The sequence below is a fragment of the Copidosoma floridanum genome, unplaced genomic scaffold (genome assembly GCF_036245765.1).
Source record: "Copidosoma floridanum isolate Cflo_tuat_1 unplaced genomic scaffold, Cflo_Japanese_pri ptg000001l, whole genome shotgun sequence".
NCBI classification, from domain to species: domain Eukaryota; kingdom Metazoa; phylum Arthropoda; class Insecta; order Hymenoptera; family Encyrtidae; genus Copidosoma; species Copidosoma floridanum.
Window position 1 is genome coordinate 7,236,568 of NW_028321878.1, and position 281,058 is coordinate 7,517,625.

Consider the following 281,058-nt stretch of genomic DNA (forward strand, 5'->3'; position numbering starts at 1 on the left):
ACACGGAGTGGTAAGTAAATGAGCAAAGAAAAGAAGAAGAAGTATAGTTGGAATAAGCCGCTATATGGATGATGGCAAAAAGTCGGCTGTGAAGAAGTGAAAGTCGAGGATAATACGTGTACACACGGAGGAACGGGAGCGCGAGCGGGACGCACTTACGTTCTGCACACGCCAACAGTAGTAACGGTACGGCTGCGGCCAGACGAGGAGCGTATAATATATACTCTCGTAGCAATATATATATATACATGGCATAGTACATCCATTCCAGCTGCAATGCACTGCACCAAGACGCTAATGTGTGCATATCGCACCTATACATACACATGAGAGTTCGGCGCTCCTCGGCGTGCCGGCAGTGAATGAGTGAAAGTGAGCTGTGTGCATTGAAAATATGTATATGTACGTGTATATTTCTGCATGGGTGTACGTGTGTATAAAACATCGACGAGCGCGCTCGCGTTCTCTTTGAAACTAGAGCACCGGTGGTGGCAGTGTCTATACATATGTATATACACTTACTTGCAAGGCTTGCATAATATCGTGCTCGCCCGAGAGACAGCTGTAACTGCAGTTCCCCTGTACACCCCCCTTATCCGTACACGTACATGTTTGCGTATCACGCGTGCAAGTGAGCCTGTGTTATCTTACCGATGCTGTTCAATCTGAGAGGACAATTTTAATTTCAGTATTAATCTATGGAGCTTCTTTCCTCTATTCTTGGTTGACTAGGTACGACCGGTATAGTGTATCCCGTTACACTTGTACACACCCAGGAACAGCGCGAGTCCTTGGCCCCTGCCCGTTGGAAAACTGAAAAATTTTCCACGGACCGTTGGGATTGACTATTTATCTTTGAAAGCGAAATTTCTCGGAATAGAATGGGAATGTACGTAGCGAGTCGCAGGTTGCGTTACGACAGCGCGCAGACTCGAGATAAAATCTGTTTCACTCGACTTCGAGGTAATTTGCTTTGGATCAGTGCGTTTCAATCATCTCGCGATTACACTATTAATGTATACGCGTGTTATATACGTTTAACGATGCAATTACCAGTGGGGGTGGGGAGAAGATGTATACTTGAAGTATAATTCATGCGAGACTGTGTTTGGTTAGTTTAGTTGAACCAACGGTGTACGCGTCTCGTGATCGCCGGCTGAAGAATTCAAGCAGCTTCATTAGCTAGCCGATCGATCGGCCCCGTCAAACGGAGACCGCGCGATTAAGTAGCGATTCTTGGAGCTGAGTTTCCCGATTTTTCGAAAAAGACCCGCGTAGCAGCGCAGGTTGGTAAGAATATTGTGCTCCTCCACCCTCCCCCGCCTGTTTAACTATGGGCCACACGACGGAGAGCACGGCAAAAACGTCGCTCTGGAATGCAGAGCTCGATGGCGCAACCCATACGTGGGGGAGCTCGTGATTTATGTGCGCATGCCGGGGACTCTGGCGGATCTAATATACACCCGCCTCTCTTCTTGAGCGCAAAAACGCGAATTCGCTCTAGCACCACATGTACCGATGCCAATCGTAGGCACGTACTCTCTGGACACATTTGTATACGCACCGATACGTGCACACACGCGTATACCTATAATATAGTATTCAAAGCCGCTGTTCTCCCGCACGGGCTCATTATTTCACTAAATTGCTCGCGTTTATTTTAAAAGCTCCCACTACACTTAAGTATCATACATACATGTATAATATACTTATCCACCACGTGCACGATACAACGTATACCTGCTCTGTAATGAGGGAGATTTATGGGAATATTTATTCCCATGAAAACTCAATGAGGTGATTATTAAACGGCTGATGGCCGCTCGTACACACGCGTTGCAGGCCCGAGTGCTCGTTGAGCGAGTATAACCGAGCAATTGGTGAGAGTATGGATATTCAATCATATTGGAAATTGGGGAGTCGTCGAGTTTGACTTACGATTTTATGGGTCAATCAGCGCAACGACGCGAAGATAAGATCGGTAACGCGTAACTTCATACGTGCATGCATATTCTCGTTACGGTGTATCGGTTGGTTGCTTGATCGGTATGGAAAAAAAAAAATTACAAACAAACACGAATATCAAGCCTATAGTTTGTCCAAAAGTGTTCGTCAAACCTGTTTGGTATTAAAAACAAAATTTTCAACAATCCAACGAACGAAGGTGTTTGTCTATGATTATTCTATGTAACTATGCACCTACGCACCTGTACTCCTCACACGAGATTTCCCAGGGTGTTGCGTGAGCGATAGTCCACAGTATATAGTTAATCAGACGCGTCTTCCGCGGTATATGCTCGCCCACGTGGATCGGTGTAAGATCTCTGGAGTCCTTGTTTCGCGTTACGTCTATGCTTAAAAAAAGCGACTAATTCGCGGAATCCCGGGATAGTGATGGTTATGAAACGCGAAGCGCGTTTTGTGCGTGTGGCATGGATTGTGTATACGTAGCGCCGGTGAACGCATGGGTTGTGTGGTGTAGGGGGTAAATTCCTTTTGTTATTTCACCGGAACGCATATGTACGCTCGCATAGGTTTGCGGATACTCTACCAACGTACCGTCTATAGGTGGTTTAGTTTTTTTTTTTTTTTTTTTTTTTGCAAAAAATCAAACGAGAGATAAGCAGTAATAGTTTTTTTAAATTAATTAGAGCCGAGAGGCATGGAGTTGTTATAACCCATTAGTCTCTGGTTTTAGATAACAGCCTTGGTTGCGTAAGGTCTGACCAGGTAACAATAACGGCTAAACCGTTCATTTTTTTATTTTTTAACTTTTCAAACCAATACCGGATGTGTATACCTACATGTTGGAGTGAAATGCCAGTGCTTCGAATCATAAACTGTTGTTCGGGAGTATATATACATATATTGTGCAAGAACAACATTGTCTGTGACGTGATATGAATAAATTTTATCAAAACGATATCCTTTTATATGGATATTGTGTGCCTGACAGATATGTTGGTCAGAGCGAGAAAACGATGCAAGAAATATGCACCTAAACGTCAATAAAACGTAATAATAATAAGATACACTATTTTACGGTCAATTACGACTATACCTACTGTGCCAAACGTACCAACGAATTAATGGCACAAAGCATATAGGATAATGATGTGCAATTTGTTACATGTAGATTCACTTGCATGTGTAAGAAATGGAGAATTGTGGGCCCAAAATAATGACAAAAGCTCAAAAAACGATTAGGTATGTCGAGTCTTGATCATACCGTAAAAAGGTGATTAAATTTGATGCACGAAATAAAGATCTCCAATGAGTACGAGTACCCATCACGGAAAAATAATGAAGGTCCCGATGGAAGTTTTTCGATGGTCAAAGAAAAGGGGCGCTCTAGAGGGGCGAAAACAATAAATCTCGATCACGTGAAAATTATGGGCCTGAATTTTCAGAACCGCGCTCGATTGCTCAACCGGAGGCTCGATAAATAACTGTCACGATCAAGCGACAATTACAGCATATTCGAGAGACAACTACTTACCTCCCTCGTGTGGTGAGGAAAAAAAAAAAAATATATAAATATATATATATATATATCCAACGAAATAACGACACCTCCGCTACTGTTCATTGTGCGCATTCAAACCGGAGTAATAAAACAAAAACCAAAAAAAAAAGTCTCGATGGATACCTACAGCTTCCATTACGGAACACTACGAACGCGAGCTCTGACACAAAACAGGACAGGATATACGGAGCAGGTGCAGCGGGTTACATAGATGGATAGGCGTGGTCGCGGTTGGTGTACCTTCGACACATACATACGCATGTATACGCAGAGGGGAGACGAATCCCGTTTTGCCTATAAACGCCGTATAGCTGGGTTCCCCCTTATTCCCCTTCGCCTCTGGCTAAGTAGGCCAGCCACGCCGGGGCCACTTGTCACGAGCAATTATTTTTCACCGACCAGGCCCCGACGATTCCTTAAAGCGCTCTCCTCCTCGCGCGCCACGCGCACTCACGTCCCAAACGGGTTCCTCCTCCCCTCCCTCCGCCTTTTTCCACCTTTTTGCACGATTGATTAGTCTCGCTTTTCGTTTCCACGGATTATCAATTTTAATTTATCAATGGTGTAGCAGAGCGGGTTTTCATTTTCTCCTTAATCATTATTTATCGCTGTGGCGATGCTATTGGAGAACAATTGCACACTCGTTTCTTCTCTATGGAGCTTTTAGATGGGGGTATAACCATGCGAGTTCCGTGGGGCTAGGCCGCGGAACAAGTTTGACGAAATTTCCAAGTAACGCTGATGTAAGGTACTCTCATTACATTGTATACGTATATGCAAGTGAGCTTGCAAATCAATGTGTTTTCCCTCGTATAATATATAATATAAATCACGTAGTAGCATTAGGTAATTGGACGGCTACTGTCATTTCAACCTCTTCATCTCTGTCACTTACTCTGCAATTAATGTATTCATAGCACATGTTATTTTCGATGAATTTGTAGGGACATGTCCAATTATTGTCTCGCATATCTGTCAATAGACAAAAAAAAAAAAACATGCGTAGGAGATCGACTATGGGTATACGCAACGCGTTCCGCAATTAGCTGACCTTCACAAATTTTTGTGTTATCTCATGCACATATCTCATCTAATCTCCTCTTATGTATATATTATGTATCTACACGTGGACAGTCGATGTGACGATAATTTCGAGGTGAGTTGTAGGCCTAGTCCATCTATACCTGCCTGTCTTTCTCATAGCGTTACAGCTAGCCTAAGGCCAAAACCAACGCACCAAAAGCCTCATCGACTTTCATTGAGGGTGTAGATTAATCAATACTGAGTCAACTATGTGTTGGATAAAAACGCACCTCCATGGGTACACTCTAAAAACTATCTGCCCACATCTTCGGGTGTATAGGTTTTGACCCTAAAAAAATCATAGCGACGTCCAGCTCTCGTGAAACCTCAGTTTCGTGCAATGGTGCACTTGACGCCGATACAACACTTTCGCGTGCTTGCTCTGCGCTATCGACATCGAGTATGTAATAAGCGGTACACGCGGCATCGAACCGGGAAACAAAACAATAATCGGCCAGCCGTGAGAAACACATCCGAGTTCTCCTCTCCTTTATGGTATATACGCGCTTGTGCGAAACGAAAGATCTGCCAAAAGAAAAGCTACCTGCGAGTACACGTGCGTGCACGACTACCGTTTTCCTCCGTGGTAGACGTACTCCTCCTCGCACCATGCGAAGATAAATCTGTACTTTCTAAGCCGCATCGATCATTATATGATCTTTTCTCTCGGCTCTTGGGAGCAGCATAGTTGGATCGAGCCAGCCAAGAGATATCCTTTTCCTCCGGCGTGTATACTATTATATACACGCGTACGATGATTCGCGCCACGATAGGGAAGCCGGACTCGCGTATACAATTGTCCGTATCCTCTTCTTCTTTTTCTTTTCTTCGGGGGGGGGGGGGGCGATTTTTTTTTTTTTTTTTTTCCTTTGCGAAACAATCGAAGCGGCCGTCGTTGTTGTCACGCTCGAGGCTCGCTTGCGATACGTTTGTGTGGATGATGGTAGCTGCTGGTATGGTAATGGTATACAGGGGACTGCGAGTGTCGTCACGCATCTTCGACTCGTTCCGAATTCCAGTTCGGCCGCCCGATGACAGCGTATACATGTCCTTGCGGTATTGCAGCGATACGGTCGAGCGAAAGAGAAAACATTTTATCGCGGGTGTGTTGTTTCGGGAGGGTTTTTTGTCTCGATTTTCCATTGAATGATTGCAGGTGATGGGAAAATATTTGACACAAAATAGAGTCAAGTCTTTTGCAATTACAAAAATGTTAAAGATAACAACGAGCTCAATGTATGGAGGGGCTGCTTTAACAGAAATAAAAACTATCTAAATCTCACTTTTGCGCATTTCCTCTGGATCTTTCAATTTTACTTAGCCTCAACATTAAAAGTCTGAAAACTCACATGCGTTTGGTTAAAAAAGCCATGAAAAGCCACACAGACCTAGGAGAAAACAAAAGAAGGACAAGAGAGAGAAAAAAAAACGAAGGAGATGCAGCGAGATGAACATCTAAGTGGGTTCTAGGTCGGCCACCACGTCAGAAACAATGGCCCGTACGTGCACGAGCGTCCAAAGGTCACGCGCGTATACAGCCGCTTATCGGGGTATGCTGTCGGTAAAAGGCACCTTTTTTTCCCGCGCGACCTCTTTGCGTACCTATTATGTTTTTTCTTCTTCCTTTCGTGCGAGCGATTTCTGATACTGCGCGTCTTTCATTTGCGAGATGTTAACAGATGCCGGTATACGCAGACAACTTTTCAACTTGGGTCTGTGTGAGAAAAACTGTGTTAGAATTCACGAGAGACTCGAGTCCAGAAAAAAAATAACGTGGCATATTGTGTTGGAGCAGAACTTTTATCGTGGGGTGTGAAAACGAGCTATCGATGCATACATTAAACGAAAAAGACGACGCGTAGGACTTTCTTTTCTAGTTTTGTTTTCACGTTTTTACTAGCAGTGGAAAATGTTTACGAAACAAAGGTACGCTGTGATGTTGTTAACACAAATCACGCTCAGTTACAGTTCAATCGGACGAGCCACATGAACGTCAGTATCGGATGTAATTGAAGAATCATCTTCTTGTCAGTACTGAATATATTAAAAGCCAACCGGATTATTTCATCATAAATTTCGCAACCCCTACGCAATACTACCGATCTTCAGCTGATGGTGAGATGACAAGGAGAACACGTAGCATGTCGCGATAATCCCCTTCAAACTATCCCCAGAAACACTCTTTGACAACAATCTACGACGACGATGAGAAAGAAAAATGATAATCGGTACCATGATCGGTAGAGATCGGTATACAACCGACACCACACTCGAGTTTGTAAGGTAAACAAGTGAGTGCCAGAGTTATAGCCGACAGATTTGCATTTGCATAATCAACAACGATAGCACTAAATTACCGATCGACCAGCGTGGCGTCTCTTATATGTATATATTCACATCGAGGCGCGCGCGCTTATATAATTATACATGCGGTGTACAACAGCATCATCACCTTCGCGCGCGTATACAGCTGAAACAGCTGAGCCGATCGAGAGGAGGAATTCCAATCGGATAAAAGCAGTGCCGGTGCTTATAATGCTTTAACCACCTGTGGCTGAGGTTACGGGGATCGGGCACGTATATGGAACGACAACCGCGGAATCAAGGCCAAACACATAGGCTCAGAAAAATCTACCAAACGGCGCTATCTTCGATTGGAATTGCGGACGACGTAATAATGGAAAATCCACTATACTGTGTACGTGAGATCGATACTGTGGATTATTGCGACGACGACGACGACCTTAAAAAGTGAAAAGCGTGTCTGTTGGTACGGGTATACATAGTCGCTCTGCGCAACGTGCGTCGTTCGTGTGTGCAGCGTTTGTGTGTGTCTCTCTCCTTGACCTTTGATTGTACTTCAGTGCACGTGTGCATTGGCACTCGTTGAGCCGTGTCTATTTCGTTGCGACGAGTCGAGGAGTCGCGTGTGACGACAACAACGTCGTCTACGACGTTTCAATGTGCGAGTTGTGCAAGGCCTCTTCTCCCGATCCTTGGCGGATCCAACTTTTTCCTCGATTTTCCTCGCAGTGCTCACGTAAGGTAGATACACGATTGATCGACACCTCCAGTGGGGTATTGTATGCAGGTGTATACCTATAGGCTACACGTTGAGCCGAGCGAGAGTTGTGCCTTTTTTTACACGATCGAGAGCTCAAAGGACTCGTTGTCGTTGCTGTACAGATGATGGACGCGTATTGTGCGTATTATCTGTTGGTTTATGCGGTCTTGTTGCGCACCGCTAGATCACATGAAGGTGCTTGTTATTGCATAAGCGTGGGAATGCTGAATTTAGCTCAGGATGATCACTGGATACTACGTGTGACACATCCTGTTGTCGACAGAAAAAAACCTAACAAAAAACTGTATTTTGATACGTAACTTTTCCCGAAAAATTTCCAATGATTAGTTAAGGAGGAATGAGAGCATTAACGATTGTGAATCGACTCAAAGGAGTGATCCTATGGTTCACAGGTTTGTGGATCTTTGAAGAACTAACTTTTCCGATAAAGGATGACAATAAAATTATTTTCAGCCGTATAATGTGTAGTCAACATTGCCGAAAAATGTTCCAATTAATTCGTGCATCCCAAGACTATTGCTCGAGCGAGGAACAATTTCTCCCGAATTAGAACATCTGCAAGTATAAACGAGCCAACCTGTTGAGTAACGCTTTCGCACACTCCAAATTTATCCAACACCTTCGAAACGCAGGTTCAGCACCAAATTATCCAACACACGTTGCAACAGTATATATATAGGGTGAGGTCTTAATCAGCGCTTTCCCAGACGTAAATTAAATCTTTGCGATCTCAGTCGCTGGGAGATAAGCGGATTAGTGAATTTATGGACTCCTCGTTAGAAAGCAGCTGGTAGGGTTAACTTATATGTATGTAAGTACACGCGCCAGCGAGTCATGGAGTTCAGAATTTTACGCGCTAGGGATGAAAAAATCTTTCGCTTTCTATTTTGTAGAGTACAGTGTTTGTTCTGAACTTGGTTCAACCTTTACTAATATCTGCAAAATCGTTTGTTGGTGACATAAAGTTGATGAGCTTTGGCAAAAAAAAGAAACATAACAGTTTTCGTTGGAGTCGTGATATATGTGTACATACACTCGGGTATTATTATTGTAATCTGATGCTAGTAATTAAAAAATGCGCAGCACTATGTACACGTACAACTAAGAGAGATTTTAAGTATACTACAATTTTTTACGATGAAATTACGCCGTAATAAAATTTCTTCCATCCAGGGGTGAGCGAACACTTCTGTATTTTACAATAGTGCAATTATCACTGTACTCGCGACCGTAAATAAAACACACTTATTTTGTGAGTATCGAAGTCCACCGATTTTCGAGTACAGACGAGAACAAAAGCGAGACAAAAAAAAACTGTAATCGTTAAAAGAAAAATACGTCCAAGACCGCATATATGTATACGATTCAATATTCCCCTTTAACGCGCACTCGGGCAAACTTTCGACTCGATAATCAATGAGTATAAATTCCCCCTGCACTTAACAGCCCACTAACTTTTCTCGCCCGTACCACATGATACAACACACGCGCGTAACGACACAATTACTCGCTCGTAACTCTCTCCTCCTTTGGTTCTCTCTTTTCATCTTCCCATTCAAATGTCCCGGTGGCATTGAACGCTCGCCATATCGAGGCGTCACCCATGTCTCCCATACACGGGAGCGATTGTGAGGATCCGCGATGCTCGGCAAAGCCCGTCGCAACAATTAAACTTGGCACTCGTACGATGCACATGTCTCGGTTGGCTTGTTTTATGCTCCAACGCCCTGCCCGTGAATTTTAATTATTTACTTTCCCAACTTCGAGCTCTTGTAACCCGAGACTTTGTTATGCAACGACAATCACGTTTTGTGGTACACTGTACAGTGTATTGGGCTTGTAAATTTTGATAACGAGAAAACCGCGCAATCAATGGGTGATGGATGCTTATGATGGGAAAAGTCAAACGGAGATATACCATATTATTGTAATAGCAATGCAGTGTAAATTACAACCAAAAAAATCGTTTCGCTGCAAAGGTAACGGTGTAAGTACACACATAAATTAAATCTCCGTGAGCAGATACAGAGGAGAGAGACGATTTTGTGTGAGTATATACTACAAGGCCTAGGGGCCCTGAGATTCGTACGGATTTCAGGAGAACGAGACAGACACTCCCAGATACGCCCACGACTGAAATATGGTGGGCAAGGAGCTTTGAGCTTTAAAAAGCCACAGATTCGCAGATACACCCGTACTCCGAAATAACTTGCATGGCAGGATTTATGTGTCTCTATTTTATTCGAGCGCTCGTACGGTGTGTGAATTACGGTAACAGTGGATGCCTGATAAAACGAGTCCACGGAGGGAAATCAGTCAAGGAGTGTGGGAAACCACCGTCGGACTTGTGACATTGTCAAGTAACCACTGCCGGACATCAAAGAATTCACATTGACGGAACAAGTATATATTATATACTTGGAAGAAAAGCTGCGATATTGTCAAAATCCCCGTAACGAGCACCTTCGCTCTCTCAAACTTTCTACGTGCCCACTTTGCAAATAATACAGGTAAGTACGTGTGCTTCTGCGCCTCTCCTCCACTTATGCGTATCACACGTGTGTTGCTATTAAGTTCGCGTGTACAAGCCGTGTGCGCGAGCCATTAGGCGTCTAATTAATCTTACAAAACCCATGAGGTGTGTAACAAGGGTCTCGTAATAACGAGTGCGCGGACAAAGAAATCCTCGGCTTGTTTAATAATGGAGTAATTGAAACTCCCATCGCAAGCTGCTGCGGGAGGCTGTCGAAGAGACGGGTTATCGGTGGGGGGGGGGGATCGGATTGGGTTGTTGGATAGAAAAAGAGGCAAAGTACGACGATATTCGGAAGAATCGTGCGCGCGTGAGTTGGGTATGCAATCAAAGTTACATTAGGGACAAGAAGAAGAAAAAAAGTGTCCGTGCGATGAAACGGGACGTCGAGTCGAGCTATACAGTCAACGATCGACGAGTTATTCACGGATGATTTTTACCTGGGCATATTATCGGGTAAAAGTTATAATTTTCGTGATTGAATGCATGCAGCTGTACGATGTAATGCGAAGAAGCAATCACGTGGCACACGATGCATGTACATGGGGAGGGGACGACGGGTGGGTAATTGTATTTTGATTATATTATATACCTACTACCAGTTGATGCACACGTGTAATATATTATTACTTGCTATTAATATATTATGACGTAAGCTCGAGTGAACGGGGTATCGGAGGGGCTTGGAAATTAGCGGGTGATTGCCTTTTTTTTTTTCGAAACGCAAGGCTTTTCCTCTCCCAGAAATACGTAAGAGCCTCTGTTACAAACGGAGGTTTTGATGAATAGGTACTTAATTGCCACTTGCGACTATGGCTTTCTAAATTTACTGTTTTTCTTCCCCGTTGATCATGAGCGACCCGCACTCGTGCAGAGTCAAGGAAAAAATTACCTCGGGTTGCGCTGATTTTTACGACTAAGTTCACAGTACTGGAGGTGGTCGAGTCCCTGTTACACGTATATGTTTTACCAAGTGTTTATTCAAACGACGACGGACAGGATGTCTTTTAAACACACGTGACACGTAAACTGTTTGCTCACGTGACAACTTCGCGGACAGTGCCCGGGTGTACCGACTCCAAATGCACGTACAGTGCGTAGGGTTTTGCCCGCATTTTCCCACGATCACGGGTGGGTGTAAAAATTGAACTATCCGCAGATCTGTCACCCGATATTCCTGTCGCGAGCAAATATTTTCCACAAAGGAAAAAGGATGTCTATTCGAGGTTCGCCAATTTATTGCCAAATATCTCGAAAGTGCATGATATCATACTACAGCCGTTTTACATCGTAATTACTGAAAAGTGACGCTTGCCCAGAGAAAAAAAGAGATACATCACCCGACGAATTCTCGCGAGACAGAAGGGCGCTCCCAGCCGCGCGGGGCTTTTGAAAAATATATCCCAAGACTGTACTCCCGTACAGCTTATTCACACGGCACGAATTGCGCAACAAAACTCCAGCTGCAGCGAATCGAGGGGGAAAAAATAAAAAAGACCAGCGGCGCACGCGATCCTGCGATGGCGAGTGTGGATTTTGCAAAATTCGAGAATGAGATGCGTATCGGCCGCTCTTTCTCTCACACTCGCGTCCGCACTTTCAAAACCCCCAAAAAAGCTCAAAAGATCATTTTTTGCATGCAACATGTTTCCTCTTCACGCGTACACATGTGCATATATATATACGTCAACGGGGCAGGGAACACCCACTCACGATATTGTTTATCGCCAACTCTTTACCCACACTCGCCAACGGGCATGTTTGGCCCCTGTCTGCGGCACAGTGTACGTAAAACACCCAAAGCTAGGCCCACCGAGTATACACACTCGGGCATACAATATATATATATATAGACAGTCGACCTCTGCGGTGCCGGTCTCACGATCAACGAGGGCGCTCGCGTTTTCTATATGCAGGCAATACCAAGAGCGAGCAAGCTGAACGGACACCTTTCGAAAAATCGACTTTGGCTCTCCGAAGTAGGTATACATACAGGGTACGGGGCACGATCGCGGAGTGTAGGCGTTGGTGCTACAAGGATCCAGGAGCGTCGAGTTTATAATTAAATTCTGCAGCGCGAAGGGAGAGGGATCGGCCGAGGTGTCGGTGTGCAACACCTGCGAGGCTCTCCCTGTGATTCGGAAGGCGTTATTTTTCGCGGACTACGACCTGTAGACCCGTTCGGTGCAATATAAGGCAGAGCAAGAACTACTTGCCTGCTGTAGTTTTTCTTTTTCGAGATGTATGCTGCTGGAGATCGGTGTTTGCGCAGCGCGCGCCGGGAGGGGAGTTTCTTTCACCGCGAGTTTTGCTTGTTGCATTTTTTTCTCTCGTGAGAATACAGGATGGCTAGATTCCTGGAGACAAGTTTTCCTTATTCACGCGATCTACCGTTGCACATATTATATTGGTTTACCAGTAATTTGTGTATAATAATAATGGCCGTGTCGAGCTCTGGATGCAAATCAACCGGTAACCTAACGGAAAGCATACCTACATACGGCTTAATTTCGTACATTATGTTGGTAACGCGGCTTTCTTCCATCTAAAACTACGGGGTTTACGTTTGGTGAGGCCAATTTTCTCGACCAAACGACTATGTAAAACCAAAAGATTATGCGGCAATATAACGGCGTCATTTTCTCTTTATTATCCTGTTTTATGAATAATTTCAGGTATAGGGGCCCAACTGGATTCAAATGACACGTTTTTCTCAAACATAATAATTAAAATCCACTTGTAAGCCAATTGAATATTTAAAGTTTGTACGGATATTGTTGAATGGACCGAGTTACTGTCTCACAAAGTAACAGTTTCAAGTTATAGATCTGCTCTCAAAATGTATGTTGAACAAACGTATATTATCTTTCACGCATTCGATTACATCCTGATTGGAAATTGGCCTAAAGTACGGCCATATGGGAGAAAAAAATCACCAATCCACCCAAACTCATTTTTTTTAAACCGATATCGAAAAACGTGTCTCAATACAATGTACAATCACTAAAAAAATCATCAAACGACCAAATATCATTCAATCCAAGACAAAAAAAAAGCCAACTTCGATAGCTTTACTTTTACCCTCGTACCTTTTAAAGCAGCCATCGGTGGTAATAAAAATAGCACACACCCCCCCCCCCCTTCCTCCAGCATTTGCGATCACAAACCAAACGCGTGTGCCTGAGCGTGTTAATAAAACCACAGCGTGGCGCCGACGCCCAGCCACAAGCGTATGGATTATTTTCCACACAGTCCTTTCCTTTCTCCCCTTCCCACGTTATCATTCCCTGCTGCTCCAAGGCCCGCTTATCTCCGCTCCCGTTTCATATAACACACACACCTGAGCGGCAAAATATCCTTGCGCCTGTCTCCATATAATTGTGAATCGAGATCGAAATCGTATCGAGACTATACGTTTAACACTCCACCCATTCTTATTCCACGTAACTTTTTTTGTTCTCTCTCCCATTTTATACGTACATCGGCGAGTTAATAATAAAAACTCGGGCCTTTCGCTAGTGGGAGGGAGGTCGAAGGGGATCCATTTACGTACAGGTACAGTTGTTCTAAACGCGCTGCACTCGCGGACAGAAGGACGCAAGGATTGGGTTTCCTTCGTGAGCTCCCCGCATGGGTATATGGCCTTTCCTTATTACTTGTACTGTACCTGTATACGAGATGACGCAAAAAAACAGTATAGGCGTGATTTATGATGCATATGTGTGTACGAGCAGCTACAGGTGTCGGGATACCTACATGTAGCTTTAACTATGTGCTCTACACATAATTAGAGTAAAATAACACGTTAGCTTAAGGATTAAAGTATACAGGAGAAGCAAGAAAACGAATACGGCACATGATACATGATAAGCACGCGAGTTGCGACATCTCGTCACTCGCGCATATATGTAATATTGTGTAGGTGCGCTGATGTGTCCCTTAATCCAAAGTTAAATCATCTCGAGGTCCGCGGCCGATTGGACAAACTCGTAGAGATAAATATCTCCATCCCCGTGATAGGACTGCTTATAGTTCATATTCACATCTCTGCTATCTGTTACATTATCTGTGGTTTACATAATATGGTCTGACACGTACTGCGCCGTTTCACATGTTTTATGCTAACATCCTACCATTAACGCAAAACTTATGCCATACACAAGTGTCTCTGCAGTCTTTAAAATTATCTCCAGGCTCATCACCACATCAGACAGCATGAAACGCGATCCTACGAAAAAAACCTACTTTCAGCCCTTTCTCACCCTACAACAACGCGTTTGCAAAACAACAAAATCCAAAGTCCGGTCCGTCCCACTGTATAATCATAACTCCCGACAATGAGAGCCCGACAGGGCAAGCTATCCGCGCGCCTGATATAAATCTCCCGGAATCGAGAAAACTCTCGAGGCGCCCGATCATTTCCCATGCTCCCTCCCCCCCTTATATTGTACTCCGAGTACCTTCACGCGCCAGAAAACAGTGGTGCAGTTGTCTCGTCCCATAAGTATATCCCCTTTGTTCGCACATACACACGTGCGCGCCTGCGGAGCAGAGAGATCAAAGGCTTTTCTAATTGACGCTCATCAGCTTTGATACACCGAGTTTGCTTTTTTTTTCTTCCTCCCCCGATTGATGATTGCGCACGACAGACCGGCTTTTATGAATATCACGTGAAAAATCACAAAGTCTGGTCGCACGATACCCTCGCCATACCTTTACCTCTGACGGATCTGAAATCTCAGCCAAAAGTTGCGCAAAGGATTTACAACCACGGGTTTATGGATACTGGCCTCGCGTGCGTGCGATATCTGCCATGAGAAAAATACTTGTTGACAGTTTCACGGAGAAGCCCGTACAAAGTGTAAGTGCAGTGCAAAGTTTATTGTTCGAATTACTTATGGGTATCAAGGGAAATGTAAAATTTTACGTCCGCGTAAAAGACGTGGTAGGTGTGAATGTACAGTGTTATCTATTGACTCTGCTCGAGATCCCCAACGCACATCCGTGTATACGAGTTGCACTTTATAAAAATTGCAATTGCGATACTCTGATTGGAAACACAAGCTTGCACAGCTGACGTGTAAATTTGCAATAATTCATTCTCGGTTTACCTGCAAACGAAAAAAAAAACAAAAAAAAACAAAAAAAACAACGGTTAACTAATATTGCAACGTCAGCTCGAAGTTTATAACAAGCCGCGTGAAACGTGCAATTAAGAAAGGGTAAAAAGCCGCGATTCGCGTTTTTCTTTTTCAATTTTGACCGATGTAACAACAACGGCGGGTAATAAAATCCTTTTCGTAGCAATAAAGTTTTTCCACAAACCGAGCGTTTCGATCATTTAATTGCTACCCTCCGTTCGCGTGTGCGAGCGAAGGTTGCACGTTTCGAGATCGATCTCGGAAAATTTTCCCATGCACGTGTAGGTACACTTGCGAGCCCTCCACGTCGTGTGATTTTAGACCAAACTCCATTTTTACGCAACGCCTCGTTGGCCAAAATGTAATTAAAACCATGGGAAAAAAAAAATAATTTTCACCGAACGGTTTAAATACGTAGCACAGCCAATAACTCGGAAATTTTGTTTACAAATGATCAAAATTATCGAATAATCTATACTTTGGTAAGAGTCTTTTGTTGTAATAACTTTTTTTTACATTGATTTCCAAAGACTAGTGTTGGTAATTTAAATCGAATTGTCAATAAATTATTAATGTCACGATATCAATTTTGATAACTATATTTAATTTATCGTTCTTCTGCTTCGTTCATTAAAAAATAATCAGCAGTTTCTCCGCAAGCCCGCAAGAGCCAACAAAATATAAAGTTCTTCCCATCGAATTGCTTTATCCCGATAGTTTCGCCCAAAGTGCATTATTTTTCCAACATAGAAGTTGGCGAAAAATTCGTCCCATAATAGAATACGGCCCAAGAGAAAAAAAAAAAATATAACACCACATGTATAGGTATACCCACAAAGTCAACAGGCGCATACACAGTATACACACCAGGTGAAGGCTGCTCTCACAGGCTGTGCGCGCACACACGTCGGGTAGTCATAGACACATCAGCTCGCGTGCGAATGTAGGCCAATGCCCCGTCTATAAGCGCACTGCGCTGCACTTATACCACGTAAGTAAGTAGGTAGGTATACATATACGCGCAGCGTTTAAGGCTCTATTGCCATTATACGAGAGAGGCGACTGGCTGACCGCGCACTTTTCTCTCCGACTTTCAAGGGAGATAGATATCTCTTTTCTCTCTCTCTCTCTCTCTCTCTCTTTCTTTCCTCGCGTTTTCTCCCGATGCTCGCTTTCTTGCGTTGTTTCTCTCCTCCTTTTGTTTCGCGCCAACAAGGTCTTTCAGAATCGCTATCGCGGCCACTCATCGCCTTCTCTCCCTTTCCTCGCGCCTTATCTAACGCGGAGATGGGTAATGAATTATTATTATTATGAAATTTTACCTTTTTTTTCTTCTTTTTTCTTGCGGTTCGAGGATATGGGAAAGAAAATTCATGTCAACGCGAAACAGTGGTTTCTACGGGCTTTTAGTTTGAAATAATTATTTTATGAATAATGGGATTTTAATTTATTATAAAAATAAAAACTTTTAACTTCTATAGGTGATGTAATTTATATTAAATTAATATGCGGATAGCGCCGATTTTTTTACATTTCTTACAAAAGTAAGAATAAAGTTTATTTTCTCATGGACTCGCATTCAGGAGGTATCCACGGCAATCAATTTTTACTAGATAAAACAATACTTAGCGCTGGTGATAAATTTACTGTGCCAGCAATCGACACGGGCACACGTACATAAATCGTCAGACAATCGTGACCCTTTGCTTTTCGACTGCTTCCCAAAGTAAATGTGGATACGACTTACCGCGTACAGTCCTCTCATTAACCGACAGCTCAACCTCTCGGTTTGAGTGCACATCAAGCTGGACCGTACCAACGCACAACAAATCACCCTCTTTTTAAACCAAGGCACACCACTACTTGCGAAATTCCCTTTTTTTTTTGTTACTTCACCGGAGCTACGAAGCGTAGGTACAGGCCATTGTTGCGATCCTCAAGCGCCACAAGTCCTGATTAATCGATCGGCCGATCAAAAGTAGCCTGGGTAATACACTCATAGTGTCGGGAGTATGCGTGCGCAATAGGCGCGAGCCACAGGGAACACAATAGTAGCGTAATTTAGTCGTCAACCAGGACCTTTTTTTTTTCGCTCAAACGTGTCCACTGGCGCGGGCGAGGGGGTAATAAATACGCGTGTGCCGATCCGACAGCTCGACGGCTTTTATGCCGCTTAGGATCGATTGACGTCGCTGAGTAATGCGGTATCACGTGTACCCGGTGAGGCTTGTCATTGTCCCGTTCACGCATAATATCGCGCCTGCGAACGTGGGCGCGAACATCGTTTAGTACCCAAGTATTGGGCGTTTGGGACTCAATAGATCCATCGGGGACTTCTTTGCACAATATGCGTTGTGGTATTCGAGGTATTGCATGAGGTGCGACCGAGAATCCATTTACATCTGTGATTGGAGAGGTGTGGGGATGTCCGAGGACCATTACCCCACCGAGAAATAAAATGTCACTCGTATGGATGTCCACTCAAGTAATATTTAACTCCATCGTGAAAAAAAAAAAAAAAAATACACAACTAAATCGCAATTGATATGCCTGCACCCATGGACAGAATAGATTAAAATGTATATTGATATTCGTTTAGCATAGCATAGTCGATAAATCATTTGTCTTGGTTGCACACAGATGGGATCTCAAGACCCCAACGATGATGAGTTTCCTCTCTCGCAGATCAGCGATAGGCACTTGTATGAATCAAAAACACAAAAGAATAAACAATACTATATCGGTGTTACTACTTTTTTTTATGCTCCTCGATTGTTTTAGGTGCCAAGAGCGATAAATCGTTTTTATTTTTACAGATCCGCAATACAAGAGTGAACGTATGCAACACCCCTCGACCAGCACCCGTGACTGTAGGGCAGAGTTTTCTCGAGAAAAAGTAAACAAAGTCACCGATAAAGCCTGAAAATACTCTCAACCATACAAACCCGGCACTAAAAAACGATCCACATTCCCATCCGACGGTCAAACGATATCAACCTTACGATCTCGTATAAAAGTCCTTCCAGCGGCACATAAAATATAAACGCACGTGTTCAATCAAAAAAAATAAATAAATAAAGCTTCCATTGAAAAAGCCATTCCAGAACGCGCAGCAAACACATACACTATCCGGAGCTGTCGATTACGACCGTTGCGAAAAATACACGCACGTAATAAAATACACCCGCAACGTCGACACAGTATAATGTACATTCATCTTTCGTACTCCAAACTAAAAGCCGCCCACTCGAGAGCGCATTCCGCGACAATCGCTTACCGATCGACTCACCCCTCTCGGAGTCCACGCGCACATACAAGGTCCCGTCTGACGAATGGCTCTCGCAAAACGCGTGAATTTCCCATCGTCGCGAGAGAGAGAGAGAGAGAGAGAGAGATTGAGATACAGAAAAAGGGCCGCGTTAAGTACACCACGAACGATCCCATCCCGCGATACGATTGTCCGCGCTCGCATAACAGCGCACTTACGCGCGCGCAGATACGATCGCGGGAGACATGCACACGCGCGCGCATTTTCTTCCTGCTGTACCTACTTATGCATCAACCCATGGTAATTTCGTTAATTACCCCCGAGCGGAGGCAGATCCGGCTATAATGGGGCGACATTTGGCTCGTTTTCCTTCCCTCCTATACATGTATAGTCGCGTGACTACTGCAGAAGGCTATTGTAGTGCGGTTGCGCAACGAGAAAGCACGCAGGTAAGCGTTTTTTTTTTCGCTCTCGTTTCTACGTCGTGCAAAGGAATTCGATATCGCGGTGCATTGTTCGAGGAGACTTTCATTACGGAGAGAGAGAAAGAGGTAACGAGTGACGAGAAAACAGTGCTGGGTTTATTGCCGATCGGGCAGTAAAAAATATGAAAACTACCGATACCGTTCGCCAAATCGTATCTCAGTAGTCTATAACGGGCGCTTCCGTTTTGGGAGGAAGTCGAGGGTAGCGACCGGAAAATTCGCATGCACTTGCGTCTCGAGTAATCGGAACTATCGTAAAAATTGTTGCAAAACATATATCCTACGCAACAAATTTCGTACCCCTGTTATTATCATACTCGCGGAACGATTTCTTTATTACTCGAAGCCGTCTTTTTAGCGTTCATCCGTATATATACAATTTACGAGCAAAATCGAGATCCTTCTTGTATACCTTCATGGACATCCCACCCCTTTGTCTCTCGAGAAAAGCGATTTTGCGTTGAAAAATTCCAAAACGGCGAACGATTCGATGAATCCCTGCGCGTGAAAATACGAGCACCACGCGTGTAACGAATTCCAAACGGAGATCGGCAGCGCGCCCATGCGCCTTGTGCACGCACGGATAAGCCCAGCCTTTGTTCCAGTTGAAGGAATGCGTGCGATTTGCCGAGACGCAGCAGCTGAGGAAAAGCGTATCGAGTTCCCTCATCTTCTTTGGCTTGGGGGTTCGCGTTGGAAGGCAATTAAAGGGGAAAAATGTCGAGGCCATCGGTGATCTTCTGCAGATCGGCAAAAGGATTCGTTCCACCGTACTTTTTTTGAGATTGACCTCTGAACTTGCTTTGTTTGCAAATAAGCGATGGTTGTGTGGAGGAAAACGTTTGTGCAATTTTTTTTTTTTTTTTTTTTTTTTTTTTTTTTGGACTCGCTTCGATTTAAACTGGCACGTGAAAAAACTTGGTAAAGTAAAAAAATCGTAAAAACAGAGACCATAATATAGACAATTTGTCTATACCGTATCCCAAAGAAATGATTGATAAAAAATGCTGGGCTCATTTGCTTTCCGTCTACGTAAAAATGATATTTCTTTGGTTGTATTAGAGCAAAATAATCATAACCAATGATTTGTTTTTAATATTTTTTCTAATAAAATGTCTATCAACTAACAAAATTATTGATAGACCATACTGTACTTATTTCTTTCATTAAAAAAAAAAAAAAAAAAAAAAAAAAAAAAAAAAAAAAAAACTATCTTATAAATGTTGTTAAAGCAGAAGTTATGAACTACACTTTGTAAGTAACAAAAGGAAAATATCACAGAAATAGAGGTACTTATTAACGATTAAGAGTCTAAAACTTACCCAAAGGAATATTAAAATAAAATTTAAATAAGTAGTAATAAAGAAAAATAATTAATTAACTAATAAAACATACCACCAGTTGTAAAGTGTCTATGAACTCAAAAAAATATTTAGTGACGCCACTATAAGCTCATTCTCTTTTTTTTTTGTTTATTTTCCTTTTTTATTATAAAAATTACTATTTATACAGTACAATAATTCAATCCTCAATGTCTTAAATGACCCACATACGCTTATAACCCAGCCACTATCTCCTCATTCTCGCACATTCTACTTTGCATCGTTTTTAGTTACATTTTTGTCGTACTATTCGACATCACATGTATAAAATGTAAAACCAGTCGTTGTTCAACCTTTGAAAAAAGGGAAATCAGACGCGAACGACAAACGTAGCGACAGTACGATTATATTAGTACAACGTCGTCCACACCACACCGCGCACTCGACAATAGTCGTCACGTTCGCGAAACAACGCGTTTCGCAACCATTAATTGTCAATCTGCTCCACCGCTGTTGTTTTCCAATCCACCGCGAGCCCCTATATAACGTACTCGTACAGACAAAAAGATAACATCGTCCCACCATTATAGACCAGATTTGAAAGTCGAAAAGCACACACACATACACTGCACTCGAAAAAGCAAAAAAAAACTTTGCTATCTCGGAACAGAGCGCCAGCCGGCGTGATATATCCCTTTCCCCGTTCTTTTTCCCGCCCGGCTCATTTTCACTCTCCCGGCACCGCTGTCGCCATGCCATCGAAATTCACACGCTCGGCGCACGGTGCCTGTTTCCACGCAAACCTCCGGCCAAAACGTGCCGGAATCCGCCCGACACGGCCTTTCGAGGGAGAAAAGCCAGCTCGAGTTGCGGCACGGATCGATTGAGACGCCCGCGACACTGGGCCTCTTTCCTTTTTCTCCCCCCCGTCGGGGGTCATTTGTCGCGGGAGGATGGAGCGTGCGTGCCGTTTGACGATCCGCTGCACCGGGCCGAGGAGAGACAGGTATTTTTATCGGCCGCTCGAGCTAACGAGCCTGGATGAAAGGGACCCGCGAGCGTGGCTCTCGAGTAATGCCTTTTCTTCGTACGGTTTGTTGAATTTGTTTACCATCGGCTCCTTGTACATGCAAGTGTGTGCGGTTCGTTCGCGTAACGAGGAAAGTTTCAGGCGACGATTTCTTCCCTCCCCTTTATTCCATCGGCAATAGCCAACAGCTTTCGTACGTTCGTGCACTTCTTTTTTTTCAAATCCACACGCAGCGAGCGTCATTCCACTTTATTGGCCCATTTATTCTGGAATGGAAAGCAATCATCGGCTCAGCCAATCATTCGGTGAGTAGTGACTTGTTAAAAAAAGGCGCTTCTTCCTTGCTAGCAGGCAAAAGTGCAAGTGTTGGAAAAAAAAATACTTTCCTCTTTTACTTTCAGGCCCGTGGGTGCATAACCACAGCCACAACGATAACACACCCACAGAGGTACAACATCGCAGTGGCACTACAGCGAAAAAAAAAAAAAAAAAAAAAAAAAAAACCAGAGGAGAGAAGCAAGACAACGATCTGCCCGGTACAATGGTATATCACACCCATTACTCGTCTCGTCCAGCACTTTCATCACGTGTATACATACGTATATACACATGTATGCACTGCAGCTGACTAAAAACACCACTGCCTCGCATCAAATCTCGACCACACGATCGCCCCGGGCGTTTGTGCTCGCTATCTCTCTGCTTTTCTCATATTTTCCATCTCCGCGAGTGCACTTTTTTTTCAACGTCAACTGCAGTGACTACAGTAGACGCGATTACGCAAGTGAGACACAAGCCATGGGTCCCGTGATAATATTATATGTTGATATTCACGCCCCTGGGCCTCTCTCTCTTTCTCTCTGCTCTGACTTTTATGTAAAAGTTTACGTCACGCGCCGTTAGCTGTACCAAGTGAGAGGGGGGCCGGACATGCAGCTGTATAGAGCCGATCGGTTCGGGGAACGAGAGCCCCGCCTCGCTTGCTCGCCTACTTTTTGACGTGTATATCGAGCGCTTTTCCATACTTCCACACCGTCTGTGTATAACACGCCTTTTTTTTTCTTCACCTCTCTCGCTTTTGATGTCCGCTAGACCAGGTTACGTATGGTCGGCGATCGAACGTAAGAAGCCTGTCTTTGGAGCTATACTCGTGAAAATTTCTAGGGTCTATACAGTGAGAACCGAGTTGTGGGGGTTTTTATTCGAAGAGAAGTAAAATTTTTGGGCGGAAGGAGAGCGAGAGACAGCTGCGAACGGCGTTCAGTAGAACGAGTCGAGTGTGGTAAGACAGGGGCTTGTTTGCAATGGTGGTGCGTGCTGCACGGCTTACGACTCGCAGTCTCATTTTTTTTGGTGATATTTAATCAACATGCGTAGCACACGCATCATTTTACCCGATAAGGTCCATTCAGTTGCAGTATGTAGCTACAAACCCTTACCACCGCAACGGATGACACAAAAGACTCGTGGACCCGTAAAATGTGTATACACATCATGCATACAACGGTGGGAATCAAATTAATTTTCTCAAATCACATGGCAAGATAGCGTGCGTCGGACAACCAGAGTACAATAATGTGATCGATAGTATCCATTCTAGAGACACATAGCTGCTGCGTTGCATAAGTTGACCCGAGGGCATATGTGGAAGGACCCGAAAAATTAGAGCGGGAGTGTAGAACATGTAATATCCTTCACAACTGACAGGACTCGACGGAGTATAAAAAGCACAGAGGGGCACGCCTCGCTCGACAAGTCGTGGGTTACGTGCGGACAACGGAGGTTAGCCCCTCGCGGGCATCGTCGCGTGCTCGGCTTTTCCCGCAAAGAATCTTGAGGGAGCGAAAGATATTCCAGGGATCGTGACGACGAGGAGGAGAGGTGTCCGCACGTGTAAAGGTAGTAGTGGATACGTGATGCACTTCCGAGTTTCCGAGCTCCCATCAGCTGGAGAACAGTGGTTACATTCACGCCCCGTGGCCTTACCATTACCTGGCTGTTACTACTGGACGTTCATAGTCGGTGTGCTTCAGTTGTTTTAGCACAGCTGTTGAAGAGAGAGATAGGCAGCTCACTTTCCGCCTGTACATTAACTGTATGGGCCCGCACTTCCTTGTGCAAGAGAACGAGGAAGTCACGAGCGTTTTGTACAATGGCTGCGTGTCGATGATGGTGAGCCAATTTCGATTTTAGTTTCGAATAATATGCTTCCATCCTCGAGTTCGATGTTGCATGCGTTTCTGTCGGACACGTGTAATGTTATTATTGCACATATGCGACTCATACTGGCAAACGTCGCGTTTATCGTTAAACATTTTACAACGCACGTATTTTCATTAGCTTCTGCGGTTTGTATTCATTTGTAAAATATCGTATGAACTGTAAGAGTTTTATTTTATCAAAAGGATAAGAAAACGATAAGGTACAAGCTACCAACAGCAAATAACGAAAGTTCCTCGAGTTTCACTTTCATAGTGAATCAAACAACACCACGCAGAATGTAATTATATCAGGGAAAGAAGCACGAACGCCTTCGGACATAGGCATCCATTGTAAACCACACTTTAATCGTCTATCCTAAACGTGCGCATTTGTCAACTCGTACGGCCCTTCGTGATCGATAGATCGAAAGTACCTTTACGCAATATGTAATATACATTCACACCTTTGACATGGTATGACAAAACAAAAATACCAAATCGGCAAGGTGCACCAGAAATGATGGAAAAAAAAAATTCCGCTTCCGGCGTCCAAAGTAAAACGAGCTGGATATTAAGGCATCGATACAAATCCCCTTTTCGAATTACATGGCTGAAAAAAGAGAGGGAAGATGGAAAAAAAATCGGCATACCGAATGAAAACGAGAGCGTGCCAAAACTTTCCCATTACGTGATACAAATACGCTTGTAGCGAGACATACATACCACTTGAGGCCCGCGCCATGCACACATAAGTAAATGTGTATGTCAACGCTTCGCACGTTTCCGGCTTACTATCTCACACATGCTCATAGATCTAGATCTCACTGTATACATGTACAGCTACCTCCGATCTACACGCCTGTTGAATTCGTGAGTACGTGCAACACCTATAAGCAATCTCGAACGAACATTTTCGATTTTCGTACGTAAGCACGTTTTTCGTGCACACCCACCAATGGAATGCCTCTGTACAACGCGTTGGTGGGCAATTTGACTGGTATGTCGCTTGATTCAGGTGCCTTTTTTTTTTTTTTTTGTCGCATTTGCTGTTTCATTCGACAGGGGCGCGTAGCTGTACCTGTTACAGGTAATTTCTCGCTTCGATAAGGACGTCGGGATTACTGATCCTTGCGTTTGCTTGAGTTTCTCTGAGATGATTTCGAAACGGAGTGATTAAAATAAATACAATCCAAGCTTGAAACGGCTCGTTGGCAAGACCGTTTTTTTCAAAGGAAATCTCCTTTTTAAAAAAGAAACGGTAAAAAAACCATTGATATTCGTAATGAATATTGATTGTTGGACCGGTGTTAAAAACTATGTCAATGGAGGGATTTGATCACAGCAAACAAAAGTAATTAGTTGGAAGAACGCAAATCACGCCATCAATTCAAATTCACGCAAGTACTCCAGTAATTAAAACCCATTCGTTCGAAATTTAAAGTCCATTTTAATTCACACGCGTGTTTGATGATTTTTTAATAATTGTGACCCAGATAACGTTAACAAGCTTTCGCCAAGACACTTTTTCTCTCACGGCAAGAGCAAACCAACAATTCGGCACTGAAATCCGGCCGCTCGGCGTTCCCTTTCAACATCATTAGTAGGTACCCATCGTAAGTGAACTCGTGTTGAAAAACAAAACAAAGGCTCCCAGCACACCGAGAGATCGCTCGGTAATTCACATCTTCCTCCGGTCAGTTCGACAAAGCAGTATGTTTCGACACCTATACAGCTCGACACCGAAGCCAACGCCCACATGGAAAGACAGTCGCCCGATAACCGAGCGATCGGCACACAGAACTACCAAGGCCAGGGATTTGGACAGTCGAACGTTTAATAAAACTCCTCGCCGCATTCTTTTCCGTATAAGCATGTTATACGTAACCACACACGAGCACCGGCCGGTTCGCCTTGGCGATCTCCCGTGTACCTATAACGCGGAGGGAAAAAGAAAGAGAGGGACGGGCAAGGTCGCGGAAACAGGAAACGAATCGGCAGCGCCTGCTGTGTATAGCTTTTCACCGCGCGTTCGCTCTCGATCTCATTTCTTTTTTTTTTTTTTTTTTTCCTCGCCAGACCGCCTACTCCTCCTCTCACCCCCCGGCTGACTGCTTATGAACGAGATCGTGATTTACAAGGCGGATCCGATCGCGTGCACGACCTTTCACTCTCGATCTCTCGATTGTGGTCATACTTACATCCTCTAATTGTCCGTATTCTTTGGGCTGTTTGTGTGCAGTTGGGATTACGTGTTTTTCACGACAAAAGGAGAAACCGATTTTTTTTCCTTTCGAGCTTACGAGCTACACGAGGTGGGTCACGCAAGGGTATCCGATTTTTTTTTTGATCCACGAAAGATTCGTGATTTCGGCATGCGGCGCTTGGGGACAAGGTTGAAAAATTGGCTTTTGAAGTACAAAGACACACGCACACTCGTGCAGAGAAGGGCTCTCCTTTGGGATGGTATGTGTAGGTGTGTACTTTCACTGTACGGCTCCCTCTCTGCAGGTTTGACGTTTTAAAGAGTTCCGTCGCCGAGCCGGACAACCTTTTTGAGGTATAAATCATCTCCTGTTCGGGTGACTCGTATTAAGAAGATTTATGCACCGACCACGACATTGGTTTTTTTTATTTATCTTTTTTTTATTATTATGCAGGGCACAGTTGATAAGTAATTCTTACGTAAAGTATATCGATGTTTGATAACTTTCGAAAATTTTTTCAGTGCCGTACACGTGCGTGGAAAATCATTTTGTGCAAGTGAGATTACGAAATTCGTTCGAAATGGTATCCCCTCCCCCGATCGGTAGCGATTCATGTTTATTCACGTTGATCTCGTGTTTTTGTTTTAATTTTTACGCTATTCATGGTAATTATTCTACATAAAATTAAGGTACACCTACGAGATTTCACCTACGAGATCAGTGTTATAAATATCACCCATTGAGTATCGCAAAAGGCAAACCTGTTGCAGCGACTACAGTATCCATCGAGATATTTTCAAGACAACACATTGGTGGGCCTTACCTGAAACAAAAACAAAAACACAGTCGATGAATCAAATGGATTTATTTGGCTCGGTAAACAATTAAAAAAGTTGTTTTGAAAAACTTATTACATAAACAGGCGTCTAAATATCTCATTCGCAAGAAACACCAAGTGGCTGTGAAAGGGAGAAAAAAGGAATTTCCCATTCCAAAATAAAAACCCCTCGCTTTACTTAACGCACTCACGCAGTGCGAGAAAAAAAAAAAAAAACCGAGCCGGAGCAACAAATCTAAGCTCGGAACGGAACAATCGCTACGATTTCGGGACAAAAACAGAGCGCTGTCAGCCAAGAACTTTTAACAGACAACGACGACGACAAGCGGCTTGCGACACATGGGAATCTCGACGGCGCTAACCACTAGTACCTATACTATATATAGGATACAGCCATATGCAGGGGAGATTTACGAGGCGCACGCGTAAGCGACGACGAACCGCTAGATCCTATATGTATGCTACCCCGGACACATGTATATACACCAGGAGACACCGCGAGTGCGTGTATTACCCACAACGTAAGATAGTATATACATATGGGGGCCACTTGACCGGTACTCGCATGGCTCTCGATAAATATTCATTAGGGCAACTCGAGCTCGATCTCCTCGCGTATTGTATATTACACGCGTCGCAGATCTTAATACACGTATACACGGTCGTACTGCAACTCCATGCGGTGCACCAGTGATCGTTTTAGGTGTACAATGCACATCGAGCACCGAGGGGGTATATATACATATGTATTCGTGTATGCATGGCCGTATAAACTTGTAAACGATTGTTGTCACGGGACCGCGTACATATTGTAGAGAATGGGCGAACGAGTTCGTTGATTGATTGCGATCGACGGGGGGAATCGAGGGAGAGTGATGTATTATAGGTATAACGCGCATGATACGTGGCTTAACGGAGGAAAGGGAGGGACTTTTTTTCATTCTGGCTACTGTTGGGATGTGACATGTACGAGGGGCATGTCGTTGCCTCCGAGATTATGTAATGGACCCGCGATTGCTCCGAGATGCCTGCGGAACCTGATTGAGATGTATATTTTTTGGACAACGTCACTCGTATCTGTACACGTGATATTATATTGTGCTGTAAGTTTGCGTACATCTGTATTATCTAATAATTTGTGTAGCCGGTATATTATATACATGGTTTCACGAGTCGTGTGGCGTAATCGATTGGATGAATGTTCGTGTGAGCCCGATGAAGCGTAGCAAATTGAATTTTATTACACGATGACGTAGAAATTTTATGTTGTCTGTGGAGCGGTTGCTTTGGAAACGAGCATTTGCAACACCAGAAGAAAGTCTCGAGCTTATCCGGAACACTATATGTATATTGCGCAAGTGCGTTGCCTCTGCGTTAAAAATACGCGAAACATACGTGTTTCATATAGTTACAGGAAAAAAAAAAAAAAAAAAAAATCAACTCTGGTAGTCAATTGTATAAACATCCCAAGGGTAAACAATGCGATTAATGATCATTGTAAATACACGTGGATTGCACTACTTCCTCCGTAACAAGATCCACCAAGAGCCAGTCCCATTTGTCTCTGTTTCTCTTGCAAGTACCTCTCGAAAAAACAAGTATCCGCGAAACCTTTGCGACGATTGCCCGAAAACAAACGACCGAGAAATCACAATGGAAATGCGGTTTCCGCGTACAAAAATCGTTTGCGCGGCAACGAGCGGACAGCGCACTTTTAGCGGAAACCGGGATTTCCATAAATCCATCGAGCGACAGCGGTAAACGAAGGATACATATATATATATATATATATATATATATATATATATATATATATAAGGGCCGAGAAGAGCGCTCGCGCCCGCACGCGCTTTGAATTCGCTAAAGAGAGGCCCGCAACGCGTCACCGCTCGACGAATTTACAACTCCGTGGCGGAGGTAAACGTGCGTTTCGCGAACAAGTGAGAAAACAAAACTCGCTCCGAGGAGGAGAACAAATCGCGAGTAGGGAAGCAGTTATGAGCTGCACCTGCTGCTGTGCCATAGTTATGCCTGTCTGCATACATATATGTGAGATTAGTGGGTACAGCTATACATGTATACCACTCGAGTTTCGCTACTCTCACTTTGGTTTATACGTGTGTAATACGAGCATTAACCCTCTGTGCTTAATATACGTATATACGTACGTATGTGTGTACGCAAGTGTGCACGTAATCGCGAGCGCGTGCGTTTCATTCGGCGCGCCAAAGTGAAACGAATCTTAAATCTTTTGCGCTGGACTTGTGAGCGTATATACGCGAATGAGGGAAAATTTGCACGTCCATTGCTCGCTGCTGCTACCGTTACGGAGAGGGAGAGAGAGACTTTCTTTTTTTTTATAGAGAGAGAGAGGGTGGGCGAGCAAAAGGTCGAAATGTAGATTTTTGGCGAGATTTAAGTACTTGGCTTTTTTTTTGTTTCCCAAACTGTATAAATGGTGAACGTTTGATGGGAGGTTTTCTGAGTTATCTCGATTAAAAAAATAGACTACTACTGACTTTTTGACAAAAAAGAACAAAGCAAATAATATAACGGAGAGATTTATGCGGCCAACTTTTGGGGCCCACTGCAAATCATGAAACAATAAATCTGCTTAAAGTAATGAGTTTTGATGTTAGTAAAAAGTGATCGATTTATCGAGCAACTGCGGTCAATTTAGACATCCTGTCAGGTGAGCTCAAAAATTTACCAAGCGTAACTCTTAGTTTGATCACTAAAAGTGAAACTTAAATTTGTATAAACGTTAATCTACTGCGATAAAAATATTTCGAAAGCAAATTATACAAAAAATAACATTTATATTGGACACAATAATTTAATTTAATATTTTTTGTTATTTTTTTTTCCTAATAATATACATTCTTTTCGCTAATTGAATTTTTTGTCAATTACTATGGGTCACTCACAAAATTAAAAATAAACTTTTCATCATTAGTATAATGCATGACATTTTTAGAAAAAAAAAAAAAAAAAAAAAAAAAACTACAATGAAAAAATGTTGGAAAAATATCCATGCCGAATCCCATTGCCAAAAACATTATTGTACACAATTATTGCCACGATCGAGCCAATGGTAAAACAATTTTTAACTTTTTTAAAGACTATGCATCTAAATTCTTAGCTGGAGCGAAAAGACAACCATGACGATGAGAGAAAATTAAAAGCTACAAAATTATCTCCAACCAGCTTAACAAACCTGCACACCATCTCACCCGAAGATTTTACGAACCAAAAATCATTCAAATGCTTCATACAAACATCCCAAACGACCCAACGATTTCTTTATGAAAAAAAAATCTTGACGCCAATTCCAATAAGTCACCGAGCCAACGATCCCAGCTAAATTTCCGTCTCGATTTGCGCTCACACGACTTCCCGTCAGCTCGAGTAACCTTTTTTTTTTCTCACCAGACTTGTAGGTACAGCAGGCATACATATCCACCGCAGACTTTTCTTTATGATCCATTCATTCGCAGCGTATACATACTTATATTGGAGCACGTATAGGTACATGCGTTTCGTAACCATATAGACTATCCTAACGCGCACGCGCCCGAGCGGTGTAATTATATATAGGGACGAAATTGATTGCACTCGATCCGGAGCTCGATTCCTTTTTTTTTTTTTTTCCTCTCACCGCTGCAGTCGCTGCACAGTCGTGTACGCAAGAACAATCGGGTCTCCTTTGAATTTCGCGGTCTGAACAAATACGCTCGCGTAATGTGAGAAAATAATCCCCGACGCGCTTGCACGGGACGTCGAATTAAAATTCAATATATCGCGCGTATTTCGCCGTTAGATTTTTTTTTTTTCTTCGCTCTGCACAGCATGGGAAAGTCGTCGCGGGAATCGATACACGCCGGACACATTCCAGTAGCGCGGAGGGTCCCCCTCACCCCCGTATAATGTTATAATTTTCAATTAATTGTTACACACGCAACTGCTTACATATTCGACACGGCCTCTTTTGCTCCAGAGATCGAGACAATGCTTCATTAGACTTTCACGCGCGAGGAAACGGCGCGGACCCAGTGCGCGATTTACACACTGTGCATGCCCGCGTGCTCGCCCGAACAGTGTGTACATATATTATATACCTGCGATTGAAAGTTATGTACTTTTACTCTTTGATTTTTCGGTTTGCACGGATACTTTGTAGTGCAGTTTACTTTTTTTGGTTGATTACCTAACAATAGGTCGTGGTTCAATTGGCTGAGGCGTACACACGTGTAGCTGCTATATCAGGGCACGGACTTGAATTCCGGTTGGGCCTCAGAATCAAAGATTTTCTCAGAGGTGGTTACTGCTGGAATTTTATCACAAGTCTCGTGGCTGAGCACTCTGCACTACAGGGACACATGGAGTAAATGAATAAAATTAAAAAAAATTTTTTTTTTACCTTTGGACGCTTACTACTTCAATACTTCAATAACTTACTACTTCAATAAGGGCAAGCAACAAGGGTCCCTTTGTCTATACAATTTATAAAAAAAAGTACAACGACAACACCGGTTTTTTCAGAAGAATGCAAAGTTATAATTATACTTAGTACGGTTCTTTTTTAATAAAATATAATTATGTGATTCGTGATGAAATTCTCTATTAATATCGTAGATGGTAATGTCTTAGGAACTTGTGAATGAAACAAGGATATTGTCAATAATAATAAAAAATACATAACTGTCATACTTTTGTCATAGAAACTCTCAAATTATCTTACTACAGTGACACAAGAAAGTAAGTCATCTTCGAAATCCTTGAAATTATCATTGACTTTGATCCTTTGGAATTTCAGTAAAAAGAAAAATCCGATTTTACCGGAACTGTCACTCTACCGTGGAAAACAGGGCCCAGTGTATATGTAACAGTCGCGAAAGCGCTCTACCGAATTTAAAACCCGTTTGGCGCTTATTTCTCAGTACTTTAAGCCATCCTTATCTGTCACGATTGAAAAGGAAAAAAAATAAAATAAAATAATGTCCTTGCATGCACGTACGATCTTCTTACCCCGACAAAGTTCGAACACTCGGTAGGCAATTCAACCGAAATTAATGGACGCTTACGTTATGAAATTATTTTTATTTTACCGCGTCGTCGGCAAGAGCTTGGAAATATTATTCCGATAAAAGGATATCACGTTGAATTACATACTGTTATTACAAAAATGTTGCACGTTTCGTGCACTTGAAAGTTTTTACACTCGTTGAAAAATTAACCTCCATTCCGTAGATCAAACTAAATGGACTCGTACTCAGGGATGTATGGAAAATTAATGGCTGCACTTGTATCGAACGATTGCATTATTATGATGATGCGCTTGAATAAAACTGCAACACTATATGCATCCTTTAACATAACAGTGGTAAAATCAATAAGAAGAAAAAAAGTTTCCATTATTGTACAGTAAATGTGTAACCATGTGTAGTTGAAGGAATAATTTATAAGTTAATGTATTCCATGGCTTATGAAAGTAGTTTTAGTTTAAAACTACGATGAAAACGTTGAAATTGAAAAAAAAATTAAAAGCTTTTCATGATTACCATTAAAAGAAGAAATTTTCATTTTATCGAGCTCAACGTGATCAGTTAATACTTGTACACACTCTTTGGCAGTATAGTCTATTACTCTATGTAAGTTAAGTAAAACTTTTCATTTACTGTTAGAATAATGAGATTCGTCGAGCTACTCGTTCTCGTAGTCCTTAAATTTTTGATGAAATCAAACAACTCTACGAAAAATAAAAAACCCATGATTACCATCAATTCAACTTTTCCTTACAATAATCTCACTACAGATCTAGAATCCACGGTAAGTACTACCTAATAAGTTGATTTGACATACTTAATAAGTAGCAACAAAATTCATGGTAAGCATTATTTTTAGCTGAGCATATTCAACAAATGTTTCCCGCAGAAAAACGAGCCCATTATCGTCATAGAAAATTCAACCATCAGCATCGCGGGCGCACTACACTCCCAGAGTAATACATTAAGCCTGATTGGCCTGACAAAATTCGACCACGTGAAAAACTACTCCAAGAAGAAACTCAACTACAAACTCGACTCGAGCGACGCCCTCTTTTTAGCCCATCCTGCACGGAAGTTCATAATCAGAGAACTCGACGTCGAGTCGTTTACCCTTGCTCTGTATAAACTAAAAAATTCAATCTGGTGGAACCAACGCGGCCACTTCGTAGTCGAGAACACAATAACCACCAACAGTTGCAAAGACGTTCACTCGTACCTCGAAATAGCATGGAAATTCGAGGTATTGTCCATCATAGTTTTTTGCCGTGACTCGAGCAACGATATCCTCGCTTACACGTACAACCCTTTTACCGATCTCGTACCGGGCGTGTGGCAGATGAGTCAGCGTCAGAGGCAAGCCAATGGACACCCCTTTGCGGTGTTTCGGAAAGCTTACAATGCGTCAGAAGGTACATTTGATTGTTGCCCAAGAGCCTGTTTTCCGCTTGCCAATTTGTAAAACTAGACATTTGTTGTTGGAGAAAAAACAATTTATCGCCACTGTAGTGTTGAAAAATCGGTTCAAGTATACGAACGAAAAAAATGACGATTAAAATTCAACAGACTACTCACACACGTTTCACGTGGATTATACTTCACACAAATTTTGTACACTAATTTTACACGCAACTTTACTAAAATAGCTTCGATTAAACAATACTGTATTTTCTTATTTCAAGTAAATCCTTGTTAAAACAATAAAATATTACACTGTATCAATTCTTTATTCTTGTTTTTTCTTTTCAATGTACAATAACGTTGTGTAAGAAAACTCACTAGCTTTGGGTAATTTTAACCCACATTATTTTTGTACTTTAAAACTAATGTAATCTTAAAAAAAAATGTATCAATCACTGAACCCTCATATTATTTTTGAATGTCACCAAACCAAGTTTTCCTTGCAGATCCATCCTGAATTTGCGACACATTTGCCTTCGACAAAACCTCGACTCTAGGGGGCTATCCAGTAGCCATTGTAGAATTTCCCCTGGAAAACGTAAACCCGTACGACCCAAGCGCCCAAGAATTGAAAATCCGTGGCTTCACCCTCCTCTGGACGAAGCTGAACGCCACGTTAATCCAAACGATCGTGAATCACACGGCTCGCAGAATCATCGACGAGAACGGCGTCCCCAGTGGCATACAACGCGACGTCCTTCACGGAAAGTACGACATGCTCTTGAACTCGGAGTAGGTACCAGAGACACATTTGGCGCAACGAGCTCAACTTTTTCGTGTCGTCGGGCATATGCTACGTCACGAGGAGGCGTCCTACCAATCGGTACTTACGTCCTCGGTGCAGCTGGCGATTGGCCGGCTTGGCGTGTGCGTCGCGCAAAAGTTAGTCCAAGGAATCGTGTTATAATCTTATGTTCTCGCTGAATCGACATTGGATATCAGTTATAAAAGTGTGACGCGACGCTGTATATGCACTACGTACAGAAACGACGTGCTTTGTTATTAAAATCATCAACATACAATTGTATTGGCGGAGGAGCGGAAAATTAATAATACTTTTTACAAAAAGTACAAAAAGTTCGTCGCTTCCATCACTAAACGCGCACCTGAACTAATTTGCGCTCCAAAAAAAAAAAGGAAAGAAGGACAATACCGGCAAGTAAAACAGAGAGTCCCAAGCAACAGTAGCTCCCGATCAAGCTGACCCGCAAGCTTAATTCGTAGGGGGAGGGGCGAATCGGGGCGATGATCGATCTCAGGCGTTTCAAAACGCCGACCGGTTGCAACACCCGCGGTATATGCAAGAAAAAGGGCGAACCTTTAAAAAGAGACACGAGCAAGGATTTCGGCCCACTGCTGTCACGTATATAGGTATATATACATGAATGTCTGCCCACGAGTCTGTATGATATACAAAAGGTATCCTATGTGCACGTGCACCCAACGGAGCAGGGGAGAAAGGCGATCATGCACACATCGGTAACGTGTAAGTAGGTATAACATGTACAATGTTTATAGGTAACATGTATATACTTATATATATATACGTACAGGGCGGGCGGGCGGTCTACCACTGGAGTCAAGGCTGACGCGCGGGCGCGGTGCCTATGTAGCGGCAGGCGCGCATAACACAGCCGAGTCCCCTTCCCCCGGCCACTATATACCCACTTTCCCGTTCACTCTCGCGAACTGCACACTTAATAAAGCTCTCCACGGTGGCGCTCTAATGCAATAACTGGGGAGAAAGGGAAGGTGGATATATCTCGCGCACGGGGTCTTTTACTGCGGCTGCAAAAAAAAAAAAAAAAAAAAAAAAAAGGAGCGGGCCCGGGGAACGCTCTGATATAAGAGCACGCACGTGAGTTCTGTAATCGCGCGGCTATCTGCCCGGGCTTTACGCGTTGCATTAGTTTTATTTGGCTTATTGCATCGGCTATATAATTATTATCTAGGACCGATGCGCAAGGCTCTGTGATTGTATTTTTTCCCAATGAAGGAAAAAAGAAAAAATGCATAAAAAAGCACAATAGAAGGTATTGTCAATCAAGCTCCGGACAACAGCTTTATATCACGTCTCCGAAACAATACCTATACTAACTGCACGGAAAGAAAATGATTTTCAATTCATATTGGGGTGGGAAAAAAGGAGCAAAAGCTGACCCCAGAAGTGAATGTCACCGAGAGAGGGAGAGAGAGCTCTTTGGGTAATTAAACGCATTTATCATTTAATATCGCGGGCTGCTACGCATATATATACACGCGCGAGCACCTTCGCGCGATGGAAAATTTTTCCCTCAAGGACTCGCCGTTCACTATCCTATGTTCACTCGCACCCACACCCTTGCGTACGTACATTACGTGTGTGCATGAATACGTATAAAAATATTATCTTGCCCCGATCGCCACACTTATACTAGAAGGGAAAACGTATTATATTCCCGTTCGCCCGACTGGGGCGGTACCTTTTCAACATGGCCCGATACACATAGGCGCCATACTGTGCACACACATCAGTTTAGTTAGGTGTATGAATATGTGCAAAATGGCCATATAATTGGTCGTTCGCCAAACATTAAATTACGCGTGATGGGGCACAGACGACTTATTGCGTTTGACTTAGCACTAACGCCTACGTTATGCAGAGATATGTATGCGAGTATCCTGTTGACATATATTATGAAATTAATGCTGAGATGTGGGGTGCAAAGGAGAATCGGATTTGAGGAGAAAAATTACTTGCGTGGATTGTGCAGGAATATTTGTCAGTTGTGTGTTTTTTAGGGAATCTTGATTGAATCGACGGAATAATTCATCTCAACAGGTATCAGCTACTGGTCTCCGCTTGGGGCACCGTAGAGAATTTGAAAATCGCGTTAGTAAAAATTTCAATCTAAATATATACAAGTAACTGTTTTCAGTTAAACGAACCACCGACAAAGCACGTAAATATTTATCATAAAATTATGGTAATTAATTTGTTCCAAAAACAGCAGGCTGTTTATCATTTCAACTATTTTCACATAAGATTTCCCCATGATCTGCCTGACTTTCAATGCGAAATAGAATAACGAAAACTTTTTTTCTTATCAAAACCAGAAATGATAGAAAAAAATCAACTACAGTCAAAAAATACATTCTAAATACATTGTACTGGCCAACTTTGATAAAACAGTTTCTCAGCCATGCATGAGAAACTAGAAAATCAAAAGCCCAATACGTGCCATGAAACGGATGTCTTATCAAAATATCTTGAAAAGTGCGAAAGTTGAGCAACTGACGGTGTGGACATATAATTTTCCTCCCACTCTTGTTTCTAAAGCCAACTACTAGTACAGAAGGGAAAATTTCGCGGTAATTATCAACTTCTACTCCAACGGGTAATTATCGCTTTTAATAATTTTGGTAAATTTAATTAATCAGCCATCGAGCGATCACGGTAATTGTCTACGTATCTTATTTCCATTGTTGCAATCAGGAAGACAATATTCTTCCTAAATATAAGGCAAACAGATGCAATTAAGTATAGATAAAATTCTCGCATATTAAGAAATAACCTAGCGAGGGGCTACCCTGCCATTCTATCGTAAATAAAAGAAGAAAAAAAATGCTCCCCTTTATCTTTTAGAGTAACCCACTTAGTTTTTTTCCCCTCGTATCCTTTGTTCTCAAAACGGTTATCCAAGCCCATGGAATTACACACACGAGCCTTGCAAAAATGACGTGCATAATTCCGTGCCAACTCGCTTTATTTGTATTAATAAAATAACCAAAGGCAAAAGTTGTTTTTTTCCTTGATTTTTCGGCGATTTTTCCATTCCCAAGCTCGCGCACGCGAATGATTGGATAATTCGATAATTGTCCATCAGATAGTGGGTATAATTCAATACCCACGCGCGCATATATATTATTACACACACGACGAGCACTGGTGCACGATTTTGAAATTAAATACCAAACCGATATCGATGAAAGAGCAAAAAGCAGTACACTGGCCGAGGTACATGCAAATATGAAAAAGAGCGGAAATCGCGACGAATTTATCGCGTGAGGTGAATTTTGTTATAAGTGCGTAGTACTTATATTACAGAAAACTTTTCGCTCTCAATCTAATCCCTTCTAGCACTTTGCTAATATCGAAAGTTTGTTCTGTGTGTGTGTGAGCACGTTATTTGCGCGTGAAAATATTAATCGATCCCTCCAGGTATGTATTAGTTACAGGAGAAAGAGATAAAGAGTCACGCAGCCAAAGCCATGTTACGCTGTGCAATGGGCAGCTTGAGCATGGAATACATACATATGGTATGTCATTGTAGTCTACATATGTGCGTCGGTGAAAAATGTCATTGACTTAGAAAGTCTCAGCACTTCCTTTTTCTCGGGATTTATTGGTACTGTATACCGATAAGGTGAATATTATATGTACAATACCGCGTGCTTGGTCTCGATTATACGTATAAAATTATATGCACACGCGTGATAAAATTTAAGATTATTTATCGAATTTCACTATTGCGGTTCTTTTCGATTATCAATTTACTTTCGATGGTAATTGCGTATCCGTGTAATATTGGAGAGGAAAACGGGAATTTACTAAACACACCAATAGAGCAAGATCATTGAACTCGACTCTTGTACATTTGCAGCTCGACAGTGCTGTTAAACGAATAACAGTATCTTTTGTTGGAAATAACGAATAATCAGAGTAAAAATTTTGTCTTTGAAACTACAAAAATAACTAATCTAGCGCACATAGCAACAAACGTCCAACCCCAGTATCAACGAGACAAATGTTCCTCCGCTAAAAGCACACTAGTCCACAGACGCATCCGCGTCCAATTGTCGTCGAGATTTTTACCCTCCCACGAGAGACAACGTATCCCACGCGCATAGTCCTCCAACGCGTCGTAGCGATAAACCCAACTTCCCGCGAAATAAATAAACCCGCGTATATCTGGAAGACAAGCAACTCTCGCATCCCCTTCGAGCAGGAAAAAAAAAAAAAAAAACTTTTCCGCGGACAATGCAGTCGAGCGCGTACCCACGTGCATTATAATATACGAGCGTCGAGTGCATCGGGCGCAGGATAGATGTTTCCTACTCCCAGGTACCCTCGGGAAGCAGGAGTGAGGGAAGAAGAAAGAGAGATAGCTCCCAAGGGGCTGGGTGGCACGACCTCGCGGATTCGCCTCTTACGCGGTGCATTACGCGCTGCGGTCTTTTTTCCGCGTGGGTTTTATGTACACGCTCGGCGTGGGCGAGAGTGACAGATTAGAGCGCCGAGATCGTGAAACGTGCGGTGCGCGCTCGTTGTTATTATTTATCGCGGAGATGCTGACGGCTCCCTTCGCCGGGGATATACATACGCAACAAGCGGAAGGCCGACTCCGAGGGAGGATTGTCATTATCTCGGGATCGTGCGAGTCGCTCGCGAGGTGGTCTGGCCTGCGTTTTTGTACAATTACGATTTCTGGGGGGGTTTTTTTTTCTCTCCAAGTGCGTAGATGGTTTTTTTTTTTTTTTTTTTTTGTCACTTGTATAAAAAATAGTATATTTGCACGCGCGCGAGAGCAGGTCGAAAGATAAATTTGTCCCCGTGCGTGCGCGTTAATTTGCCACCGGGTGTACTTGCGTGAAAACCCAACAGGTGTGACTGGTTCTTGCAGTCCTTTTTTTTTTTTTTTTTTTTTTTTCATTAAAAATACTTGTATTCGCTTGGACACAAGTTCTTTAATTTTCAAACCCACGTCCTCGGTATCCCCCCATTACTTATTACCATTTATTCTGAAAAATCATGCATGTGGTTCACGAATAAATCTCGGGACAAAGAAAAGGCACCTTTTATTCCCAGAGATAAGACAAGGGCGTTTTTCACATCGATCTATCCTTCTGTTCTGTAGACGAGGACTCGGGGCCTCCGGTTGGCGAAGTAAAAATTTGATTTTGCAACATAATAAAGCAACGCGAGCGATACGCGTACATATGCTAGCAAAACACAAAGTCCGCGAGGCCGATACACTCGTAGGCGCGCGCGCGCCCCTCGTTCGACTCGTGAAGGATTTATGGCACATAGACAATTTTCGCATCCATTCGCAAAACGTGTGCAGTATATGTGCATATACGTGTTACTTTTACACACACATATATATATACACTAGCACGCAGTGGCGTTGAAACAGATTAACGTCGGTAGTTAGACACCGTGTAGCAATCGAAATTAATCAGCTGCACCGCGTGTTATGTGTATACATACACTTTCTTATCACAGAGCGAATGCACGTACACGTTTCGTTCAATTAAACGCGAGCAGTGTACCCATGTGTGAGAATCAGCGCAAAAAACAACATGTATACACGCAGTAGCTAATAATCGAATCCAGGAATTGAAAAGTCTCGCTCATTATCAGCATAGCTGCAACGATCGGTATCACAAGGACGGGAGTGTGCCCGTATAAAATTGATATTTTCATTTTGTCGAATGTATACGGTTACAAGAACACGTAAGTCGTAAGGATCGCTGGAGTTGTGAAATCGCGCGGACGAAACAATAAAGAATACGAAATTAATGATAATAAATGAAAAAAAAAAAAAAAAAGGGAAGAAAAGGAAAAATACGGCACTTATGTATACGACTAGATTCCCAGGCCAAGATACGGAGCGGCGTTTTTCTGCCCGTCGAGACTCATTTATCCGCGAAGCGGAGGTCGAATATCGCGGCCCTCGGCGTGGGAGCCTGTACCATGTGCCGGGTGCTCGAAAATAATCTATATATACATCCACGCTAGGCGTAGCCCCCTCATCCCCCGATCTCTTTGTCTCTTTCGCGGCTTCTCTTTTGCAAATGGAGCAATTTCGCTTTTGTCGGCATTGACGCTGGTAATACACGCGTCGCAACGGACAATGACGGATCGCCGTGCCTTGCGCAATCGCCCGTTTTAGAGTTATTATGCGGCTGCGTCGTTGTTATTACAATAATATCGGTATGATTGCGGGTGAAATGATTTCAGGATTGCGAAGCCCATTTTCCCTCCCCTGCACCCTTTTCTCCTTTCACTGGACAACTTATCGACACCGTCTACTTTTCATTTTTTAAATATTATGCACCCATTTTTTTTTTTTTTTTTTTAAAGCTTGCTTGTGTCTGTACTTACTTTCTAGATGTGCGTTAAAATTTCAACCGTGTGGATTATTGGTCTCTTTGACTTACCTGAAACAAAAGAAGAGAAAAAAGATATTTTATTAAAACTGTTGAACTTGCGTGATTTTTATTTCATTATTTTTCTAATTGATTCCATGAGGGTTATTTCAGTGCTTTCGTTGATTTTTTTTGACTAAGTCGAACAATATTTCGAGAAAGCCCTTCTCGCACTATGAACCATCTAAAAAAAGTTCATTTGTAATGCAAACGACTAATTTCCCATTTTTCGATTTCTCCATGAAAATTTCCATCCTACGTGTATCCCACACGACACCCATGAACACAAAGTGTTTTACTAATCCATTATGTAGAACAACGATAAATTATCACGATAAGGAAATGCTTTAATTAGAAACTTCATAACAAGACGCTAAAAAGTAATGTATGTGTATGTATATATACATACGTGAGTGTAAAAAATAAATTGAACAGTTTGCGCAATATTTAACATGATTATGCGCATACATATGAAAACGTTACATACGCGTCTGTATTTATAGGGAGAGAGAGAAAGAAAAGGTCTCCATAATTGGACAAATAACCAGAAGAACAACAGCAGTGACCTTATTCCCAACAACCAGTTGATACGCATATACATATCAAACGCAAATTGCGAAATAACAATGCGCTTATGCATGAAAATAACAAGAGCCAATCGCAAATTTGATTTGAAAAAGCAAACCGTAGTTGAAAAAAAAATGTCAGAACGCAACTAACGTAGAAACTCTACGCCCACCGAGACCTTCCGTGCTGCGTGTACGTATCGTATGTATATGTATACAATACACCCGAGATCGAACAAAATACAGAGATCGGAGCAGCAGTCACTCCACTTACTCATTCTTGGTTCGCGCAACACATCGATTTATCCGTAGAAAATATAGAGCCACCGACGCACGTGACGCTCGGGAAATTAGTATATAATCCGTCTTTCTTACAAATGAGCGCTGACGCGCGGGGACGCCGCGTTCCGTGGGAGTCTAGCCGATCCGATCCCACGGATGAATTTGCCGATCAAGGCTCTCGTTCCTTCTTTCTTTCTTTCTCTCTCCTCGTGTATCATTGTGGGCATACGTGTGAAAGAGCAGTGCAAGAAAATTGTGCGAAGTCGAGTGGGATACTCTCTTTGTGCGCATTACTCCACACACAAGTTCCAACGAACAACGCGTCACGATTCGGGTAACTCTTCTGAAGTACTGTTTGTATGTATGAGCAAACGAGTTTTTATATATATATATATGCTAGATTTAAGATTTTTTTGCGGCAGATGGGGCTGGGAGATCATTTCGAGAGAGGCGTGTGTTACGCGATTGGGAAATAACCGTACGCCTTTTGGTCTCTAATTGAGATAACGTTGAAGTCGATTTATTTGCCCTGGGGGTATGAAGGATGGGATCGATGTGTAGATGTGCTGTGTGTTATTTGCGATTGCATTTTTGGCAACAGCTGGGATATGGAAGACGAAAATCCGAGTTCGGCATCGAAGTTGGGAAATTGCTGGTGAGAATAGAAGAGAGAGAGAGAAATATATATATATGCGGGAGGATTGCATGGGAGAGGGAATTTTGTTGCGATTGAAAGAAGATGTTTTTACGGGTTCATACCTACAGTTTTCGGTAAGATGATTCATTTCAGGGTTGGTTTTTACGATTGTTTCGATCGAGCTCATGAAAGCACATGAAATGAAAAAGAGAATGTAATAAATTCAAAGGTATCAATATGTAATGACAACCAATAAAACCACATTGTATATTTATACTTATCAACAATGCACGTTAGATTACATTGTTCGTCCGTATGGGTTGAATGGTGCATTGAGGTGGGCTCGTAATCCAATAACGGTGTATAGATTCGAGTCTCAATCTCTACCTTACTTTACCCTCAGTGCATATAGTTACTGTTAAAATATTGTAAGGGTGTTTGCAGTCTACATCAAAATAACTCCAAACGTAATAATTTTGTGGAAGTAATAGTATACAAGTTGAATATCAATTCGGTTTCTTGGTGTTCTGTTGCGGCTCATTTTATTTTTCTATATACTTTTATGTATTGTATGCAACAACTACGCAACATAACATTGACAAACTCTTATTTGAAATCCAAATTTGTTGAAAAAAAAAAAAAAAAAAAAAAAAAAAAAAAAAAAAAAAAAAGAAACATGCTTTAATCACGTGTACTTGAAATCACAATTTTCAATGAAATGTATTGATGTTTTTGACAAGTAATCAAATCATACCATTGTCAACTATTGTACTAGCTCTGAAAAAACTGTATGATGTTATGGTTAAATTTTGTACTACGAATCTTATGAGCTAAAGAACCAACTGAAAATATCGGAGAAGTATCGTACGGAGGAATATATTTTGCGAGCTAATATGACAGGCATAAATCGTCCTTGTACCAACAACAACAGCGCAACTACCGTAACAACCTCTCGCACACACAGATAGACAAAGGAATAAAAGCGCACCCGAAGATCTCAGTGCACACTCGTGCGAGAAGCGAGAGAAAGAACATTAGAGCAGAGCGCAAATTTCTGCCCATCGGCGAGCGTCATCCTTTCGCTCGGCTCGTCCACGCACGCGGACCACGTTTATAACAGTGTGTGTAGGCTCATAGGAAAAGAATTTTCCTCTCTCGCGTCGTCGCCACCGCATTTTACAAGGCATCGTGTATACAGCTTATGGTTGCTGCGCACTACGCGCGCTCCATCGCAAGATCATCGTGTCAAGGATGCTGCGCGAGTAGTCGTAATAAAATCACACCGTATAGTCAGCACGGTATATATATATAGGCGCGGAAAAGCAGCTTCACCTCTCCGTTGGTGTATTTTCTTTTCTTTTCTTTTTGTTTTATCTTCCACACGAACGCTGAATGATTTTACAGCGTAGGTATATATATATATGGGTGTATAAACCTGTATACACAAAGAGGGAAAGGTCGCAATCGCCATCCCAATCAACGGCACACGTGTACACCGAGTGGGCGTGAGCTTCTAAAGAAATAGAGGCGCGGAAAAAAGAAGGACGTTTTATTTATAACGCACCGCGGCTCGGCCACGTTGTCTACAATGTATGCATGTATGTATACACTCTTGTGCAAGCCGCGACAGATACACCGGGAAAGGGAAGATTCACGAGGACGACCATTTTCCTTCGTGGGTAGGCGCTAGTACTCACGACAACAACTACGAGACTCTCTCGGGCTCGTAATAATATCTTATAAAAGCTCGGAAAGCATGAGTGTACTTTATGCGACGTCGTTCCAGGGGTCCACTGTAACAGCTGGGCTCTCTGTTCGTTTGATCTTGGGACTCCCTCGCCGCGTGTATCTTACGTATCTACATGTGCATATATGTATTTGAAATATGCACTAAAAGGCAAAGACACACGGCACAAGGAGGAAGAATGATCATACAGACGCACATAAGTGCCCCTTACTGTACACGTGTAACGCGAATATGATCGAGGGCTGAGCGTACTCGACTGTTTCTACTGGGTAATAAGAGATATACAGGGTTACGAGAGGACGACGATGCTGATGCTATGACGTGATGAAACGTTCGGGAAGGATGAATTTGATGCGCAACTCCGGGGAGTTGGTATACGTGCTCGTAATGTTACGAAGATCACGTAGTGCAAGGAGTACGACGGATCGCCTGATTTTTGATTGCCAAATCGAGGAGGTGCGTGCCTTGCTTCGTGGGCACGTTTTCTGTTTTCTGTTTTTTTTTCCCCTTTTTCCTTTAGATCTCACCAATTTCAATCGCGTTTCAATCGTAATGGCGTACATACGTGTAATGGGGAAATTTGGAAATTAAAACCATCGCGGGTGTTTTTGGATTTTGACAAATAACAATATATACTCTGGTTCGTTCATCCATGTACTTATAGTACTTCACGTGAGAAATGCATGCAGATATACCTCGAAAGCCAGACATATTGAGATTTATCGTGTGTACGTGGTTGTAACGTATATACATGTGCTGCTGCGAGGAGAACGTTATCTGCGAGTATTGTCTGTCGGGGAGCCATAAATTTACGCAATCTAAGCTACACAGAAAGCACGTACACGTACCCTCTTGTTGTTATATTATTGCATTTTTCGCGAGTTAAACGCTGCTGATACATATATAGGTACTGTTTCAACTTGAGTGCAATATGTCTAACATATAAACACGTCCCGTGTAAAAAAAATCAAGTTTAAAAAACTTAAAAAAAAGTTTTTTTTAAATTCTTTCTTAAGACAGAGCGAAACTTGATCAGAACTTTAAACGCAAGTTTTAGAAAAGTTTCTCCAAACTTGGTAAAAAGTTTTTTTCTAAATTTAATAAATTGAATTTAAAAAAAAAAATAATAATAATTAAAATAAAATAAATTTAATTAATTTAATTAAAATAATCTAAAAAGAAAAAATGCAGATGATGTTGGAAGGAGTTAAAAAAAAAAATAATAATTTCAAGCAACACGATAGGAAGAATTTAATAATTTGAGATGATTATCGCTTACGTTTTTGTTCTTTTTATGAGCTGCTTGTACGTAACGAATGCTTGTTGCTATTATTAGCATTAGGCACATAAGAATACGCGCAGTTAAATTCGTTGAATATATGTAATTTATAATTCTTAAAGTTAAAATTCACATTTTGCACAATAATTATTGTATACTGTATTAATGAAATATATCACATGCAATAAATATATTGTTTATTTCATAAGTTTGAGTATAAACTTTGAATAAACTTATAAATAAATTTTTTTAAACTTTTTTTTAAGTAACGTTATAGTATGAGCTTTAATATGTTCCATTTGAACTTTATAAAAAATTTGTTTAACTTTTTTTTAGATACATTTACTTATAATTTAGACAAAGTTAATTGACGAAAAGCCTTTTACTTTTTATAATTATAAATATAAAAAACTTTTTACAAAGTACAGAGAAACTTTTTTTAAACTTGCGTTTAAAGTTCTGACCAAGTTTCGCTCTGTCTCAAGAAAAAACTTTTAAAAAACTTCATCTGAACAAGAACAAAAAACTTTTTTTTAAGTTTTTTAAACTTGATTTTTTTTACACGGGGACTGCAACGCGTGATGGCTTTCCATTATATATCCAGAGATCGAGTTACCGCGAGGCACATACAAACACAGAGCTATACGTACAGCAGAGCGTCACAATCGACATCGGTTGTGGCAGGTGGTGGGGCGTACCTTTGTGTCCTTTTATTTTCGAGACGCGACATTGTCGAGCCGATTGGGACTCCCCGCGATCGAATGAGATCTCTATTGTATACCGCGCACTCCAAATCTAAAACCAAAGGTGTATCGGAGGGGGGAGCGCACCCTCCCTGCTGAATCGCACTTTCCTCGGAGATGTATAATACATGGGCTCCGTGAAAGTATAGCGAGTTTGCGCAAGCGGTGCACTCGTGAATGGGACTCCCCGATCCGTATATGCTATGCAGCTACGGGGTATACGAGGATGACGACACCCGCGCGACTCTTGAAGTTAATGGGATTCGCCGGGCTGAAAAAAAAAAAAAAAAAAAAAAAAAAGCAAGGAGGGGAGATTAAGTGGTGGTTTTGGCACACGAAGAAAAGCAGGAAGAGAATAACAGTCTGTTTTGTGCTGCTTCTTCGCGTCGCGGGAAAGGAGAACGGGACTGTAAGTGTATCCATACATACTCTCCTTTTATACTTCAACTTTACTGTTGCACTGTGCCGCACCTGAGCCGGAGAGGAGGACGAGACCGCGCTCGGGATGCTAATTAATCGCGATTAATTACAGCGTTTACTTTGTTGCCACTGTTTCGGGAGAAGGTTGAGGTAACTTTATTCCACGGTGCAATTCAAGGATTTCGTAATCCTTTGCCAGCTAGGGTACTTTTGTCGTGCTGTTACATGCACTGGGCGTGCGTGTGTGTATTTATGACGTTGCCGGCTCTTTGTTCTTTGACACCACTTTTCTTTTTCTATCTTGCAAAGGTTTTTGGGGATTCGATATTTTCTTCTAAAATGTAGCTCGTATGTATGATCGCAAGAAATTTTGAATTTTTGCATTTCCAGATAAATTTATGGGGGCTATTAGCTCGGCGTTGCGCAACCAAACGTTGCAATTTGGAGGATGCCCATTATCGTACCGCCATCGCTGCCATCATCATTACGGGGTTGTAATTAATATTTCCAAGTTTATACCGGTAGGACGCGATTTGATTTTCACACGGGGATCCCTTGCGCGGGCACGATGAAAATATTCAGTATGGGTGATTGAGTGTACGATTCCGAGCTGCGCCTCGACACAGCTGTATAGGTGTTCGCGGGTATTTCCAATACTTTCCAAATAAAAAAAGGCCCAATGCTGAGTGCCAATGAGTAGCAGCGAAAACAAGAGCAATTAAAACGAAAGGTCAACTTTATAGAGACCAAGGGTACTTGACAGGGTATGATGGACCACTCGTGTGTACATGTAGTTATAGAGATGCGCTCCGGGAAATCAAAGAGCCGAAAGGTGAAAGGTAAGTACACAGCGCGCGCCGCACACGTGCGCATAGGTTATCACAGATTATTGAGCGTGTGTATACTTATACTTACGTCACGTGTGTACTTTGCGTGGATGAAATGATCGTTGTATCAGCCGGAGCAGATAGTTAATAAGCCGTCATAGAAACGAAAATTTCTAAGCGCAGGTGAGCGAGCTGTGATTACGAAGCGAAGTTGTACGGCGTTCCTTCGCGGAGTACCTGCGATCGCGAAACTTCGCACGTGCCGAGAGATAAATTATTGTTCTCGTTGCTCGATCGTTCCCGATTACAGAGGAAAACGACGCTTCGAGTGTCAGTGAGAGAGCACGATTTTGGGGCTTCAACGCGTTTGTTTTATTGCGATTATCGCAGCTACAGCTCGATTGTTAATGAGGAAACTTCTAATCCCTCGGGCGGTATACTCTCCGCAGGTGGGGGTACACGGTCTTTTTCAAAAATTGCGAAAATTGAGCCAAGACGATGCGTTGCCGTAATATCGCACAAACTCGTTATCTAATTTAAGCTCCTGTACAATTTATGGGTAATATATTAATCAGCCGTGTGCTTCTCGGGCGTTGTGTAATTTGAGAGTCGTAAAGTGGGAGGGAAAAAAAAAAATATCGTTACCACGTTACGTGAGAAAAGATTTTATTTTATTTGAGGTTTATACTGTGGCATATTTACGGCTTTACTAGGAGTTTTGCGTGACATTGAAGTTGTTGTTGTTTTTTTTTGTTTTTTTAGCAAAAACCTTAGTTCCGATACCTATTTGGGCACGTAAGAAGCTGGTACTACAGTTCACGAATTTTCGCGAGGAGGAGCAAAAGCCTCATTGTATCCCGGCGACAAAAAAGGAAATCCCGTTCCAAAGGCGGACCCGCTCGAATTACACGCGCAGCTTCTCACATCTCGGTGAGAAAAAAAAAGGAGTCACCGCTGTGGAGTCAACAGCCTGCGACCTTCGGACTGGCCTCGCAAGGCCGTCAAACCCTCCCGGGGTTTCACGATTTTTCGAGCACGCATACCTCGCCGGAGAAACCGGCAAGACGCGGAAGAAAAAACGTACCGAAGAAAGAGCTATGAAAACATTTGGCGCCGATATCCCTTTCGGTTTCACCGGTGTGTATACATATCTCTGATTCGAGCTCGCTATCTTTTTTTTCTCACACGTGCGTGAAGGCGTGGAAAAGCGCCCAAATTTAACGAATGCGGGCTCGTACGGTACTCACGGCTTTTCAACGAGAAATTCTCGACACGAGGGTTCGCGATGGAATTTTCCCACGCGCCGCGGCGCATCTTCGTTTTTCATTGTACCTCCACTGTCTCTGCAGTCTACTCCGTGCTCCCCGGGTTTTAATTAATACGCGTGTAGGAGTATGTGCCGGTGGTGATGCGGGGTCGAGCTTGATTGTTTGCGATGTGTCAAAGCGATAGGGAGTCGTGGGGGGAGGACTACTTTATCGGAGCAGAGGGACGAGAAAGTTGCTCGTTTCGGTGAAAATGAAATCGCAAGCGCAATTTCCCAGTTTTCTGTTCCACGTGTCTCTGGAAAACTAAATCGAGAAGCAAAACGTTCCCAAGGACGTATAGTATCGATGGGAATTCGTGTGTTCAAATATTACGTCCTCTCGGATCCTCGTGAGTGAATGTTAAAAAAAAAGATACGATAAAGACTCGAGGATTCCGTGGTCATCAAACAGTCAAAATTTTTCCGACTAGTATCCAAAACTACTTTCTCTCGTATTGATGTATATGTACATGGAAATGATACATTAATCACTTACGACTCCTTTTCCCCAAGACCTTCCAGACATTCGCGGGCAATACATAGTCAATCGAGATAATGAATTGTAGGAGCCCTAAGTATTCTACGCTCAAAGCTAAAAAAAAAAAAAGTGAGAAGAAACAATAGAAGCGAGAATCATCAAAACAAGTTGTTTGGGACTATCTGGTGGAAGAAGTCGTTCGGCCTTTGAATGGCTTAAAACCTCCGACTCAATTTTTTTTGTTCTGTACCCTAACAATCGAGAGAGATCCTTTAATTAGCAAGAAGAGACACAGTGAAATTATCGCACGAGTTAACAATCAAAGAGAACGTCCTTTCCATGTGATTAACATCCTAGCTACACTGTACAATTATTATTTTTTCATGATTCATCATTGATAATTACCATCACCCCTAGCAGACCCGTAAAAAAAAAAAAAAAACTACAATCACACCTGAAAATCGGCTATATTTATACTCGCCAGTGGTAGTACAGAATAATAGCTCAATCAGTAAATAACACGTTCGTAATAGCGCGATTACTCCTCGCGGCGATAGAGGCACTATAGCGTCGGTTTACATAAATTTAAATGACGTACGCGCGAAAAATCCGATGGCCACCTCAATGGACACACCGCTAAAATATATATATATATATACATCGACTCAAGAGAACGAGGCCTGCATGTAATATACGCGTTCAATCATTTGAGCTGCACGCCCATGCATGCGTAATGAAAGCCATCTATCGCTGGACCGCGCCACGGTATTGCACTAGCACTTATACATATATATGTACAATGTGTCGGGCATGTGTACGCGCACCAACATCAGCTCGACCAATATCAATTTTAGCCGCCTCGTACCCGTGTATATAATATAATTTACGATTGGAAATAGCATTAGAGCCCTCCCCCCTCGTCTCCTGTGCCGCTCATTCGTGACTTGAGCAATGCGTATATATACAAGGCTCGTAGGTGTTGATTAGCTACCTGTTAAATGCGTGTGCAGCCCGTGAAATCGGCCTCTAATTTGACGAGTATCGAGTTACAGTCTGACGGGAGCGTGGCAGATATATTAATGCCATTTAACCCTATACAAATACACGTCTGCTAAATCAATCCTGACTTTCGACCAGTTTGGCGTTACGATAACAGATTTTTAATTATTAGTATCGATGGTTATTTAAATGGCTATTGTTTGCTCTTGAATAGATTTTTACCGTAACCCAATAATAAAACTCGATTGAGAAGCCCGACTACTGTCCGAGTTGATCGGATTCATCGCGATCTCGAGTCTCGCGACAGCCGCTACAAATACTCGATAGGTACCAGCGCTCACGCACACGTGGAGGTATAAATTGACCAATGGATGTAGTAGCCATTCCAACGATTGGTGCTCGTTAACGCTTTTCTCCCGGTACGCAATTGCTTTTAGCTTTAATTGCACTTTTGCATGGTCAAAACAGTATGGATACGTTTGCCTACACCCTAAGCCTCTTCGTGTCTCGGATCCACTGCCACTCTCCCTGGAAAATCGGTATATCGTGCAGGGCCAGGACGTACTTGTACGTTTCATCGAAATCGGCAATCGTTGGAGGATCGTCCGCGTGCAATTGGCTGTTTTGGCATTGGTGTAATTAGGGGCGGCCAAAAAATGCCGATCTATAATTTTCCCTCGCTGCGGTCGCATGTTTATGAGCGCTTGGAGTATTTGCATGCCAACGTTTGCCGGAGAAATCGCTAGATTTTGCGCTTTTTGTCTTCCGCGATCGGTAAATCGGTTGGATAACGCGGGATTCATGTTTTTTAGCTCTTCGACGTAACTTCTTATGATTTCTCCGTGACGCTGTTTTATGCCAACCAATGAGTTTTCTTTTTACTTCAATGGCTTATTTTGTGCAAGCTCGTAGATCGGTATTAGATTGGTAGAAAATGCCGATTTTCTGAAATGTACGAAATCGAAGCCAAAATTAGTGACTGATAACCAATGACTACGAAAACCTTGCAAAGGTATCTGTTCTGTATGAAATTGGCGGCGTACGTAGAAGAAACCCATAAAATTGACCATAAAAAAATCGGCTTTCTTGAAACTAAAATTCTCATTTGCAAAGCAAATCGACACCCACCACGTGTGCCCATAATAAGCAACGCGAGAGCACGATAACATCGCGCTCACAACAAATGAAGTCTTCAATCGTAGAAACAAACACGTACACGTATAAACGCGAAATTAAATATCACCGCGAAAAATATCCAAAAGAACTACTTTGCTCGCATTTTATGTACTACATGCCCACCCAAAAGAATAGCCGTTACGCGTAGGTAGGTACCTACCAACCTGTGTGAAAAATAATTGCGGCAAAGCCATGGCTATAGTACACACGTGTGTATGTACGCACTAGTGCACAACTCTACACCATTGCTAGCAAAAGTACGCACGTATACGTATATACACAGTGAAAGTCGTGGCTCCGAATTATGTAAGCCCGAGTCGGGTGTACTTGCGCTTACATGTGGCTCTACGCGTGTACATCTAGAGTACGCGAGCGTATAAATTTTCGATTAAAAATGAACGGAACTCGTTTGAAAGTTCCTACTCTCCGCTGGTAGACGTATGTATATATTTTACCTCTACACGCACGTTACACGCGTGCACTGTACAAGTGGAGTGCTTTTACACGTGGAAGCTTTCAGCTGGAATGTTTGCCCTGCTTGTATACGTGCTTTTACTATGTACTGTAAAGCGATTTATTCCCTCCCTACCTCCATCGTTCACTTAAACTGCACTGATATCCCGTTGGTCCGACTTTGGAGAAAAACGTTGACTATAAGCGGCTTAATAAGTAAGAAACGCTCTAAAAAAAAAAGCTCGAACAATCAGTCGAAGCCCAAAGCCGGGTATGGGCGATAATTTGTTAAGCGCGCGATAAGCGCCGTGAAAATGAAAACCAGTCCAACTGGTTCCGCGAGCCCGTACCACCTGTGCCCTCCTTCGCAAGATAAATAACCCCGATGGTAATCGATAACCCGAATTGCCTCCGCGTGTGTCCATTAATCGCACAATGGACTAATCACACTGCACGTACACACGGTATACACGAGGCAAATCGCACTTTTTTTTCAATAAACAACCACACCGATCTCATTTCCCTATGATCGATCGCCCAAAGTCGCCAACGCCACTCGGCAGTGCGAAACGAAATGCGCAGCGAAAAAAACAAAAAAAAAAAAAAAAAAAAACTGACCTGCCGATAGATCCATAATTACGATCGGTACGCGTACGCAGACGCGTGTCGAAAATTTTTACCCTCCCTGCGTAGCCTATAACTTTCGACTTGCGTTTACATAACGCCAATTTCCAGCCGAGTCGTCACTCTCGTCTCGCTGCAAGCACGCGCGCGTACAATATGCAAAGTTCCGGGACTCCGGAGCGTAAAATGCGACCGATGCACGCTCGTAAAATCATTCCCTAATTAATCCTACAGCCGCGCACATGGTACAGCGAAATGGTAGGGAAAAAAAGGAGCTCCCCCTCTCCCTTCCTTGGTACGGCTGCGAGTAACTCGTTAAGCTCCCTAAAGAGGCAATCAAGCACCAGTTCCCCGAGGACTATTTGCATCTCCGGCTTATGGCTCAGGGACACGTACGTCCCCACCCCCTGTCGCCTTTTTGTGTATGTCCATACATATATATCAGTACATGCGTAAAGTTACGTGTGTTTAAAAAGCAACCGAGACTATGTATACATGCAAACCTGCGTCGAGTGCGTGCGTATACTATGGGTCTGTAAATACTGTTGGGATAATAGTCGCGTGTGTTTTTGTAGATGCAGATCGGTAAGAGAAGTAGAGTATTATATGTATACGTGAGAATGTATCAGAATGTGCATCGTTGTCGCCAGGGGATGCAGGGAGGGTTTTATGGTCGTGACACTTGCCAGTTGAATTATTTTGTTATTTTACGCTTCTATGCGACAAAAATGAGATTTCGTTTAAAGGTAACGATTATAAAATTTCGTGTGATTGCGTATAACAAACGGGTGTGTTGCATCAACGAGAGCCCAGAAGCTGTGATAGTCCAGTGAAAAAAAAAGTACACTAGAAACAAACTAAATGAATATTGTTTCTTTTGATTAAAAACAATTTTAAGGTGAGGCTTGTACTTTCTGTAACGAGCGAAAAAAGAAAAAGTAGTGAGGAATATTATGGCACGGTATACGGGTATACTTGTCGCGGCATCAATCGAGCAAAATCCAATGCTTCGGCCGAGGCCTCGCGCAACATCATATTCGTATACCCCATAGGCATTAACGCGAGCAAAACTTTCTCCTCTCGCACCTACACCTCGCTCACGAAAAAATGGCACAACGACACTAGGCGAGCGGAGCCACCTTACTGAATGTCTGGGCCATTGTAGGTATACATGTATATATAGGACCCGATTCAACTGTGTGTGTGTGGGTACACGCATTTGCCACGCAGCGCGTTACGTCGTCTCCGCGCGTAACAATTCAATCCCGAGCGCGCCTAATTATACCGTCATTAACCACGATAATTGCCTCTTGCGTCTAATGTACCTATACTCTCTCGGTATAGGTGTATACCCTTTCTTCGTGCACGGAAAGGCAGAGCGGGACCAAGTCAGCGAAAGATCGACGACGGTAGCTTGTGACGATTAGTTACTTTTCAACGCGTACGCGTGGCTGTGGCGATGAAATTTTGGGTTATTCTCAAGGTTGGGACATCGCGGGAATACAGTTATTAAAAACGAATTTATTTGAAAATGTAGAAAAAAATTAAAATAATAAACTTATTTACGTACAGAATTAACTGCCCCCCCCCTTTTTTTCCTCCTCTATAGTATTAACTTATCCAGTTAATTGCTCCGTTAAGTATGTGAATATTAAGTAATGTTTTTATTTTTGTCTCGCTTTCAACGCATGCAACATTATATCCTCGTTTACCGATCAGATGCAAATAGGCGCGGTACAACGAACTCCAAATGTAATTACTATACGCATAAATTGCTTCTTTTTTTTCTTTCGATTTTTGTAATTATTAAAAAGGTGAAACTCACGGACGAAAATTTACCACGAGTCCCTGCCGTATCGTATCTTCTCCATGAGAGACTCGGGCATCCGATCGCTGGGCCCAATGATACAACGATCATACACCCGTCCCTCGACTCCACGCCTCGCCTAACTGTACCCAGCTAATGAGCATCAGGCCCGCGATCGATCATCCGTTCGTGGATCAAAAAAAAAAAGGCTTCGCCACACGCGTGCATACCACCGTGTGTCTACAGGCCGTTGTAGAATCACGCGTGGCGCAATAGTGAGCGCACAACGCGTCATTACGATCGAAGATGTGTGCGAGCCTGAGTTGCACATCGGGTGTACGCGCACACCCACGATGGGAAAACATCCAGGTAGCTGCGTAAAGAGGGAAAAAAAAAAAGAAAAACACAACCAGCCGACCTACCTTGAAACACTTTGATCCACGCGTGCGTCTTTTCTGTCGACGGTGCATCCATACGTGCTAGATCATCGGTGTTGGAAGGTTTGTCTCTCTGGGTTTCGAGTCGAGGAGGCAAGCTTTTCTTGTTTTATACTATATGGGTATCGTGCCATGCAAATGCGAATCACGAATTATTGATTACGTGGGTGCATTGTTACGGCCGTTAGACGAGAACGGGAAAGGGTACAGAGCTACTTATTTTACTTTGGCATCGCACGACCGGCTAATTTTTCTTTCTTTCTTTTCTTTTTTTTTTTTTTTTTTTTTTGTTCGCATTCGCCTTAGGCGACGTCTTTTTGGCGCATTATTCCCGTATTGAAGTCGCGATCTCTTCGTTTCACACACCAAAACACGTTTCTTGGAAGCCGGCTTCGTGTGTGGATTGTGCATATACCACCACTGCGTGGCGTTACGTGTTGGTTATTATGTATATAGTATAGGTATACACCTTTTTGATGGATTTCGCAATGCCATTTCTGATATGTTTTATCGATTAATTAACGTGTTTGCGTTGGCGCGTATTTATTTTTGAAGAAACTTTTATATCGGTGAGGTGCGTTTACACGCGTAGTAATTTACGTCGATTTGGCATAGGCGTGGGTTGAAAAAGAAATTTCGAAAAATTGCGAGGGCAAAATACAATGTGATTGCAAAACGATCGTACTCGAGTCTTTCGCTTATCGGTCGGAGAGAAAAGGGTGAAACTTTTGTTTGTTTTTAGCTACCTCCAAATATCCTCGTCGTCTAAATTTTTCCCTTGGCTGATTGCGTACCTTTCAATTTTCAAGAAAAAAAAAAGAAGAAACCAATGCACGGCATTCCACAAGCATCACGACGGAAAATAAAACTGGGGAAAAAACTACCTCGGCGGAGCACGTTATACTTTCTAAAGCGCAGTTTTACATCGTGCGGCAGCAGTTCACTTTGCGAGCGAAAATGTTTTTGATACGTGCCGCGCGCTCGCGATCAACAAACTAATCACCATGAATTTTAAAGGAACCCAAAAAAAAAAAAAAAAAAAAAGAAAAAAATATCATACACTCGAGACACAAATAATGGTAATGAAAGAAAAAAATTAGACCGACCAAGCCGTGAATTTCGCAAGCCAAGAGGAGGGAGGGGGCTTGGAAAGAAACAAGAGGAGGGGGCGCATATATAAGAAAACTACATTATATAAATGAGAGGCGGCAAAATTACATACATCGCAGCCTCGGAGTGCTAAGCACAACGCAACGCAGCCACCGAGCTCATAGGCACACACACACACACACAGTTACTCTTCGCTTGCTCAAGTTGCAGCAGTTCACCTCCTCTCATTTCTATTTTGCAGAGCGCATCTTCTTTCTCTCTCTCTCTCGGCGTGTCGCAATCGGCTGCAGACACGCGAAAAAGAGCGAGTGAGAAAATTTCTTACGAGCCCGTGGTACCCACTGCATAGAAGTGAGGGGCAGACTGGAAAATTAGACCCTCCCTTCTTCCTCCAGGCACTGCTCGTGGATTCTTATTGCACGTAACCTTTTATTTTGCATGGATCATTCGGATGATGGAGCCTGTACCTAGAGGCGCTTTTGAACGCTGCACGTCAAAGAAGCGAATGTTTGTATCGCTGCAGAGACCAATGTTTATTCATCTCTTTCTCTTTTTCTCCAAAATTTACGGGGTTTTTATGGCTCATATTTGGGAGAAGTTTTATCTATTGGTAAACGCTACGACACCCCGCAAAAACAACACAGTCGTCAAGTTACAAAAGTCGCGTGTCTCTTTACCGGCACGCAACACTCGTCCGTTCCCATTTTCCGCGTTTGCTCGCTTATTACACTCTGCCGAGCTGAAAATACGCAAATACTTTCCAGTGGAGCTAATTATCATTTTTTTTTTTTTTCCACTTCAAACAGGCCCAGAGTCGCAAAAACACGGGTGCTCTCCTTTCGCTCGTAAAATGAGAAACAATGAACGCGCGAATTATCATCCGACTAATGGCGCTCGTTTCAGTTACACACATGCCCTTTTGCTCGTGTAATTAAGTTTTTTTTTTTTTTGCTCCTGGACCACGTATATACATCACGCAATTGCGATTTCGCATACGCGCGGTCGAGCACTCTCGATCGGTGTAATCGATTATGAAACAAAGCCGTGGTATACTTACTTGGTATTAGAAGGACGAGCTTCCTTTTGGTTTTTTGCTCAACCCATTTGGAGCCGATGTATATCTATTGGGTCATAATTGTGAGTTTTTTCTATATAGTGTATACCTACACGAATCGATTAAACATTTTAAATCTGTATCGTTGGAGAAAACGTTACGTGCCAGGTGTAGGCTTTATAGTATGCTTTTTGCACATTTGCTTGATACATTTAGTCAATTAGAGTTTTTATTTCTAGATTGACGTCTCCATTTCATGTGCTTGTTATTGCGTACCAAAAGATCGAAACAAAAGTCAGTGAGTTAAATAAAAGTCCCCGTTCCCAGCCCATGGCAAACCGTATTACGTAGCTAACGATGTTCGAGTAGAAGGAGTAAATCAAAGTGTAATTTTTAAAGAGGACGAGACACCCGAGAGATGCGAATCCACCTCGCACCTGTATCGCCCAAAAGTCGCAGCTGCTCGGCAAAAAAAGTAGTAAAATAATAAACCGTATCTAAAAAAGAGAGAACTAACGTCAAATTGAACGCTTAAACACCTTTCTCCCCTGCGTAAGTCGCTGGGCCGGATTTGACCGGAGGGTGGGGACAATAGCGACGAAAAAAAAAAGTAACGTGCCGAAAAAAAACTCGGTATCCGGGCCGGCGTGTGCTTAATCGATTTAAACTTTCTCCCAGAGCGCGTTTACAAAACCAGGTTGGCGTACAGTGAGTGAGAACGTATTTTGAGGGAAAGAGGAAGCGACGCTCTAGGACTGAGCAATCAGCTCCTGTGCTCGTACACGGGCAAACTTTTTTCTTTTACCTTTTTTTTTGGAAAAAAATAAAAATTGTTACCACACGTGGATGTATTTTCATAATTTCCATAAAAGTGTTCCTACTTATGCACTTGTGTTGCTTTACTTCAGCTGTACTTGTGTGCACTAGTCGTGGACACGGGCTCGCCGTACCGCGACGAAAGCTCTGAGAGCTCTTCATTTGTACCTACAGGTATATATATTGGGCTCTACCACCATCAGACAAAACGCACTGAGTTAGGTACGTATGTGTATACGTGTAAGCAAGTGCTTTACACGAGGGTTACGAAGATGGTATTGTTACGTCAGAGCGTGTAAGTAGTGTTATGTTATGGGAGAGGCGTTGCGATGCGAAAGAAAACCAAGTTCTCGTATCTTTGTTACATGAAATTGAGGGAGAGGGGAGATTTAGAGTAGTTGGTTTTTTTGTTTTCAATGATTTTGTAGCTAAATCTATAGGACTAATACTCCATAGTTATCCCTAAAGAAGGGAGAAATGAGGAAAGTTTTTCGGATGCCGGTATTATAAAATTTATCTTGTCCTTTTTTTTCCAAGTCCTCAGAGAAATAGTAATAGAGGGACGTTAATTGATGATCTCTACGCGCATTTTACATAGTGAAACTGTGTTTATTTCAGATGAACAAAACAAAACAAGTGGACAAATTTTTTTCCCCAAGATACACCTCGAAATGCTCTTAGAGAATCTTAGGTAAAAAATTAATAGGTTTTTTATTACGAACTCATTAGTTAATAAAATTGAACAGGATCGTGCAAAAAAACGTGTTTTTTTTTTTTTCTTCTATCTGAGTGTACACAGCATCTCGATGTTACAAGATAATGAGTCGGTTTCGGTCGCTCAAAATAGCCTGTTCAGCTACAGCCTACGCTCACCTAAGTATCTTCTAAACGATACGTAGATTGACGATGCCGCACCATCTCCGACTCGGAGATCGCTATCAACGAGGCGTCCAGAGCAAAAAATTTACGAAACCTGAGTATACTTGGGAGAAGCCAAGCATTTTTTTTTCATGTATAGTTTTTTATGTCTCTTAATGGGATGTAGAAATTTTTTCGGAAACATCCATCCTGTCGATAAAATATTGTTTAATAATGGGCTAAAAGTAAAATACAGAGGACCTAACTCGATCTAACATTTGATGAAGACAACTCCTTTGGATTGCCTTAAAAGTATTTGCTCAAAACCATAGCAGATGGGACCCAACACTCAACTCAACCTTTTCCAACGCCAACTCGACGAAACGAAACTCAAATTTTGCACCCGTGCGTACGAGCCACACAGTACCAGCACTAGTGATTACGCAACACGGGAGCCGCAAAAAAACAGCCCATTTTTCCCATCTACACGCAGGATACGGAGATAATCCGCTTGTACGCTTGAGAGAAAAAAAAAAGAAATTGCAGCCCATAGCGCGCAAATTGCCCGATTGGCCGTCGATATACGCGTGCGCGCATACACGCGTTGCAAAACCAGAAATTTAAACCTCACAGCCAGCCGGCAGCGACAGCTTGTTACAATCGCAATTACAAATTGTAATGCGAACAACGGCAATTAGACGTAGCAAAAAAAAAAAAAAAAAAAAAAAAAATCAATTAGTCCTGTGTAAGGAGATAAAAACCGTTGCAGCCACGGCGATAACAGACAGAGAGTGAACTCGCGATAGCAACATCGATAAGTAATCACCGAGTCGTTCTGGTTACGTAAAAGCTTGACTCGTTCGATCGATCGAGAAGGAGAAGAAGAAAAAAAGTTTGCAAAAAGTTTCGAAAATCTACACGCCCACGTTTCACAGTACTGGGTGGACCAAACAGATGACGCCCGCACGACTGTATCCTTCGAATGAAATCAGCAGAATGAAGTGATTGCCGTGCAAAAACCGCGCGCCTAATCCGGAAGTAGCTGCGCGTCAACGACACCAACTCGAAGGTATTGGAGATGGATTCAAGATTTTTTTTTTTTTTGCGTACCGAACGATCGCTTTCTTTTTTTCTTTCTTTCGTTCTTGCAGAGCACACCGGCTATTTGTATACAATAGCCCGGACCCGCTGCACACAGAGACACTATCGGGGTCCGAGCATCGGCCATGTAAGCGGCGCCGCTGCACTTTCTCGTATTTTGAATATTGAAATACGTACATCGCCCAGCCCGGCGCATGCCGATGTTGCGAATTACAGCGATGAAAAAAGGTAGCGCTCTACGGTATAGGCATGCATGCATGTACAAATGTATTTCGAAACACGCAAATTCACCGGAAGATCCAAGCGTTGCCGTATAAAGGCGGTGTATCATAGTACGCGATGGGAGGCCGTGTGTGCGTCAGATGCAATGCAGATTGTGAGAAACTGCTCCGAAGGATGCAGATTTGGGCAAAAGTAAGTTTAGAAACTTTGGATTGAGCGTTGACCAAAATGGGAAAACGATCCGTCTTTAGGTTTTTTCTTGTTTTTTTTTTTTCGACAGAAATATTTATGAGTGACTATGGGAGGTAACGTTAAAAATTTTCACTAAATTTTTTAGTATTTTCTAATTAAAAACCACAGAATCCAAATATGCTTCCATCCCGTAACCTGTCGATACCCCGTCTTACCTCACTTGTCTGTATCTACTTAATTTTCAAGAAGACAGACTCTTCTAAGGTTTAAAAAATAATGCTATGTTAATTTTTTGTTAAATTGTAGATTTTAATTATAAATAACAGATAGTAAGCAATTATTTTAAAAAATTATAATTATAAGGCTTTTATTAATTAATTAAGGAATAGCAAATAATTGTCTTACCGTACTTGTAACTCACAGAATTGAAAGTCTATACAGGTATATTCTAAAGTTCCGTGACTTTAGCTTTTATCGATCGTGCGTACAAGAATCTTTTTTTTACTCTTTAAGTGAATAATAAAAGCTTTTTTAGTGGCAAAATCTTATAATTTGTCACTTACTAGTAGGTACCGCTATGATAAAAGTCAAAATCAACGACGCTTTTACATGTTCTGAACCAATAGAACAGGTTTTTCAAAGGATCAAAGAATTATCTAACTGTAATTTATACGAAAAATCACCCCAAAATCGATTAATCAGCAACATGTAATCCTTTCCAAAACCCAGTAATTAAAAACAAACATCAACACTGAGAGGGAAAAAATATATTGCATATTTAACGAAGAGCCGATCCGACCGTAAACTCAGAGCGTATCCCAGACAGTTTTCCCTCCTCGTCTTTCCATGACACGACATAACATAACGACGACGACGACGATCTCACGCGCGCGACCTCTCGAGACTCCCCGGAGGCCATCCGCGTCTCTCTAAGCCTCCTCACACAGACACGTGAGCACACCCTCGCGTTTGCAGTTCATCATCGTTTAACTGTATAATCCTGAAATCGCCCGAGGGAAGTTTTGCGAAAATGAGAGACTCGGGCATTATGTCATTACTCTGTCGTCATCCGCGCGTCGTTGTATATACACATATTACACACGTGTTGCTGCAGCTGATGAGATTGAAAAAAAAGCAGCCCATCCATCTTGCGCGTGACCCGATCGTCCATAGCTATACGGCACTCGTCTAGAGCCGAGTAGTTATCAGTTTTAACTTAGGAATCGCAAAGTGGATTTGCAAGATTTAATTTGATTTTTTTTTGCGCAGTAGCTCCAATCGACTTTTATTTCAAGTTGGAACGAAAAAGTTTTCTGCGCTTCAAGCACAGGCTTATACAAATTCGAGGTAAATTAATTGTTTACAATGAGGTCCCCCATATAACGCTGCATCCAAGAGAGATAAGAAAAAAAAAAGGTCGAGTTTGCCAATCGTTGATCGAAGGCGGTGATTCATGAACATTGACTCGGAACCCCTTGGATTTTTCGACGATGATTTCCAGAAATAAAAGAAAATTCGCGGGCAACGCGGCGTGAATTGAAACGTTGGTGAACAACTTTCCAACGCATTAACATATCGAAAGTATCAAATTGAGCGGGGCGCTCTCGGTTTACCCGGAGAGAGAGAGAGAGAGAGAGAGAGACAGTCGAGAAAAACCAGAAACGTATTATACACGCAGGTGGGTATATGACGTTGCGCAATAATTTTTCATTGCAAAACTACGAGTGACGGTAATTCGATATATTACAGCTGGGAGTGTACCTTGAGAAGGTAAAGAAAAGTAACGCAGAAAATAAAAATACCCTGACATTCGACTGAGAATTGCACCTGCTGATTTGCGAATTTACATCCACACCGTGTTATATCTACTTTGATTGTATAAAAACTTTTCGTGAAAAATCGTGATGGTATCATGTACATGTTTTAGATTGTCTTACATGTCAAGATGAAAGAGTTGGCGAAAAAACGCTATGCTTTGGGTACCTGTCCTGCAAATGTCAAAATACACCATTTCCTAAATAATCACATGTAATAATCTTTTTCACTACCAATTTAAAATATTAAAAATCTTCCCAATGATCCCAATATTTAAAAAAAAGTTCTTGCATCTACAAACTAACAAACAAATACGTTTGAACAAGTGACGACAATTCAATACATAAGAATCCTAGTGAGATACGTGTGACACTCGACCGAAGCATATAATTCTTTCAAAAGCCCATTCTGGGCACGAAGCTCAACCGCAAGGTACAGTTTATGCAAAAATTGCTCTCTTACAACAACTTATGATCGCAGATAAACTTGTTATCAATCAACCTGCTCTGTTTTACTAAAATCATAGAAAATCAAAACCTGTTTGAAACATTCCGGTGTAACGACGACGATCGATAACCATTACAAAATTTAAAACTAACCTGTTTTTAAAAAGGAGCGACAGTAGACTAGGAAAAAACCAAAGAAAATGCAATATCTTCCCGCAACTTTTTTTTGTCAGTAAAAAAAAAAAAAAAAAAAAAAAAAAAAAACACAATCAATCATGGGATTTCCGACCCTGTTAACTCGTACAAACAGCCCAGCACTCGGCTAACCCTCAACATTGGCGATCCTCTGGGAGCACGGACAGCTCACAGAACTCGAGTACAATACGAGTACGAGAAAAATAAAAAAAAACGTGCTCGCCATAAACCGAGTCAAAGGCGCCCTAGAGCTCAACAACGTATGCTCGTAGCCAAATATTTATCCCTCCACTCGCGAAAACCAAAAGCCGTAAACGCTCGAAACGTCGTTTCTCAGCTGGTGCACGCCCGTAAATCTCTCGCTCGCTCGCCGATTTTTCCGAAAACAAAGAGCTGACATGAGAAGGACTGGCACGCGGCAAGTGATATTTGCAAAAAATCGGTCCTACGAGAACCAGGGAGAGGTAATGGAATATACATACCCCTTCAAACGGAGATCGCGTGTCCGTATATGTATCGCACACGCGAGAACAAGCTGGTCCTGACCGTAATGTGGCGCGGTCGTGAGGTACAGCGAGAGAACACGAGTGTGTCTTTGGCGTAATTGCGCGCGAGCGACCGGCCGGTCGTTTCTTTTTATTTTCCTCGTCATTTTCGCCGCTGCTGTTAGATCTTAAAACTCGCGCGAACGGATATGGCGCACCTCACTGCTGATGGTGTATGTGTGTATACAGAAGCGCGAGCGCGGAGGCGTGAACCTGCAACTGTACACGATACGTGTGCGCTCTCGCGTTCTCTGCTCTCGAGATAAATCGCGCTTTCTCGAGCGAGCCCGTGTGGCTGTATACACTGGCGTATTGGATTACCAAAGTTTGTCGGTTTTGTTCTGCGAATGGACAAATAATATGTCATTACATTACAAGCGATTTTGGCTATTTTGACTGGCCTATGATGATGGTTGGAGAGGGTAGTACCCTTTGTCACTTTGAATAAATGTGAAACTCAATAACGTCGATTGTCGTAATACGCACACGTAAGTAATATAGGGATTTTACCTTAAAACAAAAAACTAAAAAAAACTCTCCACAGAAGAAAATAGAACTATGTGAGCAATGTCAATTTTTGTGTCCGAACGATTCTTGTAGCGTTCATTACTGTTCTTTCAAACGTGCGAAACAATATGTCTAGAATCTACAAGGTCTTGTGGAAATTCGTCTCGAGACTGATACTCTGCCACCTAGTCGATTCACTAGGACAATGGCACAAGGAGCAGTACCACTCAGTACGTCATTTTTATTTACCGTACCATTTAATCGTCCTTATTTCTCAAAGCGAACCAGTGATTTTACTCCAATTCGCCATAAATATTTTACTGACTCGTGAATCGGTAAAAGCCGAGGTAAAAGTTTACCGAAAATGTCAGTAAGTACTTTGTTGATAACAAAACGCCAACGCTTCAACAAAAACACCAAAAAATGTGAAGTGGAATGGTGTGCCTCGCTCCTGGAATTTTTCTCGATACCTAATTACCCCCCGAAGTGATGCGAACTATGCCACGCGTCGCTCGGTTTTGTATTGTAATGCCAAGGCAACGAAAGATCATCTCCTCGCACAGTATGTGCAAACGCATTGACAATAAAAGTTCTCTCTGCGTACACACGAGATGCATCCATACAAATACCCCGAGGGAGAGGCGAGCCGTGCGAGAGTTAAGAGGTGTCGGTATGTATGCATGAAAAAAAGTCGACGATGTCATTCGGCTTATTTAATGAGTGTATAATACCCACACCCAGGGAGAATCTAATTATCCTCGCGCCATTTGCATTGTATGGATCGTACAGAAGAGCTGGAAAATGTATATAGCAGCTGATGTATTTGTTTTTTCATCGGGAAAACGTTCCGTGAAAATCGCTTTATGTGTTCGAGAAACGAAACTGCGGGGTAATTAGCAGCTTAATTACAACGCTCGCATGCGGTATCGCCGTTTCTTTATTTCGTTTGGACACTGTTCGCAACGAGACGGTCACGGCGTTTTCATGCTTTCGACGCTGCAGCTGACGACTGTGGTAATTGACGTATTGTGCGCGACGGGTACTCAATTAACAGAGAATTCAATCGAGGATTTTTCACCTGTACGGGTATATGTTAATACAGAGCTGGAAAAGAAGTACGTGCATTTAGATGAAGAACAATCAACCGTCACGAAAATCTGAGCAAAGTTTTTTCAGGCAACGAAAAATTCCACCTGCAAAGTCAACGAACGAGCGACGAATGGCTGAAAAGAGATCCTCGAAAAAGATTTGGCGCACCAAAACGCCGTTACGAATCCAAGTTGCGCGCGTGCCCTCATGTAAAATGCATCGGGCCGAAAAATTCCAGCTCTGCTCTCCCAGTAGATGCAGACCTGCACTTGCAACTCGAGTCCCAGCGGACCAATTTTCCGTACTCACACTCGTACCCGCGCGCACAACAACCAAACAACAAATGATCGCCCGCGGGTGTACATATAATAAGTTACAGCGGCGACGAAAATGGGACGTCGGAGAGTCCCTCTGTATTTGGAAATGGGAGGCCACCTGTGATACTTGACGCGAGCAAAACTCGATTCCGGCCTCGCTCGAGGAGATTACAGATACTTATATACTTGCTTGCGTTCGCCTACGCCTGGAGGCATGTGTATGGATCTCAACGAAGCTTGGACGAGGGAAATGAGAAAAAGTATAGGTTTTTGTACAAGTGTACACGTCGAGGGGCAATTACAATCGATGAATAAGTGATTTTAGCAGCCGGAAGGGACTCTACTCGCGGGTGGCGATTCTGCTGATTCAAAGATGGTTCGGGTGAGTGTACACGTGATGTTATTGTAAGGCGTATCGGGGCGTATTCGATGGTCCGAGAATAGTGAAGTGTCACTGTTGTATCATTTGTGATTGCCGTTACGTGAACACACAACAGACTGCTGTTTTCCTATGGAGATTTCGCGGAAGTGGTATTTTTTTACCAATACAATTTATCTACAGTTTTTTGCAGTTTCAATTAAAATGTTAATGTGGTTTTTTTTATTAAATACAGATTAGTTTTTTACCATGGTTTTTCTCTTGTCTAGTTTTTACCTTTAATCAATGCAATTATGCGTTATTCCAATGGGATAATTTATGTATTCACAAGAGTGATAATTAATCAGTGATTAAATTTATAAAATATATGAAGAAAAATTTATTTATCCATACCATACACGAGTAAAGTTGATGAAACTGTATTTAACTTTATAAAAATTAGGTAAACGTGAAGTGGAATAAATAGTCCACGAAAAGTAGATACAGACGCGTGTGTCTGTCCAAACACGGAACTCATCTACTGAAAAAATATCGGTGCAGGAAAAGGTAGAATGCGCCTCGGGTTGAAATTTTTACAACGTCACGATGAGTTTGTCTGAAAAGATTCATTGAGTTTTAAGTACCTCCGAACGAATAACTGCGCACAATTAAGCCTCTTAAAAATGCTTTATACATCTATTTCACAGAGTTCAAATTGAGAAAAAAAAGGAAAATACACAAATCTCAAACCTTTCATCGACCGATAATCAAACAAGAAAATCCAAACAATGAACCCACTGCTGTGAGTATATTTGCTGCGTATTGTCCCAAACGCATCGATTTTTCCCCTAAAAATCAAAGCAACTAATCACGATTTGTCGAGATCGTCAATATCCCAACGAATCTAAAACGCACCTTATCCACGCGGTCTGCCGATTTCTCATCGTTAAGCCTCTACAGATTACCCACAGCGGAAGGGAAAAACCGATCGGCCGATCGCGAATTTCGAGTCGAGAGAGAACCGCACAAGGGGTATCAGGTTCCAACACGAGGATCGGTTGTAAAAACCGGCGGCTGTAAGTGTCGATTTCATGATCTTTGGTACGTAAGGACGAGAGTTCGTCGAACGGTACCTACGCTGTTAACCGAGAGGGGGAGTAAAGGCGAGCTAATATACCAACGATAGCCACCCTACGAGGATGTATACGCGTATATGTGTACGGAGAGCGTTAGAGGGAGGGTTTACAGTTAACGCGCGTCCACTATTCGTGGAGTTCCCTGTGTGGGCTAAGACTCGTGTTCTGCGGGAGCAAAAGTCACTCGTACATGTACGTACATACGGACGAGCCGTATGGCGTCGTAAATTAAGTATACGGGCTCTTGGAAGTACATCGGGAGGAATGGCTTTTGAAACGATCGGCACTGATTTACGATTCGTGAGTTATTAATTAGCCTGAATTATAATTCCAAGTGTAAATTACCACCCACGCCGTATCGATATACTTAATATTTATAGCTCGATGGCGGTTAATATGACTCGAAAGTGTTGACAAGTGGTAGAAGCTGACGAAAGTAGTCGTTTTAAAGTAAAAAAAAACCCTTTGAAAAGTAAATGATGCGCAATCGTTTACATAGTGTACAAATACGCGAGACGAGTCGTAAAAATAGAGATCACCGGAGAGCATCATTCTGTTACTCAACAAAAAAAGGAGAAGAAGAAAAAAACCCCTCAGCCCCCGCGAGCGTAAGAAAAGAATCGGCAAAACAAACCGGCGTCGATTGCTCGCGAAGTTCAATAACTCCTCGACGGATGCACACGTCAGCTTACACCACCGCTAAATCATCCGGTGTGAGTGAAATAGGTACCCGCGGATAAATAAGACCGGAGCTCGAAGCGACAGTACCGTCGATGACGCGATTGGCGATTCCCCCCCCCCTTCCCCGCCACCCTCGCTTGAATTAGCATATTAAGAAACCCCCCGACAGCTACTCTTCACTCGAGCCAGAGTCTCGCTCTCCTGAAATCAATGTAATCTGAGCGACTAATCGGCGCCCGTTCGCCCGACGGATCATACGGATGGCACAGGTATAACATCCCACCTACAACTCGTGTGTAATAAACGTATAACAGCTATGATTCGCGCACGTGTATGTAAATAAACTTTCGAGACGAGTATTGGTGTGGTGAAAATAAAAAAAAAATACGAGCGTCACGTTTTTCGGGAAAACCATGTGTCACGCTGTGTTTTTCAGTCTCTTTTTGGGCGAAAATATTTTTGGGAATTTTTAGGGGGGGGGGTGGAAGAGTCACGCAACAGCTGCTTCGAGTCCTTTTCGAGGATATTCTGTATACGCGAGATGATGTTTTACACGTGTATGAATCACTCGAGGATCAAATTTATTCATCTTGGCCAATAAAGTCTCTACCCGCTAGGACAAACGATGAATTATCGCGGTTGGATAATCGGCTCGGCTATTTTTACTTTGTTGGAAAAATTTTCATCCCTGCCGTACACCCGTGAGTACAGCGTAGTGCGGTACATTAATTTTTCCACACGCGTCTCGAAAGAACAACGATTGCATTTTTCCGTGATTCAGGTCAGACAATGGCACCTCTCGATCCACCAGACTCATCGGTGTACGAACAAGAATACACGTGCATTGCGAAAACTCGCGATTCCCCGTACTCTGGCGTCTCTCCGCGGCGTGATTCATGAAACCAGATAAGGGCGAGCGCAATATTCGGATTCTCGATTGCAAGTATACATCAACTAAACGATCTTTTTGTTTTTTCCGACTTGGTTTCCACTTCCAAAATTCCAAAAGTTAATGGACTCTACAAATATGCATTTTAGCAAACTGCGCCCCATTACGAAACCTGAATAGAAATCGTTACGCACCGTGCACACGTGCGGTAGTTTTATAACGAAAGAGCCACGGCATTAATAACAAAAAATAATAACAACGACGACGAGCATCGGCATGCAGTGGCCCCCGCGGGCTTGCAAGGGGGGAGGCGCCCTCGGGGGCCCTTTATCCCGATACGCATCGCGCAAAACTGGATTTTTCCCCATACGGCGCAGATAACTCGCATCGCCCCAAGTGCCCGGGACGTGTTGCGCAAAAATCGACTTTGGCCTGCGCGACTTTTCGTCCCCCCCGGGCAAACCATGCCGAGTTTTTCCTCATTTTCCGAGGGAGAGACCGATAAAAACGAGGCTGCGCGCGTGCCCGTCTAATAAGCGCGCCCGAACGATTACAGCCGGAGCACCCGGTTTCCAAACGAACTCTCGACGCGCCCGATTTCTACGTTTACCTATATAACAGCGATTGTCGTCGCTTACTACGTTATCCGGGCCACTGGGTGTGTTTCATCTCTCCTCGATCCCGACCATTTGGGGGTAACTAAACGAGGCATGAAAGATCATTGTGACACACACACACACTCGTGGACAGACTGTCGTGGGAAGCGCATTATGCTGCGCAACGAGGGTAATTGAATTTTGCGATGTCGCGCTGGGAAAATGTAATCGGGAGCGATAGGTTGGGTTTTGAAATTCGATGGCGAGCCCGAGATACGATTCGGGTGTCAGCGTCGCGCCGGTGCTCGCCCCAGATATACTCGATTGTCTTGAATCGTTTTTTTTTCTTTTCCCCTCTGGATGTTGATTTTGCGACAGATTTCGTAACGGAGTGGGATAACTGTTGTAACGTAACGCGTCCTTACGACTACTGCCTTGTGCGATAACTCGGGGGATACGTGATTACGGCATCGATCGGCCGAGAGATTGAAAACCGAAACCCACGTGCGTAACTTGCGCGCCGTTTGCTCGGTCGTTTTATCGAATGGCTGTTGGAGACAGTGACAAAAATATACGTGCATCAACGATAAAAAAAAAAAAAAACGTAGGGCCTACAAACTTGCGTACTTGGTAGCTTATTGGTAAAAAAAAAAAAAAAAATTAATTAAAAAAATATATATATATATATATAATCGGATCCCGAGTGTTTTTACTCGCTAAATGAAAAAAATTGGGAAAAAAAGAGCGTCAGCCCTTCTTACCTGTCCTCGAAACGATGGCCAGGACGAGCACAAAAGCGCTCAGCAGTAGCATCTTGAGCGTGTGTGTTTTCCGTTGTTGGTGCAGCCACTGCCGAGATTCACCCCTCTCCACCACCTTCTTTACCTCTTAATTTCGCAACTCGGCGCTGCAGTGCCTCTGAATGAACTAATCGAAGATGTTACTAAACGCCTCCGTAATACTGCTCGGCTCACTCGTTAGACACGATTTTTCAAAGCCGCATGCGCCTCTTTCTCTCCTCTCCCGCACTTTTTTTTTCTTCCTTATTATCCTTCTCTGTGTTTTTCATGCATCACCCGACTGCGATGACAATATAAATCACTTGCAAAGTATAGACGACGTCACTCGTGCCTCTCTATACCGAGCAAAACTGTTCTACTTTTCCCAAGTCGGGTCGCAGTGAACCAAGTGAGAAAAAAAAAAAAAAATAAAATAAATAAAATCAAAAAATAATGTAAAAAAACAAAATTTTTCTTTTACAAAAACACCAAAGGCTTCGTTAACCAGGGGGGTACGGGGTAGAGACGCGTTGTTCAAATATCAACGCAACACTCGACGGAACAGTGAGTTTGGAGAAAAGAGTTTGCGGTGCGTGCGATGCTCTGACTCGCGCGCAGCTCACGGCGCGAGGAGAGAAAGGTGACTGTGGTTCGAAGCGCGAGGCGTGCTCCTCTGGTGTGTGGATATACCTATCCGCGCACTGCACCATCGAAATTAGCCGCCGCCGTCGCCGCAACTTACTTTCTGTATACCTTTCTACTATCTGTGTGTGTATACAGTAATGGGGGAGGGGAGTAGCAACTATACTCCGTTTTGTTATTGTCGTCAATGCTGCAGGTAAGTATACGTAGAGGCATTTCTCTCCCCCTACACGCTCGCCTGTCTGCACTGTCTTGTCTGATTCTACTGATGATGGCCCACCCGCGAGAGAGACACAAAGAAGGGAGTGTTTGGCTACCGGTGCTTGATGTTATACCACTCGCGCGTGGTTAGCCATTACGTGAAGAAGTATATAGGTGTGGGTAATGTTTTTTTTTTGCTTTTTCGCAAGTTCTACCGCTGACCGTCACCTTTAGCCGCGAAAAAAGGTGGGCGGGTACTCACACGGGAGGAAGGACTTTTTTTGGGGAAAGGCGGAGGGAGAGAGCGTTTGCCTCGATTACTTTTTGCTTTAGAAAGTCGATGTGATTCAATGGTTACGTCGGCCGGTCTGTTTATGCACCTCGGATTTTCGTCTCTTTTTTTCTCTCTCTCTCTCTCTCTTTTGATAATTGACTGCTCCAGTGGGTGGGGGATGCACGTACGCGGGTACGTATCCTTTTTGAAAGCCTTTTGGCGTCGAGGTTGCGCTAGAAGGTGGGCTTATCTAATCTTACGGGGAAATCATTTCGAAATTTCACTTGGATGCTTGAGAATTGGGATGGAGAATAAAATCGTTCGATTCGTTGGACGATGCAAATTTGCCTGCTATATCGTTCTCCAAGACTAGTGAATTCACATTATGCAGCTAAGGTCCTTTTTGTACGTTCCCAGACCCTGTGCGCCATGAACCATTTCCAAACACTTTCCAAAGCTCAAAATACAGGTGTTTGAATAAAAAAAGATTAATTTCAAGTTCATGCGTTGGAAATAAATTCTCAAGAATATTATGTTTTAGACTCTAGCTCATGATTGCTCCGAGCGGTCAATTTGCTCAAAGAAAACCTTTCAACTCGGTCATTTTAATACACGAGTCATATTCGTGTCAGCTGAACCAACCCTGTAATAGTACACAGAAGCGAGATGCAGGTACACACATTAAGTAGAGGTAAACCACAAAACTTTTCTATTTTCCTTCACATGTATGTATGTATGTATGTATACACCTTCTTTGCGGCAGAAGACAGAAACAGATGTGTCTATTGTGGCGCGCAATCAGCCTATGATTTCTGTATTTATAATAAACCTACGTCTCTCTTTATTCGTTAAAAAACCTTTTGAAGCTAATTGGATCGATTTAATGAAATTCATCGGAGAAATCTGCACACCCGCCATAATACCACTAGAACAATAGATTGATTTGTTTATTGATATCGCTCACAAATAATAATCAACTTTTACGAGAGTCAAAAAAATAGCTGAGCCAACAACATTAATAACTTAGTTTTCATCGAAGCCCACAATGCAACAGTAATAACATCAACGCTGGAGGAGGGTAAACGAGCAAAAAACACAATTAAACGTTTCGATAGCCGAGCCGTTTCGCAACCAACGGAACCCCATAATCCTATGCATCACACGCAGGTCTCGGTGTACACACCGACGAAGGAAGACGCTCCGAAATCCAGCCGCGTTATCGCCGGTCTAGCTGTGCTGTGCGCGCGATATATGCATGTCGCAACAGCACGCGGACCGCCACCACCTCCCCATTATGTACTGTGTGTGTATGTATATGCGTGGCGAAATTGACCTACTTTTGTTTTCCTTCGTTTTTTCAGCTAACGGCCGCCGATTCGCGCCTCATCATCGCAGGAATCGCGAAAAATCGTGCGCATGCAGTTGTGTTATACATACGCCGCGTCCTTCCGATGTGTATAGAGGTACCATAGTGCACGCTCGTATGTAAATTTTTTCGCGATCCGAATTGCAATGCGAGACGGGTGTCTTGGTAAGGAAATCGAAAGTTGACCGAGAACCGTGTCTTGGGTGCTGAGTGCGTAGTGGAGCCTTTTTTTTTTTTTTTCTTTTCTTCTCGATAGAGGTGTCGGAGGGGTGGGGATGAGTACAAAGTGTTTAATGCCCGTGCGTTTTCCAAGCCGATTATTCCCATCCGTTCGATGATGGCTGGATCGATGGGGTGCTCTGTATGATTGTTGCCTTTAAGTGGATCGTTGGGTAACGCGTGTTTTTCCGATGCGTGTGTTTCGTATTGTCGTAAAAAGTTGGGAAACAGCTAGAGCTTTCGCGGTTAACGTACGTGCCTTCTATGTTCTGGTCAATCAAACTCGAAAACGATTTATTTTTCGTATATATGCTGTGCTCATTGCTCGCACTTCTTTCCGATCAATGTGTAATTATTGACGATTGTCGAGAGATGGGGCCCATCGCGGAGAATTGAAAATGATGTTTTCGTGGCGAAAAAAAAAAAAAAAAAAAGAAGCGCCCGTTTTCTACCGCACCGCAAACGTGATGATGATTTATCGCGCAAACATTACGATTATCTCGTTTCACGGCCTAGTTCCGATTTCGTAACACTCTCACTCCTACTGTCAAAACCATTATGCTGCGGATCGACTGTAGTGAAAAGAGGACCTTTTTTTATAAATCCTTACGTACGAAACTTTCTCAAAAATTAAAATAAACCAACGCACTCTTTGATTTTGCAACTGGACGTTTTTATTTAATTTTTTTTTTTTTTCTTTTTAAACCAGTTTTACCCGTCAATCAAAATAAATAAAGTATCTTTCGGGTTTCCCAAGAGTTACTGCTTGCTCGGAACAATTGTTGAAAAATCTGTAAAAAAATTACCTCTAAAGTTTTTCACAGTCAACGAAAATCATCGAACAGCCATTGAAATTACTTCGAGTCATCTTGAATAAGCATGAGCCAGAAGAAATAAAAAAATCTCTTGGAATTTTACGTCTTGCTCCAAGGATTAAACAAAATTTCGTCATGACCCAATTTTTCAATCGGGATGATCCTGTCTCCTCTCGACAACGTTTCCCGTACACGAATAACTGTACAATCCAAAGACTCAAGCCGTCATTTATAGAGAGGTTTTCCCGAGATTTCAGAGCTAAGTACAAGCCTCTCGCATTGTTTGAACAACCTAATAACTCAAAGTGGTCAGAACAAAGCTTTCTAAAAAAAAAGCACGCAATTCCGGACGCTCCGACATTTTCCGTTGCTCAACAGCGGAGCGTTCCACTGGTCAAGCTCTCCTTTTTTTTTGCGTATCGACGGAAAACTACGTAAGTAAGTGGATACGTATAAATAGTCCAGAATAAATCGCGTGCGCGTCTATGAGTTTCGCGTAGCACGTGGCCACGAGACCGCGACGCTGGTAGACCTCGTTTATGGTTGGCGGTGTTGTTGGCGAACGCAACCGAACGACCACTGTTGCAATGCGCTCCGGAGCTGGGTGAGAGGCAGGTGGGGCAATTTTTTTGTCCCATCAGGTGTTTGAAGGCCGTAGGACTGTTTCTTCCCCGAATCTCGGAGAAGGTCGTTATTGTGATCCCAAATGGTATCGGCAACTTCAAGCCAATGCGTCAAAATATGTGATTGATGCTTTTGTCTCGCACCATTGGTAAAACAGAGATTTTTCATTGTCTCACTCCTGCAATTAAAGTGGTATCAATAACAGCTTCGTAACCACTTACGAAAGTCCATCGATTGAGCACTGAAGGGATCTTCGATACATTCGATGGAAATCGGTAACATCCACGGAGCTTTGAAGTTATTTGCTTTCAGCGGCTTGCCTCGTTAGACCAGCGATTTATAAATCATTTCCCAAGCCAAAGTACACAAGGTAAAAACGGAACGTGGCAAAATTCTCAAGTTACGTCTAATTAAATAGAAATACGTGTAGCCGGTAAGTGTGTAATTACTCAATTATCGACAAAAGAATTTCATGTGATTTCATCCAACGGCAAGGAGAAAAAAAAATCTACACAGTTGTTACACCGATTCATTCGACACGTGGACCTTTCACTAAATTAGCTCATTATTTTGATCGACGGTGTATTTTTTTTTTGTTCGGCCTAATGGCAATCCGATAGTTCCCGTATTGAGTTGTTGCTCGATAAAAATAGGATATTTTTCTCATCGAACCAACGAGCGATACGATACGGTATGTTTGGACATAAATAACGCTGGCGCGTGAATAAATTTTGTATCGTAAAACTTGAAAACCCGCTGGGCGTGAGTCGCGGACACGCATTGGCAAGTGAAACAAAAACGATATGTTGTTAGCATTGAAATTCTATTGGGCAATCTACGGTCGATAAGCTTCGTTTAAAACCATATACATTTCCCCTTGAGAGAAGCGGATCTAAGAATATCATTTATCACTCCAGTTTCTCGCTGGACTGATTAGAAAGTCTACAAAAGTGGGGACTGTTTTGAAAAAAAAAAAAAAAAAAATTGTCAACCAATAAATGAAAAACTTACTTTATACTTAAATGAGTACTGTATTATTTGGAAAATTTTACAAACAACCTGATCTCATGCGTTACGTGCTGAATAAAACACCTTCAATGGAGTTACTTCAACGGGTATTTAAGTTTTTTGATGCAAAGTTACGAAAAGAGCTTAAAATTGAACTAAATTTTTGTGGGTTGTGAGACTTCCCGTGAAATATTGATAAGCAGACTTTGGCATGCGTCATTTTTCAAATACTGTAAGTAAAAAATATTTTCTACAAATAAAATGCATTATTCATCCAAAAAAACATGTTTTTCAATCCTACTTGTAACACACAGCCATATTTTTTCATCAAAAAGGATGCGTTACGTCCTGAAGAGAAAAAAGTTTAGAAACAAACAAAGTCGAAATGTTTAACTATTTCTTTAAATTTTTGATAACAGTTGCACTCTCTAAAAATACACATGTGCAATTTTTTTTTCTTAGAAAATTTATCATCAAGCATTGTATTAAAAATAATAGTAAACAAAAATATGTATACATATTTTGCAGTAAAAATAATCCATTGCATTGAGGAAAAAAATTTTGTATGGCTTTCAAAATTCATAAAGTATAGTTGCGATCACGCCTGTTCATAACATTATACCAATCTCTTTCTTTCGGTATGGCTAGCGCAATGATAAATTCTTTTTTCTCAATTTCGCAACGACGCGTAAAATATTTGCGCCAACTAAAACAAATGAATTCATGCAAAAATTAACACTCGCTCGGGACTCTGATGGAAAGTATGTTTTAAGCGTCCGCGTGATTTATCCACCGTTGCAATTTTCATTTACATGATAAAAAAAAAAAAAAAGTATAAAAACGCTTTTTGCATTGCGCTAGCGCTCGCGGGTGCACGCTCTCGCGCGGGATAATTAAAACGACAACGCAACCCGACCGCTTAAGAAAACTGAAACAGTCGCGTTTCGCGTTAAATTGAGTGATTATTACGAGACGACTTCTCAGACGCCTGTCTCTCCGCGACGTCCACTTCCCCGTTCTCATTCCTCAAAAAACAAAAGCGACGACATCTCTGCGCCATGGGTTAATCGAGCCTAAGCAAGCGAAGAAAGACTGTCAAAGTCTCATAGAAAATGCACGAGAAATTACGTGCAAATGAAAACGTGCACTCGATAGATCTCCGGCGGCTAAAAGATCGCCAAAGATACGCTCGATCCAGCGATACGCGTAGCCACTCATTAGAAATTCGGCCGACCTTGTCGCGTCAAAGTGATCGCCATTGTACCACGATTCGCTTCCAATGCCAGGAATGCCGATTTCACGCGTCGTCCAGCCTCGCGGCGGCCTCGTTTGGATCCCACCTTTGCCCAAAAATAATAACACGCATTGTGTAATACGCGCTCGCTCTCGGACCGGGCTTGCGTGCGTTATGAAAGTAAAAGTCGCGTGTCACGCCGCTGCTGCTGGTAACGCACCAACACTTTGAGCTAGTCCTCTCTCTTTCTCTCCTTTTGTTTGTGCACCGTAAGGAAATGTTTTGTGTCTCGACAAGGGGTTTTTTCGCTTTGATGGAAAAAAAGTTAATCTCCGAGGGACATAAAAATACCTTGTTTTTCACGGTGTTTGATTAAGTTGTAAATTCCCGACAAACCAGATGCTTATTTATGGTTCGTAAATAAAGCTTCGGCGTAACGGAGGTACTTTTTTTTTTTTTTTTTTTGTTGCAAACAACTTTTGACAAATAGTGCACTGTATAAACGTCGAACTCGTCGTAGAGTGTCGATAAGTCTCGAGTGTGCTTTTAGTTTATGGATATTGTTTGTTTTTTTCACTTTTAACGATTTTCGTGACTAAACATTCGGCTTTTTATTCAATCGTTTGACTACATGCTGTACATAAAAAAAAAAAAATAATAATATGGGATTTCGTTTTCACGCGAATCTTCGTCATGTTATAAAACTGTTGTATAAAGTGTGTTTTTATGGTCTAAATTCACTCAGACATCCGAAAAAATGCAAATTGGCATTAAACGCTCATGAAAAAATAAAATCTTCATTTAATTTTACGACAGTCAATTGAATCCCCGGTAGCCCCGCGACGTCGAACGTTCCAGTGACAAGTGACAAGTCCACAAAAGAAAAACGAAAGTATGGTCCTTGCGAAAAAATCCACAGCTCAACTTTCTTTGAAAATAATTTTCTATCAAAAACGGGCACTACCAATAAAATATATATACTCAAATCGACGATCACCTGATTACCTTCGCGACTCTAAATACGTCGCTCAAAAAAAAACGATTTCTGCTTCCGATTTTTTTTTTTTTCTGGCAACACAATCGTTGTAGCTGGGGGTTTAAAACTTTTTCTGCCTAGTATACCGTTGGCTGTTGAAATCTGCTAAGATTTACTATTCCGCTAAGATAAAGTATGACGTAAGCAGGATAATTAAAACTCGGTGAACGAGCTAAAGAATGGAAAAAATCACTGCGTCCTCTCGCACGCGGGAGCAAAGTGAAAATCCAAGTCTCTGCTCGTGGATTAAGTTTTCACCGCTGATATCCTCGAAAAACACCTGCCCGCGCCGCAAAACGCAATAAAAGCCAAAAAAGCCCATCCTGCGCGTGACTTTCACGGCATCCTGGGCACTAAAAATTTTCTTTAAGAGCGACAAATAATAACTTGTTCTTTCCATTTCGGTGGTCGTAATGGTTGTTCGCGGTCGTAAAAAGGGGGAAAAAACGGAAAATCATCGCCCGTACAACAGTGTCAAAACACCGACGACGCACAGGTGCGCGATCCACTTTCGCTCGGCGCCCGCGGTAGAGAGACAGTCGCTCTGTACAATGGTAATAAGCCTCGATCGAGGAAAGTGATTGTTCACGCGCTTTTTCTCCTGTTGTAGCTGAGTTGTTTCAGCTATTGACGCGCAACGCGTCATCAGTACTCTATATTTATCGGCGCCTCTTGTTATTTCAGGACACAAGTACGAGCGAAATAATTGCGAGAGCGACCCATACCGCTCGGAGCTTCCGCGTCGCGTTGTTTTCTTCCATGCGTGTGCGTTTCGACGCGAAATATAATTTACACTTCGCCGGGGCGTCCCGATGATTTAAGCTCACGTGCACAACGAGTTGCGCCCTCGGCGTGTAAACCCATTGTAATATATACTATAACACATAAACCCGACGGTATTTATGTCTTCTCGGTACGCGTGGGTGTCTTAAACTCGACGGCTGTTTCTCCAAGTTGAACATTAAAATTTTTTGGCTCCCACATTATACGAGTATATGAGATCGCGTACAGGGATCGTATACTTGTAGAGTAATTTTTGAGGATACACCAAGTTACGCGTGATCGATGGATCGATGTAATATTTTTAATTTTCCAAGCCTCAACCCTCGATGTATATAAGCGTGTATTGAGGTATTAATGAATACGCGCTGGGCAAAAGAGAGTACACGAGGAGAGAAGCGCCCGCGGGGGTTGGGGTGCAGAGCGGCCTTGAACGTATGGGTAGGGCGACCTTTGTTATTGGCTCGGACAGCAAATCAAAGAGCTGTCAGCGAGTTATTGTTAGCAAAAAACTCGAGAGGAGAGGACGGAAAAAATGGTTTAGTGGATGTGCGGGGGAGGACGTGCGTCTGGTAAACGTAATGCAATATTGGATCGGTCAAAAGTACTAGACTGGTATGGTATATGTATATTCAAACGAGATTGAAAAATTTTTCTCACTACTTAAACTGTGCACGGATGCGTTACATCAGGTTATTTTATTTACAGTTTGTCGAAAAGTGCGTTAGTATAAATTGTATCACATAAATACTTTACTATGAAATGATGTTGAGGGAGTAGTGGTTACATTTTTGTCGGAGATCACGATGTGAATTTGCAAATATAATTTTGTCACGCGTCAACGAATTTCGCAACGAAATCACTTATGCGATACGGGATTTATGAAAATTCAGAGTAAGCATCTGGAGCCCAAATCGTGTCGTAATACCAATAAATAAAAAAAAAAAAAAAAAACCTATTTAGCTGAACAAAACTGTCACTTCAAAATTCACATTATTACAAAAAGAGCTGTTAAGGCTTTAACACGCGAAAAAACTTTTTTAACTCATTAATTTTGTCTTTCGAATTGTCTTTTTATTGACAACTTTTTTAACAGCTAAAGCGTGTGATATAAAAAATTTTTTTAATAATCGTTAAACATCAAAACAACCACTATTCTTGCAGTCCTGCAGTTTATAAATTAGTTTTTTCGTCTATAATCGGTTGTGTCTCTAATGGTTAGACATAATCAACAACAACAGAAAATAGATATTTTTCTAAACTTGTATTTCTAATATTGTAAAGAAATTAGGATGGAATACCACGGAATAAAAAATTTTTGGTCCGACAGCTTAGACTTCAGTGAGTTTTCTTATATTGTGTTGCATTTATATACGTCTTCGTTATACGTAAATTCATTGTATTGTATTTACACATTACATTACATTCCAAAACTATATGAAGTTAGTAAAAAAAAAAAAAAAAGCCTTAGTCTAATCATAGACTTTATAAAATACGCGTGTAAGGAACGCGACCACACCGTACATTATAAGCTCTCGAATAAAACGAAAAAAATCCTCGGAAAATCACCGCCACGGACAAGCGCGCGATAAAAAAATTGCCCAACAACAAGTCCAACCCCATTTTCGGCCGAAACAATAATTCAATGCAATAGCCCCTTTCCCAAACATATCCTCGGCTATATCTCGGAGGTGAGCCGACAACAAAGAGCCGGTGTTTTTATCTCGTCGAGAGATGAAGCCCGGGGGCGAGCCATCAGCGGCACAACGAAATCCCGCCACCTGCACTTATATCCGTACAGTCAACCACCCACCGAAAACAAAAGCCTCCGAAAAAAAAAAAAAAAAAAAACACTTTACGCGCCTAAATGTGCGTCTCCGTAACACGTAACCTATGTATATGTGTGCAGGGTATGTGCAAGCGCCTGCGAAACCATCGAGCGGCACGTTTTGACGCCCGCAAAGTTGTTTCGAGAGCCGAGCGTGTGATATATACCTACGCGGACTTGATAAAATCAAGACTATTACATGCGTATCGTTAATAGCCCGCCTTCCCCCCTCTCGACAACGCGGATGTTAAGTCATACGTAAAATCGCTATCGCACGCGGTGGTATATACACACATCCTTTCCACGATTAATACGGCGCATAGTGGCACGAGGACGTGTGTCAGGGGAGCCAGAATCCGGGAAAAGAGTCCTATAACAGTAATCACTGGATACCGAAGCGCGCCCAAGGTGCAGCTCACGCAGTGAGTGCAACGCGCAACGAAGGTCGCTACGGGAAGGCTGAATTTCATTGCACGCCCCGCGATAATGAACAGCTTCACCTATGCACCCAGCAATAATGTAGACTGCCATTGGGCACGGTATAAATGGGTAATGAAACGTTATTGCCGAGAAATTTGCAATTGAACGCGAGGGCGTTGCTGCACGCGATCTATATCGCCCTCCCATCCGATTGCCGAGGCAGCTGTTACCGATGGAGATCGGGCCTCGGGTTGTCAATCAAATGCTTCAAGAATGGTTTCGTCGGTTATACTGACAATGATTTGAAAAAAATTGGTGTTATTTTTTCTTTTCATCGTTTTATTTTACGTAACTGTCAAAAACATGTTGATTTGGAAAAAAAATAAAAATAAAATAAAAAACAAACTCGAGCTGATACAACTGATTCAATGACGTGGAGCAGATCGACTCTGGTATATGGTTACACTTGAAAAAAAAATTCAATGCCAAATTCGTGACGAATAACTCCACCCTACCTTTGAAGCGAACGAAATAGCGTGTAAAATGGATAAGCAGTATTGTATTTCGTCCCCTCCCTTTTCCTCCTCTACAAAAAGACAAAACAAAGATTGTTAAAAATCTAAAACGAATACGGAAAGGTGTAATAATAATTTGAACGTGAAAGATGCAAACGATGCTTGAGGTGTAAATTTGACATTTACTGCCGAGCGAGGCGGAATCGCGTTAATTGCCTCTGGCTTTATGCGGTTGACCTTGCAAAGAGTATTGAATGGAAGACGAAGGTTTTACTGTACCCCATCCTGTTAAAGGAGGGCTGGTGTACTTTGTATTATTACCTCCGTTGTACGGACTTTCGTTTCAGGATGTTCCATGTTTGAAGTTCAATAAACGAAGATGATTTAAATTTCAAAAATCAGCATAAATGAAATTTACCTCTGGAATATTTAGTGCAATGCAAAACAGCATTTCGAAGAGTTTTAATGATTCGAGGGATTGAGCGACGTTTTGACGAATTATATCGCACAAAGAGATAAATATCTACGTACGAATTCGTGGTATTTCGAAAGATTTGAAGGATATTTTATCTCGACTAAATTAATTTTCATCTTCATAATTGTTTTCCACTTGTTGTCCTGTAGAAAATTTTCGAAGTATTTTTTGCGCTTACGTAATTGATAAAGCCTTGTAATATTATGCATAAAACAGCCCAATCAAGTCAAGGATTACGCCTATGGGCCAGTTTTATGGGCAGGCAAACCCATAATAATAAATCTCGATTAGAAAATGGTCGTCGTATCGAAATTTTAGAATATTTTAACGATCGTGTTACATCAGCTCAAATACCAAAATCACTAGATCCGATGCCTGATTCCGATTGTGCTGCAAAAGTAGTTAATGTATGTACTGCTTGAACTTGAAAATTCTGCCTACAGGACTCGTTTTCGTCACCCAATAATATTCATTTGGTCCAATTTTATTGAATTTCTCTTTGTTACAAGATTAATGACCGAAAAAGACGTATGAGACGGACTTGTGTCCCCCACTTGATTATGTCAGAAAGAGACGCGATAAAAAAAAATAAAATAAAAAAAAATACCACGACCAGGAAGTAAGTAGCACATATTTTCCGTGAAACGGGACACGACGGTGACGCAAGAGGTATTTTTATTAATCGGTTTGGACAGATGTCGTTCAGTCTTAGCTGACCGTTACCTCATCCCGATTTCTACAAATATGTTGTTCAGCAGCTAATTTAAATGAGATCAGCAGATACATTGTACGATTTTTGGCAATAACCAAAGTACGAATCACTGACGGAGGGGGCCGATTTTTTAAAAGAATTTCAACGTTAAGTCACGACTGTATTTTTAAAAATTTTCAAGGATTATGTCGCAGTTGAATACCTATGTGTCGAAAGACCAATACCTGTTCTAGCCAAGAACTGTTTTGAAATAAATGAAACACTCAAAATTCGGCTTAACAAATTGAGATTGTTATAAATAAACAGAGCCTTCATGAAAATTTATTTTTCTCTAAAGTTGGATAGTTTTGCATGATAAAAAAAAAAATGATAATAATAAGATTGGCTATGGAAAAATTTTTTTTAGTATTCTTATGAAGATACCATTTTCAAATTATTTTAAACTTTAATGGTATCTCATAACTTTACTGTGAAAGTATATTTTTGTTACAATATTTAAAATAATCATTAAAATGCCTGTTTAAGCTGGTCGATCATTTTCATCGCCTAGTCAAAAAAATAATGTTATCAGTCACAACAAAATCTCAAGTATACCAGCAATTTAACTAACTAAACTAATAAAACAAATAAACAAAAAATTTTTTTAAATGTTTATCCTTGTATTATTTTCATGTTTTAATAAAGCCTCATGAGAGCAACGCACCAGCTGCCAAAATATCACAAAAATTTTTGTTGTTGTACATGTTTTTTTCAATTAATGGTCCAAAAGATAAAAACCATTTAAGAATTAAAACTATTTCATTTAAAAAGAAAAAAAATGTGATACGTGACAAATACGAATATTTCAGTCCAGCAAGTAGTGCCAGAAAGTATCACTCAACACAAATAACAAAGAACTAGATAATTATGAGCTATTAGTATATCATTAAATATATCACTATTTTTTATCGTAAACTAAAATTACAAAAACTATCACCATGTTATGTGCATTTGTTTTTTGAACGTTTCACGGCGCAGATCGTAGTTTTTACTCACCGGTATAATATTAATTCAAGATACTCCTCGAAATACACATAGTCATTAAACCCAAGTGATACGTAAAAAGTAATAGGATGAGTTTTTAAACTGTTGAAGATACAAGTTACCATTGGTTATTCAGCAAAAAAACGTTCAACAAGTGTTTAGGACAATTGATTTCGCAATTGGAGATCTTGAAACGGTATGGTCAGTTTTTACATTATAGTAAAATACTTGATATATTATGTAACTTGTGGACTACGATGGTGACTCTCAATCCAATCGATAATCACATAAAAAATAGAATCACATGTCACTAAATTTAAGTGCTACTTGTAAGCAATGTTATTTTTATACTATGTGCGAAGATTTTATAATTGACAGCTCCATAGTTCACTAGTGTGCAAATACTCATATTCGAAGTAATTACTTCGAATGCACGTGTAAATAGGATCAAAGTAAAACTTCGCACACTGAATTCAAAGAATTCAACTTTCCTGCCGTACATTTTTGCTTTAGCGTTAAATATAACCACTCGCCCCATTCCCATCAAAATACTAAATCGTAGAGTAAATCGATAAATCTGGGTTTCGTACTTATTTTTTGCTATTTATTTGGCTTTCGGGTACCTGATGGACCGATACGCCACATTTAGATATTTGTTTTTGAGGATTTAATTTGGAACCGTTTTTCATTACTGGTTAACATCGGCACGGCCTTACACCGATGAACCAGGAGCTCACAGCGAAAAAGTTTTGTACTCAAGTTACGTATTGTCATTTGAATGAGAATCACGTGTCTGTCGTCGTTCTATCGTATGCTCTAATAAGTGTAACACATAAGTTCAAAATTCAAAATATTCTTCACTTAATCAATACTTGTTATGAATTACTTGTTATTAATGACGCAATGAAAGAACGAATTAACTATTCATGACAACTTTTGGAGTACGTATAGATGGATAACATAACTGTAGCAATATGTTGACTGTGAAACTACAGAAAAAATTACCTTGATAAAGGAATTTAATAAATTACGGTGAAAATTCTAGTAGTTTTTTTTTTCTTTACATATCCTAGTATATCTATCACTGAATGCGTAGGCTATGCTAGTAAAGTAAAATTATAATCACACTTTAATTGTTTTTTCAGACTGAAAGCAGCTCATCGAAAAAACACGCCTCATTGTTTGATAACGCAGTCATTAGAAACAACAGTCTCATCAACGATAAAGAAGCCACACTACTGCGCAGTTAAGGTGCTTTGGAATCTCCACGTCGAATTGCAATTTCTACAAATGACAGATAAGTTTTGCGTGAAAGTTTACCCGTGTGGCGAATGCGACGAAGCATTTCCTATTCCATCGAAGCTGAAAAGACACCAACTTATTCACTTGGCCGAGAAGCCCTACTGCTGCAACATGTGTCCGAAATCGTATAACGACCACAGCAATTTGAAGAGGCACAAATTGGTTCACTTTCCGAAAAAGGTATATCGCTATACCAAATGCTCACAGAGTTTCATTCAAAATGAGAGCCTTAAAATGCACATCAAAACCGAGCATTATTTTTGCTGTCCCTTTTCCATGTGCTCGAAGGTTTACGAAGATCAAAGCAGTTTAAGGAATCACGTCGTCACGGAGCATACGTACCATTGCTATCTGTGCCCACAATGTTTCATAGCAAACGAAACTCTTAAAAAACACATGCATTTTCAGCACAATTTTATTTTGAATCGGTTTATATGAGTGCTTTCATGTGTATGAATCGTGTGAGACAACTTGGGCATTTTCAAACCAAATTAAATTGCAGAAAATTGTATAACGTTTTGGAAAAATTCCAAACTCACCAGAACCTGAAATGCCAATACCTAATGGTTATGACTTAATTCCAAAGGTGTTTAGTTCCACATGTTTGACTTGGTGTTACAACATTGCACGGCGACATCATTTCCTAAATAGTTTTGTAGATATCCATCAAGAATGTAAAAGCTGTTGATTCTTACAAAATGTTCATATCTTCGTAATAAAAAAGTTTTCATTAAATAAGCCACTGTTGCAATTATTATATTTTATGGATAAAAAACACCCCGTACTTATTCAAGAGAGAAAGTAATAAAAACGATACAATGAATGTATCTCATAAGTTTGAGGTATATCCTTGACCAAAAAGCTCATTTATTAGCAAGTTTTGTAATTGATGCGATAACATTTTTTTCATCACAATGATTTGTAAGTTTTAATGATAAATAAAATTACTTATGTAAATTTATTTCCGATGATCTCACAATTCTTTTAGTTATACCATCATAAAGGTGCGATTGGTTCTGTACAGTTACCAAGAAGTTACCTTAAAGCTAGCTTTCAATATCAAGTTACCAACTGCACTCATAAAAGTTTGAACTTCAAAAAGCCTTTTTGTGGAAAAAAAAATATATTTTAGGATTTCATTGGTGAATTCGTGGAGGTATAACCAAATTCAGAAAATAAGGGGCAGGTAAGGGGGTGAAAAATAAGGGAAATAGTAAACTTCTTTTTAATTTATAAGAAAAACTCCTTAGTACCTTTTTAAATATCATTTTATGATTATAGATGAAGCTAGATAAAGACGAAAAACTAAAAACATGCGTTATCATGGTGCAAGTTTCATTCACATTTACAGTAGCGTTTAGACGAGCACATCTATACATTTTGCACAAATCCTTTGTACAAATGTGAATTTTCACGTATACATCAGGTACACGCACGTAATACATCAGGGGAGACTGTAACAATCATCAATCCTTCCTGCAATCGATTCCACCGTTTCGTCACTTTGAGACAATCTCACGAGCGTTTGACTCTCAGAACCGTAATAATTGCCGCTAACAGCGGCCAATGTTGCGTGCGAAGACTAATAATGTTCTCTTGGATTTTTTTTCTTTGTTTCACTATTGCTCCGTGTTCCGAGTCTGAAAAGTTTTTTCTTTGATTCTTTTTAATTTCTTCGTCGCACTTAGATTTGAAGAAAAGAAAAGAAAAGAAAAGAAAAAAAAAAAACAGTTCAATTTGCCGAAGTTTTAATCACAGAAAAAGTATTTCGTCACGATGACAAGCCGTGGCGTGAGAGAGTTGCCCAATGGTCCCACACGAGCGAAAAGAAACTCTAACGAAAGAAAGTATTAATGATTAAAAGTCAATATCTTCAATGATACCAATCAGTTGATCAACCAATTGCAAATGCCACAGCGTCAAAACCTCGACGGGAATCGAGAATGGGTTCGTACACAAAATTAATCCCTCGAACTACATTATCTCCTTGCCTTGCCGTATCCAATATCATTTTACGGAACATTAGAAGAAAAAAAAAAAATGGGCACCTCTCCCCGAGATCGACAGTCATTATACCGATCTCTCAACACACGCGGGCGAAAGAAAGCAACGTAATGTGCTTGCCGTAACATTAAATGTCTCGTTGGAGCTTTCGCAAGAATGCCGGGCGCGCGTGTCTCGCGTCCATGGAACCATACGTATACGCTTACTTACAAAAGCCACCGGCAAGTAATACCTATCCGGTGCACATACGATATACACCCAGCACAAGCTATATATACATACGTGCATTTGTACAGCGTGGGACGAGGCAGACCTCGCGCGTTTCGACGGGGCGTTGTTGTCTAGGTTTGTATGATTTTTCTCCCTCTCTCTTTTCGCTACTCGACACGTGTGTGCATGTGTACCAAGTACACCCATTGAATAATATATACATATACCTATGCTCGCCCTACGTTATAATATGTACAAATGTGTGTATATATTTATATTTATAGTGCTTTGCGAGCGAATCGAATCTCTTGCAACTATTGTAACAAAAACACACCGCGGGCCTCTTTGTTTCGCGAGTGTGATATTACACGTGTAAGTATATATAGGTATAGGTACGTCTGTGCGCCCGCGAGAGACGGGGAGGGCGATTAAAAAAGTAGATAATAGGTACATTACAGCCGGTTGAGCGCTCGGGAGGCGTGAAAACGTGACACGCGTTTCGAGAGCTTCCGGAATTCTGGACCGTCGTGTCTTTTCGTACCTTACCTCATGATATATAAATATACCTACTTGTTACTTTTTACATTTTGTATAGTTGCCGACCTACATGATCCAACATCGTTATTGTTAAGTACACGTGTGATCAGAGAAGTTTTTTGACGCTCGATCATAGAAAAAAAAAAAAAGAGGCTGCTCGAACGTGAGAACATTCTCTTGGATGCGTGTGAGTAGGTACATAAGTGGTATGTCCATAACAATATAGTGAGCGGATTCTTGGGGACCCGTTTTATTGTTAAGTTAGTTGATTACTTCATCGGCACTCGACGCGTATAAGATGGAGACGAGCTTCGATCGTTTTTATCATTCAGGAATTGATAATCGACTGTGCAATTAACAACAAACTATCGAGCACGAAAAAAAATGGTGGTATGTATCTTAACAAGCGTGAGTGCGTTATTTTCTCGTCGGAAACAATTGCTGGGATTATTATTTCATTATAGAAAAGTAAGAGTTGCGCACATTTGACGAATTTTCTGCAGTACGACTGAGTGAGACTATGAAACGTAAGCGTGTTTAAGTTACTTCTTACATTGCCATCGGTGACAAATTATTTCTGAGTGTAACATATAGTTGTATAATAAGCACAAAAGTAGAAGAGTGCAACAGCAAAAGCCCCGTGTAAATTATCTCATGTAAAATGTTTATTCATCATAAACGAGTGTCACTATATAATTTGAACTGATATTTCATTGAAACGTCCGCGCAACGCAAGACGCGAGCGTACTTTTTTTTACTCTCACTCGCGTACGCACACTTCCTCAAAATACACGTACACGTATCCCCCCGTGAATAATAATAAACCGATCTCTATATCCGTCTCACCTAATAAGCACACTCTCGCTCTCGTTTTCGCACAAAGCGATTTCTTTCGCTCCCCTGCGCACGTATGAACTTACGCTGCATACTTTTTTTTTTTTTTTTTTTTCTCTTGCTCCACCGATCGATCGATCATATTAAATCGGCTGATGTCCATTGCCACACACGTTACAAGTACGTGCGTACTATTTTTGTTTCTATTTGTAATTATTTTTTATTATTTTTTTACCACCTTTTGTAGATTAGACGGAGCCGATTGTTCGCTTGCAGATCGCTAATGTTGATTTTGCGATCGATTTGGAAGCTATATGCACGCACGTCCACGTGACCTTGCGAGCATATGATGAATCAGCAAATCACTTAGTTATACATAGTATGATTGATTTCCGATATGATCTTTACATGCTAACGCTTAGGATACTGCTTCGTTTTGTTTTATCAAGAGAAAAACCATCACGAAGTACATAACTATAGGGTAAGGGTGATTAATTGGTTTTTGAACGTTCGTGATGCAAACGAGATTATTGTATTTTAGGTGTACGAGGTGTATGTGTGTACTGTCACGAGAAAAAAATTTAGATTTACAGGAGAATGTTCGTGGAGAAAAAATTAAATCTTATAAGAGGTATTGATGCATTCCTTTTTCACTTACCTTGCAAAATGTATGATATACCACCGCTACCCGAAACTGAGTTGATTCCGTGGACGTGACTAATGACCGGATTTTTATTTCTTATCGTTGACGCAAATCACTTCATTGTTGCACATATTTATTTCTGTAAATTATAATTGGTTAGATTTTTTTTTTTTTTTTTTTTTTTTTTTTTATCAATAAAGTTGATGATAAAAATTTTTAGGCCCAGAGCGCGCACATAAGTATATACGAAAGTAACGCATCACTCACGCACTTGCTTTGTAGCCAAACACGGAAATCGTAAAAAAATGCTTTTATGATGAAATGATGTTTTTGAAAAACCATTCAGTAGAAAAATAATCGCAACCGTAATGAATATCGATTGGGCTTTGAATATTTAAAATCAAGGAAAAAACAAAACCAGCTTTCATAGATTATATTCGTAATTTTACATCCGTAACGTTATATGCAGCGAAAAATAAAATTTCGTCAAATTCTTGTTTTAATTAATGATTTCAAATTGTCGGGGGATAAAATGTATCATTATACGCACAAACTAGGTGTCTGCTTGATGAAATGACCTTAGGCGTCAAAGTAATAAGGAAAAAAAAAATCATAGCGAATAAAAGTAAAAGTAATAGGTAACGTATAAAGAGCGGACTTTTTAATCAATTATATAAAAGCCATGTGCCTTACCTTGACAAGTGCGAGGAGTGAAATGAAAACAACAAAAGCACAAAAATGCGTGAAGGTAAATGATTTCGCTTGTAGAGAAAAAAAGAAAAGGGTGGCGGTAGAGACAAGGCAAGGACATCCGGGTTCTCTTGGACTTGAATGCAGATGGAAATAATGGAGGGACGACCAACAACATGACCGAAGCAGTAACATACTTTATCTGTCAAATAATATCTTGTATTAATAACTTATAATAGGTATTAATCATAATAATAATAATAATAATAATAATAATAATAATAATAATAATAAACGAATTTTTTCTTTTTCACTTTATGTACATCATTATTCGGCATAGCAGCGTAACTCGCAATTATGTTTTGGTAGAGAATCACCCCGAGAGCGACAACGGATCTCTCTTTTCGATACCTCTGTTCATTGTAATCGTTCGAGTAATTTTGTTAAAATTTTTTAGCCTTTTTCAATCTCGTTCTCTCGCTTTTGTACTGAAGTCGCTCAATAGCAGACATTTAAAGGACGTCTTGGAGTTAGCGCGGGCGGACCGAAAAATTTTTCAAGATAATGTTTATTCTTATAGATATACCGCCGTTTAAAAAAGATGATGCATCGTTCGCGTCAAAGTATAAAAATGTTTGTGTGCGATCGGTTACTAACGACTTTAATCCACGAATGCAAAATCGACCTTTTCACGCGGGACGAGGGCTGAGAGGGATTAAAAAATTATTTGCGGCGCGTCAAGATACAAAAAAACGTTTCGTCGTGGGCGCGAGAGATCCGAAGCGCACGTGATATATTTTTATATATACATATATAATTTGATAATTTAACTTATCGTGACTTTCGTGCACGTACTTATTGTTTCCTTATAGGTACACGTACGCATTATTTTTCCCTATACACAATTTGTTCGTCTTTTGTTCCTTCGTTATTGTTCATAGCCTTACCAAGCTACAATTTAGATCGGCATGACCATAAATATACATCGCACAATCTTACAAAAATTCACACTTCAACTACAGTCGCGAACTTTTAGCAGTCCATTTTGACTAACCGCATATATAATATATGTATATATTTAATAGTAAAATGTATACAATCCTAGTTATTAACTAGTTCGATTTGCCTATACTTTTTGCGCATGTTGCTTACAGGGTCCTTAAAAAGTACAGGGTCCAGTCTCATGTTTGATCGCAGCAATGGCATGTAACCGAAAACGGCAACGAATGTGTTCATACAGGTCTGACGCTGAATGAAATGGTCTGGATCGTTCCATGGAGATCTGTAAACAATAAACGTACAAGTAATAAACAATGTACAAAAGTATGTCTTGTGCAAATGTCGAAATTTTTTTTTCATTGTACACTTGCCTGTTCTCAGCGGCCGTAGTATCTTTATACATCTTACGTTGAGTCACTTTAATCGGAGGTCGACGGGTGACGTGACTTACTAAAAAATTCATCAAAATATCTTCACAATTCTGAGATTGCTCGACAGTTTTGTGAAGCGTCGAGCTCAGAGTTTCAGTATAAAGAGTATTATAGTAACGATGATAAACGGCAGCTCCCGTTAACACCATACTGTAATCATTTGTCCATTTGCTCGTGTAACCCCACGACCGCTGAAAATAAATCGTTGACATTTGAAATATATGTTAATTTTGAAAAATGGTTTGTCTTCAAAAATTAAGTACGTGGTCTTTTTTTAAACAAAAAGTATCCTAATAACAATTACCTTGGAATCGTCCCAGTAATGAGATCTGGCAGGATAGCCCACGATTCGATCTGGAAAGCTCTTCCATACAACAAAAGCAAAGTCAATCTCATCAGTGTTGAGGGTAACATCTTCATCTAACGATAATATGGCACTAGTTTTTATGAGGGGATGGGGATGAAATCTGTACGATATTCCACTGGCGGGGACTATGTGAATCGGCGATTTAATACCTTGCCATCGCGGCTTTTTTGGTAGCGGAATGTCAGAGTTCCACATTAATATAATCTGTAATAAAGAGACGGTTAAGGCATTCTAAATGAAACCTTCAATCCATCCAAAGCTCTTTAACTTTAATTTTTTTTAATGTAATAAAAGCAGCTTACTCTATCTAGATATTTGCTCTTTGTGAGGCTCTTCAACAACCTATAAAGAACCGCAGTGGACCCAAGCTGAGAGTAGATTATGGCAGTAAACGTATTTCCGGGATCGCACTCTTGAAACGGAAGTTCACGCTGGGTATCGGCAAATTTCGGTAAAATAGCCAGCGCCCCCGGATCTCGATTCCAGACACGCAACTCTCTACGACCTTCCCAAGAGATGCGTTCGCGTATGACCTGTGAATTTCGCGTTAACATTTATACTGTAATATCAAAACCAACCGGAGTAAAGAAACAACTCAAGTGGTAAGAAAATAATACCTCGAAAGTCGTGAATATAATTTTCTCCATCGATGAAAAGTAGCGCTCCCAGAGAAACTGCGTTTGCTGCCGCAAGGCCATTATCTTAGTTTGCTCTACTGATCTAAGAATATCCGGAACCTACGAGGCAATCGTCATAAATATAGATTCATTTATAAACAAACGGGCATGTGTTTTGTAAAAAAAGCGTGCGTGTTCTATTCATGAATGATATCAATTGATGAACGCCCACTCACTTGAAAAAGAAGTCTTTCATCCGCGTAAATTACTGCCTGTACCCAATCAATGCGATCGTGAAACGGAAGTGCCCATCCGTTGCTTAAAATAACAGGAATACATCCAGCTCGCAAAGCTTCTAAGAATCGAAAACTACCGAGTCTACGTCCTCGAGGCACAAGGCAGAACGTGGAATTCACTAGAAGAACATCGTAATCGTACCTAAAAGACAAACAAATAAACAAACGAATGACGTACGAGTATACGCAACGAAGAACGAGTATACAAACTTACATATCGTATTCTTTGATGTCCTGCTGGCAGTGTTCGTCCTGCAACTCTCTCCAGGACTTGCCGTGCCTACAGGTAGTGACGAATATGAGATCCTTGCCGTTGTGCAGGTGGTGCAGGGCGTTCCTGGTCTCAGAGCCGATCCCGTGAACGTACCTCTTGCCCTTGAACGCCGCCAAGTACGATCTTCTGCTGGGAAAGTGATTGTGAATCGCCTGGCCAGGCTCGCCGCCTCGCTCGGGATGCTGTTTCGCAAACAACGGAATCGACACGTCAAAGTCGTCCCGAAACTTCATTACAGACATGCTCGCCTTGGCAAGGATCGCGTAGCCGTAGTCGAAGGCCATCGCGTCCTCGAGGTAGTCGGGCCAGGTGCCCGAGTACAGATTGAAGATGACGTGATTACGTCCGTTGTTCCAGTGGGCAAGCCGAGCTAGCTTGGATGGCATGTTGTGCACAAACTCGGCGGACAGGGGATCCCTGTCGAGGGTATCGAGTGCCAGGACGAATAGGCAGGCTCGTGCGGGATCCGAGGTATAATAGCGCGACTCTGTGATGACGTTTAGGATCTTTTGGTACAGCGGGCTGATGGCCTCCTCGACAGGGTAAACGTAAACGGTGAAGCCGTCCTTGCAGCGCGTGCTATCGAAGCACGCCTGCATATCGCAGTCTCGTGGATTTCGTGAATGCTGGTGATGCGGTCTTTCCTCTTGGGTGCCGTAAGTGTCGATCATCTGCTGGCTAATGAGGTAGTACGAGGTCAGATCGTCGACGTTGATGTCGCCGATGCCTGTAGCGTCGCTCGCCTTTTTTAAACGGTAGCCGCCAAAGTAGCAGAAACCGAGGAAAGCGCATGTGACGAATACGAGCAGGTACCGCTTTTTAGCCTGCATCGTTAGGGCAGCGTCTCTCCTCCTGATGTGTGACTATGAATTGTTAGGTTTTTCCAGCTTTGGCTGATGATGATGATGACTACGATGAGCAGTTTTCTCCCAGCACGTCCAACGACACAGCTCGCCAAGGATGTGCATTGCCGCGGTATATCGTTGCTCTATAGTGATTGGCTTTGACACCGTTTTCTTATGACTTAATATTTTATTATTGACTCCATGGCTATTTATTATGGCTGAAAAAAAAAAAATTATTTTATTTATCAAACAATGTGTGATGTCGGAGGTGTTTTAAATTTTTCAGAGTACAAGCGAGTACGTTAAAAAAATCAAATTGCCGTCATTTCGCAACTTAAACTCTTAACATCAATTGAACACATTTCCCAGCATTCGATTCATTTGATTGACAAGGTCTCAAATGCGTATCTACTGAGAACTTGTGAAATTATTAAGAGCCTCTTTGACATGCATACAGGAATAACTAATGAGAGTATAAGAGTTGTTAGATTATTTGCACGCGTTTCAAGTATCATTTATTCAGTGCATACTCAAGAAACAAAAAAATGTAATTAATACTAAAAATAATAGTGAACTATAAACTAATTTTATTTCTAAGTTTGTATTGCATATTTTTCAGAGTTGGTATTTAATAATTAAATTGATCCATTAAATATAAAAAAATCTGTTTCATGTCAAATTAGTTATTCAATAGATATGAAAAATGCAAGCTGAATTTGAAAGATAAAGCATTGCAGTCAGCTAATGTATGATAAAAGATTGCCACAGCATCTGTGTGGTAAAGCAATTACTTGCCAGTTGACGTACCAAGTGGTGACCTTCTTATGGATAATTCTATTTCTACAATTATTGGTCACATTAAGCTTATTACTATGTATGACAGCAATTGGTTTACGTCAGCTGCAAACGTATTTTCCTTGTTGGATCATTATTACAGGAAGATCATTATTTTCAACGATGATAAAGTGTGTGATTTAACATTTATCAAATCAAACATTATAGTAAAATTATTATCTGAAACTATATTTTTTATTTTTTCTCACCAACTATTTTTCTAATTTAATTCAAAGTAGTACAATCATTCAAGTCAATGAGCTTTCAATATTAAATAATAAAATCCATATGTTTCCAGTTATAGCATGTAATTCTCAGAACTTTATCAGAAACTCCAAAGTACAGATACAATTTTTGATGAATTAAATTTGAACATTATTGAATTGATAATTTAAAGGCTGTAGCTTAAAAGTTTTTAAACCACATAGTGTAGCAATTTTCAACAATAACAAGAAAGCCGCAAGCTGCATTGCTTTAAATTCCGAATAGTATTATATCCACCTTACCCACATGTAATTAGAGGAGAGAAAATAAAGTTTAATAATAGAAAACTGTAGTGAAAGCAAAAAGATCACTGCAGAGGCTAACAAGTGTTCCGAAAATAGCAATCGCCCACGTTACACATGCACAGTGTCATAAAGTTCAAGGTCAGTATCAAAGCACACACCAACAGAGAGTAAAACATATAATACTCGAAGCACATCCAAAACTCAAGCGAAACTGCATAACTAAAGGAATTTTGTGTGCACATAAGTACACGTACAACATTACAACATACCTATACACCTCTTCCTAAAGCACGACTATAAATCTGGAAGATGATGATATATCCTCAGTCTTGCGTTGAGAGCCGGAAAAAAGATCCTCTCCTTCCTCTCTTTTTCTTGTTCTCGGCTCTTGTATAAATTATGCAAATGGCCAGGTAGGTAGTAGATAGAACGGGTAATAAAGATATGAAAAACAACACGCGGAGACACGGGGAGATAGATGTATCAGATGGACACTCGCGAGCGCACTTGGACACACTGCAGGTAATCCTCGTCGCTAACCTCACACGACCAGGGCGGCGCGCGAGGACTCGTCCTTTTGAACCTCAACTCGTCCTCTTCCTCGTCTTCGTAATTTTCAGATAGACATGCGACGACGATGATAACGTTGTGCCACTCGGCTACCATAATTCCGTCGTGGAGGCGACGACAACAACAACGTGGAGGACGGCAATGACAACGTGTTCTAGGTTAGCTCCGGATGACATTGTAAACTCGTCGAGGAGTTGCAAAAAAGGAGTGCCGAAGATAACGAGGGTTGAAGAGCGGCTATTGGTCGTAGTGTTGACATGCTACGCGCCACTACCGAGGGTGATGGTGCAGGTGGTGATGATGACGATTCTCGTTTATTATACCGCTGCTTACGACGACGACGACGACGACGACGACGACGACGACGAAGGTTCGACAACGTATCCTCCTTCACCCGCAACAACAGCATAATCACGGCACCGCCTGCTTTTTTTAGGAATCACCATCTCATCAATATTGGCTACCTTCCTTTACTACAACTTTTGATCGATCGAATAAAATTTCATATCTTTCTGCTCTCCTCGATTATAGTACGATAAGACGAGTAGCCGGTTAATAATCCCTACGTTTGTTGAGACATTTTACTTGTACCAATACTGTAGCCTATACTTTATCGAATATATCCCTCGATTGGATTCCACCACACTTTTTTCCACATTTACATAAATGGCACTGTTGTACTTTCACGACGCGCACAACGGCTCCGGTTATACTTATATTACTATACACTTTTTTTTTATTTTTCGGTAAGCTAGTAAGCTTCTTCCTCCTACTACTACTTATACTCCTCCCTCACACCCTTTTACGACTCTTTTCTTTTGACTTTCTTCTGACTCTTTGGTCTCTCTCTCCCCATTCTCTGTACCATTCCCATAAGAGTACATATATAGATATACCGTATACCTCTACAACACCGTGGTATGTACTTTTCAATGCAACGAACGTCCCAGTCTCTTCAAACTTCAACTCCCCAACTAGTGTGCACTCCACGTCCACGGTCCACGCGCCTATACGAATAGAGAGGTCTCAAAAGCTGCATCACGACGTGTGAGGGAGGAAGAATAAGACGACAACGACACGAGAGCTCTGAGAGCGGCTCTGGCCGTTTCGCCCCACCCCCCCTCCATCTCAAACTCCTCCTCTGCCAGCCCCGGCGCAGATGATGTGTCTACATACCTATACCTGTACAGTACATACATGCATTTACAGCTCTTTTAAAAAAGCCAGCATCCGCTTTTTTTCTCCCGTATATACACAAACTCTTGTTATGAATAAGCGTGATATATATACCTAACTTACATGCATCGTCCCACGCAAATAATATATATAATCATCATAACGTATACGATTTTGAGTTTGATTGTGACCATCAGATGCATATAGAGGTATACCAGTGTAACCACCAGTCGCTCACATAGGGAATGCTTTGTTTTACTTTTAAAAAATGTCATTTGTACTGGAAAAACAATTAATAATTTACAATTAGTAAATTTATTGTTTACAATTAACTTTTAAAGATAAATCTTTTAATAATTTTGTATGTGAGAGTTGTATAGTTATCATCTTAAAGAAATAATGGTGATTCAAAACTTACATGCAACGTTGTTTTTTGCATACATTCAATATTTTTAAATGATTCCTATCACGATTATTCATGACAATTTCTAAAAAATAAACAAAAATTTCAAAAACATTTATTTGTACGAAATATAACTGGATAAAATATCTCTCTTTTTACTATTAATGAAAAAAATCACGTCAGTTAACATAAAACATTAAGTTGTTGGCTGCCAAAACTATAAATCGCGTCCCAAGCTGCAATATGATCATACGTCTTCAAAATAAATAAGTTTTTTGTATGTAAGTTCTATAAATTTACTCATCCCAGCTACGGATAAAAACAACCCTTGCTCCACTTGCAGGTTCGATAAAAATGTAAATTTTTTATTTTAAGACAATTCATACCATTACGATAATTATATGTGTCACCACATCGCGTGAACCAATCGATAACGCGAAATTGTACGTGTTAATTTATTATACAAATGCACTTTGCAAGGACCCAATTTGCACCTGCGATTAATTATTAATTTACTTCCAGTGTCCCGTACCCACCAACGCACACTCACACAATATATTTACACTTGAACATTCACTGAAGTAAAATTACATGTTGGAACTTGCGTCGATTGAAGTCAATTCATCATTAATATCGAAAAAGTGCCAACACTCTAGACAAGGTGTTTAATTTACCACGTGAATCCCACAAAAGTGTCCCGATTGTGTATACGTATTACATACACAAGTAAAAAAGGGAAAATCGCCCCCAAAGAGTGGCACGATCGATCCACAACACCCTTCTCGCTTCGGCACAGTCATCGTCGTGTATTGTATCCGCGCTTCATTCATAATGCACAAATCGCGATCGTGCGCTCAATCTTATGAAAAAAAAAAAAAAAAAAAAAAGCTCACCACCCTACAGTTTGTACCCACGTAAACGGTAGTAGCACGTCGACTTTCGCTGCTGCAAGACCTGTGATCTTTGGAAATTTTTTCATTTTCGGGTATCCTCGATGCCGGTTCCCGCGGTGCGTCTGAAAATTATTTCTGGAATGAGGAACACGGGCAAAACGACTGTCGAGCTGAATCTCGTGGACATTTGAAGTGCCCAAATTTGTTGTTTTTTTTTTGGGAGGAATGAAGTCAAAGAATAAATTTGTCGAGAAGAGGGATAGGCTGCAGCCGGAGGGGAAGCCAAGCGTTTGGGAGATCCTCAAGCAGATTTACACGGAGTTTGCGAGCGAGTCGACGATGCACGGGATCAAGTACACGACGCAGGCCAGAACGACGTTCGAAAAGTGCGGTGGAGTATATAATTATTACATTGTTTGTAGGGAGGGACGATTTTTTTCTCCTTATAATGGTAATTTCAGTTTCGTTTGTTATGGCCCATGTGACGTGCCAAACACAATAGAGACTTTTTTTTTCAATTAATAATGATTTATGCAAATTGAGTTGCCGATAGAAAAATGGTTTTTTTGTCGCCCCTAGTAGTAGTTCAAAGATTTATATATAGTATTTATTACGATCCCATACATTTTTAGAGTTTGTAGAGCACATTATTTACAAATTCTTTTAACACATTTTTATTCTTGGCCAATATTGGCAGAGTATACTTCAAAAACAATAAATTTGCTCTGTTTGCAGTGTGATTTATATTTTAAAAGAAACAACACCAATGATACTACGTCGTGTCCTACTTGTTTGGACTAATTATTTTTTTTTTTTATTTCTCTTTAATTGAAAAATGTACGACCTAATTTACCGGTCGTTTATTTGTGTACCTTTGTTATATTCACGGCGCAAGTGTATACATCTGACTCGTGTGTCATTAGGTAATTACAAACTATCGAGCTGTGACGCGCACACATCACGTAAACTCATCACTTATCGAACGGTCGCGTTCGTGTACATCTCAATAATAACTGCATTAGGGAGAAACATAAATCAAGCCGTGAAATTGTTACGTAAATAATTTAACATTTTAATTCGCTGAGGCGATCGATTTTTTTTCCATTTACTTGTTCGTGCATTTTTACGCGAGCCCACTTTTTTACACTATTAAGTGCACTCCTTTTGTTTACCATCGGGTCCAAATTTTCGTTGTTCTCTAGTAGAAATTGAAATTGAATTCATCACTTGTTAAAGTAAAAAAATATGAAAAATATTTGATGGAATAAATTTTAACGCACATAGTGTGGATGGCAATGAATAAAAACGTGACGAGTAACCGAGAAAAATTCATTGCGTTTTTGTTTGATGTAAAATTAACAAGAGTGACGAAATCTAGAGTAAGTAATTACACTACATAAAAAATATAATGATGATTGAAAGTATAAATAACGAAAACAATAATTTCCAAGGTTTTCAATTGAAGTCGATTTTATTTACCTTTTAGATTTTAAGATAAAAAAACGCGAAACATATATTTTCAAAAACCACACAGTAGTAAGTAAAGTTGATCCTGTACACTTTCACGTGAATCGATAAAAGAAAAAAAACTTTCTTATGAACGTAAAAACCAATCACTGAAAAAAAAAATCACTCAGAGACACGAGGGTCAAATATGTACACTATAGAAAAAGAGAAAAAAAATTATTATTATTATTATTAAAAAAAACAACGTCCTACCGCAGAGTGTTCTGGCTGATCGTCGTTTTAATCTCGTTCGCCCTCGCCGTCGGACTCTCGGGCAAATTCTACGACAGACACGAGTCGGCCAACATGCGCACGACCGTCGTCACCAGCCAGTACCCGTCGCTGAAGCTGCCCGTGCCCTCGATCACTATATGCCAGGGCAACTTGGTCGACAACAGACGGCTAGAGCCCTTCATCAACAGGGAGAAACGCCTGTGACTATACATTTATTACACCTGTACCCATTTGTTTGTTCAATAATATTTTATGAAAAAAAAAAAAAAAAAAACGCCAACCCCCAGACTAATGCCGAAGGGCCTGACGATCGGCGACTTTGTCGAGGGTCTGCGCTACCTGCGCGAAATCATCTACCCGACGAACGCGTACCAGGAGCCCCTCGACAAGCTGCAGCGCATCCTGGACCTGAACGGCTTGGGCATCCCGCAGTTGCTCGAGCTCGTCTCCCCGACCTGCGCCGACGTCCTGCTTTTTTGCGTTTACGAGAACCGAAACGAGTTGTGCGGCAAACTCTTCGAGCCCACCCTCACGGCCTACGGGATCTGTTGTTCCTTCAATGACGCGTCGCGGCGCAAGTGAGTCGTGCGTTTACTTACCAAGTTTTTTTTTTTTTTTTTTTTTTCACTACGATTCACAACACAATATAATGTGAACAAAATACTTTGCCTTTTTTGCTTTTTGTTTTCTAATTCAAACTGTAGGGCATTGTTTTTTTTCTGGAACGGGGGTTTGCAAAAGAATGGAGAAAGTACCCATGCTCGAGTCTGTGTGAATGTGATATTTTTTTCATTTTCACGTGATCCATCCGTTTTGTCGATCGATTAAAAAAATAAATCAAAACTATACAACCGTATGGAAAGGTATTTGTAAAATCTCTGGAAATGTTTATAGAGGCTAAGGTGTTGAGTTTCAAGATCCTTGAATTTAATAGCAGTAGGAATAACTAGCACGAGCATTGGTCATTTCAGAAAAGGCTCGCCGATCGGCCGTGACCTGTTCAGCACGAACTTCGGCACGCGCTACATAATATCGGTCCTGCTGAGGTCGTACCCCGACAACGAGACCACCGCCTCGATAACTTACGGCGACGGCTACAAGATCCTCATACACGAGCGCCACACCCTGCCTGGACCGAACGCCCTGGAGTTTATGGCTGGTTTGGCGCTCGAGACCATCGTCGGCTTACGAGGCACTTATCTCACGAGCAGCCCCGAGGTTCTCAATCTGCCGCCTCACAAACGGAACTGCAGGTCGGACATTAAAATGTAGATACAGATTTTTCGGGAACAATTTCAATTTCTTTGGTTGACTTGAGATTTTTTATCTACCTCACTGGGAAAATGAAGAAATTTTCATTTAGCGAAACTTAAGATCGAAGGTTCTTTGTTAGGACCCTGTAAATCGCTATTGAAAATTAGTAATGAAAATGATCACAATAGCCCTATTCAATGGAAATCAACAAGAATCACAGAAAATTATGGACAAATCGATAGGAATTAAAAAACAAAGTTCACACAGGATATCTCTTGCACTAAAAAAAAACGTTTCCGATGGTTTTTAAAGATTTCGTACAAAGCAATCATTTGAAATTACGTATTATCTCAAATACATGCTCAATGAGGATTTATTAAATAATAAAATGCCATCTAAACCACAACTCACATAAATTCAATATTCCTGATGGCTCGTTACGAGCCAGAAACGGAGTAAACAAATGATTAATAAACGGCTGTCTGACCCAGGGTATCGACGCCGGAGAATATCTACAGGGCCGAGAACTGTTTCATAGAGTACCAGAACCAGGCGGTGTTCGAGCGCTGCAATTGCCTGCCTTTTTTCGCGAACGACGTGGCGAGTGGCGAGCGGCTCTGCAACTTGACGGCCATACCGTGCCTTGCCCGCGCGAGCTCCGAGATCTACTCGCAGCTGTTGCACGGCGCCCAGAGCAACTGTCTGTCCGACTGCGAGTCCATCAAGCACTCGATGACCATTACGGGAGAGCCTCTAAACGCTATTGAATTCAAGCCTGGCAGTTTTTAGTACGTTTTTTCGTAATTATTTTTTTCTTTTTAAAAAGAGTATTCAAACTTTGGACTGATTAAATGATTTTTTTTTTTTTTTTCAACAGTAGGAAGGCACTGGAATATCCTAATTCGACGGCACTACACGTTACCTTCGCGGGACAAGCGGCTGTGCTCGAGCGCAAGGAATTGATGCTATCTTGGATAAACTTAGTGTGTATGTATAACAGTGAGATTTTGCCTGTGTACGAATTTTTGTTGCAAGCAGCTCCAGCCATAAATATTTGCGTGTGAACGAGCTGAAATTTTTTTTTAAAACATGCTTTAAACGGCTTAGATATTGGCATAAAAGAATTGGTTGTTCAAGTCAGTTTATGACTTTCAGCTTCGCTTGGAGGAGTATTCTGCTTGTTTCTGGGATGCAGCTTTATCTCGATCATCGAAATTGCCTACTTCACCTATCAACTGTTTAAAAGAATAATGACGAGATATGAAAGTAACTCTTCTGTGATAAACTTCAGATAAACAAAATAGCTACAACAATATTTTCTTAATAAGTATATGTATATTCAAGTATTTCAATTACTTTTTAAAATAACTTACAAAATAAATCACATGTGAAAACACTCAACTAATGATCAGTGCATCATGTGTCTTTTTTACTTCTAATCACTCGACTCCTCCTCTTCCTCTTCCGACTCCTCGTCCCCTTGTTCTTGGTTCTCATCATCGTCCTCACTTACTTCATTGTCTTCTTCACTTTCATCTGCACTATCGATTTCTTCATCGTTACTCGACTGTTCTTCGTCACAATTGTCCGATTTTCCATTTTCTTTATTTTTAAGCTTTTTATCATCTTTATTGACAGATTTTTTATCATCCTTTTTTTCACTCTCTCCGTTGTATATTTTTAAAGATTTTGAAGCTCTTCTCGATCTACGTTTGGGCTCATCATATGATACTTTGACCTTTTTTCCTTTAAAGACAGGCCACTCTGACTTACGTTTAACATAGTACGTGCACAAATCGGAAGAAGACATTTTCACTTTAGCTTGCCTACAAGTTATTAATGTAAAAAAATTTAATTATTAATAAACCTTGAGATGTTCAAGTAATAGTGTAGGAGGAGTATACCTTGTGTTACCAACTAATCCTTTTAACAAAACAACAGTTACAGAACCAGAAAATGCAGCTTTAATCTCGGAAGCTTTAGTGCCTGGAGGTATCTTTGATATGAGTAAGCTATAACAACAAAATGTAAATCAATAAATATCCGTCACTCTGTTACTTTTTTTTCCAAAAGTAAATTTTTTACTCACTATAGTGGAACCCTGGGTTTCTCTTTTGGTTCAGGGATCTTAATTTTTTTTGGTTTCTTCGGCTTCTCTAAATTTATTGGCCTGGGCGTGGAAGCATGAACCGGCTTTCCATTTACAACCTTCTCTTTTACCAATTTTAAATTTTTCAACTTTTCTTCAACACTTGGAAAAATTACATGACAATACCTGGTTGACTGTCTGGGGAGCTTAACTGTGAAATCACCTACAAACAGTTCATTGATTTCGTCGACACTTTTTATTGTCTTGGCCAGACGAACGTACAGCGTTCGGGATTGCTCCTCTTTTAATTCTGAAATCGTTCGATGACGGCCTCTTGTCGACTTGTGCTTCCTTTTCTTAGCCATGATCTAAAAGAATAAAACATTGATGTAAATAGGTAGTTATTAAAAGTGCAATAAACGAGGACAAATAAAATATGAACCTGAATAATAAATTAAAATTCTTAACCTAGAAGTATTCACTTTACAATTCAGCCAATCAACATCAAAATGTTAAACTTAAAGCTGAATATGTTAAAATGATAATTTTATACAGGCACGTACTTCGTTCTTCAACAATTACAATCAAATAATTACCGTTTCTTTTTTGCCTTGAACAAATAAACAAATTAAAAAGTTTAGCTGTCTTTTGGGGCTTTCTTTGGAGACATGTGTCTACTATGTAGCATGAAAGTTTATAAAAGTAAATAACAAATACTTTTATGCACACAAACGAAGTACTTATTTATATATTGTAAGTGCTACTTAATTGTGACTCCAATTTGCATGAACTGAAAACAGCACGTGGATTACGGTCGGACAGTGTCGGACTCTCGGGTTCCGTCAGTGCCGGTCTTGTCGTCTCCGATTACGGAATATAGCGGGTGTTTTCCGCAATAGTCAATCGTCACCAGCAAGTAATAGTGGGTTGCGCTCTACGTTACCATCAGGTCGGTAAGTCAACTACCTTGAATTAACTATAGCGCTCTGTTCCGTAATCTGGATAGTTAAAACAGCAGACGACGTGAAAGTCGAGAAAAAAAAAAGTGAAGATTTCATCGCTGTTGACTGTCGTCTGCTATTTTAACTGCGGCCAAGGAGTTAATGGTAAAAGGTCTAGAGTATTAGAAATTTCGTACATATTTTCGATTTTATGAGCCATATAAGATAAGTAGAATATTGATGGTTTTGGAGGTCGATTTTAAGGTAAAAGAAGAATTGTAAACTTGCCGCAAGCAGCACTGAAAATGTTAACTTTTTATTATCTATTTGTAAAATTTGTTGCGGCTGGTTTATAACTAATAAAGTGACTTTACTGTAAGTAGCAATGATTATTTTGGATCAGCGCCATCTAGCGGTCTTAATTTTTTGGCCAAAAGTGGCTCCTAAAATTCTCAATCAGAGCATTCAGGATGAGAGCCATTTATTCAATTATAAACCAGCCGCAACTCCTGACCAAGCTATAAAATAAAAAAATAACGATACTTGTGTTTTTGGCGGCAAGTTAACAATCTATTTTATGCTTGAAAATTTATCTTCAAAAGTACAAACACATAGGAGATCGATTTTTGGTAGAAAATAAATTGTTAACTTGCCGCCTAAAACACATGTATTGTTATTTTTTCATTTTATAGCTTCGTCATGAGTTGCGGCTGGTTTATAACTGACTAAATGGCTCTACGCGCTAAAGCTCTGGTTTAAAAGTTTAGGGCCACTTTTTAGTTCAGAAATCCGAAACGCTAGATGGCGCTGATCCAAATAATTACTATACTTACAGTAGAACCATTTAGTTAGTTATAGGGTGTATTCCGCAAATGCTGCCAGCAGTTAAGTTACGTAGGTCGTGGTAACGCCGCATGGTCGGGCAGCGCTAGCGTCAACCTGTACTAACTGTCGGTGGGTTCCGCATGTCAACAAAGTTTGTACAAACTTTGAACAAACTTTGATATTTTTTACTGTTTTCGCTCCCATGCCATCTGATATTTCGGAGTTTGTTGACATGCGGAACCCACCGACAGTTAGTACAGGTTGACGCTAGCGCTACCCGACCATGCGGCGTTACCACGACCTACGTAACTTAACTGCTGGCAGCATTTGCGGAATACACCCATAGTCCGCAGGCTAAGTATACGTCCTTAACCGCCTTTTTCTCACTAACGTTTAGAATAATGATTGAGACAATCAATGATTGTATCATGAGTTTTTGTATAAAGTTCAATTTATACAAATAAGTTGGTAAATATAGGCACACATGATTAATATTTAAACATTTTAAGCTGTATAAATATATAACATAGATTCCAAATATGCATTATTACCGCTGGAATATGCTAACAAAACCAAATATCCGTCTTTCTCACCCAGCAAAATAATAGGTATCTGTATAATCCTGTATCAATTTATTGCACACATGCGAAATGTTCAATGACAGTAAACAATGACATAATTTCAAACTTTACTTTTGACTCTTCATTTCACACGTAATTTTACAATGCAATTGATAAATTATTATTCATACAAAAGTATTAATATTCTTATAGGAGGTCGATTTTCAGGCAAAAGATTATTTGTAAACTTGCCGTAAACAGCACAGCCAATGTCAACTTTTTATTTTCTATCTACACAACTAGTTGCGGCTGGTTTTAGCGTTTCAGATTTCTAAACTAAAAAGTGGCCCTAAAATTCTGAAGGAAAGCTTTAGATATTTTAGGCCCTAGAGCCATGTTGTCAATTATAAACCAGCCGCAACTTAATTGACAGATACAAAATGAAAATTCAACATTTTCTGTGCTGTTTGCGGCAAGTTTACAATTTATCTATTACTCGAAAGTATAAATATGTAGGAGGTCAATATTCGTATGAAACATACACTGCAAACTTGCCGCAAGTAGCACAAACATCGTTAATTATTTATTTTGTATCTATTTCAAGAGTTGCGGCTGGTTTATAAGTGACTAAATGGCTCTAGGGCTAAGCTGCCTTAAGCTCTCCTTCAGAATTTCAGAAGCAATTTTTGGCCAAAAAAATCACGACCGCTAGATGGCGCTGATCCTAATGTTATAACTACTTATAGTAGAGCCATTTAATCAATTATAAACCAGCCGCAACTAATTTCGTAGATACAAAATAAATAGTTAAAGATAATTGTGATACTTGCGGCAAGTTTGCAGTGTATGTTTTATACGAATATCAACCTCATATATATTTATACTTTTGGGTAATAGATAAATTGTAAACTTGCCGCCAATAGTGCTAACAATGTTCACTTTTTATTTTGTATTTATCGAATTAGTTGCGGCTGGTTTATAAATGATTAAATGGCTCTAGTATGAGCATAGTTATAATCATTTGGAACAGCGCCATCTAGCGGTAGTGATTTTTTTGGCCAAAAATTGCTTCTGAAATTCTGATGGAGAGCTTTAGGCAGCTTAGCCCTAGAGCCATTTAATCACTTATAAACCAGCCGCAACTATTGAAATAGATACAAAATAAATAATTAACGATGTTTGTGCTACTTGCGGCAAGTTTGCAGTGTATGTTTAACACCAATATCGACCTCCCTTATATTTACACTTTCGGGTAATAGATAAATTGTAAACTTGCCGCAAGTAGCACAAACATCGTTAATTATTCATTTTGTATCTATTTCAATAGTTGCGGCTGGTTTATAAGTGATTAAACGGCTCTAGGGCTAAGCTGCCTAAAGCTCTCCATCAGAATTTCAGAAGCAATTTTTGGCCAAAAAAATCACTACCGCTAGATGGCGCTGATCCAAATGATTATTGCTATGCTTTTACTAGAGCCATTTAATCATTTATAAACCAGCCGCAACTAATTTGATAAATACAAAATAAAAAGTGAACATTGTTCGCACTGTTGGCGGCAAGTTTACAATTCATCTATTACCCAAAAGTATAAATATGTAGGAGGTCAATATTCGTATGAAACATACACTGCAAACTTGCCGCAAGTAGCACAAACATCGTTGATTATTTATTTTGTATCTATTTCAAGAGTTGCGGCTGGTTTATAAGTGACTAAATGGCTCTAGGGCTGAGCTGCCTAAAGCTCTCCTTCAGAATTTCAGAAGCAATTTTTGGCCAAAAAAATCACGACCGCTAGATGGCGCTGATCCTAATGTTATAACTACTTATAGTAGAGCCATTTGATCAATTATAAACCAGCCGCAACTAATTTCGTAAATACAAAATAAATAGTTAAAGATAATTGTGCTACTTGCGGCACGTTTGCAGTGTATGTTTTATACGAATATCAACCTCATATATATTTATACTTTTGGGTAATAGATGAATTGTAAACTTGACGCAAACAGTGCAAACAACGTTAATTATTTATTTTGTATCTATTTCAATAGTTGCGGCTGGTTTATAAGTAATTAAATGGCTCTAGGGCTAAGCTGCCTAAAGCTCTCTTTTAGAATTTCAGAAGCAATTTTTGGCCAAAAAAATCACTACCGCTAGATGGCGCTGTTCCAAATGATTATAACTATGCTTATACTAGAGCCATTTAATTATTTATAAACCAGCCGCAACTAATTCGATAAATACAAAATAAAAAGTGAACATTGTTAGCACTATTGGCGGCAAGTTTACAATTTATCTATTACCCAAAAGTATAAATATATATGAGGTTGATATTCGTATAAAACATACACTGCAAACTTGCCGCAAGTATCATAATTATCTTTAACTATTTATTTTGTATCTACGAAATTAGTTGCGGCTGGTTTATAATTGATTAAATGGCTCTACTATAAGTAGTTATAACTATGGCTATCAAGTTATGCCATGAGAGGAGAAAATATTATTTGATGTTTCGTCCCGGGAGCACGCCAGGACTCATCAGTAAGGCTGATGACGTGCTCCCTGCCTTAGACACCTGTGAGAGGGTCCCCACATACTCCCCCTCCAGTTACAACGCCGGATGAAGGAGTGTAGACGATATGTAAGAAGTGCGCAGTGACGCATATGACGTGCATGACGTGGTGTATTAGCAGAAGGCAAGATAGGGGAGAAAGAAGTCGATAGTTGATAAAGTAGATCTCCGAATCCTCCACGCTCTTGTAGAGTCCTAGAGAGAGGCGAACAGAAGCTCTAGCCGCGACCGAGACAGAGGTCAAGTCGGAGAAAGAGAGGGAAGCTAGTTGCTGTCCCGAGGCGTAGAGATTACGGAGATGCTATTAGAATAATTAGAAGAAGGTTGCGCATGTTCAAGTTTACGGGGTCACCAATATGGCTATCAAGTTATGCCATGAGAGGAGAAAATATTATTTGATGTTTCGTCCCGGGAGCACGCCAGGACTCATCAGTAAGGCTGATGACGTGCTCCCTGCCTTAGACACCTGTGAGAGGGTCCCCACAATAACATTAGGATCAGCGCCATCTAGCGGTCGTGATTTTTTTGGCCAAAAATTGCTTCTGAAATTCTGAAGGAGAGCTTTAGGCAGCTTAGCCCTAGAGCCATTTAGTCACTTATAAACCAGCCGCAACTCTTGAAATAGATACAAAATAAATAATTAACGATGTTTGTGCTACTTGCGGCAAGTTTGCAGTATATGTTTCATACGAATATTGACCTCCTACATATTTATACTTTCGAGTAATAGATAAATTGTAAACTTGCCGCAAACAGCACAGAAAATGTTGAATTTTCATTTTGTATTTGTCAATCAAGTTGCGGCTGGTTTATAATTGACAACATGGCTCTAGGGCCTAAAATATCTAAAGCTTTCCTTCAGAATTTTAGGGCCACTTTTTAGTTTAGAAATCTGAAACGCTAAAACCAGCCGCAACTAGTTGTGTAGATAGAAAATAAAAAGTTGACATTCTTCGTATTGTTTGCGGCACGAATACAATCTATCTTTTACCCGAAAATCGACCTCTTAAAGTGTAAACAAATCGACCTACGTACTGGCAGCATTTGCGGAATACAGCCCATACATGTATCGATCGCTTTCATAACAAAACGACAAACCTTACAAAACCAAAACCAAACGCAACCGGCGTTTTTGCTCATTCCCACACGTGCTTTCCCCTGTAGTGAAGCCGACATAACCTTGATATTTGTTGTGTACATTGATTATACTAAAAAAGTATCTAGTGATTATTGAAAGTACAACGAGTATTGTCAATTGAAACTATTAAGGCGGATCCGGCCGCGGTCGCAATTTCCGGCACTAGTGCAAAATGATTCTCCAAGGTCTGGAGAAATTTTGCGATCGTCGTGATGTCTTTAAAAAGAGGTTCGCGTCCTTTCGTGGACTCGAGGTATGATGTTGATTAACGTCTTTCAAGGACTTACAATTTTTTATTGTAATTATTTATGTATTGTTTATCTCCCAGGAGTTGTCAGAGGAAAACAAGACAGAATTTTTGCAGCTGCTCTGCAGTACGTTAATGAATCCAGTGAATGCCAAAGATGTAGCCGAGTGTTTTCCTCAGCTTTTGCTTATTTTATTGACAATGTCGATTAACAAGGACAAAAAAACCACTTTCAGTGCATCCGATGACAAAGTGCACAAAATCAATTGCTGTGTCATTGGCCAATTGATATTAATACATCCTGACGTACTTGGGTAGGTGCTCCAACTTCTACGTTGTGTTACGAAAAATCATGCAATTGTCCAGATTTTTGGATTGAAAATTATGAAAATGTGTAACTTGGTTTTTTCAGTTTTGCACTACAATATTTCGAAAGGAATCCTTCTCCATTTGAAAATCCAGAGAGTGATACTTTTGAGCCACCCAAGCTTAAAAGGCCAAAACTCGATGGGGTCTATAACCGTGTGTCTGATTATGAAATTGTTATGGCAACTTTCAATATTTTGCAAGCTTCCACCAATCATTTTAAATACAAGTGGAAGTGGTCAAAGTTTTACAAATATTTGTCACATAAAGAAGATGATGTGAAATGGTAATACATGTAAAATACTATTTGGGCAATTTTTTCAATGATTCTTGTGAAATGATTATTTTAAAATTGTGTAATTTGTTTATAGGCTTGCTTTAAAGTGCATTGGCTTGGTGCTAGAAATGTCAGAAATTTTGCAGTTAAAGTGTGCAAAAACTTTGCTGAGCAATACAGATAAATTTGAATTAGACACAAGAAAAAATGACACAAACGTCTGCTTACAAAAAACATCGTGTACAAAAGAGTTAAATGACATGGCTGAAAATATTTCATCTGTCGTTTCTGTTGCTGGAGTCTTATTACCAGTTTTAAACAAAGAAACCCGATATACAAATAGTGATTTAATTCCTGTGCCATCAATGGAAGAAAACTTGCGCAGTTTGGCTCTTGGAGTAGCTTCAAGAAAATGCATTTGCCTACAAGGTGCAGTTGGCTGCGGTAAAACAGCCATCGTTGAATACCTGGCCAAAATAACTGATCACTGGCCATCCAACTTCATTAAAGTACAGCTTGGAGATCAAACTGACTCAAAAATGTTGCTGGGAACTTACAGATGCACCGATATCCCTGGAGAATTTGTGTGGCAGGCTGGTGTGCTCACACAGGCAGTAGCAAGTGGAAAGTGGCTCCTTTTGGAGGATATAGACAGTGCTGCACTAGACGTTGCTAGCATTTTGAGTAATCTCATGGAAACTGGAACTCTGTCTGTTCCTGGATACAAAGACACTGTCCACGTTAACAGTGGATTTCAGCTGTTTGTCACGCAGAGATTGATCCCCACGATGTCCGGCTTCCAACGTCAGTCATCCGGAGCCAGTAGTCTGTTGGAAAAACACTGGCTGTGCATTAACATGGAGTCGCTGTCGAAAAAAGAATTGATTACAATTGTCCAAACTCTATTCCCAGTATTGAATACTGTTGCTTCTAAGATCGTGGACGTTTTCTTGTTGTTTTCTGTAGGCAATCATAATACCGAAAATGATGAAGACGACGAACTTGCTGTTTTAAAAACAGGAAGATTAATTTCCACCAGAGATCTAATAAAATGGTGTCACAGAGCTGTTAACGGCTTCAACGTTTCCTCCAAAGATTCTGCTCTCAAATTACTTCAAGACGCCATCGACATATTCTGTTGCTCTGTGCCATTTCAAGGTAAAAATATATTCGTCAACAAAATGCAATTGAATTAATTTTTCACATCTTCACGCAAACAATTCAAGTTTTCATACTCTTTCAGATCACAGATTAGTCTTAGCAACGGAGATCTGTAACAAACTCGGCATCGTTAAAATGCAAGCCGATTATTTTTGCCGAACGTACAAGCCCTCGATCAGCCTCTCGGCAAAATATTTCACTAGCAGTCGTTGTCAACTGGAACGCAAGCTAGCCAAGCAATTATCTCTCGAGCGATGCACCGTCAAATTCTCGTTCACTCGACCATCTGCCTGCCTGCTCGAGCGCATCAGCTGCTGTGTAGCTCAAAACGAGCCAGTACTGCTCGTCGGCGAGACCGGCACTGGTAAAACCAGCTGCGTTCAGTACCTGGCCCGCAGCACAGGTCACAAGCTGATCGTCATCAACATGAACCAGCAAAGCGAGAGCGCTGACCTGCTCGGTGGCTACAAGCCTGTCGACTTGAAGATCCTCATTTCTCCCATTCGCGAGGAATTCGAGATCCTGTTTCGCTCATTCTTCGCGGTCGAGCCCAACAAAAAATTCCTGGAACACATTGGCACTTGCTTCGCCAAAAGCAAATGGAAGACCCTCGTCGCGCTGATGAATACCAGTACGGGTGCTGCTTTGAAGCGACTCAGGTCAAAGGTTTCAAGCATCAGCGAGCCGGAAGACAAGAGCCGCGAGACTCTAAGAAAGTGGGACCAGCTGGCTGCCAAGCTGAGAAAACTGGCGGCTCAAGTGAAGAGCCAGCTCTCGTTGGCCTTCGCCTTTATCGAAGGGAGCTTGATTAAGGCTTTGAAAGAAGGTCACTGGGTCCTGCTCGACGAGATCAATCTCGCCAACGCCGAGACTCTGGAGTGTCTCTCCGGTCTACTCGAGGGCTCGTCGGGCTCCCTGTCTCTGCTGGAACGCGGCGATCAAGAAGCCATAGCACGTCATCCCGATTTCACCATATTCGCCTGCATGAACCCGGCGACCGACGTTGGCAAGAAAGACCTGCCCGTCGGCTTGCGAAACCGATTCACCGAGTTCTACGTGGACGAGCTGACCGAGCACGTGGACTTGCAACTCCTCGTCGGATCGTACCTCGAAGAGTTGAACCTACCTGCCGCCAAACAGGAGGCCATCGTCAAGTTCTACCTGAACGTGCGCCAAGAAGCCACGTGGACTCTGTTCGACGGTACCGCGCACAAGCCGCACTACAGTTTGAGAACGCTGTGTCGAGCCTTGAGTGTCGCCGCTGCCAATCCTTGCGGTAACGTGCTTCGGTCGTTGTACGAGGCATTCTGTTTGAGTTTCCTGACACAGCTGGACCACAAATCGTACCCCATCGTCGAGAGAATGATCGTCGAAGCCATATTGGAAAAGAAAAATGCTCAAGCTCTGTTAAAGGCGCCGATCATGAAACCAAAGTAAGATGCGTCCAATTCTTTTTATTTACGTAATAAGTTTATTGTTCTCTTAAAAACTGTATTAATTTTATCGCAGATGTGGACCAAACGATGACTACATTGCCTTTGAGGGCTACTGGGTGATCCAAGGTAGCCTAGAACCCGAAATTCCCAAGAACTACATACTAACCGAGTCTGTGAGACGCAACCTCAGAGACGTAGCGCGCGTCGTGTCGATCGGTAAAATGCCGATCCTCCTGCAGGGCGACACGTCAGTCGGCAAAACGAGCCTCATAACGTACCTAGCCCGAGCCTCGGGCCACGTTTGCGTGCGCATCAATAACCACGAGCATACCGATCTGCAGGAGTACGTCGGTAGCTACGTCGCCGATGACTCCGGCAAGCTTGTCTTCCGTGAGGGCATCCTGGTCGAGGCGATGCGAAAAGGCTACTGGATCATCCTCGACGAGCTAAATCTCGCACCCAGTGACGTCCTCGAAGCGCTCAACCGGGTGCTCGACGACAACAGGGAGCTCTTCATCCCGGAAACTCAAGAGACCGTCAGAGCTCACGAGAACTTTATGCTCTTCGCGACGCAGAACCCTCCGGGCTCGTACGGCGGCCGCAAGGTGCTGTCGCGCGCGTTCCGCAATCGGTTCGTCGAGCTGCACTTTGACGAGATCCCATCCTCGGAGCTCGAGGTCATCCTCCACGAGCGCTGCAGCCTGTCACCCTCGTACTGCAAACTCATCATCGCCGTCATGCAGGACCTGCAGGTACGGAGAAAGAACACGGCCGCGTTTGCCGGTAAGCAGGGTTTCATCACGCTGCGCGATCTGTTTCGATGGGGCGAGAGGTACCGGCTTGCGCCGGATCCGAGAAACAGGCTGTACGACTGGCAACAGCACTTGGCGGACGAGGGCTACCTCGTCTTGGCTGCCAAAGTGCGGAGGCCCGAGGAGGCTGAGGAAATTAGGTGGGTAGATTTATCATTTTACACTTTGTCATGTCATGTTTACGTGATTATCGAGCATTTTTTTCTCTTTCAGACAAGTAATAAAGACACACTTGAAGCGTGACGTGAATCCGGACAACTTGTTCACGCTCAACGACAACACCTCGCCAGTGACCAAACCAATCCTGGAAGCGATATCTCGTCAAGATTCTTCGGCCTTTGGCCACGTTGTTTGGACCTATCACATGCGCCGAATGGCCGTGCTCGTCAGAAAGTCTTACCAGTTCAAGGAGCCAGTTCTGCTAGTCGGCGAGACTGGTGGTGGGAAAACGACCATCTGCCAGTTGATCTCGCACATGAACAACAAGAAACTCTTTGCTGTCAATTGCCACATGCACACCGAATCGTCCGACTTTTTGGGCAACTTGCGACCGGTGAGAAGTCGCGATAGCAACGACAATGAGACTCAAAAGCTGTTCGAGTGGGTGGACGGTCCCTTGATCAAGGCCATGATGGAGGGCGATTTTTTCTTGGCCGACGAAATTTCGTTAGCCGATGACAGTGTACTCGAGAGACTAAACTCCTTGCTGGAACCTGAGCGTAGCCTCCTGCTTGCGGAAAAGGGAATCGACGACGTGGATGATTTCAAGGGCACCGGCAACACGATCATCGCCCACGACGACTTTTTTTTCATCGGTACGATGAATCCAGGCGGTGACTACGGCAAGAAAGAACTGTCACCCGCTCTGAGAAATCGTTTTACCGAGATCTGGTGCGATGGGTGTACCGAACGAGCCGATCTACGGGCCATCATCGAGCACAATCTCGCCAAGCAGGTAAAAAACAAAAAGACCGATTTGGCCGAGTGCATTTTAAATTTCGTCGAGTGGCTCGCGCAGTCGGACGTTGGCAAGAGATTCACTGTCAGCATTCGGGACATACTCAGCTGGGTGAACTTCATCAACGTGTGCACCGATAGAAAAAAGGTATTTAACCTGAATCTTTGCGACGCCTACTACCACGGGGCTTCTCTTACGTACATCGACAGCTTAGGATCTGGCCTGACTAGCATGGAAAGTGCCGAAAAACTGAAACTCTTTAAGGAGAACGCCTTTGAGTTTCTGCAAACCCAAGTGCAAATCCTCAATCCTACTTCTACCGAGGATACCATGGATTTAGATCTAGAATTGCCCCAGTCTTTGGACGCGATGTACGGCATAGCGCCGTTTTACATCGACAGAGGCTCGGTAGCCGTCGACGACAGTGTACCCTTTACGTTCCACGCTCCCACAACCAAAGAAAACAGTTTGAAACTGTTGCGGGCTTTGCAACTGCGCAAACCCATCTTGCTGGAGGGTAGTCCAGGTGTGGGAAAAACGAGTCTCGTCTCGGCCTTGGCTAGAGCAGCTGGCTACACTTGCTTGAGAATAAATCTTAGCGACCAAACTGACATTTCGGATTTGTTTGGAGCCGATCTGCCGGTCGAAGGTGGCAAAGGTGGCGAGTTCGCCTGGAGGGACGGTCCTTTCTTGCGAGCTCTGAAAGCCGGACACTGGATACTTCTCGACGAATTGAATTTAGCCTCGCAGTCCGTGCTGGAGGGTCTTAACGCGTGCTTTGACCATCGAGGCGAGGTCTATATTCCAGAGTTGGGTGAGATGCTGTCATTTATTTATTTATCCATTTTTTTTTCATCATTACTGATTTGCTAAAACAATTTGCTTATATGTCACAGGGAAAACCTTCACTGTAAAGTCGGAAACTAAGCTTTTCGCCTGTCAAAATCCACTAAGACAAGGCGGGGCTCGACGAGGATTGCCGAAATCATTTCTCAACAGATTCACCCAAGTTTACGTAGACGCGCTAACGGACGCCGATTTGGAATTCATAGCCGCCTCTCAGTACCCCGACATAGATAAAGAACTTATCAACATTATGATAAAATTCAACTCGAAGCTGGCCAAAGAGGCTGGAGTTTCTTGGGGCTTCTCGGGGGCTCCGTGGGAGATGAATCTCCGTGACGTGAGCCGATGGTGCGAGGCTATGATTGCGATTGCCGAAACTGATCAGACTGGCAAAAAAGTTTACAACCCCGGAAATGCGGTCGAACTGATTTACGTTGACAGAATGAGATCCAAGGATGATAAGGATAAGGTATGAATTATTGCCTTTTACCAGTTTGTACTGTAGTGGATTAGATTTTAGTGACAATTTTCATCTGGTTCTCTCAGGTAAAAGAAATGTACAAAGAAGTATTCTCTGAAGAGAAGTATCCACTGTTGCCCTCAGCCACGGTAAACGTCACTGATACAAACGTTTACTTTGGCGATGTGGCTTTGGAAAGGACCGTCACTTTGACATACAGTGATCCGAATCTGCTACTATTACGCGACCAAATGCCAGCTCTTCGAAGTGTCGCTCAGTGCGTCAAGATGAATTGGATGTCGATTCTGGTAAGATGATTGTTCATTTATTTAAACTCGTTTGTATTTCAATAATTAAGTATTGAAAAATTGACATGGGTTTTCAGGTGGGTGGATCTGGAAGCGGAAAGAGTAGTGTAGTGCGCGTTCTCTCTCAAATCACGGGCCAGAAATTAAAATCGATTGCTGTGCATTCGGCGATGGACACCACAGAAATCTTGGGCGGCTTTGAACAGGTAGGCGCTTGTACTTTGTTTTGTTGTTTCGTCACTTTTATTTACACAATTTGGCACTTTGCAATTTTGCGTACAGAATTTTCGAGATTTCTGCACTCATACCTTGATAATAATTTAGTCAGAGGTACTTGACTGCCTCGAAAACGGGAAAGCAGTTTGCGCATAAATTGCAGCCAAATTCTGTTAGTGCTGGCAATGTCTATCCGTCGTGGTGTCCCTCTAGTTTCTTTTAAATTTTAATACAAATAATGTAGAAGAGCGAGAAAAAAATGCTACGTGCTAATTAATATTTTATGTACACTTTATTTTTATACACGTATATAATCGTTTAAGTTATTTCGCTTTATCATACACATCATTTCGCTCGCACTACCTTTTATTTTCTGTGATAATCAACATTATTTTAGCTTATGCTTGTACACTAATCTCTACAGAAACATAATACCAAGTCGTACAAGTTATTTTTTGCTTTCTTAAGTTTTAAACGTTTTTTTCTTTTTTTTTTTTTTTTTTTTTTTTTGTTTAGATCTCGATATTTTTAGGCACAATTCGTTTACATCATTATCATTATTAGTACTAGTTTATAGCCATGCTTCGTCGAGATGGAAAAAAAAAATATTTTAGCGAGTTAAAAAATGTTGTTATTTTTTTATCCAACCAAATAACATGAATACACTAAAATCCTTAGTTTTTGAATTCTTACGAAAACAATGTCGTGATTGAATCAATTAGCAACCTTAAAAAATGTAACGTTGCAAAGTTTTTAGACAGTTAAAATTCCCATGTATACGTTCATGGCAGTTACACTATTAAATTAATTTTAAAAAATGGTTAATCGTAACAAATAAATGGACATTATCAATTCTTGAAACTTATAAAGTGTCCTTCTTGTGGTAAAAGAAAAAAATTATTAAGCTTAACTCCAAAGCGTTTTTACTACTATTCGTTACAAGTTAGACACTTTCCCCATCATTACCAATTGTTAATTTTTAGTAAAATGGCACACGTATACGACAATTCGCTGATTGGTAATTGACAATAATTATCTTGACATGCAATGAGACTCCGATGGGCGGACTGTTTTACAATTATTCCTGTGGCAATCATCTCTTTCTCTCTTTTTAGCACTTAGCAGCTGCGTTAGCTCTAATTCGCTTGTTTTTCGTATAATGTAAAAAATGAAGCGCACAAAAACAAACGATTTCACCAGCATGTATTGTTACACCTACACACTATATAATACAACGCACATACACAAGTAGGTAAATATATGAATGTCGCACGGCACGGCCTGATTTATTTATTAATGCACTATTTCTCAATTGCCTACGTTTAATTTACAATTGATTCTTCTTTTTTAAGCGTTTTTTTGGTTTAGATTTTCACGACTTTTATTAAGTTTGACACTTTAGTTAAATTGGCCACGGCGAGATTGCTTTCTTTGGCTTTTATATAAATATTTTACTAAATACATTTTTCAAGACACGATAAACTTTATTTATTTATACATAAATGTTTCAATATAAAAAAAATAGGTAAGTAATACTATTTTAACATAAAATTTTAATCACGTAACAAATTTTCCAACAAAATTATATAATCGTACACAGTTTAACGACTCTTGTGCTGTAAAATGATAAAAAATCTCGAAACTTTAAAAATTATTTACAATTCAGTGCATTAATTTTTATTTATTTATTATTTTTTTTTTTTCAAGTGTAACACTATCCTTTTTTAATTGAAGGAACTATTGATGCTTTATCGAGTTGGATCGTAATACTTTTTTTATTTATGAGACCTGAACATTTTTTATATAAATACATGTAAACGTCGATTGGTATACATAAGTTGTCTCCGCACGTTTATTCCTTATATTATAAATTAAAAATTTTTAATTCGATGATACTTTTCTAAAAATAAATTTACAATCTGAAATTTATTTCCTACATATAAATAATTTATTCTAGTCGTAAACAGCAATAAACAATTTATAACTCAATAACAAAGTGCTCTATATCTCTTTACATCTATAAAAGTATTCACACCTTATTCTACAAAAATTTTAATACGTTTATATTTACTTACTTGATCGTGTACAAGTATTTACTCGATGATTGCGATCTACGTTTCTGACTCCGCTATTAACTTTTTTTTTATAACCTTACATCATTTGTATTTAAAATTATAAATTTTGTTGACATGGTAATTACACTTTTATCTTTCTAATAGTTTATACGTTTCAACGTTCCTATTAAAATTACATTGTCCTGAGCGAAAAAAGAAATAGAAAGGATTTCTTTGGATTGAAGTGATTTTTCGCATCATAAACATTCAATTTTTTAACAAAATTTCCTTCTCAATTGTAAGCTCGATAATATTTACAAAGAGCTACTTTATTCGTATCCTTTATCAATAATCCACATAATATTTATACTTGACTATTTTTTAATACGAGTACCATTGATTCCACTGTAAAATATCTACTTCGTTTTTACAATACAAACATTCAGGAAAAATCTATTCAGTACACGAAACTAACGTTGGATTGATCCAACTGCAGAATAAATTTTTCTACATCTTTTTTGCTCTCATAATACTGATGTGTACACTTTTGTCACACTCAAGTATTGAAAAAAAAAAATATAATTTGAAACGATTAATTTAATTTTACTCAACACTTTTTTACTTTGTTTCGCGTGTCTGTATGAAAAAATAAAAAAGCTAAATTGCATTTATTGAAACAGTTTTTTGTTTAAACAATGTAAATATTAATTTTGGGTTTAACGTAAGAGTAAACATATCAAAAGTTTCATTGAAAGAAAAAAAATTCTTTGTGTTCGTTGAGATGAAGACCCTGATTAATAAGCGAATAAACGTCATACGTAACGAATTATTCAATCACAGATACAATTAGAACGTGGTCTTTGAGTATTCCCAGACAAAGTTACATTTGTTTGTTTATTTAAATTTTATTTACGTGTTTATTTTTATTTTATAATAGATAAAACTGCTTAGTATATTTTTTAATGGTTTGTTGATAATCGTAGGTCTGAAGTTGATAATATTTTATAGTAGGTATAATATTATAATCGTATTACAAAGTTTGGATGAGTTTTTCTCAAATTTTTTTTATAATTAAATTTTTTTTCTTCACAAATTTATAATTAATTATAATGCTCTTAATGTAGAAAAATCATACTACAAATAATGATAAACAAAATGATGGATGTATCGAGGATAAAAGTAACACAAATTTACTCTGCGATCAATAACATCGTCAGTTAAAACGCACGAAAAATTTCAGTCGGCAAATAAGTATTTGCTTAAATCGTACTGTATTGGAAAATTGTGTTTTTCATTCACACAGAAAAGGCGATGGGTCTTGCTAGTGATTTTTAATTTAGTATCGTACGTCCTTCAATTTACTACTTGATATGTGATTTACATTCGCTATAGTTTCAATCGAAGCGATGAGGAAAAAAAAAGAAATTTCGATAGACTACCACCAATTAATCCTAACGTTCCAAGAAAATAGTAAAACTCTGGCAACCACATCGCAAGACCTCGACCGCAATAGTCCCTTGTTGACACTTGAGCACGTCCCTACAAACAAAAATCTCCCTCTTAAAGCTTTGTAGCAGTAAAAAAAAAAAAAAAAAAAAAAAAAAAAAAGACCAGATCACTCTCATGTAAAAGCGAAATCCTTCGCTTCAAGGAGCAGCCATCCCAGCAGCCTTGCCGCCAGCTTGGACCAAATCGAGTAATCCCTCGCGCACGAGGGCCGGCCTGAGGCGTCGATTGTCATCGCGGGCGGCTGACTCGCTGCTGGCCCTCTGACGTCACTCGCTCTGCGGGTCACTGCTCGTCGGGCTGATCGCCGCCTGTAGGTGCTGGTCGCTCAGTTCAGGCGGAGGCGGAAGTAGCAAGCTCGGCCTGCTCAGTGATAACTCGGCGTGTAGGCTCAGTGTGCTCTTTGGTCGGGACGAGGGTAGACTCCAGGGGTCCGGCACCTCGCTCTGGTTAAAAGAAAACTGTTAGAGCGACTCTTTTTTTTTCGGATAGAAATTCGACTGCCTTTCTGTAGCTATTCGAAGTTGAGGGGGATTTTACAGATTCTGCAAACTTGAACTTAATCATCATATGGAAGTTTACGTACTTGAAAACAAAACAAAAAAATTTTAAAAAACAGTGTCCGGATGCTCAACAATGAATAGTTTTGGTAATCTACATTTTTAGAGAATCAATTTAATTACAAAGTATTTCAACAAATATTCAGGTATTTTGTTGTACATCGTTTTTTTTTCTTTTTCAAATTATATTTTTGTTGGAAAAATTACACTGTTAACAGTGATAAAAAAAAAAAAAAAAAAAAAAAAAACACTAAACTGGTTTTTTAAACGAAAAATTGTTTGAAAAAAAATTCAAATGTAAAAAAATTGCACAAAGTAACCGTACCCAAATCTGGTTTCCGGGATATTCCCATCATACTCGGAAAGCTGTTTTCACAGTATATCGGGTTTGTGCAAAAATGAAAGAAAAAGAGGCCACTCAGTACTCGTTTGTTCGTATAATCGGCCTTGATGAAAAATTCCCGATTGGCCAGTCTATTTTCTCCTCGGCCTAATTATTTGCATTTTAAAAGCTCGAGACAATTAATTATCCGTGCTCTCTTGTTTCTCATGCATTTTCCTCGTTATTTTTCCATTCACTCGACTCGCAATGTATTCCACATTTGAGACACCAAAATCATCGATAATTATACACAAAAATAGCTTCGTCAAAGCTTACACCTCCGTGAATTTATCTCTCATTTATTCCATATCCCCAATCACGGCGAATCAATCCAACAATTTTGTTGCTTTCGTCGAAAAAAAATTCAATTGGCCATCGATGAAAAGAAACGTGTTCTGATTATAATAAAATTAAAATAATAAATAAATGGCAATACCTATGTACATTTGCAGTGGGAGGAGAAGGAGGCATTTTAATGACGCTGGCTTTCGTCAAGTGCGAACTGCCTCAGGTTAAAGAAGCTAGAAAGTAATAAAATTCCAAAAATAGTCATTTTCATGAAAAAAAAAAAAAAAAAAAAAAAACATCCCAACGAACGAAACCAAAAATAAACAATTTCTCTCTCATGTCTCTCTCACTAACCAATGCGATCAGATGCGGCCTTTTTTCACTAATCAACTATGTATCGTAGCAAGAGTGCAAAGCCAACTGCGATCTACAGCTAATGGGATTTGTTTTGCTTTCTATCATCCGCACGGTGTTGGGGGATGAAAAAAAAAGGGGGAAAAAAAAAAAACACTTTCGCGTATCCGAGTCTGATGAAAACAACCTTGGTCTTCGGCTAAACAGCTCAATACCTACGCGCAGCCAGAGACTATACATAAAATAAGCCAAAAAAAAAAAGACAAAACGTGGGTTGCACCGTGGTGCCAGTCCCCAGCGTCCTTACCATGTGATGGTGCTTCGGCTGTGGGGGTAAGGGCGCCTTGAGCATGGCCACGTCGCTGAGGTCGCAGGCACTGCCTGCGTGAGCCGTCTGGTGGATCCTGCTCGGGGTCATCGGAGTCCAGCCCGAGCCTATGTGGGGAAGGAGTTCTGGGGTCGAGGCGGCCCTGAGCGCCGATTCGTAGTGTGGGGGTGGGTGCCGGTGCAGCATCGGACTGGCCGGGGGTGCCGTCGCGCCCAGGATCCAGCGAGCGAAGCTCTCGCAGCAGCCGCAACAGACGTCTGTCATCCCTTGGCGCAGGCCTCGGTGGAGGGTCAGGAAGAGCGTTGGGTTCACGAATGCGTGCACGTAGGCGATGTGCAGCGTCACCTGGGGAAGACGGATTTTTAAGGGGGAAAAAAAAAAATAATAATAAAACTCTTGTGGTCGACTTTGTCCACCGATCTCTGAATGGTGCTAATAGTTTGTGGAAGCCCAGCACTCCGAGAGTAGCTAGTATACATATATATATATATTTTACAGTTGGTATCGGTAAAGCGTTCCGTCTGCGGCTGCGTCTGACCTAACCGCGTGCGAAACTACTTAATTGCCCGGCTTGAGTGCGCGGTTTACTACCGAGGTATCGTTTGTGGAATACACTCGCGTAGGTGTTGATACCCATTTTCGTTTTAATTCATTTGATGGAGCTATCGGAGTTATCAAGGGACAAATTTTTTCCTGCACAATCGATGGATTTTAAAAGGGTAATACGTTGTATTTCTCGAAAGTAAATTGTTTATCATTTTTTTATAAATTTATTTTTATTCTCTAACCAAACGTGGTACACACGATTCCTAGATAATCAAATAACGCATCGTGATAACTACGTGGTAATTAATTGGGTTTGGACGAGTAATTAACCCAAATACGAACGGTCTGCACAACTTCTAATCCGTTTGCTGGCGGTAAGCTGTACATACTTGTACAAACTCTTATTTAAACAAACAACATTTCATCGTACCTGTACACAAGCATTCACGTATTGTATTTTCTCGGATTTTTCTCAATCGAATAACTTCACTAAGATACGCGAACCAATCGCATTTGTATGCATTAGCTCCTTCATCTAATACCCATCGACCCGTGACACTCCGTAAATGCTTCAGCGCCCAAGTACCTCCACCGTCGCACCTGTATGACCGAGTCATGCCTCCAGGTAATCTCGCTTACAAGTACCCATTAATGGTCAATTTAACACACGTTTACCAGAACCAACTCCCCGTGTCGTGGCCGCGCCTCGAAGGAGCGTCACTTTGAGGAAAACACCGTGCGCGCCCGGATAACCAGGTTATTTGTCATTCGCGTCGTGCGCCGCACTCCCCCCCCCCCCATCGCCATTAATTATTCATCGGCCGGATTTTCTATCGGTCGTGCAGCCGCTTGCCCAGAAATTTGCTCCCCTGGACATGATATATCGCTCATTTCGACGCGCTAATAAACTTACGGACTGTGTAAAATCGTGTACCTCATAAAAACTCGTGTGATTTAATGGGCTTCTTAATGAGTTTCCGACCGTACCGGTGATTACTATTTTTTTCCCTCTGTCTCCCGGGACGGTTAGAATTTTAATTAGCCCGGCAAAACGACAGCAGCCAACTTTCTTGTGTACGAATTTCGTTGAACTCCAATTATAAAGTTTCGGTTACAGCGACGCTGTATAGGTGCACAAGGTAAGTTTCAGCGATGCGAAAACAAATCCATTTGGCTGTGCTCACGGTTTACACGACTACACGGTATGATCTCTCTCTCTTTCTCCGCGGCTGTGGTCGTAAAAGTTTTTTTCTTTTTTTTTTCACCCTTCGCTCTTTTCGTACGAGCGTTTGTGTCGCGAGGCTGAGTGAAAAATCGGTAAGTAAACGGCTAATCCGAATCAAGGGAAGCTGCGTAGATTTTACAAATTCGATCGAAAACTCTCCTTTCCACGCTTTGCACGGGCGAGCGCAAAAACACACGTATATGCACTATAGTGTATGGTAAATGGGCTCCGCCGGGCCGAGGCGTAAATTTACACGGCGGGGCGCACGCGGTGGAATTTATTGCGGTCGATCGCTGCGGGAGGCTCGCGTGCAAATCTGCACGTGTGGTGGACGACGGTGTGTTTTCGACGCCCAACTTTTTCCGTGTATTACCTATGTGTCCCGGAAAACTGGGATAGACGCGTGTTCGATCATATGATATCTGCGTGGGTCCTAGATCTCTTATTTGCTGCCGGTGTTGTTGTTTATCTGCTGTTTCTAAGGGATTCAAAGTGGGATGAGGGATAGATTCCGACGTGCAGCGGTGATTTAGGTGTTTACGCTTCTAGTTTGAGGATCCGACCACGGGGTTTGTTGAACGCGAAGGGATGAATATGATTGGAGGGAGACTCCGTTTGGCGATTGCGTTGATTGGGTTTGAGGTATTTGACTTTGGTGAAGGGTTTTCATCAGCTTTAAGCGATGGAGTTTTTTCTGCGCTTTGTGCAAGACGTGTTTCCTTTTTTTTTTGTTTTAGAGGGGAGTTGCAACCTTTGTCTCTATGACCCGGTCAACTTGACATACTTTAGTGATTGAAGGATCAAAATCTGATTCCGTGAGGTGTTATTTGAGTGTTGAGTGAGCCATCGAGATTCGATTGTCTTTGCTACGGTACTGGATTGGACGATCGGAGTTGGTCATAAAATTTCTGATCATTTTTTCGCTTTTCAAAACTTTTCGCCCCTCGGTTTAAACTTATACGTCTATGGGTAAAAGTTGACGATAGGTTTTTTTTCTCCTAAAAATGTTATCGACGATTACGAGATGTTGAATAATGAAACTTTTAATGGGTTTCAAGTTTGCATAGTGTCATGATTCGTAACTAAATAAATAATATATAATGAGATTTCGGTGTAGCCAATTTTAAATCAAACAATGTCAAAACTTAACTTTCCCCAATGAAGTAACAGTAATACCAAATATATAAAAAATAAATTCTAACAACGTGAGTTGACACGAAGTTCTGCCTAAAAAACATTAATCTCGACCACCACTACCCCTACCAACAGCAACAGGAACGCACACACGATACACACAAATCCACGTCAAGCTCACGACGAGCGTCAATAATTTAATATCCCGAGATCGTGAGCTGAAAATGAAGAAAAACCACTCAACGGCACAGGTTTTCATCGTACGTACCTCGTATCCTGTAGGATTACCGATGGCCGGGTGCTGCACGAGCGTCACGAAGAACAGAGGACCCCAGAATATGACGTAAGCCGCGGTGATGACGAGAAACATCTTCACTCGCTGGACACCGTCGCGCTCTATTCGCCGCAGGTAGTTCCTCATCTTGCGGTGCTCCTCCAGCGCGCCTATCCTCTGTAATTGCGAGTATTTTTTTGTTATTCTCAAGGTGGAGGGGAACTTTTCTTGCGTGGATACAACGAACGTTCCCCTTGTTTATTGCTTTATTTTATCCTTAACTATAAAAGATCGAATTTTGATGCTTCAAAATTTTATACAACAAATGATTTGCAGCAATTTTCTTGTGTCTACGATATGTATTCAACTTCCAGTGCTTTTTTGGAAGTCACAACTCTATATACTGAGGGTAAAAAAATCATTATAAAAATACGCACTCGAAAAATGTCATAAATTACTGTTTCGTTTCACAACTTCAGCAAAAAAATTACTCCAATAATTTTTCGAGCCACAAACGCACTTTCAGCTCGTGCATAAAATAAAACACGGATAAATTCAATCGCTTTTTCACGGTATTGATCAAAAGACCAGATGGCGTCAGCACATTTTATTACCTAAATTAAACTCTGCTCGCGCTTGGATATCAGCAGCGCAAATGAAACAAACCGATTGATTATTTTCAAAAACTCTGCGCATTCCCCCTCCTCCTCCCCCCCTGTTACGTTACCGCACAAAAATTACCATTTTACCGCTCGGAGTTCACTGTACTATTTCACTCGTGGGAACTGGGCCACTGTTAATTATCGTTCGCCCCCTCTTTACACTAAAACACGCACTCTGTACTCTCGAAATCTCTGACTCTTGCATTTTGGCCCTTTTTTAATCCCCCCTTGCTCTCCGAAAAAAAAAAAAAAAATCGATCTAGTTAAGGGTACTGATGTACAATCGACACAAAAAAAAGTCACTCACCTTGGGTGTACCGCTGCTCCTTCTTAGATCGACCGCCGAGCCGTGCTCGCTGTGAGGGTTAGTGCCTCCAGGATGACTGCCTACACCACCCCCGTGGCCACCCGTCACGTTGACCAGTGTAGTCACGAGGCCAGTCACTCGCACCTAAGTTACCCCAAAGTTTTACATTTAACTGTCTTGCTGCGGATCACACGCTTTTTTAACGTGTCTTGCTTGTGCCGCGTCGCAGATTTTGTTCGGTGGTAATTTGCCCGTCGTCATTCACTGATTATTTTCCCTCCCATCGCGCAAGAGCGAACGATTTGTTTACCCGGCCCTTAAAGTTTGCCGTACTAGTCGCGCTTGCGAGTTAAACAAACGCTCAGCAACTGACGGCTGATCATGAATACTCATCGAACCAAAACCGCGGACAGTACTTGAATTAGTTTTCGTGCGGTTTGACAATGGTATAAGTTAGATTTTCCAAGGATAACAACACAACTACGGGGACTTTGGAAGTTCGTTTAAACTCTCGCGGAAGATATTTACGCGAGCGAGGTTGAAATCGTCAAGGAGCGGTGCTCGGGTTTTAATTGAATTTCTCGAAAGTTTGACGAAGCCTTTCTCGTTCGAAACTCGGGAAAGTGTGAGGGAGAGAGAAAAAAAATGGTATACGTACCGCCTCGACGTTTGGCTTGGTCAGGTCCCTGTGTAGCTTCCTGAGGTGAAAGAGCGTGAGCGCGACGCAGATGATGTTGATGAAGATCCAGAGAAGATTGAGTATGTAGTGGCGGAAGGGCCCATGGACGAGGGGACAGCTCGGCGCGTTGTAGCCGGACTCGGTGTTGGCTGCCAGCGCACCGCTCAGGAAGGTCGGGCCCAGGTTTATCGTGATGCTCGCGAACCAGATCATGAACGTGCCAAAAATCACGCACTGCGGATTAATTTTTTTTTTTTTCTTTCATTTAAATTTTCAGGGCTATTAGTGTAGCAAATTGTAATTTTGGACTTGGAGAAGTTTACGATAATGGGACATGCAAAAGCGTTCGATGTGCGTACATTGGGGTACTTTTTACCCCTTTTTTGATAATTCCGGGAAGTAAGCTTGAAACGGAAGTTTTTGGCTCGAGCTCAAATTGCTTGGCGAGTTTGCATTGTAATGATAAAAATGGATTTAAACATACGGGACACTTGGAATTACTAATTTGAAAGGAAATATTTGTAAATTATGTCTCTTTTCCTTCATTTGAAACGGAAATCAGGCTATACCATCCCGAAATAAGGATATTGAATAATATACTTGAGAGTTTTTACGTCACAAAGTCGAGAAAAATTTTCGATGCGTCGCTTACTTGAATACAATCCAAGAGACTTTATCGCGACACACTAAAAATTCAACGTAATGTATCCTCACTTTAACCATTTACTTCAACGCAAGTCTTCGTTGTACGTCGCAGCGTATTATTGTATCGTGATGAAATCCCGGTTGGGGTCAAACACTAATATAGATACGTAGGTATGTATTTCTTTTTCAAAAATTTTCGATTAAACAAAGAAAAAAAATTTTTTTTTGTATTTATTGGATTTCGGAATCCACCTGTGGCGAGTCCATAAGAATAGGCGCAGCAATATCGCTGTCCTCGTCATTGTCCTCGACAAACACGGGGCTGTCGTTCAATACAGTGGTCAGCATATTGACGGTCGAAACAGTGACGAGTAGGAGGAAGGCCGTCTCGACAAGCGAGCACTTATTGACCGGCTGACAGTTGAGTATGCTTGAGCCCAAAGGCAAGAGTATAGCCGCTCTCGCGCAATCCACCAGCGCTTGGTGAAACAGCAAGCCTTGCGACCACCTTGAGTTTAAAATTAATTTTATTTTTTTTCACGAAAAACGGTGATGGTTAACATGTGCACGCATACGAACCTGCGCAGAGATTTTTTGCCGAGTATAAGAGCCATGAGCATGATGTTGGCGCCCATTCCCATGGTGCCGAGGCTAAAAATCACCGTTGCCTCCGCGACGCCGCCTGGATGGCACTGGAATACCTTGGTCGTGTTTGACGTGACATTGCCCGATGCCCCGATGCCGAAGCGCAAGTTGGCCCCTATCATCGCTACGGCTCGACCTTAAGTTAGGAAAAAACTTTTTGTGAAATCTCGCAGGGGCTTTTACTTGAAATTTTATATAAAAGAGAAGATTGGCAAATATTTTTTTATCTTGTGTCCTGGTTGCTTTTGTTATTTATTCATGAACTTGATCGAGAAATGTTTAAGGGGTATCATTAACAAAAAAAGTAACTATAAAGTTCTGGTCAGAATAATATTTTAATTAATTGGGATGCCTGACAAAATATTGACATGTACTACTGTCATGCTGATTTTGGGCTATAATTATATGGTACATGTATTAAAAGTTTTTGTGGTACGGTTATAACGTGTAATAGTTGACCAAGAGTTGTGGCTGACCAGCCGCTGACAAGTACTACTGATTAGTGGATGCCGTAAAGTGACGTTTTTCTAATGTATTGTAAAATCGTTATTCATACCAAGGAATTACGTAATATTTTTAATACTACTGCACGTCTGATCAGATATCGATATGTACTACTGACTTGCTGGTATAGTAAAATGGTGCAATAGTTGTGTGTTAACTTTTTTTTTTCTCGGTGAAACGTAAAATTTTATCATTAATTCAACGAATGGCTGATTTGATGTTGATATGTACTACTGATTTTTGAGATACGTTATAACGGAACATATGTCAGTTTTAATTTTTTTCAAGTCGTACAATGCATGTCTGACATTATTAATATTCTTCATTGGTTTTTCTACATAGAAATATAATACGTAAATTAAAAAGTTTCGTATCTTTTTTTTTTTTTTTTTTTTTTTCAGGTTATGCCGTGATATATTGGGTAATATTCATATCTGACCAAATATTGATACCAACTATCAATTTTTTAGCATTGTCTACCGTACTGCGCAATATTTGAGCAATTAACGCAAGTCTGACTAAATATTGATACGTACTACTGACAGTAAACCCATACGCTTATTGAACCTGTGGATAAGAGAAAAAAAATTCGTTCCCAATATCCCTCATTACTTTTTATTAACATCAATCGTTGTTTTAGAAAAAATTCAAATTAACGTTTTCAATATTGCTAAAAAGTCTAAAAACGTCTCGAATGTATTAATTAAATGCAACCAAAAAAAAGTTTTTTTTTTTATCACAAAAGACTTGTATCATCCAGTCATCTATTCACTAATGGATGTATGAAGTATACGATTTTCATTAAAGTTTCTTTCGAATGAAAAGAAATCCATCTCGTGTTTTTTCAGAGAAAAGCTTTCAGCAGCCCTGGTATATTCACTTTCGCCTCACACGCGTTAGGTAGGAAATTATTTCTTCCAAAGAAGTAATTACTGCTTTTTCTAGATTTCGTACATTGAGTTAATCTCTCGATTTATGTCAATGTTAATTATGACGACTTACAATACCAAATGCTGATTAAAACTGTAGTTTTTAGACTCATCAGTAGTTCAATCATTTGTATTTAGGTTCATCGGTAACAGTTTATTTCTAATAACATTCTGACTTCTTTTGAGTGTAAAAACCGAACAGATTCTGCTGTAATAATACTAAAAATAATAATAATGATGCTAGAAACGTTTGATGATGATGCAAAGAACAGCAATACCGAAAAAAGAGCGTTTGCCCCTAAAATGGTATGTATATCTGCACAGTCAGTATTTTCTATTTACACAAACTTGCCATTGGTCAGTGTACGCGATCGAACACGTGCAGAGATAAAGGGAAGCTACGCTGGCACAGTTGGTGCAAAAATAATGCAACGTGTTTACCCAGGGCGCGCAGTTGCGTGGAGTTAGCTCGGTAAACAAAGAGTTTTAGGTTCACTGTTGTTTTTTTTTCTTTTTTTTTTTTCCACAGCTGTTGTCTATCGACGAGAATGATGGGGAAAGGGAAACTGACCGCTCAAACTGCGTACGCTTGAATTTGTAGCTCTGTTTGCTTCGACTTATTTTGCCCTGAAAGTATTACTAGGAACAAAGGAAAAAACATGTAACTTTTTTCTTTTTTTTTTTTTAAATCATTATTAGTGTGCTTTTATTTGAAGAAAATTAAAATTAAAATACATATGCTAATAAATCTCAATTGAATCATTTTAAAGTTACGATTTACCCCGAAAGATCGCACACATTTAGTGTGCATTAAAAATATATTTGAAAAATGTCATTGAGATGTTGAAAAATATGTCTCATCCTCTCATATCGTACGAGCAATCAATGGTAATAGCCTTTTACGCGATTTCAATGAAAAACGAGTTTTGCTTCTTCCTCATCCACACCTTTTTTTTCTCAGTCCGATAAGACGTTTTCGCGAGCAGCAGCCAAGTAATTGCTCTCGTTACCGATGTACTGTTGCGAAAATTAAATTATTCCCGCTTTGCGCATGAATATGCATGCTACTGCTTCGCCCCGTCCTTTCGCTCCAACCTAATACAAGCACACATTTCAGCAGCCGCGGCATCCCTTCCGTACTGAATTTTCGCGCTCCGGCACTCGCGTTTCGAGTCCTCTATATAGGTGTGCTTGTGAAAATAGGAAGTGTTATCTCTCCGGTGAAAAAAAAAAATCTAATTTAAACTCTGGGTGAGTGGAACTAAGTGATATTTAATTTACCGCTGGTTCGTGAATTTATGGGATAGGTATATGGTGGTTGTTATTATTTCATCTCTCCCCCAAGTACTGTAAATTTCGTGTCTGAAACTTTTTTTTATTCTTTGGTATAGAATTTTGCGATAATTCAGGATTTTTTTCTTCTTCTGTGTACAGCATAAAAAAAAAAAAACTTGTTTATTTCAACGTAAATCACGCGTATAATTTCATACAAAATAAAGGTGACACATGCTAAATCGAAGTTAATGATTGTATACCCAATAAAATTTTACTGAAACTTTTAATGAATAATTCATTCCGAGACAGAGTAAGGATGAGGCATTGAAAGAGGAATCGATGAAAATTGGAATTTCGTTGGAATTTTCTCCGACATTACTTTTGTCTCCGATAGTCGGAAGTGATGCTTTGGTCGCTCGCTAATTTAACCAGACAGCCAAGTGATCGCGATATAAAAATTAGAGTCTCAGTTGGAGTTTCCGATAAACCCCTCGATTAAGAGATAATTGTCCCCGCCCCTCCCTTGCCCCTCCGACTCGATTAACGTGAAAGCGCCAAATCAACTTATCTCCTAAACTTTAAAAGCAAGTTTCTCGTTTCCCCCTCACTTTCTTCCGGTGATCAATATCCGGATAGTCCACTGAAATATAGAGCACTGTTCTCCCGGTTTTATTCAAATTAGGCGATTGATTTTATTCCTTAGGTACACTAAATTTACATTTATCAGGGTTATTTGAGTGAAAAATTTTTACCATCAACGTGGCACTTAAGTATTCAAGCTCAGTGATAATAAAAAAGTTGTATAGAATATTATTTTAATGTTGCAACCAAATCTCAGAATGCAGTAAACGGTACATGTAGTTTAAACAATGTATCTGAAAATTGTGATCGCATCCAACAGGTAAATAATCAGATGAGGCTAAAGGAATTATTGTGTTCTTGTATGTGTATTCAACTTTTTTTCACAACTTAACATCTGTTATATTATTTTATACCTCAGTCGAGGTATAAAGAAAAAATATCTCATGGCAAAAAGTAATAATCTCTACCTCTACGTTAAACACCTTGCGGCGTAATTAATCTCGTCAAATTATAGTCCATGAAAATCCGTCCGTTAGACTGAGCTGGCCAGCGTAACCGCGTCTAAGATATCCTTATTAAAAAAAAGGCCCTGAGAAATAATGGAAAATTTCACAATCTCCTTTTACTTCCTGGTGTTGATTTAATAACCGCGAACAGGCAGTGCACTGCGAGTAATATCATTAACGTTTTAGTATCATAAACATCACCTGAGCGCAATCAAAGTCGTTAACCGCTTAAATATCCTAGGAAGTAAGACTTTCAGTAGTGTGTTGTTGAAATTCTTTATGATAGCCTTCATAAATCCAAATACCACAAATTTTCTTCTCGAAACCGTTTCATATACGTACGAGTAACTTGGCGTCTAAACTTATTAACTCGAATTTTCAAGTTATAAAAGATAGAATTCATTTTATAATTTGTATAAATAAGTTTTTACTTCTATCTCGTTTTGTTTTGCTTATTGTTTTGTTTTAGCCCATGGTATCGCGCAAACCGAACTCACTCTAGCATTTAAAATTATTTTACAACATTTATGTATGCCTGTGTATTTTTACTCTATGTAGTTGTACACTGTATACTTAAACCTGGTGCTTCATTGTGTTGATGTGTTAACCACAGCTGCTTGAATGCTTGTTAATTTTACACGTGAAGCAAACACTCATTAGTATATCATTTACACTATCTCACTTTTCGTAGCTCATCGATATGAAAATAGTCTTTACACATGCATTCGCTTTCTAGCCGTTCAACTATACGAATACGTTACGGTTGTTTTTCTTACTTCACATACCTGAGCAATAGTCGACATTCCGTGTTGGCTCGAGGTTTTTGTGGTGGTATGTGTATCTGTTCTTTCAAATCCAGTGGCACGTGGAAAAATAATAACTGTTGTACTTTGCTGTTCAATTTATACATTAACCAAATAATCAAAGGCACAATTGGTATAACAAAAAAATCAGATACTCAAAGTGTTGGCATACAATAACGAGTACCTATAGTTGAAGACCTAGAGACGGAACGGTAAGTTTTATTCTTCTCTGTACTCATACAATTGTGACGGATCAATTTTAGTTGTAATTCTTTATTGGCTTCACGATAATATGCCTTACTTGCGATGGTCAATGGAAATATTTAAACATAGTTTCCTCAATAAAATGCTAGTGCCTACAATTTTCGAAGAAAGCTATGACGTACCTCCGAAACAAAATAGCTAAAATCGTCTAATGTTTTTGTCAACAGCAAAAGGGCTATCCAAAAAAGACATCCTCGCACCTAAATCCCAGAGAAACGATTGTCACCACCTCAAGAAACCAACGTCGGTAACATGAACGGCAACGATAGCGGTGAATCCACCGCCATGGAGCTAGATGACATATCATCGACGGACTCGAGCGAAAATGACAGTTTAGGCTCGTGCCACGAGGTTTTCGGCGATCCCAGCCTCTACAAGGTCCACGTACGCACCCACACAGACGACGAGTGTTTCCGCTGCACCGCGTGTTCCCGGACCTTCGTCCACAGCGCCGATCTCGCGAGGCACAAACGCGTCGTGCACGCCTTCTACTGTTCCATCTGTTCGACGACCTTCAGCCGCCAGGGTATCCTCGTGGAGCACATAATCACCGATCACTGCCACCGCTGCCTCAAGTGCTCACTGCCGCATTTTCGGGTTAGCGATCTTATCGCGCACGAGCGTTACCAGCACTCGTTTTCCTGTGATTTGTGCCAAGAAGCTTTCAACGATACTCGCGCTCTCTTGAGCCACGAAAACAGGGTACACAATATTGATTGATCACCGTTCCAGTGCTGTAGCGTTATCAAAGTGGTCCTACGGATTCATGTGGCCTTCTTTTAGAACCGCGTGAATGCGGTGATTGAGTAAATAACGTCCATGCAGTGATATGAAAGAAAAGTAGTTTTTTTTTTTTTTTTTTTTTTTGTAACTTGAACGGTTACGTCACCCAGAAAATGTAGTTCCCCCTTTTTTAAGCAATAAACACTTTTCTTTCTCAGAACATGGTTATCAAACATGAACAATTCGTTGTCTTATCGATCCTTCCAAAATAAAGCAGCATGAATTCAAAGAATCACCTCAAGTGTTTTCTTTACTGAAGATTTCATAATCATTTTAATAAATGTGTTTCAAGTTTTAACTAAAAATTGGTCATTTATACATCATATCTCGACTAATCGCGTACACTTTGACGCCTCGTACAGATAAAATGAACTTTCCCTCGCACCGAACAAAGCCGATGATAATTACGTGACGCTCCTATTGTTCTCGAATGCTCGTACCTCGACTCCTCGTTATATCAACATGTAGAAAAAACACAGTGTCACTAGAGTATCGCTTATCTCCCATTTTTGTTCCGCAGGAAGTTCAGATGAGTTAGGACGAGCAAAGTTTTTGACTCCTTCTTTCGAGGTGTTTCTCCAAGGTGTGACGAGATTGTTAATGAGCCCGAGCTTTAACTTTTCACTGCGTACAGTTTTCGAGTCAAGAGCTGTTTGTACGCGCCACGGCGATGTTATCTCTCAATTTTCAAGCTCAAAGTTTTTAATCGAAAGACGCGAGCGCGAAGAGGAAAAGTTTCTCGATACCCTCGCTCCTTCTTGACCTCTTATGCTGATGGTTTCGTCATTTAGTTAACGCCGTTTGAGCTTACATCACTGGATACAAACTCCTTTGGAGTGTTGTTTTTTTCAAAGTTTTCGCTCCTGCGAGACTTTTTCTATTTTTCCTTTGAGATGCTTTTTGTCCCTTGAGATGATTAAGAGTAGTAAAAATTAATGAACAGCTTTTTTGCGTATTCGTTTCTCTAAGCGTTGCTTGAATTTACATCTGATCAAGCTGGGAGCATCTCATGTTTTGCTGGGGTTTTATACAAGAAAAAGTTTTAATGAGATACGAAGTATGAAAATTTACATCCAATATATAGTCGATTTCGATTTGTAATAGAAAATCAACACTCACAATTATTTACATGCGATTTTTTACTATTAAATGATTTAAAATTTGACGCTTTTATGACAATCTGTATTAACTTCGTTTTATCTCTCTTCATTAAAAAATAATCAAGTCAATTTCGTACGACTTGAAAATATTTTGGTTTTCATCGCGTGCTAAAGTGCTCGGATATTTATTTAAAATCTTGCTTGCCCAAATAAATCCAAGAATCATTAAATGGTTCAAAATTATTTTTTTAAAAGCTCCAATCAATTAATTAACCATCCAGGTTTTTTGCATTTCCCAAGATTCGCAAGATCTCTGTACTCTACTTTACAAACTGCTCTTCACCTAACGTTAATTGCTACCTTCTAGGGCAAATTAATGCCTCGCGTCTTTTCAAATAAGTTTTTCTTTGCAAAAGCGCTTCTCTTTGGAATAGGAATAAAAAGAGGATATGAAAGAAGTTCCGAAGCATAACGAGGATAAAATATAGCGAAGCAAAAGGCTTGTGCGCGAGTCACGAGTAAGAGGTGCATTTCTGAAGAAGTGCGCGTTTACTCCAAGCCACTCGTGTTTCTTGTGTTGACTTTTTTTTTCTTTCATCATATCCTCCCTTTCTCTTGGTTTTAGCTCAAGAGTCAATCGATTTTTCTAGAAAATTCACAATCTAACTTCGATTCTAATTTTGGCCCCATCCTGCCGGCAAAAAATCATCGAGTGCATTTATGCATAGGATTTTTTTCGTTGAAAAAAATGAAACGTCGTTGGCAAGTGAACAAACCTCGGCTGTTTACGCTTCAAGAGGCTGACGAGTGCAGATTAGCGATTCCGAAAGATTGGCGCAATTAAGGTGTCCCGAGGGAAATTCTCAACTCTCCGTACCACTGGGGACCACGAGCTGTGCCCTTCCCTTCGTTTTAAAAAATTTTTCTATTTTTCAAAATGCTCTTTTTTCATTGCTCTCTTGAGTTTGCTTCAAAAGATTTTTTTTTGAAAACTAACGTGCGTACATAAGTTGGTTGAAAATAAAAACGCTAATAAGTCTGTTGGGAGGCTTGTTTTTAGCTACATCTCTAATTAGAATTTTTGCTACAACTTTCTTGATTACAAAAATATAATGCCTTATACAGTATCCTGGAAAAAAATCCACTAGAATATAGAATTATTTTTCTTCATTGCACCTTGTAAAAACGAAAAAAAGGTAACAAGTACTTTAAAAAATCGAGAGATATAAGTTTCAATTTTTTATAAGAACCTTACAGTGATCATTACCATATGACCTTTGCGAGTCTTGCCACACCCTATTCCTTTTCCTAAAAAAATGAGATTTTCAGGAAAAAAAAATTACAAATTCGACGAGCTTTACCTTGTCGTACATCCTGTATATTCTCCTTTCGACAAATCGTCAAATGGTTTTCCGATATTCGGCGCTGTGGGACTAGAAAGTCACTGCAGTACTACGCTATATGTACATGTGCTTGTTAAATCTGTATATGTACCCACTCACTGCATAGTAATGTACTTTAGTAAGGGTAACCTTTTACAGACTTTAAAAACCAATACGAAATTTTAAAAACATATTGTATACAACTTTAAGTTATTATTAAGATGATGGTATCGTACGATCGAGTCGCTTTTAACTCGCTATCAGAACCATGCATCTTGGTGCTATTTTGAAGTATAGTAAACGAGAAGTGTACTGTTTGTTTTTTAGCCTGATTTTTTTTTTTTTTTTTGTACAGCGAAATAATTTTATTAATATCAACTTGTAAGTTTCATTGAGGCATAATCCTTTGTTGGATAAAATTTTTGTACGAAGCATTACATGTTTGTACTAAAATAATAAACCTTTTTCAATATCTAATAAAAGAAAATATTTACCTAAAGTGTTGCAATTTATTTTTGCTAGTTTCGTTTTTCAAGTAAAAAGATGAACTAGTGCTCCTTTAAAAGAGCTCCTTGAGATGTTCTTTGACAGGATAAAGGAGAAAAGTAAAAGGAAAGGATATTAAAGAGAGAGAAAAAAAAAGTAAAATTACACTTGAGACGAGCATGGAGATCCTCTTTCTACTGCAATTTCGCTCCATTTAGCTTTGATATTGCCTGTTCACACGTAGATTATAATAAAAGAGAAAAAAAGATGGATATAGCTGATTACCAGAATATTCTTTTTCTTCTTGTTTTCTTACATACTTTTTTTTTTTTTTTTTTTTTATACAAAAATTTCTATGCGGTACATCAACAATAAAAATCGTGTTAACTCTTTATTTATATCAATGAATTAAATATTTTTATTACTCGTAAATTTTCAAACCTTAAAAAAAAGGAAACGTCACAAAATCTTTGTTTAATAAAAGTGAACAAGACCTTTATCGTCGACCAGACGCAAATTAAATAACAAGGTAACAGAAAATTTTATGGACTGCAAAAGCTTTTTAATCGTCGATGCCACGAGCGCTCGGCAATCGATTTTCAAGCCGAACGACCATAAAAATGAAAAGTCGCCAGTACGGAAAACAGTAAAATAGTGAGTGGTTCAAGCGAGCGATCGGTACAACGTTTCAACAACTTTAAAAATCAACGAAACATTAAAAGCTTTTTATTTTGTAAAATTGTGGCATTCGTATAGCCTTTTACAGCTGATTTCTCCCGCGTATCCATCGATCATTGTTGATCCACACTTTCCTAGCTCGGTTTTACCGACGTACACACCCCAAAAAAAAAAAAAAAAAAAAAAAAAGTAACCGCGCTATCAGCGGAACCGAATTCATCTCAATTTACTCGGCGATGCGAAATCCATCGGAATTCACTCTTTGGGGCCAAGTGCTTTTTTTTCACCCAGAGTCCAACACTTTCGAGCGAGCCAAGAAGCTCTTCCGCATACACTGGAAAAAGGATGCAATAAGAGTCAAGAGTAGAGCAGAACAAACACATTTGCGGTCTAGCGTGCGTGCGTCTCGCTGTAAAGGTGCATGGAATATTTTCCCCGACCACTATGTACGGGTGCCATCATCCCGAAAGCCTTTTTTCCACTTGAGGAGTACAGGGAAAAAAAGAGAGCATTCGACGCGTGTGCAGGCCGTATTTTGTATTCCCGATGTCATTGCGAGTCCACGAGCGCTCGGCTGTGTACGCTCTTCTTCGAGGAAAAAAGCCCAAAGCTCTTCTTCTCTCCTTTGGCGAGATTCTTTCTTTTTTTTTCGTTGGCCCTTTTTACCACTCCAACACCTCGTTCCGCCTTTTTTCTTTACCCCACTTTTCGCTAACTACGGCACAGAGACGTATCGTCTCTGATTTTCTTATTTCACAGCCTTTAGGATTGATTGTATTTTGCTTCAATTTTATTTCACGAGTAAATAGTAAGTTAAATAGTACGATTCAAGTGAGTACCGCAGGGGTGTTTGAATTTTTCGTCCATACTATGTTGGATAGATTAGGGATGAAATTAAAAAAAAATACATATATTTAAGAACAGTGAAATGGTCTATCCAATAAATTCGAAGAAGTTCTGTTTAACCTTATGACGATTTTAACGGAGGTATCAAAAAATTGCACTTCTATCATGTCATACAGAAATGTAAAAACAAAAGGGTTTTATCTGTGTTTCGGTAAGTTATTTTTTTTTTTTTAGGCAATGGTGAAGTGTACCCATACAATCAGTTAAATAAACTTTTCAAAACTCTTTCAGACTACTAAAACCATGTATTTATTGCTAAGCATTACAGAATGATAATTGTTGTGATGCAACTTTTGAATTACAATCATAAACTTTTATCTATTTATAACAACATCACATTAAAATATTTTAAATTTGTTACACTGTATGGAACGTTATAGCCTGCACGTAAAACACTTTTTATATTAAGTTTATTGTCAAATTAGTAGTTGATAAATGTTATCAGCTCTACAATGTTTCGTGTGGATAACGACAAAGTGACTATCAAAAATAGAATCCTCGGAATTTCTTCACAAGGTGATAACTAAATACTTGTGAATATCGTCTTGATGCCTCGTTAGATCGGAGGGTAAAATTTCATGGTACGTTCAATCGGAATGAGTAGTGGTAGGCGGTTTGTTTAGAACAAAATTGTTGTTCTGAATCAAAGGTCTCGAGGACCTTGACAAATGGTCATTGTCCATGTGCACGGAAAAATCTTTCATGGAGTAAAATGATTCTTCACAGGCGACGCACTCGAAGGTATGCCGGGCATGAACATGCGAATTCAGATCGTTTATACGGAGATAAGCTTCCGAGCAAAAATTGCAGCGGAAAGGCTTCTTGTTGCCAGTGCTGTGAGTACGTTTGTGCTTCGTGAGATCACGAAAAGTCTCGAAATGTTTTTCGCACCTATCGCAAGTGTGACTGTACAACTCGTTGTGTATCACTTTTTTGTTCATTGTGTTGTAGAAGCTTTGGGTTTGGTAGTGGCTTCGTTGTTATGCTTGACCTTGTGGTTTGACGAATTTTCGCTTAAAAAAAAAAAAAAAAACATGAGTTAAGTGAATTATTTTTTGGATGCTTTTTAAACGTCTTTAGGTATTTTATTTTTGAACTGTACATGAGAACATGAAAGGAAACTTACCCTCTCGTTCTCAAATTTAAGATGGTTGGATTATACGATCATTCAGTCGTCTGATTTTCTCGACGTTGATTGCGTTTATTGAAAAATCCAAAAGATACCAAAAATCATCTAAGACATTCACGTGTTTCGAATCACTTGAAGTAAAAAAAAAACAAAATTATATACTGTTTACAAAAACGTTTATGAACAAGAAAACAAAACTACAGTATACAAGTTATACGTTCCAAACGGATGGACTCTTGCACTACAAGTCCACGTATGCTATTTCAATCCAATGTGTGGATAGAATTTACGTGTCCGTAGCTTTTACTAAGGAGATAACGATAATCGTCAAATAATGAACACGCGCGTTAACGCTGGTTGCCGAAGACTTCTTTTTGAAAATAACCTCCTAACAAAACAACATATTTGTATAAAACAACTTATAAATATTATAACGAGTAATAGCTATTGTTGAAGAAACAGAACGACAAATAAACATCGTGTATTTGGACATCGCGTGGACGCAAGAAAAATTAACCATCACATGGTATATTATCTACAATTTTTCTAGAAATGAATTTTGCTTGGAAAATTTTACAATATAAAAATACTTAAAACTGGGACCCTTTTTTAGAATCCATTTGATTAACAAACTAGTTAAACTTGCGAAATGTTGGTAATAATGAGATGTAATACCATTCTTGTTTTTTTTTAACTTTTCAATAGTTATAAGAAACTGATGTTCAAATTTCTCCATCGTGTCAAATTTTATTACGTTTATTTGTAGAGAAACTCACTATGTAGTAATTGACCACTAGAGTAAAAGCATTTCTGCTGATAGACATATTTTTCTCGTTAAAAAAAAAAGAAAGAAAATGTAACGTGATGTAGCAGTTTTGGTTTCAGATCAAGTTTCAACTACTCAAAATACACGGGAAACGTGTGTTTACTTCAGAGTAGGCTCCTCGGCTTATTTTATTTTTTTTCCCCTGTATTATTCAACTTGGGATTTTTGTAAGCTGACCTCTGCCATTCGTGCAATACACATAGACACAAAGAAAAATACCCTCTTTTCCATTAACGTGTCCCACAGGTCTTGGGCAGCTCATTTCGCCCCGTCTCATTTAAATTTCGAGCGAAGCGGCCAACGCTCAGCAACGCTCAAGGAGACATCCTCCCTCAAAAAGCCGACGATCCTTTTCCTCGCCCGTATTTGCATGTTTTCAGACCACGGCCACGCGTTTAATTTATCACCGACCATTAGAGCCCAAAACGTTATGTTTGCCTTTGTTCTCCCGGGATTATCACGCCCGAGATGATGGCCCTCTCTCTGTATTAGAGGGGCTAGCCTTTTTACCGCGGCTGTAAAACGACTTATCAGCGGCTATTATGCATACGACCACGCCGACGAGTTTTCGAGTGAACGAGAATTTCGTGTGATTTTTTTTCTCTGGCCGCTGTCATTTGAAACGTGCGTGCAATTTACTTGGGAAAGCATCGGGCTTTCTTTTTCTTTTCACCTTTTCCAGATAACTACAAATAATCCTAAGAAAATAAGAAAAGGCTGTTTCGATTTGTTTTTTTTTTTTTTTTTTTTTCTTTTACCAGCATGTAAAGATATTCCCAATAGATTTTGTCCCCTATTCCCAAGAGTAAAAGTCAAGATTCGGTTGAAAATCTCATTTTGAATCCCATAGAGCACCTATTGTTTTGTCGACACATCCCCAAAAGAAATATCAATTCGATTCGCAGTTAAATTAAACAACGTATCCACTCTGTGTATCCACAATACATATACACAGTATCTGTGTATGGAGACGAGCACCTGCACGTTATCTCCTGCGCGTAAACACTCGTGCTCTTTCTTCCGACTCTCTGTGCCCGTGCATGTACGTCATCTCCAATTGTTCTCAAAGGTCTCGTCCACTGCAGCTATTGGGAGCCGAGGGAAGCTACCCTGCACTTGTAATTCCGAGTACGACTCCCCTCTCGAGCTTCAAAAACAAAGAGGCGAACCTTCTCCCCCTCCGCTCTTTCTGAGCAGTGTAAAAAAGGTAAACGTACCGTGAAAGAGCTCCACAGCTCGTGGGTCGTGCATAAATATGTTTTTTCCCCAGTTGAAGTATCCAGCAGGAAGTGATCAGTTGGTCAGCACGTATGTGCGGCGATTTAATTCTCGTCGGGTGCAATAAACTTTGAAATGGCTTTCGAGGAGTTTTTATCGGGTGGCTGGTTCGCGCCAAGTCCAAAGGGTGGAAATTTTCTGGTTTTGTCGGTGAAAAAAGTTTTCGTCGCTCGATTCTGCCTCTACTTTTTCCTTTCTTTTCCGATGTATCGATTGGCTTTTTTTTTTTTTTTTTTTTTTTTTTTGTTATCCAGGCCAAGCGAGGGCTTCTCTTTGGTTAGCCGAGGAGAACTTGTTTTCGGAGAAAGTCGCGAGTTGCTCGCTGGTTGAGTAAGAAAATTAACAGGATTTCGAAAAAAAGGCTGTACAGTTTACTTCTTGTCACCATTATTGTGTATACTTTAACGAGGTCTCACTCTGCAAAGTGTGGCTCTTTTGCTGAGGAAAATTCACACCTAAACATGGTATATTTTTGTACAAAAAAAAAATACACTTGCTGTCACCCAGTCGATGCGAAAGTGAACCTCGTAATAAGTATTGAAAGGACCACCGTTCCAACCTACATCACATTGAACAAACCTCGTTCCAAAAACACTATCGTAGCTGCTCCGCCGCGGGAATCGCAACCAACCATAAAAGGAAAGCCACGCTTGACTGCTTAGCATAAACAACGCAACAACACATAGAAGAGTCGTAACGAGTCGGCGGGCTTTTTATCCCCTTGCTAATTACCAGGACGTCGTTTCGGCCGCGCGAAAAAAGTGCCTGCAATTAAGCACCCCGGCCCCGTTAAAACCCCCAGGCCAACAATGCCCAGCCCTTTTCCCGAGATATATATACATCACTTGTTATGTTTTATCAGACGGCGGACGAAAAGAGACAAAGGAAGAAAATAATAATAATAATAGGCCCAGACGTGGTATACACGCTGGACTTGGCCCGGTTTCTTCCTCGCCGCTGCTTCTTACTCGCCGAGGCCTCTCTTGGGCTCTAACGATTCCTTGACTCTCGTTTCTCGGTGGGATCGGGTCCGCGAGCTTGCAATTAAGGAAGGGATATAAAAAGCCACAGTTAAAGGTTGCTACGAGAAGAGCCCTGCTGGTCAAGTAGGAACGGAGATAAGGGTTTGTGCCTTTTTTTTGGTATATACTTTTCTCCTCTGAGCTTTTATCGCCTGGTATCTTTGGCTTGTCCTAAAGTGCGCCTTTCTGTGTTTGTAAGCTTTTTTTTGAGCCTTACAAAAATTTTCGCTGTCTGACATTTTAAGTATATCCTCGCTTTAGAGGGGAACTCGATATCTTTTCCATTTGTTCGTAAATGACATTCAGATGATATTTTTCTGTGAAGATGTGACAAAAAATAAAATGAATCGAATCGATGAAAAAGTTTTTTTTTTTTTTTTTTTTTAATTTACAGAGGCATTGTAATTTTGTTTACTTGAAACATTTTGTAACGAGTAAATCAATGGTGATGTTGGATGACATCAAGCATATCAATTTTTTTTAAATAAAAAAGTGTAAAAACTCAAAATACCTATCGGTCAAAAATTGTTTTTATCCTTCCTCGACAATTGCATCAATGCCCGCTATAAGTAACAGTTTACCAATAGATAGCACACGTATATATACTAACGACCAACATCGCGCGCTAACAACGCAGGCGTAACCCAATATCAGTGCAATCGCACCGTAAGGTCGAAAGTATCTCAATGTACCCTCCAATAAATCTATTTGCCGGCCCTGCCCTCGTAAAACATGACACCTGTGCTTTGTCTCTACCAAATTACAGTGTACTTTGTTTTATTTATTTATTTTTGTTTTTATTTTTTTTCTTTCAATTCTAATTTATCGATGAAAATAAATCTCTCGATTGATCCTATTTTCCAACTATACATATAAGCTCAAATGAACTTTTAAATTTCGTACAAAGCACCAACAGATTTTATGCTCCCAAAGCTCCTGTTACGTAGTAATATAGAAAGTAATCGATTCTTTATACGTGTGCTACAATCTCTCATATAGATTGTTTCGATTGATTGATCCTTGCATGGCATTCACGAAGTTTATTGATACACAGTTCAGGGAACTCCCCTTCCGTTTGCCCCACTCAAATTATCATTTGCAACATTGGAGGCATTTCATGTTGTTTATCGAATCATTTGCCCTTCGATTCTCCATAATTGCATTACTGCAGCTTTACATTTTGCGTTCATATACCGTAGGAGTGCGATCGATTCGTGACGATTTGTTGATTGTGTGCAGCGTTAACAAACACCGCAATTGATTTGTTTGGCGCGTTTTGTCCGGAATTTGTGTATTTATGTTTCTATTGCCAAAAAACATGACAATTATCATTTGAGTATTTTATTTTTAATATTAAAAGCGTACCATTGTTACTAGAGTGTCGACAGTGGTTACATAAATTAGATGGCTAAATAATTACAAAGACGATGAAAAGATAGCGTTTTTCATAAATTAGTCTCATCGTGGGCTGTAAAGTCTTTAAATCAGTTTTAATGTCATTACTTGGCTCTTATATTTGTAAATTTGTAGGTCATGATATCTAAAATAGAGACGTATTGTTCTTTTTTATTACACATTATAAACATTTCAGCTAGTTATGCAAAGTTAAAAAAAAAAAATACAGGAAAAAGCGCTTGCTGCAATTTTATTATTCGACCAGATGGAAAAAAAAAATTTATTTTAGCACAACTCCGAAGCTTTTTCACTTTATAGATACTCGGAGGATTTACGAGGATGAAGGGAAAAAGCAATTGTATAAATTTCAAGCTTCAAATAACTGAAAATAAGTACTTTATTGCTTGGAGCTTGGATGTTCTGTAAATACATGAAGAATATTGCTTAAACTAAAAATATTTTTCTAGTATTGTGAAATACCGTACAATAATTGTTAAGCTCATGTCGTGGAAGTCATGAAATTAAATTAACACCGTACAAGTTAGCTCACCAAATTTTATAGCATTACTAGCATGGCAGTAATAGACGAAACAATCGTGAAAATTTGATTACAATCGTCTTTAAAGTGTCCAAAACATTTTTTTGCCTCAACAATGTTCAAAAGGGGCATCATTTTGTAACCTCCCAATAAATCTTGTTCCAACATCCTGTCCAGGGACGTAACGAAAATTAAATAAGACTTTGGACCCTCGACTGGTACCTTGTCTTCCAACGATTTTATCGCAGCATTGAACCACAAATCGTGCAGAATACAAATCTTTAAATTCCCAACGGACCATTTCCACCTCATCAATCTCACGTGTCACCAAACATTATTTGATAAAATCGATTTTCCGTGTAAACTTTGACAAAGACTATTAAATTTGTCAAATCTCCCCCTCGTACTTGCTCAAATCAAATCATCGCTCCCACACTCATGAGGTAAAGCTCGGCCGCAAACTCGCACCAATCTCCCGTCGAGCACGCAACCCGAGGACTCAAAAACATCGGCGAAAGCCACGAGACGAGCATTCCATGCTTACCCCACTCATCCCTCGAATTTTGCGAGCTTACGAGCCAAACACGCAGGAACGAAAAATCTCTCTCTCTCTCTCTCGAATCGTCGCCTTACGTAGGATCGATTTTTCCCGCGCAGTGTGTAACCCCGAGCTTTGGGGCTCCAAGAGCACTTTTGTCACCTCTGCTTATATACCTCCTTCATTCGTCGTCGCCAGTCGATTTCACACCTACACGGCCGAGGAAAAGAGAGCACTCTTTCTTGCTGTTCGAGCTTTCATCGATATTACCCGAGAGCCCGCTCTCGAGAACAGGAAGGAGACGCTCGTCTGCGCTTTCTGGCCCAGCCAAAGTAGGCGTATACGTCCCCTCCTCTCTCTCTCTCTCTTTATTCAACGGCAGCCTTTTTCCCTTCGCGGGATATTTCGCTGAGTCCTTAGGATGACTCCCCCTTTCCTTCCCAAGAAGATGCTACATGCGGTTTCTTAGTGTTGGAGTGCCTTTTGATTTAGTGACTGTGACTTTGATTCGTATTTTAAAAACTTCGAAGTGTAATTGAAGGCTAAATAACAGACAAGGTATTTGAGAAACAACAGGATTACATGGAAAATTAGGAAAAGCAGCTGGAATGATCTCGTATGATACAACAAGAACATTATTGTTACTGCGCTTAATTCTTTTAAATTAATACTTTTAATTAATCAACATAACATGATAATTATTTTTACATCAAATACATTATAACAATTGTACGATATGAAAATTTTTCAACTAATTAGTCCTTTGTTTTCTGTTTCAGGTGAGTCTTTTTTAAACATTTGGTTGTTATTCTTCGACTTTACCACGTAAGTTTTGGAATCATTAGTTATTTTTGATGAATTTATTGTCTAAGAATATAAGGAACTTCGATGCCGAGGAATCGGTAAAATCGAAACAATGACCATTCGTGTGCTAACAAAACAAACCAACTCTCGCAAATTTATATGATTTCATTAAAAATCTCTCCTTCATCCGCATATAATTTCCAAATGCAATCTTTGAACCTTGAATATGGCATATAAATCCAAAGAGGTCGTATATGCACTCGCAAAAGAGTCGAGCGAAGCGTTGACGTCAAGCACCGGTAAAAAACAGCTTTTCCTTTGATCCCAGCAACTTGCATTCAATACTTTCGGTGAGTTTCCACGGACGCGCATAATATATTATGTGATCCAAGACAGCCGTCGCAGCAGTCACAAACTCCCTCGAGACGCATGGTACATCTTATTGAATCCCGAGCTGGTTGACTTCCGGTTTCGCGCGATTGAGCCTTTCTTCGCTCTGTGTATTATATTACACACGCATTGACTCCTTTCGGGAGGAAGAAGCTCATATTTCTCGCCTCGTGTCGTCCCGCGCAGCTGCACTGCACGTTGACGATGATGAAATTTGTCGTTCTCGAGCGAGAAATTGGCTAGCTGGTTTTTTTTTTTTTTTTTTTGTCCTGTGGTGCCTGCAGAGGATTTCTTTCGTGCATTGGGTTTTTTTTTTCTCGTACGTCTGTGGCTGACAGTTCTCGGCAAATGTCGAGCGGCGACGCGTGACGTAATTGATGCCTACGTGTCGCGGTGCTCGTCCCGGCTACTCGATCGTCGGCTTTAATCTTTTTTTTTTTTTTTTTCCTTTATTTTTTTTTTGTCCAAACTACGATTCCCCCTGCGATTGATCGATCTTCGGTCGCTTGCGATAATCATTTTTCGCTACATTCAAAAGCGCTTGAGCTCCGCGTTGGAAGGCCTATTTAAGAGAGTGGCTTTCGTCGCTTCGCGGATATTGCTCGAGAAACTTTTTCCTATCGCGCCATTTTTCCTTTTTTTTTTCCACTCAACTTTTCATTATGATTCATCGACTCTGCGTGGAAGCTGCTTTTTAACGCCCCTGGAAAATTAATAAAGCCTGTTTTTTTTTTTTTTTTTTTTTAATCACCAAAGTGTTGCTCCAATTTTGGAGTAGCTCTCGAAAATAAAAATGTTTGTTTTCCCAGCCAAAGCAGCTCAGCCTCTCCTCTACTATAAGCTCTTCAACTCCGCCAACGCGATAATTTTCGCGGATTATCGTTACGCCTGCAAACTATCAAATCACACGCTAGCAGGATAATAATCGATAGTACAAACAGCGTGTCGCAGTGACTGAAGTGTTGCGGGTGTTTTTTGGGTGTTCGCGAAATAAAAGGACTCAAAAAGGAGTAAGGATAAATGTTATTTTCTAAGATATATTTTTTTAGACTTTCTCCATGACTTTCTTTTGGATGCCTGAAAACGAGAAATATTAACTTCTCTATATGTTTAAAGTAATTTATATAAGTATTATATGCTTTCGGACATTAAAGTCTTTTTTATAGGATTAGGATAAACTTAGGTACAATTATTTAAGGATTTTTATAAAAAATCTTTTTTCCTGCTTAAAGTGCATTCTTTTTGCTAAAACGTATTTGTACGTTTTAATACAATAGTAAGAAAAATTTTTTCATGGCAGATGAGAAAATGCATTTCATTTATTAAATTTCAATTGAAAGTATTTTAAATTAAATACTTGAACGCTTTTAAAAATACTTAGACTTTTTTTCTTTAAAAATTGCTTGGTTTTTCTTTTCCAAGTATAATAACATATATCGTTCATTTTGGAGAAAAAAAAAATTTTTAAGCACTGCGCTATAAGTAAAAAGTAAAAGAAAATATGTGAAATGAAGAATTACACTTTCAGCAGAAAATTATGTTTTCAAAACATTTCTAAAGTATTTGTACCCAAGCCTGGGTTTGCTCATGTGGTTGAGAAAAATAGTAGTATTCAACGACACTGCGTGACCAACTTTTATAAGAAAAATAGTTTCCAAAAGTAAACTACGTACCATTAGATGGATACAGATACAGACACTTCCATGTATATATATATTTTTTTCCTATCTCATCCTTCTTCCACTTCCACGCCTGTTCAATGCCCCAAAGGCACGTTTTACATTCATCATCCCCATTGTGCTCCGAGTAACATTATTATTATTATTATTATTCATGCAACATAATCACGGTCCATTAATAGGCTGTGCAAACATAATTAACATACCCGACACTCATCGATACAGGAGCGCACACAAACCCGTGACTTTACGAATCACAGCGGTCGTTTAACCGCAAAACCAATTTAAAACTCGCAACGAAAAAAAAAAAGTCCACTCCCACTCCCTCCCTACCAATCCACCCCTCCTTCACGCCAACGTATCGTTGCTAATCAGAAGTGGGAGCTCGTCTCTTTATTTAATGCGTAATTTATTGCTCCGAATCGATCGAAAGCGTACCCGAGCTGCTGAATTTCAGCGCGAGCAGGTTCGTGCGTATCATATCCAGGCAGGGAATAAAGTATAGTACCCCCAATGCGCGCTCCATATGGGAGGAAAAAGAACGCGAGTCTGCGATATAGCGGGGGGAAGGACGACCTGGTTTTTCTTGCTTGCTACGTGTGTTGGCTTTGTGCTTTTGCGGGGATGAGTGGAGGTCGGGAGGAGAAACAGAAGGTGGAAATGGAGAAAGTTGCTAGATGGAATTAATAGCGAGCGAGTCTTGAGAAAACAGTTTCTTGCTGGTCGAATGAAAGTCTCGTTCAAGGGGAGGGGATGAAGAAATATTCAGGTCGATCGTGTCGGCGATGATTGTGTGATTATAGCTAGGGTGTATACGTTCTCGCTGCTTTGAATTGATTGGGGAGATTTGTTCGTTTATTATGGGTGAATGTCTCGTACTTGTATTTGGAGACGGGAAACTGGAGTAGTGGCAAGTCGTCTTTGTTTTAAGTTACGCGTATTTTATTATGAGTTTTTACAAAAGATTATGAATGATTCAACAAACCTTTTTTGCTACTTTATTTTTTCGGAATCTTAAATTTTTTTTACAACGAATTATTTATTAATGCTTTTTAGAAATAACTACAAATACTTGCTTAGTAATAAATACGAGCTTCCCATTATGAGATTTAGTTACAAGGATTTTTATAAAATAAATTAAAAAAATTTATAATTAAAATTAATACAATTAAATAAATTTAAAAGTGCATCATGAATTTATTGCCTTGATTTTAAAAACTATAGCGTCCTTTATTTAAGAGTAACGTTAAGCTTAAAACTCTGTCACATTCAACAAAATTTTAATAAAATAATAAGTTAGTATGAATGTGTTTTTATTTATACATACTTTTTTAAATAAATTTTTTTTTTTTTTCATGTAAGGGTATGAGTGAACATATTTCAATTTTACATCTTTATTTTTAACACTTTTTTTTAGCATATTTAAATAAAAAATTTTTATGAAAACAATTATTGTACAAACGCTTTAATTTTCCGCCCTGTTTTTCTCAAAACTCGAAAGTTCTCCCCTCTGCGACAAAAAAAAGCAAACAATATTTCGCTCGCACTAATTGCAATAATTTGGTACAACGTTAATTTGTCAAATGCCATTATTTTTTCTGGTTGCCAAACGTATTCACTCCACCGTATGTTTCTTTGACGCTGCGCCAAATTAAATTTCCATAAAACCACATTTAAAAAAAAAAAATCGCAGATTTTTCATGTCGTATTTCGTAGCGCACAAAAGACACGGTACAAACACAAGATTAGCAGCAACGGCCAGTTTGGCTTTGTTTTTAGTTAATTTTGGAACAACATCCTATGCAAATCAGATCATATTTTATGCATGAGATTCGAAATTACAATGATTCGACGCACAAAGCGACGGGGGGGCGCATGAAATCACGTTAAACCACGACAATGTATCTGCAGCGATGCGCGGGCCACTAAATCCGAATGTATGCACACGTGTATCCGTAAACGCTCCAAGCAGATGAGGTATGGGTTGTCATTTCGATGACACAAACTTGAAGCAAATATTAATCTGTACCACCTGCAATGAAGCGAAAAAACATCAACACCTAATGAGTATCACTTCGAGTGGATGAAAAAATGTTTCCATTACTGTTCTCGATCTACGCTTGGTAAAATGTTTCTCCTCAACTCGGGTACTCCCACACCAGAGTATGAAAGAAAAATCGCTAAGATAAATGTGGCAAGCATACTCGTAAAAAACTGGTGAGAAAAGCTCGTGCCGGCCAACCTGATGAAAGACGAATCCCCGATGTCTACGCTCCAGCTGCCAGTTCACTCACTATATACCGCCATTTATAACCCTGGACAATAGAACGGACCTCTTTCTTTCAGTCCCGCCGGCCCATTAGTCGCGAAGAAAAGCAACGCCACATTGTTCGCGCTGTTGTTGTCACTCGCGCCTCTCCTCCTCCCCTTTATCTCTACTTTCGTTCTATGTATTTTAATTGAGTACACAAGTGCGCTCGTTGAGCGAGAAAATAAAAATGGAGGAGATACGTGGTGCACCGAGTGCTGAATTAATGCTCGGCTTCTTCGTTAATTTTATGTTGTCGTCCCCGATTTTCTTCTTTTTCCCTTCTTATTTGGTTGCGAGGCGGGGTGCAAACATAAACATCGATACCAGGGGTAAAAGTTCGAGCACAGTGACGCATCGCTCGTCCGACCTCGATTTAATGTTGTTTTTTTGTTTTTGTTTGGATGCGTGGCGTGTCTGTCGAGGTCGCGGAAAAAACTCGAGCAGAACGATCCAACATTATCATGATAATAGCAGTGAAAAAAAAAAAAAAAGATATCCACGCGTCGCGATGTTGACTGAACTAATGAACGTTTTCCTCTGCAACGAGAACAACACACAGCTCTGATCGACGCGAGTCCATCTCGAATGTAATCAGAGCCGCGTGCGTTTGAGCTGGAATGTATCGTAAATTTGGTACTTGTTTGAATTAAAAATACCTGCTATTGCTTTGCCAAATTCATCGTTTGTCCGATTTAACGTGCTTTGATTATCATGGATTTTCTGGCAAAATACTTTTGTACCCCTCAAATTTATGTGTGCGTATGTCATACACTATGTCGCAATTGAAAATTTTCAGGTCCCAATAATGTAATTTCCACTTTATTTTTCACGACTCCTAAATTGACGTCAACTTGTTCGTCAGAGAAGTATTTTTTTTTTTTTTCAACTCAGTCTTGTGAAAATAGCCTCGGGACTCGTACAACTCCATGAAAACTCACCGTATTGTTTTATTCCCTCAGCACAGAGGAGAACGGAAGCAACAGATCGCGGCTCGTTTCGTTGTAGTTTGGCGTTATTTTTCTTTTGATAAATTGCAGCAGTTCTTCAAAAAACATTTGCAAAACCCGCGCAGCAGACACGTTGGAATGTCCAATTAGTTTCGTAATGTGTTTAACATGTTTTATCAAAGTTAATGATGTATTTAAAAAAAACGGTGTCCCTCCAAGTTGTGAACCCATCTACTGATTACTGATGGAGCACAGATACTTTAAACGTATACGTTAAAACATAAGACAATCGATTTTTCGTGCTGGGAAAATTTGTAAAAAAAAATACTACTTATGGTACTGAATACGAAAATCGTTGAATGAACGTGACCTCCCCCCCTTTTTTTTCATGATGTAATAGTAATTTGTGATACGAATCACTGAATACCTACCATTTCATGTCAAAAACCGAGCTTTACAATTTTCGTTATTAATACATTTACCGAAAGACCAATGGAGTTGAGTAATCAGTGAAATTTTCCCCTACCGACCAAATGGAGCTTACATCAACCTATTAAAATCATGGGAGTATGTAGGTACAGTCGTTGCAGAACATCAATGCAAGACACCTAATTAAATTCCTCGACAAAATATGCTAAACAAAAAAAAAAAAACCTCAAACACCAATTGAAGTGAAAAAACGTCGACTTCTCAATCGAGGAAAACGAACCGAGGAACAAGCCGATCCCGTTAAAAACCATTCTTCGGAAAATCGATCGTAAGCCATCCTTCCACGGGGTACCGTGTACGTACACCACATCGAAAAGCTGGGAAACAAAAGGCCAAACTCCCTCGTTCTTCGCGTGTACCGCCGCGAGCGCTCAGCACAGGGCAAATAGTTATGCAAGCCGGCAGCTCCTCACGAAAATACTTTGACCTCCGGTGTGTCTGTAAATACCTTTGAACGACGCTCGACTGGTCCTTGACTACAGATGAGTTCGTTGGACAAAAAAACAAGACGAGGAACGAAGATCAACGTCTTTTTGACGTACTTCACATTACGAAAATTCCAATACCTCCCAGAGTATTCGTTGACCACGTTGCACACTGTACTCGCAGTGCCTCGTCATGCGTCGAGATTTTTTCACAGTAAAACCAAAAGACCCCGGGGTTGTTTCCTTTAACCACTGCCACGCTACCGTGCATTAACCACTATGTGTGCTGAGTGTTTACATGCCCACGACATTGCGAAAACAAAACTGAAGTGCTTGTAGCTGTAGGGGATGCACGCGCGTATTTACCTAATGCAGGGTTGGGTGTGTTCCACGTGTACGTACAGCTGTTGTCTACATATACTCGTACGACCAGTGGTAAGTGCAACTTATGTGGCGAAACGAGCGTCCACGTGCTTATGAGCTTCCTGTGTGTGCTCTCTGCTCGTATAAGACATAATATGTGCACGCAGGGTCGTCTTTGTTCCCTGTATCCCTTGTGTATACGTCTCTCTCGGAGTCTGGCGTTGGCGAGTGATGATGCTGTGTTCAATTAACGGTATAATGTTTCAGGTCTACACTTATAGTTCAAAAGTAATGGAAAAAAAAAAAAAAAATTAATAATAGTACGAAATTCCATGGTTGCGTAAGAGCTATTGACACGAGAAGGGTAGGACCGGGGAGAGCTTTGTGGTGACTGTAAGCCGGCAAGTTATTATTATTCCGGTAAAGTCTTTGCGGTGACGTTTCAATTCCGCTTCGAGTCATCCCTCGTGATTGAACAAAGGCTTTGGCTCCCGAAGCCTGCGGTATTATTCAGTCCTGCGGAAAATTTACCTCCCGACCTTACGGTAATGCTTTTAATTTTGCCTGCAGCGAAACGATACTCGATCTAAGAACGTTTCATTCAATCGTTTACAGTGGTACAACCTTATTTGATCCTTCGTTTGAAGTGAAAAAAAAAAAAATAAAAAAAATAAAAATAAAGCTCACGCGTACTTTTTACCTTTGATTAAAACCCTTCGTTCGCAGGGATATTCGTTTTCGTCTGCAAATGCAAATGTACCTACCTGTGTATATATACCCACAATCGTCGATATTCATCGGAATGTATGGATTTTTTTTCAACTTGCAAACATTTTTCGTTTTCTGGAAATATTTGCTTTGTTTTTTTAACAACGCGCTTTATATTTGAAATTTGAAAGCTGCACTACTATGGTATCGATAAAAGTGTATCTAAAAAATGGGTTCATTAAAATCACTGTTAAAATCTTTTATAAATCCATGAGTTTTTAAATTGGGTACCTACTTAGGATTTTAGTGAGAGGCATAGATTTCAAATTTTAATTTCAAACGCTTCAGAGTATTTTGCTCGAAAACTTTGACAGTATTAAAAATAACTTTCCTACGCATAATATAAAAGTAATAAGTTGTCAGTGTTGGACGGAAACGAAACTCTAAAGTTTTCAAACTTGCAACACGCTTTCATTGTACAACGTGGGGATTCTTACCCGTAGTTATTAAAACGAAAAATTACAATTGGTACACCTTTCGACATTTTCGAGAGAAAAAGGCCACCCAGAAAACTGACAAAGATAGAAAATCCATATACCAAAACGCGGGAGTCGATGATATTCACGAAAAAAAGGGTGCACTTATTTCCACTCGAAATCGCATCGTTCCGTCCTTTCTGTACAATTGTACCCTCGAGTAGATCTGCATAGCTCGTCCTCTGTCATCCGCACACGCTCGCCGAATCGCTTGTTATTTCGCGCAACAGCGAGGTAACACGCTCCCCTCCGTTCCCGGCACTTTCCCTCGTCCCGCAGCATCTAGTTACCGCGAGAGGTGCATTGTCACTTGCAGTAAGATTAGAGCTGTGGGGTTAATTTTCTTCTCGCCGACACGAGTGCCTATCTGCATTTTGTTTCGCGTGTAAGCGAGGAAAAACTGCTGGACGCTTCGTTTTTACTTGCTAATGCGGGAAGCCCTTCTCATTGTCTCTTTATCCTTTTTCGCACGCCTTTCCTCGACTCGCGATGGTTTTTTGTGGACTAATTATTTCGGTTTTCGTTTTGTCATGGAGCGGGTGCACTTCAAAGTCCCGATGAAAATTCCCAAGTCTCTAGAACTTGAAAAGTGTTGAAAGGACTTGAAAAACTTAGAAGTCGTCGAAAGTCTTGAAAATTTCGCGATGACTGCCAAGATTTTCAAAGGCTCGTGATGATTTTTGCTAACTTTTAGAGAGCCAAGCCTCTCGTTTGATCCAAATTACAATTTTTCCTCCTTCTTAATTTTAGGATAAATGACGGAATATTTATAAAAACTATGTTTACACTGCTCGAGTTTAGTAAAAACATCACATCTTCCCCCTGTTTTTCGACAAAAGAAAATTTCCAGCAGTACAACATGCACCGTGTTCCAAAAAGATGAAAAAAAAAAAAAAATCTCTCATTTCCTGTGCCCGACACAAGACCCACTTTGTCCACTTAACGACCCTCCCGAGCTGAATCTTTGATTTCCCGCCCCACGGGCATCCGCATAATAGAAACTGCCCATACTCGTGCTCACACAAAGCCCTGCACCCCGTTGTTGTATTGTACACTTTTGGGATCCAAAAGCCGAGTTTTCGCGGGGGAACACCACGTATACCGCTCTAATGCAGTGCGCGCGCTGGAATCGCCTTCTCCTTTTCACGCAGGCCGGGCGGTATAATATGCTGTTGCGTGCACTGCGTGCTTCGGTTAGTTACGGTACGCGAGCTAATGGCCGGCATACGGGAACGACGTTCGGGCGGTTTATGTGCACTTATTGCCGGCATGCGAGCGTAAACTAGTTTGCCATACCTGAAGCGAAGTCGCGATGCCTGGGATTATGGATTTTTACTTCTTTTTTTTTTTTTTTTTTTTTTTTTTCTTCAACATGTTTGATCCTAGGGGGGCTGCACACGTTTCAGGCCATTTGAATTCACATAATTTCAGACTTTTTATCAAAACTTTTAAATACACAGGCCACTCTGTTAACTCAATTGTATACTCGAGTATGTATGGACGTAACCTACTCGTACTGTCTCACCGAATCGTAGGTATATATGCGTGATTGAAATTTTTCAAACACACGTACACGTGTTCCTCGTAGGCTCGCCCAATCAAGGATATATTGGGTCGGGGATTATGTTTACCTGAGGACTCCGAGCGTCCAGTCTCGTGGACGCGTGATGAATTTTATTACGCGCCGAGAATTCTTTCTCTGGAATTCAATCGTACTCGGTCTTTGTGGTTTTTTTTTCGCAAAGGGGAAAGGATATCGATGCTCTTCCTTTGAAATATTTATTGGAGACTGAGTAACCGACGATGGCTCCGTTGTAGGGGATTCAAAAGAGACATTTTAAGAAACTCCCTTCCGATTATTTACAGAATCGCGAGGTATTCTATCGTCATTATTCTTACACCGCGTCCATCTGAAATACATTTTACGCGTGTTAACATAAAAATCCTTTTCCCTGCCCCCCACTAAAACAGTAATATCTTTCATTACTCAAAGCAAAATATACGATCCGCGATTTTTCACCCCCAAAGATTTTTCCTAGGTATAGGTACCCTCTGCTGGTTCCAGCTTGCGTTTTTCATCCACCCACGTACATACGCCGCGTTAGACCCATCGCTTATCTCTAATTGCTCTGGCGACGACGCACTTTGGCGAATAAATGCTCCTTCTCCCCGTGTCCTTTGATAGACACCCCCCGGCAGCATTTGATACATTATTGGCCTTTTAACCACAGACAGCCGTGACAGGAGCATAGAGCCGTATCCATTTTGTTGGTAGAGAGGGATGGTGATAGCGTATGGAGGGTACTTTTTCTTCCTAAAAGTCGTGTGGATCTAATCAAAGAACGATTTGAAAATAAAAATATTGATGAAAAATTGCATCCTTTTATTCCGTATACTTTTGTACAAAGCAAATCTCGTTAGGTCGAATCGATGATTTCTCAAAACAACCAGAGTAAGAGCCGTTAACGAGACAGCTCGGGGAGGATCGACGGCGGCACTTGGAACAACAGCGGCGCCACCCAGCATAAATAACGAGGCCGATTTGGGGCCCCAGCTTCTCCAGATCCCATCCCCGCGAACATCAATCCGCAACTCGGGGCAAAGCACGTCGTTCATATCCTCCCGGTGGCTTTTTAAAAATGAGCTTTGAACTTTTCGCGCTTCGCGAGGCTCGTCACGAGCCCCAGAGGTATTAGAGCACTGCCACCTCCGCGATCGCCTCCTCGATCTTTTCCCCCTTCCGCCCCTCGTTTTCACAGAGCCTGTCTTTTTTTTTTTCCTTCGCTACCAACTGTCTTTTCTCTTCTTTTCACTGTGGACTCCGCTCTCCGAGCCTTATTGTTAGCTCCTTGAAAAGCTCGGGTCGCGCGCGTGACGCAACCTGGATTTTAAACTCCTCCCCCGGATACTTAGGCACTGTGTGTTGGTCTTGGGAGCTTTGTTTTTTTTATTTTTTTTTGTGCCGCAAGGAGTCCCCCATGGAATTTTTCAAGAGATATTTGAAGCTCCTCGGTTTTCGAATTCTCTGGGCGACTCGACAATTTCACAAATTTTTAAAAGGTGCTTACTTGTCCCTTTTTTTGAGAGAAACAATGAAAAGACAATCTGTAAAAAAGTGTTTGGAGATGCTTACCCTCCGTACTAGAAATAGGGATGTAAATTTTGCTCGGAACAAAGTTTAGGGCCATCGTTTTACTATTTTACGCGTTCCGTTCGAGTTGGCTGTAACGAAGTAATCTTAATTCTTCTGCATTCGTAACACGTATAAAATATGGCTGACCAAACTTTGATACTTCTTCGTGTAACATGTGTATTAGTGCCGTTGTTGCAGTACGAACATTTACCAACTGCATATCCGTGTATTGTTTGTACTACACATTATCAATTGAAAAGTTTGCCTCTGCAAGTTTCGGAGGCTAAAGCCCGAACAAAGCAAATGATGATACTTTTCTTGTAAACGAGTTAAGTCTCTCGACACTTACAGGAAGCTTTACTTTTTTAATGAACATAGAAATTTTATATTTGATTATTTCATGAAATCGAACAGCATTTGCCATCTCAATAGAAATATAATCAACCCGATTATTAAAAATCTAAATTTCTGCGTCTTTTGCTCGCTGCTACCTTTGATCATTTTTTACATTAGTTACGACCAATGGACACGAAAACTTACGCGCATGATCATTTACAACGAGAAATACGAACAAGGTACTAATTATTCACGATGAAACGACCAACATCAGTTGATGTTTTTACCAACAAAAGCCAACTAATTAACTAAACCAACTTCGCCGTTAAATCACAGCAGTAAATTCACCAGCAACAACAGCCACAAAGTTTACTATCAAAGCCGTGGACTCTCGGTTGGTCCGCTACTGTTACAACACATCGTTCATGAATATAACCATAGCCAAAGGTGGAAGTTCCTCGGAGAGTTTCTGTCATTACAAAATGTGCCAAAATAGTTTTGGCTCGCTCTCCTATCTCACGATACACAAATTCGCTTGCGCTCTAGCTTAAAGCTTTTTTGTCGTCCCGAGCGATCGAAAACTTTTGGTAGATCCCAAGAATTTAGAAGACACGTCTACCACGAGTTTTTGGCTAAAACAAAATTCCGAGAAATTCCGGGCATTCCCAGCACATATGCTACTTTGGTACTTGCCAATGAGCTTTTTTGCTCTCAAACTTCGATCACGCGAGCCCCTATAACATATTTGTCCACTGATTGCGAGAAAAGTGTAGCAAAGCATACACGAGTCATGAACTGCTAATGTGTTGGGAGTAAGGAGATGCATTTATTGTTCATCTAGTCTTTACTGGCACAAAACAGAAACTGATGCACAAATTGAGAACTTTGGTCCTTTCACTACACCGATATTGAATCCGTTGTGACTTAAGGATTAAACTTTGGTCACGAGGGAGCTTCTGTAAGCAAAACTTTACAACTTTGCGTCCCTCAAGGCTTCCTTGACGTAGAACTTTTTTTTTTTTATTGTTTCTTACTCTTATTCAAGGAGATACTGTGACCTGGTCAAATCTTGATTTTGAATCGCTAATATAAAGAGCTTTTTAGAAACAAGTATTCTCAAGATTACGTAGCATCAAGGGCAGTCGGTATACCAGTGGAAGGTTGTGCCTCATCGTTTAGGTTTTTTTTTTTAATTGTTTGTCAAACTTGCGGATATTTATTCTTACAAGACTATGTAACTAGTATAGTAAAAAATTTTTTTTTTTAATAAGAAAATCATTGCTTTCTGTAGAGTGTAATTCTTAGAAGTAATAAATTTTACTTAATTTTTTAGAACTGATTTCATTAATGCTTCTCAAGGTACACATAGCCTCTTTAAAAATATTAAAGTTACAACTATTATTTAAAATAAGCTTCCAGTATCAACCTTATTCAATAAAAATAAGACTCCGATAGTTAAAAAAAATATTTAAAAGAAAAGGAAGCCATATTTAATTGCATGTTTTTTTTATTTTCTCATCAAGCTTGTAAATCCCAACATCCCTGAGTTCACGTGTCCGAGATTTTAACTTATGTCATGATCCAACTTGACTGCATTTACACAAACACGCGTACGCCCCCACAGGGGATAGAGAGGAAAAATAATTTTCTGGATATTAAACCACGCTTTAAAAAATCATCCAGAATTTTTTTTCACCCACACCATGACTTTATTCCGAGCGTTGGCAAAGTACCGGCCAAGTAGCCGTTTCCTTTTTTTCTCTTTGCCTTAATTGCACGTGTACGTACTGTGTTTAATTATTTTCATTAAATGCGTGTTGCGTGTGCGAGTTTATTAAAGTCCGTACTCTTGGCTTTAAATTTACATGTTTCGCGTCGTATCTCATTAATTTGTTATAATTAAATTACGAATTAGGTATTATTAATTTAAAATTTGCAAACTAATGTTTCGATCGAGCATTTGCTAATTAATGTAAAATTCTTGTTTTCTTTGTCATTAACTTCGGTTTAGCTGTACACATTTGTTCCTTTTCCGTCAACCCGTAACTCTAAGCTGTTGTTGAAACTAATAAAAAAGAAAAAAAAGGTAGGGGGTCAACAAAGAAGCCCCCAGTCATCAGATTGCAATTGGCACAGTAGTTTTATTAAAGCACCGTATTGTCCGGATTGCTAGTGTACTTTTCCAATAAACGTCAGCGAAGTTATCAGCGGGGCTGCAGCAGCCTTACAAGCTTTGGGCCGGTGGAAAATGAATTTGGGATTTAGAGAGAGATGCAGAGGTAGAACTGGAAGGGGGGGGGTCTCAAAAAGCCTGTCTGGCGTTTATCGTCCTTTATGCAGACATTGCCAATTGTTTTTCACCCAGGCACAAAAATCCTACCTTTTTTTGATAGAAATTTGAGGAAAATTTTTTTTTTTTTTTTTTCGTATATTACTTCTGTCAGAAACAACTATTCGCTCGTAGCCACTTGTGGTGCTAGTTTAAGCTGTTTTATGGTTTATTCGGTTGATACGAGGTTAGAGAAACAGTTAGCCAATGTAAGTACACCGAAAGGATCAAATTTTCTTTCCAATATCATTTCATGAGGTGTGAAAAAGAAAACTTTCCATCCGAATTCTTTTCATAACTTAATGTTTAATTAATTATTACGAATAAAATAGTTCACCCAATAAAATTAAAGTTCTTGCCGATTAAATTACAGCGGGCGATAAACTGATAATGGAAACAAACTTAGATTACATAAGCTTTATTTTACTGCTATTTAATCGCATAATAATCCGTCGAGTAATAATCTGATTAGTGTTAACTAGTTATTAGTTCCAATCAATTCATCGAATCTAACATAAGCCGATTTTGGTTTGCCCCTCGTTAAGGAAAATATTTACATGAAATTAAGGTAGTTTTTTATCAACTGTAGTACAATAAAGTGAGCACCGAACTCAGAAATATATAAAAAAAAAAAAAAAAAAAACGTGTCTTGATATGTTAAAAATTTCTATAAAAAAGTAAATTTATTACAATGTACTTATTAGTTTCAATATTGCTGAAACGATTTCATCAGATTAGTTCTTACACTCCAGATTTGTGCATAATTTTGCAATAATATGTTACTTTTTTATTATTACCTGACCCGTTTGATCAAAGCTGAAAAACGTTTGCTTGTCTTTGTTTTCACTCATCAGTTTTGGATAACCATTACTCAATCACTAGATGGTGAAAAAAGAGTGATGATTTAATTTGCCAATAAAATTTTATTGATTTAGTTACATTAGTTTCACAAGCTTGTCACTACTTACAGCACAAAATTTACAACCTTCATAAATTTTATGACGCAAGATCGAACTCTTCGGTACATCGGATACTTTAAGTGGTATATATTGCAAGTGCGTGCGGGAGGGCAAAGAGATTGGTATGGGCGAGAACGGCTCCCTCCCTCCTTGACACATTGACTCTACTCCTTTATCAACCGTATGGACCGCCCACCAATTATCGTTCTACCGGACTCTCTATCTAGCCTTTCCTCCCTCCTCGACTTTGATGCCAATTGACATGTGGGTCGAGCTTCCTATAGGTACTATACTGTCACGTCTGTTCGCAAGGTCTCTTCATTTTTTGCCAATGCTTACTTACATTCGTTTGTTAGTCATTTTTAACTTATTCTGATTATCAATTTGCTTGAAAAACTTTGTTTTTTGTTATCTATTTTGTTCATCAGTTAGTTCATCACACCAACGTTTTAACGTTGATTTTACAGAAGATTTTTCTATTTTATACAGTAAGCAATGTTTTTAAATTTACTGATTGAATCAGTAGAGCAGTAGCTTCGAAAAAACTTTAGTCCAGGACTCGCTCTTTCTTCAATTGAAGTATCGTGATTTTTATACGAAGTATAGTGGTAACATTAAAGACGATAAAAATAGACGCAGAAGAGAAGTAGATAGTATAAGCAACATTTCTCTATAAAAAGAGCTGGACGTCGAGCTCTTGAAATTTGGCAAACTTTCTCGTCCTCTTTGTGCACTCGCGTGAGTATTTCTAGTAAAAAGTGCTAACATGACAAACTCTTTTGACTCGTTGTTTTTTATTTTTTTCGTGGGTGATGATTTTTCAAACGATGTATAAGGTTTTTGGTATATTTTTGTCATTAAATGGTTTTGTTGATTGTTAAGCTACTTTAAAATAGCAAAACATTTTAATCAACTTAATGCACTGCTAGCGATTGTTTTCTTTGTTCGAAGCTTTAATTTTTCAACATTAGTTGTCATGACAAAGAACAAGGCAGCAAGGGTAGAGGGAAACTTGGATCCCCAGCATTAAGAATTCAAATGGCAAAAACAGAGCGATGGCGGAGCTAGCATTATTTTTCAAGTAGAAAAGAAAAGAAAAGAAAGTAGGGTTTGGGGGGTGGAAGGGTATGACAGTTGCGGAGAAAAAACACGGAATGATCTGTAGACGTGACCTGGTTAGCCAGCTTCCTCGATCTCTACTCTCAACTGATTCATTAAAGATGGCCCGCGCTCGTCAACTACGTACGACATGCGTACGTGGGGGTGTGGGTACAACATACGGGATCAGTCTGGCACATGAGAGAAGTACATAAATCTTCCTTTAAAGAGGCCTTGAGGCTGAGAGTAAGCGTACGACGCGCGGAATCTCATCGATCTCGCGAGTAAAACTAGCTTCATCCCATTGTTGCTGATGCACCGAAGATTTTGGCATGAGCTCGAGATAGACGGGTGAAGGAAGATGGAAGACGGAACAATGCTCCCAAAATATCGCTGAATTGTCTTTCGCATCTCGCCGAACAAAGCGACGTTTTCCACTTGTACATCTGACAATTCTTTTCATTGATTATTAGTTCGTTGTATCTGGAAATGTTAAGATGGCTGGGTCAAGAGATTGACTGTATTTCCCTTCTTAAAATATTATTCATCAGGTAACCCAAGCTTTTTTATTAGTTCAACAATTGGTTGAAGCTGATTACGTGGTCAATAAATGAAGAGTTTCAAGTTTTACGTAGATAATTTCAAGACCTGCGATGTCTCTTAGTACAAGTACAATATTCCAAGCACGTGATTCTACAAAAGAAATTTTGGAATCACTCTCAGTTCAGATACTACCGTGCCCAGTGTTCAATGTAGTGAAATTTCCATAACGCTCGTAGATAAACAATATTTTTAAAGTAAATATATTTATGTATCAAATCAGAAAGTTACTTTCTTTTTATTGTGTGTACGAAACGATGTAGTAAATTTATGGTGGCATAATTTAACGCAACGAGGTTCTTTAACCAAATAATACAACATTTACGAGGCTGGAAATTATATTTATTTATCAAGACCATATAACATTTCTTGTTACAACAGGATTATGTTAAACGAACTGTAAATGAATTAACTTGACACATCACCTTTACTCTAATAATCCACGTGATCATGTTGAAATAAACTGTAACTACTTCTTGCTATGAATGTAAGTATTGTGCATCTTGAAGTCAGAGAACGTAGGGAAACTCTTTTGGCACTTATCACACCAATTAGTATGGTTATGAATCATATGCGTTTCGAGATCGTCTTCAGAGGCGAAAGTTCTAGGGCACCTGATGCAGCGGTAGGAATGTTTAGAGAATACATGCCTCGTAAGTGCCCAGTGTTCGGTAAAAGTTGCGGGACACACGACGCATCGATGAGGTCTGTCGTACGATCTGTTGGGGTAGGAGGGATTCGCCTGGGTGAGAGTCGGCCTTTGGAGAATATCAGATCGGTTGGATGTATCTGCATGTGCGAGATTGCGCTGAAATCTCTCTATTGCGTGAATGAATGCGTGGTTCGTCAGACACTTTTCATACTTGAATATTTTCCCGCATTCGGAGCAAGAATAACGATTATCCGAAGAACCGTTACATCCGTGGCTGGAACCCTGACGAAATCCTCCAAACATTTTTTCAATACACGTCGTAGAAGTCGCAGACCAACTCTGACTCTGAAGTCTCCTCTTTTTTGTTCTTCAAATGGTGAAATATCAGGGTATGATATTTTTTCTACGTTGTTGCTGTAAATAAAGAACGTGTGTTATTTGTTTTAAACGTTCATTTTTTTCGAGTGAAAAGGAGACGGTATTAATTATTGGAGGACGAAATCATACGATAAAACATCAATTTTTTAAAATGGCTTAAAAAGGTAATTTGTCAAAAGAAAAGCCTTTTCAGCTATGATTAGACGTATAAAAAGATTGAGACCGAGACTCTAGTCCAGTGCCACTAGATGGAGAATTTATTTCTCTAATTGACTAAACATACTGTCCCATAGTTGGTCGTAGAAACTTTTAAATTAAAGGCAAACGCTTGGATTTTTTTATTATAGATATTTTTTTTAGGCGATGGTAGTTTAAATCACAAGAAGCAGAGTTTTTCTAATGTAAAATAGTCTTCTGATTTCGAAAGCAAGACTTACCTTCTAGTTTTTCGATTTTCAATGGTGAAGTCTGATTTAAAAATGTTGTAATTCTGGAGAACTCACAGTATTGATGTTAGTACAAGATGCTTTTAATTTTTATCTAAAGAACAAGCGTTTTATCGTACAACTGTTCAGTAATATGTCTTAACGTCCACTTCTTTCGTGTCACTCCACTCGAATGAATACGTGTCGAAAAATATAATCCGTTTAATTGCAAGGAGAAAATTTTCACCTCTAAGTATGTCATATTTTTTGTGTGTAAGTAAAAATATTACTCACACTCTACTTGTGTGTGAGTGGTGATAACTTGTAAGCATTGCCTTTTGACAACAATTATCTGACGAAGAAAACGAGACATAGTGGGAATTTCAAAAAGTTTCCTAAGACATGTGACCGTTAATTGGTTTTGTGTCATTAGCATGAAAAAGTAAAGTCAGCTGCTACGATATTCACAAGTTTCTAAAATCATTGAGGCTTGGGATACACTTTTGGTAATAAAATCAAAAGGGAGAAAAACTGATGCTAACGAATGATACTTTTATTCCATAAAATTTGTGAAGAGTAGCGTGTCGTATTAGTTTTTCAATTTATTTTTGTTATCAAATTTGTTATTTTTATATGGAAGTTTTTAAATTTACTAATGAAGCAACACGTGTTTTTACATTTAGAAACACGTGTAATTTTTTTTGTTTTAAATTGTACTCCTGATCTGTTAAAGATAATGTTTGATCTATTTTATAATTCATTCGAAAAATGTACGAATGTATCGTGACATATAAGCTTTTATGATTTAACAACATTTAAGTTTAAAATATTTATTAATAGAAGTGATCCTTTTCTGATTCCTTAACTTATTCTGAAAAAATAAAGCTACAATTAATTTTTTAATATCTAATTGTAACTTGAACTAAACTGAAAGTTTTCCGAGACTGGGAAAAAATACAATAAAAACTAGAAAAGTTTGAAAAAAAGTATTACACAGGACACAATTTGTATCTATTTATTTTTCTATGTTCTTCGAAATAAGTAAAAACAAAAAATCGAGATTACCTATTTGCTTTCTTAAAGTCATTAAATATTCCAACAACGAAATCTTTTTGTTCGATGCTTTACTAGTTAATATTAATTGAGTAGCCCAAATGTGAAGAGTCCAAAGTTTTACTTCTGTTGAAATATCTCTTGGTTAACATTTTAAATTAAAACGTTGATGGTCATTAGGTAGCTTTTAACAACTACAACATCTATTTACTAATAATAATAAAAAGCCATCATCGATTGAAAACATCGACGTACAAGCTGGACCAGCAGTCTTTTCCTTGCATATTTACATATATTGAGTACAGTCTAAAAGCATAAGTAGATACGTTTTTTGCTCCAGTTAGTATCTTTTAATCATGCGTATTGTGTTTTTCAAAAAACTAATTAGTTCTGCGTGAATTAAGTTTTTGTTTTGCATCCTCTGTGTTGACGTATGAGTTTTTTTTCAAAAAACAAAGCCTTACCCACCAACGCGTGGTCAAAGAATGAGCTGACTCTAAATTGCTTTCAAGTAACGACTAACTCAGATTTAGATTGGACGTGATACAGTGCTTTTTTTTAAATAAAAAAGAAAAAATACTACTCAGTAATTTAGTAGAATGTATAAAGAGTACCGTGCTTTATCATAAATGTTAATAATATTTTCTATAACGTCAAAATTCTTCAAAATCATCATCAAGACGATCGAGAATGCCGAATGTGTCTTTAAGAAATCGAGTCAAAACTAAGACTGCTCACCACAATCTCCCTTGATCACTAAATAACCCACATTTGGTGTGTACCTAGAATACGATCTGGTATTTTGAAGCAACTGGAGCTTGAAAAACACTTGAGGTGATAATTATTTTCATTATTTCCACACTATCAAGCGAGTTATCCTAAATTTTAGTTATTTTTCTCAACTTATTGTACTGAAATAAATAATTATCACCTACAGAATTTTCGAAATCATGAGAAACAAAAGAGTCTTGTTAACGATTACTGCAGGAGTATAATTAAAATATTCTTAATAATTATTGTTATCTACAGTCAGTGTAGTAAAATTATGAAGGTGCTCACAAATAAAGATTTTTTTACGATCTTTAAAGTACACATTTTTACTAATCAAATAGGAAAATAACAAATAATTTCTCGACAGTTGGTATAAATCAGTGCAGTGTTGTCATAACAAGATAATTAGATGCAGATTAAAGGGTTATCATTAAAATTGTACAAAAACATTTAACAAATTTTTAAGCTTAAGAACATTTTTTATTTAATAAGATTGTGTTGTTCCAATAAGACTGTATGGTTATACAAACTGTAAAATTCGTTGACTTGACATCTAACCAATGATCCCGAGTAATCCACGTTATCATCTCAGAAGTAAGCTGTGTCTATAAACTATTGCTTGCTATATGAACGTTAAGATTGTGTATCTTGAGAGGACACGTCGAATATCTTTTCGCACTTACTACATCGACAAGTATGGCTGTAGATCATATGCATTTCAAGATCGTCGTTGGAACTGAAAAACCTAGGGCACCTGATGCAGCGATAGGTATGGTCAAAGTACTTGTGTCTCGAGAGTGCCCAGTGTTGGGCAAAAGTTGCGGAACAAACGTCGCATTGGTAAGGTTTATTCGATAAACTGTTGGGGCAGGAGGAGACAAGCAAACGTTCATCAGACTCTCCATCTGCCTGGGTGAGAGTCCGCCTTTGGAGAATATCAGATCGGTTAGATATATCTGCGTACGCGAGATATCGGTGAGATCTTTCGACTGCGTGGCTAAGGGTGTGGTTCATTAGACACTTCTTATGTCTGAAAATTTTACCACATTCGGAGCAAGAATAACGATTATCCGAGAAACTTTCATATCCATGACTGGGACCTTGACGAAATCCTCCAAACATATTTTCCAAACACACGTCTTAGAAATCGCAGACCAACTCTGACTCTAAAGTCTCTTCTTGTATCAGGGTACGATATTTTTTGTACGTTGTTGCTATAAATTATGATAGTTTAAATGACAGGAAACTAAGCTTTTCTAATGTAAAATAGTCTTCTGATCTCGAAAGCAACGCTTACCTTCTAATTAATCGATTTTCAATGGTGAAGTCCGATTCAAAAAGGTTGTAATTCTTAAGAACTCACAGTATTTGATGTTTTTGTTTAATGTTTGTAACTTTTAGCTGAAGAACAAGCGTTGTTTTGTACTAAAAGTACATAGTAATATGTCTTAACGTTCACTTCCTTTGTGTCACTCCACTCGAATGAATACGTGTTTAAAACTATTATCTTCATAGCTAAACGATAAAAGACTCAAAGTATTTATTGTACAGGTGATTTCCATCACTACGTTCCATTTCTAATCTATAAGTATGAAGATAACACTAATAGTATGATAATTAACCGTATGTGTGATGACAATTCGCACTGTAGGAGTGTGTTTTTCCACAAAAATCAGTGAACGTATTGACACACCAAAAGGAAGTGACATGTACTATTTTCTATTTGTACCTGATGGTGCATGTCACCAAGGTTAACAGTGAGCCCGAGGGACTCCTTGTGCTTGCTCTGGTTGGATGCCCATTCGGTATGTGATTTTCGCCTGTGTGTAAATAATATAATCGTTCGGGCAAACTGAGGTTGAAAATCACACGAGTGAGATAGTGTATGTGAGTTACGTAAGCTATTTTTTTTACACTCTTGAGAGCTGTTATTTGGACGATTGTGATCTCGTGCGTTAAGTAAACACTCCGAACACTATACAAACAGATTAACTTCAGTGTGTCAACACAGTTTTTTTATTTTTATTTTGTGAGCTTTGATCTCCATAATTTTGAGGCTCAAAAAAAAATATCTCAAAACATGTTCTTTCTCTTTTTCCATTCATAACATATGTTTCAAAGTCAAGAAATTTTTTTTTAAATCTATTTTCTTGCTTAATTAATTTTTAATGAACTTTCTTACATTACTCGAGGCACATTTTTATATCTTAACTCCAAAAGTGTATGCTAGAAAACATTTTTTTTCATTTTTATTTTTGTTTATTTTTAGTTAAAGTTTGAACTGTAAGTGTAAACTACGGTTTAAACTATATTAAAATATATTTAAAAAAATAATTATTAACAGATTAATAATGTCGAAGTCATTGAAGAACAAAAATGTAACGAATTTTTAAAAATCTTTAAAAAAATTTTATCAACAAATAAAAATAATTCACCACAGGTAGCTCATCTAATATTTAAAGCAATATTTGTCTACATAGTAAAAAACGTTCATAAAATGTTAGACATGGCAACCCAAAACTAGACTACTCATTTGTAGTACTAAAGCGTCAAAACTTAATAATACCTTTAAAAAAAAAAAAAAAAAAAAAAAACATTTTTTTTTTTACTTTTTCAACTTTTCATTGATAAAAATACTCCCTTACAGCTCCGCGTGGCGATTTTAATGCCCTAGTAACGCCAAATCAGAACAGCAAAAAGCAATTACCTCGCCCATCGGCGATGAAATGTAGTGGCTCCTTGTTGAGAGGTAATAACGTACACTTTTCCCCACCCCAAACCTAAAGTTGGAAGGGAAAACTAAACTCAGCATCCCCCCGACAAAGTCAAGTGGCTGTCCAAGCGATGTAAAGCAGTGTCGGCCCTCGAGGAGAGGAAGGGACGGAAAAGCTGTCTCGAGTATAATTTTCGCAGTCAAAGTAAAAAAAAAAGCCTACTGCACGACAATGGTGGAAAGCCTATAGGTAAACGGTTTATCTCCTCGAGGGACTCGCTCGCACATAGTCTCTTTGCAGCGCACTGCGGGCTCCTTTTTTCCTTTTTCCTTGGGAAGGAGGGGTAGGATCGGATTTTCATGAATTTTTGCGCATTCGTACACGAGCCGTGCATATACACGACAGTATGTCGTCTTAGGTGGGGATTACGCGTGGCTGCGTGGTGCGCATAGTGCAGCAGCTTGGGATTTCGTAGACTTATCCGAGTCGCGGTGGGCTGATGCATCTCTACGGCTAAATTATGGATGCTTTATTGAGGATGAACTCTTTGACGGATTTCGTTTTTGGTGGCTGGAAACACCTACCCCTAGGGAAATGGATCCTCCGTGAATTTGAAACAAAGTCTGGGAGCACTTTTTCGAGGGCTTTCTATTTCGGTGCGACGCATCTCAGAGCTTCTTGGATCATTGAATTATTCCATCAACAAACTATATTTGTATGAACTACAATGTTGTTTATTAGCAAATTCCATCATCATCTAAAATATATGATTAATCATTTGTTTTTTATACTCAAATTTCAACAATTGTTTACTAATAGATCAAACGATTTTATTTTTGTTGCAGGTAAGTCCAATCAATCGAGCGAATGCAACGATTATTCGTGAGTATACCATTGGCAATCTCATAAATCTGTAAATATTCCCAAATCAATAAAAACCAACAGATTATGTTCTCTCGAAAAAGTGAAAAATGATGAGCGGTGATCGAGTGATAATCGATCCAACTCGGGAAAACTATCGAAAGTTCGAGCAGAGTGAGGGGGGCGGTGCTCACGGGGATTACTATTGACAACTACTTGGCGTACTTTGTCATAGAACGGCGCCAATCGGCTTACGCGGGGGGGGGGGCGTTTACCGCGAGCGCAGCTTGATAAATATATTACGGGCTGCATACACAAGCGTGCTCGTTTGAAATATTCACGCGATATGCGTGTACTTGTCGAAAATTGAAAAGATTAAAGATTACGGCCCCGAAAGATGCTTACGACATTTAATTCGGCCACTCACCGGAGCTCTAATGAAACTCCCGAGGGATGTACGCTTAGTACCAACACTAGATTAAACGCAATAACTTTGGCCGCGTAACTTTGTTGTTGATTATGCACGTAGACGTAAGGGCGAACTTCCAACCACAGTCTATTATAACAACGGCTTTGCGCACCTAATAAAGTCACGATTACAGATACAACGCGGAATCAACTTTCACGCATTTGTTTTCTCATTCGAATAATTAACTAGTAAATTACCTTTGGTACAGTAGAGCACACGTGCAAGCTGATATTAAACGGCGAAACTTACCGCCCGGCACTCGAGCTCTCGCAGCTCAAAGCCACTTGTATCGAGTACAACAGGCCCTTTGTGAGTCACGCGTTATTGAGATGACTCTCGAGTATGCGGGGATAAACGTGCCCGATAAGGGCGCAGTGTGAACAGGACCATCACGAGCTTCTCTATGAGTACACACGTCATGTGTTTATAACCACTGAGACACGCGTTGGTAATCGAAGCATTTTTCGCATACTACACGCTAGGGCTTTTTCATGCATCTCAAACAACAACTTTGGTCGTGGTGGACGTGTATCAATAAAAGATAGCAGCTCAACATGATATAAAAGTCGTGGAGCAAAGTGTAAGCAATTACCATCGATCATGAAGCTTCGAAGCACTTGAAGTAAGTCAGAAAACTCTTTCCCATTCGTTGGAAAGTTTAAAGCTGGAAAAAAAGCTATCCCGAGAAAATTACCTGCGTTTACGAGGTACTTGAAATAGCCAACCCGAGATACCCATTAAAATTTCCGAGATTCCATGCGGGTGGTCGCCTCCTCTCCCCGAGTCATCTGTTCCATAGCCCGTCCTTTGTGTTCAGCCGTGGTACTTTACACCTCCGATAACGCGTTGTTCCCCACTATTGCGTTAAAAGGCCAAATCCCCCTGATGGGTCGACCGAACCCCAATATTCGTTTCCTTCGTAACGAACGCACCAAGTCGTGCCTCCGAGCCACCAGCCCCAAGGTGATCATTTACCATTACTTTCGCCGCCACCCACAAGATCCAGGATGCGCTGGAAGGGAACTATTAAAGGGCGTAATTAGAGCAATTCGAGATTGCCCACTCGGCTATACACCTACCCCTCTTTTCGAGCCCTCCCCTCGGGGCTGAGCTACCGCTTGATCCGCGGCTCGCTCTTCCTGGATTTAATATTAATTGACAACTCCTGGGCGTGCACGCTCGACTTGTCCCTACTACACCGCTAATTAAATTCGGGACCTTTTTTTCCCCCCTCATCGTACTCCAAAAGGGAAATCTTCATCGGCAGAAATCAATCGATTCGCTTGACCGAACATGAGCAAGGCTTATCCATTGGGTGGATGATGAATTGCGTGTACAGATGAAATCAGGAGGAAAGGAAGCATGGAGCAACAAAGTTAAACAAGAAAAGGAAGCTAAAGGGCGTTGGAGTGGTATAGTATGAGTTTAACGCTCTGGATTCCGATGGTCGGAGCAAAGCTGGTAAACCTCTTAAACGTGACACGATTAATCAAAATGAAGCACGTCGAGTTTTCTTGCGCTGTTTCATTGAGTGCAATGCAACATTTACGTGTACAGACACGTGTTTGTGGAGCAATTTTAATGACTCCTACATTCACGCTGCGTTTTCATGTTTATGTTCGTCCTCGTTACGTAAAGTCCGACGAGTTCATATTTCGAAATTTGCACCGACGTAAATAATTATTTTTTCGTATTTTTCGTGCATACTTTGTGCGCTCGCGTACATGAAATCCGCAGTAGTGTCAGTAGCAGAAATAGCGAGCAAAAACGTGTACAGCTCTCAGCGGGTGGCCCCGAGATTTACGGGTGGAAATCGACAAAAGGTAGGGGGTTTTTTTTTTGTCGACGTGGAAAACCTTTTGCCCAAGCCGTCCACTTGTCTTCTTTTTCTTCTCCTTTTTTTTTTTTTTTTTTTTTTTTTTATCAGAGACCAAATTAATCAAGGAAAAATCCATATGAACTCTGTGGGGAGGAAAAAGAAGGCACTCTGATTTATTTGCGGACATTGCGGTCGAGCCAGTTGATAGGCTACTCAATCTAGTCTTGGATTTACGGAATCTCAGAATTTTCACAATTGTGTCTCTGAAAAAGTTAAGGCTATTTCAAATATGGATGTTCAATCGTAAGTGGAATCATGACGAAATCATGCTCTGTTTGTGTCGATGGTACAATTTTTAACCAGTTTAACAGTGTCAGATCATTCGCTTGTACGAATTTTATACACGTTCTTTAAATATTTAATGTCAGATTTTAAGATGAAAATCTTCACCCTTTATCTTCCAAATACAACCACCAATTGTTTTTTGTTGCGAAATTTTTACCTCTGTAAGTGCATGTAGGTATTGACTTCTCATAAACAACAAAAGAAATTTCTTTCTTGTAATGAAGTACTGTTTCACCATCCTATTGGAAACTCAGTTAGATACGAAAATTGAAAAGTTATTAATTTATGAATATATTTATGAATAAAAAAAATAGTTATGTGGAAATGGAAATCTTACCTCGAAGTAAGTTGTGAAATTTCCTAATATTCTTGTGCTTAAATTATTCCCAATCCAGCTTGAATTGAATCATCCATCAAAGATCAAACTCAAAATACTGGACCCTAGACAATTCTCTATTGAGTAGTCGTTATACTTGAAATTGCATCTTCTTTTTATATTTGCCACTCAAGGAATCTAAATCAAGATGCACGTAGTTCCGTTCAAAAATCAGCAAACATCGTGAAAAATTTCAAAAGTAATCAAGCGAGAAAAAATAAATGGCACTCAATTTCGTCAAGATCATCACGTACGTGCCAGTATTTTTTCCCCGTCGATGCAGATTTAATCCCCCACCAGCGCTGAAAAAGTTTTGCATGTGGCAAAAATACCAACAGCAGCAGCAGCAGCAGCAGCAGAGGCGGCGAATCGCCGACCTGATTGATGGAATTGAATTCCCGAGGCGTCGTGCCGACGTCTGTCGGACTTTTGTCTGCCGGCGGACAAAAGTTGCCTCCTGCACCCTCAACCCTGGAAACACATACTGCCCGGGTGTGCGAGAGGGAGCAGCGACTTCCCGCGCGTGTGCCAGAAAGCTCGGGCAATTTGAATTCTTCCCGATGCGCCTCCCCAGTTGTATAGCTTTATCGCGCGCGTCCGGCATTTTTATTCGTCATACGTGTGCATTGTTACGTGTGAAAGGAGTCGTTCTTATGCCGCACCAGATCTTCGTTGTGCGTGACACTGTTTAGGAACGAGAATAGGATAGGTAGTACGATCGGATGGGTTTTTTTTCTTACCTTTTTTTTTTTAACTGAAATGTAGAGTTTACTATTTTTCTAGACTTGTCTGTATTAGTTATAATAATAGCTCACAAATAGGATTTACGAGGAAAATAATTTTTACTGTGTTGGGATGATTCATTGTATTCGTGAAACTTTTTTCAAAAAGGTCTTAGTTTTCGTAATTAAAAATAGGCAATGACCGACAGTACGACTACGTTTATCTACCATAACGAATATATGGGTATTAATTTAATTGTAAATTTAAAAATATCCATGCCAATTGATACAGGCACTATTTCCACGATCAACCAATATTTTACTAAAGCTTATTTCAAGTGCACTTCACTAGTGCTTTGGTTTACTACTTGGGTATCTTACGCTTGATGTTAATAAAAAATTCCTCTTGAAAATTGCTAAAGATCAGTTTTTATTACCTTTAGAAGTCTCGTTAAAAGTTAAAAAAAAAATATTTTCTCAGATAGCTGGGTTTTAAATTTCTATCATAAATCAGTCAGAATTCGTATCTGCGAGACGATTACCAATCAAATTTCGGTATAGGTTGTCTCTTGAGTGTTATCTAAAATCGATCTGCCGCATCACTGAGCCAAAAAAATCTCCAGCAAACAAAGTTACTTATCCTGCGCCGCTTCTAATGATGAAATTTCAATAAATTTTAGCAAGTCAATCTTGATGAAGTCAGGCTTCGATCATCATTAAAGTCTTGAGGGCAAATTACTCACTCTAGGGCGTGAAGGGGAAAAAAGGCTCGAGATCGGTATTCGTTGTAAGAGATAGTAAAATCTACATCCACTCGAGGGAGAGTGCCATGATACCCGTAACTTAGGCTCTTTCTTTTTTATTTTTTTATTCCCGTAACGTGAGAAGTTGAGAGGAAGATAGAACTGATCCCTCGGGAATCTGGCTCTGTTAATCTTTTTTTTTTATTTTATGTGAAAAATAACTAGGAGCTTTTTTCTTTAAACAAATCGAACGAATATGCTTACTGAAAATTTAGAAGGTAATTAAAAATTTTTACACGTTTTTTCTGATACATATACTTGACTGATAAGTTCACGGCTTTTTGGGCTTTATTTCTTTTGTTCACAGTATATATTATTTTTATTACGTCTTGTTTTTCAAATTTTTTTTCTACTGATATTCTATGGATGACCTATGAATACGAAGGACTTTCTCTATCTTAATTAAGCTCTTGAAGGAAAAAACGATTAATTATAGAATAAATATGAAATTTATAATTTAATCACACATACCACATGTTATTGCATTATTTAATTTAAAAAAAAAACAGAATTTTCAATACCTGTGATGTTTGCAATTGAAAAAAATATTTTTGTAACCACCCATTCCAATAATAATAAAAATTTCATTAATTACAAGTTACATTTGCCATAGATGCTTAACAAAAATTTTTTTTTTTTATAATATTAATGTGTATTTTAATTTTTGTCCGTTTATTTTTATTAGTTATATCTTAAACATATAATAAGTAACTTGAAAAAAATTAATTTAAAAATCACCACGAAAATTTAATAATTTGATTTTAACCATATATATACAAATTATAATTGAAAATTTTAATGTAATACTTAATTTGATTTGTTTAGGTTCATAAAAATCACACTTTAGATTTATCAATAATAATTTTTAATTAAAGATTTTAATTAAAAAAAAAAAAAATTTCTGTTACAAATCGGGGTTTTAAAAAGAAACAAAAATTTTGTTAAAATAAAACAAATAATATTCTTGCACAACAGTAATGTATTAATTACAGTGTTTGCACCCCGAATGTATAGCACTTATTGTTCCTTTATTCGCGTATTATTTACCCACAGGGTTCGGCAATCATCCTCCCAAAGCTCTGCGGACCAATTCGAAGTCAACGACCCGCGCATTGCGAATAAAGGCCCAAACGATCACAGACACATAATGCACCCTCCCGTGGGTCACGTACAACCACAAACACGCCCTGAGAACAATGACTGGAGGAAAAAAAGCAACGTGACAAAAAACCACTGAAAAAAAAAAATTTGTGACGATTCGTGACCGCGTAATAAGACAATAACACCAACCTTCATCTCTTTCACTTTTTTTTTTTTTTTTTTCCTCGGCCCATCGATCCCTACACACACAACTCCCGTCCAGCGCGTGGAAGCAATTTCGCGCTTTTTTTTTTGTACACGGGCCGGAATGTGGCCGAGCCCCGGAAACACTTTATTTCCTAGTGTCCCAAGCACTGCGAGCAAGTTCGACGAAGTTGTCGTGGTGGTTTTTTCGTTGTTTCCCGCCTAGTTGTTTGGGGTACGTGCACATGACTGTTGGTTCGCACGTATACTCCCGTGAATATATGTGTGTACGTGCGCTAGACTAGAGTGGCCAATCACTTGTTGTACATCGTAATTGATGCAATGCAGAGAGAAAGAGGGAGACATGAAGGTGCCCGGCTCCACACTGGCTGCATGTACATGTATATCCTAGCTGTGTATCGCACATAGCTCCTATCGCAATCAGGGGCTGTGAAATTAATTTATGGTGGGTCCTAATTGGGGAAAAAGAATCGTCATTGGCAATATCGGTATTGTAATGAACTTTGCTCCCGTGTAATTACACGTATAGATCAATCTCCCTTTGTGAGACATTAGTAATGTGAAAGTTTAGGTTTATAAGGAGTTTTTTCGATCAAGATACCATGTATAAATTTAACACGTCCAATGTTTGTGGGGCTAAAGCGTGGCAAAGATGAATATTAAATCTCGCGGGGGTACGTAAATATTTTCAATTTTCCAGAGAGCTGTTTCAGCAGTCGGAAAGCATTTAAGGTTCGGGCACTGCGAAGCAAAGTTTTTTTGGAAGATTATGCAAATCGTACGTATATTTAAAGAAGTTGCTCAGTCGCGATGAAAAGTCGACTCCAAGTCCTATTTTCTCAATTATGCGGAGAAATCTCGTTTCGTGACGTAAAGTGGTTACCGATTTTTATAAAATCTCAAACAGTCCTGTAATATCACTCGAGTGAAAGTTTCATAACTCCCTCGAATGAAATAACAAAGAAATTACTCGGGATCGAAAAATTAAAATAAATTCCCGAAGCATCCTAGGTTTGAATAATTTAAACACGAAAAAAGGAGGGTAGATTAAAGTGCTCGGGGATACGAAGACTTTTCTCGAATAGTTCAAATTCATCCTCGGAAGTCGAGCTTAAATTACGGGAAGTGATGCTGCTCGTCGAGAAGAACAGCAGGTAAAGAGCGTACCTACATTTTTCATGCTGGCGTCAAAGTCGTGAAAAAGCAGCGCGTGTGTGACAAAGCAAGTGTACGAGTCGCTCGATTTTCAAGCGTAGCAACGATTATGCGGAGTTTGACTGCAAACACGAAATTGAGATAGTGGGGGAGCCTGTACTCTCTCCTGTGAACTTTTTTGCTACAAAAATACGTAAAAAGGCTCTTGAAGAAGCTTAGCAAAGTTTTAATTAGTGAAAGTGTCGGAGAGCTCGACAGAGAGATAAAGAAAGTGGCTCCGGTCGGCGAATGGGTGCGCGTCTTTCATACGCGCCAAAGGGCCACGGAACACAAAAGATCAGAGCTCGCGGAAAATATCAAGGAGCATCCTTTCCCCGCATATTTTTGTGCTCCGAGCGATGGAGTGCAGAGAATTTTCTTTCATTCGAACTGAAGCGTTTGCGATGGGAACTGGTTGGGTCTATTGTCGTGTAGTAGTTGCGGTGCTCGAGGTATCTCGAATATTTAGGTGACAGCCTTCTCTTCGTGAAAATAATGCTATTCTTTGCAAAATGAGACGGTAAGAGATCTCAACGTTTATTCAAGTGGAACATTTGTCACACTCTAAGTAACTCGCACGTGCGTATAAAAATAATTTACTTTCCGACCACATTTTTTATCAACGGTTTAGCACTACAATTTTTATTTCTGTATGGAAAATTAAGGTGATTGACATGATTTATTTTAGAAATCAGTACAATTTCCAATAATGATAATTTACTAACGAGCTTTAACGGCATCCCTCTCTGACAAAAATGTAACTGTAGCCATAATTTTAAAACGTGCCTTATTATGTGAAAACGTTTAAACTCCCATGAGCAGTTGTAGTGAAATATACTACAAGTAAAATGCGTCCACATTTTATGTATATATGTATAGGTACTCGAGCGGAGTGTCCTCACGCACCCGACCCTCAAGAATGCGCGGCCATTCCCGGCACCTCCGGAAAGAAATAATAAAAAGTTATGTCCTTCTTAAACATTTTATAAGCTCTCGGCGCCAGTGCGTATATGATACCCACTCCGCGCTTTTAACGAGATACAGAGCAGCAGGGCCCTGCATTCTTCTACGACTCTTTCTCTCTAACGCGATTCTTGAAACGGGGGGCGAGCTCATCTTCGTTGCGTGCGCAAGCTTCACTTTTTTCTCTCCTCGTTACCTCTCCCAATCGGCTTCGTTTCGTTAATTTGCCCCCGCCCTCGTAATCACGATTGTTTTTAATTTGGTCAAACTCGCAGGATCATTCGAAACAATACCATTGTTCCCTGAGAATTTTGTTTTTTCAACTGCTACTGTAGTTGAAGAAAAGCAAGAGCTTTTGTTCGAGCTTCGGTGGAAAACAAAAACTCGAGGCAAATGTCAATGTTGAGGGTTGACATTAAAGACACAATGGAACAACTCGTCAATGTATATTCTCATGGGATTAAGAGGCTGTGGGTGTCGAGCTTCTTGATGCTCCCTCTTCGCTTCTAATTTTTCTCCTCCCGATTGGTTGTTCGCGTCACTTCGCTTGACGCCCGCTTCAAGCATGAGAACGTACCGTTGTAAAGGTTACATAACTGGAAGCACTGAGCACCTACTTTCCTTTCGCTCGTAACAAAAACTGCTTTTCGCATTATTCTTCCCAACAGCTGCGCATTCGCGCCTCTTGAAAAGTTTAAAAGAGCCTTGAGGTGATGATTCCGTCCATCGGAGGTCATCAACACTGTTAGCGGCACAAACGTTCTTTTTTCACGGCTTAAATTGAAAATCTTTTTTTTTTTCCCCAAAAGTGATGCTTCGCAAAGTAATATTGTCGAAGCTTATACGGTTCACTAATTATTTACTTGGCTTTTTTGTTGTGCGCATCACTAGTACCAAAATAAAACCACGTATACAAGGCATCCTAATTCTCCCGAAATTCCACCACCAGCTGTGAGCATTTGATAAGTTTCACAAATTTCACCAGATCTCGAGCGCTGTCGAGAAAAAAAAAACCGCAATCCAGATTACACGGCACCATGGCAAAAAGTAGCCACTCTTTGTGACAAATAAAGCAAAAAAATGGGGTATTTCCATTGGTTACGTCATGCGGTGCTTGCGCGATGACGACAATCGTAAAAAGTGCCGCGCGCCAGAGATAACCACCTGTAAAACGAGCCCCTGTTGGCTACTCGCCAGTCGCGGAACTCTGGGTAATTCGACGGCTGCGAGGGAAGGGGGAAGGCGTAGGTATACGTGCCGCGAAACAGATCTCATATCTCGCAGCTGCAGCCTAAAGTATAATGTGCGTATACGTATGGAGTGCATTTCTCGCGAGAGGCACTTCTTATTTCTCGAGCAACGCGTGCGAAAGTGTGGGTTTTGATGAATGGAGCTATTCAAATTTCGTGCGAACTTTGACCCTTTGGGTGTAATTTATCTTCTTCCTTCTCTTTCTTTCTTTTCTTTCTTTCTTTTTTTTTTTTTTTTTTTTTTTGTTTAGTGAAAAGTTTTGTGCTAAATAACTTTTCTCGTTAGTTGAGTGTCCCGATTTTTATGAAACTCTGATAAAATGATAGATAAGTTGTTGCCTTCAACAATTAAGCAAAAGATAGTAATTAAATAAAAAAGTACATCAAATATCAAGGCATAAAATAAAAAATATGGTTAACTTGTTATATAACTTTAAAGTACACTTAGAGACAAGGATCCAAATGCATAATACGTATTTTTTATTTATATCATCACCATTACACTGTTTACATCTAATTTTTTAGCAAAACATTATACATACATCGCCCGTATGTTGAGTAGGTTTGAAATTCATGTATTGCTCAGCCAGCAGATTTACGAACAGCTAGTTTGGGGAATAGCAGCAGGTGAAACTAATGTACTCCAAAGTTTTCAAGCCCAGATACTTTGTCATTCATATTTTTGCAAAAGTTAGTTACATGACTGATTATACTAAAAACTTTCATTCTTTTGTTTTGTGCTCATTATCGAGTAACTGCACAATCAAAAGAAAAAATTTCTCAAAGCAAGAGTTATTTTAAATTATTCTAGCCATTAGCTTGACTACGTTATTTGTCCAGCAGTACGAAGACGAACGATCGCGTTTAAACATTTGAAAATGTTTCCAAGGATGCCTCTGTAACGAATGAATTTCACCAATTTTCCTTGGAAAACGTTAACAGTCGAAGCTTATTTATGTTAAATTTTATTTTTCGTCGTAGATACTTTGGATAAATTTAACCATGATGTAAAAGATTTTAATAATGATTGTACATTTACTTGTCGAGATTTGTTTTTCTTTTTTTTTTTTGTAAGCAAACAATGAAACCACTCGATGTAATCGATCAGAGCGGAGTACACAGAAAATACAGTGGTATACTATTGTCTGTCGAGTCCGAGCTCTTGAAATAGAAAGCCAATCATTTCTTGACCTAAGTGCAATACCCCAAGACTCCTATGACCTCATTTTTCCAAAGTTTTGATCGCTGAAGGATAAATCTCTGCTTCGTTTAATTTCTTCATATTTCTCGATAAAAAGAAGCGCCTCGCGATACATTGGTCGGAAATTTGCATCGCGCACGAGCCGAACCTCGTAAAAATTGTCAGTTAATATCCGAAAAGCAACCAAACATAAAAGAGATCGACTTTCAGCCGTACAGTACACATCAAGCAAAAAGAATTGCGTTGTATCTTTCGATACATCTCTTCAAATATCTCATCAAAGACAATAGCCCAGAATCGTATTTCCGGGCGTCAAAGATGCGATCCATCCGTAAAACTCGGAAAAACATCGATCCCTCGGAAGTAAGAACCCCCTCCGCGAACCAATCACAACTCGGAGTATCAACAAAACCCTATACGTTGTTTGCCCTCCCTTCCGAGCCGAGTGACCCGAAAAAGCTTTTCCTCGCGCGGCGACGTCTCCGAAAAATCGAAGGAAAACGCGCCCTTCCTTTTTCCCTGCCAAAACTTCTGGCAGCGCGACAAGCCTCACCATCCCCTGGCGCGGTGGGTGCACACGCTACACGCGTACCAAAAAAGTTGCGGGTCGAGTTAAAACCTGCTGTAAAATTCAAGCCCTCCCCCGAAGAGCACAGCCTCCGTTGGACTGCAACTTCTCGCACGTTTTGTCTCGGCAACCAGGCCCTCGGATGCTTTTTTGTTTCTCTCTCTCTTCTCATTTCCACCACGTGTCCGTGTGTCAGGGCGCACGTATAACCCCGAGTATACCGAGTGGCTTGTCGACGGCTCCTCTTTCTCTCGCTCTCTTTTCTCCTTACTCCATATCTGGCTCCCCAATTCCGCGTGACAAATGCCCGCGCCTGCACGTACACGTCGAGGTGCGCGCGTGTGGGCTCAAACATCTCTCTTTTTTTTTTTTTTCTCCACTGGGTCATACACGTACAGAGGGGGAATTCCGGAAGCGTCATAATTTTTTCCTCCATTACGAGCTGCGGACAAATATTCCCGGCTCTGCGGCGTTCGGGGCATAAATTCGCGGGTTCCTGCTGCTGGTGCGCCACTTCGACGGCGGGACGAATGTATTATATGCGTACGTGCCATTGTACTGCTAACAAGATCGGGGATAGGATAAGAGGGTTAAAGTGACGCTTTTTTTTCGCCCCAGTTCTTTACTCTCGCAGAAGGAGGGTTTTTTTTTTTTTGTTTTCCAAAGAATTGGGTTTTTTCGCGATCAAAATGACTAATCTTCAGAGATTTTGTTTGCACGTTTAGAAGTTCTGTTATAATCTTGAGTTGATTCATAAAAACTTTTCGTTGCACGATCAGAGAAGAGTGTTTTGGATTGCTACCATTTGTGTTTACACGTATACTCATGTCTACCTATATTTTATACAGATTTATGTAAGGCTTTACATATATCTCCCCTAGTACATTCACCTTGATTTTTACACAACTTCCACAAAACAAAAGAAATCATCTGGATTACATCCTTATTGGTATATCGTGGTCCCTTCACTCCATCCACCGATTCAATATTTCTTTAATTTCTTCAATATTAATTAAATTAGAAACCCACAGAAACTTGGGTGTACAAAAAAAAAAAAAAAAAAAAATTATAGGCAATAAATGACATTGAGCGAAAATAAACGAATAATTGGCACACAGATTGAGATAAAGAGATCATAGTATAGTATAAAAGCATAGATGCTTAGAGACAAAAACAGTCCAGGGTTAAAGTTGTTTTAGACTTTGACGAGTAAAACGATGTATTTTCGAGTTATTTTGCTAGTCTCGAAGTGTTAGGTACTTGATTTGATGAGAAACAGCCCTATGAGATCTTTCGTTAAATTGAAATGAAACGATAGCTCAAGGAAATTTTACATTACGAGTAGGCTCTCGATTGAAACTAAAATAACATTTTTCTCCTTCACATCATATAACTTTGAACAATTTAAAAACAATTGCAACAAAAATGATAAAGTTTTTAGGATGCACTTGATCACGTAATTTCCTCAAGTCCGTATACTCGAATATTTGAAAAAACGAGATTCCGAGCTTCGCTGTGTTTCACAAAATTTCACGAGCAGTGAAACAACCTATACTTTGTCCCAGTAGTACAACAGCTCATAAACTGTTACTGCTGTACGGATTTAAAATTACACCATCAAGGTGGCGAGGGCAAAGTACCACCACATCACGCGTGCATTTTTCATCTCTTCCGCGTAACTCGGAGAAGTAAGAAAAAGCTACACCCCGTTCACGGTGCCATAAACTTTACAATCAGAGCGGCAATTCAAACGGACGCTCGTCAATTTTACCACTTGGCGACGAAGCATCAAATCGCTCGTCCAACCCTTACACCTGCGAACCAAAGAAAAAAACAAAAACACGATTTCACACGCGCCTCGCTTGCACTTCCTTCCCCTTTCGGTTCAAGATAAATCTCATCCTTCTCACCGACGGCGCGTCACAAAAATAATCCCCCCGCCACGGTCTCCTTCCAGTCTACGCCTCCCGTCACTGCTGCGGCAGTTTGAATCTTTACTCGCGAGCAATAACGAGCTGCCATTCGCAGTGGAGCCTCGTCGGCTGTTGCTGTGGCTACCACTCCGTAATCCCGCTCTCCCTCGATTCCGAGATACCCGAGAAGAGCTGTGGTAACCGGAGATGAAGCTCCCGCCAACTCTGTCCGACGGGCCGTCCACGCTGTCCTTTCCGATATGATTTAGCGCGGCCTCCGAAAATGTCTTGTTTACTGGCGCGGATCGACCCGACGCCTGGCTGCAAGGGAAAAAGTATCGATGCGCGCTGTACCGCCTGGTTTGATGCGTGAGCTTTTTTTTTCTCGTCCACGTGTTTAGAAATCATGGTGTGTGCGTTATTTTAATCTTATCCCATTGACGAGCTTATCACCGATGCACATTTTATAAGCTCTTGCCATTGGTGTTAAATTAAAAAGAGTCGATATTATTAGTGTCTGATTAATGGACGATTTTAATATGGTTATCCTGATAATCCGCTCGAAAATGAACTTATACTTGTTCAAGGATTTCGGGTTATTGACAGCAGAAATAATATACTTCAATCGCGATACTGAAATGTGTTTCTCCTTCTGATGTATAGAGTTTCCTTGTTTTGTTTTTGGGAAAAGTTCAATATCATGGCTGTGAGTAGGTGCGTTTTGGAAGTTTGATAAAAACTTTGCGAAAAAGCTCATTTAAAGTAAAAAAAAAGTACCTTCCCCACAAAAGGTGTAGAAAGTTTGTAAAGTTTTTTTAAATAACTTTTTCTCTTTGGAACTTTTCATGCAATCTTTCTTTTAGAATTGAAGAATATTAAATTTTACCCAATTACAACCAAGGATTCTTTTGATCAACCCGAATTAGTTGACCAAAGGCGCATTAATTATCGCAGTATCTGCTTTTAATTGAATGAAAAAATTTTATCACTTTTATCAATGACGAGTTTTTTACCTCATCGGTTAAAAAAATGAAAATGACTAGATTAATACTTTTTTACATGATATTTTTCTTCGCTCAAGTTTCATAGGTGTCCTTTGACGTAAAATCTCAACACTATAGTTATAACCTACGCAAATTAATCTTTTACTCGTCAACGGAACAAATAAACGATATATTTTCCAGGAAAAGTTCGATAAAAGATCCTTTGCACAACTGAATGCAAATTCGAAAAAATTGTTGTCATTCCACCACCCTATTCTGATTTTGTAAAGTAGTGAAAAATTTCAAAAACTTTTAATAAACATTTTCAAAAAATTTCTTTCAATCACGATCGTATCCACCAAAATTACCCTGCTGATCATATCAATCGTGAGTAAATAACTCCCATCCCAAAAAAAAGGGAAAAAATGAAGCGCCATCCACGCGAATCGCCGTAGGGTCGAAAAAAAAGTGCTCCGCCGCACGAGAAGAGTCGCGCGCGCCCACGCCAAGTAGGCCCGCTTGCTCGCTTGTTTACCGCGCTGTGCAGCTCTACGCTCTCGAGGGCTTTCTTTACCACAGCCCAAGATATATTCTTTGACCCCTTTAATTATGCTCGGGCATATTTTCTTGGTTTTTTTTTTGTTTTTTGTGCACCAACTCTTATATATATACATACACTACAGAGGGTGTGCATGCCCGCACCGTGCCCATTATACCTTTAGATGTCCCGTTGCTGATGCAGGGACCAAGTAATTATTCCCGAGCTCTTGTTGTTTTTTCTGCCATTCCAATTCACTCGTTAAAAAGTGCATTGGCCACAATATCCACTCCCTGCAATTCTACGACTTTGGGCAACGGGTAATGGCGATGAGCACTTCTATCGTTCAAAGCTTCATGCAACGTAAACTTTCCACTTACGTCCCGCGTACCTCAATTTCAGCAGGAAATTGCTCGGATGTACATTCACAGAACTTTTTGTCTCAGCGGACGGACTCTGCGCCTCACTGTACCCCAAGTGGGAGGGATAACGCATTAAATGGACAGCATCTCGAAGTTCACCAGCAGAGATCCATTGTTGTCGTCGTCGCTCGCTATTGTTTCGTATTTACGCTCCCCATAAATCACGAAATGCCTTATTCTCGTATAGAAATCGAAGTATCGATATACCGAGGAAAATCTAAACTAAAGTGATGATTACCTTAAAACAGGAAATATTAGCTAATCACGGGAACCGCAATCTAAAACACAATTTTTTCGTTATTTCGCGGTATTGGCGACAAAAATGTTTTTCCATCGGCCGAGGGGAAAAAAAGCTCACCCGCAGGCTTGAAATTAATGCCAGTGCACTAGAGGAGGAAGGAACTGTCACATTGGTATACAAGACCAGAGCGACTCTGGGGAAAATCCTCGATCGATATTTACCGAGCACCCGTCGAACGCGCAAACCGAGATTCGGCTAGGCTTCATTACTCGTAGCCAAGATATTTTCCGCTCGATTTATTGGGCGCTGGTTCCATGCAGATGCAACGCATCGCGGAAGGGGACAAATGCACGGGGTAATTAATATCCATGGTTCTCGCGAATGCAAACACGAGCCGAAGGGGGGCACGTTACGTTATATATTTTGTTGAATTGGTGCAGAGCTGATGTCGGCTCATGTAGGCATAAGCGAGTCTTGCTTGCGAATTGACAGGGATGGTAATTGAGTGGACGCATACGCTTGGGTGAATATACGCGCTGGGTATGATTGATCGGTGTGGATGGCAATGGGCAGGATATACTCGGCTGATGCGTTGTGTTTGGGATTGTCATTGACGGGATGCTTTGTTTCGTTGTGAGTTATTGCAACAGTTTTTAAATCGAGCCTACCTTACTTCTGATGGCACGTTAAATATGTATTCACACGGATGTCGATCAAAATAAAAAAGCATTCACACTTTTATTTATTTATTTATTTATTTTTTGATTTTAAACAAAGAGTATAAAATAAATTTAAATCTATTGATGAATCTTTTTTATTATTTTTTTAACGACAAATATGACCCATGACGAGAACTTTTTATCCGCAGGTTCCGTAACTCACAAAGATTTATTGTCGATACTTTTATTTTGCGTAACGAGGGATTAATCAATATTGAAAAACGAATGGCTTTTAATAATAACTCTCGTAGCTTTTTACGTAATGAAAGATGAAAATGTTGCTTCGATGAAAAATATTGCCTTTGATATTACGTCCTGGGGATCATTTTCCTTTTTTAATACGACTACATAAATTGTGTAATCAGTAGTTGAATTATCAAGTTAGCAGCGTACACGTATAGAAAGGAAAAATCTATGTGGATTAATTATCCCATAACTTACAACACCCGAACGAAAGGACGAAAAAAAAATCGATCTCTAATTTTTTCCCCCAAAAAACAAGCTGTATTAATCGAGGTACTTTCCCCCCTCGGAGCTGATGGTCGAGCTTTGACTTAATAACCGTAAATTAACCGAGATCTTGCGAAATATTTCTCCGGATCCGTAAGCCCAAGAAAGAGCACGCGGTTAATGAACCACGGGAGGCAGAGCTCGAGCCCCGGGGACAATTAAGTGCCCGGATTATGTACGCCCAAAAGCACAATCGTCCTTCGGTAGGCTGTCAGTCGCCCGTAACTCTGTTTCTAAGGGTGTGGGACACGAGTTAATTTGGCTGGCGCTTGTAGGGAGGCGATTTTTCAGCGAATCTCTACTTGCTTGCCGACCAATGAAAAAAGGAAAAATAAACAACGAAAGAGAAGAAAATAAAATAGAAGCCGGGACGACGAGAAGTAATGGTACGGAGGGAGTTGTGCTCCCGCGAGAGGCTGGAGGTAAAAAACAGGAAAGAGGAAACGAAACTAGGCTGGCGCGATCGCCAAAATGCTATATGTATGCACGTTCGAGTGCTCGGTTTTGGGGAAGCCTGAAGGACTGCGATGTAGAGCGAAGAACTACAAGAGAATGTATGTGTGTCACATGTACCTCGCTGTAACCATATACGATCCAAAAAGTCCCGGAAGGACGGACCCTCGTTACGGCGATAAGTCTCGTGTGAACTGCTTGGCTCTTCTGGCTCGCCTCGCGAACTTTCCTTGATTCATCCCGATGATCAATTATCGCACGACGAGGAGAATCGGCTCTTTTATTTCCTCATCGGAATGTATTTTGTACGCGTGAGGGAGGTTGTACCAGTTTTTTTTTTTCCCTCCCAACTGTCCTTTAACAAGGAGTCCGATCTTTATTGCGCGACACTGTTCCTGTTGGCAATACTATTTCGTTCCACTTTGTTGCGATGATAAAAAAAAATGTTTGCTAAAACAGGTTTTGAAATTGTTCGCATCGCGTAACTCACAGATCTTTAAAAACTCTCAGCCCCGCTACTCTAGCCAGCGTTAAAAAAGCCGAAAACAGAGTTTTCCATACGTCCGTTCACTTTTTCCGCACCGTTCTCCTTTCCCACATGGCTTACCCCTCCGACTTGAACATCACTCTCACAACAACCACGCTGCTTTTGTTGCTTTTGATGAAACGTGCGATCTCACCAACTGAAGGCGTCAGCCTAGGATGCAGCATCGCACGCAAGAAAAATAAAATGAAACAACAATCGGGTGGTGCAAAAAAAGGGTAACTTGGAAGATACGCGCACGCGGTACCCGCACCATGGAAGTCCGACAGTGGCGCAACTAGATCCTCTCGCGCGTAACGTGGCACGGACTCGAGCACACTGGAGAGAAATTCCGGCTCCCGATTTTCTCGCTGGTCCACACCCCCGCCCGGCAGATACCTACACCGAAGCCTGCGTCGGGCTCTCTCGGCTCCTCTCGCAGCTTCCCTCAGCCATCCGCGCCTATTACGGATCTCTTCCTCCCCCTGCCTCTTTGTGTGTATATGCCTCGCGTGCCGCGCCTATCTATCCTTGGTACACGTGTGGTAGGTGACACGCGTCTTTCCTCTCGGGTTGTCTTGTTGTGGAAACTTTTTCTTTTTTTTTTTCAACGCTCGGAGAACATGCGGTTAGTTCCCCGATTGGGCTGATTTTTCGTGAAGTAGTAAATTTTGTTAGTCTATTTTTCGAAATATTTTCTGATATCAGTTGCACGTTTTACTGTTTTGTACTAATTATTTATCAGAACTGTAATCAACCATTTTTTATTTTTTTATTTTCGCATTTTCTCTCAGTGATTTAAATTTATGACTGATTCACGCTTATTCGCCACAATTTTTACTCGTGTCTACCTCTTAGTTAACAATCAAATACCCCCAGGTCACAAGAAAAATGAATAAATTAATGAATGGTTCGCACAACTTGATAAAATGAAATTTAATTTTGACAATAAAAGTAACAAATTCACTAGCTCAACTATTAGATCCTATATATGTATATATTTATAGAACTATGTTTTTATGCCTAAAATTATAAGTCTAATAATATACACTCTGTGACTCTTCTGTAAATATATATTTTTGTATTTTTACCTGGAAAATATTGTAACGTATAATTTTATGCAAGAATATTCATGAATAAACAATATTAACCACGTCGAAAGGGCATAAATCTCACGCAACACATTTCATTCATACCACTACCCACGCTCATTACCATTATACTTCATTTGCGATACGCTGAGATCTAGAGAAGAAAGAAAAGAAGAAAGAAAAAAACATGATTCCGTGGAAAAGCTAAAATTTTACTTCATAAGAAATTCAAATCCTAGGCTTCTCCACGGCGGAGTCAATTTTCATGAATTTTCCTCGGCCTGCGGCACATGAATATTCAAAACACCTCCGCACGAAAATAACTTTGCGTTAAAAAGTTGAGGAAAAAAACCTATCGCGAATTTTTCAAACCACACTTTGATGCCCTTCATCGCGTCAGTGTACGACTTTCGCATTACCCCGTCTGCACGTATACCCTTTGTAATACAGTTAGTACCTCCACCGATATTCCGTCGAAAGGCGTGTCAAAACTCCCTCCCCCGGTACACACCTGCTGACTATGTGACGCGCGAGGAGAGGTCTCCTTCGTCACGTAGCGGCGCGCGCCGCGTTCAAGCTCCTCGCAATCGCGCGGGTCAGTCACTGCTCGCACGAGACATGCGTGCAGAACTGCTGCTGAGCGCGAGTGGTACAGGCACTCCTGAGAGTTACCCGAGAGATAGAGATGCTGCTGCAAATTCGGTTATAGGATGCGTCTCTGCGTGACGCACGCGGATGTGAAGCTCTGCACGTTGGACCACGAGTTTCATTTTCGAGAATAAACTGATGCCCCCCGTGCATGGTGTCTTACTTACGATACAATAAAATTAACAAACGTCAATTTTTATTTTACGAGTGTACGCTTAATAAATCTTGAAATGAACTTCCAATGATACATCACCAGTCCAATCATATCGTTTCGCGCTTCATTTTATAGTACATCGTCCGATCGTTCCTTGCGCCCCCTTTTTATTGGATTTCGCGAGAAAATTTAGTAAGTTCATCCCTCGGTAAATCGATCGATTACATTTTTTTCTCACATTGTCGAGAAAGTGAGCTGAAAAATCTTTGGTGAGCACAAAATTGTGTTTAAGATGAAAGAAAAAAAATCCAACGATACCTCACCATGCGATAAAAACCTTACCAGTGAAAGTGGACACATGGGAAATCTCTTAGCGAAGCTTGTATTGACGGTGCTTAATCTGGCTTGATATTGCTAGGCGCGAGGTACATCAAATCTGTTTTGCAGTGCTTTTATACAGAGCATGTTCTTATACTTGCTTGGCACGCTCTTCTTTTATTTACTCTTTTTTTCACACTGACCCCTTTCTTTGACCATTTTCCAATCTACTAGAACTAACGATTTTTTCGCTTTCTGTTACTCTATTTCGTTGAATTTTCAGGATACACGAGCATCTCTAAAAATCACAGTTCAACAGCCATTAGCTATTCGCTTTTGCGTGCTTTAACAAAATGGTATTGATCAAGTTATTGATAAATATGATTAGATACCAAAAATCCTCTAGTTCAATAAATAATTGATTTAATCGATCGACTCTGAGTTAAACACAGTAAAAAGTCAATGTTAATGAGACACAGTCAAATATACAAACTTTGAGATTTAAAGATAGAGGCTTAGAAGCAAAAATACTTGTAGTGACTCTATAGTGTTTAGAGACAAAGAGGAACAAACACAGGGACAAAAGTCCGAGGTAGTAATTAATGGAAAAGAAAAGTATTGATAGAGACAAAAAAACTGCAACATGAGTATAAGAACAATGGAAAACGGGTATTTATAGAAAATAAAAGGTATAGAGGATGTACAGGTAAACTTACAAAGATAGTGAAGAATAAATAACGGTTACGACACGAATGAACAAATGCAACGGTATACCTAGAAGAGATAATTGCAGACATGGAAACGAAAAGTAAGAAACACTATGAATTAATAGAGGAAAAAATATAGAGTTAGGAGGTTAAAGTAGAAACAATTTTATTTTTCACAAACGAAAGCATTCTAAAGCACATTCTTTTACAATGTGCCGTCACGTAGGAGTATTGCATTATACGTCTCTAATCCAACGGTTGCGTGTAGATGCCCATCAATCTATCAAAACTTGATTTTTAACGAACCCTTGATTCCTTTGGACTCCCACGCGATGTACCAACAAGATACTTGCGCCTTTCCACAAAAGTATCCATTACACGCTTGCTATTCATCTTTTTTTCTTTTTTTTGTTTGTTTTACTTTCTTCTCCAATCCATTTTCTTTTCTCTTCCCCACCATCGTATATCTTCTGTCCGTCACCCAGCTTTTTTTCCTACTTTTCCAATACACGAGTTATCCTCTTCTTCCACCCCCCTCTCAGTTGTAAAACTACGATTCAAGAAGCGAAGAAGCAACGTGTAATGGATTTGGAAAACGAACGTGCATCCCCCACACCTGTTATTTTTTTCAACAGCGAAACTTGGGTCGTATACTTACGTGTGTACGGCTCCCGGAACCGAACGCTTACCTCTCACGCAAGGATCGGCCACGGGGAGGAAATTTATCATCCCTGTTTTGTGCTCGCGTGACCTGAATCCGACCTTTTTTCCCACCTCACTCACCTATTTTGGGATACTACTGTTGCTGCAGGTGAGCCGAGTTAATCGGACGGTCGTTAACGTTAAGAGAGAGAGAGGGACAACAAAAAAAAGAGAGCAGCGAAACTCTCGTCAGACTTGTTTGCGAGGGTTAATGGTACCTATTGCTGAAAAAGTGCCCCATGACCCGTTAATGCTTGTTACATTTTTGTTTTGTTTCAAACGATAAAGGGCTTTCTTTTAATCTCCATTTTCTATTCGTGCAATCTTTTTTTTTTTTTTTTTAGCATACACGCATTACATCGCGAGACGCGTAATACGTACAAACAAAGAGACAACGAAATCGCGAGATCCAGGAATTCATTCTGGACAGGGTAAGCCGATTACATTTCCTAAAACTAAGCTTCTTTGGGTGGGAAACGTCACGTGGAAATGCAATATCAACGGTTGACTCTCGTATACATACTAACGTGTCAAATTAAAGTTTCAAGTCTTGCACTACATTCCCCCTTCAAACGTTTGCCATCGAATTTTTAATGTTGCAGTACGTTTGGTGCTGTGGCTCAATAATTCATCCAGACACATGTACACCCTGAAATACCGTAAAGCTCCCGAGCTCGTATAACAATGTAAACCGAGTGTCGCGTCGTACACCACTACACAGGCAGTGCGAGCTTGTCACTGTATATACACGCAGAGTGGGGAGCGAGGCGAAAAGCGAGCGAGAAACAATCACGAGTAATGGTCGTATGTGTATAATTAAAGCGATGCGCGGGAGTGTTTGTGCGTGTAACATTGTTGTTGGCATGCGTGCAATTGTGTATGTATGTTCGCAGGACAACTGCTGTTGTTTCGGGATTCGGACCCGTTGGCGCTTTGGAGAAATGCGTGCTGGATGAACTTAATCCCTGCGCCACGCCCAGCATTGAAATTCAAACCTCGTCGTCAATATTATTTTTTTACCGATGAATAAAGATTCATTTTCATTTCGTTATGCTGCGGTAGTGGATATACCGTGCGTGCGTAGGTGGTGGAGGCACGTATCGAGGAGATAATTTCATTACAGGGCAACAATTTTGCGGGCGAAGCGTTATTTGAAGCACGTGTGGGTGGTGACAATGGAGGTGCTTCGATGCTCAATCAAAAAAATGGTTGGCTTTGTTCAATTTGTGTGGCGAAATTTTTTATAGAATATATCCAAGTTTCATTAACCTTTTGAAATTGATGTTTACCAAAAGTGTTTAGTGGGTAATCGTGTACAATCAATCTTGGATTTCTGAAAAATATAGACAAAAGTGAAACTTCAAATTATGTTTTGCCGAATGATTTTACGTTAATTGGTTCTGTTGAATGGTTACAACATGAATGAGTTTGACGCAAAACTGGTAATGCTTTGTGGTGAGCTATTTCGAGTTATGAACATTTTAGTTCAAACAGAATACAACTTCAAATGTAAGCAATATACACAAAGTCTATTGATAAAATAAAGTTAAATTTAACTCTAACATGAATGCCTATTCCGTTTTGCTTTGCTCAATGATTAGTGTTGTGAAAGAGGCTTGAGATTTCTTAGAGCCAAGCTTGTTCATATACTTGAAAATTTTTTCTTATCATACCTTGTGAAACAGGCGCATCATACAATCGTTAACAGTGTATATATTATTAAATGAATGTACGTGCTTTTTGAGCGTGAAACGTTGTATGTCGTCAGCGTTTTTTGGTTGGCGAAAACTGATAAGTTTTGATAGACTTCAGCCGAAGCGGCCCCTTACGTTGAAACTCGCAAGGTAGTAAATATACAAATATATTTATCATATACAATGCATACATATATATGTACGTAGTAATTTTACCGGGTGGTGGGATAATTGCTAGCCCCAATATCCATACAGTTGTTCAGCCGTATAGATGGTGCTGCGGCTGTATACCGCTGTGAAACTCACATAAACCGATTCGGTATATACCCGTTGTGGGGCTAGCGAGTTGACAAGCTCAGCTCAGAGGGCGCTAGGTGGACGAGCCTCCAGCCAATGGGATTAGAGCATTGCATTCAGAATAGAAAGTACGCATGTATATATTCGAGCTCTATGTTTAAAAGAGATATATACACATATACTTTCTACCCATACCGAATAGAGAGAAGATATCAGTGATTCGGCGTAGTGTGTATGAGGACGGGGACACCGGCAGTACCGAATTCTTTTCAGTCTAAAATCGTGTTCGTTAAGATTACATCAATACCTGTATAATTGAAAGTTTATCCAACTTGCGGTACGTAGGAACAATTACATTTCCATTTTAATATCTGAATGATCTAGGACTGCAACAAGTGCTTTTTATAGAAGATAACTATCATTGATTGTGGAAGATAGAAGTCTAGAAACAAGGTTATTTACTTTTTTTTTTTCAATAAAAAAACATTGATTGTTAACAAAAAATACTTCAAAATAAGTAACAACAATTATTCTTTATAAGGCGCAGTATGTACAACGGGGAGTACAACCGTTATCATTGCTGCAATTGTTCGGCAACTTTCAATAGCTATGCCGGATTACTATACCACGTGTCTCTATGTCATCCCAAGTACCGTTGCACCGTATGTGGTAAAATAATTCCGGAATCTCAACTTGACAGGCACAGACGCATCATGCATGACCATCGCTGCCCCGTGTGTCAAACGTCTTTTATCTTCAGCAAAGAACTCACCGAACACATGGATCAGCACAATATCAACCGCTGTTCTATTTGTTCTAGAACTTTCAGTGATATTGACGAACTTGGACCACACATGTTTACGTGCGAGAGAAAATAAGAAAATTGATTTTAAGGATATTATCGATACCATTACTATAAATAAATAATTCCTTGGTTATAATGATGTGTGTGTGTGTTTTTTGAATTTTTTAACATACATATTTTCCTATACATAATGAAAAAGTAACCGATGTGTCTATCAGTCGGTACGATTAACAGCTGATACACTATCTTTCTCTCTCCACGAATATTTAACTGATACACGTCTTCAACGACGCTCTACTATTGCTTATTGAACTTTTCTTTTCATGGATTAATATTTTTACTTTCGTATTTCAGTTGTTCATGTAAAATACTATTCAGCGGTTAATATTAGTTAATATTACCTAGAAAATTTAACAATCTTGATGCTTCGTTGAACTACTTTCACTAATGATCGCAGCCATTTACGGTAACAAAATTGTTTATTCATTAGCAATATATATATATGTATTGGACAAGTAGTCACGAGATAACACCCAAAAAAATTCTATAAATTCTGTGCGTTGAAAAAAAAACTTAGTACACAGTAAATCTGGCATTTTTTATTCTCAAGACTTCGTATTTAGTGAAAATAAATTTATGTTGGACCGGATTTTCCGCTGTATAAACTTCGAGTGTCAACTATCTTATTAATTGTATATGAAATTCATTAGAAAAAAGAAATTGCGGAATAAAGATTTTTGTAGACCAAAAAAAGTATGAAAGTGTCATGGCTGCTCGCTAGTATAGCTACGGATTTCCCCAAATCTGCACAATGATATCTATCACGAAACTAGATAGAATTCTGGAGCTGGAACTCGTAAACAACGGTGAAAATTTTGGTGCCGAGTCACGCGTTTCAAAAGTTGTACGTGCTTGCAAACTTTCTTTTGTTTTTTCCGCAGTAAATTCAACTTTTTCGGTCTTGGGCTCTTCTTTTTCGTGTTTCAATCAATAGTTCTTTTCATCATTCTCAATGATTTTACTCCGACAGGTTTGTTTCCTGTTTTGATATTTTTCTCACTGTTCGGAGTTTAGAAATCTTCGGTTAACGACTTAGTTTCAACAGAAGCGTCCTACTCGGCTTACGAAATGTCGTGTATAGATATGCCGAAACTATTATCGATGCACGACTTTTTGGAATTATCCCTTATCGTAAATTAGTCACTGGTAACGAATGGTACCTGGAAAAAAAATGATTCTAGTTTTATAAAGTCGTTAATCGATAACTATTTAAGTGTGCTCGATTCGGAATTCACACACTTCTTTTTTAGGGACCCTTAAAAACACTCAATCGTTTACTAAACGTTACAAGTTTATGATGTTCTGCAAACACGTAAAATAAATGTAAAAAAAAAAAAAAACAATTATTATTCATGAATAAACGGAATTAAAGTGGGGTGTATTTACCAGCTTGCAAATAACGAGGATTTTCTTACCAAACAACCAATGTAACGAGTCCCTCGGTAGTGGTACCGTGACAATAGTCAAACCATCCCTGCATTCAGCACACAAAGCCCGTATGAGCTTTAGTCTCTTGATCTCCACCCTCTAAGCCGTTAGCACAAATAAAAGACATATTAGCCCGCAAATCGCGTCATGGCCTTCCAGCACGAGCGCACAGCACCCATTGATCCTCTGTTGGCTTATTCCTCTTCTGGAAACTTGAAATCGAACTACTGGAGCTTACCAGCCAGCTGTTTTGTGTTTTTACTCTGGAAGTGTCCGTTGGATTTGCCAATCCGCGGCTTCCCGGGAGTCCCCTTTTTTCGAACCCATCCCCATCTTCCTTTCACAATCCCCGTTTAGTCTCGTTACCTTCTTTTTTTTTTCTTCATTTCTACTAATTTTTCTTTCAAATTTGTTGTCGGACGGACTCAGTTGTCCTTTCTCGTTCTCAGTCTCGTTTTATGTAATGCAAGCTTCACTTGTTTTCCACCAGTTTTGTTTTCTCCGACTTTATCTCGCAGGCTGAGTATTGCTCTATAGCTTTCATTTGCAAGGCTATTTCTCGGATTGAAGCTTCAGTGCTTATCCACTGAACGAGGTTTCTTCGAATGGTTTTGAATCTCGTCTTTTTAAGCTTGCTAAAGCTGCCTGAAGTTTTTTTCCGATTCGGGCATTACTGCTCCACAGGAAATGAGGTTGGTAGTCGGAAACGCACCTCTTTACCCGTTCAAGTTGATCAGTTGTTTGACTGTAACTTAAAAAAAAAAATAGTCCTTATCTGTAACTGGGTTCAAAAGAAAAGTTTGTTCATATTGTAAATATTTAATTTTTACTGTATTACTAATTTTTTTTAAAAAAACAGAATGTTCGTCAAAACAATTTCCAAAAATTAATAAAAGTATAAAAATACACCAAAAACTTTATAAATAAATAAAAAAACTGATTATTCCCCAGGACCAAACCTTTGACACAAGGTCGCTTAAAAATTGTTGTTAAAGTCCCTAATGTAGTAAATAACATCGTAAAAGTCCCAACCATCCATGGTAACAAAGCTCGCTTCACCGGTAAAACTATCGGGCAGAGCCATATTTTGAAATCCAGTGACAAACGGGACACATTTTGTACAGAGACACTTTTCACAAAGTGCCGCAAAAAACCAGGTGGCTCGTGGGAAGGACTTTCATACATCAAGGCGACGCGACGCGCTATGGGTACACTTTCGCCTCCCTCGAAACTATTTATTTTTTTCCTTGTATACAAACACGTACGGGTGAGTGCACGCGTGGTGGGTAAGGAAATTGAGAAGGGCGCGCCCGAGGGACCGATGTATGCATATACTATACACACGCACATTCATGCACGCAGCATCGTCTCTCATGCATTTTCCTTTCCTGTGTGAATACCGTCCGCTCTTTACCCTTACATAGGTAGTCGCATGCACGGGTGAAACGAGAATCGCTCCTTTTCCTTGGAAACTTTTGCATGCACATGCACACATTGCCGCGTGCTCTCTTTCGCGTGTCCGCTGATTTTGCAGCTGGTAATGCCAAAAGCGAATATGCCGTGGCAGTCGCTGATGCGAAGAGTCGCCTAAAGTTTTCGGGACGCCGATGATGCCTGCAATTTCCTTCGGGAGATGATGGTCTCTTTTCACGTTCTACACGTCGCTGTGTGCACGTTTGCGTGCATATCCACACCCGCGTTTCGATTTATTTTATTTTCACGGTGTTCTCTGCTTATGAAATCGTGTTCGGCGAACGACCATTTTTTCCAGTATCTTAGACAATATTTGGCTTTATAACCGATCCACGCAAAAATCTTTGCATTTTTATCTCAGTTTACTCTGTTTTCTCAATTCACCGCTTCGGCAAAACACGTATTTAACTTTCCTACGATGCCAATTCCATAACAGATTTTCTACCATTTCGATCTCATTTGTATCTACGACTATATCCTCAAGATTTAATTTACAAGTGGTAATAATCTCGTTACTGCGTTTGCTCCCATGATTACATCGTTTCAAAAATCGTATTTTGAGGTACAACAACGAAACACAAAATTGGACTACCACATTGTTTTTTTTATTCGTACTGGAACAAATTTTTCAATTTTTTTTTTCTAGTCTTTTTTCTACAAATTTGCACCACGTACTGAAATTGCAATTATAGTAAAGCTGATTTGCGAATTAAAGAGCTTTATATCTGAACAATGGAGAATCGTGACACGGGTAAACACGCGTATACAAATTTTAAAAAACGAATAGTTGTACAATTCTTTATGTATAATGTCACCCTGAAGGTAAAACCAGTTTTTTGTTTCTTATTTTCACACTCCAAATTATTTTATCAAATACCAAATTTTATTGAAACATCATTCAACCCCATCGTCCATCGGATGTAATTTAGCCATCAGCCAAATAGCAAAGTACCTTCGAAAATAACTTTACTCAACTTGAGTCAACCAGCAGCAGAAGGTACCTCTGTAATCTTCATCTAATCGAAAGACCCGGAGGTGTGTAATTACGAGCTTCGGCCGACGTGTAATTTGGCCTGGCCTCGCATTTCCCCTCAACACTAATCCATACAGGATAAAGCGCACAACTCTTGATTGGTCAAGTCTTGAGGGTGCATTTACGAGAGGACACGTGTACGCTCGCAATTTCAATTAAAACTCCTCTGATATTTCAAAGAGATTGCACACATTGGAATTGAGCGGTGCCGCCGATGCGTCGTTGCTTAATTATCTTGCGATTGCGATTTCTAGATATTAGGATTGGTGATGTGATAGCGTGGACGCGAATGGAAGGTGCATGGCTGGAAACACAGGAAAATCGCTTAATTAGAATGCTCGATGGGTTGGACTGTGGATCAGGCAGGAATTAGTATTGCAAAGGTTAGAGGCCACATAATTATATGTAATTTTCATTCAATGAGCACAAATTTAGTTTCCAAGCAAAAAAGTATTTGTACAAAACTACGAGGCTGACAAAAGCAAGAGAAATGGAGAAGTTTTCTCATTTGATTAGTAGTTTGTAATATGCTGATAAATCCAACGCGTTGGTAGCCGTAAATGTGCTCCAAACTTCGTCCTCGCAACTTTTGTGTACATACTTACTTACCTACGTAGGCACTTCTGTGGGAAACTTTGAGGGAAGATTCCGACTGTGAAGTATTAGTCGAGCTTTTCAAGAAGATGATGATGCCACACTTTTGCTCAGATTTTCATATTACCAGTCGTACTTTTGTTGGGGTTGGTGCTGTTGTTGTTTTCAGGGTAACTTTGAAATTAGCGATTTTCCCAAAATCTGGGTGCACACGGTATGGCTATGTTGTCGAATCATAAAATATTTTAAAATATTTGTAGACAATATTAAATATTGTACAATAATTTAAATTTTTTCTCATGATTTTAGATATCCTGAAATTGTTGATAAGAATTGTCACAAAATTGCCAAACTGTGTAGCTATTTTTGGTGTTGTAGTAACAACACATGAATTCCAAATACATTTTGTTGCCTTAATATTGAAACATTTTTACTTTGTGAATTCTATCTTTAAATAATTTTTTTTTTTTTTTTATGTTTTCAGGTAAGATATGTAAAGCACATCATTTTTGGGCTCAATCCATTACGTATAAGTTTAAAATATTCCATTCATCATTAGCTTATCACATCTATGTCTTGTATTTATAACATGCTTAATTTGTGTGTCAAATCACTTTAATTAGAAAAAGTAATCTTGTATAATTTCATTCACAAGTTTAGTACAATTATATTTCAATTCAAAAGATTACATCATATTTATATAGTTCAAATAATGTTTTGGTTTTCGATGATCAGAAAATTCCAAATTGGTACTTATTGTTGCTACCATAAAATTAAAATTCGAATAAAAGTGAAATATTAATAATCAACGGTAAAATATTAATTAGGCTTCAAAAATCACATTAAATATGAAAAGAAAGAATAAAACAATATTAGTGTCAAGCAATGATATCCTTTACTAACGAGTGCTCATTAAGCTCATGCCAAAACATTAGCTTAGGTAACGCGTCCCACATATCTAACAGCAGCTCAATCACCCACCCTCGCTAGATAATCAGCTTCCTCACCCTCGTCAGACACTTAGCCTCTTGTCTGCTTACAAAGCAAACAGATCGTATATTTCACATTCCGTGGGGCACACAGAAACCAACGAAGGGCTACCTCTCACCACATGGAACGTCTCTTTGGTGTATTTGTACCTATATTAAGATATTACACTAAAAGCAGAAGCGCAGCTTAGATTTGTACCCCTACACCTTCTGATGTCAGTCTTAATTAGTCATCGTTTGAGTAAATACCTACGCAGAGATATTGCATAATGTCGGAAATATGCACACTCTTGGCGATTATAAGCAAAAAGGTTTACTCGTTCTTGTCTGGTTTTTCTAGGATATTTGTTGCTGTATTTGAAATTTTTTATCGTGATCAAGAATTTTTTTAAACCTTGTTTCTTTATTTGCCACATAGTTTATTAAATACACATATTAGTATAGTAATTGATTAAAAATCGAAATACTGTTATTAAAATTGGTAACCATCTCTTGAATATATCCATTGTCATTTCTTGGATCAATAATTTTTTACGATGGAAATTCAGGGGGACAAAAATAATGTCACATTAGTTCTCGATACATTTAAAGCTTTCAATCCCGAGCCACAAGATCTCCTTTAAAATATATACTTTATCATACTCCACTCCTGACCAAAGCTTTCAAAATCCCATCTTTCACTACTTTCATCTACTGCTGCTACATCAAATTCCTGCTGAGTGCAAGGCAATTGCATTAGCCGAGTTCGTCGCATTTACGTATGCAAATCCAACGCTATGCGAACAAGTTGTCGCATCTACCTCTCTCCCTCCACTCCCACGATCTATGCTTGACAACTAAATACTAACTTGTTGGATGTAAAAGGGTTGAAAATTCAATCTGGGTGTTTTTTTGACGTAAGAATCATGACACTATAAAAATTATTGTCTAGAATTGCAATTTTATTATCAGTACATACTTTTTTTTTCAATCATAACAATACAAACAGATGAATGAGAATAAGACAATTGTTTAGTGTAATATTGTACCTATTGATGATTTATCTTTTGAATCAAAGTACTTTTATTTTTGTTGTAAACTAATTTCCATCGATACGCCAATGAAAGAGATTTTATAATATTTTTAAGCATGCGTAATTAAAATCAAAGCACTGTGTACTTTACTAACGAAATCTCTCCTTTGACTGCGCGTGAGACATTAATGGGACGTTGGCGTTAGAAAAAAATACTACACGAGGTTCCATATTAAAAGGAAAATAAAACCGTTCAATCAGAAAGTGCAGCTACAAGTGAAATATCTTTTTGTTGCATTATTTAGGAAAGCTCGTGGTTTTCGTGTTGATTATTTCCACACCAGCAAGTCCTTCACGAAGAGGGCGCTCTTTGAAGTTGTCGAGCTCTTTTTTCTACACACCACATTCTCGATTGAGATGTACGTGGACATAAGCAAGTATGCAAAGGCTTTGCTCTCTATGCACCCTTTACTTGTATAACTTTGCCACAACGGGCGGACAAAGTACTTGGAAGGGGCAAATTAAATATCATTAAAAATTAATATTAATTGTATAACGAATCGAGCTACGAAATTTAGAATTTAGTGTTTAAATGTATTAGGTACTGTACTTGTTCTCTCAACAATTTTTTTATTCTCAAAGTTCTATGACTTTACTTTGATAATGTTCGAATAATTATATAAGGTCCCATCAAAGTATTAACAACGATAATACTTTTATTTAAAGTAGTTTTCATGAAAAAATGTATTTATAATAAGTAAAGTTTCTTCTACAGACACTTTATTTTTGTATTAATCGTGTGGTTGATTAATTCGTTTTGGACTTGCAATGGGATTACCGAAGTTCATGTTATTTTCTTGGCATGTATCATAACAGCTGTGGAATAATTTCTAAAATTTGTTAATTCATCTACTCTTTACATTAAAAAAAAATTTTCACACAAGATGACATTAAGTACGAAATTAAAAAAAAATCATCAAACAATTATTTCGCCATCGTAAACTTCATCCTATCGTATTACTAATTACATGCGATGGCGTTAGTAGACAATATACGCTATTGATTACGTTATTCGTTATTGGTATGACTGACAAACCGCATACCATTACAGGAGCGACGGCTTAACGTATTCAAGTATCAAAGCAACCCCCAAACTCGATGCCATTAAATTCCCAACGAGCGTATATATGTGTAAACCGCCCTTGCTCCCCAAAACCGCTTACACTTGACGACTCGATACCGCGACAGAACAAACTTCGATAGGTACTCACTCTCGCATCGATCCTCGTACGCAAAAGCACACGGGCCATATAACATTCCAACGGAATCTCAACAAGCGTAATGGAATCAAATCCGCGAATTATTAAATGACAATGCGCACACGTGCACGCACGCCTGTACGAGTTGCAGCTCGCTTACCCCATCCGTCTCTCTCTTCCTGGTGCAGTTAGAAGAACCGCAACCGCATTAATTAAACAGAACTCGTGAGCTCGTGCCACTCGTCAAATTGCAATTTCAGCGGCGTTGACCTTATTTTGACCATTTTGATAATGCTACACCATTGCGCAATTTTGACTCTCTCCCTCAGTTTCTCTCGGTACGCGCTGCTTTTCTCGTTCTCTGTGTTTACGTTGGTGTGAGAGCTTCTCTTGAGCTTTAGTGACTTGCCTACAGTCGACGACTTCAGCTATTACTGTCGCTGCTTGCTGATACATTAGCTTTGGTTCGTGGGAAGCTTGCGCACGTGATGCAACCCTAGGGTTCATTTTGACATTTTTTAAGTTTTGGATTCTTTAAGTCATTTTTTTTTTCTGTTTTGGTTTGCGTGAGATGATTTAACTTACCAAAAAGTATTTACATGTTGAATCAAGTCGTTTTATTACGGTGCCATCAATTTCGTAGTTGGTTCATTGGATTCTGGTTGTTTACCGTGAAAAACATGGTTAACCCATACTCACTCTCTAAATCTGTATCAGTGAATATCAAGTGGGTTTTCAACTGGAATTAAATATTGGTTCTTTATTGAAACTTTACGTTTACTGGATCACTCGCCTGATTTTCACTGATTCAGCTTTAGAGAGATTCTACAGTTAGAAGTGCGTGTCGCATATTTGATCACCATTTACACCGTATGTCACCGTATGCCCAAAATCATTTGGCAAAATAAATAATCGCACAAGTTGTGTGGACTTTAAGTACAAACTTAATTTCAATTAATTCTAATTATAAATATAACGTATAATTAAGTGTGCGTTATCCTACACCCTTACAAAAACCAATAAAAATCTTGAGGACTTTCTATGATGTATGCTTATTACATGTATGCTTATTACAGTCTAGTGGAACGATCAAAATCTAAAAAAATGTAGATAAATCAGCAAGTAAATTTAAATTTTATCAGTATAATCAACAAATTTAACAGGATTATTTCATTGAAAAAACATGTTTTTTAGTCAATGAGTTTTTAGAACTTTCTTACTACAATTAATCTACTTGTTAGTTATCGTACATAATGACTTTGACCGGAAACACCAAGTCAAAGTCTTTGGCCTTGTAGGTCGCTCGTCTTTGCCTCAAAAAAAAAAAAAACTGTAAAGGATTCTAGTTTCATTGAGCGCTTAACGGTGCACTTTCTTGAGCCATGCGATACGGAAAAGAAAGATGAAGAGCAGAGGCGGGGGGGTCCTTCGAAAGACCGCGACTTCCTTGATGGCTTGACAAATTTGCTCTTTCTCGCGAGGAATTCTTGTTCAATATTTGCCGTACGTGCGTGAAGAAGTTTCTCACGGTGAGTGCAAGCTTCGTTCCTAGGTGAAAAAAAATTCAAGCGTCCCTGGATTGCACCCTTGGATAACTTTCACGAGTTTTCGCCGTTAAGGAGAAAACCGCGTCACTTTAGATTTTTGGTTAATTTTTTTCTGTACATTTTTTAATCATTAAATAATAACTACCACTTTTTTTAAAGATGATTTCATGTTCCGAACTGCTGATGAACAAAATAGTACAAGTGCAGTTTTCAAAATTATTACATTGTTTCAAACTAAAAACAACAAATCACAACAACTGACAAAAGAGAAATCATGATGAAAAAAAGGTACTAGTTGCAGCGTAAAATCTTACGGAAAGTAAAATCAAGCCCTTTTCCTTCACTCGATATTCTAAAATATTTATTACCGAAGTAAATCGTAACCAAGTCCACCGTGTGCCGAGTCGAATCCCTCGGTGGAACTCGCTACATCCGTGCGAAAACCTTTTTGCGCCCGACTTGGCTCGCTCGTCTTCGAGGCAACGATACCTTTTTTTTACCTCGCGAGTTGTTTGTCAGACCCCCCCAGCCCGTTTCGTGAATTTCTTACCTCGTCGGTTGCTTTGTTTCTTTCTCGTGCTTACGCTTATTATTTTTCTCTGGAAAATTTCGTTGTTGGATTTGCCGAGGTATCTCGTTGTTCTCTGCATGCGTTTTTCAGGCGGTGCTTGTTAAAGTTTTCTGCTTACCTCCTTCCTACCATGTACGTTCATACTCTTCTTTTTATCCTGACCCAGCGCTACTGCGTGTTATTTTTTTCTTGTTTTCATCATGTGAGCCAATGGTAATTATTCTTTTGTACTTTTTTTCTCACTGTGAATTCAAGAGAAGGATAATTCATCCCAACCGTGATCGATGTGTGTTACATTTATACTTTTGTAATGCTATTTTGTTGTGGGAGTATATATTTGCAAGGAAGGTATTTTCTTTGTGTTGTTAAGAATTTATTTCCCTTGCATTTTGCTTCATTCATTCAAGTAAATATATAATATTATTTTTACTCTGAAGAAACGTAGAATTCCAAAACTTATTGAGTTATGTACAGTTTTTCATCGCAAATACACATTTCTTAATTTATTTTCACTGCTTCTGAAAATTAATTTAAAAAAAAAACCAAATATAATTGTAGTATAATGAAAACTTTGAGTTAAAATTATACGCACTTGGATATTCTGGTAGACATGATCTTTTTCTTGTTAAAAAAAAAAAAAAATTTTTTTACTTCCAATCATCTAAAAATAAATGAGAATAACAGTCAAAAAATGTCATTGCATAAAAATTTCTACGAATTTTGTGCACTCTACAAACTATATGGTTTTTTTTACGAAGTAAAAAAAACTTCCACCCACAATATCTTCCTAAAAAGGTTTCTTACGTGTATGGACCTCACCTTCAATTTTATACTCACTATCGCTTTCCGCTGTAAGCTCCTTCCTCCACGTGCCTCTCACGCGCAATACACTTTCCGGAACACCTGTGAGTCGAATTTTCCATTCGTAAACGTATATATAACACGTACAGTCACTTTGATCTCGAGAGCACACGCCTGCGTCATCGATTTCGGCATCCAGCGAACTTTACTTTTTTATATTGTAGCCCATACCATTCTGCGGTTTCCTTGGATCATACCCTTTTTTCATCCTAATAAAATGTTGTGTTTTTTTCCCTTTCGATTTTTTCCTTTATCGCAACTTGTTGTTATGATACTATACCTACTGCAGCTATAGGGCATTGAGTGTTTTTAGATTTTTTACTTTCAAATAAATTAAATTATTTTTTCAAACTGCAGAGCGGAAAATTCTTTGGAGTGGAAAGTTTTTTATATAAATAATGTGGACCTGAATTTATAAATTTTTTTTTCATCAGATTTCTTAGTCATGTTTTGTCTCAACCTTATTTTTCTTTTCATTTGAAAAGTACCGTTTATTCTTGACACGTAAAACTGTAAAAATGATTAAAAGACATGATTTTTTTTCAAAATACCTTAGATTAGTTCTAAAGATACGTCTGTGGGTTTTGTATTTTATCTTGATCTCTTAAATCTACTTCTTGAGATACGTGACTTGAAGTCGGAGCGAAGGGTTCCAAATAAAACCTCGATTTTTCGGAAATCATACTTTTACGTCATATAAAATGCCTTACCTTCCTTGACATTTTACGGTGGACAAGATATTACAGATATTTTTGAAAATGTACAATGCCTATGATAATACTCATAATAAAAAACAACTACTAAAGAAAAACGTTACTTGTGAAAACATTTTTAAATTATTTTTTTACTTTTATTATAAATTCGATATTTACTTTATATCACAAATTTTTTTAAAGACAATTTCAAGAGAGCACATTTGGACACTGGTTAGGTGCTTCGTTAGAACTGGAACCGGAAGACCGGAATCCGAAGATGCTGGTGAGCTCGTTCTCAATAGTCCAGGAAATATAAAAGTTGATCCAATTTATAGAGGACATACTTACGTCAAGGGCCAAAGATGAGATGGTCTATAACCGTTTAAAGAGAAACACTCGTTTCAGCGAGCTCTTCTCAATTTTTTTATGTTTTCTTTTTGATTACAAATATTGTGCGAATAAATTTATTATTCTACAAACTCTTTAGTTTGCGGATAACTACTTAAGAAAGTTTACCATTTCTCGATATCGGAGGTTTCAAATTAATGTTAAAATTATCAGCCAATCGAAGCCTGAGAAACTTATTATTAAAAAAATAATTGTTTGATAAAATGAGCAAAAAATTGCACGTTTAATAAGCTGCGATAAACAAATTACTACTTAAAAAATTTCACATTAAAACAAAGTTAGAATTGTCTTAAAATATCTCATTTTTTGCGTAGATTAATTTTTTCGCCACATCACCCGCTACTCCATTGGCACTTGATGTACAAAATGAAAAATTTATCCAGTCACACTCCGACCGTGGTTAATTGTACGTAGCGCGCTATCGTATAAGTTACAAATGAAAAAAAAAGTCACGCTCTACGCTTCGAAAAAAAAGCAGTACCGAAAATAAATAAAAGGACGTAAAAACTGCCACGTCAGCACTACTTATCGAAGCAAACGCGTGGCGACAATCGATTTTACGCTCTCGGAATTCCTGGGGCAATTGAATCGGTGCGCAGAACCAACTCACTCCCCCGGTCATGTATCCCTTTGGGTATCTGTTTTTTTTTTTTTACTTTCAACAATATCACACAGTTCTCGATCTTCGTCCACCTTACCCCTACTTTTACCAAATCATACAAGATACCCTTCGATTCATTTAGATACGTACACAAATGACGCTGATGGAGTTTAAAAAGATGCCGTGCTTCGACAGATACCAGCCAGCGGCCACACCCCGGGCTCCCGGATTTATTTGCCGTGCCGTCGTATCTTGTTCCTCCTCTCTCGGACGTGTTCGGAATATAGCTACTGCTATTGCTGTTAACCAGACTTTGGGGAAGGGGCCGTAGGTAAAAAGAGTTTGACCTAAAAGCTCCTGGCCAGGGCTCGCTCTCTTTTTCTTTCTTGCGAACCCTGTGCCCACGTGTGAAAGTTAACCGACTCTCTCTCTCTCTCTCTCTGTCTGTGGGTTCTGGTGTAGGTGGTGTGTGAAAGCGCATTACGCTGCTGTTCTATTTTTTTCAATTCATTTTTTTCCTCGATTTTTTGCTTACCTAGCCCTTGGTTAATGGTTGCGATCGGATAGTAGGTTACTGTAAATTTCAAGGGGACCGTATAATCTTGGCTCCACCTTTTCCAAACGAGGAATTTGGTTCGAAATCCAGTTTGTGCGTCTTTGAGTGTAATAAGTATAGATCTAGTGAGTAAAATAATGTATACATCTTTTGTTCGCTTTGATGATTCAGGACTTAAAATTCGTAATTTTTTTTTTCTTTCATCTTTTTTTTTTTTTTTTTTTTTTTTTTTTTTAATGATTGTGTGCGCTACAAAAAATCTTGAGTATCTAATAATTGTATGCGGGTGAGCCCGTGTCTCATTATATTCTTCGGAAGCGTTCTCGTCGGATGCTTACCCTGAATAAAGTTATTTAGATTGCACCATTTTCTTTTCAAACGCAGCAGTGCGTTTCGTCGCGCTCTCCAGATTTCGCTACAGTTCTTTTATCTTAAATTATAATATGTCTTGAAGCAGTAAAAAATATAACATAAATATAAGTACCCATCCACATTATATCATTGATTTGTTGTGCACCTGATTTTAAACAGCTCAGTGTCTGTCTCTGTTTATTTACTGACGCTTGTTTTGTTTGAAGTTTACTTATTTATTTCTAATTTAGCTCCACGTATTATTATTATTATTATTATTATTATTATTATTATTATTAATGTTATAATTATAATTTATTATTATTATTTTGACCATCCATCACCCTATAAATATTAAAAATGAATGTTGAATGCAAAAATTCAGCCTGGAACTTTTAAGTAGTAATATCAGGATTTGGTCAGACAACGTGTAAGCGAAGAAAAGTCGTTTTTTCTCCCATAATTTTTCAATCCCTTTACCTGGAGACATTATTATTTTGAAGAAGAAAAAAGTGATGTTCTAAAACGCTAAAAAATTAATCGTCATCCTGCGATAATCAAACTGACCGTCACTCTACGATATTTTTTTGTTATCGAAGCCTCGCAAACACCGAAACGAGCGTATTTATCAATTCTACTTGACGTAAACGTATCGTTGAATCGCCGTGAGTACGCAGTGGCGTTTAAAGCTGCGATCAATCAATGACCACAAGAAAGGGGAGACTGACTCGTGCCTATACGTATACACGTGGAGGTAGGCAAAAGAAGTTCAGTCGGTCAATGTTGCTCCTCGCGTTTCAGGGTAAACAGATCTGTTAGTGATTTTTAATGTATTTGCAGAATCACGCTCTCATACGCATGACGTGAAAAAACTCACAAAGTACGCAATCCTGTAAATAAATTTTTTGATGATTTGTATCTTTCGGTATAGTGCTGCTCGCAAAAGAAAAAAAAAAAAAAAAAAAAAACGAGGGAAAACGAGGTCGCCAAAAGTTACATCTCACAATGATGAATTGTACGATTTCCATTTATCGGAAACGATGAAGATGTAGAGTTAGAGGCTGAAAATAAATGAGAGAGAAATTCATCCGCTAATCAGTTTGATGAAACAGATCGAGCTGCAAAATGAAGATAAAATTCACGGCTTTTCTGACGCAGGGAGCGGAAAATCTCTTCCTTGCGATAAAAAGACGATGGAGATTTTCTCGCTTCCCGCCCCGACGTGAGCAAATCAATCACTGGCAAAGTGAACTGCGCACGTATTCTCGCCCGCTTTCACGAGAGACGAACGGACTCGTGGATCGCCAGGACGTAATTCTGCGTCGCTATGGAGAGTGCGTGGTCCTCCGGTACACAGAGAAAGCTGCGGGAACTTGGCGACAGGAGCTGCTTTGGCCTCAAAGCTTTTATACGCTGAATTAAAATTTCAGCGCTCTGGTCTTCCGGGAAAGAGCTTTTGACGAGAATATGACAGAATGAGGGTGAGCTAGGGAAGCGCGCTGATTTTTCCTGCTTTGTGCGCTGCGAGTAGGGTGGATAGGGGTGTGTTGGAAAACGTTGTGATTAATGAGATGGATGGCTGGTGAGTTTCTTTTTTTTTGAATTTTTCATATTTCTATGCGTGAATACGTATTCTGTTTTTCTCTAGTGTTTATGTCGCGTTTGAATTTTAACTCGCGTATTTAACATTTCTGGTGTTTTTCGTTTGCTTTTAGGAAATGGAGATGAAGACGCTCTCGTTGTTGAGTTAAAATACTTGTGTGAAATTCAAATGATTTCACCTATTTTGTTGGAGTACAATTTTTTTCGGAAATAGTAAAAATTTACTTTTATCCATGTATAAATATCCATGGTAATCTGGTGCTGTAATTTTGATTTCTATTTTGACTGTAATTAAACGTGTGGACATCTGTTAATAACAAAAAACTAAGCTTTTGCATATTTATCACCTGAGAAAAATTGTTTTTTAACGACCAAGCGGTTGTTTCACAACTGAAAACAATGTGACCTTGCACGACGGGTAAGATGTTGAATGTTACCTATGGATAAGTTGGATCATGGAATTCAGATAGAAACAATTACATTGAAAGTATTGTTAAAAAACTGTCGAGTGATCATGCGGGCTATATTTTCATATTGTAACACCTGTCCATCTTTTCACGCTGAATATCATTTCACGATACTAGGATTTGGTTTAAAAATTTACATTCCAGTTGTAAGCTGGTAGTTTTAATGATAATATAAACTGTAAAAAGGTAGTCTTTTTTTCGTGTGCATTAGAAAGAATAGTAAGAAAAAGCAGCTTTTTTAACACCTTGACGCTTACTAAAACTGATACTCAGAGTTAATGTTTTAAAAATTAAGTAAACACATCCATTATCAAATCATTTTGATACATATTTTTTACTAACAATCAGTGTGAATTTTTAACTGCTGCCGAAAATACTTCTACGAATGACAACAATACTTGAAAATAACTTTTTTTTCCCTCTTATCTAGAATATTTCAAGTATCAAAAAACGGTGATACGACTTTTTTACAGTAATCATCATCGCCGTGAATAAGTGGTAAAAAAAGTTAATTATAAGTTTCCCAATAATATCATTGAGATACATAATTAAACGCAATAAGATGCAGTGAAATTCAACCCACACTATTGTTTTCTTTAGCTATTCGTATTTTACAACCCTATTTCGTTAATACGTGACCAAACATACATTTTATCAATTTATTGTCATAAGAATAAATTGTGTTCATTTGAAACCTACAAGATTTGAATTCCACCGTTTATCTTTCAAATGTGAGCTAAAAATGTAAGCTGCCACCCACATCTCTCCGAAAATTATTTTACACAAAAAAATAATCACTTTATGTACAGTTTCGCTTCATTTATCTCTTGAAAAAATTCCCAATGATTGCAATACCCGCACACGTGCTGTTTGTCCAAGATTATCATTTACGAGAAACTTGAAGGCAAACGGACAAGCAGCTCGGCAGTGCTCCACGATGATCTTCACATATGACCCAAGTTCAGCTGCCTATTACCAAAGGAAGAGAACTCGGTGCAAGGAATGCCCACGGGGTACAAGAGTTTCGATCTCGGGGGAAATACGGCATGACTCGCTTGGCTCTTGAAAAATCAATAAATCCAATATTCCCATAGTAAACGCTAAAACTGCATAAAAAAAAAAAAAAAAAAAAAAAACCTATCTCGTTTTTAATTTACGATGGCTATACACTAAAAGAAAACACCTTTCAAAAGTCAGATAGTAGGTCATTGGATCTGAAGAAAAGGAAGAAAAAAAAATTATATTCCAATCAAATAACTTCTGATGAATGAATCCATCGAAATCTCGTCCCAGGCATGAAGCATCACACGAGCGACTGTGCAGGCATTCCAATCCAAAGCATTCCCGCGCAGAGAACAAGCAAAGCAGAGAGTATAGAGAGATACGGCAAGAGATGACGTTGCTCGACTGTTTTGCCAGCTCGCGTACACGTATACACACACACACACACACACACTCGCCCAACGGACAGTGACGTATTGTATTGTCGCACGAGTCTCCCTATGCATATCCTATGCTTGAAAGCTCAATGCAACCTCCTTCCTCCCTCCTCGTCTCTTTGAGATGCGCACACGCGCACTTAAAATATTTCAGTACGACTGCGTAGCGAGAGAATGGGAGTCGAGACGTGTGCGTCGTTGTTTGTGGAGGGGTGATAACGATAGCCCGCCAAGCACCGTAATTTACGTCCGCGTTAGGGTCGAGTTCGCGGCTTCGATGCGCGCTTGAAAGACGAGGGTGCGGCTGAGCTTGTCAGGAGTAGGAGGAGGAGTAGGGTCGACGGGGTTAGCGATTTTGATTGCACGTGCTGAGCTCAGGTCTTGGTTAGGGTGGGATGGTTGGCAGGGGGATGACGAGGACTTGATTGATTCCGATTGACGGGTTCCCGTTACGTGGAGGGATAGAGAGAGATAGGGATGGGTCGCGAAATCTTATTCTCATTTATGTCGATCGTTTGCGGTGACTCGGGAAATTTTCGGGATTGATTGCACACTCGTTACATACAGACGTTGATGGAGAGAAGTAGGTTTTTAATTGGTTGTACCGGCGATGATTTCGTGCCGGGGTGATGGACGTTTTTTGACAACACGCAATTTGATTGTGTTGTCGTCACACTTTGTAAACTATACCAAATACGAGGTAGGAAAAACAATTAAAGAATATTGCATGTGGTTTGAAACAACTTACACGCATTGGCCAAACATCTTAAGATATTACACAACTGGTATTTAGGTACTCTTGTAAGGACTTGTTTCTCATATATATATAGAGTCAATGAACCATTCATATTTTGTGAGGATCGATTAAATCATGGTAACATATATACTAAGAAATCGTTGACGAGACTGCAGTACATTTTACATAAACTTTAATTTTAACGATACGCTTGAAACTTTTTATCAATGACGATAAAAAAAAGTCCAATCATCCGTTTGCAAGAGACGTGGAAAGGTAACATTGAAATATTAAAGGTAAACCGTCTGACTCTAAAAATAAGCGGCTGAACGATAAAATTTTTACCAATGGCGATCGTTCGTAATATCGATTACACTGACACGATTTTTTCGCAGTTCATTGAAATGATAATGAAAATTCTCGGCAATACCTAATTAGCCCTGCTATTGAAAACGACGCCGTGAATGTGTATTAATAATGTCGATGCTTCTCGATAACGGGTCAATCAAGCTAAATTCTCTCCCAATTTACAATCAGATGTACAGCATGAGCTCCTTCGCTATTACGAAAGCCAAGAATATACACGTATAGTTATATCAATTCAGCAGCGTCCCTTTTTCTTCAATAAGTCGTCTCCTCCGCTGCAGCTGACGCCTTTATAAATCTAATTCTCTGCTGCTGCAGTGCGCGCTCAAAGGTCGTACAATCTCTAGTTTCCTCCTCCTCTTTTTCATCCTCATTTTCTTCTTATTCCCAACTAAACGGCAAAGTTCGTCTTTGTCGCCAAATATAAATGTGCACTCGGTCCAATGGGTGCTCTCACCTCTGCCAGCATCAGCTTTTAACAAATTCTCCTGATAAAACGAGAGGGAAAGAGCCAAGCTCTAATTAAATATGAACCGCTTTTGGCTTGTCAAACTCAAGGGATGCTTGTCCGACTGGAAAAAAGTGTACACTGTTACGAGCACTGTTAACTGTTGAACGATTTGTGTAACTAAAGAAATTTTTTTCTTTTTTTTTATGAGATTCTTCGTCTGTCTATTTTTTTTCATCATGAAAAAGTAAATGTTGGGTTTATACCATAGGGGAAATAGTAATTGTCACACAAAATCGTACATACGTTATTAAAAAAAAATCTCGTTTGATAAGTTAAAAGACAAAGGTTAAAAGATGAAAAATTGTTTGAGTTCTTTGCAATGACTGAATCCTTGTTTAGTCGAGGGAATCACCTTGTGATGGTGAGGCCAGCAAAAATACTGCCATCAAAAAATTAAAACCAAATAATCTGAATGAATATTTTTACGTAATACTCATTAACTGATAATCTCATATAAATGTATGCGTCATATAATCCATTTATTTCAATACTAAATAAAAATAATTAGACAATTCAAAAGATTTCTAATATAAAAGAAAAACTTGTAATTTTTATGGTTTCAGACGGACTACAACCGACACCTCGAACAGCTGATCGATAAAACGGAAGGCCTACTAACTAGCTGCATAAGGACGAGAGTGAGCAAAAAAAACATTGGCCAAATAGCCAAGTACGAGGTCCTAGTCGAGCAAGTGCGCGAACTTTCACATGGTAAAACTCATCATTCCTCCCGTTTCTGTTTTCTCGTATTGGAAGTAGGTGACCAAAAATCCTTCTTTTTTTTTTTTTTTTTTTTTTTTTCTCGACAGATGAATACGAATCGGTCACAATGGCCGCGGCCACCGAATTGTTTCTCGAAAAGATCGAGCGATTGGCGAGATTGCTGGGTGAAATGAAAAATTTCAAAAGTTCAATTATTACCGAGCTCGAGAAACTTGAAGATGACTTGGGCAAACTAAAAGAGTCCGTCGAGCAAGAGAAGTGTCTGAACGCGGGCGGTAAATTTGAATGGGTCGACAGCGTCCTCGTCAAGGTGAAAAAGTTTCTCTATCTCTCTTTCTCTTCTCACGATTCACCCAGACCTTCCTCCTGGAGAGTTTTAATAAGCTTTGGCCAATGCCTTCTGTCCTTGTATTTTAATCATTTTGGTAAAAATTTTGTGAATGATAAGTTTTGGATTTGATCAATGACTCCGTTTTTGTCATTTTATTTTTTTTTCTTTCATTGCTGATAACGTTAAGAGAAAAAAAATGTATTGCTCTTTCGATAAGTCAAAACGGCCTATTTTCAGTGTTTGCAAGAGGGGACGTGGCTGGTTATAGATCAAGTGAACTTATGTAGCCCTGCAGTATTGGACAGATTAAATGGACTGTTGGAGCCCAACGGTGTGCTAAGTATCGGCGAACGGGGTGTCGATCCTGAGGGCAATGTCGTCACTGTCAAGCCACACAAAAACTTCCGGCTCTTTTTGACGATGGATCCCAAGTACGGGGAAATTTCAAGGTAAATCGGATTTTACGAATATTATCACTGAAATTCTACCTATACTTTTATTCGAGTTTAATCGAATCCGGCTGACTACATACTACTTGAATTTCTAACAGTATCAGTTGTCTGACGGTGGGTACTTTTTACCAATTTGAATAGAGTCGGTCTGATTAAGCTCGGCTATTACTACTAAAATTATTGAGTATGACCTGTTTTTAGATTTTTTGTACGGCTTTGTTCAGACAAATGAAATCTGCTTGACGCTAACTCGCCCTGTTGCAAAACCATGCGTCTGTAAATTATAAAACCCATCAAATTACGTACTGGTAATTTTGTATAGATAGTCTGGCTACATGTGGCTTTTACTACTACAATTGATACTTTATGTATATTTTATTAATTTGAATCGAAGTAGTTTGACTATACCTAACCATTACTACTTAAGTCACGAATTTCGTTTTTTATTTATATCATCGTATAACTATTTTATTGGCTTAAATTAAGTACTTTTACCAGCGAAATGGCTCATGCGAAATAAAAGTAGTCTGACCATGTCCGGTTGTTACTACTGAAACTCGATCTATTAAATGCTCATACGTAGTTACGTACTTTTTATTAATTTTAACCTAACCTGGCTGACTATTTATAGATCGTACTACTGAAATCGCGAATCCAATCTGTTATATGGTAATATTCGAAATTTTCATGAATTTAAATCTCATCGGTCTGACTATGCATGGCTTATACTACTGAAACCGCTCATTTCAAATTAGTCCAATTGTTTCTTGCCATTACCATTGAAGTAGTTGCGTTGCATTATGGGTCAGTTTTTTTTGTTATTACTGTTCAGGCTTCTTTTCAGTTTTTTAACAATAAATATATCGTATACTGAAAAGTAAAACTCAAGTCTGACCATACGTGGTTCATACTACTTAAATATTTATGTAGCTTTGATTATTCACAAAAATGAATTACAAAACTGCGTATTGCAATCGCCCAATATTCTGAACCGTCGATTTGAATGCTCGTGAAAAAAAGTAGTAAGGAGTATAAAGTATTACGCATACAAACTCTATTTATCCATCGCTAAGCTTACGTCGCGCGACTGTCAATAATATCAACTCGACTTGCAGAGCAATGCGCAACCGAGGCGTGGAGATCTACATGCTCGGTCAGAGCGAGAGCCCGGAGACCGGCAAACTGGACTACCGATCGCTCCTGCACAACACCGGCCTCACCAAGCGCAAACACCAAGAGGCCCTGATGACGGTGCACCATCGCATGTGCGAGGACGCCTCGAACTTTGACAACCTCAGCTCCGTCCACCTCCTCCGTGGCGCCTTCCTCGTTGCCCAACAACTGTCCCGTGGTTTCCCAGCCGTGCGCTCCTTCGAGACGGCCTGCACCGACGTCTACCTGAAATCCCGTTCGCTCAGCCATCGGGAGACCAAACACCGGCTCGCTGGCGTGATCGAGGAGACGATACGCGAATACGAGGTCGATGAAGACGGCAGCGACGATTACGTCCTTGACTTGGATGCCGTGACCTGCGGGCTCAGGAACCTCACGGACAACGCGAGACTGGCCCAGCTCAGGCAGCAGGGCACGCTCCTCGACTGGTGCGTCCGAGGCTTCTACGCCAGCAACGGGATCTCGTTCGGCATGGACTTTGTCAACGAGTTCTTTTCCGCGAGCAGCGATGGATCGTTCCCCAGCGTCGAGGTGCTCGAGCTCCTGCCTCACGTTCTGCTGGGTCTCTACGAGCACTCGACTCTTCGGGACGCGGGGATGCGAGAGCGCTGGGTGGCGGGTGTCCTCGGGGCCGACTCGAGGCTCGGGTCCCTGCTCAAGAAGAACGGGACGCTGGCTCGGGCGGTGATGTCGTTCGACCTCGTCGACTGCGACGCCGAGCTGCCCTGGGACAGGAGGGCCTTTGAGAATGCCAACACCTTGGCTCTGCTGCTGTACTACGAGACCCTCGTCGTGGACAGGGAGGAGCCCGACTGGAGGATCAGTAACGATGACAAGGCTATCAGTGTGGCCAAGTTCTCGGAGGCTTGTCGCCAAGGTAAGGCTAACGTATCAACTAGAAAAAATATATATATATATTTTTTTATGTTACCGTGGTAAATGATACATATGTTTTTTGAGGTGTAAATGTTCTTTTGAATAACGTTTCTTTATACTGAAAGAAAGTGTACGGCAATCGGTAGGCCAAGCTTTATTCCAACAAACCTATAAAGTGTTTTCCGTTCAAATTCCAGGAAAGATGGCGATAAACTTGAAAGACCAGCCTTTGGTAACGGAGTACGTTACGATACTACGGCAAACGAAAAAGTACTTGGACAACATGTTGAGAAAGAACGTGATAATAATCCACAATCCAAGGTACGTCCAGCTGAGACACAGTCTTAAATGGTTCGGCAGATTCTGCGAGGTTGGCAAGATGATTTTGCTGAACAAGTCGGACAGCTCCAAGAACGCGCTCGGCAACCTGGACGAGGTCGCACTGGTACTGAGGGTGCACTACAAGTGGCTCAAAAAGTTTATAAAACTCTTCGATGAGAGCTGCGACGTCTTCGAAATGGACGACGGCCTCGAGAGAGACTGCAGCGCTCTGAAGAGCATCATGAACCAGATCGACAGCAGTTTGACCTCGACGTACGACCCGTTCGCGAAAATCGGCAAAGTTTACAAGAAGCACATCGACTCGGCCCTCCCCTGCTCGTCGGACTTAGTTCTGAGGGTCAGCTCGCAGCTTCGGAGTCTCACCGATTCGTTCTCGCCCACGACAAACAGATACATCACCGCTGATCTGATCAACGAGCCGAAATTCGTGACCTTCCAAGCAGAGGAGGTCCTGAGTAGCCGTGCTCGGCTGATTTCCCTGTGGCACAGCGTGTACGCCAACGAGCTGCTCGACGAGGACATTTTCGATACTTTAGAAAGTATAGGCAAGCTCTGCCAGAACCAGCTGAACGTCACCGAAGACTCGAGCTTGGAAACGAAAATGCCTTCGTCCAAGGAGCTTGCTAAGATGACGGGAAAAGTGCAGCTTTGGCCGCTTCACGAGCACATGTTCACCGTATTTGTCGAGATGCTTCGAAGAAGTCTCTGCGAGAGTGTCATCGCCGAGACCGAGCCGGATTCTTTGCCGTCGATCCACCTGTCCACCCGACACTGGAGCATTCCGAACATCCCTGTTGAGCTGCTCGCTGTGCTGAGTGCCATCTCCGCGAAGCAGACCAGCCCGGCGGAGAGGAACCGCCTGATACTCTTGCTCTTCGTCTGGTCCACCAAGTTTGCCGAGGACTCCTACGCGCTCAAAAACTTCAAGCAGGTGTCACGTTGGAGCCTCGTTGGCCCGGAAAATAAGGATAGCAAGGCCCTCCAGGTTTCCGAGCCATCCGACCGAGCAAACGTCGCTAGCGGGCCAGTCCTCGTCAGCCTCGTCTCCGAGCTGCTGCTCAACACCGGCCGGTCGAGCACCGAAAGATCCGGCGTGACGCTCGGTAGCTACTCTGCCCGTCTGGACCAGCTCAGGACGCTCAACGACATCCTCTGGAAGAACAGTGTGGCTCTGAGCTCCCCGGACTTCGACCGATCGTCAAACGACCTGCGAGCCCTGACTTCGCTGCTGAAGAGCTTCCTGTGCGCCTGCGAGAAGGTCGAGGCCGACGAGTGCGTGAAGAACGCCCTGGGCAGCGACCGACTGACCGCCAGTGTCCGTGCGACTGTCGCGAGTGAGTACTTGAACCCGCTGCGCGAGCTACGCGGCGTTTCAGAGCTCCTCGAGTCGGACCCGAGTCTCGCGAACCGAGGCAGGGCTTGGGTACTTCTGGGCTACCTCCAAGCCTTCGTGTTCGGCAACGTCAGCTACATCGACCCCGTGTACAAGGTCGCGGTTAAGCTGCGCTACCTCGAGCAGGACATACTCGACTCCGAGCGGACAATTTACGTCGCCAGACTATACTCGAGGATGCTCGGCGTAATGGATGAGGGTGTGCTGCATCCGAGGCACACCGCTATCGAGGCCGGCTTGAAAGAGCTGCTCGAGCGGAAGAGCGAGTTACTGAAATTAAAGGCCGTGAGGCCGGCTAACGCCGAATTTATCACTCTGTCCAAGGAGCTCTCGAACTTCAGGGCGGCCCTCGGTTCATACGCGATCGTCGGCAAGCATCTGCGACAGCTAATCGACGCGATCTCGGGTTCCAGCTGCGAGGATCTCGAGAGCGCGAAACTGGCTGGGCGTGAAGCTGAAATCTGGCTCGAGTCGCTGCGCAGCTTCATGAACCAGCTCGAGAATAGGTTCCTGCACGGCTACCCGGACATCGTCCTTCCGATCCTCACCGGGCTGGCCCAAATGCGTCATGGCGTTCGTGCGCTCGTCGACGAGAACAGCCGACTCGTAGCTATCGCCGAAACTGGCAACGCTGAACGACTGGGCCACCTCGTGCGCGACCTCGTTCGTTTCCCCAGTCTTGGACCCGGACAGGACAGCCTCCTGCGTTTAGCGAGCTTGTGCTGTTCGCGCACCAGCCGTGAGCTCTTAAGTGCCTGCGTCAAAATCAACGGCGCGTTTGTCGTCCTGCAAGAGCAGTTCCGCCTGACCATAGCTGGTCTCTACGAGTTCTACAACTACGTTGCCCTCAGAGGTAGCCTGACCAAGGATCTGTGGTCCGAGTTGAACGCCCTCTTGCAGCAGGTGCTCCTCATCTGGAGGCAGCAGCAGAAAGAGCTGGAGAAGCGTGAGTTGGAGAAGGATAGCTTGTACAAGAGCAGAGTCAAGGTGCACGAGGACCTCACCGAGGAGGAAGAAATCGCGAGGGAGCTGAAGAGCTTGTTCCCCACGCAGCGCGAACAAGATTTCGCGGACATCGACACCGCCGTGATGCCGAGTTTGGAAAAGAAGTTGGTGGACGAAGGCGCGACCGAGGACTACGTCTCGCTGATCACCGAGCACGACGTCCAAGAGGTAACGTGTGCTCGAAATTCTTTGCATGGCATTTGAAAAACTCCAATAACCGTGTACCTTTCCTCCTTTAGGTTCAGACGATCCACTCAAGCATCGTAAAGTCCTTCACGTCATCCGAATGGCTCAGCAAAGCAGCCAGCGCGACGCGACCGGATTTCATCGAGCCGCTGCTTCAGCGTTACAACGCGTTTGGCCTTCTGTTGGACAATTTCGCGCCAGTCCTCGGCAGCGAGTTGGCTGTTCAACTCCATCCTAGTCTCAACGTCTTCACCCAACTGGTCCTCTGTCTTGGCAAGGGTGAGGCCCTAAACCCAGAAAGCTGGCTAAGCACCAATAAAAAAACCAGCAAGCCCTACGACTACTACCGCGACAGCAACGTCGAGCAGGTGCGCCAGTGTGCCCCACTTCTCGATCAAATCTCAAACCGCGTCAGCGAACTGCTGAACGAGTGGCCCGAGCACCCAGCTCTCACTTCCATATCCATCATATTGCACAGGATCAACTCTTTCCCCGTGACCTCGGCTCTTTCGAGATTCCTCACCGGTCTCGAGCTTCTGCTCGTTAAAATGCGCGAATGGGAGGAGACGGCGCACAGCGGGGTATCATTGCAGGAGCTCAGTCTCAGTTTGACCCACCAGATCATCGCCTGGCGGCAATTGGAGCTCGCGTGTTGGAAGGATTGCTTGACCACGGCCAAGATACGGCTTGCCGCCCAGGCGTCCAAGTGGTGGTTCTTCTTGTACGATCTCTTTGAGAGCTTCGTCGTGAAACAAGACTCGACTGGTAAATCTACTCGCTATTGTTAGATTGAATTTTTTTTTTTTCAATTTTCTGAAAAACTAATTCTTATTTTGCAATTACAGACAAGGTTGGCTCCGAAGAGATTCTAACAGCAAAGAAGCTAATTGAGTCACTGGAAAAGTTCATGAGCGAATCGTCCCTTGTCGAGTTCGAGCCTCGGGTGCAGTTGCTGCTGACATTCCACTGTCACACGTACTATTTGGAACCAAGCGTATCAAGGGACGAGCTGCTCGCCATCTCTTGGAACATCTTCAAGTACTACAGTCAATTCCTACCCCTCGTCAGCAATCAAATGAGCTCGATAAAAACACCCATTGAAAAGAAATTGAAAGATTTCGTGAAAATCGCTCGCTGGAACGACATCAACTACTGGGCTGTGAAAGAGACGGTAGAAAAAACTCATCGCACGCTTCACAAGTTCATCAAAGAATACGAAAATGGTCTAAAGGAACCGGTCACGCCTTTCTTGGTCGTCAAACCAAACTACAAAACCACCCAGGTTAGTTATACGATCAAGCAACGCTACTTGAATACCTCGACAGCAGTTATCATTTTTTCATGCGACTTTTCAGGGCATCTGGGATCGTCCGAGCACCGAGCACAGCACAACCGTCAATCTCAATGATTTTATAAGCCTTTTACCCACAACCGAGCCCGACAGCAGTGCTCCCTCCTCGTACAAGAGCGACGTGATATCACGAGTAGACAGCCATTACTTCACGCGTGCCAAGAAACTCTGTAGAGACGTCATCTCGTGCTCAAAGTACCCAGACCTCCGTGTCAGCCTCGAGGAGTTTATCGAAGAGTACGTCGACTACAGCGAGCGGTTGCGCACCCAGGAGATCAATCGCACGTTACCAAAGCCCAAGCAAAAGTCTCAGGCAAAGGCTATCCTCACGCGCAAACGTACCGCACTGGCCGATTACTTTAAAACCTTGACAAACTACGGTGTGTCCCAACGCGTGGGTAGTCTCGCGTGGAAGAACAAGGTCGAGGACGTGCTGGACTTTACGATCGCACCCATCGAAGTTACAGCTGCTTTGAGTTCAGCGAGCTTTGGCGCTGTCGATAAGAAAGTGCTCGAGCAGTGGGAAGGCTGTGAAAGGTACTTGGCATTTAATATTTTTTAAATACATTATGCATTTACGATTGAGCTAATGTTATTAATCATTAATTTACAGATACTACTACAATGCACTGATTAAATTGAATGCCCTGAATCGTACACTCCTCTCGTCAAAGACCGATCTTGGTATACAAAACATCGAGTCATGCCGAGGCTTCTCCACCCATCTCATGCTGATGGCCAACAGCCAGAAGAAAACTCTTGCCTCTGTCCTTAAGTACTTTGCGGGATTGCGATCTCACATTTTTAACTTATCAAACGTTGAGGTTGAAGACCTTGTTATTACGAAACAAAACGATCTCTCGGTCAGCGTCAACAGCTTGAAAGAACTACTGGTCACCGTTCAAACTTGTCTCGAGCAGTTTTTGATCTACTTGCAAGCTTGTCCGACGGAAATACAGTTGGAGGGCGAAGACGACAGCTACAGCCTGGCTAGTAATAATCTGCCGATCGTCAACTGTAAGAAAGGCGATGCAGACTGGACTAAGGCGAACGAACAGATCAAGCGTTGTTTAGCTGCTGTAGTGGATGTTTCGAAAAAGTTTGTTGATACATTCCCCGATTCGTATGCTATTCACAGTGAGCATTACGAAAACGAATCTCAAATTTCGATTATTACGTCGAAGCACTTTAGCTTTATGAAGTCGAGCTTCAATTCGTTGAAGACCGTCAAAGATACGATCAATGACTTTGCAGCTAGTTTCAAAGTATCGTACCAAGAGAAACACCCGTTACTGGATAATATTGTATTCCTTGAATCAAGTATCAGCAGAAAATTGAAGGAGTTTGATGAAATAACTGCTTCTCTTGAACAGCAGTCGATGACTGATGTTCCTAGTCATGAGGATGATTCGATGGAGGAGTATGAAAAAGAAATAGAAAAGTTAGTGAACAACGTCTTGATTGTCATTCAAAATAAGTACAAAAAGAAACCAGTTAAAAAACAAGTAAAAGCAAATCAGAATGAAAATGAAGAAGAGGACGAAGAGGAAGATGTGCCAAACAAATTGCGGGAACGACTAGTCGAATCCATCGAGGTGGACGTGAAATCACTCCAAGTGAAAGAAGTTTATCTGAACCTGAACAACTTGTTAAAAGCCATTCGTAATGCTGACCCAGCAATTGCTGTAAATTACAGCAGACTTTTAAAAAAATGTTTGCCACTCCTACAGCAGTACCTTTTGCTTGCCCAGTACTTCCTAAGTGAACAAGTCGCCTCCTTGCGAATAACGTGCAAGATCCTGCACAAACAACTAAACGTATTCCTTGATCTGGCAGCCAATGGTTTCTGTATGCCGAAAGATCTTGACCTCGAGGAAGGCGACGATGGAGAACAAAGTGAGCAAAAGGGTGGTATGGGTCTGGGAGACGGTGAAGGCGAGAAAGACGTATCGGAGACTATTGAGACAGAGGATCAACTGGAAGATGCCAAGCCGGCTGGCCAGGAGAAAGAGAAGCCGGACGATAAGGAGATGCCCGAGGAAGAGAAGGGAATCGAGATGTCCGAAGACTTTGAAGGACAGCTGCAGGATGTCGAGAAGAAGGAGGACGACGAGGAGGATAATAAGGAAGAGGAAGACGAGGACATCGACAAGCAAATGGGTGAGACGGAAGACGGGGCCGATAAACTCGACGAGCAGATCTGGGGCGATGACGAAGAAGAGCCGCAAAGCGAGGAGACCAACAAGAACGAGGATGAAGTTGGAGACGGTGAAAAGACGGGTGAGAAAGAATTTGGGGCTAAGGATGAGCGTGGGCAGAACGAGGATTCTAATAAAGACAAGGGCGACAACGACCAAGATGAGACCGAAAGAGAACAGCAGAAGGAGATCAACGAGATGGAGGAGCCGCAGTACGACGATGACCAGGTGAATCCCTATCACGGCAAGCACCAACCGGAACCCGAGCCGGAGCCTCTCGACCTTCCAGATAACGCGGATATGAACGACGAGGACGAGGATATGAAAGACGAGGAGCAGCAAAACGAGGAGAACCCGTTCGACATTGATAAAATGAAGGAGGCCATGCCGCCACCCGAAGAGGAGGTGAAAGAACCCGAAAATCTCGACGAAGAGATGAAAGACGAGACTGAGAACAAGAATGCTGACTCGAGCGACGACGAGGGAGATTCTGAGAAGCCTGGCGAGCGCACAGACAAGGAGGATGTTGCAAATGAAGAAGAAGAAGCTGACAAGGAGACAGACAAGCAAGGACCAGAGGCAGCCAAAGAAAATCAAGGCGAAGACGAGGAAGGAAAGAAAGAAGAAGAGCCAGAAAGCCAAGCCGTGCCTAGTATGGACGAGTCGGCCATGGAGACAGATGCTGCGGACCAAGTCGACCAGAGAGAAGGTGGCTCTCGCGATCAGGTCGCCAATCAAGCTGAGACAAAACTGGACGAGCCCGATGACGAGTCAAAAGCCGAGAATTGGCAGGAGGAGAAAAAGGACAAGGGCACGGGTCAATCGCACGCTGAACAACACGATGCTGGACACTCTGGTGCTTCAGAGGAAAAGAGCGATCCGACAGCCAATCGGGACGTGGAAATGGAACGGGTAAAATAATTTGTTTACGTTTGTTGGTGATCATTGATCGGCAGTTCTGTTAATTTGTAACTTGGTGTATCTTACTTTTGCAGGACAAGAAGCGCCAGCATCCAGGCAAGAGCGACGAGGATCACAAGCTCGCTGAAAAGATAGAGCCCGATAAAAAGAAGGTCAAGACGATGATATACTCGCAGGACGAGACGGGGGGCAATGAGGATGACAAAGAAGAAGGTGCAGAGCCAGAGGACAAGGGCGATCCGGATCTTTGCCAGCACGTGAAGGAAAAGGAAAAGTTCGATCATTATGCAGTGGATGCCGCCACCGAGGAGCAGTCCAAGGAGCAAGCCTCGAACATGGAGAAAGAGGAGACTCCGAAGGATGAAGAGCAACCGGGTGACATAGATATGCACGAAGACGAGGAGATCGCAATCGACGAGACTGTCGTTAAACCGCAAAAGCCGGAAAGCTTGGACGAGGATACGTCTAAGGACAAAAAGGATTCGAAGGAGAGAGGTGAGTGAGGCATCGAACGAGTGAGATTTTTTTGCTGTACCATAGTGAGCCGATGATATTTATTGAAAATGTTGCACAGGTCGCGCAGAAAATGATCAGCTCGAAAACGCTACTACGGTCGAGGGCGAGGACGTGAAGACCGCAAACGTCCCTCGCGGGGGTGACTCCGTTTTCGTTACTAATTTAACCGAGCTCGAGGTCGAGGTTCTGTCGAGCAAGCAGATCGAGCAGCGTCGCCTGGAGGTCGAGATGATGCTTAGCCAGTGGCAGCAAGTGCCCACGACCGAAGAGGCAGTCGAAGCCTGGAACACCCTGAGCTCAGTGACGGACGCAGCGGCACGCGACCTGTCGGAAAAATTACGTCTGGTCCTCGAGCCGACCCAAGCCTCCAGACTGAAGGGCGACTATCGCACAGGACGCAGGATCAACATGCGCAAGATCATTCCGTACATAGCCAGCCAGTTCAGAAAGGACAAGATCTGGCTGCGAAGAACCAAGCCCTCCAAGAGAGACTATCAGATTGTCTTGGCAATCGATGACTCGAGCAGTATGGCTGATAATCATTCCAAAGAATTGGCCTTTGAATCGTTGTCTCTGATAAGTAAGGCCATGACTTACTTGGAGGCTGGGCAGTTAGGTGTTGTTAGCTTTGGAGAGAAGACCAGCATATTGCACCCTCTGGGAGAAACTTTCAGCGAGCGCAGTGGCTCACGGTAAGTGATTAGCAAATTTGTTATTTACGTCGTTTTAACAATGGTTTAATGTTTATTTATTTTTTTAAAGGTTGATGCAAGAAATGAGATTTGAACAGAAACGAACGATGGTTCACCAGTTGGTGGACTTTACTGTGGACATGTTCCAGAGTCTCAATAGCTCATCCGACAATGCTAAACTACTTATTATTCTGTCAGACGGTAGGGGCGTTGATTCTGAAGGCATGCAGAAAGTCAATCGTGCCGTCCGTAGAGCTCGTTTAGCTGATATTTTCTTAGTTTTCATAATAGTAGACAATCCACTGAGCAAAGTAAGCTTTTTATTCCGCCATAACGTTGAGATAAGAAATTTTTTAATGTTCTGCGTAATAATCTTTGTGTTTTTTTCAGAGTTCCATACTAGACATCAAGAGACCGATCTTTCAAGATGGCAAAGTAGCTGGTATGAGTTTGTATATGGACGATTTTCCATTTCCATTTTACATGATTCTTCGAGACATCAATACACTTCCTGGTGTTTTGAGTGACGCTCTCAGACAATGGTTTGAAGTAGTAGGAAAAATTGATTCCTAAGTAGAACGTGTGTGTTTCATTCTAAATTCAATCATGTGTGTTTGTGATGTAAATATTGCATACTACTTTGTAAATAAATATTTTTTTACAGTTGGATGTGTTCAGATTTTTTATTTCACAACCATCTCATTTTCCGTAAATCCAATTAACCACGTATTCATTTCCGTTGTGTATTTTTCGTATACCACGTCCGATTGTTGTCAAAAATAGCGCCGATTGAGCCGATTCGTACGAATAACCTCTGTACATTGACTACCTACCCCCGGAGAAGTTCTTCGACCTCCTAGAATGTATGTCACCCGTCATACAAACATATATTTTTTTTATCTAAAGTCATACATATTTATAATATAATTAAGTAATTTGTTATTACACTCACACATAGTGAGTTAGTGACATTGTGAGTTGTGAGTATTGTAACTTGTGACATTAGACTAATTAGACATAGCTGTCAGTGCGCCAGAGATAGCCGCTACGGTGTAATGGTGTATACGCACACGCACTCACACTCATATATCATTTCATTTTTACAATCAGCGCCATCTAGCGTTTTGGATTTCGCGGACTGACGCAAACTATTTTCTAGGGGAACCGTCTTGAAAAAAACCCTAGATTCTAGTGATTTCGGGAAGAAGTAAATCACTAGATATATATAGATATATTATAGTAGGTCAAAAATCGCAGCGTGAAGGGTCGCTATTTGCGTGCTTTGAAATACGCAATACGGCTCGAGATTGATGGTCACATGCATACTAAAAATACTCAAATTTGTCAAAAATGTGTAACAATTAATTGTCACCCATGCACGCATGGCTCGCGTTGGTTGTATTGCGAAGCACGCAAACAGACCCCATCCGTTGCATCAGTTTATAGATAACCTCGTCGTCGGTAGCGTCGGTCAACTGTCGATACAGCAGGGCCGATATTATCCTTGCTGTACCGACTGTTGGCTGACTTGGTCGAACTGAAGGTCTTCCTCTTATCACATGTCGACTGTCGGTACAGCATGCAGCAGGGTTTGCAACACTAGATGGCGCTAGATTCAAGTGCAATTTCGACCGACAAGCTTTGGGGGTCTATGCATTTGCGTGCTTCAATATACGCAATACAACCAACGCGAGGCATGTGTAGGGGATATTTGTTACATTTCTGGCAAATTTGAGTATTTTTAGTATACATGTGGACCATCATAATCTCGAGCCGTATTGCGTATTTCAAAGCACGCAAATATAGAACGTTCACGTCTGCGATTTTTGACCTACTATAGTATATCTATATATATCTAGTGATTTACTTCTTCCATAAATCCCTATAATCTAGGGTTTTTTTCAAGACGGTTCCCCTAGAAAATAGTTTGCGTCAGTCCGCGAAATCCCAAACGCTAGATGGCGCTGATTCACTGTACATGAAATACACTAAATACACGATGACAATTGCGTGTTTAACAGAATCTCTGTCGTTTAGCAGGTTGTATAGTTTTTCCTGCAAACGATAGCAACAATCTGACCTGTGTCGGCGCATACTTATTTGCTACTCTTTCTGTAAATCCATGGTGCATCTAGTAGGATATTACGTGGGCCTTATCCGCATCTCCTTATATCGTACTACACGATCTGTTACATTAGAGTTCCAACATTAAAAAAAATTTTTTTTTTTTATCAAACAGTGTATTATTCATGTCATGATCTAACCAATTAAAAAAAAATATACGTTTTTGATAACAATCAATGATAAAAAAGTTTTACAACTAGTACTTGGAATTCCATAGAATTAAATGATGCAAAATGATGTTAAGAACAAGACTTGTTCAAAGCAATTATTTATAGGCAATTAAGCCAGAAAACGTTAATTAACTATTTCTTAAGGCAAGAAAATTAATTATAAATGATGAACAACTGTCTATGTTAAGTAAAAACTATATTTTCTAGGATAAGAAATAAGAATAATATAAACTATACATAGTTGGAGATCGATTCCATAATAATTTCTAATCAACTTTTTTTTTTTAATTTACTTTTTTCGTAAATTTTGTTTTATAAAATGCATCACAAATATTGATCATAGGTATATACAAATATTTGAAAAACACGTAAAATACCCAAATGTAGAGCAATGCTCAATTATTTTGCGTTTCGTTAGTTTTATCTCTCCACTCACTTGCATACATAAGATGCAGATAAAGCCTTTGCTCATTAAACGCTCTCATACATACACATTTACTTATTAACTTAAAGGTTAAATGTTAAGCACTGTGTAGCTACTTATAAAAGCTGGGTGTTTGAGATTGAACTTAATCATTATTAGCTCTCCATTCCACCATCCAGTTACATAAGTAAAACATCCCATCTACAAACTCGACAATGAAGTTGTTACTGCTCATTTGTTTCTTCTTTTTATTCACGGGTAAATATTCAAGTTGTTATTATCATTTTTTTAAATGCAAAATTAAAATATAGTGGTATTTATTTTTTGTTTCGATGTTTATAGTTGCGCTCGCAGACCTGGGCAGTGATAAACCTTTACTCGGTGGCAAGTGCGCGGTGCATATTAAACATAAATGCAAATCGCCTGAGTAAGTGATGATAAATTTTAATATTTATACGTGTATGAATCGGTACAGTTACGATTTATTTCATGCAATATTTTTGCATGCATCTCTAAGAAAACGTTTCTGAAAATTACGAAACACACGCGTCTCGAACAAATTCCTCAAAATCTAGTTTTAATTTTGTGCTTCGAATAATTAACTTTGTTATAACTTTTAGTTTATTCTTTCAACTTAGAATTAATGTATTTATAGCTTTACCAATTTTTAACTTTATTTTTAAATATTTTTAAATAGTTACGTATTATTTTCTCTGCACGTAAACGTATATAACATTTACATGACTCAGGGAAAATTAACAGTTTTTTAAATTCATTTTAGAATTCAAAAAGAGTGCAATGTATCTGATGAAGCGTGTGAAAAATGGAGAAAATATGCTGCAGACAGAAATTTATCAGTGGATTAAAATAACAAGAATACTCTATTATCTTTCATGATTACTGAAGCATATATTATTGTTTGAAACATTAATTGACGTTCAATGAAATAAAGTACAGAAAAAATGTAATTCAATGAAACGTTGATAAGTTTTGTTATAACCCTTCGCTTACGTAAAATAATATTTTTATACATACACTATCTGTGTGATTGTCTCTTCCAATGATTTTTAAGAAAATTTCAACTTTTATGTTTATGAAATTTTTCTTATTTACGATTATTAGAAATTTTTAATAAAAATCTACTAGCTTCACAATTTTTTTTTTTATTCTTTGTACAAAATTTACCGACCAACAAAATATCTTCGATGTAATATTTTCATTTTTTTTTTTTTTTTTAATTAGAATTCCATTTTTAATTAGTTTATCACAAAAGTGTTATACTCTGTCGCATAGCTGCATCAACAACGTTAATTTTTTCATTCCCCATTCTCTTTCTGTCTTCGTGAATAGTCGTAACGCAGATAACGATTGCAATGAAGCATAAATCTCATCCTAGCCCACATCGGTAGCAACTTTACGAGTGACGTCAATACATCATGAATCCAATATCCAGACGTCGAGTTTAACAATCCTAAAGTTCTTATGGCACTTTTCACGTATTTTTCGGCGTTGGGGAAGATAACAAAATGATTCTAAAAATTTTACGAGATGGGTAAAAATATACAAAAAAAAAAAAAAAAAAAAATTAACTAAAAGCACAAAAATAATTACCTGAAATGTTGGCGCGAACCCAAGCATCTTGGTGTTGATGTAAAACGGCGAGAGGCATTGCACGGTTATCCCATACTTGGCGTACTCGAGCCTAATGGCGTCCGAGAAATACGTGACGAATATTTTACTGGCCGCGTAAACGGCTTGCAACGGAATGGGCGTCAAATCCGTGGCCGACGACACGTTGATTATGGCACCTTTGCGGCGCTTCTTCATCTGGTCGATAACCATGTGGGTCATTTTCGCCGTCGCACAATCGTTTATGTTAATCATGTCCCACACGTCGTCCTCGGGAATTTTATCGTGGTACTCCAGGCTGTCTGTCATTTTTCCGACATTGTTCACTGTTTTGAGGTTTCGTCCATCGATTAAACACAAGCTTTTACTGCATAACATTATAAATATTAAATGTGACTATGACTATGCGCGTACCCAATATCCCAACGGGTATATTTTTAAGCTCTGCTTCAACTCGCGCCAACTCATTTTTTCCCTTGCTAAAGTCCGCTTGGATCACTCGGACCTCCACCGCGGGGTTTATCCCTTCTATTTCGTTTTTCACCAGTTTCAGTTTTTCCAAAGTCCTACTCACAAGCACAACATTCAAATCTCTTTTTGCCAATTCTTTGGCATATTCCTTTCCAATGCCATCGGTGGATCCAGTAATAACTGTAAGTAATAAATAATAAGGAATCCACGATTACAGTGCTGATGAAAATTTCGGCAAAGGAGATTAGTTGAAGATATTAGTTAAGTCCATTAAACGTACATTTTTTTTTTTTTTTATTATCGTCACATACAACTGATAGTACATCTGAGATCTTTGTAGGCAATAGGCACGTACCATGTAATTTTTTAATTGCGTGCGAATAAGATGTTACTGTAGTAAAATTCGTGGCCAGTAAATAATGATTTAGTAAGATTTGTTTTTTTAATATTCCCTATATTTTCTATAGTTTGCTAGTGAGAAAAAAAAATTACCTGCCCAATCTCCATACTTGTTTTTAAGATCACACTTTTCTGGTGCGAAAAAGTGAACAAGAAGCTTCCAAATTGTCTGAATTATATTAACTATAGTTCCAAAAAATATCAATATCAGCAATAATATGAAGTATTCTAGTGGCAATTCCATCACCGTTCAAATTCCTGCTACAAATACAAAAGTTAGTATTACTTGTAGCTTATTTTATTAGATCTTTTGGAAGTTTAATATAAATTGTGTTGTCAAATCTGCGTAACAGTCGATATTATTTTAGTTCTCTCTACTTGCGTGTAAGGTTCCATAAACTTATTCTGTTATGGGAGATCTCAATTCCTGCACTTTTATATTATTTTGATGCATCAAAATGTACACGAATTCGTTATTAAAATTAAAAGTAGCTGATTTAATTATTGATTAATGAGTAAACATTTTCATTATTACCATAATTTTTTTCAAAGATACGGATTTGTAGGCAATACAATGGTAAATAAATAAGAACATTAAGAAGTAAACAAATATTGAAAATATCACGTTCAATTTTTTTTCAATCAATATAGTTCTGCGGCAAAAAATCGTTACTTGAATATAGATTTATTGTACAAAACCATTTCTAACACACGTGGTGAATTTTGTTTAGCGTAAGCTTTCATATTTATTATATTTTACGGGTTCACATTTACAAATCAATGACAATAAACAACGATTTAGTAGTAATGAGCGTTAAAAGTTACGAGTAAAAATTTATTTAAGCTAAGCGATTACTTTTGAAGAAACTGTTTGAAAAAGTAATGAAGTACATTTTTTAAATTAATTTAATCAGTTTTTTAAATAAATGTATTAAAAATTTAATTTTGTATACAATACAACTCTATTGTGAATAATAACATGAACAAATATAAATCTATTCTATATATACCTGTAGTTAATAATGCAATAACTCGTTTCACGCGTGTATAAGTATACAATAATCATAATTTTAATTAATACTGATAAACAACATTTGTATAAATTAGCGACTTACTTAATGTTGATACTAAATTAATGGGGTTAGAAAAAATGTTACCAAAAATATTTTTTTAACGAAATAATGATGTGAAAAAAAAATTTTCAAAAAAAAGGAGAATAATTAAAATTGAAGAAATTTGTTTTAATTGCTAATGAAATGAAATGAACTGCTGAATGAAACTAGAGTATGGCTTCAAAAAAAAAAAAATCTTATGCAAAATAATTGTACGTAGTACATTTATTTTATTACGCATGAAACATACGCTTTTTCCCTGCATTGTTTGATGCTTTTATTGTAATATTAAAGTATGAAATCAATTGTATTTTTTCACTTTTTTCATGTAAACCGTGTCACTAGAATATTTTATTTATATTTTATATAAGTATACAAAAATATTTTAATAAATACATTTAACTCGCCTTGTGTTTTAAGTTACGAAAATAAAAAAATTTTTCCTCTTTTAGTACATGCAGTGCACACTGTTTATATTATTGATTGCGTTATTGTTATATTATTAATCATATTTATACTATGCCGAATAATAAAATCGTAAGATGTAAATTTGTTAGAACGTAATTTTGTGAAAAACAACTTCAAAATGTAAAAATAAATTTGTAAAATGTTCTGCGTGGTAAAACTTGATTGAATCACAAGACTTGTCTTTTACTTACCGCCGAGAAATCAGGAAAGCAAGCGTAGGTATCCTTTGCTATCTAAATCTACACTGACTTGACAACCAACTATTGCTGAGCAGTCGTATATATACAACGTGTGATTGGCATGTGATGTCATCGCTCCGTGTCTGGCAACACTTCTGTCTCAGGTTCTCTGTCCAATTCATTATTCATGTAACACATGGTAACTATCAGACGTGCTTCCACCTACTGTAAAGTATTTTAAATACGATTCAAATATCAAGCTGACAAAATTATTTTCCTAGTTATCGATATTGGATTAATTCCGTCATCGAATTTAACATTTATTATACAATTTAATGAATAATTTATAAAGTCCAGCTTTTTTGTTTTTGATAAAAATATAAATTTATTATTTGTTTTATCCCTATGATTTTTCGGTGTGAAATGAATGACCATCAGCAACGTGATTTGTTAGTCTTACACTCTCTTGTCCGTATGCGCATGTACTTATCAACAGCAAGTAGTCGCGTCAAAAGAAAATTGGATATGAATTGCATGAAATATTCATACGAGAGTATACTCACATTTGTAAGCCACCAGAAATTTAAATTTTAAATAAAAGTACCTAAATCTGAAAAAAAACATTCATTCTCACTAATAAAAAACTAAACGCTGCTTTATCATTATTATTATCATTATTATTATTATTTTTTTTTTTTTTTTTTCATTACCATACACGTAGAGGCTTGGTTAATATTATCTGTACGAATAAAATTAAAAAAAAATCTCACCTTATCAACATTTTATAAAATATACATCAAAGAGTCTCATATAGAATGTACTTATGTAACATTAATTCACCACCTGATTTTGACCACCTTGCGCAAGAGAATGGATAAAACTAATTTACATATTGTAAGAAAACTCTCGCACATGGTGTATATGACTGTTCCCCTTTGGTCTGTATATCCTATTTGGATGAAAATACACGAGATGCACTTTGCGACATTTTCTTACTCTCCTTCCCTCCCAGAGCAACTGCACTTACAAAATAGCTTTTTCTCAAATAATCGATGACAAACGTTCCATCGAGCGCGTGCTTAGTTTGAAAAATTCGGAAATCAAGTACAAAATGTAATTCACTCAACGAACAACAGTTACGCGTAGAAATTCGGACAATATAGGTGTTGCGGGTACAGTTCACGTTTTCTTGTGTTTGAAGTAATCGTCGCGAAACACCTGATTCATGAGCTGACCGATTTTCATCCTCACCCAGACCGGGGCGATCAGGGTAAAGAGGGTCTGCACCCCGTGGGCCCAGTATCCGGCACTGGAGTTCACCTTGCCCAGAGTAGCTATCGCGTTCTTTGCGTACTTCGTGGCATCAGGTACGAACAAACTCGATACCTGCAACAATATCGGTTGTACGTTAACGTGAATGATAATAGAAAAAAAAAAAAAAAAAAAAGAAAAAAAAATGCCCCACCTGCAACCTTTGACTGAAGGCGTTCATTTTCGTGTTGACAAAGAGGGGCGCGAGGTGTTGTATGGTCAGGCCGAACTTGGCGTACTCGGCCCTCAAGGCCTCGGAGAAGCTGCGCACGTAAACCTTCGTCGCCGCGTAGACCGTCATCAGCGGGAGGGGCTGGAGCTCCGATCCCGAAGATATGTTGACGATGGCGCCGCGGCCGCGCTGCTTCATCCCGTCGATCACAAGACGCGTCATGAGGGTCGTCGCGCCGACGTTCACGTTTATTATGTCCCAGAGCTCGGCCTCCGGTACCTCGCCCAAGTACATTGGGTACTCGTACTGCTTGCCCACGTTGTTCACTGTGAATTACCATTGGGTTTTTCATCTCAGTATTTTTTTTTTTTTTTTTTTTTTGCTGTTGATTTGATTTAGGATTGTTTTTTATGGACTTAGAAAATCGTACGATTTTATTTTTTTATTTTCATGACATTTTTTTCATACATTTAATATCTCAATGTCTATCGTACATGAATCATGTAGATATTGGGATGTTAAATTATTCTAATTAGCAAGTATAATTATTTCTGTGCGTAGGAGATTCATCATGTTCAAAATAATATTTTTCTCAACTACCATTCCTAGAAAATTGTTCTTTGTAACCTGAAGCTCAAATCTTAAAGTTAATCAAGTTACTATTATTTACTTTATTTTTTCTTGTTTAGTTAACAGTTTAACAATTTGAATAGTTTTAAGATAAAAAAAGGTTTATTTTTACATTTTTTAATATTTTTAATGAATGACTCCTAAATCCGAAAGAATTAAGGGCATCTTTAATTTATTATTTTCGGTTACAATTATAATAATTCAAAATATTCTCCTCCCAACAAAAGTAATTTTTTATAGCTTTGAAGTAGAAAAAAGTTTTATTATGTGTAAACAAAATTTTTACATCTGTTTTTTAAACATATTTGACTGGGAGTGTGTATTAATTTTCTTGCGTTTGTGAAAGCTCCGAATTGTGTGAACCTAATGTTTTCAACATATAACTTTAATATTAGCTAAATCATACATTTTTTGAAATTTATATTTATTTCGTATAAAATTGAAAGTTCTATCAAGTGTTTTCTGATATCTCCTGTTCTGTTCTCGATTGTGCGACCAAACATATTTTATTTGACTTTGTAACATAATATAATAAACTCACCTAGTATACCAATAGAGCAGTTTTCCAATTCAGTTCGAATTTCATCAAAAATTTCTCTTCCCTTGCTAAAATCCGCAGCCACAATTTTTACTTCAATTTTTGGATACAATTCTACTATTTCATTTTTCGTCTTTTCCAACTTCTCCACAGTCCGGCTGATGAGAATCAAATTTACGCCTCTTGCTGCCAACTCTTTGGCGTATGCTTTTCCAATTCCATCAGTGGATCCTGTTACCACTAAAATAACGTATGATAAATTTTAATTGACTTTCCGAGATGTCTAATTAAATGGATATCAATCAGTTGGATGTGAAACAAATTTAAATAGTTGGGTGTGATTCTTTTTACTCTGAGATCCACACCATAAATCTTCTATTAAATCCTTTTATATTCAGTTGGAAAAATCACGACAAATTAATTTGTACAAAAATATTTGTTTTACTAATATAAATAAATTAACTCTAGATAAAAAATCTGAAATTGCATAAATTTGTATTTTAAAGTTCGTAATTATTCTAAGCCTCACTTGGGATTCAATAATGTTGAGATTCTTCAAAAATCGGAATCGTAAAAGTTAATTAATTTTTAGTATCTTCTACTTGAATTTTTAAATAAATTTCCAATCATTGCTTACTACACAAATATTTTATTTTCCGTAAGACCCGTAACTGCATCTCATAAAACACTGAACGCCGACAGCGTTGAATTACGGCAAACATCACATGAAAAATCCTTTCGCAAAAGCACGACCTTGTATCTTGTGTAATAACCCAGATAGGTATAAGCAGTGGTGAAAAAAAAAAAAAAAAAAAAAAAAACAGTACACACTTACCAGCCCACTCGCCGAACCGACTCTTAAGGTCCACGGGTGCCGAGTTGAGAATCGGCAGCAGCACTTCCCACGCGGCATTGGCAACTCGATACACCGGATCCAGTAGTGCCCACAAAATGACCAGAATCACCAGAGCCCACAACACGATTTCGAGCGACATAATTATTATAATTTTTTTTTATTTACTCTTTCACCTCGAAATTAATGAACTCGATCGTAAGCAGTATACAAAAAAATTGTGTGTGTCAATTGCTCCATTAATTAATTAAACAAGTCCGGCACGTTTCATTGACCCTGTATACATGTATATGCGCGAGTACACCGGTGAAAGGAAAAATGACGCGAGAGCATGCACATATAGTCCGAAGCGGCAAAGAGCTCTTGTACCCGAAGATGATGATAACGATGTGATTTTATTCTATAGCGTTTTTTTCCCCCCTAGCAATCACGTACAATCACAGAGCACTGGAATCGGTTCGTCGCTGACTTTGCTGTGGTCCAAAACTCCCAGTGACAAAAAAACACACCGCACGCGCGTACCGATATTGTATTCACGCTGGGGTACTTTTTTTGATATCAAACGATGAACGCCAACGCCGAACGCTCGGCGCACGACTGAATCCGCTTGTGTACTTTATACTTACCGCTGGCTCGCGTCCGTACCGAACTTTAGCCCGAGTGTGACTTTCTCCGCCAGAGAACCTCCGTATGCGCGTGTGTTGATGCGTGTCCTCGTTCGGGGGCTCGGGGCTGTATTACATATTATTATTATTATTATTATACTCGCAAGTAGTGTCAGTTTGTTTGTTTGTTGTAATCGGGGACTTTGGTCAAGTTACACGTATAGGTATATGTTTCATGCGCTAATGTCGTTTGGTCAATCAGCGTGGAAATATTTTCATTCTGTGATTGGTGTGTATGTGTTCCTGCTCGCAAATTTCCATGAATTATTTGTGATCGGTTGTTGTGAAATTAACTCGCGTTATTGCAAAATGTTGTCGATTACCTGGGATTCATTTCTCAATGGTCCGTAGAAATATACGATGCATGAAGCGTTTGTTATAAAATTTTTTTATGAGAAAGTATTTACGAGTACCTTTTTTTTATTTTTAAAATACCCACGAAACTTCCTTAAGAACAAATATTTATTGTCTATGTGAAGAACTCCGAACTAAGATAATAAGCTTCTGGATCCTGATTTATCTATCTGGAGTTTTTATATACCCACAAAAAAAATTTTCTTTTAATTGTATAAAAAAGTATTATATTATTATATTAAAATTTATTTTTCTAATATTATAGGCGTACAAATATTAAATCATAATTAAATTTATTATGATTAAAATAAAAACAAGTATATAAATAATAAATTATAATTAGAATGTTGCGCAAAAATTTATAATATTGTAAATACACTATTAATTATTAATTTCATTAAATAAATACAATATTAATGTTATTATTATTAAAATTAAATATTATAACTAAACTGAGATGCAGCTAACTGAAAATTTTTAGAGTTATTTTTTTAATATCTAAAACCATGGAATTGTATCATTTTTCCAGCAAAACCATCAGGTAGTTTGAATTGTTCAAATAAGAAGGAACAGGTCAAAAATAAAGTAGTCACACGCACATGCACGGTCCACGATTGCAACAGTGTTAGAATTAACATCTAACCGGTTCGCTCGTACACGTTGCACTATTTCGAGCCAAATTAATTTGCTGGTTTTCGCGTACTTGGGACATAGAGATTCATAGATATTCGTTGACCGTGTGCTTTTCATCGCTGATATAATTTAATTGGTAAATGAACAGTTATTTTTCTTAGCTTGGTGATCGGCATCAATTTATGGCTAGTAATAAAGATCTTGGGCTCGTTCGTTTGGATATTACTGTCAATCACATACAATTCTCAATGGGTACTTGGATTATCTGTATTACGAGGAGAACAAAATTGATTTAAGTTTTTACATTTAAAGTGCAAAGTAGTTATCAAATTAAAAATTATTGATATTGTCATTACTAATGTATGTTAGCTGCAAAATATATTGGGTGAAAGGTGAAGGGGAAATGGTTTAGTGCACTATGATACAAAAAGTGTCTGCATAAATTTTAATGTTTTTTTTTGTATTTACCAATAATTTCTTTAACTTCAAACAATAACTCAGCGTTTTGTTTCTTGTATGATTTCTATTAAATTACATTATTGCTGCATCAAATTCACACAGTTGAATAATTCGTGTTTCAGGTTAATTGTTAAAGAATAATTATTATTATATGGTGACTCATAAGTAATAAGTAACTGTTTATTTTTCTAGATGTTATTTGATAATTAATTTTTTTAGTGCTTCTTAACTATATCGATGCTAAAATTTTACATCTCTTTATTATAAAGTGTATGTCACGTACAATATAATACATGTAATACATCCACGTACCATGTAATAAAAAAAATCGTAACCTGAATACAATAAAACAAGTTATTTGTAAAAATAAATAAATAAACACAACAAAGATATCACTCACTCGCAAAAATGCGACTACACTACAGCGTATTAGTACTATATATATTCTTCGTATGATTTTTTTTAAATATAAAGATGTCGAAAAATATCTGAGATTAAAAAATTAGTTACAAAAACAAAATAACAAAAGGTTTATGTGATAAATTCCAAATAATTCATAACAAAATGCCAACTTATATGTGTATTAACTGTAAGGAACGTTTTTTATCCATGTTATTTTAAAACAAATTAAAAAACAAGTATAAAAATACACAAACCTCCTGACCCTAGAATACAATAAATGATTCTATCTTATTATATCAAATAAGTTTTAGAGCTTAAATTATTTAAATTTTCGTTTAACTTTCAGCCATTAATACAATGTTATTTTAAGCTAATGTAACACACTGTGTACCGTGTAACTGGCTGTCTATCTCTTTTTTGTAGAATAATTAAAACCACTTGAATTCTTGGTTATTAGATATGCCCCGAAAAAAAATCTGTATTGGAAAAAAATTATTGATTGTACCATACAAATAAACAAATATCAGGCATGACACTGGTACATTAAAAACGGAGGACTCCTCGTCTTTTCACGCTCTCTGCGCGCCAGCCTTGAAGTAGCCGTTAACTATAAATTGAGTCTCGATTTCTCGCTTCAATGTTTCACTCTAGTGTACTGTTACTATTAATGCAACCTATATTTACATACATACTTCAAACTATACTGCGTCACAAGTATACAATCAGGCACTTTTATTCTCATCTTTTTTTTTCTTCTTTTTTTTTTTTTCGTGAGGTTTTAGCCCGAACTGCAATCGCAACGCGCGAGCATACAGTGTAATGTAGATTGCAAAATTTCCTCAAAGCCTTGACTGTACAGGATACACGAATGAGAAACACACATGTGGATAGTCGAGCGAATGTACGACTGACTTGCTCGAAATCGGGGGGACGGCTGTTGATTAAAAGTTTTTATTGTATACGTGGAAAATATATGAACGATATTCTTTATTGCGTGTGGATCAAACTAATTTTTTTTGTATTACAAAAGCTTATGGGAGGAACAATTTTTTTTCAAATTTCGTAAGTGTATGAATTTCAGATTTTAAAGAGGGAAATTTTTTTTTACAAAGAGTACAATAAATAAAAAGTTCGCGAGCTTGCGATTGTACATGGTGCAATCGCTTAATTGTGAAAACTGTACAGTGGAACTTATTGAATTTCTATTCTATTTTTATTAAGAGTTGAAGACAGCAGTCTTTATTTTAGAAAAAATTTAATTTTTCGTTGAATTCTTATCTTAAAAATATTTTTTAATGTATTAAAAAAGTTATTAATTAATTGTTAGTTAAGTATTTCATAAAATAAAAAATAGTTTGAAATTTGACAGTTTGTATTCAACATCAATAAAGCGCCAGAGATAGTCGAAATGTTTGGAAAGTGATGCTGAATAAGGTGAGCTGTTGGGGCCTCAAGGTAAACATTAAAGAAACTTGTTTCTAAAAAAAATTCGAGTCTCAAGACTGTATGGTAGCCGTAGTATGTAGAAGTGGCGATGAAGATTACCGAGATAAAAACATTAAAATATCCAAGGCCTTGGCTCGCAAAAGCAAGTAGTGTAAATATTTTACAGAACTAACTTTTTTTTAGTTATAAAAATTAAAATTGATGAATAATTATTAAAATTGATAGCTGCTACAACTTGATGATTTGTAATTAGAAATAGTTTCGATGAAATAAAAACAAATTCTCTGCAATTTTACTGCTACAACAGTTAAAAAATCGTTGTTTCTTGCTTCTAATAGTAAACAATAGATGTTTTACTTAAAAGTAAAAAAATTTTTAAACCAATGTATGACAAAAATAGAATATGATGCAAGTTAAAAAAAAATGTATGCTCCTGAAGAAGTCAATATAGCTTTTATGTACCAAGGAATATTACGTCACTTTAACAAGGACCATTACCCACTGGCAAAAAGTAAAATGCATTAAAAGTAGCTACCACGTGTAGGAAAACACTTTGTCTAAAAAAGCATATTAACGACGAGCTGTCTTGTATTTTTCAAGCGTTTTAATGCACATCTTCACTCGTAACCCCGACGATGCCGTGGAGAATATTAAAAATACACTCAAGCCATTGTGTAAGGTCACTTTGTAAAATGAGCATCTTTTTTGTATAAACAACAGCCACTAGTCACTCGAACTCTGTTTGCATATTTATATCATTGGCTAATATTGAAAAGTAGTACCCAACGGGAAAAATGATCGATACGATTTTTTGAGCGTTTGGCGAATAATCCTGATATCTAAAAAGGATTTCTCGCATCAGAGAACAATCGCCGATCAAGAAAAAACTGGAGCACCAGCATCGTAAAAATAATGTCCGGCTTCGGCGTGCATCGAGAGCGATTGCATTGAATATACGTAATATATAAGTACAAATATTTGCATTTTGCCATTATAACGGTAATTTCACTTTTTACCGTCTCTAAAAGTGTATACGCTAATCTACAGCCTACGCTCAAAGAGCACAGGCGCTGCAGTCCGGTAGTTATCGCCCATTGATGATAGGATTCGGGCTACTTGGCTTTTTATCTTCTGCAGGCATGAGAAGGAAAAAAAAAAATTGTTTTAAAGTTTCACAACTGCGCCACAATGAGCTACTCGATAGTTCCCAAAACGGGACATTATCGTACACGCACGATCTTTGTATTCATCGCTCTGGGAATATTACAGTATTTTTTTTTTTTTTCATCCCTTTTGATTGTTAGAGGTATTCTTTTTCCTTCCACGTAGAAATGTTCTCCCGGTGAATTTTACCATGCAATGTAGTTTGAACATTTTTTTTTTCAAATATGTATACGCAACAAAGGCAATTATTGGTCCCTTATATTTTCATCGAAAAGTCCAGATGTTTGTACGTATATATGTTGCCATTTGAGAAACTAGGAATTCCTCCACACCGTATTCGCACGCGGGACCCCCTGTGGCACAACAAAATGCATTGCACGAATTTTTGTGGTGCGAGCAAAAAGTGGAAGTAAGAAGGCCCACGCACGCGGCCAGAAAGAAACCAAAAAAATTCACCCGCAGCGAGGGATTCTCGAGGGAAAAAAAAGGCGAAACCAACCGGAGAGGAAGAGAGATAGCCATCGGAAAAGAGAGGAGCCGGCAGGTTGTTCCTTCGCAGTGGAGATAAGGGAGAGAGAGAGAGAGGAGGCCGATGAGAGAACTGGAAGGAGCGGCGCGCGTGCGGCGAGAGAAGATCGTCGACCGTCGAGCCGCTCGTACACACGCCGCCGCGCCTTTGCTTGCGGGAGGATAAGTCGTGATCTTGAAATTTTCGCTCGTATGTTTGTAGCGGCTTTTTTTCCACCGCCAGTGCGACTTTGGGCTTTTAGACAGTTTTTGCATTATTTTGGGGAGAAGATGTGGTGCACGTAGTTGGGTGCGAAAACGTCGTCGAGGCGGCGATTGAAATCGTGCCACTCGGTCGATGAATCATCGGCGATTGACGAGAGTTTTTTTGGCACCCAGTTTTGCGTGTCAGGCTTCGAGGTGAGTTGTAAAGTTTTTTCACCATCTTTTTCGCGATGAATCTTAAATATGATTTCACATGTTTGTGCATTGCGTCTTTGCGGTAAGAGACCCAATAAACTAGTTTTCAAAAGTTAAACTGCAACACGTACCAGTGCGCGAAGAGCAACATTAGTGACGGAAAATTCTATTGTTAATCTTACACATAGTAGACTCTATGTAATTTTAAAAGAAATTCTTTACGATACACATAGGATATTCGAGTTTACCTCTAGTTATTTATTGAAAGTTTTGCAAAATTAACACTGTGGCGTGGATATGAACAATCATCGACTAACATTTGAAAAATTGAGGGTAAAAAATGGGCACTTCAAAATCTTTACCAATTTTTCCACACGAAACGATTATCCATCAGAAATTATTTATAAAAACTTTATTTTAAGTAAACGACGGAAATTTTTAACCATATGTACATTTTTTTTTTTTTTTTTTTACTCTCATTGAAATTTCCACAAAGATAGTCGGATACGTTGTAAAGCACTACAGCTATGGCTCATTTTTTTCACGCCGTAGTAACAGTCCATTAGCATATATTGTTGCATGCATTGTGCAATTTTCCATTTTCACACTCGTTTGCTAAAAATGCTATCGAACATCCTCCATCAATCCAACTATAAAACTGTGCAACACCAATTAATCCCAGCGCCTTTGCAAATATAAAAAAGAAAAAAAAAAAAAAAAAAGAATTGCCTCTCTTTTACTGTCCAGCGTTTCATCATTCAGTTGTACTTGGACGTCTTTTATAACGTACTAGATCTAAGAAAGCGTGCACCCGTTGACGCGCGTATATCACTTTAATCGCTACTTCATTGCTGGCACACATACAGGTAGTCCAATGGCCATATAATACCGCTAAGAACTGAGTACACAACTTGTCTCTACATAGATATATATTTATGCACGAAAGCAGGTAGGAGGGAAGGCAGGTGTACTCTTATAGTGTCAGTCAGCAGCTCAGACATCTCTGGGCTAACAAGCGCGTCGCAACACTTTATAATGTCCACTGCCTTAATCAGAGACTCGTAAGTATCTATGTGGGCTAGTAGGACTTCCTGGTCGTCTATTCGTGGCTATTATTTTTATTGTTATGAATATTATTATTATTATTATTATTATTATTATTATTATAACAGTTATTATTATTAATATTGATTTCATTGGTGTAATTATAACAAGTTGTATTAAGTAAATGCTATGCTGTGTATACTTTAACCCACGCTCATTTTTGCTTACTTTTATTTGAAATTCCTAAAAAAATTCCAACTTAAGGAAAATCCAAACAATAAAAAACAAACTTTATAACCAGCACGTAAATCCAGATCATTTTCTGTGATTATTGCAAATTTTCTCGGATTGATCAATCATTGCAATTGCTGAAATATGCCCCTGTGGTAATTTCATATATACGCACTAGAGGTAAATCATTCACCGCAAGCAGGCACAATTTTTTGTAAATTCCGTAAAAGTATGTGCTGACTGAGAAGGAATTTTTCGTGTTCTGCTTGCAAAGCTGACGGAATTTTTTACGGTACATGGTAGATGTGAACAGAATATTTAGTAATTTTATTCGATAGTTTTTTCAGGGAACGTTTTATTTTTTTTTTTTTTCTTTAGTGTGCGTAAGTTATCGATGAATTTAACTTTTAATCCGTTTTTTTTTATTTAAAAAATAAAAATAACGTATTATACAATCGAAGAGTATGTCTGTATGTTGACCTACATGTATAAGCCAAGTTTGGGATGTTTTCAAGAGACACGTGCTCACCCAATCGCCATTCTCTTTTAATAAATATCCCGTTATTACAAGTCGACTCTTGTAAACGTAATTATTTTCAGTTATTTATGATGATTCATTTAAATTAAATTAAAATACAACTCATCATGTCTAAAAATCGGTTATTAAATTAACGATATCCTTGACATTGAGAAAAAAAAGAATTATGAGAACTGCAATGTAAATAACGTAATTTTAAACGGTACTTTTTCACTAATGTGTCTTTTTCGTTACTCACCAATGCGTGTCGTAATTTTATTACTTATTTAAAAGAGAAAACTTTCAAACTCTACCTCCTGCACTGTTGAAGCCGTGTGACTTTGCCACGTGGTCCATAAAGAAGAAAAAAATAATTGCCATTACTTGACGCACGTCCGTGTTTCAGGTGTACAGCTCGACTTGCCATCAGCACCATCGGTCCCAATGACCTCGGCTACTAGCGGTACTCTAAGATGAAAGTATGGGTCCTCGGCGCGATCGTCCTTTGCGCGGCGCTCTCGCATTATCCCGGAGTGCTCGTCATTGCGCAGGAAGTCTGGAGCGCCATTGGAAATGGAGGTGACACGAATAGCATCGAGGAATTCCATGACGACGTTAATAAGGAAACGTATCACTACTCGTGGTCAGACACGAACGCGTTGACCAGATCGACGCTCCTAGATCGCCAGGAGCGTTTGCAGTTCAGGTGCGATCAGGTGGAGACGACGGAGGGGCCGTTTCCCGAGAACCGGGATCCTGAAGCCTTTCGTAATATTCTAGTCGACGACAATCACCAGCTGCTCTATTGTTATGTACCCAAGGTGATTTTTTTTCTTTTTTTTTTTTTTTTTTTTTTTTTTAACTTTTTTATTCATCTCCCAAAAATAAGTCAATTCACTGGTGATTACAAGTGGTAGGATATTTTTTTTAGTAGAAATTATATATTTTTTCATTAAAGTTTATACAGAGTACTTTTGTTACATAATAATAGTATGGTGCTCGGAAATAAATTATAAAGTTTATTAAATTAACGATGTATGATGAGACGTATATTTTTAAAATTTTTGCTTGAAAAAAAAAAAAAAAAAAAAAAAAACTACTTTTGTCATAAGTTAGAAAATTTTCATTTTATTTTATTTAGCTATTTAAAATAAAGATTTTTAAAATTAAAAATAGACACGACAAACTTGGCTATCGAATGAAAATTTAGCGGTATCCCATGCAGAAATAATTTTGAAAAATAGTCATAAAAATTCTAAATATTTTTTTGACTCATTTGAATTCCACGAGTAAATAGGCAACATCACCAGAGATGTTTTTTTAGAAAAAATACACCATAATTGATGACTAATCAACGCAATACGCGTCCCTCAGGTCGCTTGCACCAACTGGAAGCGCGTGCTGATGATAGCAATGGGCAAATGGCGAAAGGATAGCTCCTCGGCCCTGGAAATACCGGCTGACTTGGCGCACGCGCCCAACACCTTTCGGCGACTCAGCAACTACACGCCATCCGAGATCCGAGCGAGGCTGGCCAGCCACGATAAACTGATAGTCGTACGACACCCGCTCGAGCGTCTATTATCGGCTTACAGAAATAAATTTGAGGCCAAACACGAGAGAAGCTCCGCTTACTTCCAGTCGCGCTTCGGCAGAAAAATAATCAAGGCAAGTGCGAGAGGGAGATCTCTAGATTTTTACATTTACCAGCTTTTGTGTCTTTAACACTTTTCGGGGCCATTTTTTTAACTTGCCTTGGCTCGAGATAACAATATTAACGAGGCGTTTGAAAAAAGATTTTTTTTTTTTTAAGACTACGTTGTTTTTTTTTTTTTTGCAGAAGTACAGAGCCAACCCTTCGGAAGAATCTTTGCTGAGGGGTGACGATGTGACGTTTTCCGAGTTTGTAAATTTTGTGACGGAAGACAATGAGAATGGTACGCGAAACGAGCACTGGAACTCCATCTCGGAATTGTGCCATCCGTGCTTGGTCAATTACAATTTCATCAGCAAGTACGAAACGCTGACCGAAGATGCCATGGAAATTTTGGAAAGAATTGGCGAAGGGTCAATAACGTACGTAAATAGTTATAAAGTTTACATGATTTTCGGAATGAACACCATTTAAAAAAAAATGGGTTTTATCAAGCTGCGTTGATGAATCCAATGCGAGTGTACATATACTTTTTTGTTCTATTTACAGATTTCCCATGAGGCCACAGAATAGCGAACCGACAACCAAGATATTGGACAACTACTACTCGACCCTGAAGTACAGTCAATTGCGAGATTTGGCGCAGCTCTACCGATGGGACTTTTTTTTCTTCGACTACTCGCTCGAACAACTTCTTGGTTTTTCGATAGCTTAATTGGAAAATATTCACGGACAAAGTGTTTAATGTTGTACATTGAAGACGCTAATTATATATAATTTTTTAAGAGCGAATAATTGTTGTATGGTTCTTTTTTTGCAAAAGGCAAAAAAAATTTTCATCGTTTTATGTACACATGATACCATTAAGTGTTTTTTAAACTACGTACTGAACGTCTAGTTTCTTATTATTATTATCTTATAATATTATGTGAAGTTACATGTGCCAAACTTTAAATTATCTAAACTTCATACAACTCATTTAAATGAATTTTTAATTATAATGTAACGTAAACTATATACACGATAATTTTTTTTATACATCGAAAATTTGACCTTAAGCATAAATTTACGCATTAAAAAATATTTTTTACCATAGTATTTTAAGAGTCCGTACCTTCATGATAACCATAGAGAACCGTAACTAATAATCAAACAAAATTTTATTGTTTTATCTTAATTTAAGTATTTGTGATTTTTATGTTTCTTAACGCGATAAATGTATGTAATGTGATTAAACTTTTTCACCTAATATTTTAAAGTACAAGGTTTGATATTACACTTTACTTTAATAATGTTCATCAGCTACATTTTAGAGAGAGCATTGCATTTTTAATTTATCATAAATAATTATTCAGTTGCCCGTTATTCGTGAAATTGTGAGATTTTTTGAGATTGTTTTCCGATATCGATGTACTATTTACACAAAGTAGTAATGAGAATTTACTTAAATTTTTCATTTGATCGATTTGTAATGACGTAACAAACAAGAATAATTTTTGATAATGTTCTAATTTTATGACCAGTATCAAGTTTTTTTCTTCTATTTTTTAAATAAATTTCAAAAGGTCAAAAAAACAAACTTAATTTAATTTTGTCGATTAACAATGCACATTTACTAATGGTTTTAAAAGTTGAACACTCGTTCTAAGTGAGCACACCAACTGCATGTGCACACAGTCAGCAAACTCTTGTCGTAGATCTAATCACTTTAGCGTAAAATGTAATTTCACAATTATATTCAAGAGTTGTTGCACGCGATCTACAATTCACATGTGCAGAAATAAGGAGCACTCGTTCGTATAATTAAATCAGTTTTCACTCTAAAGAAAAAGCTATTATTATTAGACACACCAATAATTATGTTGAATAATTTTTGTCGTGAGAACTTTACTGGAATACGCATAATGAAAGAAAAAAAAATATGGATTACGTTTTCACCTGATAATTTATTTCCTCTCCAAAGTAAATGGCTCTATAAACATTGAAATAGCGTCTTGCCGTTCAAAATTTATTGTGTTTGTAACCTTTTTTTTTCGCAAGTCTTAAGAACTAAATTCAAATAACAAAACACATTATAAGTAAAAATATACATATCGCACGTTACACTATTTTTTGAGTTTAATAAAATAAATTTATTTTTCCAAAAATTTTTATCACGCACGTAAGTTGTGTGTAAGCTAACATTTATCCAAATAAATGATTCGTATCAGGCTGATAATATAGTTAATTTTAAGAAGGTTTTATAATAAATTTATTTTCAATAATAATTATTAAAATTTAGCTAATTGGTAAATTACATTGGAAATACAGAAAAAAAATTTAATTTTTAATTATTTTTTTGCATATCGTTCGTTACAATAGTCTTTAATTTTTAAAATTTGTTTATGTTAAAGTCTCATGATATACGATATTATATAAAAAATATTATAGCAATGGAAGATCATTTCAGTCATGACGTTATCAATAATAAAATTTATCGTAAATAATTATTGAATAATTTTTCCCGTAATCGTATACGAAATGACAAAAATGATTTGAGTTTTATTTATTAATTTATAAATCAAGGAAGTTTTTGAAAGTATTGCCCCAATTACCCTTTTCTTAGCTTCATATTACAGAGAATCCCGTATTATTGGAGACAGCTATCTATAATTAATTCATAGACAATAGTTTAAATAATTAACACATGTAAATACAACACTTTCTATCTATCATTTACGTTAACCTAGAAAATTCTAGTAGATAGAAGATCTTTCTTACTTTTAAATTGTTTAATGATCCCAAACCACATGTATGATTTAGATATCGTAAAATTATTAAACATGAAAATAAATTGTGTACTCTCATAAAAATTTTAATTTAATTTTAAGCTTCGATATCTTGAAAAGCAATTGAATCACCTCTTTATTTTCAATTATGAATTAAAAATTAGCGGTTTTATCATAACAAATACTTAATTCAAAATAAGTTTGAGTTGGAGCTTTCTTCTTCCATACAAGTGCGAATGCTCAATTGTACATGGAAGTGCCAAATATTTATTCAAGCTGCACAAATGTTATAATGTACACCAAAAAAATTCAATTGAACATAAAAATTTTAGCTGTACCATTTTCGTTGGCTAAAGATTGTACACAATTTCAGAATTGAGGAATAAGGCAGTAAGCCTACTAGAGGACCTAATTTGTACATATCGTAACCAAAGTATATATTACACCGTGCCAGCACCCAGCGAAGAGCGAACAGCGAAATATGTATGTCTTTGGAATGAGAGAGAGAGAGAGAGTAACGTACCAAAATAAGTATACTTGTAAGTATTGGGTAAAGGAAGAAGAAGAAGGTGGCGCACGTGCTCCCAAAGTCATCAGTCAAACGAAGAATAAAAGGAGGAAAGAACACAGGGGAGGGCAGTCCATACGTCAGATGTGCAATTGAATTCGGGTACGTCCGTCGATTGAACTTTATTTATTGTCGGAGGATGACGGCTCGCGTATGTGTAATTTGGCGGGTGGAACAGAAAATTTTTATCTCCCTCCCTCTCTATCTTTTGCACACGCGGTGTGCTTTTCTCCTTCTCGCTCACGAGACCGACTAAAATTAAAATCGAACCAGGATAAACAAACAGCCAGCTTGGAAATGGGCTGGTGGTGGTGGTGGTATATCGGGGAGTTTGTTTTATTTCGCTTTGCCGATCATCGTGCGAGCTGATTGACGCTTGTTGCATAAGATTTGACGTGCGCTCGGGATGTTGGGCCGATTTTAACGACATTGGTGGGCTTGCGGGGTATGCACACGTGGATTGGATTCGGATTGATTTATGAGAGGGATAAATTATGTATTCGAGTTGCGATGTTATGGGAAATACCGGGTGTTATGTTTTGAAGAGTTTTTCATTGCGATTTTATGATGTTTAGGGCTTCGCTCATAGGTGTGGTGCTGATGATTCGTTTTGTCCACACTTGGGTGATTAGATTACGTTTTTATTTACATAATTTACAAACTTGTGTTATACGTTTGGCAATAAATATTTACATTTTATGCAAAAATTTATTACTTTATTTTTTAATTTGAGAAATAATAAACTCAATTTTTATAATTTTTATTGATACATGAATACTATACTTAATCATTTCAAGTGGATTTAAGAAAAAAAAAATAGATTTCACAAATCTACTTCATTTAATGTTCAAGCTAGTGTCTGCGTGTGATGCACACCAGTGTATCAAACTTATTTATTTTTTTAATTTCTTGAATTTTGTTTTACGTGTTTTATTTCAACTTAAAATTTTTATAATTCATCACGAGTTCCGAAAAAATGCTGAAAAATACCTCGAGTTTTGTTTTTTTTTGTATAGAAACACGTAACTTGCACATGGCGTTTCATTTCAACAAGATTTGTCATTCCATTTGGCACCACTAGCTGAGTTTTAAAAGCTTATTTATAAATTTTTATGGAATTTTTTTTCTAGGTAATTTTTTAATTTTGTCTGATTATTTAGTTAATGTATTAAATAATACTAAGTAAAAAACCTTTACATTTATACAGTACCTTTAAATACAGTAGTGTTTTAACAAATATAATAATGTACAAGACCACATGTCTGACCAAGTTTTTCTTGATCTACTTAAAAAATTTAAAGAATGTATTTTAATTTTAGAATGAAACGTTCCAATTTAAATTAATGAAAAGCGTTATGATTCCGAAACTAAGAAGAAACATACTATCATATATAATCTTTAACATGCCCTTTAACCCTTTTTTCAATACCTTACTGTTCATACCGATTCACCCAACATATCTTTTAGGATCCAGATATTTATTTTTCATTGTCTCTAAAAAATTATTTTTTTACCTTTACCCGAACATTAACAGAAAACGATGCCAAATACTTTGGCAAAATTTATTTTTAATTTAGAGGAAAAAAATCGTAACACCAAGAAATTTGCATTATTTTTGTACAGACTCATTTTGTCGTATTTTTAAACACTCTACTGTCGTTACTTCTATAAAAAAAAATTGCAAAACTTCGTCTCGAACCGTTGGAAGAAGAAGAAAAGTAATTTTTTTTTCTTGGCAAAAACCGCAAAATTTTAAATAACTTATCTCTAAAAAAGCCTAAACGTTTTAGCTAACTAAATATTGTCACATGTAATTAAAAAGTATTCATCAAAGGGGTTATTTTCCTTACATCTGGCTCCGTTGTCTTTGATTTTTCAGTGTATCCGCTCCACCATTTTTCTCGTAACTTCATACACATTGTTGCAAAACCACCTTGCAGTTAAATTATTTCTACCAAAAATCCCAAATAGCACGTACAACGCCACTTCTCCCCTATTTTTTGCAAAAAAAAACAATCATACAACTCCACAGGAAAAAAAGCTCTCTCCAGCCCAACAAAAGGTCCTTTAAAATTGAATTTTGCCCAGTGATCATTGCTACTGAAAAATTATGTGAAAAAAGAGAGAGAGAGAGAGAGAGAGAAATGGATAGGAGTAGGAAAACGAGGTATAGTGATAAAAGTTCTCCTGGAGGAAGAAGAAGAAGAGGAAACAGAAGAAGACGAAGATGAACTCCGGGGAACGTCCCCTCTCCCCGAAGCGAGTAGTTGTTCGCGCGTGCGAGAGCTCCAGTCTTCGTTGAGTCGTAAGCATCGAGCGATCGCTGCCTTTTTTCCCTTCACGATTATATTCGCACACTTATACACATAACGCATTTTTCAACACCAAAGCTAGCGATAGACGACGTTACATTGCAGCTGCGGGTGGGTTGATCTGGCTCTTTCTTTTTTTTTTTTTTTTTTTTGTTACTGTTTTTTTTTTTAAATAAATTTATTTATTTCTACCAACTTTTTTAAATATTTTGTTGGGTGTTGAAGATAAAATGTAATAATATAGTGTTTGTAATTTTTCACTTGGATGAAAACCAAAGGAATGATCTGTGTGGTAAATGTAGTTTTTTTTTTGTTCGCAAGAAAGAAATGCCGGCATCATCGGTGGACAACAAGAAGCGGAGGAGTTCGCTGAAGGTGGCGATGCAAACCCACGAGACGAAGAACATCCTGACGACATATGCGATCCTTTTGCTACTACTCATTGCACTGTATCTTCTCTACTCGGGAGTATTTGTTTAAATAAATAGATATGATTGATTCGGTGAGAATTATTGTTTGTTAAGTTTTTTTTTTATTTTTTTTATTTTTTTTATTTATTTTCAATCATTCAAACATTGATGCTAACTGCGAGTACAGCAAATTCAGATACTAACGTGGTATACGAAAATAATTTTAAATAATTTTAAAAATATTTTACATCAATTTGTAACCACATGGAGTCTCTTTCTTGTTCCACAGAAGGTATTAATATTTTCCAATTCAAGTTAATTTTTATTCATTAAAATAAAATTTTTTTTTTTAAACGTTAAGATTCTAATTTTTTTTTTTTTCTCCTTTGACGTAATTTTGATCGTCAATCAAAACGTCTCATTAATTTTCAAACGAAGCTCGAATCATCGCGTTGATTAATTATTTGAAGCTCAAGTTTGTCCAGAGTTATCAAGTCATTGAGAAAATCGAAATAATTTTCAGGGCTGACGCGCACCGGGACTCGGGCGCAAGGGAGCGCTCCCACACGCAAATACCCACACTCGCCCAAACAATCCCGTGACAGTCCTCAGCCGCCAGACAAACATTCACACTTTCATCGCCAAAGCCACATCCGTAACCAGCATCAGCAAGGAATTACGTCTCGTGTAGAAATATTGCCATCATCCTTACCTCGCATCATATAGAAAAAACAAAAAAAAAAAAAAAAATTTCTCGTGATTAAAAATAAACAAGTTATGAGTGTAGTACGTATAAATCGTGACCGGATGGATATTGGAGGTTTTTTGCGGTCAGAATACATGTATGTTAGTTCCGCGCCACCGAATATTTTCATCGGCTTTTAATTTATGGCTCAACCTCGTGACATTTTTTGTCCCAGTTTCTTAATTTTACGTATGTATATATATAGAGGTATGCACACGCGTTATTTTTTTATTGCACAATATCCGACTTGGGCCAATATCAGGAAAATCATATACTATTATTATTAGCTAATTGGTGTGGGACAAACGACAAGACCAATTATCTCGCTCCATCGAAACTGTACAGATGTGTCAGAGCTGCCGGAAAAGAATTTACCAAGAGAAACGTAGGATAGGAAAAAAAAAGGAAAAAAAAAGTCGGAAAATCTACGTGTGTGGTACAAAAAATCGAGAATAGGGAGGAAGAAGAACGTGTACGATCCGACTATTTTTGTTAAAAATTCTTACTGCATCTATGTGGACCACAAGCGGCTGACTCGCTACATCATCAACGTTGAGTGCGAAAAATTGCGAAAAATTGCCAAAAAAAAAAAAAAAAATAATTAGAAACGCTAGGCGAGTGAACGAGCAAATCGAGCGAGTCTCTGGGAGCGTGGGCGCGATCGGTCAAAAATAACCGATACTTCCAGATAGCCGTGGCCAGCTTTTCGAGAGACGTGATCTATATTTTCAGAGGCTAACCTGCTTAAAAATAACATCTTTGGCTCTTGGGCAGGGAGGAAAAAAAAACCACCTGGAGATGTGAGTGCGCGATGAAGAGTGATTTTTTTTTGTTTTTTTTTTTTTGTTCTCGTTTCGAGGAATGGGGGATTTAGTTTGTAAAAGGTGTGGATGGTGGATCGCTTTTGGCTTGTAATCGATGAAAATGCCGAGTTTACGGCAAATCATACAATAAAATAGTTTTTAAAAAATATAAGAGATTAGAAAAATAAGGTCGAGAGGGGCTGGGAGGAGACCACACTATTTTGGCTGGTTCTCGTAATTAATGACATTTTTTGAATAAATCAAGCTAAAAAAATGATGAAAATCTGAGGAAAAACTGCGTTTGAAGGGCGAAAATTTTTTTCGGAAGAACAAACTTTGGGTTATAAAATAAACTGTGACTCTTGATGTGCGTTATGTTTTTTGGCCCCAATTATGCGAGCGACTAGCATCGCAAATTAATTCAACGTAATGATGTCCTCTATAGTACATATTATTTTCTATTTTTAATTCTCAAAAGAATTCAAAAATAACGAGATAAAACAAAAATAGATAGTAATAAATAGAATAACGTTTTAATCGCTGAATCGAGACGATGTTTTCTCTACAGTATTCATACCAAGATTTTTTTTAGCTGATACTATTGATAGTTAGGACGCTTGAATTTTTAGTGCAATAATAACGTCGGAGTTATAGTTCATGGCATATCCTAATATTCATAGAAATTCACATTGAGCAGCTGATCGTGTCACGGTATAATAAATTTGCTCTCAATTGTATGGATGAAAAATAACATTTTTTGTTCTTCATTAATTACTATTTTTCAAAATTCTCAAATATTCTTGTCGAATGATTTTTAGAGAAATTAATTCAATATATATTTTTTTGGAAACCTTTTATACGTAGCATACATTACAAGACAATAATCAAGCGATCATCCTATTTATTCATAGGATAATATAGAACGAATTCATATATTATTAATACAATTTTTTATATGAAGACAAGTTACATCTTGTAATAGGTATTAATTTAATTGTATCAATATGTAATACAAACGTGAGTTATATTAGCTTTCATTTTGTATTACTTATAGGTGCGTGAAAATTATTTGTAATGTTTATTAATATTATACATATATGTTAATTAATGTAGTAGTTGTTAAGATAAATTAATAACTATTTTATCCAATTTTTCATGAAAGTACTTAAATATTGACATTTGTTTTCAATTTTCTAAAGAAAAAAATTAATGTGGCATTGTTATTAAAATTATGTGTTTAATTTATATGTAATTTAGATAAAAATATTTTCACTCAAAGAATTATTGGAACCAATCATTTAACATAAATATTAGTTGCATGGTTTTAAATAATTGAAAACTTTGTAATATTCTGGCTAATTACAATAGAGATTTTCGTTTGACAAAATTAATCTGTTATTTTTTTGTGAGTGAAAATTGTAATATTACCTTTTTCATGTGCAGGAAAAATCAAAGAAGCATTGTATGATAGCATTACGGAAAATAAAATAAGTTCAAGTGATATGTATTCATCTACTATTTAATGCCTGTTCATGAAATTATTTTTATTCTATTAAATATGCTTTTAAAATATTGTATTGCTTTATACTATTTTCATGCATTGAAATAATAGGTCGATATTTTTATTTTTACCATCACTTCCAAGTCTTATTTCTTGTAACATTTGATGTATAAGTACACGAAACAAAAAAAAATAAACACCTCGTAGTATTCTTCAAAGCCCATCGAAACCTAAACATCTGCTATTGTTAGCTCGATACAAGTATCTGCTGTAGTGGCTATTTTTGCTCGTTGCAATCTCATTTAATTATTTTCGCATTAAGACTCAATTGTGCTTCATCGCGAGATGAAACTAGCCACGGAGAGCAACAAACAATGAATTCATGCTCATCGGGACATTGGAGGAGAGCTACTGTGGCTTTCAATTAGTTTGTTGAGGGTATAAGCTTCTGCCACTGTCAATGATGATTATGTACGTACATTCCTCTGTTAGTCACTTTACCGATGTTATGATTGCGATTACTCGTAAAAAAAAAGTAGTCAAGAGATTAAATACTGAAAAATTTTCATGTAGTGATTTTTAGAGTTTACTGGAAAAAAATTACCATAATTAGTGGGATGCTAACATGCAGAGATGGAAGTTGCAAAATACTTAGATATAATGTTTAATTCTTTAATTTGCGTTGAAATTTTTACGAATGCTTTATTTATTGTAAAATTATTTTTCAAATAAGCAAGCTGTTAATCTCAATTTTATTTAATAGTGAAAAAAAATAAAGAAAATATCCTATACATTGAAAAATAAAAAGTAATCTCTAAAATTTTCTAAAGCAAAACTAGTGCAAAAATGTTGTACCAATAAGTGAATTAATACCGTGATACAAGTGTAAGTTTATTATAGTACACACAAAATGTACAGAAGTTATTTTTTTACCAGTACATAAGTACTTGTCAAAATTTAGATTCCCACAAAAATTCCTACTTTGCTTCTTCCGAGTGTAAGTATACTATCTGCCCATGAATGGAATGAAAATCTCAGTAGTTTTAAGTATTGTTTAAATTCATTACTTTTTTGCGTGAATAATAATAACAAGCTATAAAAATTTTAAACGAAAACTTTCGTCAACCAGAAGCAATTAGTATTGCCAGCCCTCCTGCAGTGACAGAATTTTGTATGACATCACTTTCGTTTTAGCATTTGCTTATTTAACCTATAAGAAATGCAGTTTCTTTTAAAAATATACTGCGCATTACGAGAAGAGGGTGAAGTGGCTGTAAATCGATTAATTTAACCTAAAAAAACTTTTTTAAACTCATGTAACATAATGGCAATAAACTGTTGGCGTTTCTATTCATAAAACTCAATTCTCCATTTATTAACTTATTCTTTGCATGGTGATTATTAAACAGATCGTGATTTGTCCTGGCTGTAATCCATTGGATAAATTAAGCATACCGTATGTATACTATAATTGTACGTATTAAATATTTAATATTTCAAATTTTATGCCTATATTTCTTTGAATACTGTAGTTTATAAAACATTTCAGTATTTTAAAATTGAATTTTATGCATTTTAATTTTTATTTAAAAGGCAACAGACATACTAAGCTCGAAGTAGAAACTAAATAATAATTAGATTTTAACGTGGTATGGAAATCGAAAAAAAAAATTCATAACTTCTAAAGAAAGCCTTTTATATTTTTAATATCAGTGTCTATAAAATAGTACAAAATCAATAAACAAATGTTAAGTTTGAATGTAGTAAAAAAAAATAATGATGAAGATCATAATTTTTTAATGAAGTTACATTTTTACTTTGGATGTAAAAGATAAAAATGTAGTACAAAAATACAAATACTATTCTAGCTGCCAAGTTCAAAAAATTTTATTTAGTGAAATACTTTATATGCTTTAACCTACTTCGTCATTAATTTTTTTTATCATTAAAGTATATTTATTTTATTGAAATTTTTTTTTAATTCAGATGATATCGATTAATACATCAAAAAATTATAATATTATGAATTATAATTTGGTTATCGTGAAAACCGAAACCAAGCTGACCTAAGAAAATTAATTTGGACACTAAAATACTACTTATTTTTCTTACTACTGAAAATTTACGTTGGGTTCATTTTTCAATTTTTATATAATGCATATATCGCTTTAAACTTCACCCTTATTTATATTTCTAAAGATTTACATGAGTATAATTTAAAATTGTAATGAAATTTAAAAAATGCTGTGTGCAATTAAATTTACAGAAAGTTTTTTCAGTAAAACTGAACGTCATGGGACATCTCCGATTTGTCTTAAATATTTTTAAATAAACTTTTATAAAAAATTTCCAATTATACCTTTTTTGTAACAAACTATTACTTCAAAAATTAAATTAATTAAATTTTTTAATAAATTTAAAAATTGTTATGGAAAAATAAGATTCTTCAATATATTTTTTATAATGTAAATAATTTTACATTTTAGAAGTGACAAATAATAAATAAAAAAATTTAGCACAGTAAAATTGATGAGATAGGTATTAACTAAAGGAATTGTCAAAAATTGATGAAAAATTATCAACATCATTTTATTACAATTGTTGGTCTTGTAAAAATCTAGCAGTCACGTCTTTTTGCAAAAATATATCCATGTTTTTTTTGTACAATTTTTGACATTATTTTCACTTCACAAACTAATTTATACAAGTTTAAAAAGTTTCCATATAATTTCAGTTAGTTGTTGAATTAAATACGCAAAATTAAAAAAAAAAAAAAAAAAAAAAAGAAACGAGGAAAATTTTGAAATTTTAATATTTTATTAACATCTATTAATTGTTCACTTAAATTTATTATCACTTCTGTGTACAAATTTTTACATTAAAACACTTACACATGTACACTACTTTAAAAAGTGTGCAATCACTTAATTTTATTATTTAACAAAGCGTAAAATATAGCAAATGATAGACATATGTACAATCTCACGTCAAACTATAACAGCATATAACATTGAAAAATTTAAACATCTGTCATAAAAAAAAATATAAGCTTTTGTGAAAAACATGTGTAATTCTTAAAAAGCCCAACTGTGTATGGTAAAAAAAAAAAATTATTTTATCCAAATAAATTTTTTTCTGGATGACTAGTGGCCCTTCATCGTAAGTCAAAATCACTGAAATAAGTACAAAAATAAAATTCACATAAGCCTATTTCATGTAGGTACTTATAAGAATACGTCGATACGCCGTCACTTGGACGCGATTTTCCAATATTGTTTTGTACTTTGCAGGGAATACATTTGTTAGCCATTCAATTTTTTTTTTTTTCAACCCATATTTAATATCATTGAAACTCCTGAAACAGTTCCAGCTGATCGGATGACAAAGGAGGCTGGGATCTCCAATCGATTTCCGGATAGTCGTCAAAGCAGCTTGCATCATCGGATGTTTTCAGCTTTGGACATATAGGTGGAACCAAAGCTCTGTGCGGTACCTACAACCAATAATTTATTTAAATCATTACTTTAGGGTTCTTACCATTTAGATCAAAGGTCCATTACCTTTCGTATAAAAACATAATTTTGTGCCATTACAATTTAAACCAAAGAGCCACAAAGACCTTTTAATTACGTATAACGAACATCAAAAGTGAAAGGTTCGATGTGGAAGTTGAAAAGTTACTGTTTCTTTCAGGTAAAAAAAAAGAAAAAAAATAATTCAATGTTCACCTGAATCCAATCGACGAGCTTGAACCACCTGTGCCTCTTGACATCCTCAGCGCCCTGTCGCATATTGCCAAGTCTCTTCGTCCTGTCGGTGATCAACAATTTTTTAACCAAGTCCTTGGCAATGGGATCCATGTGCTTGGGCCACTCTATTCGGCCACTGATGATTTTTTCGTAAATTCCGAACGGATTGTCGTCGAAGAACGGAGGAAAGCCCGACAGCATCTCGTAAATGAGAATTCCGAGGGCCCACCAATCCACGGCCTTGTTGTGGCCCTTACTCTGGATTATCTCCGGGGCAAGGTATTCCGGTGTACCACACAGTGTCCAGGTCCTGCTGTAATTTAATACACACGCATATAGTTTTGCTACATCCTCGTGTTTTATCTTTTTAATCTTAGGCATTGTGTGGATCGAGTAACTTTTTTTGAATCCTTGTATTTTTACAAAGACGACTTGTGAGGTAAGTTGCCTATTGATATTTTGATTGAAAAAAAAATACATTATTTTACAACAAAACATACATTATTGGTGTATAAATTTAATTTTTAGTTAGAAAATTTAGTGTATCCATTGTTTATGTTGAGATGAAAAGATGTTGGGTCTTCGAGTGGGTACTTGGTAATTTAAAAAAAAAAGATAATGTGCTGAAATTTGGTCATGCACTTGTTTCCCGGAGAAATAATTGATACTTCAAATGAAACGCCAAGTGAACGAGCTACATTGTAAACTTTTAACTATTTAAAGAAAAGAAGATACCATACAATTCCATTTCTAATAAAAATGTTTTCATTAGTTTAATTAATGTGGATATATTAAGATGAATCGTATTTGGCTCAGTTCCAGGTACTTAATAATCGATAGAAAACATAAAGCGGAGACTATAAATTATTAAAATCTCTAAAAGTTTCCTCGACCCTCGTTACATTTAGTTGCAGTTATAACTAATTAACAGTGTATTCCATCTTTTTAATTATACCGTCTTGGATGTATGAAATGAGGTGATACGTTCACAAAATCATAAGAGTACACGGTTAATTTGACAAAGTGTTTCTATAATTAACTGGTAAGTAGATTATTACGTTCTAATGGCAATCCAAGTATAATATATTATTTATGAAATAAACAATAGTCGCATTTTTGAATATTCCAATAATGAGCTTTTTCTTGTGATGTATTTTACAGTTTTTTAAACGCTTAGAAATAAAATGTACTCTCATAAATAGGGTTCGTTATTTTGCTGGTAATTTTTTTTCACTCACGTAGTATTCAAAAAAATATTTTCCAGCAAAAAATAGTACAAAATATTTTTTAGAGAACAAAGTTTATGACATAGCTTCGGATCAAATATTAAAATACTTTGACACTTTTTCCGTTTTTTTTTTTTTTTTTCTTCATCAGAATGTACGTACAATGCATCATTTACGCCAAGAAATATTTTATTTAGCATCATGTTCTACAATAGCAATAGGAAAAAATTACACCAGCATAAATAACGCATATAATTTTTTTCATGTTATTTCCGTAACATCGTTTTTTACGCAAAAAATAGGTATTGGTACCTGTCGATGAGTTTTTTCGAGAACCCGAAATCCGTGATTTTAAGGTGACCCTGTTCGTCCAGCAGCAAATTTTCGGGCTTCAAGTCCCTGTAGACGATGTGCTTGCTGTGGAGGTACTCGAGGGCGCAAACTATCTCTGCCGTGTAAAAACAGCTCGTCCTGCTCGAGAAACGGCCCGCAGCTCGGAGGTACGAAAAAAGCTCGCCACCCGCGACGAATTCCAGAAGCATGTATATTCTCGCCTTGTCGCAGCCGCTCCAGAGCCTGATAAAAAAAAAATATATATATGCGGATGAATTGGTGATTTCGGAGAAGTGAGAAGGGATTTTTTTGGAAGATGTCAAAGGGAGACAAGTTGATTTACACTTGTAAAATCGAAAATTCCTCTTTTGTTCGGCCAATATTCGTTTTTATTTCGTAAGAAGTTTATACTTTGCTGAACAATAGGATGAGTTATATAACATATGTAATACACGTGTAAGATCAAGCTTTTATGTCTGAACATTACATTAAGCACTCCACTGTTGTGGAAGAAATACTTTTTAATTGGTCACGGTTGTTATTTATTAGAGAAAATAATGGTAATCTAAGTCAAAATAATATAGTCATCTAAGGTCAAAATTTTTTTTTAGAAAAAGTAGTTAAAATTTGTACAAATTAACAAAATTATTCGTAGTGTTTGAATACATTGACGTCAGTGCTATCAAACGTTTGAACTTTTATTTTTAGAACACTGACTTTAACAAGCCTCGTCGAAAAAAAAAGGTATATAAAGATTTTGGAACACAGATTTTAGTATTGATTAAAGTGAAATTTTTTAATTAGATGCATCTATAGTGTAGTTAATAAAAATAAAATAAAGTGGTTTCAAAAGTAGACAAATTCATACGATATCTCGAGCACTTAAAAGGTTTTATTACATGAAGGGGTATATCGGACATGACATTTCAAAATTTCATTCAAATTGATGAATTATTTTTTATTACATGAAATTATATGAACTTTTTTAAATCCATCCTCTATTTTATCTCGTCACTGTCCAGTTGAACAGCTCTACCAAACCCGCGATGCAAGTTCAATCACATTTTTTTCCATTTCTAGCTACTGTCTAACGATATTCATCGAATAAAATTCAACGCCACTCGATCTAAATTTTCTCGGAACTCGTAAATTAAAAAAAAAAAAAAGCCTCAATCCAATAAATTTACTCGCGAGCTATGCAACGTCATCCCCGTGAGAATCGAATGCACTTTTCTTTCCTCCAATCAATTTTTGTAATAATAACATATCCGGAAATGCGTTTTTTTGTGATCTTAAAAAAATATTCTTAGTTATCACGCTCGTGAATAAAATCTTTATTTCAAACCAGGAAACAAAATACATCAAACCCAGGCTAAAAAAAATTTCTCGTGTAATGTACGCAATGATAATTTATGTGTAAGCTATGTATACCCACATGTTGACGATGAAGGGATGGTTGACTTCCTTGAGGACGGTTATCTCGTTGCGCACGTGGTCGACCTGCTTGAGCCGGATGACGTCGGCCATCGAGAGGATTTTCAGCGCCAGGGGCTTGCCCTCGTGCCGGCACAGCACCACACGCCCGAAAGTTCCAGTTCCTGTTGAATATGCGTGGAAATGAGGAAAAAAAAAAATTTTTTTGTATAAACTGTCTACAAAGCTATGAAATTTAAAACAACCATCGGTGCACAGCGGCACATAAAAGAGCCAAATGGAGTGTAGGCAAATCCAGCGTGGCATTAGCCAAAGCATTTTTTTTTTGTCATCATCATCGAAAAATAAATCTCATAAATCGGCCAGTCGCGCATTGCGTGCAGGTACGCGCATCTAGCCGCGGGACATTTGTCGAAAATAAACAAGTAAATATAAAAACACGCCCGCACGCCAAAACGTCCCCGCCACCCTCAAGGTCCCTGTGTACAGCGTTGATTTCGGGACGTCGCGGAAAAGCTCCGCGAAAGCTCATCTCCATATCCCGCCTGTGGAGTCGGCTCGTCGCATCCGTTGAAAAATCCGCGGTGATGGGCCCAACGAAGGAAAGGTGATGAAGCAGATTGGAAAAACTCCCACACCGGCGAGATGGACGAGCTGCAGCCAAGCTCGAAACGAAGCGATTACATCACCAACTGCGCCCGTGAGGAACGAGAGTCACCCCGCGTCTTTACCGATGGGCACTCGTATAATGTGGTGTCGTTAGATCCGCGTGTTGGCTTGTATACACGAACGCGCTTGAGTACTCGAGCATCATACCGCGGAAAATGATATCCAACAGCAGGGTTCTGTTGTGCGCTTCTTCTTCACCTATAAATAGACGAAATAACTGGCAATCGCTGCTCTTTTTGCGCTCGGTGTATCTTTGCGTAGGTATATGTAACGTATGATGGGCTATGATGGTGGGCGACAGGTGTCGGGGCTAACCTTCCGTACCGCTTGGGTGGGATCGCGGTGTCGAGCGCGGATTTTACGTTAGTATTTGAGATTTTGTTTAATCACGGCCTCGCGTCGTTTTTGTGTCACCTCCGCTACGGTGGGAAAATTCATTGTGTACTACGGGTTTTGGGGGAGCGGCTCGATTCACACCTTTTTTTCCTCTCTTTTTTCTTTATCTCAACTACGGGACAAATTTTTGAGGGGGTGAACATCTTTGCGATATTTGGTAACACAAAAAAAATGTTTGTCAATCCGAATGAACGTTTATTCGAATATGAATAAAAAAATGTATTTGTTTGAGTAAAATAACTATGTAGTTAAATGTATTGAATATAACGTTTGTTTCTTTTTTATTTTTATTAAAATAAACTATTATCTGGATTGACGAACATTTTTTATCAGTTGAACAATGGCCAATAACGTTCTAGTAATTTCAATCCTCTTGTTTTAAACAAAAAAAAAAGGTTTACAGTATTGTTGTGTTTGCCAAATGACAAACAATTATTATCTCAGTGTAAGATTGACAGTCGGGTAGAAAGAAAGGCCTTTTTTCCCGTTGAAGGTGGCAAAAGCGTAAACAGTAAGTTCCAACGAGACGAGTGTCACCTAAATCACGCAAAACTTGCAAGGCACTTCCGTGAAAAAACGCACACCCAAAGGGCATTAGTCGAGGAAGCCCATCGGCCTGTTAAATCCACGCGACCGCCAACGTCTAGTCTGACAAAAAGCCCCGCATCCACCCAATTAAACCAGAGCCGCTATTATTCGCCCGTACAGCTCGCGTCGTCATCGTCTTCGTATAACGGTATTTGTAGCCGGTAGTACATATACCTCGGCATACGTATGTACAAAGTATGTCCCATCGTTAGACCATCAGCATTTCAGCAAGAAGCCTCATTGTCTCTCTCTTTCTCTCTCTGGCACGAGTACTGAACTTACGTGATGTATGTGACCGTGTAAATAAAAAGCACGAGACATAATTTTATATACATCGTTTTCTTTCCGCGAATACGTATGGGGTTTACATCTCTGGCGAGTGAATTACGCAGGCGTCGACAAGGAGTTATACAGGTAATGTGGTAATGTCTCCTCGAACCATAGAAAAATCACAAAGATCGTCGACAAAGGATACAAGAGGATGATACGAGCGACCTCTTTTTCCGCTGGTTTACCGATTTGGTACCTGTTAGGTAGTTGTATGGAGCTAGAGGGACACGATGGTGAAATTTTTTTTCGAGGTGTAACGAAAGAGTTGAGGGTCGAGGGAAGGAAGAAACATCATGACTTGAGTTGCACGTGATTTTTTCTAATCGTGTGCACTGGTAGGGGAAGTGTATAAATAACTTTATACGTGTACTTTCAAACAGATAAGCCATTGTTTTAGCACAACTTAAGTGTATGTACTTTGACCAAAAAAGCTTTTTTTTTCCATTTCAATGTCATTTTTACTCGTCAAATTGAGCTTCGCGTGATTTACTACAAAATCGAGGGTTAAAACTTTTTTCACATCAATTTATACACTGTTTGTTTCAAAAAAACCTCGTGGAAATATCTATGAATTGCTAGTAAAACAACTCAAAGAGACTGTATTAAATATTTCATGAAGTCGTATTCATTCAATGAGGTATAACTTTTTTTGATCCCAACTACTGAATTGACTGAACTTCACATTCACTCATTGGTCGAAATAAAAATACTTTCTACAAGTTTCAAGATTACTACTGTAAGTTACGTATTTTTGAACGGTTTGCTTCAATAATTAAAAAAATAAATAATTCAAAATAAAATCGTCTCTAATTTTTTGTGTTATGAATGTGTCGTTATCATAGTTTGATGTGTATGCAGCGTTCAGCAGCCAGTAGGTAGTATAAAAAGTTTAATTTATGCCACCGACATCACTTAAAAGATTAATGATATATCGTAAAGTCACACACGCGTGGTATATACAGTGCAATAAACTCGAGGCATTGTTTGGCGCGAAAAATCATTATTTTATCCCCACGATCGTATCAAGAACTCACCACTGTACAACACGCGTTTCCTTTACATACGAGCTATATATACCCATGCGCAATTATTAATCTTTTGGGCATGAAAAATGTGCCATCAAAATGCCATTCGTACCCTCTGTCTTTGTTGCATTACATAAAAGGCCCACCGCAAAGTATTCCTCTGCATAATAGCCACATTCGTACAGCACATTTCAAAGAACCGCCACCAACAACGATATCGAACAAAAAAAAAAAAAAAAAAAGAAACCTCACGCACACGCAGTTAGTGGTCCAATGGTTGTTACTCTCGGTCTCAGGTGTATATCATCGGAGAGTCAACGTACGGGTGGCTACGATTTTTCAAAAGCGTCGTCGCGAACAAGGCAACAAGGTATCCCCCCCTCCTGCCCATGTCGGCACACACACGTGGCATGCCGTTTCCTCCCATTAAAGGGCTAACGGTACTCTTTAACGCTAACGAGACACAAAGAAAGATAGAGCCCTGACGCGCACGAGCTGAAACCATGCGGGTTCTCTATTGGTTGGATGACGTTTTTTTTAAGCTTAAGGAGCTTGTGTTGGATGTACGGATGCTTGGAGTGATTATTAAACCATTTAAAGCTGCCGTATACGGTGCCACGGTGAGCAACCTTTGTTTGGAGTGCTTTATTGTAAATGAATTTCACGATGATTTATTCGATTCGATGCTCAAAATGTTTGTGAAGAGATTGCGTTTTCTCGATTCGTGCCAGTCAATGATATTGTTTATCTTTTTTTTTTCTTTTTTTTTGTTAACGCCATTGAAAAATATATTTTTCCCGAATCCGTTTCACACTTCCGGTCATCCAACAAACACGCCTGCACCGTGGAAAAAGCACACACGTCAACGGCGAAAATAAAATGAAAAAAGGCTTTTTAAAAATACCCAAGAAACAGATAAAACAAAAAAGGAAAAGAAAAAGAAAAAAAGATAGTAATCTCTCTCACCAATGGTCTTGATCATCTCAAGATTGTCGATCTCGTATTTCGGTGAGTCGCTAATGGACAAGTCCTCCTCCGACGTCGCGTTGCTAGACATCTTGTCTCCTCTCCTCCTCCTTCGCGGCTGACGTAAAAAAAAAAGCTTTACAAAGTATATACTTTGTTGATGAAAACGGAAAACAGTACAATAACAACGATAAAAGTCACTCGCGAGCCGTGCCCGTAATATCCTCCTCACGGGCCCATTGACGCACTGTCCGCGGCACAGTTCAACGCACGCTTATAGGTATTGTACGTACCACACCTATTCTTAGTTTTTCTTTCGTGCAACGACAACAGCCACTCGGTGGTAAAACAGTTTTTCCGTTCGCGCAAAAGTTAACGCACGCTAAAAATCATGATGACAAAGCGCTCGATGCTCGTCGTCACGCACACACTCTCTCTTGGACTCGAGCCGACCGGAGTTTTCTTGGTTTTTTTCTCCTCCTCCTCCTCCTGGCCTCCTTAACTCGTTCGGGCTCGTGTTCTGCTTCTGTGCTCTGGAAAATAAATTTAACGCTCTCTTGATTTTTTGCCATTTTCTGATGCTTATTGGTTTGTTCGAACTTATAAATATATTGCCGATTTCTTGCTCCATCGAGAAAGTGATTTTGTTGCTAAATTTTCAAAGTAACAATGTTTGAAAAGAAAAGTAAAAATCCACTCCAAAAGTTAAATTTTTCATTGAAATGTTTTCAATAGTGGATCATGAGATGTAGAAAAATCATTATATACTAGATATTTTGCAAAAAAAATTAATCGCCCGCCATATCTAAACTGCCATAATATCAGTGAAACATGCGATGAAAGTTGTTTTTTTTTTTTATTACACACGGCCACGGTAACGTGTTAATAAATCACGTGGTCTTCAAGCTTTCATGCGTTTTCATTTCATCGCATCCGGATAATGAAATTGTTGCTCGTGTCATTGATGTTGAAAAAAAAAAAAAAGTGGTTTTCCAGGAACACGAAATATATATTTAAACCTTGACTTGATACACTTGTCAACGAACCGCGGTTACCCACTTTTATATTAAAATACATCTTACATCGATAGAGAATGGATATTTTTAGCGAGCAAAGTATCGTTTGCCCAAAATTTTTATCGCGGTCCGGCTAAAAATACGCTCGACCTAATAATACAGTGGATCCAACGAAAGGAAAAAGATGCCTGTGGTACATGTTTTTGCAAATAATCGTGTAATCGTAGCTAGTCGACTGTTTATCCTAACAGCTATTTTTGATGTAAAGCTAATCAAAGTTTTTTTTTTTTTTTTTTTTTTTTTTTTTGTAACAACCAGTAGCATTTCAGATGTTCATATTTGAAAATCCACGTGGGATTAACTTCAAACAAGGTGTAATTCTATTGACACAAGGTAATCATCTACTAAAGTAATTTCTTTTATTTATTGTTGCGTGAAAGTGTTGGGACTTTATAGCCATCTCTTATCGTATACACTGTCAACAAATAAAAATTAAAGTAAAGTACATGAAGAATCCAGCGAAAATTATGAAATTGTTGACATTATACAACAAACGATTGACGCGTACTAAGGAAAACAAAAAGCACAAACTCAGTGCACGGCTTACGAGCGCAGCTTCACGACAAAGTGACCCGCGTGTTTCGTAATGCTCGGATTATGCGCTGCGGGCGCATATTATACGTACACCACTTTCTACCTCCCTTTCACTTGAACTCTTTTCGATCATAAAATCTCGTCTCTGCTATCGCGAGCACCTACATCAACATCGACTTTTTTTTTTTTTTGCAACTTGTTCGTAGTCGAATTTCTACTCTGTATGGTTCTTCAGAGCAAAAAAATAATGTTACCAACAATTATAAGAGAAAAAAAAATTAAAGGGTTATGACAGTGGTACATGTAGCACAAGTAGATTGTGGTCAGTGTCTCTGGCTGAGAAATCGGCAGGTCGGAAGAGAAAGCTCTTTTTACCAACGCAGCGACACGCGACGCGCCCCACTGGCCTGTTCCATTAAGAAAAGCAAAAAACCAGAGCCCATAAATATCCTCGTCCTCTTCTCTCTCTTTTTTTTAAACAAAAACCACAGTGTCATCGCCCGCCTTCTCGAAAACGCACCACACAAGTGTGCCAAATTATTAATCTTTGTCCGTCCGATCGTTTGAAAACACTTTTGAGTTTCGCCAAATGGGTACACGTAACGCGTTGACCATCGATCTTTCGCACCGATGAATATTTTATAACATCAGCGACAATAGTATAGTATAAGTTTTACGCACCAACGCGAATTAAATGCATTATATTTCATGAAAAATGTACGTGCGATCGTTAAAGGGCATTTGTTGGATATGCCTTAAACGTACCGACTGTATAGAGACACGTGCACTGGTTTCTTTTTTTAAAAAATTCAAGGTTTTTATGAAGTACGAACGTAACATGAATGCAAAATGATACTACCTATGTGCCGACGACAACGATAATCGTAAAAATCGGTTGTAACGGTACAGATCGTTAACGTGATCGGTAAGGGTATCAACGTTTGTACACACGTGTGCGGATATATCATGTGCAAAACATCATATTATACACGTAATCAGAAAAGAAAAAAAGGGAAAAGTTCACCTGATGTCTCCAGCTAAGTGGAAAACCAAATCAGCATTGCGAGGACACGGGGGGGGGGGAGGCAAAAGACCCCTACTGTAGTTGTGTATCAGCAATCGGTGATTGCGCGCAGTCCAGACCTAATCGAACACCGTCAATCAGTACAGGCGAAGGTGAGAAGACTCATTTCCCGTGCTACACGCGTGTACTGCACTCGCGCACCGATCCGAAACGATGGGACATCACCATGGGACATCTCGATTTGTCGCGTTTCGCGCCCTAAACTGTACATCAATTCGATTATCAAAAATCGTAATTGCACACACCCCCACGACGTGCACCAGAGCACGAAACGAATAAAAAATATACACGAGCACGCGTGCAGAGGGGGAGGGGGGTAGTTAAAACAATTAAACAATATAATGGATGGATAAATAAATAAATAACAAAGCGCGAGTGAGAAAAGCTCCGTTCCGCGGCTCACGCGGCGAGCATCACGAAACTGAGCCGCCGCGCGTCCCGAGATCTCTGAAGCCTATGCCATCGCTCCGTCCTGCTTCCTCTTCTTCTTCGACCACTCTGGCTCTCTCGCTCTTTTCTCCGTTGTACATATATACGTGTATATACCACCTCTTGTACTTATATACACCAGCACAGGCAGTCCCCGCTCGGCCCCTCCTCCTCCTCCTCCTCCTCCTCCTCCTCCTCCACTGCTGATGTATGTAGCATTAAATGTCGTATATATAGGTACGTATGTATGCTTTGCTTTTTCACTCTCTCTTTCCGTCCGACGTATATGTGCATATGTCTCTTTGGTGCTCTCTCCGTCCCTCCACCGCCTGTGACATATACGCGTACCTATACATAGATGGCCAAGGGTCTATGTACAACGCGTAGAGGCGATTTTTCTTCATTTCCCTGTCGCTCTTTCCTTTTTTTTCTATACCCCGTATATATATATATATCGTTGCTTGGCATCGGTTGCGTAATCGGTCCTTCCCACCTTCACAATCGTCTTCTCTCGGGGCATAGGTATCGATGTAAGGTGTACACAGACGCACAGGTGGGCCTGACACGTTTTTTTTTTTTTTTTTTTTTTTTCACTGCTCAAGCTATAGTTCTCCGGTTTTATACTGGTTCAGAGGGAGAAGAGAGGCTGTCCTCTCGTGGGGCTGGGAAAGTTATCCGCTCTGTCGTTGCTTTCGGCTAGTCCAAGCGTATATTTCCTAAATTTAACGTAGCTCAATTTTTTTTTTTTTTTTTTTTTTTTTGTGTTACTACCGATTTTCATAATTATATACTGTTGGAGAGAGCCAATTTCCAGGAAAACGTAACTTACTGTTGGATAATCGCAATGAAGGTTAAATATACAACATTTCATAACCTACTCGAATCGGGAATTAATTTTACACCGTAGAATCGGGGTTTACTCGACAACTGATTAGATATACAATGCAGGCACTGAGGCTTGTAAGTAGATAATGGCACGGTTTGGTCAGACGCGTGAAATAAAGTAGAACAATTAAGGCTTTAAAGTGAAAGCACTTTTGTTTGCTCGTAAGTTATCCGACGCGTCAAATTGGGATCTTTTTTTTATCACGATAATAAAATACGTCACCCACAATTTAAATTCATAGTTAATTTGAGAATCTCTATGACGTACGCGTTTGCATAGCTAATTGGTACAAAAAATCGATTCGATCGTGTTTCGTTACAAATATAACCACTGCTGTACTAAACAGACAAGACTCGAGCGACAGACTAGTGAAGTAGTGAAATCGTCAACAAAAGTGTCCGAAAATACCTTCGTTTGAAAATCCAATATTATCCCCGTGTTCCACTTACTTGAAAAAAAAAAAAAAAAAAAAAGCCGACCAACGCCAAAAGCGTCATAACGACGACGAGCAAGGGATAGAAAAAAAGCAACAAAAAAAAAAAATCGCCTTGTTTTCTCGAAAGTCGGAGAAACCTCAGTTTACCGCGTTAAACGAATCACCTACCCTGAAAACTTGAAATGTAACGATAATAACCATAAAAAAAAAAGAGAGCACGAATAATCGTCTCGAAGCGCCTTTCTCTTTTCCACGTCGCGTTCAAAAAGGAAAATCCATGGTTTAATCCCATTCGAAGAAGAAGATAAGACCTTACCTCATACACGCAACGCGGGACTTGCCAAATAAACGAACGCGTTGCGGTGATTATCGCTCACCAGCGCCCAAATCGCTTCGAGGTTTTGAAAAACTTTTACTCCACTGTAAAATGGGGGAAAAAAAAGTCCGCGCCTAATCTTAGATGTTCTCGCGGAGCGCTTGTACAGTCGACGCATTGTGCCCCACGTTATACACGCACCGTTATGTACACATCACACGCGCGCGTTTCTTTCTGTGCTTCGCCTCTCTGATGCTGTTGCACGTGGGCCCCGTCATTTGGGATTCCGTTGGAGCTTAAATTTATAGAATCGAGAAAAGCAGCTCTCGTGCGACGCTTCCGGCGTTTTGAAAGACCCCGATGTCCGATTTGTGATGGTATTCTTTTTTGTACTTGAAACAAGAATTTTTACAAGTGCAGACTCGCGGTGGATAGCCATTGTCTTTAGCTTGACTTTTCACGTGCACACATTTTTCACTCCGAAAAAAGGATGGTGCACTTGGAAATATTTGCATTTAAAACAACAAAAAAAACAGATTTAATTTAACACAAGTTTAAATATTACTTTACCTTTGACCAGGACGCGTGTTATGTTATTCTCGGCTCCACCAAAACTTTTATCAAAGTTTACTGAGATTTAATGCCAAGTCGAGTTTAGGGCCAAAAATGTCAATGAAAAGGCCAAGTATAAATCGCCAAAAAAATCTTCGAAAACCGTTTTATTCCTCTTTAACTCGTGATTTTTCAAGCAGACTTCCACGTATACCCGCGGTACGGCCAACAGAGGAGAAATTACGATTATAATCTCCAAGAGGCATTCTCTCTCTTTCTGCGTACGTGTTTCGACTTTGTTGACGTGGGTTCCCTGGACGCGCTCCAAAAGTGCAGAGAAAGAGCCGGGGCGTTCGTCATCGTGCACGCGAGCGAGAACGTCAGTTTTGGCGCGACGGAAGGAAGGAGAGCCGGAAAAGAGACGAAGAACTTGATTTAGCCCTCTCGTCATCTCTTTCTCTGTATACCTATTTGTGTTGTTGTTGTTTTCATTATTGTTACAATGGCCCATGTGACCTGAAATTGGATTATTCGCTACACGTTTCGATTATGGTGAATATCCACATCATGTATATGTAGCTTCTTCGACAACACTATGTATTGTGTTTATAGGGAAAAAAAATTTATTCACAAGCTCGTGTACTGTATTATCAATAATTAATCATCATTTCCGAAAGAAAGTTACTTCACAAAGGAATTCTTGCTTCTATCACCGACTACCTATGATCGTTATCTGAGATGACATGTTTTTCTACGCTCGGCTATCGATAAGCACATGCTAAGCATTCCTCGGTAAACACAATGCTCAAGTAAGTAGGTATTACAAATAGCAAAGACGTGTATTGTTATTGGACGCAAATTTTTTGTGATTAAAAACTATACGTATACTTTTAAGACAATTGTATGTACCTTCCTGCGAAATGCGTACTTTTTTACTGTGAATTTACAATTCATTCATCAAGAGCACGATCGAGATTGTAATTCGCAGTGATTTCTCGGATGGTTACTCAATATGTCCTGCTGCTACTGCATACTATATGCCATAAAAAAAAAAAGAATTACTGATCCAAGAAACGACTACAAATTCCAGCTCAAGTCGAGAGGTATTTGCTTGCACTTGGGTGTTAAAAATCACGCAACATCGGGCCAACTTCCTTCGCTCTGCGCCGCAAAGATCGGCGACACTGATTACAGCGTCTCTTCCACGACGAGCTCGAGCGGCTCGTTACACGTATACGCGAATCGGAAGCCGAGATCGTGCGAAACGTCCTTTAGTCGTCGACTCACGCATGTAATACGCGTTGAAGGAAAAATCACAGGGATGAAAAAAAAAAAGTCCTCGCCCTCGAGAAAATCGGCAGAAAGAGACCTACTCTCTGGTGTACACGTTATTTTGAATGATTGAAACACTAGAGGTTTTTATGCACTTTTGCGCTTGTCAATCAACTTGTATGGATGTAAATAATCTGCATCTCCCTTGCGGGGAAATTAAAATTTAATAGTACAACGTGATGAGGAGTGTATAAATGTGTATGCTTCAAAAGAGGGTTTGCAATGAGCCAAGTCAGTATTACATTTTTCTAAAATTTATTATACCTTACAAATGTTTATCGCAAACAATTTTAATTTATCAAATAACCGTAGAAAATGATTGAGAGTACATAACGTGACGACACTATTTCAAAATAAATTTTTTTTAAACGTCAAAACTTAACAACTAAAGGAATTTTGTGCGTCCTAGTGATTCTCGACTATGTGGGCGTTACAAGTGCCCAATGTTGTGAATTTTAGCTTACACATGTAACAGGTGTAACGCGCCTTTCTTGTTTTTCGCTTACTCCTAGTTACTCGTGATGATTGTGGTGGTGATTCTACTTCATCAGTTGTTGTGGTTTCGTCGACTTTCCCATGCAGCATTTTGCGTATATATTTGGGTGGTAATACCTGATGTAAAAAGAAAAATTTGTTAAATAATTGCCTTTCTGTTGTCAAAAACAATTTAATACTAGTCACACGTATTTACACAAATATCCATTTGTATTAAAAATTGTTCCTAAAGAAAAGTTGTTCTTGGGTCTCATGAAAGATGAAAGTTTTCGATTACACCCACATTTATATTTCCCGTTTTTACATTGGTTACTTGACAAAATGTTAGCCGTGTGACCATTTTTTCTCACTTTACAATACAAATGCAGAAGTTACAAAAAATTACACAAGTACGATATCTTAAACTTTGGGTGTTAAAATGAAAATTTTTTTTGTAAGGATTTGTACCGTGCTAGAATATTTCAATACAATTAAAAAACTGTAGGTGACTTTTCACATTTCGATAAACCATATACTTTTAAAACCTATACTTACCGTAAATGATGAGTAAAAATCGGTGATCCGCGCAGTTAAGCACTTGAAAATCAAATACATTCACAAAAGAGATTGTTCGAGCTTTAATATACAGTCCAAGTCGAAAATCTGAAAAATATATTAATGTAGTTATAATTGCTGCGTGTGTAAAGTTAGATAGCGAGAAGGTGATACTTGTTAAACGTCGCTCAAACGAAAATCGTTGTCTGTGTAGGCTCTAGATAAATAATTTACAATTATTTTTTTTCGAGCCTTCCCGCCTTAAATTTAAGTTGATACTTTATCAGTCTTATTAGTGACAAAATTAAATGCTTGACTCACTTGAATTGCAATTTATTATACGCCAAATAAAAAGTTTTGTCAAGATTTCCACCTCAATATAACAAAGAAACATGTTTTGTAATTGCACTCATTATAGATAGTAGAAGTGAAATAGACTTGTCATTATTCAGCTGTTGTTTTCTATTTTCGTCAGCTACCTAAAAATTCCAGACTACTGGAATGACTGTTTCGAAAGTTTCTTATTTTTCAAGTCTTACTCGAGACAGTAAATAATAATTATCCAAAAAAAACACTAAATAATAGTTGTAACGTTCAAAAATTCAAACCTTTTTTTCAATACTAATATTTTTATAACATGATCACAACGTTGTAATACAATGTACCTCGTGATTCCTCATGTCGAGCAATTAAATCCAAAGGATAAATTTCTTCGGTACAAATATTAGCAATATACCCGAAGAACATTGGCAATGGCTTACTCAATATAACACAAAGACCGCAAGCTAGAAAAAAAAGTTGTATAAGCAAGAATGACACATCATGAATTTTGTAACTCTTGAACCGTTAAAAAATAACGAGTAGGTACAAACTGAAACACCTGAAAGAATGTGAAATCACAAGAAATTGTTGTTCTGACCAATCTCAATTAGTTCGGCAAAATTTCAGTGGTATCATTTTTAGGCAATAATTGTTTACAAAAGTGCTTTATTTTTCATCACAGCAAAAAATGAACCTTACACTCGAATAATAATTAAAAATAGTTAAGTATTTGTTTTATCCACGCCGTCATTTATAATATGGACGATGGAGGAGGGGACGCAGAAATCATTCGTCACAAGGAATATCATTGTTAACAAAAAACTTTTATTTAGAACACACCATTTTGTGTCCCGAGAGACTGAAGTAATCGAAAAAAGCTTTATTGCACTTATCACATTTAAAGGAAAAACATGAGTCCATGTGCCTCAGAAAATCATTCTTATGAGCGAAAGTACTCAAGCATTTGGTGCATCTGTAGCTTTGATGGGAAACCATGTGACTTCTAAAATCGTAGCTTTGAGTGAAAGTTTTCGAGCACACGAGGCAACGAAAGACTCTATTAAAACTCCCTGGGCGCCGTCCATCTTCGGCCATGTCTGTGAAATATGCGTCGTCAAAGTTTAAATCAAACTGCAATTATTGTTGAATTTTTCTGTAAATTAAAGACAAAGCTGATTAGTACATTTAATTGTTTTTCACGGCTATAAATGTATTTTAGGTAATTTTTGTGGTTATTATCGCGAAAAACGATAAGTAGGTGCACTAAATATTTCAGTTTGCGATAAGGTATCATGAATATAGATATTATGTAAGTACTTACAATTGTTTTAACTAGTAAACGTTTAATATACATAGGATTTTTATTTTATATATATATATATATATCTACGGACGATACGACTACATGATCATCCGAAAACTTTGTAATCCCGAGTTTAGTTTGACGAATAGTGCAAGTATTTCATTTAATACACTGAAAAAATAATCAGTACGCGATATATTTTTCACATTTACATTTCACATATCACATGTACAATTTTTAAAAACGTTTAGCTTTAATTAAAAGTATATTTTTCCAATTAAATACTTAAAATGACTCACCTTTTACCTCCAGGCTTTCAATTATTGAATTAAATTACCACTGCGCTAAATTTATACGTATGAATATATTGTGCTATATTTGTTCGTTTAAAAATAAGTACTACCTTTAATCACTAGATTTTATTTATTTTTACTTCTAATATGTTTTACTCAAATGTAATAAAAACCTCGATAAAAACGCACACATGAAATATCGCTATTTCAAAAACAGTAGGTCTAAGTATCTCAAAATTACAACTGTTGAATCAACAATTACGATCCGTAATGTTGAGAGTTTGAAATAAGAATGGATCTACTAAATTTTTTTCTGTCTTCTAAAACAATTTACCGATTCGATAATTACATGATAATGCATGTTAAGAAATCATACAGTGTTAACAAGGCTATGCTTGAAACGGTTTATTTCATGAGTCTTTAATACTTTTTATGCTGCTAACGTAGATTACAACATCAGTCTTTTGAAATGGTAACTTTGGTGTTAAAAGTGAAAAGCTTTTTACTTGATTAAAAATGCAGACTCGAGGTTTTTCCTTTCACATTTTTAATGATTTGAAATTGAAAAAACGTTCATTGTTTTGAAAATGTACTTACCTACATTGTTTAAAAAGAAACACGTTATCGTTAAGGGCGTCTTTCACAAAGTTTTGCCTTTCCTCTGGCTGAAAAACACATGGCATGATGATGCATAACTCACACGTCCAAACCGTAAAACCCATCCAGACTATTTTAGTGTGTCTCCTCTTCTTCCTTCCCATTGACCGAACGTAAGGTTTTTTTTTTATACAATACGCGAGTGAAAATGCGGCATGAACACGATTCTGGTTTATCTTCGTTAGATTTTTATCAAAAGAGTAATTATTTCGGGCCATCCGTATCTGAAGCTTCGATAAGTACAGTAAAATTCTTGAATAATTAGACAACTTTTTTTTTATCGGACGTCAAAAAATAGTGCTGTCGTGAGGTATTACTAAAATTATACTTAGCTCTGATAAATGGATCAATAAAATTTTTTTTACTTGTCTATATTTATACGTGGACTATGCCGATAGCCAAAATTGACCCTCTGCATCAGCACCTAAACCTCATCAATGAGAACTCAACGTATTACAGTTTGTGATGTAATTTTTACAATGCAACTTCAAAAGACAGTAATGATTGTTCTTCATTTGAGTAAAAATTATCTTGCCAACTGATAAAAAAAAAAAAAGACAACCAACTACTCTATCTCTTTGCAATCCCAGCACTCACCTCAAACCTTTTTCTTCTCTCGGTAAATTTTACGCAATAGAAAAGCTCGGTCGCACATATACCTACCTGCCTGCCTGCTTGCAGTGTTCCATAAAATCAGATCACACGCCATCACTGTATACCGAACATTTTAATTATCCGAGCGAGGTAAGTATTGCGCAAGAGCACTCGCCGGCCGGCAATAGAGACACTGCACGTATACACGCGAGTGTATCACGAGGAGATCTTTTTCCCACCCGCGGGTGTGCACGCGCGTTATGTATATACGTATACACGTCGAAGTCACACCGGCCAAAGCAAACAGGCACACGTCATCCTCAACCACCAGTTACTATTTCGAAAGCTCGCAATGGCCAAAGTAATAATCGATCCGCTCTGAGATCGGTATTTCAACGGGAGTTGTTTTGTTTGTTGCGCAATTGGTTCAGGTTCAAGTTTAACGTTGGCTCGCGAGTCTTCCTTGGCGTTTTGTGGATAGGTATTATATGGCTTCTCGTCACGCGCCCACTATGAAATTAATCATACAAACGTTCGTTTGGTCATCCCGGAACATTTTCGCGTCCCTGTTCTTTTGGAGCGATGCTCAAAACGATCCGTATACGAGTGATCCAAAATTCTCCATTCGCCGAGAAGAGACGAAAAAGAACTCAAACAGCGGCTAAAGAATCTCACATATATATATAACGAGTGTGGTATCATAATGGAACTCTGTGCCATCACGCACACGTCGGCGAACAGTGGCGGTGGACGTGCACACTCGGGCAATCCCAAACCCATCGGGAGGAGGTGGAGAACAAAGACGAGGGAGGGGAAAGAGAGAACCGAGTGCACCTCTCGTCGTATAATTATCAACGATTACCGCCGGCCGCTTCGTTCCTTTGCTCTTTCATTATCCTCATTCCTTTCGACGTATGCACGTACACCCCGTGCAAACATACACACACACACACACACACACACACACATACACGCGCGGTCTTACCTGCAATTTGGATATTGAAGCCGAAAGAAGAAGGGGCGCGCGCGTAACGTTTTTCGGCCTCATACACCTACCTATCCACGAGAAGTCAAAGGAATAACATGGGAATAACACTGCAAGCTTTTAGTGTGTGCGTGTGTGTGTGTAGGTGTTATTTGCTGGTTCGCTTTTTATGAAGTGATCCATGTATGCATGTACATCTGTATATCAATGATTTAGTCGTATCAATGTTGTTTCAGTAAATTTTATAAAGCACGAATATGGACGGATGTACGGTGTGGCGGAGTTGTCAGCAAATATTTTTACCTGATGAGGGCCGGGACGTTGTCCAAACGGCCGAAACGTCGTTTTGTTTTTTAATAAATTCAAAATTTGACAGTACCACCCTTGGACGTTGTTTTTAAATATTTTTACCGTGACTCAAAAACTGTTAGCTATGATTTTCAAACCTGTACGCAATGTTACGAGTTGCCATTGAAATATTTTCTGAAACCTCATGTACCAAGTGTCGAGTAAGCATTTTGCAAGAAAAAAACAATGATAAAATTAAATTTAAAAAACAAAAGGAGAGAGCATCCCCTTAAAAGTCATTAAAAATGTTTTAGGGAGTCTATATCATCCCTGGATACTCTAAACACTAGTTTTACACGTGGCCCCTCGCAAACGTCTTTCACCATCCAGAAAAAAAAAAAAAAAAATACAAATCATCGTCTTCCATCTCGGCTGATTTTAGTTTTCCAGACAAAACTGCATACTCGTAAGATGGAAAAATCGTAGGGCCGAGTTTCATTTTGAGTCGCCGAGTCAAAACGTTGCGGTGAGCAACTGTATACTGTTCGGTAAGTCGTGGGACCGGTAACCGCAGCGTGTACGCGCATCAGGTGTACGTAAACCCCTCGTGCGTGATGCCATATCGTGGGTTAATACACGTAATGTGTAGATACGTCTTTTACGGGCAAAGCAATTACCCTTATGGGCGATGTTGGACATACTCGTATATGAGCAAGAGAATAGCTACAGAAAACTGAGAGAAAACCAGGAGCGGGTGCAACTGGTACAGGTATGTGTACAATCATCTGGATACGGGGTCATTTGAGCAGTTGGTAGGTTAATTTGGTATGTAAACACAGCAGAGTGAAACCAATGACGCGACTTACCCCGTTTGCAATTTCGAGAGAAGCAAGGGTAAACCGTGAGGTTGAACGTGCCTATAGTATTCGTATGCATCCACTTTTACGTTTAAAGAGAACCTTCGTCTCAGAGGGTGCACATAATATAAGTAGGTATACACACACGATGAAAGTGTCCATCCTTTGCAGGTAAATGACGGATTCTTGACTCGTCGTTTTGTTGTGCCATCACAGTGAGACTTATAAGAGCACGTACACGCAACGATTGGCCTTCGCGAGTGACTCTCCAAGCCAGCGATATATTCTAATGATCGTTCAGGACCAGTTCACCAGCCCGTTGCACGCACAGTCCCACGGGAATAGTCTTACCGCGCACGTATATATGAATTATTATGTGTACCATGTATACATACGTGCGCACGGAGACTCGGGTGTAATGACAGTATATATACTTACTGCAAGCTTGCCGGTGAGTAAAGACGATTACGAGTGCGTGTGTCTCTCTCTCTCTCTCTCTCTTCCTGTATCCGTCCCTCTTGAGACTCGGGTTCTCCTCCGAAGACATACATGTATATATTACGAAGGAGGAAGGTTTATCGACTCAGAAGAAGGACAAAAAAAAGGGCTGAGCTGATGCTTGTTTTTCATTACAAGCTTTGGTAACGGCTGGTACATACATGGTATGTGTGACATTATATATAGGTAGTGGCGCAGCTCCTCCGATTGAGCTATATGTTTTTCCCCCTCCACAGGCTTCTACTTCTCTTTATCCACACGTGGTGATTTAAGTCATCTCTGCTCAATGTCCATTTTACTCTGATACAGTGTATAGTTGTTGCTCGAGGAAGAATAAAATAAATAAGGTGCTTTGGTATACAGATGGATGGAAGTGGGCCATTTGTGGCAAAGAATGCACACGCGGGTTATACATTATATACAAATTTCAAAATCTCTGCTTTTGGAGTGTATAACCATTAAAGTCCTTGTTGCACAAACGATAGACCTATTCACTTGATTCCGTATACGTCTGAGGTAAGAAAAAAAATGGCAAATTTCACGAGAAAACACCGAATGAGCATTTTATTCCTCAAGTCGTGCGATGCACTATTTAGTATTGCGAATTTACCGTTCTTTCGAACCATCCGTGTTTCAAAAGTTTGCCATTTCAAAAGTTACAATAGTCAAGGGAGGGGAATGAAAAAAGAAAAAAAAAAAAATTGTCAAGATTGTAGAACTAAAGCGCCCACGCGGACTCATTATATAATATTTTTCTGGTCGATTTTTGCGCGTGTAAGGGTGTACTTGTGTATGTTGTGCACTTTCGATATACGCTCGTTGTACACGAGAGGTCGTTCTAACAAGGCTCTTTTTGAGGAAAATATGGTTTAAGGAAAATTTACAAAAAAATCGGCATACCGATCTTTACGAATTCTCGTATACGATACAATATATTATGTCGTGGCAAGCAACTCCAGCTCGGATTGACGCGAAAAATCGGTAAGGAAAAATCAAAAGGCCTTCGGATGAAACAAAGTAATTTTTGCGAGCTAGACAAAACTAAGCGACTCACTCGGTACTTTTGATACAACGCTCGGGGAGAAGTCACGGTCGGATAGCATTTCCACCGAGTTTCCTTGCCGGTGCTGAACTCATGTAAACCCGTTGCAACGGCATCTGACAAAGGTCAATATTCAAATCGGTTCAACGGAACGATTGGCCATATGCTGGTGCAAGGAAGGGGAACGGGACACGCGGTCGACGTGGCTATATGGTGACGAGACAGTTATGCGCGTATATACAGACCAAGGGCACAAATGTTATAGCTGTACTCTAGTTTTAGCCGTGTCCAAATATCGTTTTGTCCATACAAATAACTTTGCGCTATTGTATTGTATATACAAGCAACACTTCTGTATTTTACATTTGTACATTTGCTAAATTGCAAAATCGTAAAAACGGCCCGCAACGATATCGATTTCGTGTATAGGTAGTACGCGTGTACTACCGACGTATACACCCCGTACCAATGTCCATAGATTATTAATCATTTTCTCTCTTTCTCTTAAAACTTTTTCCTGTACCCATCCTCCTTCGTAATCGAGTTAAAGTCTTTTCGTTAAAAAAAATAAAATGAAAAGAGCTATCGACTCTGCAACGAGGAAAAAAAAAAATCACTTTAGCTAACCAGGTCGCTCCTCACCGCGATTGTATCACACATATATTGTATCCATGGCTCGTGTGACGAATCATTCGCAAACACACAATACGCGCGCACTTGTGTCATATCGGACAATCGCGCGGAACCGATTTTCACGTGAGATTTTCACACGAAGTCACCATCACGCGCTAAGCCACTTACACGCACCCTTGGGCTTATACACATGAGAGGCGTGCATGTATATATTACACACGCCTTTGACAAAGAGTCTCGCGTGCGTATGGAGCCGGCATGGCGTTCCCATAAGCGCTCCAACGTTGTCCCACGGCTCAGCGGTGTAACTTCCGGTTTCGAGCTTCACCCAAAGGGGGGGGGGAGTCGTATATAGTGTATAACCCTACCTGCGTAACGTTTCCTGCCTCGGTATGCTTTTTCGGAAAAACTCGGTGTCGGGCTTGCGTATGGTAGCGTATTAAAAATTCCGTTGCTCCGCAGGTGACGGGACCCCCCCTTTTTTTTCTCCTCTTCAGGGTCTATAGGTCGTTGGGTGTGCACGGGCTCGCATACATTATATGGTAATGAGGACGACGATGTCAGGTGCAATCGGTTTTTTTTTTTTTTTTTTTTTTTCAGGGAAATTAATATACCAACTGCACTTACTCGGGCAAAATAGCAATTTTTGTACAGCCTTACAAATGACGCACGACACGTTAGAATTAACATCATTACAGTCCATTTTGCTCTTTTTGTTCACTCGTGCCGATCGAGAAAAATGCGCGCACTCGAGTTAACACGCGCCGATTTTTTGTAATTTTCACATTCATACGTAAAGAGAGAGTAAAAAACAAAAAAAAACACGATCGTTTGTACGAATGTACACGTTAGGGGTGTGTAAGTTGTGCGTAACGGGTTTTTCAACCACCGATTCTGTTCTGCATACGGAGAATCAATTGATGGCGCAATCAGCGAACCGATGGGGTCGCGTTAGTTTCGCAATGGAGGCAAATTGCTGGAAACGAAACGAAACACGCCGTGGGCTTGAAATTAATCGGGGCGAAACGTGAAATTTGCCGCGAATATGGCCAGTGAAATTTTGTCGTTGAAGCGTTTGGAAGGGAAAGGACTAGTTGGCAGTGCGGGGAGCTGGAATATATAATCAGCCATCGCCCATCGCTGCTCGCACCGGTGATAATGTAAAAACAACACGAGCGTATGGCTTATTATATACGTACGGGCAAAAGGAGGAGGCGGGGACGAGGCCGGAAGTGCCGCTTTCCGGGCCGCTGCACGCGAACAATGAGATCGGCGTCTCCCGTCAACTGGTGTATGTGCGTGTGTACGAGTTGGGAAAAAAAAAAAAAATAGTTGCCTCCTTTTTTTTCAATCAGCATTAACCTTGGCACGCGGCGGAGAGCAGAGCAGACCAAGGCGGACTTACAGGTGGAGGTAGGGAGGAGCCACTCGTGTAGTCTCGCTGGAAAATCGTGGAAGGGTATTTTTGCTTGTACCAATGGGTGCACACGTGTTGTATGTAACGAGGCACTTGTAGCCATACATCCCTGTGTTATTTTACATGAACATATCGTTCACGCGTATAGGACATTAACAAATATCGTGTGTGTGTGTGTGTGTGTGTGTGTGTGTGTGTGTGTGTGTGTGTGTGTGTGATACAGGAGAGAGTACGGGTACATGGTATTTTTAGGTGTATCGGACAAGTGCATATATGCAAAAAGTACGATTTTTCAAACGATTCTCGTGTTGTACGCAATCTAGATTTTTCAGGCCAAGTTATTGCACGTGTAGAGTGAATATTTTTCATTTTTATGTTGCCAGAGGTAAAGGGAAACTGCGATTTCTTGACTCACGTTTCAATAAATTTTTCCCTCCAAAATTCATGGCGTCTTCATGTTATCTGGATTTTGATTCCAAACACTGAGGAAGGTCAGCGAGAGATGTAAATGATTGAAGCGATGAAATTTCTTGGTAATGTTATAAGCTACGTAAAATGGAATACTTTTAAAATCCTTTGTCCCAATCTACTTTGCTTGGCTAAAGGTTACTTTTCAAAAAAATATTTTATTAATCAGATAGAGTTTAGATGGTAAAAACAAACAAAGTCTTGGATGACTTTTAATCATCTTACAATGACAAATGACGAGTATTTTCTTTTACAGCGAGTTAGTGTTTTGCAAACTTTACAACTTTGTCAATTCATGCTTACTTAAATATTATACCTTTCAATTTAATACTAAAATGAAATAATAGTATATATTCATATGCAGTACACAGATTATAAGTACAAGTTGCATTTTTTCTTAATCCATTATTCTGAGAACAGTAACAAGATTTTTGAAGGCTCATACGTTTCATTAAAATTGTGTACAATTGATAACAACAAATTTTGGAACATTCAGAAAATTAGACAAACAATATTAACAATTTAAATACAACATATTTCTAAATGTAAATGAATCTTTTTAAGTTTCACTTCAGTCGAGGCTCGCTCAAGTCTCAAATTTTTTTTTCTCGATTTGCGAGTCTCGCAGTTGGTATCGTTATAGCATGATACACAACGAGGGTACAACATACAGCGACTCTTTGTTATGCCTGCTTCTTGTGTGTGTACGTGAACGTAATACTTTTTATTTCCACCACCAAAAATTGCATTTGAATCGAAAAATCTTTTTTTCATAACACAAAGTCTACGAATATATCGATTGAAAGATGAGAAACCCCATGCATCTTTTGATGCACAACACAATACTTATATTTATCGAAAAACCTTCCAAGCCACGTACGCACACCTCAATGACAGTCTCAAACACTCAACAATTGACGAATTTACTACGCTCTTATGAAAAAAAAAAAAAAAAAAAAAAAAAAAAAAAAAAAAAAAAAAAAAAAAAAAAAAAAAGAGAGAAATCCTCACCATTAAATAAACATAGACGACGAAGCTCAAGCGTCTGCGACGACGGGCAATTTGAAGCACAAACAAGCAACAGGTGTGCGACGCAACAGAGTCCGATCGATACGCTCGCGGTGTATATACACATCAACGTGGACACGAGCGCGCACAATCAAACATAAGGGACCCGTGCTCCACCCGCATGCCGATGAATTTATCGATCGAGAGCACGAAAAACTGTGGAGTTTACGAGCATGAATTAATGTTTTTTTATTTTCGTATTTTGCTTTTTGTGCCTATACGAGTAGATGATAGATGTACGATATTTAAAGTGACTCGTACCGTCTGTCAAAGCAGGAGAGGGAGTGCTCGTCGAAACGTCAAAGTCAAGATACCTATTAGCGCGTACGACTTGGTTTGGTATATTAGAGGCAGTCAACTTTACGTATGATATATGTATAGTTCAGGTAATGCTTTCAGATCGACTTGATGGACGTGTTTGTGATAGCAGCATTGCTGATAAAACTAAAAAAAAACTTCTCGAGTCATTCGCACGTACGTATTTATAGCCCTTGAAAACTTTTATCTAATACTCCACGACTATTTTACATATCCCCTGAATGAAGGCTCGCACCTTATATTATCCAAAGATTCGTCCAGTTTTCCATTACACGCCCGTCAGCTTGAGCATATCGCACTAATCCACACTTGTTCTCTTTTCTTTCTCGTGGATATTTATCTTCTCACGCTGGTAAGCTGTACATAATCTAATAGAGTATGAAAAAAAAAAAAAAAAAAAAAAAATATATACAAGCGAAGCTCGGCGCGGAATGACTAATGGCACGAATAACGCGAGCATATGGCGTCAGGTGCGACGTTGGGGCAAGTCACCCATTCAATGTATATGCCTCCAGAATTGGTTACTTTACTACTCATCGCGGTAGCTATTATAGAGTTATTCTCGATCGTCAAATGCACTCGGAAACATCTTTTTTATTCAATGCCGTATATAAAGATGATGGCCCCTTTTGTGGCTGCGAAGGAAAAAGTTATCGTTTCCAGGGCTATTATTGAACTTGTCCTGAAAAATGAGAGTAACTTTTCAACGGAGGGATGATGGTTCAAGTTATACGGTCATCCTTGGTTTCGTATCAAGTCGTTGTATCGCTCTCGATGACGTTGATGAACCTTTGCAACATCGGAATGACAGTTTTCGCGCTTGCAAAATATCAATTTATTCCGATGACGGTACATCGATGCCCACCACGAGGTAAGTATAGATAAGAAATGAAAATAATCCGTGGACGGATCGAAAAATATGACCATTGCTCCGTAGAAGCGAGTAAAATATAGAAAGAAATAAAAGGACCAGCCGAGTATACACAGGCAGTGTAACGAGCGCGCAAATCATACGAGTCATTGGCATTAATTGAAATGCTATACGTGTGCAGGCAAAAGTAACCCCCTCCCGATGGTAATGTTTTGCTCGTAAACACAGTTTCGATGTTTTTCCACGACCGCATTGTTGCACGTGCCATTAGTTATAATTTCGCGACGCCGAGGATTTCACGGAACCGAAACAATCACATATTATACATCACAATAAAA

General features: G+C 39.4%; 10 protein-coding genes, 3 long non-coding RNA genes and 1 pseudogene across 17 annotated transcripts; 7 read left to right on the forward strand and 7 right to left on the reverse strand.

Annotated features, from left to right (window-relative positions):
• Positions 1 to 32,340: 32,340 nt before the first annotated feature.
• LOC149376008 (uncharacterized) lies at positions 32,341 to 41,920 on the forward strand (annotated as a pseudogene).
• Positions 41,921 to 88,606: 46,686 nt separating this feature from the next.
• Positions 88,607 to 94,781, reverse strand: ttv (exostosin glycosyltransferase 1 ttv). Its single transcript, XM_014358939.2, has 8 exons — positions 93,734 to 94,781; positions 91,217 to 92,339; positions 90,943 to 91,144; positions 90,707 to 90,826; positions 90,392 to 90,622; positions 90,027 to 90,293; positions 89,663 to 89,913; positions 88,607 to 89,574 (listed from the first exon to the last, which is right to left on the reverse strand). Exons 2-8 carry the CDS (start codon positions 92,104 to 92,106, stop codon positions 89,394 to 89,396), a joined length of 2,142 nt encoding a protein of 713 aa, XP_014214425.2. The 5' UTR covers positions 92,107 to 92,339; positions 93,734 to 94,781; the 3' UTR covers positions 88,607 to 89,393.
• LOC106643684 (sodium channel protein Nach-like) lies at positions 94,176 to 100,804 on the forward strand. Its single transcript, XM_089589304.1, has 8 exons — positions 94,176 to 94,404; positions 96,730 to 96,892; positions 98,231 to 98,446; positions 98,534 to 98,824; positions 99,218 to 99,499; positions 99,992 to 100,288; positions 100,378 to 100,487; positions 100,656 to 100,804. Exons 1-8 carry the CDS (start codon positions 94,176 to 94,178, stop codon positions 100,793 to 100,795), a joined length of 1,728 nt encoding a protein of 575 aa, XP_089445430.1. The 3' UTR covers positions 100,796 to 100,804.
• Positions 100,378 to 102,443, reverse strand: LOC106643683 (uncharacterized). 2 transcript variants are annotated; one of them, XM_014358918.2, is made up of 5 exons: positions 102,186 to 102,443; positions 101,590 to 101,957; positions 101,405 to 101,512; positions 100,874 to 101,326; positions 100,378 to 100,804 (listed from the first exon to the last, which is right to left on the reverse strand). In XM_014358918.2, exons 2-4 carry the CDS (start codon positions 101,952 to 101,954, stop codon positions 100,936 to 100,938), a joined length of 864 nt encoding a protein of 287 aa, XP_014214404.2. In that variant the 5' UTR covers positions 101,955 to 101,957; positions 102,186 to 102,443; the 3' UTR covers positions 100,378 to 100,804; positions 100,874 to 100,935. The 2 variants fall into 2 exon arrangements, with proteins under 2 accessions (XP_014214404.2, XP_089454653.1); XM_089598527.1 differs by lacking the exon at positions 102,186 to 102,443 and adding an exon at positions 102,032 to 102,155.
• A 5,106-nt stretch (positions 102,444 to 107,549) lies between these two features.
• Positions 107,550 to 222,241, forward strand: LOC106643682 (midasin). Its single transcript, XM_089594655.1, has 23 exons — positions 107,550 to 107,875; positions 107,951 to 108,183; positions 108,282 to 108,521; positions 108,607 to 109,670; positions 109,756 to 111,106; positions 111,183 to 112,061; positions 112,135 to 113,693; positions 113,776 to 114,194; positions 114,272 to 114,493; positions 114,571 to 114,699; positions 210,039 to 210,186; positions 210,285 to 210,508; positions 210,767 to 210,978; positions 212,097 to 213,031; positions 213,228 to 215,938; positions 216,010 to 216,721; positions 216,802 to 217,238; positions 217,312 to 217,844; positions 217,921 to 220,417; positions 220,501 to 220,921; positions 221,001 to 221,634; positions 221,705 to 221,945; positions 222,025 to 222,241. The coding sequence occupies exons 1-23, from the start codon at positions 107,795 to 107,797 to the stop codon at positions 222,205 to 222,207; spliced, it is 16,065 nt and encodes a 5,354-aa protein (XP_089450781.1). The 5' UTR covers positions 107,550 to 107,794; the 3' UTR covers positions 222,208 to 222,241.
• LOC111644107 (uncharacterized) lies at positions 118,366 to 126,420 on the reverse strand. Its single transcript, XM_023392807.2, has 7 exons — positions 126,233 to 126,420; positions 125,906 to 126,161; positions 124,988 to 125,242; positions 124,330 to 124,473; positions 123,355 to 123,537; positions 120,161 to 120,526; positions 118,366 to 118,715 (listed from the first exon to the last, which is right to left on the reverse strand). The coding sequence occupies exons 1-7, from the start codon at positions 126,418 to 126,420 to the stop codon at positions 118,539 to 118,541; spliced, it is 1,569 nt and encodes a 522-aa protein (XP_023248575.1). The 3' UTR covers positions 118,366 to 118,538.
• On the forward strand, positions 130,835 to 131,999 carry LOC149376009 (uncharacterized). The gene is made up of 2 exons (XM_089594680.1): positions 130,835 to 131,109; positions 131,329 to 131,999. Exon 2 carries the CDS (start codon positions 131,414 to 131,416, stop codon positions 131,879 to 131,881), a length of 468 nt encoding a protein of 155 aa, XP_089450806.1. The 5' UTR covers positions 130,835 to 131,109; positions 131,329 to 131,413; the 3' UTR covers positions 131,882 to 131,999.
• LOC149376010 (uncharacterized) lies at positions 164,067 to 165,071 on the reverse strand. The gene is made up of 2 exons (XR_016293183.1): positions 164,906 to 165,071; positions 164,067 to 164,822 (listed from the first exon to the last, which is right to left on the reverse strand). It is a non-coding gene; the product is annotated as an uncharacterized LOC149376010 (long non-coding RNA).
• A 2,252-nt stretch (positions 222,242 to 224,493) lies between the features above and the next one.
• On the forward strand, positions 224,494 to 225,257 carry LOC149376011 (uncharacterized). The gene is made up of 3 exons (XR_016293178.1): positions 224,494 to 224,610; positions 224,695 to 224,779; positions 225,134 to 225,257. It is a non-coding gene; the product is annotated as an uncharacterized LOC149376011 (long non-coding RNA).
• Positions 225,258 to 225,500: 243 nt separating this feature from the next.
• Positions 225,501 to 228,649, reverse strand: LOC106643718 (hydroxysteroid dehydrogenase-like protein 1). Of its 3 annotated transcripts, none has more exons than XM_014358961.2 (5): positions 228,623 to 228,649; positions 226,945 to 227,109; positions 226,396 to 226,632; positions 225,964 to 226,307; positions 225,501 to 225,884 (listed from the first exon to the last, which is right to left on the reverse strand). In XM_014358961.2, the coding sequence occupies exons 2-5, from the start codon at positions 227,093 to 227,095 to the stop codon at positions 225,669 to 225,671; spliced, it is 948 nt and encodes a 315-aa protein (XP_014214447.2). In that variant the 5' UTR covers positions 227,096 to 227,109; positions 228,623 to 228,649; the 3' UTR covers positions 225,501 to 225,668. The 3 variants fall into 3 exon arrangements, with proteins under 3 accessions (XP_014214447.2, XP_014214446.2, XP_089450796.1); XM_014358960.2 differs by having other exon boundaries at positions 226,945 to 227,112; XM_089594670.1 differs by lacking the exon at positions 228,623 to 228,649 and having other exon boundaries at positions 226,945 to 227,179.
• A 700-nt stretch (positions 228,650 to 229,349) lies between these two features.
• On the reverse strand, positions 229,350 to 232,883 carry LOC106643706 (hydroxysteroid dehydrogenase-like protein 1). The gene is made up of 4 exons (XM_014358946.2): positions 232,097 to 232,883; positions 231,265 to 231,501; positions 230,076 to 230,419; positions 229,350 to 229,996 (listed from the first exon to the last, which is right to left on the reverse strand). The coding sequence occupies exons 1-4, from the start codon at positions 232,254 to 232,256 to the stop codon at positions 229,790 to 229,792; spliced, it is 948 nt and encodes a 315-aa protein (XP_014214432.2). The 5' UTR covers positions 232,257 to 232,883; the 3' UTR covers positions 229,350 to 229,789.
• Positions 232,884 to 240,413: 7,530 nt separating this feature from the next.
• Positions 240,414 to 242,364, forward strand: LOC106643681 (carbohydrate sulfotransferase 11). Its single transcript, XM_014358916.2, has 4 exons — positions 240,414 to 240,777; positions 241,331 to 241,624; positions 241,797 to 242,032; positions 242,160 to 242,364. The coding sequence occupies exons 1-4, from the start codon at positions 240,430 to 240,432 to the stop codon at positions 242,323 to 242,325; spliced, it is 1,044 nt and encodes a 347-aa protein (XP_014214402.2). The 5' UTR covers positions 240,414 to 240,429; the 3' UTR covers positions 242,326 to 242,364.
• A 4,878-nt stretch (positions 242,365 to 247,242) lies between these two features.
• Positions 247,243 to 249,224, forward strand: LOC106643712 (uncharacterized). The gene is made up of 3 exons (XR_001339112.2): positions 247,243 to 247,369; positions 247,580 to 247,760; positions 248,192 to 249,224. It is a non-coding gene; the product is annotated as an uncharacterized LOC106643712 (long non-coding RNA).
• A 4,322-nt stretch (positions 249,225 to 253,546) lies between these two features.
• Pka-C3 (Protein kinase, cAMP-dependent, catalytic subunit 3) lies at positions 253,547 to 261,568 on the reverse strand. Of its 2 annotated transcripts, none has more exons than XM_089594016.1 (5): positions 261,434 to 261,568; positions 257,461 to 257,623; positions 256,005 to 256,268; positions 254,446 to 254,776; positions 253,547 to 254,210 (listed from the first exon to the last, which is right to left on the reverse strand). In XM_089594016.1, exons 1-5 carry the CDS (start codon positions 261,522 to 261,524, stop codon positions 254,061 to 254,063), a joined length of 999 nt encoding a protein of 332 aa, XP_089450142.1. In that variant the 5' UTR covers positions 261,525 to 261,568; the 3' UTR covers positions 253,547 to 254,060. The 2 variants fall into 2 exon arrangements, with proteins under 2 accessions (XP_089450142.1, XP_089450097.1); XM_089593971.1 differs by having other exon boundaries at positions 254,446 to 254,779.
• Positions 261,569 to 281,058: the final 19,490 nt, after the last annotated feature.

Excerpts from the sequence above, each read along its gene's own strand:
- LOC106643706 (XM_014358946.2), bottom strand. The coding sequence starts at position 232,256 with ATGTCGCTCGAAATCGTGTTGTGGGCTCTGGTGATTCTGGTCATTTTG. Across the intron at positions 231,502-232,096 it reads TCGGTTCGGCGAGTGGGCTG|TGGTAACAGGATCCACTGAT; the intron begins GTAAGTGTGTAC and ends ACGTTATTTTAG. Across the intron at positions 230,420-231,264 it reads CTGCTCTATTGGTATACTAG|TGAACAACGTGGGCAAGCAG; the intron begins GTGAGTTTATTA and ends GGTAATTCACAG.
- Pka-C3 (XM_089593971.1), bottom strand. The coding sequence starts at position 261,524 with ATGTCTAGCAACGCGACGTCGGAGGAGGACTTGTCCATTAGCGACTCA. Across the intron at positions 257,624-261,433 it reads TGAGATGATCAAGACCATTG|GAACTGGAACTTTCGGGCGT; the intron begins GTGAGAGAGATT and ends CATATTCAACAG. Across the intron at positions 256,269-257,460 it reads CATCCCTTCATCGTCAACAT|GCTCTGGAGCGGCTGCGACA; the intron begins GTGGGTATACAT and ends TTTTTTTATCAG.
- LOC106643718 (XM_014358961.2), bottom strand. The coding sequence starts at position 227,095 with ATGGAATTGCCACTAGAATACTTCATATTATTGCTGATATTGATATTT. Across the intron at positions 226,308-226,395 it reads TATACCCGTTGGGATATTGG|TGAACAATGTCGGAAAAATG; the intron begins GTACGCGCATAG and ends ACCTCAAAACAG. Across the intron at positions 225,885-225,963 it reads GGTTCGCGCCAACATTTCAG|AATCATTTTGTTATCTTCCC; the intron begins GTAATTATTTTT and ends TAAAATTTTTAG.
- LOC106643683 (XM_014358918.2), bottom strand. The coding sequence starts at position 101,954 with ATGGCTAAGAAAAGGAAGCACAAGTCGACAAGAGGCCGTCATCGAACG. Across the intron at positions 101,513-101,589 it reads AAACCCAGGGTTCCACTATA|CTTACTCATATCAAAGATAC; the intron begins GTGAGTAAAAAA and ends TTGTTGTTATAG. Across the intron at positions 101,327-101,404 it reads GGATTAGTTGGTAACACAAG|GCAAGCTAAAGTGAAAATGT; the intron begins GTATACTCCTCC and ends AATAACTTGTAG.
- LOC106643681 (XM_014358916.2), top strand. The coding sequence starts at position 240,430 with ATGAAAGTATGGGTCCTCGGCGCGATCGTCCTTTGCGCGGCGCTCTCG. Across the intron at positions 240,778-241,330 it reads TCTATTGTTATGTACCCAAG|GTCGCTTGCACCAACTGGAA; the intron begins GTGATTTTTTTT and ends CGCGTCCCTCAG. Across the intron at positions 241,625-241,796 it reads TCGGCAGAAAAATAATCAAG|AAGTACAGAGCCAACCCTTC; the intron begins GCAAGTGCGAGA and ends TTTTTTTTGCAG.
- ttv (XM_014358939.2), bottom strand. The coding sequence starts at position 92,106 with ATGCAGGCTAAAAAGCGGTACCTGCTCGTATTCGTCACATGCGCTTTC. Across the intron at positions 90,294-90,391 it reads AGAGCAAATATCTAGATAGA|ATTATATTAATGTGGAACTC; the intron begins GTAAGCTGCTTT and ends TCTTTATTACAG. Across the intron at positions 89,575-89,662 it reads ACTACGGCCGCTGAGAACAG|ATCTCCATGGAACGATCCAG; the intron begins GCAAGTGTACAA and ends TATTGTTTACAG.
- LOC106643682 (XM_089594655.1), top strand. The coding sequence starts at position 107,795 with ATGATTCTCCAAGGTCTGGAGAAATTTTGCGATCGTCGTGATGTCTTT. Across the intron at positions 113,694-113,775 it reads GGTCTATATTCCAGAGTTGG|GGAAAACCTTCACTGTAAAG; the intron begins GTGAGATGCTGT and ends TATATGTCACAG. Across the intron at positions 220,418-220,500 it reads GGGACGTGGAAATGGAACGG|GACAAGAAGCGCCAGCATCC; the intron begins GTAAAATAATTT and ends TTACTTTTGCAG.
- LOC149376009 (XM_089594680.1), top strand. The coding sequence starts at position 131,414 with ATGAACGGCAACGATAGCGGTGAATCCACCGCCATGGAGCTAGATGAC.
- LOC111644107 (XM_023392807.2), bottom strand. The coding sequence starts at position 126,420 with ATGATAGGGGCCAACTTGCGCTTCGGCATCGGGGCATCGGGCAATGTC. Across the intron at positions 123,538-124,329 it reads GGAGCAGCGGTACACCCAAG|AGGATAGGCGCGCTGGAGGA; the intron begins GTGAGTGACTTT and ends TCGCAATTACAG. Across the intron at positions 118,716-120,160 it reads AGCCGAAGCACCATCACATG|AGCGAGGTGCCGGACCCCTG; the intron begins GTAAGGACGCTG and ends TCTTTTAACCAG.
- LOC106643684 (XM_089589304.1), top strand. The coding sequence starts at position 94,176 with ATGACAACGTGTTCTAGGTTAGCTCCGGATGACATTGTAAACTCGTCG. Across the intron at positions 94,405-96,729 it reads CGACGACGACGACGACGAAG|GAATGAAGTCAAAGAATAAA; the intron begins GTTCGACAACGT and ends TTTTTTTGGGAG. Across the intron at positions 100,289-100,377 it reads TTCAAGCCTGGCAGTTTTTA|TAGGAAGGCACTGGAATATC; the intron begins GTACGTTTTTTC and ends TTTTTTCAACAG.